Source organism: Amphibalanus amphitrite, unplaced genomic scaffold (assembly GCF_019059575.1).
Source record: "Amphibalanus amphitrite isolate SeventyFive unplaced genomic scaffold, NRLGWU_Aamphi_draft 000061F_arrow, whole genome shotgun sequence".
In the NCBI taxonomy this organism is placed as follows: Eukaryota; Metazoa; Arthropoda; class Thecostraca; order Balanomorpha; family Balanidae; genus Amphibalanus; species Amphibalanus amphitrite.
This window is the reverse complement of record NW_024881557.1, coordinates 1,138,835-1,385,308: the sequence shown is the minus strand read 5'-3', so window position 1 is coordinate 1,385,308 and position 246,474 is coordinate 1,138,835. Positions and strand designations below refer to the sequence as shown.

The following is a 246,474-nucleotide window of genomic DNA, read 5'->3' as shown; positions in this document are numbered from 1 at the left end:
CTCAAAAAACCCGAACTATATGTTATACAACTCGGTGAACTTAGCACATCCTGAAAGTTTGAAGGAAATCAGTCCAAAACTGTGAGTTGGACAGGCGCAAAAAGAAAATTGAAATTTGACCATGACCTTGTACCGGTTTTTTGACCTGGTGACCTGACCCAAGGTCACCGGACCTGCAATTTTCAGGTCATATGTAAAAAGGTTGCCCATAGGCTGTGCCAAATTTGGCGGCGCTGCGGCCGCCGTTTTTACGCTATCTTCGAAAAACCTTAGGGGGGGGGGTCGCATCGACCCCCCCCCTGCCAGGGCGAGGGTTAAACCGTTTTCAGTGCTAGGTATATGGGCGAAGATGCGCCTTGTCGCTGAGAGCCCGCGCGCGGGGGCCCGGTGCGATTTGAACGAGGCGCGAGTTGCAGCGCGATGCGGCATTTCCCGGCGAACGGTTGAGCAGGCAAAGGTGCATTCCGGATCGGAAATTTCTTAGAAAATATTCTCACTCGGTTACGACCACGGTAGGTATGTCAAAGCTGCTGAGACTGAAGCAGCATTTCAGCGGCAATCGAAGAAAATCTGGGGTCTGATGGACACAAATGTTCCATCATCTTCATCAAGTTCAAATAAATGAATGACCGGCTGGTCCACGAGGGGTTCGTGGACACCACAATCAAGGCGACTTGCCCTAAGGGTCATTTCGCACTTCAACAGCACGGAGCGCCCTCCAACAATGCCGCTGCCGTCCTATCCAAACTGACAGAGGAGCTCGGCGGACCAGATCACCGTGGTGAAATGAGATTAGGCCATCTTATTATCCCAGCCTTAATCCGCTCGACTAAGGCATACTACGCGTTTTGCAGAATAAGCTCTAGGCCATCTCTCATCCCAGCCTGGAGTCAGGCGGCGGAACGGGGAGGGCACCGGGGCACCGTGCCCCCCTTTGATTTTGACTTTTTAACCCGCGCCCTGGTGGGGGGGGGGGGCTATTTTTTGCCCCCCCTCCAGACTTTTCGATATATCTCCAGAACCACTGCGCCGATCGTCACCAAACTTTCAGTACCCTCCCGGACATCAATTTTACACATTGTGACCAAAAATTTTTCCAAAGGCTATGATAGGTTGGCCGGAAATGACGTCAGAGTGACGTCATGTTCTGCCGCTTTCGACCCAAAAAAGGGTTTCGCGGGAAGAGCTGTCAGGCCTATAGCTTTGCAAATACAGAAAAATGATACAAACATAAAAGCTGTAAAATGGACAGGGCTACAAAACTGCTATCTCGGATTTTTGAAATTTTTGGATTTTGACCCCCAAAAATCAAAAAAAAGATTTTTTGAATATAATAGCCAAAAAATCCAAAAAGTTTTTTGAATTTCGAAAAAACCGGAATATATGTGATAGTCCTTATCGCCTTCTATCTACATACCAAATTTGAGATCGATACCTCTTTTTTTGGCCAAGTTATAGTGAAAAAACTGTTCAAAATTGATGACGTCAAATTTTCAAACTCGATTTTCAGCAATTCTAGACCTCGTAGCGCAAAACAAAGACCACCATTAGACTCCCCGTGACGAGCTGCATCGAATCAATACCCATTTTATGCAAAAATATCAACTTTGAAATTTGACCTTTTTTGACCTGACCTTGACCTGACCTCCACCAGAAAGTGACCTAAACCGTACCTGATGGTCTTATAACCAACACCATTGAGTTGGAAATGAAAAACTGGCCATAAAACATGCATCGCATAACCTTAGTAAAGTTGGGTTCATGTGGTGACCCTTGGTGACCTTTGGTGACCTGACCTGTGACCTGAACTGGTATGACCAGTGACCTCTAACAGCAACATATCTACTAGGCAACTGACGCCCTATCGCTGATTCCCGACAAAATGCGTTTTCCTCGGTGTTATAGCGCATTCCCTAGAAGACCCGTGAATGGTGAAACATTTCATCTTTGACCTGACCTGTGACGTCATCGGTGACCCCGAGGTCAATAAAATTTGGTTTCCTTCGACAAATTTGACAGGCCTTTCGAACGCCGTTTGAATTTTTCGGATCCGTCCAGTAGTTTCGGAGATACGAGGGGGGGCAAAAAATAGCCCCCCCCCCCCACCAGGTCGCGTTATAAACAGACCCCACCAGGGCGCGGGTTAACATTAGCCCTATGGGTGTTGCATGGAGAGAATGGGACCAAAAGTCGGCAGTGCCCCCCTTAATTGAAGGTGTTCCGCCGCTACTGCCTGGAGTCGCTGAAGACTCGCATCATGACACTTGACAGCATGGGAGGAAAGGAAATGTCCTGCATTGTCAAAACCCGCAGACGTTTCCACCCTTGCATCGCGGCCGTCGTCGGCACAGACGGTGGTTACAAGGAATGGGCACTTATAGCAGAAGCATGTGGCTTGGTGTTCCTGGTCATTGTTTTTTTCTATTGTTGAGTACCTATGGACCAAAGGCATTTATTTTAAAAATGTTGAAAAGCGCCAGGACTTCCGGACACCCTGTTGTAGACCTAGCATAGCGCGTTATATCATGACGCGGAATTTTGACAGCCACCACTGCCCTTTGTATCAGACCCGGAGTCGGAGTCGGAGTCGGAGTCGGTCAGAAGCCCGGAGTCGGAGTCGGAGTCGGAGTCGGAAGAGCACTACCACGACTCCGAAACTCTGATCTTATATACATAAGATCTTTATGTTGGTACTTACCTATCATAAGAAATATTAAAAAAAGATGTTTTATTCTCGAGTGCATTTATTTTGTCTTAATATTGTTCTGCCATTACTGTCCGCAAAAGAAATGTAGAAGCTCGGTATCAATCGCTGTTGAAAGCTTCGATACATCTGTAATGTTCGTTAACCAACATGTAAGATTACAAGGGTTGGTTATTGTGTAGTTTCTTTTTCCATCAGTTCGACAATTTTTCCCCCTTGAAGGGTGACCGTCAGCAAAAGGTGCACGACCTATGAATCACACGGCAGTACATCCAAAGGTCAATGTGCGCCCGCGGCGCGACACCCGCTGTCAGTTGTCACGTGGACTGGCCAGCTCTGTCCTGTCGGTGGCTTTGTGTCCGTGTCAGACGCCCACTGCCGATATAAGCCGGCTGTAGAACCAGCCGTATCACAGTGAGCTATCGGTATCCACACAAGTAGCTGAGATGCGTGCACTGCTGTTGGCATCTGCCGTTCTGTTGGCTATAGCCGTCTGGCTTCAAGCAGGTGAGTATTGAGTAACTTAAAGGGACTATCCCACCTTCTAAGATGTTGTTAAAACCAGTTAAATTGTGCCCGACTTTATAGATTGGATGACCAGGAACACGGTTCTGGCATTTATTTTTCATTAAACATCTTAGGCTTCCCATATTCCAAACACAAACTTTCAAATATGTGACGTCACAGCCCAAAATTACCTCCTTCCCCAGGCCACATTACTGTCATAGACATAGGCGCGGGAACTACTTTCAGACTGGGGGGGGGGGGGGGCACACCATAATGGAGATCAACCTAGGGTACCCCCAAATCTAGTTTTCTCACCGGTTTTAGGCCACTTATTTTTCATCCCTTGGCTTTTCAAGCAAAAAAGAACAAACATTTGCAAAAAAAGTGCGGTATTTCGTCTCAAAGTTGTGGGGGCACCGCCCCCACGGCCCTAGAGTTGGGGGGCAAGCTGCCCCCACTGCCCCCCCCCCCGCTCCCGCGCCTATGGTCATAGAACTGATTCTTTTTACTCTGTAGGCACCACAACAAAGTTCAGACCAAGTTTTAAGCGATTTTTCAACGAACAACCCCATTTAAATCAGAATGACTAAACGAGGTGACGTCACACTAACGGTCGCTCCATGTTGAAGATAGGGCCTTGTACAAGGCCCATTTTCAAATGAAGGGAACGAATTTCTTCAACACCAAGAGGCCGCGGGGGTTGCAACCTAGATAGATAGTGGTTTCTGAACCTCGCCGCAAACTTGGCTATCTCAACTCAAACCCCATGTTAAAGGTGGGATAGTCCCTTTAAGTACAGAACGGGACCAGTACCTAACTTAGCTATTAAAATACGTCAGCTGTATAATAGATTATGGACCTATGTATAGGGAAAATAATTTCTTTCGCTTAGGAGACACATCCATAATATGCAATGATCTTGCCTTAAAGGAAAAGGGCCACCTTCGTGAAATATGAAGATATCGTTGTTTTTCATTTTGACATTATTATTTTTCATTTTCTTTTTAAAACTGGTGCCAGAAGTGCACAATTCGCGAAAAAGTATTTAAAACTATTTCACATATTGGTACTATGTTGATACTCTCTACGGCACCTACTGTATGATGGCATAGCGATGACGTCACACTCAAGCCAATCAGCGTTCAGAAGACAGACTCGTCGGATTGTGTCAGATAAGGTGATTGGTTAAAGCTGAGCTGGTTGGAGCTGATTGGTAAAAAACCAAAGCCTCGCCGCGGGTGGCTGTATTGTCGGATAAGAACGCATTCCTGGGATAAGGACGCATTCCTGGCGTATTTTCTTTTGAAATTGCCGATAACTACGAATGGAGGCCGAAATCGGCCGTAAGGAGCCAGTTAGTTAGGTTTTCGGACACGGGCTACAAGATGGCTATCTCAGTTTCAATCCCCATGTTAAAGGTGGCCCTTTTCCTTTAAGTTCTAGCTCCCTGTGTAAGTATGTTTGTATGTGATGGTATGTATGCATGAAGATATGTATGTATGAATGGATGGAATCATGTATGTATGTATGTATGAATGGATGGAATCATGTATGTATGTATGTATGAATGTATGCATGTATGTATGACGTAATATGCATGTGTGTATGTATGTATGGTTGGATGGATGGATGGATGTAGATGTGCATTATGTATTATGTAATGTAAGGCGGAAAATTGGATGTATGGGGGCACTCAATCACGATCGCATCAAATCGTGTTTAAGTTCGACAACAGTTTCGTAATTGTGTAAAGTTTCAACTTGTGTACACCATAGGTACTATGGCGCTTTATTTATATATGCATTCATTGTCTTTTTCCTCTTTTTCTGTATGTTTGTGGCGCTTACATATTATGTAACTGTAGTGCGTTAAACCACGATAACAGATACGTTACCACCATTCTCGTTTTATAGGTACGGCTACCCCAACCACAAGACCACCTTTTGTGTGCCTGGCTGTCGGATGCATCTGCGAGGGCTGCCCCCATGGCTACAAGTGCTCCAGTTGCAACACGTTCGAGGACACCCCCGCCCCCGGACTGCCGGCGCCAATCACCAAGCCATGCTGCATTCCAGACCTTGACTACGACAGATACCCGCCGCTGATTAGGGAGCTATTCTGCAACATCAGTCTTCCAACATGTAGGCCTATCAATGAATGAACATGGCCACTGCATTGTAACTGACAGTGAAGCAAATCCGAGCATACATACATTGCGGTTTGTACCTATAGATGTTGACATACTGAAAAACAAAAATGGCTAACAGCTACGCTGGTTTCGCATAGTGCTAGAGCTACCGTCGATATACATAGGTCGTTAAATAAAATCATCTCGTCTTCTGATTTTCGAGGGCTTGCCGTTATTTATGCAAATACATATACACTGGTGACGTTTCTGTGCAGTTTATTTGCGGGAGTACAGAAGTGTGTATAATAGAGTACAGTCTCCACGCGGCGCGGCACTTCTCGCATCCCTCCAGAAACCATAACAGGTGGCTGCATCGACTGCCCTCATGCACGTCACCCCGTAAACTCCAAGACGACTATACACCCCCACGAGCCTCCGCATACTGGCAGCTACATGGAAAAGCGCAATGTTTCTCTGACACCGAGGACCGGGCCGTCGCTGGTCGGCGCGGCGGTCAGCTGACCCCCACCCCCCCCCCCCCCCCCCCCACCCCCTCCCGCTGACCCGGCCTCCAGCAGGGCCAGTCAGACCGAGACGGTCACATGAACGGCAACGATTCAGGACACATAAAATAACAAAACACATAATGATCCGTAGCCTAGCAAAAGACGGAATGAAATGCGACATTTCGAGGAAATCATTTTCAGTTTTTGCATGCCGACAAATAATACCTACTGAGGTATGTTTCATACAGAATACAAGAGGCGTCCTGTCTGCGCGCTGAAGAAGGCCGGTCAATGGTCAGGCATGAGGCAAGTGCCCTGCACGCATCAGCTACGATTAATGGCGACGATATCTGCGATGTTCATACACTTATATAGCTACCTTCTGTAGCTATATAACTTATGTGCACAAATATTCTTATAGCTATCTCACTTCTTTGGGCATTGCTATTGTTTGACTTTACCACGAACGTTCTTGTAAAAGCGTCCCTGTGTTATCACTTGTCAAGCGCTAAAATTCCCAATTTTTTTCCAAAGAAAGATAAATGTACCTAAGCCTTTACGTCAATGTCCATTAGATAATAGTGACTTGATAAATTATATCTGAAATAACAATATTAAAATCGGTACCTAGACCCACGTGCCCCCGAGGGAGATCAGGTTGAGCCCAAGTACAATAGGTAGTTATAATTTATAGCACAGGTATAGCATATACAGTTATAGCAATTTGTTGACCATTATGATAATAAATATCAATGATACCTAGGCTAAAAACGGTCACAGGTAGACATGCACATATATTTGTGCCCAAAGAGCCAAATAGTTACCTAGGATTATTAACATCGCATCGTATTTGTTACAACTACGCGTACCTATTGTACCTTTGCTTACTTGACTGCACAGTGTAGACTACCTACCTATATCAATTTTTTTTGTAACTAGTAAAAATACATACTAAATACTAATTATGATGAGTTTAGCTACTTCATATCAAATGGATCGACTGAGGCGAGAGAACAAGAAAAGCAAATGGTAAGTTCAAAAGCACTATGCACAGAAGATCGTTGTTTTACACATGTGCCTAACGTCAATGCAACGCCAATCGATAAAATGTATGCCACTTTATAATGTGTCGTGCACAAAAACATATAGACCAATGTTTAACCCTTGCCGGCACAGGCCATTTTCCGTCCTTCGACGGCACAAGTTGGTACGCCCCCCCTCGCGTTTGGCCCCTGATCGAGCTAGAGCTTCGCGGGAAAAAACGAGCGTGTTGCCCGTCACGAGAGGAAGCCGATGATACCGAATTTTAAGGTCCTAGGTCATCGGGTGACCTTCCAGGTCAGGTCAATGACCCGAAAACCGGGAAAATCGGGACCTGTTAGAAAGTCGTAAAGTGTGGCTGCTATGTGGTTTTCCGGGGTGCTGATCACGAATATCGTGTTAGTTTTGATCAGAGATGATGTCTTTAAGCATTTAGACCAGGTCGGGTCAGGTCAGGTCAGGTCAACCGGTAGGGGTTGTGACGGGTATTCGTAATACGTGTCAACCGCCTCTGACAGCTTCGCAACATGTTACGAAGGCACCAAAACTACTTCTTAAATGTTCAAATGGTTGCTGAATTCGAATTCAGCTCCAAGAACTAGCTTAGAAACATGTAAAACTCGAAAAAGTGAACCCAGGTCACCCGAGGTCACCAAAGGTCAATGACCTGACCTGACCTTCAGGTGACCTTGACACCCACCCTAATGTATGGGAGCAACATCAAATCACATGTTTGAACGTTTGAAACCACGAAAAGCTTGCAAAAGCGCGGCTAATGCGAGCCGACATACGCCGAATCGCGATTCTGGCCAAACATGGTCTCGGAAAAGAGGTCACAGGTCAAAGGTCAATTGGGTCAGGGTAGAGCACTTCACGGATAGGCTTTTTAGGATCCGGCCCGGCCCATATCCGGCAAGTCATATCCAGATCCGCCCATTATCCGCCTTTCTTTGAATATCAGAATCCGGCCCACCCATGGCCCGTATTGCAGCCAAACTTCCAAAAAATATCCGTAATAATCCGTTTCACCAATAACTGGTTTCACCCAAAACTGGACTAACAAATTCAATCTAAGGGACCAGACAGCCATACATCTCACAGACCATCATGGTTCCAAAAACCATGCTTATAAACCTACTACTACTACTATTACTTTAATCAAACCTCTGCTGCCGCTTAACACATTAGAATAATTTTTAACTTCAATGTTGAATGTTAAAATTTTGATCCGTTTTGATCCGGGTTCAACCTTCAATTCCCAAATCCGGCCCGCCCATATCCGTTCTTTTTTAACAAATTTAGAATCCAATCCTATCCGGTCCGCGGATTTATCCGTGGATAACGGATTTATCCGGCCCATGAAGTGCTCTAGGTCAGGGTCATGAAATTTTCAGGGTAGGTGTTAAATTGATCAATGCGAGGGTACTGAAAGTTTCGTCGCGATCGGCCGCTTTTTACGCGAGTTATTCGCGAAAAACCTTAGGGGGGTTGCATCAACCCCCCTGTGCCGGCGAGGGTTAAAACTAGCTATTAATTTACTGATTCCAAGCAACTTGCACTATCGCATGATCACAAAATAGTTCTCTATTTCCAAACGTCTACATATATGTAGATATGTGGTGCACGTAGTGACATACACACTGTTGTGGTGGTGGTGTCACGCGACTTCGCGCGCTGGGACGCCGCTCTGCTGCCGTCTGGGGGCCGTTCCACTACCGTGCCGCGCCTGGCCCTCCGCCGTTCAGTCGCTGCTGATGAGCTGCTGGAACGAAGTGCGGCGTGTCTGGGCGGCGCGCTCCTCGGCGCTCATGCTCTGCAGCGAGCGGTGCTGGTCAGCCACCGTCACCATGATGACCCCCCAGCCGACGCTCCAGAACCAGCCGACCAGGCAGAAGGTGAGCGTGTACAGCTGCATCAGCGCCACCACCAGGTTGGTGCACGTGCTCGCCCAACGGTCCTGCTTGGTCGTCTCCACCGAATAGCGAGTGCGACCCATGCAGTGCACGAGCAGGCCGCTGGCTGCCGTCCCCAGACCCGGCAGAAAGATATTGAGCAGCAGACAAAGGTAGGCGGCGGAGCGGGGCAGAACTGGGATGGCGCCGCGGGCCATCGAGGTGGTGTTCACCATGCTCGGGTCGAGCTGCGGGCCCTTCTCACGCAGGCTCTCCACGTCGCCGTCCTCCCGCTTCCGGCGACCGAACAGCCGGCCCGGGAACACCACCGGCACGCCGAAGATGCTGAAGGCCTTGGTGCGCTTCACGTGCGGCAGGACGCCCGGCTGGAGGCGGCTCTCCTCGCCCGCAGAAACTAGCGCCACGTCCGCCATGTGGATGCCGCTCGAGGAGCGCTTCACCGGCGACTTGGAGCGTGGTCGAGTCTCGGGCTCGCTATCCTGGTCGCTGGCGCTGGCGTCACTGCTGCGACGGCGGGTCCGCGACTGATCAGTAGTTCCCTCGGGTGTCAGAAGATCACTGTCGCGGGTGGCGTGTACCGGCACGCCGCGGTAAAGCCGGTCAAACACGCTGCCTCCCTGACGGCGAGCTGGGGCTCTTGGAGCGCGCTTCGGTACCTCCGTCGGACGCTTCTCAGGTTTCGGCTGTATTTTTCGCTTGTTGATGCGTTTCTTGGCCTCCTGACGTTTCACAGTTTCCCTTTCTTCCACCAGTGAAGTGCGCTCGCTGGTGGTTGCTGTCGGTTTGCCTGCGAAAAGCCTGTCGTAGAGAGAGCTTTGCTTGTCCCGTTTTCGTCCCGTCTTGTCGTCATTCGTGGTGTTGTCGGTCTCATCGCTCGTTTCTACCTCACTTTTAGCTGCCTTTTCCTTCTTTGCACGACTGTCCTTCGTAACAGTGTCTTTCCTTTTCCCTGCATCAGCATTGCCTTTGCGACCATTAACTGCCTGGCTCTTTTCATTTTCCTTGGCATCCTTCGCTTCCGATCCATCGTGAGGGGGAGCTCCACTCGCAACTGCGGCACTGCCATCATTCTGCTCACCTTTCGCCCCGGCTCTGACTCTGCCTGTTTTGGCTCCGTACAGCCTGTCGAATACGCTGCCTCTCGTCGCTGCGGCCTGTTTCGTAGACGTCCCCGGCATTTGACGAGGTGCAGGACGCGTTTCATCTTCGATGCTGATGCTGGCAACTGTCGGCTGTCTCGGCAGCGGCGGAACAAGTCTGGGCGGCGTCGCCGGCTTCTCCTCTGTCACACTGACCGTCGCAGCCACCGTGCGCGGAGCCGAGATCTCCTTGCTGGAAGAGTCTGGCTGGTCGTGCAGGGAACGGCCGCTGATGAGACGGTCATACAGTTCCTCAGCACGTGGCCGACTTGTCTCGTCAGTTGACGTTGCTGCCACCGCAGGCGGCTGTGGCCGCTCCTGCACAACACTGCTCCTGCCACGCGACCTCGTGTCCGGCCGCGACAGCCGGTCGAACACAGAGGTCCTCTGCCGAGCGGGATCAGCAGAGTCGCCGCCGAACGCCGTTCTTCTTCCGGACATGACGGCTGGCAGGCGAGGGACGGTCGGGGCACGATACTTGGCCCGACTCTCTGCCACTGGTCCGGCGCGCGACCGGCCCGGCAGCAGCGAGGCGAACACAGAGGACTCGCGCGGAGGCCGGGTGATGCGGATCTTCGGCGGCTTTGGACTGCGCGTCGGTCGCGACGACGAAGAAGCTGACGACGCTTCAGCAGAGGATGGAAGGAGCTGTTCGACGGTGGCGACGGTGGAAAGTTCTCCAGAGAATGAGACAGGCTGTTTACCTACGCGGTCATTTTGACTAGGCGAGGGGTCAAACTGCCCGGGTAAGGACACAGGCTGTCCAGGTGATAGGTCAGGCTCTTCGAGGAGAGTCTCAAGATGTCCAGGATAGGAATCTGACTGACTGGGTGTGCCAGATTGTTCAGGGGAATTATCAGCCTGAACAATTAAAGAATCTGGGTGTTTAGGTAAAGGAATAGGCTGCCCAGGTAGCAAATGAGGTTGAGTGGTAGTGACACTTGAATGGATGACTACGGAACCTGCCTGATCGGTGGAAAGGGCGGCGCTAGAGATAGAGGACTGGGTAGTAGGCTTCTCTGGGGTGTCTTCAGAAGATTGCTGTGAAGGCTTTTCAGCCAGCTGACTAGAGGATCGGGCAGAGGGTTGGCTGATGGGTTCGCCAGATGACTGCCCAGGAGAAAGATCAGAGGATTGATCAGAGGTTTCGATTAAGGACTGGTTAGATATTTGATTTAGCGGTTGCTCCGGTGGTGGATTTTGGGTTTTATCTGAGGTTTGGTCATGGGACTGATTTGAGGACGGATCTAAGGAATGAGAGGGCTGATGAGACGAGTTTTCCAAGGACTGTTTCAAAGACTGACTGGAGGACTTAGCTGAGGCCTGGTCCGGTGACTGAGTTGAGGACTTATCTGAGGACTGAGTAGGTAGCTGATCAGACGACTTTTCCGGAGGCTGCTCCAAAGACTTAGTAGTGGACTCACCTAAAGACTGGTTAGAGGACTTATCTGAGGACTGGTTAGAGGACTTATCTGAGGACTGATAAGAGGACTGATCCGAGGACTGCTCCGACGGCTCTGCTGACTTATCTGGAACGTGGTCCGAGGACTGGCCGGCGCGCTGGCCAGCCGGGCCCGCCGCCGCTGCCGACTGAAGGTCCCGTTCCGGCTGACCAGCACTGTCTCCCGCAGTGTGCCGATCGACTGGCTCCGAATCGTCGGACGCGCCCGTGCCAGTGGACACCATGGTCCTGGCGAATTAGCCGCACGATAACCTGAACAAACGACCGCTTCGACGAGCCCCGGTCGACACGCGAACTTCAGAGCTATCGGCCGTCTCCTCCGCCCCGAACGGAAACGTGTTGCTCCTCCGCCGGCGGCCGAAGCAGTGCGCGGGGAGGGGGAGTGTGGTCGTACCCCATCCCGAAGCAGAGTGTGTACCATGACCTCCGTGCGGCCGCCGTCCATAATCACCCACGGGGCGCGTGCTGTGCGGCCAAGTGCCGACCCCCGGTGGGAACAATTTGATGCCCCGGGGGCCTGGCACGGTCAGCGGCGGCGCTCGTTATGACCGACGATTAGTGTCGCCGCCGACGGCCGTTCCAGTCACGGCTCGCCTCCGGCCCTCGGCGGGGGGGGGGGAGGGGTGACCTGCAGTGTCTGGTGACGCACGAGGGCAACCTGTCCGAGCAGTGTTTGTACGACAGAATGGCAAGTCGCTGGCATGCTACGATTCCAATGGAGCATAGATTTAACTCCACCCATTTATAACCGGAACTTTTCTCAAGCAAGAGAGCGTCACTTGCACCCGCCCCTAGGTACAAATGATTGTTGTAGCACACGCAATTGTCACACCTTATCGTTGTATAAATATGACGTACCGAGGTTGAATTGACGCGACTTGTATTGGACAAAGTACTTTGAGGAAAGCCCCGCGTGAAAACCATGAGGAGTAACACTAGCGGTCATCACATACCTTATCAATCACACTGTAGTTAGATATAGTCTGTACTATATCAATCAACCACTATATGAGATAAATGCGTAATGAGTGAAGACCACGTAAAACAATGCCTACCACAGGGCGACTCATTCTTCAGGTCAATCCCACTAAAAACATGTCTGTCATAACATTAACAATCCAGCCTACTGCAAAAGTTCGGGATAACTCAGATCAACTTGTAACAAGCAGCCAAAGAGCTTTTGGGGTAGAAAATAGTAAATACGTTGCTGAAAGGCGAAAGCATCCGGCGACACTTCACTCCTAGGCACCAGCCGACGGACCAGAAACGTTAGCTGAACCTTCACATTGTCCAAAATATGCACGCAACAGATCGTGGGCCACTCAGAAGGGATTATGCACTGATAATATCTGGTACCAAATCACTCGCCCGTTACCTGACGTTACTTTCCTTTTTCTGAATCAAGCTGTCTTGAAAAATGACGCGATGATTTAGGGTCATTTATGAGTAATGTCGGGTATTCGTTGAATCGTCAGCTCGGCATTGTTCAAGTTTAGAAACTACATTACTGTCGTGACGGTAGGTTACCTTGCATTTGCCTGCCAACGACGGCGACAAACGTCCCTGGATGGCCGACATCCGACACTCTGAAAGCTTCCAATGAGTTCCTCGCGGCATCGGATCAGTTCCTCACGGCATCGCTGCAGTTCCCCATAGCATCGGATAAGTTCCTCGCGCTATCGCACTAGTCCCCCACAGTGTCGGAGCAGTTCCTCACGGTATCGCACTAGTTAGTCTCCCACAGTGTCGGATGAATCCCTCACGGTATCGCACTAGTCCCCCACAGTGTCAGATCCGTTTTCACGGTATCGCACTAGTTTCCCACGGCATTGGACCATTTCCTCGCGGTATCGCACTAGTTCCCGACAGCATCGGATCAGTTCCTCGCGGTTTCGCACTATAGTTCAGTTCTCCACGTCATCGCACCTGTCTCTCGAGACATCAGTGCAATTCCTCGCAGAATCCGAACGGTTCCGATCAGTTCCGGCTTCGGAGGAGTTCCGTCATCCTGTCGGACACAAACGGGACCATTCCGCTTAACCCCAAGACAGCGGAGCAGAGGCACTGGGGCACCTGAGTCCCTGACCCGTCCTTGGTTTGCAAGGGCGAATATAAGAGACTGCTTTATCATTACGCCACCCATAAAATGTACTCTGTCCCGTAAATCGTTATTCCGACTAATGGGTATGACTATTTAGAATGACACCACTTGACAGTAGTAGCAATCAAGTCATTTTCGTACTACTAGCAGATGTTTCCCGAACATGCTTAAAGGAAATAGTTCACTTTCACGAAATTATTTTTTTTGCAACGGATTTATGATTTTTTATGTTCAAAATAATCAGCAAAGAAAATAAAACCTTTTTATAACAAAAGATTATTTTCTATATTTTGATATAGGAAGAACTTTTCAGTTTCTGTAAGGCACACGCGATCCAGTATGAAAAGAGCATGGGTCCCGAAAATTCTTCAGAAACAGAGAAATTATCGCAGCCACCGGCATTTGGGCCATCTGCTCGATCTGATAATGTTCCCCTGAATGTCCTAATTGATCAGTACGAGAATTTCTCTAGAGTTCTCGTAGATAATTTCTCTACTTTCTGAAGAATTTTCGGGACCCATGCTCTTTTCATACTGGATGGAAATATATGCAAGGCACACATCCTCAACGCAAGACACCTTTTTCGGGACGAGAAATAGAATATCTTTGCCTAGGGTGATCGTTGGGCTGTAAAAGCTCCTGATTTATGCTCGTCTCAGCCAAAGCTACGGAACTGCTATTCCAGTTCAAAACCCATGTTAAAAAGTGAACTATTTCCTTTAAGTAATAAGCAATAAGCGTATCATTATCAGTATTGTCATCGGCTGCTGCCTATGTCTCACCTTCGTCGGGATCCTATGGAAACGGGACCTGCAGAAGCTCTTACTGGTTCTGTGACCGGAACAGGTACGGCAGTAGCTCCCACTGGTCATTCCACGACCTTTTTACTCGGCTGTACTCCTCCCTCACCCGGTCATACAGGAGCAGTTTCCGCACACTCTTGTTCCATAGGGTGGCCGCCGCGAGGAGCTCACTCCTAGTCTCCTCACCCAGACCGTCCTGCAGCTTGGACACGACGTCGCGCAATCGAATCAGTTCCAGCTCACGGCGGCACTGGCTTAGCGAGTAGGGAGCGGTGTAGTTGTCCTTGAAGCTGGCAGCGTACTCCTGGTCTTTTCGACGCCACCGGACGAGTTTCTGTGGGCTGGAGTGACCGACGGCCCGCAGCAGCAGGTCGGGCTGCAGCAGCAGCTCAGCTCTGCCTCGCAGTGTGTCCAGCGGTGCCGTCATCCCGGCTGGCCGACAGTCGGTCGGGAGCTGAAGCTGCCTGTTCCACCAGGCGAACACCGCGGCAGTGTCGCCCAGAAGGTACTTCAGGTCTCGGTCGGTGAGAAGAGCCAGCAGCGGCGCGGCGTCCAGGGACACCAGGTCCTCAGCGGGAGTCTCTCTCAGCTCACCGAGGTGAGAGTCACCCAACTCCTCACTTTTCTCATCGCAGGACGTTCCATCGGATGTCAGATCCGTCTGATCCACCACCATCCACGCCATGAGTAGGAAGCACTGCTGTGTGTACAAACCAGAGTCTCTTCTGAACACCCGCTGTAGGAGACGATGCTGTCCCGCTGGCCCCAGTGCGGGGAGGAAGTGGTTGTGCCAGCTCTCCCAGCACGGTGCGTCCAGTCGGTACAGCGTCCCAAAGAACACCGCATTGCGCACCATCTGTCGCCCCAGCCGGCGGCGTAGCTCCAACTCCGGAAGAGGTTCCAGGTCTCCCTGCATCAGGACGTCCAGAGGTAGGGCTTGGACACAGCGGGTCAGGAGGAGGCGGTCTGCGTGCTCCCGCATGCCACGGACCGCAGTGATGATGGCCTGTAGATCGTCCCAGGTGAGTTCCGCCACAAGGTTAATCGCGGGCCAGAAGAAACAGGGTATGGCGCCAGCACTAAGGTGGTCCTCCAACCAGTTCAGAGCCATGTAGACGCCCTCGCTGACTCCCGTCCACACCTCACTCCGGTTGTCCTGTACTAGCCAGAGTACGGCATTTTTGATGAAGTACGACTTTAGCGTGCGTTTGTCGCTCTGCTCAACAGGCATGCTTTCTTTCATGATATTCTTCATGCTCTTCAGTGTGGTGATGGTGGCGTGCTGCACTGGACTGAGGAGGCGGACGGCCACCACCTCTGCTCTGGAGAAGGACACACGCCACTCTATCATCTCGGTGGCGCTGCCGGGCATGCCGGTCGGCACCAGGTGCACGCCGAACCGACACATATCGTCTCGCACCGCTCTCGGCGGAAACTCTGCCTGGCGATGCCGTCCTTGGAACTCCTCCTGATGGGGCCACCAGTTTTTCAGACGCTGACAGGGAACGTGATCCTTTCCGCCGTTCCTGTGCTCCGGCTTCCTGAAGTTGACCGCCGGACCGGGGCGGGCAAGCTCGGCGCCGGTCGGGTACAGGATCTGACAAAACTCCCACATCAGCGTTCTCACCGACTGTGCCGACAGAGCCGACGCCGCCCGCTCGTGTTCACACCGGACCGTGGGCGTCCAGTGCAGGGTGACGAACCCCGGCCGGTCGGTGGGCCGAACCCACAGCTGCGGCGCCTCGCTCAGAGACACCCGGCTCGGCGGATCCCGGCTTACCACTGCTGACTTTGCCCCGAGATCCATCTCCAGCATCACATCATGGTCGGAGACAGACTGACCACCAATCACCCCATCGTCCAGTCCTTCTGCCCGACTGCCCGAGCGGTTAAAGCTTACCACTCGAGGTTCCCCTCCAGGACGACACAGCCCGCACAGCGCCGCCTCCGCAGACTCCCGGTCTAGTGGAACGGGCTTCTCTCCCACTCTGGTGGTCTCCTGCTCCTGCCTTTTGGTGATCTGGTCGGCTCTGGAGGCCTGCCATTGCCTTGAAGCAGGCTCCTTGTTGGTCTGTAGGATATTCTTTCTGCTATATAGGGTCTCCGCTGCCTTTTGCCGCTCCCTCCTGCTCTGTCGGTTCATCAGCGTCTCCATCAGTGGCCGGCTGATCATCCAGAAGATCGCGTCTTCGAGCTCTTGCTGCACTATACACGCCTGCAGGGCCGACGGCTCCATGGTCAGCAGGTTTTTATCCAGAAGCACGGTGTCGAACAGCAGACGGCGGCATGCTGAGTCAGGACCGAGCCGCGCCGACAGCAGATCCACCGGATCACGGGCACCGGACGGCTGGTCCTCCCGACCTCTGCCCGGCTGGTCCGCCCTGTCACTGAGCAGATGGTCCGCCTGGTCCTTCCGGTCGGCCCGGCCTCCGCACGGCTGGCCCGCCCAGTCACTGCGCGGCTGGTCCTTCCGGTCCGTCCGGTCACTGCCCGACTGGTCCAGCTGGTCCTCCCGGCCACTGCGCGACTGTTCCTCCCGGCCACTGCCCGGCTGGTCCTCCCCGTCGTTGTGCGTATCACCCGGCGACTCATGAGCTGCTCGCTGCAAATGGTGACTCATAGTGGCTCATATTTCGCTACTTACGGACTACGGTTCATGAATGCTCGTAAAGCATTGGCTCGCAAGTCGCAGGCCGCAGCTCACGGATGAATCACAAACCAAACATTAGTCATTAATGCAGCATAACCCACAGTCAGCAGCTCAGGAGATTTTTGACACTTGATAGTTGATTTACCGTAGCGTGTTCAGTTCCACAGTGGCCCATAACTCAGCATCCATATAGGCATCTCTTATTAGTTATTTCTTGCCTCAAGCCCAATCTTTTGAGTGATGCTGGATGCATGACATTCTACCGCGCAGGCTTCATGGGAGAGGCAATCTCAGATGGAGGCGAGACTTATTGCGCAATGCCAGACATCATCACTGAGTCACTCACATTCCACACGTCACTCACGTTCAATCAGTGAATAATTCACTTGCGAGCTGCGACTCACTAATCACACGTCACTCGCCGAAACAACACCCTTCCCGCTTCGCCGATACTCTCTGCACTCAGCAGGGCGACTGTCCGGTTGCAACGCCCTTGGCCCCTGCTAGCCGGCCGAGAGGGGGCGGGAGCGCACGGGTCAAAACATGCACCGAGTCCAACACCGCAGAGCAGCCAGCGCCCAGCGCCCTATCGCCCTTGGACCGCGGCCACATGCACCGCGAGACATAACACCGCCGCACAGTGTATGGACCGCCCATAGCGCTGAGACATAACACCGCACAGTGGGAACAGGAACACCACTCAGCCAGGGCTGCGGAGCCGGAGTCGGAGTCGGTCGGAGTCGAAAGTTCTGACAGGAATTGGGTCAGAGTCGGAGTCGATTTTGGAAGTCGGAGTCGGAGTCACCGAAAATTCATAGACTCCGTAGTCCGTAGGCCTGCCTGACGCCTGTCAGGCCCGCAGGCAGAGGCGGATCCAGCTGAGTTTTTTTGTGGGGGGGGGGGCAAACCATAACAATTTATCGATTCTTTCCATGCATCGTCCATAGGCGTAATGTTAAAATTATGCCGTTTGGGGGGGCAATTGGCAAATGCCCATTTTGCCCCCCTGGATCCGCCACTGCCCGCAGGCCTACTGAGTCAGGGCTGCGGAGTCGGAGTAAGAGTCGGATTCGATCGGAGTCCACAGTTTACCCGAGGGGTGTTCACGGGCACCGCACACTGCTGCGTGCGGTGTGTGCGGTACGTCCAGCAGGCGTCGGGGTAGGGGATGGGTAGGCGGCTCTGACGTCACGGCTGCGTGCGGTGGACGGTCCGCTGTGGCCAGTCCCGACCGGCCACAGCGGTCGCTGTGTGCGGTGACGCAAGGCTGACATAAGGACGCAGTGGGCGGAGCTTGGAGGCTGTGTGCGGTCCGACCGCACACAGCCTCCGTGAACAGCCCTCCGTAGGGGAGAGCGGGGTGAGTTGTATCATGTCCAAGTTGTATCAGGGCGAATTGTGCCAAACTTATCCAATGGATGGCGCTCGCGACACGACCAGCCGACGAGGTTTTCCGGGCGCCATCTTTCCCTGTTCTGTCTTGTGGCTGAGTGGACGCGTCTCGAGGTGAGAGCCGATTTTATGTTTTTTTAATGTCATTCTAAAAAAATAAGTTGCAAGAAAATGTGTGTTCTGGGCATTTAGATGTGCACGAATTTGAAAGATCTCCGTAGCGGTGGTGAGGGTAGGTTCTAAGGCTGCGTGAGTGAAAACGGATTTCTCCAGCTGTCCGCTGTTTTTTTAGCACGAGGATGTTTTTCCAAGATGGCGGCTAGGTACATGTTGTATCAGAGCCGGGTGGGGTATGTTGTAACATGTATGTATGTATGTATGTATGGGTATGTTGCTTTTGATCGCGAAAGCTAAGCCCTGGCTCGCGTTTGTAGGTAGCTAGTCAATGCTCGTTCCATTTCGGCACAATGTGTTGGCTTCTTTGCTCTTAACGGGCCACTTTTGCGTCTAGTCTGTTGATGTTTCGTTCGGATTGCATTGACCTAAGTTTGGTCTAATAAAGTGAAGCCTTTGAGCATACCTATACATTGTATTAACCCCATTTAATGTTGTTGTTATGTTCAAAACCAGTAGGAAGCACACTCCCTGAAACGTGAAATAGTGATACAAATTACCCCACCATGTGATACAACTCACCCAAGCCATGGGGCAAGTTGTATCAAAAACATTGTTCTATTCGGGAGACCGTAGAAGAAAAACTGGTAGAGGTAGCGGAAAAGTTACTTTGCACAAAAAAGCAGAAGAATCAAGGAAGGGGATAGTATGGAAATAATGAGTTTATCACGGATAGTTACGAGGTTATGGGTCTCGGAGTAAAAACTGATACAACCCACCCCACTCTCCCCTAGTCGGTGACGGTGTCGGAGCTAATTTTAGGAAGGTGGAGTCTCAGTCGGAGTCACCAAAGTCCCATCACACTCCGCAGCCCTGCCACTCACGCACATCACAGATTGTTTTGGTCACAAGATCCCGGGCCCTGTTTCACCGCCCGACGCTGCGCGCGCTGCAGCGCGCTGGGAGCTGAGGCGTACCCCTGACGTCACTCGAATGACGTTGCGTGCGATCCGTTAGCTTATGATGAATCGCGTTTGGAACAGAGGTCCTAAAGAACCAAGTATAAAGAGAACAGAGGTTTGAGTGCAAATGCTGCTAGCGTGCTGATGGTGCTGGCGCTTGGGTGCGAGCGTTTTGCGATGACGTCATAGCGTAGCGTCAGAGGGAAGTTTGTTGATATTGCCATGGATACATGGGTGAAACTTTGACATCACCATTGGGGTCCCAAACCTCCAAGGGGGCCTCCATTTAGTGGGGGCCTCCAAGCAATTAGGGGCCTCCAATTGCGGAAGCGGTAATTTACGAACCACGTCAGGGCCTCCTCGTAAGAAATTTTCACTGGGGGACCAGAGGCTCAGAAGGCAAACCTAGGGTACTCCCAAATCCAGTTTTCTCATTGGATTTAGGCCACTTATTTTTCGTCACAGCCCGGATGCCATGATTCTTTTTTAATATTAATAAAGAAATGGTAGGTCACCTGACCTTACTCATGGATCCAGGCCAGCAGGATGACATTGTATGTGAATATCCCCCGCGTCGACCGAAATCGACGAAAATTTCTGGCTTTTTCACTTTCGACAATAAAACAAAAAGCCTTTATTATAAAAAAAAGAATTTAACGGCACAGCATTGCGCAAGGAATCTAAGCGACCCCAGAAAGTGTGAGGGTGAACCCTAGCCTAGCCCGCACCTGGGGGGAGGGTTGCCACCCCCAAGTTAGTTTTTTCTGCTCTACACTGAACATTTTTTAAGCTAGAAATCTGATTTTTGGATAGCTGCTTTTCTATCTTTTCTCAGCGTCCATTGAAAATTTCAAGTTTCTGTGGCTTTTGGGTTTGAAGATATGATCTTGTTCTTCAGGTCATGTCATGACCTAAATGACGGATACCCAATATCTTGCGTTGGCTATGGGCCTTGTGAGCTTTTGAGGCACCTTGATGTCGTTTTTTTTTTTGCCAATCTTACCTCCCACCTATCATTGAACATGATGTTCTGCCGTCTGCGATGTACAGATGTCAGGGCCAGGGTACGTCAGTAGTAGTACATACACAGACATACACACTACACAGACATACAAGCACATATCATTGACCTTGACCTAACTTGACGTGAAATGACCACAGCCAGCAAATTAGTCGGATAGTGTGACAAAGAGCTGTTCTAGCTGGCTTGGCACCAATATGGCAGCGTCATCGGTATATGATGGGTTGGCCCGCTGCTTGTGTAGGTATTTTATTCGACATCACCACAATTTATTCAAACAGAATTTTAAGCTTCGCAGTCAAGAGCAACATATTTTTTTGGGAAGAGACGAATCCAATGATACCAAATTTTACCTCATCAGGCAGTCATTGACCTTCCAGGTCAGGTCAAATTAAAGAACGTTGCTGTTTGGGGTCACCGTTGCCCGTTGGAATATCACGTGCGCTGCTCATCATATACCGATGACGCTGCCGTATTGTGGTGCCAAGCCAGCTAAGAACCTCTTTGTCACACTATCCGACTAGGTTTTTGCTGGCTGTGGTCATTTCAGGTGAACTAAGGTCAAGGTCAATGATATGTGCTTGTATGTCTGTGTGTGTCTGTGTGTATACTGATAAGTGCACCGATTATGAATGTGTCCCTATAGCATGAGATCATGAATTGAGAAACTTTTACCAAATATACAGTCAAAGAAACTTCACGAAAGTAAATTCAGCTCGCCTAAAACGCAATTTTTTTAGATGACATAGGTTGACGTTGACCCTGACCCTAGCGTCTCCACATCATCGAACAACATGTTCCATGATAGGTGGGAGGTAAGACTGGCAAAAAAGGCCGAAATCAAGGTGTCAAAAGCTCATAAGACCCATAGCCAACGCAAGATATTGGGTAATTGTCACTTGGGTTATGACATCACCTGAAGAATAAGGTCATATCTCCGAAATTATAACCACAGAAACTTGGAATTTTCAATGGACGCTAAGAAAGGATAGAGAAGCAGCTATAGCTATACGAAACATCCGGCTTCTAGCAATCAAAATGTTGAGTGCAGAACAGAAAAAAACCCTGGGGGGGGGGTGGCAACCACTGCCCCCCATGTGCGGGCGAGGATTAAATAATTTGAATATCAGGAAAACAATTTATTCAAACAGGTATTCCAACAGAGTCCCGCTTTTTTATAGGTGACCTCCGATTTGTGTACCTAGCCTCTAAGTTGCCCAGGGGGCCTCTTATTTGTAGGTACATGCAGTACAGAGAGCCTCCTACTTCGACTACTTGCACAGAGAGCCTCCTTTTTGTACATACAGCTAAGCTTCTACAGGTCGAGCGCTGGCCTCCTATTTGTACGTACAGAGAGCCTCATACTGTTACAGAGGGCCTCCTATTTGTCTAGGGGGCCTCCTATAGGTTAATGGCGCCTCCTATTTGTCCAAGTGGCCTCCTATTCGTCTAGGGGGCCTCATATTTGTCCAGGAGGCCTCCTGTTTGTCCAGAAGGTCCCCTATTTATCCAGGGGGCTTCTATTTTCCAGGGGGCCTCCTCTTTATCCAGGGGGCTTCCTACGTGTTCAGGGGCCTCCTATTTGTCCAGGGGCCTCCTATTTATCCAGGGGTCTTCTATTCGACCAGGGGTCTCATAATCGTGCAGGGGCCTCTTATTTGTCCAGAGGTCTCCTACTTGGGCCTCCTTTTTTGAAGGGCCTCCTTTTTGTTAAGGGAGCCTTCTAATTGTTCAGGGGCCTCCTATTCGTACAGAGGGCCTCTAGCTCCTACTTGTCAATGGGGGCTCCTATTTGTTCAAGAGGCCCCCTATTTGTACAGGGGGCCTCCTATTTGTCCAGGGGGCCTCCTATTTGTCCAAGCGGCTGGTATTTTCCTAGGGGGCCTCCTATTTGCCCAAGAGCCCTCCTATTTGTCCAGCGGGCCTCCTACTTGTTCAGGGGGCCTCCTATTTGTCCAGGGGGCCTCCTATTGGTTAAAGTAGCCTCCTATTTATCCAGAGGGCTCCTATTTTTAGGGGGCCTCCTCTTTATCCAGGGGGCCTCCTTCTTGTTCAGAGGGCCTCCTATTTATCCAGGGGCCTTCTATTCGTCCAGGGGGCCTCCTATTTGTCCAGGGGGGCCTCCTAATTGTCCAGGGGGCCTCCTTTTGTGAAAGGGGCCTCCTATTTGTCCAGGGGGCTCCTAATTGTCCGGGGGGCCTCCTTTTGTGAAAGGGGCCTCCTGTTTGTCTAGGTCTAGGGCCTCCTATTTGTCCAGGCCCAGGGGGCCTCCTATTCGTACAGAGGGGGCCTCCTATGTCCAATACTTGTCTATGGGGCCTCCTACTTGTTTAGGGGGCCTCCTACTTGCTCAGGGGGCCTCTTATTTGTCCAGGGAGCCTCCCATTTGTCCAACAGGGCCTCCGATTTGTCCAAGGGGCCTCCTATTTATACAGAGAACCTTCTATATGAGCATCGGACCTCCGTTTGTAAAGTAGCTGGTGCGTCTCGGGGGCCTCTACTATTGGGGTCCCAAAATGACAATTGGGGTCCCAAATGTTCGCACTGGGGTCCCACATGGGACCTCGAAAGTATACAAAGTTACACTCATGCCATGGAAACCCAACGCGCCGATGCGCGCAGCGCACTGCAGCGCTCCGCCGTGAAACAGGGCCCTGGTCACAAGATTACTAAACTAATCAAAATGATTTGTGATTTATCACTGTGTTTTGTCACCAAACGACGCGCTGAAGCCACTCTACACACGCCGTCAGAGATTCAAAGGTGCAAAAAAATCCTTTCTCTTTCGCTAGCCAATTCGCATATGGAAGCACTGTTTTGAGACAGCACTAGCGCAGATAGGACATTCATTTGTGTCGTCTTTATTTCTGGGCCCTGTTTCACCGGTGATAGCAGCACGCCGATTTTACGACTTGTCAAATTGGGTTTCCATGGAGACATCAACAGGCCCATTGCTCCAACGGGGGGCTATTAAAGCATCCAAGAGCGCAGCATCCAAAATACGCAACAACCAAAACCGCAGCATCCAGTGATCAAAACCTCCAAATAGCATCCAAAATCGGCCCTTTTGGGGGCATTCAGAGCATCCAAGAGCGAAACATCCAAGGATGCAGAATCCAAAACCGTATCATCCAAAATGGCAGCACGAGAATATCTGAGAATCGTATCATCCAAAGACGGTTCATCCAAGAGCGAAACATCCAAGCATGCAACATCCAGAATCGTATCATCCAAAACAATACAGAAAAGATGGATCCACTCAAGAGACTAAAAAGCGCCACCTGGCATATTTGTTATAAACTATTAGTTTTATGCTCGCTTGACAGGTGGCGAATGCGTCGTGTTTAGCGGCACATCTTCACGATGTGACGTCACTAGGTAATATGACGCCACTAGGTATTATACAGTGGATCCCGCTTATATTTATTAACAACCAGAGCCGACTGCCGGTGGCTGCTCTGTGCTCCCGCCGCCGCCGCCGCCGCCGCCACTCTGTCTCCCGCCAAATAGCAAGAAAGCGCGGGAACCAAAAGCGCGCCAAATCGGTGCGCCGCGTGCTAGCTCTTCGCTCGCTAGGTGCAGCTGCACTTGGCGCCGGCTGCGCGCCGCGTGGCAACTCGTTGTTCGGCCGGTACAGATCAGTGGGGGAAACTGTGGTCAAATCTTCTATTTTTGGAAGCCTTCCATTTTTGGAAGGACCTTCTATAAATGGGTATGCATTTTCCAAAAATGGAAGGCTTCCAAAATTGGAAGGTCTAATCTCAGTGTTCCCAACTGTGATTCACATTCTTTGATTTAAGTTACAGCCTTTTCAAATGTGTAACATTAATAGTTGATTTTGCCATTTATGATCATTGATATAAGGAGAAGCAGCAGTGCTAGTGTTGGTAATACAGGCATGCTATGTCAATGTACATGTACATAGTGATATAATAGCATGGTGTCCTGGCGCACTGCTCTCTTTTTCTACTTCTAGAGGACACATAGAAATTCAGAAGAGAAAACAGCTGGTCAATAACCAACCAGGAGGAACACAGCTATAGCCCTGACAAAAATGGTTTAAATTAAACTTACTATTCCTCATATAAATTGAAGATTCATGCTCCTTCGATAGAAAGTAACACGAAAAACGGCGCAGCAACGCCAATTTAATTCGTCCCATATTCCGGAAAAAACATTGAAAAATGACGAGACCTCCACCCAAATGTTTGGCAAAAGCCTTAAAAATTTGAAATCAACCACGCAATATGCTAATAAATGCAGAAAACGGCAACAAATACATGTTTTACTCGCCACTACACTCCCGAAACCGCCGCACTCTGTCCAGACAATTCCGCGCTGTAAATAAAGTCTGCGGTATCGAACAAGCATGGCCCGTCACTAAAGTACTTTTAAGGATATTTACTTTTCGTTTTTGATGCTTTTTGCTTACAAAATGTTTGATAAAGTCTCATAAAACCATCGTTTGTCGGTAAATTTTTGTCAATTTTCCACGACTCATTACTTTGAAAAATTACCTAAAATACATCCACGCTAGGATTTAGGCATCCACGCTAGATTATGGACACTTCACCATGGCGAATTGAAAGCGACCAGGGGCGATAGTCGCATTTGCCTCATGTTCGGCGGAAATCGGTAAGTTCCAACATATGCGCAACATTTTCTATATTTGGGTACGATGACGTCGTCAGCGTACCCATTTTTGGAAGATGCGTACCCATATATGGAAAATCCTTCCAAAAATGGAAGGCTTTCTAAAAATGGAAGATTTGACCACAGTTTCCCCGACTGAGATGCACTTAGCAAAGCAATGAATTGCGGACAGAGCTGTTAGCTATTGGCGCCTGGTGGCATTACCGAAAGGTTAGGAGGTCGATGGTATTTGGTTTGATGGATAACTTTACTAGAAGTTATTCGTTGAGGGCCTGAGGCTGCAGGCAGGGGCGTCGCCACGGATTTTTGACTGGGGGGGGGGGGGGACGATCGACAGAGGTGAAATCTAAAAAAAAAAAACATAAACAACACGGCCAGGCAACCGTGTTTGGGACAACACGGCCAGTTAACTTATCAAGCTAACAGGGTATCAACATTTTATACATCACGCAAGGTATGTCATAAAAATAAAAAAGAGCTTATTATGCCGGGCTTCCCCCGGCTTCCCCCACTGAAGGGTAAGGTGCCTAATTAGCGACCCTTTCCTATTTGCGACATACCTCCCTACAGAAAAGCTGGGAAGATAAATCGGGGTAAAAACAATGTCAAAAGGTCTGCCATACTTTGGTTATCAAACTAAATTCTTTTCCGGTTGCTGGTGCTTCTGGTGGAACGTTTTAGGGGAGTTGCGATAAAAATGGCCAGTTTCTTATCCAAAACGTGTGCATTTGGACCCTATCTGATGAAAAGCGATGCACATTAAGATAATGCACCTTTTTTATTCTAAATCGACAATCCTTTTCCAATTGATTGCCGTTTTCCCGTAGTGAATCTTGTTACTGTGCACTGCATGGTAGTCAAAAATGTGTCGCAACCCATATTTCCTATTTGCGCCCAACACGGTCGCAAATAGCTCAAGAAGAGAAAGAAAGGAAACAGACAGAAATTAAAATGAGGTGTTGCTGAAGTTTGCGATGTGTGGCGGGTGATACCAACTGTCGTCACCGACTGCAGGGGTGCCGATGCCGAATCCAGGGCGGGCCTCGAATATCATGCGAGATAGCCCGCGATATATGGGTTTTCGCCTTATTTTTGCCTTTGGTGCATCACGTGATCAGTTTTCACCTTCATAAAGGTGTTGGACAAACGCTCCTGTTCCAATGATTGAGTGCTTTGCGTATAAGTTGCCTGTTTGGAACCATATTGCAAATTTGCAGGCGTCGCATTTTTTGCCATTTTTATTATGGGAAAACCCATAGACTTATTAGCGACCCTCACCGTGGTCGCTAATCGGGACGAGTTCCCTATTAACGTTTTTGCAATGGTTTGCCAAAATGCTCAGTGCAAATGAATTAGTGGATATTGGTGCAGAAAATGAATGGATTTTAATAGCAAAATGTACGATCTCTTCGAAGATCAAGCCAGTAATACAGTGGCACCCATAGAGCGTGAGCAATGACGGTTCAAATTAAGGGGGTCGCTAATTAGGCACCTTACCCTACAGATCCGTATGTATTCTGAGTTTTATCATTTAAGAAAAATGATTTAGTTAAGAAACTAAGCTCTTGGGAGCGATTACCGTAGCTGAATGTTTTGCATCGAAATTGGCCGAACATGACGTCACTCTGACGTTATTTCCGGTTGACCTATGAGAAGCGAATAAATTTTCATTGGAACACGAGGTGTCAAAGTGATGGAGCCGAAGGTTCAAGGTAGTAGGTACTGCAAGTTTCGTGTGCATGGATACGCCCAGTCGTTTAGAAGATGTTGCAGAAAAGCGAGGGGAGTTCTCTGTAGTCCCCCCCCCCTCCCCACCCCCAGCGCGGGTTAATGGCAGCCGACCGATTACCTGTACCTACATTTGCAGCCCGATAATTCAACTTAGTACGGTTACAGGCAAAGCCTCTGGGCTTCAATCATTATCGTCGCCACGGGGATGGGGGGGGGGGGGCAGGCGGGGTAGCTTCCCCGCCCAAGCTCCGACCGTTTTAGCTTAATCGTTTTGAACTCGTTGGACATAAAATTTGTACCATCCTTTTTCCGTCGAGATGGTTCGAAATATGTATTTGATAGACCTCGGGTCGGTAGGTCACTTTCACTATTCGACCCACGTCAAGGTCAGGTCTTGTCTTGACCCAAGCAGGTCTTTTTGCACCTAGCGATCGACATGTCATGACAGTTTGGTACCACACTATTTACTAGTTTTAAGCACCATTATATCGTGGAAAAACTACTTTTTACCATATTTGACCTCAGATGACCTATCCATTTCAGTAAATGGTATCCGGGTCATCCTCACCACTCCAGAGCCGGTGAGGGCCCTTAGAAACTGGCGGGGCCAGCTGGGATAACTGGGCTTTTAGGTACCGGTGCGGGGCCCTCAGACTTCGGCCCCAAGAGACCTAAGGGGGCTGGGGCCCTTAAGAGCCGGCGAGAGCCTTTCGATACTGGCCCATGGGGCCCTGAGATAACCTGCAAGATAACACCCGCACGTACAGCCCACCGCTAAAGTACCTAATGTGTGGTTTTACCAATCTCAACGGATGGCTTTGACCGACGATTTTTAAATGCGGACTGATTGAAAAGAAGACGTCAATAGACAAAGTTGTAGCTGCAAGGGTGAAGATACATGTAAGCTACATTTAAAGTCTCGTTGCAGTCTGGCTAATCGTTCCTAGGCTTCAGAAGCAGAACATACCCATGACTGAAACCATACATTACTTCTGCTGTGGACTGTACCTGTTTAGGACTTAAAGTTCCGGTGCGGGGCCATCAGGCTCGGGCTGGGGCCCTCGAGCATCGGGCTGAGACAAGCAAGCGCCTGTGAGAGCCCTTATTAGCCCGCATGAGCCCGCAATGAAATGTGGATGTGCAAAAATTAGTGTTTGCAGTTTGCACACCTTGGAATTTTCAACGTCTGCAATTGCACATGCCCTGCCTCCCCCCCTCGCCGGAATCCGCAGCCCCATAATCCAAAGTGTTTTTAAAAATATAATTATTCTGTATAATAAAATATCAACATCAGCGCAAAAGATCTACACGCAAAAGCTCTACAGTCTTGCTTTTTGTAGAACACTAAACACTTGGTATGTTTAACGTTACGGTCCGTTTGAAAACTCGGCCCGTATTAATGCTGCCCGGCCCGTATCAATAATGACCGTAAGGCCGGCCTGTATAAATTCGGGCCGGTCAGTAGGTAATCGGCCGGTAGGGCAGTTCTAATACCGACCGGGCGGTATTAGAACCCAATGTTTTCCTCACGGCCATATCAAAACTCGGGCCATATCAAAACTAAGCAAATAGTCATTATTCGATGTACCTACCCATTAGCAACGCAGGCCTGCAGTGGACTTATTTTTTAATGCTGTACAGTGGAATCTGCTTAATAAATCCTCGAATAATAAATCCAGCCGCTTATTGTGGCCGCTTGAGCCATAGGCGGCGGAACGGGGAGGGCACCGGGGCACCGTGTCCCCTTTTGATTTTGGCATTTTAACATGAGCCCTATAGGCGACGCATGAAAAGAATGGGACCTAAAGTCGGCAGTGCCCCCCCCCCCCTTAATTGAAGGTGTTCCGCCGCTACTGGCTTGAGCTGTTCCCGGATTTTCTCCATAGATATCCATAGTTTATCAATCCGCTTAATAAAGTCATTTTGGAGCTTCGAAGTCTGCAGTGACGTCTCCCGACTCGAAATGTGGCATGGCATCCAACCCGCTCCTTAACTAAGGTCCGCTCCTTGACACTTAACTAAGGTCTGGTCACAAAGTCAAATAGCCCTCTAAAAAATGTGGTCCTTTAACCGTATAACTTATTTCCTAGAAGTTTGTAATTTTGTGTAGTGCAAGTGCAGGACTGCGGGATCGGAGCCGGAGCTTGACAGCTCGTCAGCTTGACTTGACAGCTCTGGCCAGAGTCGGAGCTGGAGTCACCGAAGTCGTTTGTACTTCGACTCCGAAGTCAGAGTCGACATTCTCTGGCTTGAAGTCATGCTCATTGCTCTTAACTGGTTAGTCGAAATTTATGAAGCCGTTTTAGCCGATCGTGGGCAGGTGGGATAAGAGCTGTAGGTTCTGTTGACCGTTGTGACTGGTGGACGGTGGTTGTATCAGTAAAGAGGTCAGACCAATATAGGCCCACACTGAGTATTCAAACCTCCTGGACCCTCTCATACCACACACCGTTCCGTCATTTCTATCCTCAGGACAGTCAAATCCCTCTCCTCCACGCCTCAACTCCTTGTTCCGGGCTGGACGGGCAACTTTATCCCATGCGGGAACCCCCGATAAGAGCACGACCGTAACCGGGTGCGGTGACTGGTGTGTGCTTGGGGTGCTGGTCGGCCTGCCCCTCTGGACGGGCTCAGCCTCGTCGACTCATCAGGGTGCTCGCCCAGACCAAATGTCCCCCCCCCCCTCCCCCTCCCCCTAATTCCCATCTCCTTCCGGCTCTGAAATGGTCTCGTCAGACCGAAAAGTCCTAACCCAATAAAAAAAAATCCCAGACCGTGGCGAGGTCCTCTGACCTCTCACACCAGCATCAGGTACTCTAAGGTCATGGTGAACTGGTGAGCCCCTTCGGCTGTCGTTTTGCCTAGCACGGGAGGATGGCCGTTTAGAAGTGCTTGAGTATTGTGAATATTCGAATGTGTGGCTTATGCAGCTGTCACCCCACCCAGAGGACCGAACTTCAGCCTTTGGTGGGTGTACAGTCCACAGCAGAAGTAATGTGGGGTTTCAGTCATGAGTATGTTCTGCTTATGAAGCTTAGGAACGATTAGCCAGAGTACAAAGAAACTTTGAATGTAGCTTAGGTATATGTATCGTCACCCTTGCAGCTGCAACTTTAGCTATTGACATCTTCTTTTCGATCACTCCGCATTAAACAATCGCCAGTCAAAGCCAACCGTTGAGATTGGTAAAACCCTACATTACTTTAGCGGTGGGCTGTACCTGAGCCGCTGAAGTGTCTGAGTTCTCAGTTGTACCATCGAACTGACCAGCATCAGTAGGTATTCTTTTAAAAATGGTTTATTTCTGTTTACATGACTCCATATTGAATGACCGTTGCAAATAGTCACTTTTGAAATCCTTTATGGCCGATTTTTTTTAGGGGACGTCCCCCCGGATTCATCGACTGCCGGCGGGGGGGGGGGGCGTCCCCCGTCCCCCCGCTTTCGACGCCCATGCTATCTATAAACACTCTCAAACATCGGTTTATTGGAAAACATGACACACCCGAATATTGCACCCGTTACCCCTTTGTGTGACCCTGAGGTTATCTCAGGTCATGAAGGGTCACCAGCAGTTTTTTTTTAAACTATTTCTTTTGAATTGATATAAGAGACGACAGACGTGCTAGAGCGGTAAAAACATGTCAGATGTGTTCAACTCGGCGATACGGATCAACTGATATGCAGCATGACCCTTTCCGGTCAGGCCATGCCCTGACCCGAGGTCAAATTTTCCAAATGACCTTAGAAGTCCGAATTTCATTCGACGCGACTCGACGAGGGGAACACGTTGCTGGTAAAAGTAATGTCGTGGCTCCCTTCAGTCAAAATCTGTTACCTAAAACTTTTTTCGTATAAACCAGGGATGCGGAGCCGTGGAAATTTCAGACGGTCCGGCTCCGGCTCCGGTTCCGAGTAAAATGGTCCGGCTCCGGCGGCTCCGGCTCCTTCTCAGTAGGTACATCCCCTATGCGATTAATTAAATACCTACGGGTGGAAGAGAAAGGGCGATTGAAATTGGATTGGTACACGTTGCCTCTGTATTTGCATAACAAGGCTAATTTGAATAGTGAATACCACATGGCCTTGCACTGTCAAACCGAACTAGGTCAATAATTTTTTCTTCTTAAAAAAAGAGCCGGAGTCACCCCGTTTTTTGACGGTTCCGGCTCCGGTTCCGGCTCCGGGCTATATTGTTTTACGGCTCCGGCTCCGGCTCTGGGCAAAATATGCCGGCTCCGGCTGCTCCGGCTCCGGCTCCGCACCCCTGGTATAAACGGCTATTTTTATATTTTTTGCCCTCTGGAACATGGAATATATCACATAGGACAGGAAAAAGGTTAACTGTGAAGGAACGGGAGGAGCTGACGATGATAAGCGCGATCTGACGGTGAGATGAAGATCCTTGCGGAGGCTTGGTTACGGGGATAGTATTAGTGGACACTTCACGACTTATTAGGCACTTCTGGTGTGAAAACAAAGGGCAATTAATAAACCCACCTTCGGTATCGGTCTCCATTATCGACACTTCAGCGGCTCAGCCTACCTACATACGTGTCGCGCTTGGATACGCTGCAATGCGTCTTCATGTCATATGTCAGGTTTGTAGAGGTATCGCAGCGATGTCGCTACCAGCAGCTACACACCTCCGTCTTGAGGATGTAAGGTCATTATAGGGATGCCACTGTATAGAGACTCAGTGATGTCATACAATTCCGTCACTTATGAACCGTACGTGCCACCACCTATCGGACAGCCATTGAACTAATAGTTTACAGCTTGTACAACAGATGTCACTATTTTGGATGATACGGTCTTGGATGCTGCGGTGCCAAAAATGTTTTTTGGATGATACGGTTTTGGATGCTGCACCCTTGGATGTTTCACTGTTGGATGCTGCAATTCCTCGTCCTTGGTTGCTGCCAATTTGGATGATACGATTTTGGATGCTGTGGTCCTGGATGTTGCAGTTTTGGATGTTTCGCTCTTGGATGCTCTGAATCATCCCTAAGGGGTCGGTTTTGGATGTTATTTGGACGTTTTGATCGCTGGATGCTAAGGTTTTGGATGTTGCGTCCCTTGGATGCTGCGCTCTGCGTATATTCGAATGCAGTATGAGTAGAGCATGGGTCCCGAAAAATTCTTCAGAAACTAGAGAAATTCTCGCGGGGCAGGACGTCTGTCAAACTAGCAGCGAGCAGCGAGCAGCGAGTCCAGCAGCGAGAAACGGGCCATCCCGATTTAGCTGGAAATTTGCTCACAGAGCCTTCTCAGCACGCTGATTCCGAAAATCATGGTCTCTTGGGTGGGAATCTTTACCGTTCTCGAGATAGAACCCTCTAAAGTTTTCGACACCCATGACCGGGCCATCCCGATTTGGCTGAAAATTGGCTCACAGAGCCTTCTCAGCACGCTGACTCCGAAAATCATGGTCTCTAGAGTGGGAATCTTTACCGTTCTCGAGATAGAACCCTCTATAGTTCTTACCACCCATGACCGGGCCATCCTGATTTGGCTGAAAATTTGCTCACAGAGCCTTCTCAGCACGCTGATTCCGAAAAACATGGTCTCTAGGGTGGGAATCTTTACCGTTCTCGAGATAGAATCCTCTAAAGCTCTTACCACCCGTGACCGGGCCATCCCGATTTGGCTAAAAATTGGCTCACAGAGCCTTCTCAGCACGCTGATTCCGAAAATCATGGTCTCTAAGGTGGGAATCTTTACCGTTCTCGAGATAGAACCCTCTAAAGTTTTCGACACCCATGACCGGGCCATCCCGATTTGGCTGAAAATTGGCTCACAGAGCCTTCTCGGCACGCTGACTCCGAAAATCATTGTATCTAGAGTGGGAATCTTTACTGTTCTCGAGATAGAACCCTCTATAGTTCTTACCACCCATGACCGGGCCATCCCGATTTGGCTGAAAATTTGCTCACAGAGCCTTCTCAGCACGCTGATTCCGAAAATCATGGTCTCTAGGGTGGGAATCTTTACCGTTCTCGAGATAGAACCCTCTAAAGCTCTTACCACCAATGACCGGGACATCCCGATTTGGCTAAACATTGGCTCACAGAGCCTTCTTAGCACGCTGATTCCGAAAATCATGGTCTCTAAGGTGGGAATCTTAACCGTTCTCGAGATAGAACCCTCTAAAGTTTTCGGCACCAAAGACCGGGCCATCCCGATGTGACTGAAAATTGGCTCACAGAGCCTTCTCAGCAAGCTGATTCCGAAAATCATGGTCTCTAGGGTAAGAATCTTTACCGTTCTCGAGATAGAACCTCTAATTTTCTTACCACCCATGACCGGGCCATCCCGATTTGGCTAAAAATTGGCTCACTCACAGAGCCTTCTCAGCACGCTGATTCCGAAAATCATGGTCTCTAGGGTGGGAATCTTAACCGTTCTCGAGATAGAAACCTCTAAAATTTTCGACACCCATGACCGGGCCATCCCGATTTGGCTGAAAATTGGCTCACAGAGCCTTCTCAGCACGCTGACTCCGAAAATCGTGGTCTCTAGGGTGGAAATCTACCGTTCTCGAGATAGAACCCTCTAAAGCTCTTACCACCTATGACCGGGCCATCCCGATTTGACTGGGATGGCCCGGTCGATTTGACAGACCATGATTTTCGGAATCAGCCGCAGCGTGCTGAGAAGGCTCTGTGAGAAAATTTTCAACCAAATCAGGATGGCCTGGTCATGGGTGTCGAAAACTTTAGAGAGAGGGTTCTATCTCCAGAAGGGTTAAGATTCCCACCCTAGAGGCTATGATTTTCGGAATCAGCGTGCTTAGAAGGCTCTGTGAGCAAATTTTCAGCCAAATCGGGATGGCCCGGTCTTTGGTGTCGAAAACTTTAGAGCATTCTATCTCGAGAACGGTGAAGATTCCCACCCTAGAGACCATGATTTTCGGAATCAGCGTGCTGAGAAGGCTCTGTGAGCAAATTTTCAGCCAAATCGGGATGGCCCGGTCATGGGTGGTAAGAATTTTAGAGGGTTCTATCTCGAGAACGGTAAAGATTCCCACCCTAGAGACCATGATTTTCGGAATCAGCGTGCTGAGAAGGCTCTGTGAGCCAATTTTCAGCCAAATCGGGATGGCTTGGTCATGGGTGTCGAAAATTTTAGAGGTTTCTATCTCGAGAACGGTTAAGATTCCCACCCTAGAGACCATGATTTTCGGAATCAGCGTGCTACATGGTGTGTCAAAAGTGGAAATAGCCGCCCGGCTTTAGTTCGCCAGCCTTGTCAATAGATGGCAGTACCACAATATGGGCAGCGGATCGTGCAATCGACGTCAAATTTTCGTTATCTGCTAAGAATTGAATGGCGGATCTTTTCATGCAAGAATCAAGTAAATCGGTCCACAACTTTTCTAGAAACAGAGATATGAAGTCAAACAACCTGCCAGAAAGGCGGCGCGGCGGCCGCGCCGGCGGCAGCCGTTACGCGCCGCCTGGGAGACTGGCGGCGCTGAACGGTTCCGAATTGGCACTGCACTAAAACCTGTTAACTGCTTGGAATAGTTATTATAGTAAAATTTTCATTCAAGTGAGGAATAACCAAGGGCAGGAAGTATGTATGCTTGTGTGCGTACTATGTAAGCCAAGAAACTGCATTAGCAGATACTCGCTAATATTAGATCCAGCCAAGTCCAAACGCATTCCAGGTGATGTGTTTCTGATGGGTCAACAATGTTTATCGTTCGAGGGCGGATACAGTTTTAACAATACAAAAAATATTTTTGCACAGCTCTATTCCTTGAATAATTCTCTTCAACGCCTCATTCCTAGTTAAGCGAATTAGCCCACCCTGGTTGAATAAATAAGGCGATTTCGTCACAAGGTCGGGGAAAACCGACCGAAAACGGCCGCGCTCAATGTTAATTTGGGCATGCAGACTCTTAAAAACTCGCATTGGGCGGGCAGGGTTTCCCAGGTATTGGCTCCAAAACACCGTATTCGGCTCCCGAATACGTCCATGTGACCCGCCTCGTTCCTAGTTAAGCTCTAATAAGATCAAGTGACTCATAGGGAGCGAAAAAGCGACAAAAAGCATGAATTTCCCTATGGCGGCGGGCTGCCGGGTTGCCAGACGGCGCACCGGCTATTTCCACTTTTGACACACCATGAGAACTGAGAAGGATCTGTGAGCAAATTTTCAGCCAAATCGGGATGGCCCGGTCATGGGTGGTAAGAAATTTAGAGGGTTCTATCTCGAGAACGGTAAAGATTCTCACCCTAGAGACCATGATTTTCGGAATCAGCTTGCTGAGAAGGCTCTGTGAGCCAATTTTCAGTCAAATCGGGATGGCCCGGTCTTTGGTGCCGAAAACTTGAAAAAAAAGGGTGCCGAAAAAAAGGGTTCTATCTCGAGAACGGTAAAGATTCCCACCCTAGAGACCATGATTTTCGGCATCAGCGTGCTGAGAACTAAGGCTCTGTGAGCCAATTTTTAGCCAAATCGGGATGGCCCGGTCATGGGTGGTAAGAGCTTTAGAGGGTTCTATCTCGAGAACGGTAAAGATTCCCACCCTAGAGACCATGATTTTCGGAATCAGCGTGCTGAGAAGGCTCTGTGAGCAAATTTTCAGCCAAATCGGGATGGCCCAGTCATGGGTGGTAAGAACTATAGAGGGTTCTATCTCGAGAACAGTAAAGATTCCCACTCTAGAGACCATGATTTTCGGAGTCAGCGTGCTGAGAATGCTCTGTGAGCCAATTTTCAGCCAAATCGGGATGGCCCGGTCATGGGTGTCGAAAACTTTAGAGGGTTCTATCTCGAGAACGGTAAAGATTCCCACCTTAGAGACCATGATTTTCGGAATCAGCGTGCTGAGAAGGCTCTGTGAGCCAATTTTTAGCCAAATCGGGATGGCCCGGTCATGGGTGGTAAGAGCTTTAGAGGATTCTATCTCGAGAACGGTAAAGATTCCCACCCTAGAGACCATGATTTTCGGAATCAGCGTGCTGAGAAGGCTCTATGAGCAAATTTTCAGCCAAATCGGGATGGCCCGGTCATGGGTGGTAAGAACTATAGAGGGTTCTATCTCGAGAACGGTAAAGATTCCCACTCTAGAGACCATGATTTTCGGAGTCAGCGTGCTGAGAACTGAGAAGGCTCTGTGAGCCAATTTTCAGCCAAATCGGGATGGCCCGGTCATGGGTGTCGAAAACTTTAGAGGGTTCTATCTCGAGAACGGTAAAGATTCCCACCCAAGAGACCATGATTTTCGGAATCAGCGTGCTGAGAAGGCTCTGTGAGCAAATTTCCAGCTAAATCAGGATGGCCCGTTTCTCGCTGCTGGACTCGCTGCTCGCTGCTCGCTGCTAGTTTGACAGACGTCCTGCCCCGCGAGAATTTCTCTAGTTTCTGAAGAATTTTTCGGGACCCATGCTCTACTCATACTGCATTCGAATATACGCCTGCGCTCTTGGATGCTTCAATACTCACCCGCTCCAACACTACCACAAGTGTGACGTCAGCTCGCGCAATTTGATAGCAGCGTGGTAGCAGCAGCCCGTGAAACACCGCCCTTCGGGCAGCGCATCCACCAATTGTAAAATTGTAAAATTTACAATTGGTTTACTATTGTAATTTTATTTACTATTGTACTAAATTTACTATTGTAAAATTTTCTCTCCACCAAGCCAACCAACCAAGCCGTAATCCCTAGCAAATCCTTAAGTAACCAACAAAAATTAGTAACCAAGCTAGTCACATTTAACAAATTAGAAATTAGAAAAGAATCTACGACAACCTCGTACCTTGGTCATACCTACAAGAATTAGGAGTGGTATTGAGGAAAGAGTCTCCTTAATCCATTTGTGTTGCGATTTCATCTCAATCTCCAAATACGCAGTACGCGCTAAGTCAGGACACCTCTTGGCTCTCCCTAGTCCTGCTAGTGTGAACAGCTGGCAGCTGCCACCAAGGCCCTAAAACATAGCCGCCACTGGCAGCCACATATTGATGTACTGCCTTGGCTGCCGCGAAGTTGAAGTGTTTAAGTCAAACAGTGCACAAGTTGATAAGGTTATGACTTACGAGGCATAATACATGTAGGGTAGGGGACATAAAAGGTTTTGTATAGCCTTGGCATAGGTAATGTATGCATTTTGTATATTGATGTGCATGTATATGTAGTATGTACGCAACAGTCATGAGCTTATTTATGGTGCAAGGAGAATGATTAATTGTCATGCCTTAGCTTAAAACATTTGGTTCAAGCATTTGGTGACAAATGATAAGTACTTATGGGTAGGCTGCAGTCTAGACCAAAGCTCTAGAGCTAGGAGACCTTTGGCAATCACAAGGGAATATAATAATTTTACTTGTTCCCCTTACAGCAGTTCGAATTGCAATAGCCAGATGTCTCAACAGGCAATATTCACATTACATGTTTTTTTTACGTGTTATGGTTCAAATCACAATGAACATACCTTTCTTCAATACACTGACACATTGTCAGTTTACATGTTGCTTCTAAACAGTTGGTGTTTGCACCAATATCAATGTTTGTCTTCTTCAGACTCCTCCCAAAATCCAACTCATGTTGATGTTCTGATGAGGCCGAGGGAGGAGAATATTGGCAGTGATTGTTGGATCAGCAGAAGCGTGGAGGAGTGAGGGAATTTTTATGAGAACTGGTTAGAGGGACTGAGTGGAATTCAAAGGATTTGCAGGGACTGGGGAAGTCCAAAGGCAGCCTTCAGGAAATAAATTCAATGTTGTTTGTCTGATCAAAATTTGTTTGTAAGTTGCATAGGGGATTAAGATGCCAATGGGTTTCAGCTTTCATTGTATTTTTTTCTATTAGTCTTGACATATGTAGTAGACAGTGACGTCTTCCATGTTACTACCAAATATTATTTTGATGGTGTTTTTGCCAACATTTTCAGCACAAAATGTTGATCAGAGGGCAGTTCACGGACACCGCAAACTGCTGAGTGCGGTGTATGTCGTGCCAGTGTGTGCACTGTGCAGCAGGCGTGGGGGTAGGGGATGGGTAGGTGGTTATGACGTCACGGCTGCGTGCGGTGGACGGTCCCCTGTGGCCGGTCCGGACCGGCCACAGCGGTCGCTGTGTGCGGTGACGGAAGGCTGACGTAGGGACGCGGTGGCACACAGGGTCCGTGAACAGCCCTCTGCTGTTAACCTTTCAGATGATGGAGCCACTTCTTTTGATTGGAGGAGCTTTTGTCAGACTTTATTTGATGCACAATGACTTCTTCAAGAATCTTTGTGATGGCACAATATTTTCCACTCCAGTGTCATCATGGAAGAGAGGTGAGATTAGGACAATACTTTGACGATTTTTTAAGGTTGTTGATTGATTTCAGATGCAAACTAAAATATTTGTGAATTAGATCATAGAATAAAAATTGTATTGCTGCATTCTATTTGTAATTTGAAAAGCTTTTGAACATGTTAAAGGAGTACTGGAAGAGGTTATCTACCTCACTTAATCTAACTTAACATCTACCGAGCACCAACATCTAACCTCAAGCATAAGCTACCAGTACTTTGACCAAAGAATAATCAATGAAGCATGTCAGAAAACAGGTACTTATTTGATTTCCTGTATCTGCAGGACTGTTCTTCATGAACTGAAGTTGAAATGTATTTCTTCTTTCAGTGACTGAGGGATCATACCTGATGGGACAAGATATATCCCCCTACGAAGGTGACATGGTCCATGAGCCACCATTAACCTTACTGCTGTACAACCTCCTTCTGCAAAACTTTGCTGGCATTGTACCTGCCTTCTTCATCTTGGTAGATCTACTCACTGCTCACATTCTCAAGAGGACAGCTGAGAAATTTGTTCAGAAACAGGTAAGCTCATGCTCTGTCATGTAAAAAGGAAAAACATGTTTTACTCATCTTCCTTATGATTCCTTATCTTTTCTTACTATACTGATTGCAACATAATTGTCAGTGAATGCTGTTCTCACCTATGTTCTGTATGATATGTGTCAAGGCTCAATGTACTTGAAAAATGTGTAGCTATTCTTAACACCATAATACTCTTTGTTCAGTGTAATTTCATTCCACCACAAACCACTATCTTGAAGAGCACACATGCAAAAATCAAATCACATTCACCTACACACTGACAGTGTGACACATCCCTGGTGAAATGACCATCATGTCCCTGTTACAGGAGAAGCCAGCTGTCCGTTCCGGCGCCGCTCCACCCTCCTCTCCGTCCCCCGTGCCGCTGATCGTGGCCGCTGTGTACCTGTTTAACCCGTGTACGGCGGTGAGCTGCGCTGCGCTCAGTACGGCCGGGCTCCACCAGCTGCCGCTGGTGCTAGTCTTCTACGCGGCCGTTACTGGTCAGTTGGCGGGAGGGACGAGTCCGGTCAGGTAAGGGCAGGGGAGGGACAAGGGTCCGGTCAGTGAGGGTCAGGGACTTGGTGAGAAACGGGATCTGAGTCAGTGGAAGACAGGTCGAGAGGGATAGGGTACAGTCAGTGGAGGGGCGGGGGAGAAACAGATCCAGTCAATGGAGGACTTGGGGGACCACAGGGGAGCTGGGACGAGGGGAGATGGCGGGGCGAACGGGGCTGACGGACGTGTGGAATGTTTACTGACATCCGACGAATGTCCTTGAATGTTTTTGGAGTTTGGGAATTCTCAGTATTCCAAAGATCATAATAAAATTTATGCTCCTAACCGAAAGCGGTTTAAATAGAGCTAGTATGTCAGTCGGTGTGAAAAAGCACCGAGACGTTATCACCCATGCGGTTGACTGTTGGCCGTGTTCAGTGTTGACTGTGTTCACAACGCAATTATGTGTCGTTTGCCGACGTGACCCGTCGCCCGCCCGGCGCCCCAGAGCGCTGGTAGGCGTGCTGGTGGGTGCGCTGGTAGTTGTGGTATGTGACCCGTGGCCCATCTGCCGCCCCAGAGCGCTGGTGGGTGTGCCTGTGCAGTCTGTCGGTCAGCTGCTACCTGGACCTGTACCCGGTGGTGCTGCTGGCGCCACTGCTGGCAGCTGTCGGCGCCGCCGGCCGCAGCCGCCTGCTGGCTGCCCTGCTGGCCGCTGGCTGCTGGGCCGGCCTGCTGCTGCTCTCGGCCCACGCCCTGGGCGACTGGAGCTTCCTCCGGTCCACCTACGGCTTCATGTACGTACAGCTGCCGCCGGGAGGTCGTGGAGAGGATATGGGAGGTGGGGTGGGTGGTTGAAAGTTCAGACCTTCGACTCGACGTCTTGCTTATGTTGGTTAATGTGCACACTGCACCAACTTAGAGATTCATGCCCGTGGATTAGTTTCATGATCGTGTTTCATGCCCGTGACCCCATGAACCGCTCCCCTGACAGTCTATGGACGTGGGACCTGTCGCCGAACGTTGGCCTCTTCTGGTACTTCTTCACCGAGATGTTCCAGCACTTTGAGTCGCTCTTCATTGCCACATTCCAGATCAACGCGTTCATATACGCGGTGCCACTAACACTGCGGTAAGTGGTCCAGGGCTTCCTTCGTGATATGTGCGTTCCCACATGGTTCAAGGCTCAGGCTGTGATATGTTGATGCCGATTTATAAAACAGAACGATAACATTCGTCTCATCAAATGTAGTTAAATAAAATATAAATGGTCGCCATATGAACGAAAGGGAGGGTGGTGATACATGGCCGTGGGTAGTATTGCGCTGGCTCGTTGCACATTGTTCAATGCTCATGTATCCGTGACTGTTGCTTGGCAAATAATTATTGCGACATAAACGTAGAGTTTCGCAAACTATCGCGTCTGCGCGTTTGAAGGAGACCCATGATCAGGTACATGGTACCGTTGCGGTTACGTCCGTCGCGAGCGTTACCCATACCCGTCTCGACTCCACCCAGGTTCCGCGGCCAGCCCGTGCTGGTCATGTTCGCCCTACTCGTGCTCATGGTGACGTTCAAGTCGTACCCGAGTGTAGCCGAGGCCGGCCTCTACCTAGCCCTGCTGCCGCTCTGGCGGCCCCTGGCGCCGCATGCGCGCTACGGCTTCGTCGTCACGTGCTTCTACGCGTCTGTGATGGTGCTGGCGCCCGTCATGTGGACCCTGTGGATCCACGCCGGCTCAGCCAACGCCAACTTCTTCTTCGCCGTCACACTGGCCTACAACGCGGCGCAGGTGAGCCGAAAGTGGCGCAACTGGGAGATAGGGCGATGTGACGCCGGGGTTTGGTGACTGAGCGTGTTGGAGAGTGGTTTATCATTTACTTTTTGATAGATCAGCCTGGGGTGGCCGATGTGGAAATGATCGAAGGCTTTTTTTGTCCTGCTTTTCTGGTAGCATCCATGACACCAGCCTCCTCCATTTTCATGCCTTCAAATGACAGTCGATCTTGTGATAACTTTTTACCTGGTATCGGTACTGTTGTCAGTTTTAGATGGGATGGAATTGACTGGTTCTGGTGACCGTTGGGCCACTTTTTCTGTTTATATGCTGTCGCTGTTGCAATCCAAACCACCAAACCCCAAAGTAAAACTCGTTCGGGTTAGCCCGGTGACTGACGTCCTCCCGCTCTCGACAGATTTTCCTGGTGACAGATCTGCTGTTCGCTCAGCTGAAGCGGGACCACGTGCTCACCCACGGCACCGCCAAAGAGGTGGAAGGAAAGCCGGCCAAGCTCGTTCTCTGTTGATCTCACGCACACAAAGACACAGGGTAGGGCTGTGAGGCGCTCCAGCTGCTGCCCGGTCGGTCGTCTCCGCTGTCCAGTGCGCGAACACAGGAAGACACTGCCTGTGTTCGGCCGGTAGTACCGGCTGCCCAGTCTGTCACTGGTTATGACCAGTGATGTCATGACCAGCGGTCACCAATGACGCGATGACCATTAACGACCATTGACGACCATTGACGTCATGATCAGTGACGTGAGGTCCAGTGATGTCAGTGAAAAGAGTCAAGCACAATGCACCGGGTCGCTGTTTGTCAAACGGCGCGGCATTTTCCAGAATGGACCACTGCTGTTGGGTCCGTTGCAAAGTGCAGCAAGGTTGTGAGTGTGATCCGTGATTTAGTCCAGCCCGCTGCTGCTGACTGGAAGCTAAGGCTAAATGGCACGGACGGCTAAGCTGAGATTCGGGGGTTCGCGTAGCTCATTTTCTAGTGAGTCCTGCATATAATTAATTGCGGTACCGCTAGTCAGTGCGATTCTTCAACTGAGATGCCGACGTATCTCGCGAGTCCAGTGAAGCCCATGCCTGATGCTGCTCCCGGCAGAGTTACGTGGTCATTCCGCTGCGCGGTTTTGTCAGTCAGTCACTTTGTTTGTTTCAATCATCACGTACGGTAGTCGTCGCGAACTGCAGTCACGTTTGCCGCATATTTGTCACGCGACGCCGCCGTCACTTGTTCTCCCGTCGCCATCGTACCTCCATCATGTCACCATTGTGTCTGTTTGTATGGCACGGGTAATAAATACCTGTCGCCAACAGCGTTCGCTGTGTATTCCTACCAGCAGATGAATGAGAATCACACACGTTTATTCGTGCATCATCCACCGGCACGGTATTGCACTATACATATTATCATTGTACATATTACATAAATACAGTTGTCAGTCTACATATTGTCAAATGAATGGCCAGTACCCGGGGCCTGAAAGGTGCGGCGGTCTGAATCGCGACTGATTCCGCGCCACTCCTTAAAACAGTGCAAATCGCCCCAATACCTCCCACCAACACAAACAACATATTTACTGACACTGAAATTCGGTCACTGGCCAGCTGACCACCGCTAAGCTGACTGAGCTTTATCACACTTCTAGGGCCACAACATCCGCCACAACCTGTGGCGCGCAACGGCGCTCTCGCAAAAGGTGTCCCTACAAAAATACACCATACACCAACCCCTCCGTTGCCGATAAGGACGCATTGCAGGAGCAGTACATCAACTGCCATGATGTGTGAATGGCAGGCCACGCACCAACCTGTCAGTGAACTTCACGTGCTCAGAGGGAAAACGCGCGCTGAGCCATCGCTGACCGATGAGACTCGGTCTTGTCAGTGTCTCCTGAGAAGGGACTGGCTCAGGCGGCCTGCTGCTGCTTCTTGAGGTTGGAGCTGATCATGTTGAGCACCTCCAGCGCTGCCACCGGGATCTTGGTTCCTGGAACGGTGAATGAAGAGCGGTCAGGAAACGTCACTGGGCTGGCAGGGAACGCTGCACGTCCTCACTGAAGCTGTATCCCATGCGAACTAGCAAGAAGAAACTAGGATAAAAAAACGGATAATCAGCAACGTCGATCAGGCCTCAGCGCAAGCAGACAGCCACAGAACGTATGTACCGACACGATTGCCTCGATATACGCTGTAACTTTTTCATTCCAGATCACTACCGAACGACCAAGCGCCCAACGTGACAACAACGTCCTCGGCTAGAGAAGCTCCCACCCGTTTCCCCACCCCAGCCCCGCCGGGTCTAACCCAGCCGCACTACCGGCGACCATGTCACCAACCCACCCCGTTCCTCACCGGGTCCGAAGACGGCTGCCGCTCCACAATCATACAGCATCTGATAATCCTGCGGCGGGATGACGCCTCCAACAATCACCAGGGCGTCCCCGCGGCCGGCCTCCCTCAGCGCTCGTACCAGCGCCGGTACCAGGGTGCGGTGGCCGGCGGCCAGGGTCGATACGCCCACCACGTGCACGTCGGCGTCCACCGCCTGCTGCGCCACCTCCTCCGGCGTCTGTGGGAGCGGCGGGGAGCGGAGAGGTTAGAAGGCGCGTGGATAGGAGCAGACCAGACAGAAGGAAGATTGAAAATTCGGAGATTTGGCAAGCGACTAACGTATAAATATCCATTAGGTTTCATAGAGACCAAGTCTTGTGTTGACGATTGACAATCAAAAACTTCCTGAGAATTGCAACGGGTCTAAGCTGCATTGCTGGGCAGCCTATCGTCGTTGCCTGGCTGAGAGGATGAGTCAGTGAGATCGATCGGAGGTGGGTGCGTTCCACAGTCTGCTCACGAACCTGGAACAGCGGGCCGACGTCCACGTCGAAGCCGAGGTCGGCGAACCCGGTGGCTATGACCTTGGCGCCTCGGTCGTGTCCGTCCTGGCCCATCTTGGCGACCAGAATGCGCGGTCGGCGGCCCTCCTCCTCGGCAAACTCCTCCACCTGGAACACATCGACCGGTCGGGTCAGGCGGTCTGATTGTAGCGGAGAGTGGCTGAATCCGACCCTAGTGACTAGCACTATAAAAACTTCAGTTCAACCATAGTGTAATAAATAATGTTATTTATTACACTATGGTTTTACCTAGTCGCTTAGTACCAATGACTAATGAATTATGTAGGCTGTATGAACAATGGTTGCCCAAAATCAATACGACATAGGCCCCTCGTACAAGACGAAACCGTTCTTATGGTGCATGGAGGTTGATTTGAAAGCAGCTGCAATGTCCGTAAATTGACATCCATCGACGATATGCTTTACAGGTGTCGGATTTTACCGTGTTGGCTTTAATTTGAAAATGTTCTTTAATTATTTTGGTTAACATCACCTTAGTCTGGCGCTTAATTAGATTCGGCTATGGTTGTAAAAATAACGTTGAAAATGAAATAATAAGACGCGAATTGTGAGAAGTGGCTTAGGTATATTTTACTTGCGACATGAGATGCTTTGACAAATAAAGAAGGAACTAAATTTGTTCTGCCAATTTATCTTTCGGCTTATCACCAGTCTTCCGAATCAGATAGGGCATGACACAACCTGTTCGTGAACATGGATGACCTTTCCGACCTCACGGATGACGTGAGTTGACATTCGCTCTGACACTGTGAACTTTGTGGACAATTATCGTTGCCTGCCGCTGTTAAACAAAATGATTTTGGGGATAATTAAAAAATATTTCAATTGCCTTGACTTTAAAGCGTGGTTCATAGTTATAAATTTACTCGTTACATCAGCCACTGGTAAGCTTGAAAACAGAAACATTGACCAGGCCGAGTCGATGAGAGTAGAACCAGAGGCACTGAAAGGGGTTCTCTGGAGCCGAGGACGGAGAGCACAACACGGGCCGCACGTCCATCACCGACCTTCTGCATGACCTTCTGCAGGTCCTCCGTGTCGGCGTACTCGGACTTGTACGCGCCCGAGACGAACTTATCGGTGGCCACGTGACGTCCAAACACCTCCTCCATGGCCTGTGTGATCTCACCGACGGTGGCGCGCGCCCGCGCTGCCGCCACCTGGCAGAAAAATACAGCACACACGGGTTATGCGCGGTTCACGAGATATAAGTTCGAGAACACTACAAAGCAGTTATACATAGAACGCGGTGCACGTCAGGACGCGGGTAACAGACAGTACAAATAGAAAGAACGCCGATAGCAGGCTCAGTTGAGCAGCCAGGTTTGGATCGGAAGTCGTTTTCGTTGTATCACAACGGGCATCATTAGGATGGAAATTAGACAATTTTATTTATCAATTTAAATTAGACTATCAACCTTACGGATTTGCCGTTTCTACGCATCTCCCTACCTCACTGTCATCCAGACATTCTTCAGTTTCTTTTTTTCCAACTAACGATCTTGCCCCTCCCCACTCCTACTTACTCTTACAACTCGCGAACCCCTTGACCCTTTTTCAGTTCACGTCCTTTCCCATCCCCTCTCCCAACTCACGGCCATCTGCAGCAGGTTGCCCTGCCCGGTCCTGGCCACCTCAGTGACGGCCGCCAGCGCCTCTTTGACAGCCGCCGGGTCCCTGGAGGCCCGCAGTCGTTCCAGCTTGTCACACTGGGCGCGGTACACCTGCTGATTGTCGATCATCAGCACGTCCAGCGGCTCCTCCTTCTCCAGACGGTACTTGTTGACGCCCACAATCACCTCTGGTCAAAGGAGAGGTGGGACAGTTTGGTCAGCGGGTAAACACGATATTATGACGATGGAATTCGATATTTTACAACTTTGATCATTTCAAGTGCACCTAATATCATTACTAATTGACATTAACTACTTTCAGAGTGTTCAACAAACATTTCGACTGATTTGCCTTTCCTGAGACTATCAATTTAAACAAAGAGTAACTCAAACGCCCACCAAAACTCCCATGCATCGCCATCCCACTACTCCGTCCCCAGTCCACCACAGAGTCCACCGATCCATCCTCAATTCACAACTCGGTCCCTATTCCACCACCCCGTCCGGCCTACACTGACTATAAAACCCAAATGTGCGTTAATGTCCGCTCCCACCTGTGCCGGAGTCAATGGCGGCCTGTTTCCTGGCAGCACACTCCTCAATTTTCAGTTTTGGCCAGCCGGAGGCGACCGCCTCTGCCATGCCACCCATCTCCTCGACCTGGTCAATGACCTCTCGGCCGGCCCGGTACATCTCGTCTGTGAGCGCCTCCATGGCGTACGAGCCGGCCCACGGGTCGATCACCTGGCAACGTTCGAGGGGCATAGTCAGGGTCGCTGATCATGATGATCATGATGATGACCATGATGACCATGACCATCATCAGATAAGAGAGGCATAAGTCAGAGGCAGACTCCGGATTGGGTGTCGGGAATGAGGCAAAGTAAGAGGGAGGAAAAAGGCAGACTAATTGGCAAAGATGATTCCCGCCTCCCCTAGCCCACCTTGGGTATGTCTGTTTACCCCGGTCTTCTTTAGTCTACCTTGGACAAGACAAGGCCCTACCTGGGGTATGCCCGTCTTTCTCGGTCTCCCATATCCCACCTTGGATATACCCGTCTATCTCTCACCTCCCTATCCCACCTTGCATATACCCGTCTCCCCCGGTCTCCCCTGACCCACCTTGGGTATGCCTGTCTCCTCCTGGAGAATGATCTGGGTGTTGCGCGCGATCCTAGCCGAGAACACTGACGGCAGGGCCAGCGCCTCGTCGAAGGAGTTGGTGTGCAGCGACTGCGTGCCGCCGAACACCGCCGCCATCGCCTCCACCGTCGTGCGGATGATGTTGTTGTACGGGTCCTGTGGGAGAGGCAGTGAGACTCGTGATGAAGACACGAAGCAGATAGCGGATGGCCAAACTATGCAGTGAGACGGGTGATGAAGGAACGAAGCACGGAGACGGAGTGTCAAAGTCTGCAGGAAATACGCAGAATGTGATAATCTTCTCGGCTATCACACGACGATTGATTAAGGTTGGTGATAAAACCAATATCAGCTCAGTTAAAAAGACAAAGAAGAGCTTTGCAATGTCTACATCTCTTCACCTGCATATGCTTATTTGTGTGATTAATACTGAATAGTGAGCAGTGAACACTCCATAGTCAGCCACCAGTGAGCCGAACCTGGCGTGTGACCTGTAATCGACCAAGCGTCTGAACCTGACGTCCGACTGACCTGTTCGGTGAGGGACCACCCGGACGTCTGTGAGTGGGTTCGCAGCATCATGGACTTGTCGTTCTTCGGGTTGAACTTTTCCTTCATCAGGGTGGCCCAGAGACGGCGGGCGGCTCGCATCTTGGCTATCTCCTACGACAGATACCACGGCCGTCAGACAAGATAGAATGATATGCTTATCAAATAATGGCAAGCATCCACAGAGAAGGTACGAGTAAGTGAAAATCACGAAACGGTCAATTCGTTGTTCACCGGTATCTACTTCTACATTTCTAATTGCTCACGTCATTTCAGCTATCCACTGGCAGCAGCCAGATGGATTGACAAACCCGTCATACATCGCGCACTCGGATAATCGGCCACCTAGATGAGGTAGCCCAGATGACTCACCATGTAGAAGTTCATGCCGATACCCCAGAAGAATGAGAGCCTCGGCGCGAATGCGTCAATGTCCAGCCCGGCCTTCAGGCCGGTGCGGCAGTACTCCAGGCCGTCGGCTAGCGTAAAGGCCATCTCGTACACCGGGCTGGCGCCTGCCTCCTGATGGGCGAGCCGAGAAACACACGGGATGTCACAGCACAGAACGCAATGGTCAGTATTACCCAAATTATAGCAATGACTATGGGTATCGATACTAGGAAAACGGCGAGGCTTTTCAAAATGTTGACTGGTCGCCTTTTAGAACTCATATTTTGCTTCTGCCAGGAACAATTCTGATATGCTTACTCAGAACTCATGTGTCTGAATCATAAAATGATACATCGCATGCGATAAAGGACGTCATACCTGCATGTGGTAGCCCGAAACGGAGATGGAGTTGAACTTGGGCATGTTCTCGGCAGTGTAGGCGAAAATGTCTCCAATGATCTTCATCGAAGGAGCTGGAGGGTAGATGTATGTGTTGCGAACCATAAACTCCTTCAGAATGTCGTTCTGAATCGTTCCAGATAGTTGCTTTGTGCTAACACCCTGAAAACGATATGCATTCAGCACGCGATACTTGTATATGCAATTATGCATTAGGCAAGCAAATCAATGTGCAGGAAACGTGCTTGTTTTATGATAGTGCCGTACAAGACAACACTCCAAAAGTTCAATCAGAATGATGAAAAGTGATCAGCGAAGCAATCGCAAGTCTTACTTTGTTTGGAAGCTGCATCAATCAACATAGATTGATGTTCAAGACTCGACTTAAATTTTATTTATTTATCTCAGAGATTCGTTCCGCCGTACCTGTTCCTCGCCGGTGACGATAAACATGGCCATGATGGGGATGACCGCTCCGTTCATGGTCATCGAGACGGACATCTTGTCCAGCGGGATGCCGTCGAAGAGCGTCTTCATGTCCTCCACAGAGTCGATGGCCACGCCGGCCATGCCGACGTCGCCCGAGACGCGCGGGTTGTCAGAGTCGTAACTGAAGATCAGCGAGCAGTGTCAGAGGAATTGGACGCATTCCATGCAATCTATTATATTCGTATCATATTACTATGTCCTCAAAACACTAATGAAATAATGAGCTTGCCAATTGCCATGTATGTACCAACCAGATAACTAAAAGAGCACCGATGCATTTTGCAATTCAATGAAGCAGCGTGTATGACTGATCTGACCCAACATCGCTATCCATATATGTAAAACACATTCTTTATCATTAAAAATAATCCATGAATACGTAAACAGACCAACAATATGAATAAACTGCATTCGCACCTCTTGTAACAATTAACTCATAGCAGTGACCCAACAGACCGTAGCATTAGCCAAAGTTCTGGGATGGTCGCATTTCCTATCGTACCCGCAGTGTGTCGCCAGATCGAAGGCCACGCTGAGTCCCTGCTGTCCGGCCTTGATGTTTTGCCGGTAGAATTTGTTGCTCTCCTCGACCGTGGAGAAGCCGGCGTACTGACGAATGGTCCACGGCCGCTGGGCGTACATTGTGGGGTATGGGCCGCGCGTGAACGGAAACTGACCCGGCAGCTCGGCGGAAACACTGCCAACACATGTCCAGCGGGAGCAGGTGGCAAGTGGAACGGTCAGCTTACGTACCTCTTGGTGCTGGAAATGGTAATGACAATGCTGGCGAGATTATGATGGCTTGTAACTATATTTCACACTTATCCCACCAAACCATCTTGTACATATTATTCCAGGCGCCGTTGGGGGTCACAGTCAACTTCGCCATGGGATGGGGGAGGGGGGTATTTGGCCATGCCCGGTTATCTAAAAAAAAGTTACTAAGACGCAGGAAAAGCGACGACAGGTAACTCTCTATGAGCTCTTTCAAAACTAAACAGCTCATGTTCACTCAGGCCAATGCTAAGGTCGCTGAAGCTCGCCAAAGGTAAAATTTAATGTAAATTTTGTTCGAATTTGATATTTTACCAGTCAGCGTACAAGGCGTAAACCAAAAGAGCTATAGTGTAGCGGAAAAGCGCAACCGATTTCAAAACTCTCTCGCTACATGCCCACAGGTACGAAACCTACGAAAAAGCAGATTTTGTTGAAACATAAACAATTATTCTGCAATAGCTTTGGTCTCAATCAATGTATATCATTTCTTTTGCCACCACCATGCTTATCTCCTCTAGATGCGTCCATTGAACAAGTTAAATTTAACAGGCCAAAACTGGAATTTTTTCCTCAGGCTAGTCATGACACATGACATGATCAAAAAGGACATATTACATGGATTTGTAACCCTCGCTGGCACAGGCCATTTTGCGTCCTTGGGGGGATTGGTAAGACTCGCGTTTGGTATTAATTGAGTTAGAGCCTCACGGAAAAACCATCTTGTAGGTCGTCACGAGATGAAGCCAACGGTACCCAGTTTTAAGGTCATAGGTCAAATGGTGACCTCTGAGGTCAGGTCAATGGCCTAAAAGTCGGGGAAAACGGGGCCTGTTAGAACGTCGTAAAATGTGGCTGTTATGGGGTTTTTCGGGGTGCTGCCCACGAATTTCATGTTAGTTTTGATCGCAGTTGTTGCCTTCATGCATTTTGAACAGGTCGGGTCAGATCAGGTCAGGTCAACCAGTAGGGGTCCTGCCGGGTATTCGTAGTAAGTGTCAACCGCCTCTGACAGCTTCGTAACATGTTACGAAGGTACCAAAACTACTTCGTCAACGTTCATATGGTTGTTTAATTCGAATTCAGCTCCAAAAACTAGCCTAGAAACATGTAAAACTCGGAAAGTGAACCGAGGTCAGCAAAGGTCAGTGACCTGACCTGACCTTCAGGTGACCTTGACACCCACCCCAATGCATGGGACCAACATCATATCACATGTTTGAACGCTTGAAACCACGAAAAGACTGCAAACGCGCCGCTAATGCGAGCCGACATACATACGCCGAATCGCAATTCCGGCCAAACATGGTCTCGAAAAGTAGGTCACAGGTGAAAGGTCATTTGGGTCAGGGTCATGAAATTTTCAGGGTAGGTGTAAAATTGATTGACGCAAGGCTACTGAAATTTTTGTCGTGATCGGCCGCTTTTTACGCGAGTTTTTTGCGAAAAACCTTAGGGGGTTACATCAAGCTCCCCGTGCCGGCGAGGGTAAACACATGATATGCGCTTCCATTGCTCTAGCAGGTCTCTTTCAAAAGTTACTGCCAAAAACTGCTGGTGACCTTTGATGACCTAAAACGACCTTCCAAGTAACCACTGGCAATTAGCTGCATCTTTCCCATTGCCTATGAGTAGAGATGTCACAGCTCTGAAAATTCCATATGGTTTTGATGTGTTCCTTAAAAAAGGAGACATTTGTACTTCTTCCCTTGCATAATAATGATGAGGCCACAAATCAGACCTGCCCCTAGGTCACACATATAAAAAAGATGAAATATTAGAATTATTGGTAGTTGGTACTTGGTAGGTACCTACTGATGCCCTAATGTAATTCACTGAGTTACAGGCTTCTAGGAGATACCTACACTGTAGGAGTAACAGGATCACAAAGCTGTTTAGAGGCATGGTTGCTTAACCTGACCTGGTGACCTGACATTGTTCTGGACCTGGGGACATAATTGTTACACATGATGTAAAATCAATAGAGCTAATGCTAAATTTTGTGACAAAGTGACAGCCAGCTTCCTTAACACATGCAAAAGCTGAAATGTGGTCAAATATTGACCCCTCCCCCATCAGAGCAAAAGGTGTTGTTGTCTTCATTACAAGTTTGGGACAAAACTTGGCCAGGTATTTATCCCATTTTCAGAATTATCCAGCATAGCCTTATCTTTTGAAAAATATTGCCAGATGACTTTGACAGAATAATCTATTCAAATGCTTCACTTCCCCGAAATGAATTATTCTAAAACAAAATAAACACATAAAACTTACTTTTCCACATCCTTTGCTGTATAAATTGGCTTCACTTCTATGCCATCTGATGTTCTCCAGACAAGCTTCTTCAGGGCCTCTTCAGATTTAAGCTGTTTTGTTGCAAGCTTAGCCCATTCTGGGTCCAACCCTGTAGTTGAGTGTTTATGCCTCACCAGTTTCAGCCGGTTCAACTGTGAAAAATCATTAACATGTCCTCGTAATCAATAATGGTCGCCCTCATCGGATCTGTGAATGCAGTTCCAGTACCTACTTAGATCACTAGGTAAATCATGTGTGTACTTCAAAAGTTCAGCCTGACAAAGGGTAAGACAATTGTTTATTTACCAATTACTGAAATTCTCCAAACATTAACATGCATTGCACTAGAAAATCAATATTGTTAAACAGTGTCAATGTAGGTAGCTAACTAGCAATAATTTTGTTTGTTGATTTTTCTTGGCTATTGAATAACGCATGTCATGCTTGACTACTGGCGTCGTTTTAGCAATAATGGCTATGTTTATAATAACAAAACAAGCAAACTGAAACGGTAGGTAAACAGTAAACACAAACTTACAAGGCGAGGCAGTCTGGACACACTCTGAAAGTACATTTTCGTATGTTCTCAATGCCGCTGAAATATCTTGACTTTTACACTTATTTAATTACTTATCAAGTCTTATTTCAGGAAAAATAATTCATAATAATCCACCTCAAGTTGAAATAACCGACTAAGTCGCCGTGCAGTGCTTATGGCATAAGTAAATGGGGTGCTTAATGAAAGACGAACACAATATTTTTTGGAACAAAAGCGTCAGATATGGTCTTTTTGTATGCTACCAAATAAAGTTTTTTCACGTCCATCAATTGAGCAGCAGATTGATATTCGCGAATATCAAACTAAAAATTCGATATTCGGACGGGGAACGCAATAACTCAAGAACCAGTGAACCGATTTTGATGAAAATGCCCTCATTCGATTCCTCGTTCCTTATTGCAGGTTGACAGTGATTTCCAGGTCACTAGGTCATGACCTTCAAGGTCAAGGTCAAGGTCAAAGGACGGGGAACGCTCTACAGCCTAAAGTTACCGTCCGATTGGCTTGTAAATGGTCTCAATCGATTCCTCGACCCCGATTCCAGGTTGACAGTGATTTTCAGGTCACTAGGTCATGACCTTCAAGGTCAAGGTCAAGGTCAAAGGACGGGGAACGCTCTACAGCCTAAAGTTACCGTCCGATTGGCTTGTAAATGGTCTCAATCGATTCCTCGACCCCGATTCCAGGTTGACAGCGATTTCCAGGTCACTAGGTCATGACCTTCAAGGTCAAGGCCAAGGTCAAAGGACGGGGAACGCTCTACAGCCTAAAGTTACCGTCCGATTGGCTTGTAAATGGTCTCAATCGATTCCCCGACCCCGATACCAGGTTGACAGCGATTTTCAGGTCACTAGGTCATGACCTTCAAGGTCAAGGTCAAGGTTCGCGAATATCAAACTAAAAATTCGATATTCGGACGGGGAACGCAATAACTCAAGAACCAGCGAACCGATTTTGATGAAAAGAACCTCATTCGATTCCTCGTTCCTCATTGCAGGTTGACAGCGATTTCCAGGTCACTAAGTCATGACCTTCAAGGTCAAGGTCAAGGTCAAAGGACGGGGAACGCTCTACAGCCTAAAGTTACCGTCCGATTGGCTTTTAAATGATCTCAATCGATTCCCCGACCCCAATTCCAGGTTGACAGCGATTTCAAGGTCACTAGGTCATGACCTTCAAGGTCAAGGTCAAGGTCAAAGGACGGGGAACGTCCTACAGCCTAAAGTTACCGTCCGATTGGCTTTTAAATGATCTCAATCGATTCCCCGACCCCAATTCCAGGTTGACAGCGATTTCAAGGTCACTAGGTCATGACCTTCAAGGTCAAGGTCAAGGTCAAAGGACGGGGAACGCTCTACAGCCTAAAGTTACCGTCCGATTGGCTTGTAAATGGTCTCAATCGATTCCTCGACCCCGATTCCAGCTTGACAGCGATTTCCCGGTCACTAGGTCATGACCTTCAAGGTCAAGGTCAAGGTCAAAGGACGGGAACGCTCTACAGCCTAAAGTTACCGTCCGATTGGCTTGTAAATGGTCTCAATCGATTCCTCGACCCCGATTCCAGGTTGACAGCGATTTCCAGGTCACTAGGTCATGACCTTCAAGGTCAAGGCCAAGGTCAAAGGACGGGGAACGCTCTACAGCCTAAAGTTACCGTCCGAGGTCAAGGTCAAAGGACGGGAACGCTCTACAGCCTAAAGTTACCGTCCGATTGGCTTGTAAATGGTCTCAATCGATTCCTCGACCCCGATTCCAGGTTGAAAGCGATTTTCAGGTCACTAGGTCATGACCTTCAAGGTCAAGGTCAAGGTCAAAGGACGGGGAACGCTCTACAGCCTAAAGTTACCGTCCGACTGGCTTGTAAATGGTCTCAATCGATTCCCCGACCCCGATTCCAGGTTGACAGCGATTTCCAGGTCACTAGGTCATGACCTTCAAGGTCAAGGTCAAAGGACGGGGAACGCTCTACAGCCTAAAGTTACCGTCCGATTGGCTTGTAAATGGTCTCAATCGATTCCTCGACCCCGATTCCAGGTTGACAGCGATTTCCAGGTCACTAGGTCATGACCTTCAAGGTCAAGGTCAAGGTCAAAGGACGGGGAACGCTCTACAGCCTAAAGTTACCGTCCGATTGGCTTGTAAATGGTCTCAATCGATTCCTCGACCCCGATTCCAGGTGCCCAGCGATTTCCAGGTCACTAGGTTATGACCTTCAAGGTCAAGGTCAAGGTCAAAGGACGGGGAACGCTCTACAGCCTAAAGTTACCGTCCGATTGGCTTGTAAATGGTCTCAATCGATTCCTCGACCCCGATTCCAGGTTGGCCGCGATTTTCAGGTCACTAGGTCATGACCTTCAAGGTCAAGGTCAAGGTTCGCGAATATCAAACTAAAAATTCGATATTCGGACGGGGAACGCAATAACTCAAGAACCAGTGAACCGATTTTGATGAAAAGACCCTCATTCGATTCCTCGTTCCTCATTGCAGGTTGACAGCGATTTCCAGGTCACTAGGTCATGACCTTCAAGGTCAAGGTCGAGGTCAAAGGACGGGGAACGCTCTACAGCCTAAAGTTACTGTCCGATTGGCTTTTAAATGATCTCAATCGATTCCCCGACCCCGATTCCAGGTTGACAGCGATTTCAAGGTCACTAGGTCATGACCTTCAAGGTCAAGGTCAAGGTCAAAGGACGGGGAACGCTCTACAGCCTAAAGTTACCGTCCGATTGGCTTGTAAATGGTCTCAATCGATTCCTCGACCCCGATTCCAGGTTGACAGCGATTTCCAGGTCACTAGGTCATGACCTTCAAGGTCAAGGTCAAGGTCAAAGGACGGGGAACGCTCTACAGCCTAAAGTTACCGTCCGATTGGCTTGTAAATGGTCTCAATCGATTCCCCGACCCCGATTCCCAGTTGACTGAGATTTCCAGGTCACTAGGTCATGACCTTCAAGGTCAAGGTCAAGGTCAAAGGACGGGGAACCCTCTACAGCCTAAAGTTACCGTCCGATTGGCTTGTAAATGGTCTCAATCGATTCCCCGACCCCGATTCCAGGTTGACAGCGATTTCCAGGTCACTAGGTCATGACCTTCAGGTCAGTGTTCGCGATTGAGACCATTTACAAGCCAATCGGACGGTAACTTTAGGCTGTAGAGCGTTCCCCGTCCTTTGACCTTGACCTTGACCTTGAAGGTCATGACCTAGTGACCTGAAAATCGCAGTCAACCTGGAATCAGGGTCGAGGAATCGATTGAGACCATTTACAAGCCAATCGGACGGTAACTTTAGGCTGTAGAGCGTTCCCGTCCTTTGACCTTGACCTTGACCTTGAAGGTCATGACCTAGTGACCTGGAAATCGCTGTCAACCTGGAATCGGGGTCGGGGAATCGATTGAGATCATTTACAAGCCAATCAGACGGTAACTTTAGGCTGTAGAGCGTTCCTCGTCCTTTGACCTTGACCTTGAAGGTCATGACCTAGTGACCTGGAAATCGCTGTCAACCTGTAATGAGGAACGAGGAATCGAATGAGGGTCTTTTCATCAAAATCGGTTCACTGGGTCTTGAGTTATTGCGTTCCCCGTCCGAATATCGAATTTTTAGTTTGATATTCGCGAACCTTGACCTTGACCTTGAAGGTCATGACCTAGTGACCTGAAAATCGCTGTCAACCTGGAATCGGGGTCGAGGAATCGATTGAGACCATTTACAAGCCAATCGGACGGTAACTTTAGGCTGTAGAGCGTTCCCCGTCCTTTGACCTTGACCTTGACATTGAAGGTCATGACCTAGTGACCTGGAAATCGCTGTCAGCCCGGAATCGGGGTCGAGGAATCGATTGAGACCATTTACAAGCCAATCGGACGGTAACTTTAGGCTGTAGAGCGTTCCCCGTCCTTTGACCTTGACCTTGACCTTGAAGGTCATGACCTAGTGACCTGGAAATCGCTGTCAAGCTGGAATCGGGGTCGAGGAACCGATTGAGACCATTTACAAGCCAATCGGACGGTAACTTTAGGCTGTAGAGCGTTCCCCGTCCTTTGACCTTGACCTTGACCTTGAAGGTCATGACCTAGTGACCTGGAAATCGCTGTCAACCTGAAATCGGGGTCGAGGAATCGATTGAGATCATTTAAAAGCCAATCGGACAGTAACTTTAGGCTGTAGAGCGTTCCCCGTCCTTTGACCTTGACCTTGACCTTGAAGGTCATGACCTAGTGACCTGGAAATCGCTGTCAACCGGGAATGAGGAACGAGGAATCGAATGAGGGTCTTTTCATCAAAATCGGTTCACTGGTTCTTGAGTTATTGCGTTCCCCGTCCGAATATCGAATTTTGATATTCGCGAATATCAATCTGCTGCTCAATTGATGGACGTAGTTTTTTCGCTCATTATTTCTTTCCGCCGAGCTGGAGTTTCCTAGCTACGCTACGGCTACGGAGTTCGCCTCATTACGATAAATGGGGCTAAAACTAAACAAATATGACTATATCATTATCAAGCCCAAATCAGCCATTCAAATGACCCCTTCATTTGAGCGTGAAGAATTTCCTCTGATGACGTTACCACGGCGCCTTTATTTCCCTAGTGAACCAGCCTGAGTAGTAAAGGTCCTGCGCTTCAGTAGGGCCCTAGGGCACGGGTGTAATTTTATATCTCGCAGATGCACCAACAATCCTGAATTATGCCCCCAAAAGGATGAAAATGCACCCAAAAGTCTTTTACAAGCGTCCTCTCGAGCAGGGCCTCCTCTAAGGAATTTTCACTGGGGGGGCCAGAGGCTCAGAAGCCAAACGTAGGGTACCCCCAAATCCGATTTTCTCATCGGATTTAGGCCACTTATTTTTCGTCACAGCCCTGATGCCATAATTTTTATTTTCATTTTGAAAAAAAATAAAGAAATAGTAGGCCACCTGACCCTATACCGGTGGATCCAATTCCAGACCGGCACGGGCAGGGTGACATTTGGGGTTCCCCCGCAGCGTCCGATTTCCGAAATCGACGAAAATTTTCGGTTTTCCGAAAATGAAACAAAATGCCTTTATAAAAAAGGATTAAACGGCACAGCAATGCAAAAGGATTCTTACCGACCACAGAAAGTGTGAGGGCTTAGGTATCGATTTCCCGAACGCTGGAAACCAACAGCTACCCACCTGAAAACAGCTCACCATCCTAAAAAGCTACTTGCCTGAAAATGACTCAAGAAACAGGCCACAGGTCAATGAGAATGAGGGTGAGGGAAAAGGGTAATTACATTTTCAGGAAATGTGGAGAATTGAAGTAATCACGAGAATACCTACTAAAACTTTTGCCACGCTGGGCCACTTTTTATGCGAGTTATTCGAAAAAAAACCTAGGGGTGGGGTCTATCATACCCCTTAATAAGTGAGAGGGCTTATCGCTGCTAGTCCCAAACACTGGGAAAAAACTTTATATCGTGCTATAAAGCTCAGCCGCACTCCTATTTGACCGTAGAAAAATTTCCTGTTCAAGAATAAACCCGTCTCCCGAAAAAACAATACTTCTCCGTGTTGAACCGTGAGCGCTTGACTGACACTATAGAGGGCGACCGTTCGGGCTGCTTTCTTCTCAAAGTGATGCCAGAGCTCTGTTCGCACCCCGTTTATTTATCAGCAGGCTGCGACCATGCTGCTGCTTCTTGGCTCCTCATTGGTCGAATTCAAGTGGTCTATTTGTTAGACCAATGAGAGGCCAAGCCGCGCCAGCAATAACTTCCTTATATGGGGAAAACCGACAGCATGCTGATATAAAAACAGCGACCGAACAGGGGCTTCAGTCGGCGCTCGATTATAAAATCTGCAATGTCTGACCTCATTCCGTGGCTCATCCTAAGCGGATCTGTAAAAAAAACCTGTAGATAAGAAACAAACGATATAAGGAAACTAAAATTAGTAGGTAACGTGGTGATCGTGGAGATAGTCTGGATTGTTTGTTTGGTTGAAATTTCCTCGTTTTTCTACGTGATTTGCTTATCTGCGTGCCCCCCCCCCCCCAGTGACGCGATTTCAGCTCCACTGGGGGGGCCAGCGGCATCACTGGGGGGGGGGCCGCGGCCCCCCCCCCCCCAGTTAACATGTTAGAGGAGGCCCTGCTCTCGAGAGCACGGCGCCCTTCGCATGTTCTAACGGCATCCTTTTGACCGTCCCGCGTTCCTGGATAATATAGCGTTTTTAATCTGGGCCCCCTTCTGGGAGAATGGCGCCCTTTTTAATAATAGTTTAAACTTGTGCCTGCATTGCGCCCTCAAAGTTCGACCCTAGAGGACAGAGCCATTGAAGTAAGATAATTTTTTGGAGGCAGTCTTCTTGGAATATTTTTAACTTATTACTTAACCCTCGCCCGTAAACGGTGTTTTGCCACCTTCGCCCATGCAGGGGGGGGGGGGGTTGGTGCGACCCCCCCTGGCGTTTGAAAACGGAGCGTCGTAGAGCTTAGCGGAAAAGACCAACGGATTGCTCTCCACGAGATCTCGCGATTGGTGGTATATTTTTTGGTCCTAGGTCAACATTTGACCTGCTTATGACCGGTCAAAGGTCAAATTTTCGGAAAAAAAATCTAACTTTTTCAGATTTCCGCGCCGATTGCGGCAAAACGGTAAGAGATATCGACTTGAAACCTTCACTATCGTGATCCTTGATCAATTCTCTATCGTTTGGTGTGTATTTCGATGTCATAACTCTAAAAATGATGCGTTGGGAGCATCGGAAGTCTGCAAGGTCATTTGTGCATTGGGTCACGTCAGGCGTGTGACGTCACTGACCTGACCCTGACCCAAAATAAACTACAAGAAACAACCGACGATGCCTGAAATGGATAGCAAATTCGAATTCATGGCATCAAAATACCCCGAAAAGGCATACAAGTGCAAGAAGTCATTACAGGTCAACCGAGGTCACAGACCTGACCTTGACCTTTAGTAACCTTGAAAATGTCAACGGACATTGTGTCAATGTCAAATCAGCCAGTTATGATTCTAAAACAATCCATCAGTGTGTCAGGTCAGTCGGCATTTATATACCAATGTGAAGCAATCTCCAATTTAGCGTAAATCTGCCCGGAGGTTGTTCCCTTTATGACGTCATAACTCCGTGACCTGACATGACCTTGACAAAAAAATACCAAAAGTTGCGCAAAGGATGCCCCATAGGGTACTGAAAATTTGAGCAGGCTATCTGAAACGGTTCGGCGTGTAGCTAAGAAAAACCTCAGGGGGGTTGCCCCCCCCCCCCCTACATGGGCGAGGGTTAATCAGTGTATGAACATTTGTACCATCATCGTGTTCCTCTCGTCTAGACACGGCAAAGGAAGTATAATTTGACCTTAAAATGTGAAAATATCGTGAAAATTATCCACGGTAAAGGTCATGATCTGACTAGAAAGATCATAACTGCATACCATTCGATCCGTTATGCTGCGCTGAGCATAGGAAAGATTGTTCCTGATTTCTTATGTCATTGCCTCCATCAAAAGTTGTAGGGTCAAAAAATGCTTCTAATGACCTACTATGACCTAGATAACCTTCCCAGTGACCGCTGGCCATCCACTGTAGGTACTCTGTCCGCTGCATCCGGGTATTTAATTAGCACTAGCAGTGTTTTCACAAGATGTCCAGCGTGCCGCGGGCGCCAGTGCATCGCAAACAGGAGAGAATGTGTTAACAGATAAAAGTTTAATGTCATCTTAGTCTTTTTCTAGCAGAGGTAGAAAGTATGTTCGTTTACCTAATTACTTTCCATCGTGTTGTTGGGGTAGGTGTTCCATTATTTAACAGTATACCCGTCACAGCATGTAAAAAGCTAGTACTATGCTTGAAATGTTAGCCTGCTTTTCACATTCATTTCGGCGACGAGTTCATGGAGTACGTAAGCTGGTCTTGTTGACACCAGACTATTAACACCGTCATATTTCCAGTCGGCCTCACCGCTAGATCCGCATTCCGCAACAAAAGTCGAGAAAGGCCCCTAATAATCTAATAATAATAACCGTCGCATCGGCTACAATTTACCACACTTCGTTAGCCCTTGGCACCTCGCCAAAGCTGTTCAACGATCTTAACCCTCGCCCGTAAACGGTGTTTTGCCACCTTCGCCCATGCAGGGGGGGGGGGGGGCACGGTTCGTCGGAAGGTCATCTCAGGCTCAAAAGAAACGGTATATACCATTCGAAAGCCGACGGTGAGCTGAATCCAAAAATGTAATTTTTATCAAAATCGATCGATGGCCTTTTTTGAAAATTGCGTTTTTGTAAAAACTTAATAATCTTTTATTTAACGGGCTGTCCCGGACATTCTTGAAACCATAAACATGTATTTTTGAGTTCCAGTGAAAGCTAAACGCCAAAAGAACAATATTTAGCGAAGCAATATTTCCAAACATTAATATGCGTCTCCCACAGCCGACAATAAGGCGCAATCACACAGCTCAGTGTCACGATGGACCAAAGTCAGCCACCCAGAAGCGTTAATTGACCCTTATCGACTCGCAGACCGGGCGCTCTCGGCCCGCCTGACCGGCCACGGAAAGATCGTTCGGCTCTCGTTCTACTAAACAAATGTCATATTTGTCACTTAAACTGTCTACATCGCTAGTTATTCAGGATACCTGTGAAGAAAATTCATTATTCTGCTTTATTTACAACATGCTTTAATTTACATTTTTCTTATACATGTTTTGTTCCATCCAGCTGCGATCAGTGCCCGCGCAGGGGAAGTGAGCGGGGTTTCACTGTCAGAGGCTGTACTGGTGACAGCTGCTCGGCCGTGCGACCGGTCAAAGGTTACCCTGCCCCGCCGGGCGCTACCCCCACTCCACCCGAGCTGAGGCCGGTAAGTACAACCTCTGACATTTCAGCGCGGCTAATTTTCCTTATATGGGCATGATACCAAGCTCAATTGAGCAAAGAAGACATGAACAAATGCAAATTAATGCATGATGTGAAGATGACAGAACAATGAATTTTCTTCACAGGTATCCTGAATAACTTTAATAGCGATGTGGACAGTTAAACTTCCAAATATGACATTTGTTTAGTAGAACGAGAGCCGAACGTTCTTTCCGTGGCCGGTCAGGCGGGCCGAGAGCGCCCGGTCTGCGAGTCGATAAGGGTCATTTCACGCTTCTGCGTGGCTGACTTTGGTCCATCGTGACACTGAGCTGTGTGATTGCGCCTTATTGTCGGCTGTGGGAGACGCATATTAATGATGAGAAATATTGCTTTGCTAAACATTGTTCTTTTGGCGTTCAGCTTTCACTGGAACTCAAAAATACATGTTTATGTTTTCAAGAATGTCCGGGACAGCCCGTTGAATAAAAGATTATTAAGTCTTTACAAAAACGCAATTTTCAAAAAAGGCCATCGATCGATTTTGATAAAAATTACATTTTTGGATTCAGTTCACCGTCAGCTTTCGAATGGTATATATCGTTTCTTTTGAGCCTGAGATGACCTTCCGACGAACCGTGGGGGGTTGGTGCGACTCCCCCCCCCTGGCGTTTGAAAACGGAGCGTCGTAGAGCTTAGCGGAAAAGACCAACGGATTGCTCTCAACGAGATCTCGCGATTGGTGGTGTATGTTTTGGTCCTAGGTCAACATTTGACCTACTTATGACCGGTCAAAGGTCAAATTTTCGGAATAATCTAACTTTTTCAGATATCCGCGCCGATTGCGGCAAAACGGTAAGAGATATCGAATTGAAACCTTCACTATCGTGATCCTTGATCAATTCTCTATCGTTTGGTGTGTATTTCGATGTCATAACTCTAAAAATGATGCGTTGGGAGCATCGGAAGTCTGCAAGGTCATTTGTGCATTGGGTCACGTCAGGCGTGTGACGTCACTGACCTGACCCTGACCCAAAATGAACTACAAGAAACAACCGACGATGCCTGAAATGGATAGCAAATTCGAATTCAGGGCATCAAAATACCCCGAAAAGCCATACAAGTGCAAGAAGTCATTACAGGTCAACCGAGGTCACTGACCTTATCTTGACCTTGAGTAACCTTCAAAATGTCAACGGACATTGTGCCAATGTCAAATCAGCCAGTTATGATTCTAAAACAATCCATCAGTGTGTCAGGTCAGTCGGCATTTATACCAATGTGAAGCAATCTCCAATTTAGCGTAAATCTGGCCGGAGGTTGTTCCCTTTATGACGTCATAACTCCGTGACCTGACATGACCTTGCCAAAAAAATACCAAAAGTTGCGCAAAGGATGCCCCATAGGGTACTGAAAATGTGAGCAGGCTATCTGAAACGGTTCGGCGTGTAGCTAAGAAAAACCTCAGGGGAGGTTGCACCAACCCCCCCCCCCCTTACATGGGCGAGGGTTAATGCAGGTGTTAGTTTTCTTCAGCTATAGCCTTTAGCCTTTAACCCTCGCCCGTATAGGGGGGGTCGAACAGGCCCCCCTCGGTTTTTCGCGAAAAACTCGCGTAAAAAGCAGCCGATCGCGACGAAACTTTCAGTGCCCTCGAGTTAATCAATTTTACACCTACCCTGAAAATTTCATGACCCTGACCCAAATGACCTTTGACCTGTGACCTACTTTTCGAGACCATGTTTGGCCGGATTCGCGATTCGGCGTATGTCGGCTCGCATTAGCGGTGCGTTTGCAGTCTTTTCGTGGTTTCAAGCGTTCAAACATCTGAAATGATGTTGGTCCCATGCATAAGTGTGGGTGTCAAGGTCACCTGAAGGTCAGGTCAGGTCATTGACCTTTGATGACCTCGGTTCACTTTTTCGAGTTTTACATGTTTCTAGGCCAGTTTTTGGAGCTGAATTCGAATTAAACAACCACACTGAGAAAAAAAATTATTCCCCAGGGGTGTTTTACGGGTGTCAGACACCATTGGAGGTGTCATCGAACACCCAGATTGGTGTTGAAAAATGCTGTTTAGGGAATCATTAAGGTGTACAACACCACGATGACACCCTTTCAAGTGTTCGTTCGCATGCGAGCGTTTAGATATACCTTAATGGGATTCAGCATGACACCTTAATAGGTGTCCGACACCCACACCCATCCGGGTATCAAACACTCTAAGGTATCAAACACCCTAAAAGGTGTCAAAAATGTTCTTTTAAAAGCATCTGACACCCTTATGATGCCTTCACAGGTGTTGCCATTTATTAAAGCGGAATGTTAAAAGTGTCCGACACTGCTAGAGGTGTCACATTGACACTTGCAAAAGGATCTGACACCAAAAACAGCGTGAAAAAATGAGGAAAAAATATTCCCATGGGGTGTCTCACGGGTGTCGGACATCATTGCAGTGTCATATATAACGCCCAGATTGGTGTCAAAAATGTTGTTTTGGGAATCATGGAGGTGTACAACACCACGATGACAACCTTCAAGTGCAACGCGCTTTTAAACACACGTGGGATTCAGAACGACACATTAATGGGTGTCCTACACCCAGGGCTGCGGAGTCGGAGTCGGAGTCGGAGTCGGTCGGAGTCGACAGTTCTGACCGGAGTCGGAGTCGTAGTCGGAGTCGATTTTGGAAACCGGAGCCGGAGTCGGAGTCGGAGTCACCGAAAAATCCATCGACTCCGCAGACCTGACAGGGCTGCGGAGTCGGGAGTCGGAGTTGGAGTCGGTCGGAGTCGATAGTTCTACCCGGAGTCGGAGTCGGAGTTGTTTTTTGGAAGCCGGAGTCGGAGTCGGAGTCGGAGTCACTGAAAATCCATCGACTCCGCAGCCCTGCCTACACCAACATCCATTCGGGTGTCAAACACCCTAAACCATCAACACTTCAAAAGGTGTAAAAAAATGTTCCTTAAAAGGGATCTGATACCCTCGTGATACCTTCACGTGTGTTGTCATTTGTTGAGGAACATTCCAGCATGAGTCATGAAATGTTTGAAAGCTGTCGTGTATTCGAACCCAAATCATCACATAAATTGTTCTGACGTCACTTGTGTTAGGAACCAAGGATGCGGTGTCTAACGGATTTTCAGTGACTCGGACTCCCGCTCTGTCTTCCAAAATGGACTCCTATTCCGGCCAGAACTGCCAACTCCATCAGACTCCGACTCTGACTCCGTAGCACTGCTAGAAACTACAGCAGGTCCAGTGGTTTGAATCATTACCCAATCAGCAAGCTGCATTGTGTGACGTCATTTGTGTGCCGGTCACGGCGTCAACCATGCGAAGATCAAAAAGCGCCACCTTGCAGGAAAGCCGTTAGATTTCAGTTGGCGGCGGCTGGCCACGTGGTGCGTGTGCGGTGTGAGTGATGGCAGGGCTTTTTTGAATTTATGTGGATATAGTGGCGCCGAACGTTGTTCGCAGTGTACTTCTTCAAGTGATTGTGCGTTAATGATAATGTTTAGCTTTTATTTGTAGCTTGCTCCGTGTTTATTCAAATGACGAGGCGGGCGGTACTCGGTGAAATTTGAAGTCTGGAGTGAGGATGACAACACAGCATTGCACCATGGAAACGAAAGCAAGTGAACTGCGGAATAACATCTGGTTGGAGATAATCGACGGTTAATTATCATTGTTGAAATGCGAGCAACTTCTCACTGTGAATGGACCCGATGTGTTTCGGTGAGTTTTCATTGGATTTCTCCATAAATATAGAGCCCATATTTTTTTGTACTTTATAGTTTGTTGCTGTATACAAGATAGGAATGCCATGTTTGTATGCGATACCTATGCCTGTTTGAACCAATAAATGTAAGAATGTGTCGACACCTTTTTTGGCATCCAATGGACACTCTCGTAACACCTTTAAGGGTGTGTACCAAACTGCACCTCGCTGGGGTGTCAGACGGGTGTCACTTTAGACACCAATACAGGTGTCATTGGGAATCAAACACCGGGTGTCTGACACCCTTTTGGGTGTGCACCCAAAAGGGTGTCAGACACCTAAAAGGGTGTCAGACACCCGGTGTTTCATTCCCAATGACACCTGTATTGGTGTCAAAAGTGACACCCGTCTGACACCCCAGCGAGGTGCAGTTTGGTACACACCCTTAAAGGTGTTCCAGGGGAATAATTTTTTTTCTCAGTGCATATGAACGTTGACGAAGTAGTTTTGGTGCCTTAGTAACATGTTACGAAGCTGTCAGAGGCGGTTGACACTTACTACGAATACCCGGCAGGACCACTACTGGTTGACCTGACCTGACCTGACCCGCCCTGGGCTAAATGCATGAAGACATCATCTGTGATCAAAACTAACATGATATTCGTGATCAGCACCCCGAAAAAAACCCCTAGCAGCCACACTTTACGACATTCTAACAGGTCCCGATTTTCCCGAGTTTTGGGTCATTGACCTGACCTGGAAGGTTAACCAATGACCCAGGGCCTTAAAATTGGGTATCTTCGGCTTCCTTTCGTCACGGGCAACACGCTCGTTTTTTTTCCGCGAAGCTCTAGCTCGATCAGGGTCGAAACGGCAAGAGGGGGGTCCAACGAACCCCCCCCCCCTTATTCGTTCGCGGCTGGAAAAACACCAATACGGGCGAGACCAGGGTTAAAAAGACTATAGCATAGCAAGAGAAGCCCATCTGTAACGCTTAACCCTCGCCAGGCCAGGGCCTTTTTCAAACGCGGACGGTAAGGGGGGTACGACACCCCCGGCCCTGGCGATTGGCTCCTATGGTACTTAGAAACGCCAAATTTACAGGATAGGTGGACCCATGGGAGATCTCGCCACTGTGCAAATATGGTTGCTCTGGGTCAATATTTAGGAATTTTTTGGGGGTATAAATGAAAAAAATCGTTAAAACAGGTGAAAAGTTTTTCGCTTATAACTTTTGATCTAATCACGATAGAGCAAAAATAAAAGCAGTTATGTACTCAGCACGTCCGTGCGCATCGAATAGTATATTTTTTACAAGTTTAAGTGATCTTATAATTTTCTTAATTTTTAAGTTAACTTAAACTAATTAATTAAGTTCAAGTTAACCAAATTGCATCATATTGCATAGTATATTTGATTCGGCTGATCACAAGGAACAAAATGACACCATTTTAAGCTCTAGTCCCATTGTGTGCAAAGTTATTAGCAAAAACGTAGTTTGACCTCATTTGACCTCAGATGACCTGATTTAAGTGTTTTTTTCAGCAAGCAAACACCGAATTCATCTTTAGTGGAGCTAAAACAATACAAAAGCGTTGAAATGGAGCATATTTTTGCCATTGGAGCTATTCAGTCTTGTCGTGACCTCTGCATGACCTCAGGTCACCCGAGCTTTAAAAACCTGGGTGTAGGTTATACAACTCGGTGACCGTAGCATATCCTGCCAGTTTGAATGAAATCGATGAACAACTCTAAATTTCATTGACCAAATAGCGCATTTTCAGTGCCATTTTGACCATGTACCGGTTTTTGTAACCTTGTAGCCTGACCTGAGGTCACTGGAACACAAAACTCCAAGGACACGTTGCAAATGGCTGCCCCAAGTTGAGTCTGAAATTTGGTGGCCTTAAATCTTACGGTTCTTACGCTATTAACGATAAACTCGGCGATTCCGTTTCCGCTAATATAGTCCAATTTTACCCTGACATTGTACCGGTTTTGGTGACCTGGTGACCTGACCTGAAATGACAGAGACCTAAAATTTTCAGGGAAGGTGCCAAAAGGTTGCCCCAGAGGGTACCTATGCAAAATTTGGCGGCGCTAAGCGCCTTTACGGTATATGCGAAAAACCTTAGGGAGGGGTTGCATCACCCCCTACCCCCCTGCATCACCCACCCCCCCCCCCCCCTGGCCCGGCGAGGGTTAACTCGAGGCGAGACAGACTGGCGTTGAAGAGGTGCAGAAATCAATAACTGCGAAGACAGACACTCAATCCCTCCTCACCCCTTGACGGTTATACAATATACATAGGTATCATGATTGTTCCAAAAGTGACAGCACTACACGTTCTAACCTTACCGAGACTAAACATCTTTGACCAAACTTTGGCCTGCGGCAAGGCCCTATATGCCTGCGGTCAGCACCGGCAGCTGGACATGACAATCAGATGATGCACATTGCACATGCCTCTCGTCTTACTTAGTTGTTTGAGGCATAGCAATCATATGGTTGTTGTAACACTATGTTACCAAGACCAACACCATGGATCTCAGGGAGTTGACTCGTCCTCAGACTTGAGAGGTAGGTAACCAGTTAGGACATGACCCGTTAAGATTGAGTACACATCGCTACGTCCCGTAACAGATGCCCGTTTTTTCGCGAAATTGTAGCTCAATTATTGGAGAATGGGTGAGGGATGCTGAGTATGACCTCCCCTCACCTTCCACCCCCATGAACTATTCGGATTAGAAAAGTGATAGGCTCAGCAAGGTTTGCCTTTTTCAATATAAACATGGAAGGCGTTTTACCTGAGCTGTTGATGTAGCCGATATCAGGATATTTTAATCATCTTGAACTAAATCGTCGTAAAGTAATTTTTTTACTTTAGATAATATACAATGGAGGGTTTTGTCACAATATTGAATATGTGCGGGGCTTTCGTTGTCAGTAACATGCGTGTTGGCCCCACCGATGGTACTTCAAGAACACGAGGGGCTTGGAATATAGATAAGCTGCGTATATAGATAATGTATGAGATGCATTTTTACAAGGGTGACGGCGAATGAGTCTATTCAAATTCTGGGCTAGCCTCATATTCTGTGATCTCGTCAGCATAGCTGCTTATCATTAGTAGCCCCGTGGTCTTCCGTATATATTCCTGACATAGGAAATGTGTTTAGGGGGAAAGGGGTGGATTAACACCGCAAGATGTCTAGGCAATATAAACATATAAACATTTCTGACCAACTATGCTTTAAATATAGTTTGTCAGAAACGTAAGCACAGAAGCGATCTGTTGGATTAACGTTTATGAATTTCTCTTTTACCACTATGCCGCACCCATCCGGTCGCTGAATACGTGGAATGCTCTCGACGAAATAACGCGTGTCTGCAGAAGTGACTTTACCTTCAAGAAAAATGTGAAAAAGTCGATACTTACCAAACTCTAGAGCACGCACACACCTACCATCATTTTAAACAAGAGTGTTTTATATTACATTGCGTCACCATCTTTTAGCTTTGTCATTGAGCCAGTCGATACATGTCTTTTTTAGCTTTTTATAGGTATCACTCACGCCACTGCGTCCATGTGTATATTTTATTCTGTATATCATGGCAGCCGGTATGTGTATTTGTATGACACTGTGGTGTAACAAGCCAATTGTATATTGGAAACAACAAAGATATGCGAAATAAATAAATAAATAAATAAATATTATTCTTAGGTGTTGTTTTGTTTAAATTTGTTTAAATAAATATTAACTAATTGTATGTGGATTTCGCAAATCATCAGTCATCACTTTCATACTTTTCGTATATAAGCACTCTTGTTTTGTTGCTGTGGATTATTTTTATGCTGCTTTCCCCTACCTTAATATTTAAACTGTCAAAGTTAAGGCGGATTAAAATTATATTACTACTAAACAGGGTGCTCAATAAATACTTGTGAAATATGCCCGCTACACGTAGAGCCGGAATTTCGCGTTATCATTGCACGGCCCGTGTGCAAAGCCGCGTTTTTAGAGCCTCTATACCGTCTCATGCGGCACCCGTCGGCTTCTGAGGCTTTCGTTGTCAAAAATGCGTGATGAACCAGCTCCCCAGTCCCCACCGATGGTATTTCAGGAATGCGATGAGTCTAAAACTTAGGAAAAGCATCGGGTTGCGTTCAGTGGAAATGCTGTTAGACATTTTCGTATTGATAAGAGTTCGCAAACTTTTGCCAGTTGCTATAATAGGGGATAGGGTAATGTTTCGTAACGGTCATATGGCTTCCTATGTCGTTAGCCACTGAGAAGTGTAGGAATCTAGGGAAAAAACGAAAAGCTTCCATTACCAGTCATGCTTCTGGCATGAACATCAGTTGCATCTGCGGGTGGTTGACAACATGACAGAAGCGCTATCGCATTAGACTCGGCTCAGAATGACAGTGCACTTTCTGAGAAGATAATCTGGAAAAGAAGGCTCTCTAATCGCGCCGCGTAGCTCCTGCTCCAAGCTTTGGTTCTGACGATTAGCTGGTATATAAATCATAATCCTTTTTACTATGAACAACACGGATGACGGCTAATGCACCAGACCATGGTCAACCTACAGGGTTCGACATAAGTTTTGTCCTAAAAAAAAAACGTGCTCTCTAAGCCGCTATATAAGATGTAGCGTTTCTTTTTCAGCGTTCAGTATATTTCCCCACAAACAGGGATTTTTACGCACGAACACAATTTAGCATGTTGGCAACCAGGTTGTGCAGCACAGGCGGCTTTATTTTGGACCATGCCCGTTTGAGTTGCAACGGCAGGGCGCCGAGGCTATAGCCGCCAGCTTCTGCCTTGCTGGACGATAGTGTCCAAGGCTCCTCGATCAGGATTTGGTTCGGATGGGATCCGGCTAACATCTCCTTCCTTCAGAAGTCCGGCAAGCTCGATTCGCACCACAGCGTCGCTAGGCCTTGGCAGGGCGATGAGCTGGCGCACTGTCCTGCGTGAAAAAGCATATCGACCTGTCATCGACCATGCGTCGACTTAGAACTGAGACGCTGGAGGCTCTTACAGGTAATGAGCCCCAGAGGGCTCTTCCAATAGCGTCCCATGGTCTCTCAATAGCGTCTCACAATAGTCTCTCACGTCTGTAGAGGTGATGGCCGTTGCGCGTAAGCCGCTTTACCAATTTTGTCACCAACTGGCCCATCTTCCCGGCCGCCATTTTCAATGCAACTTCTGTCACGGTCGAAATGGTGGCCGTATGCCCAAACTGGAACGATGAGCAACGCTGCCAGCAGCCGTATTCTTATCCTATGAACACCGGTCTGTGCAGGCAGATGTCCCAACTGATCAGCAATGGCATGTGATGTGCCATTTTGACCTGGAGCATGTCGACTGCCCTCAAGATGAAAATTTCAGACCTTCATTTTGCGACGCGGCCGTTCGGGTGGACAATATGTGTTGAACTGGCTCAGTGAGTGACCCGAGGTCCGTTCGCGACCTCATGTCTCGCGGTCAAAGACCGTACAATGCAGGGATGTAACCAGAACCGTTATTTCTTACGGGTATCAACGACTAGGAACCGGGAGGTGCTGCCATAGGAAGAGGACTAAACTTTTGCTGGATCCCGTATAAGACCACCTATGGACTATGGACTAAAGTGGTAAAGCGAGGTCAAAGGAATATTGAATGCAAATTGTAAAACATTACAGCTAGCTGATATTAAGCAGAAACGAACAGTGGTTTATCAATTGTTCAAACTTCAAACTAATTCTGCCCAAACCAACGAAATTCACGTTCGTAGGTATCTATCGGGAGAGGGAACGGATGCCTCTTCGTTTTTTCACTAAACTATTGCTTCCATGTGACGTCGCAGGAACAGCGGAGGTCCCCCAAAAATAAACAAAAACAAAAGTATGATATCTCAAAAACCGGAAAATATTTTTGGCGACCTATGGTAGATGTCAATTCCCCTCTTTCTGAGCCACGGTACATCACGTTTATGCTAATTCAATAACTTTTTTGAAGGTGGGAGCCGGAAGGGTCCCTTTAACCCGCGAATGACTGGGGTATTTTCCATAACGCGGTTGACTGGGGGGGGGGGGCTCTACAGATCCCCCCTCCTATCTCCGAAACTACTGGCCTGATTGTCAAAATTGAAATGGCGTCAAAATTGATATCCCAGGACAACCTTTCGAAATAAACCTAATTTAATTGGCTTAGAGGTCACTGATACCGTCACAGGTCAGGTCAAAAAAAAGTTATCAACATTTTGGCTTGATCACAAGTTGGGCTCTGGCCGCCGGCGAACAAATCAGATCAGGCTGATTTTTGGTTTACACACTCGTTACTATATGCTAAGGAATACCTGAGAGCACCGAACTTGTATTTCAAATTTGTCAGGTCAAGGCCAGGTCATCCCAGGCCAGGTCCCGGAAATTTTATATTATGCAACGGTCACGTGACACATGTTTTATGGTCCATTTCAGTCATAGATTTTGAAAACAGTGTCGTATGAGTCATACGAGGCCAGTTTTAGCTGAATTCAGCTGAGAGGTCTTTTACAGGTAAAAAAACGTCGAATTTTGAAGTAGAAATTTCTCAACAAAAAAAATGTGTTCACCAGACGCAGTTTGAGCTCAGGAACACGATGAGGCTATTTATTTTGATGTACTATTTCGAAAACGTACTACAAATTTATTTGAAAAATTGGTAATGGTGAAATATTGACTATAAAGCGTATAACTTAGCTATTTTTGAAGATATCGGGCTAAAAGCTACTATGAGTAGATCATCGGCTTGTGTTCTATCACATGTATCCCGTTTTTTTTTCAAAAAGCCAAAAAACTTTCAGGGAAAGGTTTAAAAACATATATGTTTAGATTTTATATCTGTAAAAACTTAAATGTTCTCAAAGTTTCGAAATCCAATATTGCAGTTTGTTTAAAAACATATATGTTTAGATTTTATATCTGTAAAAACTTAAATGTTCTCAAAGTTTCGAAATCCAATATTGCAGTTTGATACCCCTGTGTATTGAATGTCCTCTCATGCAAAGAAATTAGATCTAGCGCAAAAAAAAACTGAGCTCTTGAGAGCGATGTGTTGCTATGGCCGAGATGGATTTAGTCGAGGATAAATCCTTGACAACTAGCTGGTCTTTGACCTGTCACACACTTTAATATTTATGCGGATTATTATCATTACAAGCCTCACATACGATTTCAGACTTAGGTACCTAGAAGTACATCGAATAGTTTTCAGTAACAAGCCTTCGCTTTACCATTGCCATTTTCCTCCTCCGATCGCACTCACGTATACTCGTATGGTTGTTGACAGTCAAGGCATCTTAACCTACACCGGTGGCTCAACAAGCTGAGCTGAAGGCGAAAACATACAACCGTCTGAGGCTGCAAGACCGGAAATTATTCATAATGCATCACCAATGCAGAAAATCTCGAAAGGCTTAGGCTTTAAAGAGCACTGGATGAAGCCGCGCTTCCGCAGTTTGTGAAAAGAGGGCCCTGCAGGCACACGGCTGTTCACAGTGGTGAGGAGCAGGCATCACCAGGCAGTGGACAGAGACACTGCATGGGCGGCTGGTATCATCAGGTACCCAGTAAACGATAACCACTGCTGTCGACCCGCAACCGTCCCACGAAATAAGTCGCGCGTAGACAGATCGGGACGACAGGACAGCTGTCACGTGTCAGCGAGAATCAGCCGGCCAGAGGTGGGACAGTGCACGTTACAAGCTGGGTAGAAGGAGCACCGTGACGGATGGCGACCAACAAATAACGACGACAGGGAGAGTAGAAATGAGGCTGCGGTTACTCCTCTGCACCCTGGTGAGTGGCGAAGGAACTTCCAGACTCAGTGGACGAAAAACCAACGAAAGGCAGATTATTTCACTCAGTTTCATTTAACTGCTCGATATTATAAATGCATTGTAGTCGTATTCTCTACCACAAGACTGAGCAACAATTCCCTTTATGTCATGAACAAGCAATTCGTTTCAACCGTTATCATGAATTCCTCGAAGAACCTAGTGTTCGCCATAAAGCCACATGATGATAAATTAATACATTATTTATAATTTGGTTTTGCGTGGCGCGAGAAAATACATCGCTAAGGACAAATCGGGACAAAACTAAATTAGAACCCGACCACCAAGTATCCAAACAATTTGCTTTTTTATTATTGGACCTGAATACCCATTCATTACCCATCCAACTCCTTAATCAGCTTCTCTCGTTTACCACACTGGGCTGTCACTGGCAACAGGAGATGATGTACCGGATAACACGCGATCGAAATTAACTCACCGGGGTCAGCGCAGCGCGGCTTGAGCTTAGTTATACGGGACAGGCTAAGTGATGAGTCGAAGTGGCAAATAAGTAGTGGAAGCCACAACTCACGCTATCCAAGCTGGCACATAGTTGAAACATTGTTCTGTTCCACGCAGGCCATGGTCGCCGTCGCTGATGGTGCGTTGGACGGTGCCGAAAGGACGGGGGCGGGAAGGGCGAGCCGCCAAGGCAGGAGTCTCCAAAGCTTCTTTAGGGGCTTATTTGGCTCTAAGCAGCGCCTGCCGTCGGCTTCCGGCCCGCTGGTGATTCGGCCGGTCATACAGCTCCTGTCGCCGCCGATCTGCAAGGTAGGGAGCGCACGTGCATATACAGCAGGTACTGAAACTGCGCTAACGATGGCTCCGTGCCATCAGCCGACCGAGTTCACGCCGGCTCAGCCAGAGCTGAGGGAAAACGTCCGCCACGGCATGCCAAGCGAAAACGCCTCAAATCCAAATTGGGAAGCTTCAAAGACAGATGTTGGTTGCAAGATCTAAATACTGTGCATATTTTCCTTAACCCGCGCCGGGCCGGGGGGGTGTTTGAACACCCCCCCCCCCTTGCGGTTTTTCGCAGATATCTCAAAAACGGCGGCGCGGAGCGCCGCCGTTTTTGGCACACCTGTTCGTGCATCTTTTACGCACATGTTGTGAAAATTTCAGACCCAGGTCACCTTAGGTCAGGTCACCAGGTCACGCCAAGTGACCTCACCTCAGAAAAAATAAGAATGCTCGTCATAGCTACACCGACTGAACGATTGCCTTGAAACTTTCAGCGATTGATTAGAGCAACACTATCTATAAAATGTATATCTCGGAATTTTGATATCGGTGAACTAAGGTCAGGTCAATTTTGCGGCCTCTCCATTATAAGTCAATGGGAGAAAGTTGAAAAACGCCTGTTTTGCACGAACGCTATTCTAGACACTCTCAAACATCGAGATGTAGGTAAAATAGACACACTGAACCAGAAAATGGCAACTGTGACCCCTCGTTATGTCCCCGAGGTCATCTCAGGTCACGAACAGAATCTAACAGTTTTTCGATAATAACTTCTGATAGAGGCGTGCTAGAGCGCTGAAAACGCCTTAGATGTGTTCGGCTCGACGTTGCGGATCGACTGATATGCAACATGACCTTTTCCGGTCGGGTCATGACCTTGACCTGAGGTCAAATTTTCAAGTTGACCTTTCAAGGTCAAATTATAGTTCATTCGACGCGTCTCGACGAGAGGAACACGATGCTGGCAAAAGTAATGTCATAGCTCTTTTGAGTCAAAAGTTATTGCCGACAAAACGTTTTTCGTAAAAACTGCTATTTTTGGAGTTTTTGCCCTCTGGAGGCTAAACCGTTGACCTGAGGTCAAATCTGAGAACATTACTCAGAAAGGTCTGTAAAAGGGCTATCGAATGCGCTTTTTTGCGGCGCTGTAGCTCTATCGGTTCCCGAGATAGCCGTTGGCAGTTTGCAAAATGTTGAAATAGTCAACATTTTACCTTTGGTGACCTCTGGTGACCTGACCTTTGACCTGACCCAAAAAATGACCGAAGTGTTTTCGTCCATATTTTTGACGTTCTTTCGATTGCCGCTTACCGCATGTCGCTACGTGGCCCAGGAGCCGAGTTAGAAGGGGGGGGGGTGTTCAAACACCCCCCCGCGGCCCGGCGCGGAATTTCAGAGCACCGGCCCGGCGCGGGTTAAGATCTTGAAGGCGGAAACCGAAAGTGGAAATTTCAGCGTGTTACTTTTTAGTCGATTTGCTATGCCGTTAACAATATTTCAAAAGCAATGCCGAGTAGTTTCGGAAGCTATTCTGATTCTTCAAGAATCACAGCTAAGATTGATTAAGGTTTGTCAATTTGTGTACGATTTGTGTCTTTGCTATATGGATTGTTGATTGAAGCGACGTATGCCGGAACTGTATACCATACATGCTACTCGCGACTAATCCCTGCTTACCCTGCGGCAGGGTGCATCGTGCAGCGGTCCTGCGGTCAGTCCATCAGTGGTTAGCGGCCCTGCTGTCAGCCCGTCAGTGGTCAGCGGCCCAGCAGTCAGCCCGTCGCAGTGCAGCCGCCACAGGCCGTGTCCCCACGGCGCCTGCCTGCGGGGTCGGTGCGTGGCCTGCTCCTCCGACCCGCAGTGCGGCCGCGGCCGGCGGTGCTCCGGGGGCCGCTGTGTGGCCCTCCTGAGCGCCGGGCAGCGCTGCTTCACTGACGGCAGCTGCCTCTCCAGGAATTGTCTGTACGGGCGGTGCGCCGTGTGCTCGCTCTACCAGCCCTGCGCCGAGCACGAGTACTGTCTGAGCGGCCAGTGCCGGCCGCCCGGTGAACTCGGAGAGCGATGTCATGTGGACAAGAACTGCCGGTCTCGTGTCTGCCTGCGGAACAGCTGTGCCGAGTGCAGGAACCACACGGATTGCAGGGCAGACCAATTCTGCTCGGAAGGCAGCTGTCACACCAAGCGGTCGCTGTTCCAGAGCTGCCGTGACGGCTCTGAGTGCAGCTCGGCACTCTGCGGCACTCAGAAGGTGTGTGTCGAGTGCCAGAGGACAGCCGACTGCCGGCAGGGCCGCTCGTGCCGCGTCGGTCACTGCGTGCCGTCCGAGGTCCTCGGCGGCTACTGCAGCGACGACTCCAACTGTCGTAGCGGCCGGTGCGGCCCGCTAGGAACCTGTGTCTCGTGTCGGGTGGACCGGGAGTGTCGCGGCGGTCACTTCTGCGCCAGGGGGGAGGGCGAATGCTACCCGTTCGGAGAGAAACTGGACTGGTGTACCGAAAACAGCCAGTGTCGCAGCCAAATCTGCTCCCCATCCCGCGTCTGCGCAGATTGTGTCTCACTTAGGGACTGCAAGGAGGGAGAGATCTGCTTTCAGAATCTATGCACCCCGATCTAAGCTTTTCCATATAAGCCAGCCGTGTTCTAAGCACTTAAGGAGACACAATAAAGTTAATAGCGTAAAACTTTGATTACAAAAGACTTTCTATCGTGACACCGTTGGATACAGTGAAGGCTTGCATGGTCCATGTATTATGAATAATAAAACCGTGCCTAACGACGGGTCCTGATATTACATTGGTGAGAGATCCGCGGAGCCTGGCGACACTTGACGAACCGAACATAGCAGAACAATGCCGGAAGATGCGAGGTGGTAGCACAGCCCACACCAACAAGTATGTAAACAAAAACAGACCTGTCTTATAGGTCACCCTGTATGACGGAAATGCGCCAATGCACCGAAATGTGAGCACATATTATGCTGCATGGTTACTCAACAACGTATATCAGGCTGAAAAGTAAGAACTTTCCATGCACAACAATAACGTCAACGAGCAGATGTCCTAGTAGTTATACAATTGTAAAATGCACATTGCACATTTATGTGTCCACTTATACTCTTTGGAAAAGTGCAACAGCTGTCGAAATCGGTTAAGGCAAAGTTGCCTGGCGTTACTTCTCTTGCTTCAGTTTGCTGTTAACCTTCAGTCCCCAGGCGGCATCCACAATGGCCAGGGTCAATGTTAGGGCGGCCATACCGGAGGCCAGTAGCGGCAGTCCCACCTCCTGTATAACTGCAGCCCCCAGCGGCGGCCAGGCCGCCTTGCCCATATTGTAAACGGCTCCGAACGCCGACGATACCAAGGCATGACCACGCAGGTTGTCTTGCAGGCCGGCGGCCACCGAGCAGCGCAGCAGAAGAGCCAGCAGTGGCAGGCGTGCACCCAGACAGAACGCCTCACGAAGCGCCATGCCAACGCCGAGCAGCGCGCGGGATGGCGGCAGATCTAGAGGAGGCGCCGGCGGCATCAACAGCACCCCGAGCGCGGTAAGCGGCAGACAGGCAGCCACCAGGAGGAACGTGTTGCGCATGGAGTCGGCCAGCCGGCTCCATACTGGACTTGCAACAGCAAATGACAGCAGCGAAGCCACATAGAAGAGGCCCAGTTCTGAGGACTCGACGTTCAGCTGCTGCTGAGCGTACGGTCCAAGACTGGGGTCCAGCGCCCACCAGTTCATAGAGACGATGAACAGTGTTGTGAAGATGACCCAGTTGTCTGGACAGGAGAATACTATTGTCAACATCTTCATGTAGCTCTGTTGATCCGTCCGCTGCTCAGCTTCTCTTTGATGCGCCTCGGTCTTGCCACTCTCAGTGCTGGCTATCGCAGGCATCGCCACAACATTGATCGCCGCAGTGGCGAGCAGCATTCCTCCTAGAGTGTAGAACGGCAGACCGTATCCTCCAAGCACGTACAGGCCTCCCCCGAGAGCGGGCCCGACGCAAAGACCCACCGCCTTTACCACCTCCAGGACTCCGATGGCCACGTTCACCCGATCTGGGAACTGGTTGATGACGATGGTTCTGGCTGCCGTCAGGACGGCTGCCGTGCCCACCGCTTCGGCAGCGCGCACGGTCAGACAGCCGGCCAGAAACGCTGCCGGTCCAGGGACGTACGTTAGAAGACCGAAGGTCAGCGTTGCGATGCCGGCAACCACCAGGCCGGCTAGGTAGAGACGTTGGACGCCGAGCCGTAACGCCAACCAGCCCATGACTGGGTAGGCGAGCATTTCGCTCAAGGCGAAGGCGCTGAACACTGCTCCGGCGGCGGTCAGACTGAGGCCATGCCGCCGGGCCTCGCCGGGGAAGAAGGGTAGCTGGACGGACTGGCAGAAGCCGTCAAGCACGGCGCCAAACGACAGACAGATAAGCAGCCGCCGCTGGGCCCAGGAGAGCGGCGGCAGGGCCCCGGTGGCAGGCTGGCCGCAGTCGGAGCTGGCCTTGTGCTCCGCGGTGGAGGCGGGGACAGGGCGCTCTTCAGTAGCGCCGTAATTAAGCCTACTTGCTTTGTTATCAATTGTCTGAGTCGTTACTCTACGTGTTCCGTAAGTTTCGACCTGGTTAGGCGGCGGAGTATCGTCCGAGCTCGGCACCTGGCCCGCCTGCGGTGTCGCGGCGTCTCCGGAGACGGGAGTGGAGACCAGGCCGTCCGCCTTACCGTCGGCCCTGGCAAACTTACTATGTTTGGCGGCCATTTTGTGTCGTCTGACTCCGTTTTGTGTTCTCCTCACTCAGTTGTTTGATCGCTTCTTCAAGAGATAAGGATCTGAAACATGCATTAGTTAGAAACACGTATAGGGCTTCTAATATAACAGATGCTTACCTACTTCCTATAAGTTCAGAAAAAAATGTTGTTTAATCATCTTAAAGACATGCTCATACTCCATAGTTCTTTAACTGCCTGCCAAATGATTAATCCTTTGTAGCCACACATATCTGATATCGATATCAGTGCGGAAAACCTACAGGAAGCTGGAAGGACGAAAAAGAAGGATGGGAATAGTTTTCAGACATGGCAACTGCTGTTAGCTTGTAGTTGTGACGGTTATACAGGGCGTGTAGGAAAACATCAAAGGGTAAAACCTAAAAAGGATGAAAAGGGCTATTCATTTTTTTGTGATTACGAGCGAGCGCGAAGCGCGAAGTGATCCTTTAAAACATAACAAAAATCTTAGTATGAGCGGCTCGGCCCGACCCGGCCTGGAATGGAGTATTTTTGAAAGGCTTATATCTCAGCAACTGCCAGGCCGATTACACTGCGTTTTTTTCTTCTCTTTTTTGTTGTTAAGTAGCCTCATCACTTCTTCCCCTTCTATCCTGTAAATCTTGGTCCATCTACATAGGTGACCGTCGTGGCACGTGCCACGTGAAAAGTCAGGGACGTTCAAGCGTTTTGCAGAGGTAATGAGGCCAGATGTTTGAGAGGTCATATCTCAGCAACCGCTAGGACGATTTACATCCGTAATTTTTGTAGTGTAGCTGCTGCATCCCTTCTATCAGACATCTGATACTCTTCACGCACGTGAGTGACCACCGCAGCACGAGCAAAATGCAAAAAGAGGAGGTGTCAAGTTTGTTCCCATTACATAACTTGGCAATTACTGGGGCTATTGCGTTAAAACTTGTCACGCACGTAGGCACCCACCGGGTAATGCATATTCATATGTCACGGTCGGGGTACTACCGCACGTGCGCACGTTCAGGGGTCGTTTCCAGATATCGATAACGGCTGGGCCGACCATGCGCTGCTCAATTTTGGTACCTAGCGGATAGGGAACGACGAGTAGGGTGCTGTGCGAAATTCAGGTTTGACCCAGTTTGAATGTACACACGCGCAGGGTTGCTACTTTCACATCTCAAGAACGGCTGGACCAATCATGTGCTCAAATGTGGCACACCGCGCAAGAGACCGGTAAGTAGAGTGCCGTGTACACTGTACAAGTTAGCTGGAATTAGGTATAGGTACTCCCTCGCACTAGCGCATGTTCAGGATTCACGGTCGCGCTCGCTCGTTTATTGCCCCAAGAGGCGTCCTACTGGCACGTATCCAATTTCGCCAACATATATTTACAGTTTGTTTGTTTGTTTTGTTGGGTTAGGCCCTTTCGGTCCATTGGGACCATTTCAGAGCCGGGAGGATGGTAGGATATAGGGGGAGACATTGGTCTGGGCAGGCACCCTAGTGAGTCGTCGGGGCTGAGCCCGTCCATAGGACAGGCCACCCAGCCCCAAGGCACTCACTGCACCCGGCTACGGGGTGCGCTCCCTCGGGAGCAGCGGTGCCGCTCCAAGGGAGCAGCCCGCATGAGATAAAGTTGCCTGTCCAGCCCGGAGAGGGGTTGCGGCGTGGAGGAGAAGGATTTCAGTATCCTGAGGATAGAAGCATGGAACGGTGATATTTACAGGGTGAGCCATCAAGATTTACCCATTGGAAGTTTCACTTTGTTTCAAGTTGAGCTGACATAGCTATGTCATCTTTTACATACATAACGGGTGGTCAGTATGAAACTGGACAAACTTTGAATGGGGTTGGGAACTCGATTTTTTAAGAATGCATTAAAATGATCAAACTATTTTCACAGAATTTATGGTGCATACCATTGCCCCATAAAATCAATATGCTGAGAGAAATGGGGGAAGAAAGATAGGAAACTTGTTTTGAAAAGTTCTTGAAAAAAGATGCTCTTGATGCTGTTACGTCACATGCACTGAACTCTATGTCACATGTCACCTTCTGCGGTTGACAAATAATGGCGCATCTGGCGCACCACAGATTACATGTTATATCAATGGGTGAAAGATGTTGTTTGTTTCACTCTGCCATTCGCGCTGTTTTTCACTTTAAATTATGCGAAAACATTTACGGATGAAATGTTCAGTGTCAAAAATTGATGTGTCTGCCGTGTACTATATTCCCACTTAACATTGAGCGCGTGATAAACATTTTATGTACCTCGAATTTTCAAATGATAAAGATGATGAATCGGAGGATGCTGAAAAGCAAAAGCTCATTCCAATATTTGGACTACTTTACGATTAAAATGTTTACATTCCTGTCATCTCATTGATCATTTATTTGTTCTTTTTTATGAAAATAACTTAAGGCGTTGAGAACCGAGGTAATTTCTATCTACCGTGCCTTAACTTACCAGCAACAGCAATCTATCTACGCCCTACGGTGGCAAGGGAGACTGTGAAAGAAGCGTAAGATGGATTCTAAACAATTCTTTTGTGATATACTGAAGGGCAAAGTGCAGAGAAGAGCGTACAAGTCCTGTTTTGTGCCAGGCTGTTGCAGTAGCACTTATGAAACTCCGAAAACGATCTTCGTTCATGTCCCGAACAACATTACCCTGAGGAGATGATCGTCTGCAATAGCAGGAAGAGCTGATGCAAGTACTTTGAAATCCACTATCAAGTCGGTGCTATTGTTGTAATGATCACTGTGAGGTGAGATATTTTGTGCAAGGGCTGAGTGTAATACCCAGGATATGACCTCCATTCGCCCCCTGACTGGTCAGGGTTATAAAATTTGAGTGGATGGCGGTCCGTTTGGGGTTCAGATGTCAATTGTTTTTTGTTACTGTCAAACAATACATGTTATGCTGGCAGCGAATGTGTGTAACGTCGGTTTTCGAAACAGAAGTTAGAACTGTAACGGCAGAGTGCTTGCTGGTCTCACCGTAAGTATTGTAAGTGTTGTAAGCAAAAGCATTGTCAATATTGTAAGTATTGTGAGCATTGATGTATGGTAGATATCACCTCACATGATCTCGGCTCAGATAACCCTCCCCGGTGATCCTGTCAGTAAATGGCACCTGGATCATTACAGATAAGATAATTTGTCATAATTCTTAAAGAATTGGGTGGTTTTGACTCGTTTACTCGAGGTGCAGGTCGCATTTCAATACTTTTCCATAGGCTTGCAATGTAAAGGTCACGACTCTGACCTAACCTCAGGTCACAGATAAAAAATTCTGAGATATACAAACGACACATACTGCAGGTACTGTTTTGAAGACTTGATGAGAGGAAATAACTTCGTGAAAAACTTAAGCTCTGACGTGTTTGCAAACTTTTCTGAGGTGGGGTCAACAAACCCGCTCTGGTTACCTGACCTGACCTGACCCGGCATTTTTTTTTTTTTTTTTTTTTTTGATGAGATGTGCGCAATGAGCATTTAGGAAAAGTCACCAAATATGAGCTGAATGTCTCGCGGCGTTTGGCAATTGTACAAGAAAATCCTGAAAGGCCTCCCCGTCCGAAATAGAGTTAATGTGTATATGAAGAGTTGCAGATGCCAAACATACCCAGATCTAAGACTGCAGTTCCCAGCGCCGCTGCAACGTTTTTAAAACAAACATACATAGGACATACAAACATGTTTATTTGCATCTGTTTTGGATAATAGCAACTCATGGCGCCATCACCCACGATAACTGTTAGGATTTGAGATATATTTTTATTTAGGCCATTAGTTTGGCTGTAATGTTTATTAATATTAGTTGGGCGGAGTTTGGTAGTTTTTTAACTTGTGGTATGTTGTGCTGATTGCGGGTTGTTCAAACCTTTCAAATGTAAGGACCTTATTGAACTCAACCCTACCCCTACACTACCCTACATACGACTGGACGCTTTCCAAGCCCACAAGCATCACGACGCCGAGATGGAATGTAGCCGGGAAATCACCCTCGCCATCTGCTCTAGAGCTAATCGTGTGGGGCGGCGTGTGGGGCGCCGCTTAGCCTATGGGGGTGCACTTCTAGTGGATGGGGGACGGAGGTGCACCTGCACCCCTTTCATATGGAAAGTTACTGCCCTGATTACAGCTCCCCGTATTGCACCTAATCAGGAAACGGCCAGCAAACGAAGGAACTATTTCTGGATGACAGGCGAATAACCGCTTAAGCAAGGAGCGGAGCTCCGCCCCGTCCAAAGTGACCAACAAAGCAGAGACAGAGGCAGCATCACATCTTCCATCAAAGAACTGGTTTCTGGCTTGGAAGATGAGCTCCATCTTTGCATCCGAGTCGGTGCTGTCAGGAATCAGCTGGTCTAATGGAGTGAGAGTAGTGAGACGACTAGCTATTGTATCAGAGCTGCCTGGTCTTCGTAGCATTTGCACCGATTCTTCTCGATCGGACTCTGAATTCTGTCCCTCCTGCGTATTACTTGAGGCATTGCTATGTAGCTAAGTCTTTGGCACAGTTTCATTATCCATGCTTTGCAAACAGTGCCATAACAACACAGTTAATTAATCACCAAGCTTCTTTGCAAGTTCCAATACAGTTGAATCGCACGCGATTTGAGTGCAAAAATCAAGAAAAGTGCCAACTTGTTCCCGTAAAATATTTTGAATATTGACCTAAAAAAATGAGTAATTTCCAGATAAAATAACAGCGAAATCAGTTTTCGCTTGCCAATAAAACTCACAGATATTGAAGCTCCATTATTAAAGGAACATTTTAGTATATGCCATTCATGATAAAACTTCTTAGCCACGCAATACCAGCGCAAAATAAAGAGACACTGAAAACACGACCAATCACTCCGATTTACCATAGGAAAATACATAGAAAATGTATGTCTCAACTGCGCCAAATATACAGACAGTTATATACCTACATGTGACGTCATGATTAGCCCGACCAATCAGAAGCAAGTTGTTTTCAGCCACAAATAATTAATTTCTGAACTAACTAGGCATTTTTTTAGCAAAGTGATTTTAGATTAAATCATTAAAAATTCTGAGCTTTTTTATTTTACCAAAACATACAGAGCATGCAGATAGGTCCCAACCCTATTGTTACTGTGTCGAAAGTTTTCAAGCGAAAGCAACGAAAATTGCGTTACCGTGCCATTATTTTGTTGTGATCACGCTCGCCGTAATGGATCTGCGACAACGGACCTCTGTCAGCCGCCAAGCGCACGCGCGCTGGCAGCCCCGCTATTTTCTTTCGCGGCACCTCCGGGTCGATTTGACGGATGACCTGCTGGATTCTCTGCTTCAATTGTGCGTCTCAGCTGACCTGCCACCTTCCCTTATACACGTTCTGTTTGATGAGCCCCCACAGATCATCAGTGGCCCAGATATGAGGGGTACGTGGCGGGTTCATGTCACGTGCTATTTCGGACACCCCAGCCTCCTCAAGCAGTTTCGTGTTCTAGGCGCGTACTGTGACTGTTGCAAGGTCGGAACCTAACAGAGCATCATGCTCTGTGTTCTGAGACTCATTAAGTGGTAACAACACGCCATTCAAACACTTTTCATAGCACAGTTCGCCCGTTACATTGCCTGTGCTCGGCAAGTAACTGGACGCGTGAGCCCTTCGGACTCATGGCAAGCCAGACGGGCATCTCGGGTGGGTACTTGCTCTCAGGTTGAAGCGAAGGTGAGATCCACATGTGGAATAATGTCGCCACCAGCTGAGGTGTAAAATTCGGCAATGGAAGGCATTTTGCTGCCGTTGCAGGTGAAAACAGATTCATCGTCCATATGCACCTCCATGTTTTTGCATACCCTGTATCGGACCCTGTGCCAGACGGCGCAGGCGGTTTTTCTGTGTACGAAATTATGCCTCCGTCACCTTTATCCTATTTCTGTACCTGATTCCTGCTTGTGGACATATTAATTGGTCATACGTTTGAGAATTCCAAAATTTCTTCCCAGAGATCACTAGGAGAGCCCCAACTGTTCGGTGACGGCGCCGGTTTGTTTCTTCCGGAGCTGACTGGACATTTTCTTGGTGATCTTGCCGTGCCCACCATGCAAAACATCTGCAAGTCCTCAGAACTTATTGATGATCACATATTCTTAAGATCTGTTGACATCCTATGGCGTAATGTGACGCAGAATTGAAGCATTTTTGTAATATGTGCAATTTTCAAAAAATTGCGCGAACAGGTCCCGGAACGCTTGCTGACTTACCGGTGCAATGTTTTCTACTCGTTAATAGCAGAAAGTTAAAATATGAGCTGTTAATATAAAATAACTGGAAGCATTCACCTGCCAAAAATAATTAAAATCTGTCCATTATTGGAGATGCTATGCTTATTTAAATTTTGTCCAGTTTCATACTGACCACCCGTTATGTATAACAACGTCATCCAACTAATGAATGTGTGTTCTGCATGCTCGCATTCTCCTTATGTTACGCGCCCGAGACGCGAGGGTACTATATGGCACGCGGCCGCCGCACCGTCTTTTCACTTTAGGGCCTTGTTTTCACTTATTTTCCTCGATCACCCATGCTACAAGAATGCTGCGCCGTATGTCATTTGCGGTGTTTCAGGGACTCTGTAGAGTGGGGTTTTCGGGATATTTCAGTTTGCGAAGCCCGTGGGGCTGAAGTCGGGGATAAATTGTGTCCAACATTCTTTAGACCAAAGGGTGCTCAGCAGCCGACATCCAGTGGTGATTCCTGAATTTCAGGAGCAGCGGATGCATGCGTTAAGACAACCTCGCATTTCAGGAGCGTAGCAGAGACAGTGGACGAGCATATACAAAATGAGCCACACTGTCAGGATTGGAGACAAATTTGCGACATGTATGCGAAAGATGGCATACCTACGCCAACCCGTTTGGAAATAAAGGGAATTTATCATCCCTAGGTAATCCAGAATTGGAGGATCAAAAGCATGCGGAGTTTCAGTCAAATGCAGTCAAAAAACTTCACAAAAAGTAAATTCAGCTTGCCTAAAACGCAATTATCTTAGATGACCTAGGTTGACCTTGACCCTGACCTGTACATCGTCGAACAACATGTTCCATGATAGGTGGGAGGTAAGACTGGCAAAAAAGGCCGAAATCAGGGTGTCAAAAGCTCACAAGGCCCATGGCAAACGCAAGATGTTGAGAATTGGCCATTTGGGTCATGACATGACCTGAAAAACAAGGTCATATCTCCGAAACCAAAAATCACAGAAACTTGAAATTTTCAGTGGACATCAAGAAAGGATAGACGAGCAGCTATACGAAAAATCAGCCTTCTAGCTCTAACAATGTTGAGTGCAGAGCAGAAAGACTGCCTGGGGGGGTGGCAACCACCCCCCCATGTGCGGGCGAGGGTTAAGTGTTTTTGGGCCTTGGGGGCCAAAATACATGTTGCCCCTTTCAGGCTTGGGGGCATGACCCCGTGGCCCCCCTGGATCCGCTAGGCCGAAACTAACTAGGCCGTTTTCAAACGGTCTGATATTTCAGGTCATGGTTTGCAAACGGCCGGTGTTTTCAGGCTGTTTCATATGCCCTGACTGGGCCAGGCCGTTTGCAAACGGACAATTTTCATACGGCCTGTAACATATATTCATATTTCACCATATGTCGCAGCATCAAATGCTGATGTGGTGCACTCAAAAGCCGGAATTGGTCCTTGGATGCCGTAAGGACCCTTTTAAGAAATAAGTGACCCGACTGACCCCTTAGAGATTGGCCTGAGCTCTGACCGAAATAAGTCTTTTACCGTTTCACGGGAAGGGACAAAAAGGTCCCTGATATGCTTCTTGTACAATTACCAAACAAAACAAGCCTTTTAACGCCAACTCAGTGAGTGTTCCTAAAAAATTATTGCGCATATTCCGTGAATGAAAAATTGCCGGGTCATGTCAGGTCAGGCTGCCAGAGCAAGTTTGTTAACTTGACAGTTCAATCGATATGTATGCAATAAGACATTCTCGGGTGACGACAAGACATGACGACACTTTATGAAGGAAGCTAGTAAACCAGGTAGTTTCTCCATAGGCGCGGGAACCGGGGCAGTGGGGACAGCTTGCCCACCCCCCAACTATGGGGCCGTGGGGGCGGTGCCCCCACAACTTTCAGACGGAATACCCCATTTTTTGCAAATGTTTTCTTTTTTTGTTGAAAAAAGCCAAGGGATGAAAAATAAGTGGCCCGAAACCGGTGAGAAAACTAGATTCGGGGGGACCCTAGGTTGATCTCTGTTATGGCGTGCCCCCCCCCCCCCCCAGTCTGAAAGTAGTTCCCGCACCCCTGAGTTTCTCTACGCTATTGAATCACGCCGGTGATTCTAACTTTTAGGTATCTACTACGCAACCTTCTCACATTAATTTTTCTTCAAGCGTTTTGGGAGGGGGGCCAAAAGATATGTTGGCCCCCCTTCCAGGCTTTTGGGGGCCATGGCCCCGGTGGCCCCCTCCCTGAATCCACCAGTGGGGGGCGGTGCCACCACAACTTTCAGACGGAATACCGCCCTTTTGCAAATGTTTTCTTTTTTTTTGTTGAAAAAGCCAAGAGATGAAAAATAAGTGGCCTAAAACCGGTGAGAAACTAGATTTGGGGGGACCCTAGGTTGATCTCTATTATGGTGTGCCCCCCCCCCCCAGTCTGAAAGTAGTTCCCGCACCCCTGACTTTCTCTACGCTATTGAATCACGCTGCTGATTCTAGTAGGTATCTACTACGCAACCATCTCACATTAATTTTTCTTCAAGCGTTTTGGGGGGGGGCCAAAAGATATGTTGGCCCCCCTTTCAGGCTTTTGGGGGGGGCCATGGCCCCGGTGGCCCCCCCCCCTGGATCCGCCAGTGTTGCCGCGTAAAATTAGAAAACTAACATTTTTTGGTAGAAAATATCTGCTTTGCTTATCAAGGGTTTTGAAATATTTTGCATTGGTTACAAAGCCGAAATTATGTTAAGATATGCGCCTAATAATCGAAATCCGTTATCGCTTGTTATCTTATCTTCGTTTGATATGTCTACTGAGACCTTGGGCCTAAGTTATTGCGTTATCATTTGACAGTTGTAGTCCTTTCCTCGAAACAAACATGTAAAATATGGAAAATATAATGTATTTCACGAAAGTTTACCCATAGGGCATCAACAAAGTACGATTACATAAATAAAGAAAAGATTCTTGCAAGAGCACTGGAAAATTTACGTTTAATCACTAGGATTATTATACCTTCTTCTTGTTCTTATGTCGTGGCAAATTATTCATGCATTACGTTCCTTGGATATCTAGTTGTTGTGCCATTCTGAGTTGATATTTTCAGACCCGATTCTTTTTGAAGTAAGGTGTTTTGATGCATTTTCTTCTATAAATTTCCTTTAAAGCTTTATCCACAGCACTCAGCAGTAGCGCAATCACTGTTAGGAAATTATGGACAAAACAATTTAATAAAAGTATCACCAAAACCTGTCGAAACTACTTAGCAGGTATGCGGCATGTAGGAAAAATCTTACTGACCTCCTTGACTGACCTCAGCCGTACGAAATTATTTGGAAACTCGGTTTGCAAAATTTGACTCCGGCCCTCGTGCTTCGCACTCGGGCCTACGTCAATTTTGCAAACCTCGTTTCCAAATAATTTCGTCGGCCCGGTCAGTAATATATATTCTGTCCCAAGGCAACGCAAGAGCGCTGCCGGCATCTAGTAGGTAGGGTAGGTAATTACGGAGCGAGCGAAGCGAGCGGAGTCTTACGTAGAATAACGGAATTTTTTTAGTATGAGCGGCCGGCCGGCCGGCCGGCCGTGGTCACGATTCTGCGACGCTTATATCTCAGCAACCACTTGACCGATTTACACGCGGTAATTTTTGTAGGGTAGCTTCATTCCTTCTACCAAGTATTGGACTATTCCCGATGCATGTGGGTGACCCCTTATGCACGTGCCAACTGCCACGTGCAAAACGAAGAGGTGTCACTTTTGTAATTGTTGCAATATCTCGGTAACTACTTGGCCGATTGCGCTGAAAGTTGGCATGTAGGTAGGCACCCACTAGGCAATGCACATCCATGTGCCAGAGTTGGGGTGCTGCTGCACGTGCGCACGTGCAGGGGTCGTTTCCAGATCTCGAGAACGGCTCGACCGATTGCGCTCAAATTTGGTACACAGTTAGGGACCGGTTAGTAGGGTGCCGTGCAAAAGTCAGTTGGGACCCATTTGCACGTGCGCACGTGCAGAGTGCCGCTTCCAGATCTCGAGAACGGCTGGGCCGATTGTGCTCAAATTTGGCATATCGCTAGAGACCGGTTAGTAGGGTGCCGTGCACAAGTCAGCTGGAGGTACCCCCTCGAAATTTCGCACGTGCAAGGGTCACCCCTCTCGCTCGCTCCGTTAGTCGCCCCAAAAGGCGTTATACTGGTAGGTAATTCTTTATGGCGCACCTTAATGTACAATCATACGGCAAATTTTTCATTTATCATCGCAAAACAACTATAGCCGAATCTTACTTGTGGAAAGGCCACCAGCCAATGCCGCTCCGCTCGTCACCAGCGCGCTTTTGCTTCTCAGCACAGACTTAGCGTCGGCGTTCCACCTGTCAGTGCTGCTCCATTGTGTCTGTGTGTATTAGTGTGGATCACAGCTGCGCAATGGTCTGCTACGGACTAACCGCAGAAGGCCTACGCACTTGTGGCTGGTGCTGTGTGGTGCTGAGTGCCTCATATTCTTATTCTCTAAAAAGTGCTTCTTCATTAACCCGCGCGGGGCTGGGGGGGGGTAAATTTTACCCCCCCTCGCGAATTTTTGCGATATCTCAAAAACGGCGGCGCGCAGCGCCGCCAAACTTTCAGTACCTTTTCTTACATCAATTTGACACCTTTCCTGAAAATTTGAGCGAAATCCGTCGGAAAATTTTTGAGAAATTGACGTTTTAGTGACGTCATGTTCGCCATTTTCGCCTCAAAAACGGCAAAAGTTCAAACGCCGCTAACATCTTCATTTGTAAAGGAATCAAGACGTAACAAAAAAGGTTATACGTAATTTTACTTTGTCTATCAAATGGCTATCTCGGTTTTTTGAAAATTTTGGATTTTGGCCTAAATTTTTTCAAAAAACAGATTTTTTTGGGAAAATCATTATAAAATCCAAAATTTTGAGTCTATCGAAAAAACCGGAATATATGTCAGAGAAGTGGTCTATGTGCACCTACATACCAAATTTTAGAAGAATCGGTTCAAAAATGTGGGAGTTATTCAAAATTTTATGACGCAACGACACACAAAATTTTTGAAAAATGACTTTTTTGGAAGTTCTAGACCTCGTACGGAAACAAAAATAGCACCATTTGATTCGCCGTGAAAAACTGCATCAGATAGACACCTTTTTAGGCCTTAACAACCAACTTCAAAATTTGACCTCACTTGACCTGACCTTGACCTGACCTTGACCTGAAATTCATCCAGAGGTGGTCCATATCACTTATTGAGTGTGCCTATTGAATTCTATGAGTAAAATGACCCATAAAACATGTGTCGCACATGCCCTTTTCTATATTTTGTTTTTTGGTGACCTGACCTGACCTGACCTGACCTTGACCTTGACCTCTGAATGATATTGTATGCAACTAATATTGTCTTGGTAGCCTAAGAACACGTTTTGGGCGATCAGTCTCAGTCCATGACTCCATTCTTCGGCAACTACGGTGCAAGGCCGATACTGTAGAAACTTGCAATTTGTACCCTTGACCTGACCTTGACCTTGACCTCAAACTTTAAATTAAGTACGTGTTTTTAGTAGTTCGTGATGAGAGCTTTCGATTGGCGTTTGAATTTTCCAAATCGGACCATTAGTTCGGGAGATAACAGGGGGGTAAAGTTTACCCCCCCCCCAGCCCCGCGCGTTCGGCTGGAGACCCCAGCCCCGCGCGGGTTAAATAGCGTTTCAATGGTCATCGGTGAAATAGTCACTGGGCACGGCCACTGACGAATACCGACTTGCGGTTTAGGGGTGGTAACTCATGACCGATCCCTGTTCCCTGTCAGTCAAACTTGCTAAGCGGGGGGGGGGGGCGATGCCGTGACAAGAAAAGCATGCGTAAAAGATGCATGCAAAAGAGGTACGTACGAGCATCAGTACCAGTAGTGTGCCCCCTAAGATTTCAATGCGAATCTTATCTATTCATAAAGTTAAGAGTTTGAGGGTATCTTTAAAAACGGGGAAAAAATAAAACGTTTCTTGGCAAAAATAAACAAAGGTGAGACTCCTCAGCGACCGTTGGACCTGCCGTGGGGTATATACCTCATGAGTTACGTACGGCCGCACGTTGAGCCATCTTATATTAGCGAACTACAGGGTGCGGAAAAGGTTCTGTCATACCTCCGCATTTTCACAAACAAATGCAACCTGAGCAGCTATATTTAATAAAACCACCAAACACTGGTTTGCCACATCTTACCACATGCTTTCACTCCCCCCTTACTCAATATAACCCCCCTCAGCGGTAATGACCTTCTCCACACAGGGGTGAAAAGACTGGCATGTCTTGAAGATGTAGGCGGGGTCCATCGCCTCCCACGTCTTCACGATGTGCGCCTTTTAGGCGTCGTTTAGCCTGCCTTTCCATGACTGACCGTGAACAGCTGGTAGTTTCTGCCCTCCAGCCAGGTGGCTAGGTCACCGAAGGTCACGCCTGCGGCTATTCGCTGCCCAGAACTCAGCCGCAGCGCTCGTAGGCGAGGTTAGCATGCATATGACAGAACGTTTTCCGCACCCTAGAAGGACCCAAAGGAGCCCGTCTAGAGTTCCCGGACATTAGCGTGGACCCTTAACCCGCGCCGGGCCGGGGGGGGGTGTTTGAACACCCCCCCTGCGGTTTTTCGCAGATATCTCAAAAACGGCGGCGCGGAGCGCCGCCGTTTTTGGCACACCTGTTCGTACATCTTTTCCGCACATGTTGTGAAAATTTCAGACCCAGGTCGCCTTAGGTCAGGTCACCAGGTCACGCCAAGTGACCTCACCTCAGAAAAAATAAGAATGCTCGTCATAGCTACACCGATTGATCGATTGCCTTGAAACTTTCAGCGATTGATTAGAGCAACAGTATCTATAAAATGTATATCTCGGAATTTTGATATCGGTGACCTAAGGTCAGGTCAATTTTGCGGCCTCTCCATTATAAGTCAATGGGAGAAAATTGAAAAGCGTCTGTTTTGCACGAACGCCATTATAGACACTCTCAAACATCGAGATGTAGGTAAAATTGACACACTGAACCAGAAAATGGCAACCGTGACCCCTCGTTATGTTCCCGAGGTCATCTCAGGTCACGAACAGAATCTAACAGTTTTTCGCTAATAACTTCTGATAGAGGCGTCCTAGAGCGCTGAAAACGCCTTAGATGTGTTCGGCTCGACGTTGCGGATCGACTGATATGCAACATGACCTTTTCCGGTCAGGTAATGACCTTGACCTGAGGTCAAATTTTCAAGTTGACCTTTCAAGGTCAACTTATAGTTCATTCGACGCGTCTCGACGAGAGGAACACGATGCTGGCAAAAGTAATGTCATGGCTCTTTTGAGTCAAAAGTTATCGCCGAAAAACCGATTTTCGTAAAAACAGCTATTTTTGGAGTTTTTGTCCTCTGGAGGCTAAACCGTTGACCTGAGGTCAAATCTGAGAGCATTACTCAGAAAGGCCTGTAAAAGGGCTATCGAATGCGCTTTTCCGCGGCGCTGTAGCTCTATCGGTTCCCGAGATAGCCGTTGGCAGTTTCCAAAATGTTGAAATAGTCAACATTTTACCTTTGGTGACCTCTGGTGACCTGACCTTTGACCTGACCCAAAAAATGACCGAAGTGTTTTCGTCCTTATTTTGGACGTTCTTTCGATTGCCGCTTACCGCGTGTCGCTACGTGGCCCAGGAGCCGAGTTAGAAGGGGGGGGTGTTCAGACACCCCCCCGGCCCGGCGCGGAATCTCAGAGCACCGGCCCGGCGCGGGTTAAGAGCCCGCCAGAGGTGCAGAATCCCCGTGAAGAATAAGTGAGGGATACTAAGAGCCTGCATAGATACATAACATCTTTAGGAATAATATACAGGGTGTCCCCAAAAAAGTTTACCCAGACTATTCCTTCACATTTTTGGTTTTAACCCTCGCCCGCACATGGGGGGGGGGGTGGTTGCCACCCCCCAGGTAGTCTTTCTGCTCTGCACTCAACATTTTTGGAGTTAGAAGGCTGATTTTTCGTATAGCTGCTCCTCTATCCTTTCTTGATGTCCACTGAAAATTTCAAGTTTCTGTGACTTTTGGTTTCGGAGATATGACCTTGTTTTTCAGGTCATGTCATGACCCAAATGGCCAATTCTCGACATCTTGCGTTGGCTATGGGCCTTGTGAGCTTTTGACACCTTGATTTCGGCCTCTTTTACCAGTCTTACCTCCCACCTATCATGGAACATGTTGTTCGACGATGTACAGATGTCAAGGTCAAGGTCAAGGTCAACCTAGGTCATCTAAGATAATTGCGTTTTAGGCAAGCGGAATTTACTTTTTGTGAAGTTTTTTGACTGCATTTTTGGTAAAAGCTTCTCAGATCATGATTTCATGTATAATATGGACCCAAAAACAATCGGTGCACACATCAGTATACACACAGACACACACAGACATACAAACACATATAATTGACCTTGACCTAACTTGACCTGAAATGACCTCAGCAGCAAAAACCTGGTCGGGTAGTGTGAGAAAGAGGTTCTAGGTGGCTTGGCACCAGAAAACGGCATCGTCATCGGTATATGATAAGCAGCGCACTTGATATCAAACGGTGACCCAAAACAGCAACATTTTTTAGTTTGACCTGACCTGGAAGGTCAATGACTGACCTGAGAAGGTAAAACTGGGTATCATTGGATTCGTCTCTTCCCAAAGAATCTTTTTGGTCTTTACCGCTAAGCTCTATCTCCAACAGGAACGAAATGGCGCGGGGGGGGTGGCAACCCCCCCCCCCCCATGTGCGTTCTAGGATGGGAAAATGACATGTGCGGGCGAGGGTTAAGTCTGATACTGATAACAATGTACATGTTTGTGACCAAAAACATGGCAAACACAAAAAAACATACCACTGATCACTCAGGATATAAAACAACTTCGGGAATCGCTTTGCATAAAGACATCTATTTTGGGTACAGCTCACTGACGCTTCTTGCGTCTGTGCCTTAACACCGGGACTCGATGATCATTTGGACTGATGTGGTTTATATTTCAAAAGAACTTAAAACCAAAAATAAATGACTGGAAAGATTTCTGCAGAGCGGAACTGAGTCACACAGCCACTCAACGATGTCACTACCTAATAAGGTCCCACATGTGAGGCTAGGCTGGTCAGCTTCAAAAGCAAATGTCGTCTACCAAATTCCAATGGAAATGACGACGTAGTCCAGTCCGGCGAAACTAAAATCGCTCATCACTGAAAATGAGTTTCAATCTGTCGAAATTGGTTGCACGATTACTGAACTGCATATTTGGCCGTAAAAGGGTACATACTACGCTGTATTAGTTTTATGAAATACCTAAGAACAAACGCTGCGGTACAGGTGAGTGTGAATAGGCCAATTATTGAAAATGAACAATAGCCCTTTTGTGCGTAGCGGTGGGAACCGCATGTGTACCAGCGCATGTGTCGAGCCCGTCATGAGATCCAGATCGATCCAGTATAAACCAGCTGAAAGCAGACCACATGGGTGTGCAATCAAGGGTATCGATTTGTGAAAATGGTTGGGGGTGCCCAGAGCTTTAACCCTCGCCGGTAAACATTGGGGGGGGGGGGTCGAACGGACCCTCCCCTCGGTTTTTCGCGAAAAACGCGTAAAAGCGGTCGATCACGACGAAACTTTCAATAGTGCCCTCGCGTTGATCAATTTTACACGTACCCTTGAAATTTGATGACCCTGACCCAAATGACCTTTGACCTGTGCCCTACTTTTCGAGACCATGTTTGGCCGGAATCGCGATTTGGCGTATGTCTGCTCGCATTAGCCGCGCGTTTGCAGTCTTTTCGTGGTTTCAAGCGTTCAAACATGTGATATGATGTTGCTCCCATGCATTAGGGTGGGTGTCAACTGTCAAGGTCACCTGAAGGTCAGGTCAGGTCATTGACCTTTGATGACCATTGACCTTTGATTACCTCGGTTCACTTTTTCGAGTTTTACATGTTTCTAGGCTAGTTTTTGGAGCTGAATTCGAATTTAGCAACCACATGAACATTTACGAAGTAGTTTTGGTGCATTCGTAACATGTTACGAAGCTGTCGGCGGTTGACACCTAATACGAATACCCGGCAGGACCCCACTGGTTGACCTGACCCGTCCTGACCCCACCTGTCCTAAATGCATGACGACATCATTGTGATAAAAACTAACATAATAATCGTGATCAGCACCCCGAAAAACCCCATAGCAGCCACACTTTACGACGTTCTAACAGGTCCCGATTTTCCCTTTTTTGGGACCTGGAAGATCAACCAATGACCTAGGACCTTAAAATTGGGTATCATCGGCTTCCTCTCGTCACGGGAAACACGCTCGTTTTTTCCGCGAAGCTCTAGCTCGATCAGGGGCGAAACAGAAAGGGGGTCAACGGACCCCCCCCCCCCACCCCCTCGTTCGCGGCTGGAAAAACACCAACACGGGCAAGGGTTAAGGCAGACCTCATATGCTATTCTTTTAGATAAAACTGCATTGTGTTAGTATCAGGGCCTCGGATAGGTAACATGTTAAATGGGTGTGCAATCGCCCACCCAGTAGCGATTTTTGCCCACCCAGTGGAGTGTGTTTGCCTACCCAGTAAAGACGGAGACGGAGCAGTTTTACCCGCGCTGGGCCGGTGCTCAGCGCCTTCCGCGCCGGGCCGGGGGTGTGTGTCTGAACACCCCCGTCTAACTCGGCTCCTGGGCCACGTGCGACATGCGGTAGGCGGCATTGGAAGGACAGTTAAAATGAAGAGAATACTTGGTCTTTATAAGGTCAGGTCAAAGCTCAGGTGGCCAGAGGTCATAACAAGTCAAGTTTGGATTGTTATTGAACACTTTTTCAAAAACCTGGCGCATAATTTGCGAACTTATAGAGCTGCAGAGCCGCGGAAAGCGCATTCGATAGCTCTTTCAACGGTCTTTCGCCAAAGTAGTCCTCAGATTTGACCTCAAGTCAACGGCTTAGCATAAACTCTCCAGCACAGGGCAAAAACTCCAATAATGGCCACTTATGAAAAAGTTATTTTTTCTGCCATAGCTTTTTACTCGAGAAAGTCATGGCATTTATTTTGCCAGCCATCATATTCTTATCAAGACGCGTCGAATAAACTATAGTTTGACCTTGAAATTTCATTTTGAAATTTGACCCCGGGTCAAGGTCAAGACCTGACCGGAAAAGGTTACGTTGCATGTCAGTCGATCCGTTCAGTCGAACATCGCTCTAGCATGCGCCTACCAGAAGTTATTAAAGAAAAACTGTTGCTCCCTTTTGTGACCTGAGATGACCTCAGGGATATAAGAAAGGATCACGTCATTTTCACGTCGGGTGTCATTTTCCAGTTCAGTGTGTCATGTTGAATTGTTAATAGGTGTTTGAAAGTGTTCAGAATGGTGTCCGTCCAGAAAAACGCATTTTAATTTCCTTCCATTGACACTGTAGATGTCGGACTTTCGTCCCCGTCTTGAGGTGAGATGTTCGTTAGTCTGGCTGCTATGTCTGCCTCGAGCGGTGGAGTATTAGTTACAACTGTCGCCTGTCACCGGGGCGACCCGAGATCATTTCCCGCTGACCACAGGAGCTTTCGATAAGGTATGACGCGTACGGCGCAACGCCACCAACGCCCAAGATCTTTCTATGGACCAAAAAACAACTGACGACAGCCGGAGAAGTAACTGGCCGAAATGTTTTGAAACTAACATCTCAACTCAAGACGGAAACAGAAGTCCAACAACTAACATCCGTGATACTAATGCCTCGTCTCAAGCATTCCGAAGAATTATCCCATGGACTTATATGTAATGGAGAGGTGGCAAAATTGACCTGACCTTAGGTCACCGGTATCGAAGTTTCGAGATATACATTTTGTACAAACTGTTGGCCTTATCAATCGGTGAAATTTTCAAAGCAATCAGCCACTCGGTGTGGGTATGACAGACATTGGTACTTCAATCGTTATTCGTGAAAAAACTGTCTACCTTAAGTGCCGCTATTTTGACTTTTTTACCCCTGTGACGTCGTTTTTTACCTGACCTGAAAATGTCCTCAGTAAAAATTGTAGACTTTGTCCGTCTGTAATTGTATCCCATGCCATTTACTGCTTGTTTCTATCTCGCTTCGTTCTCGAGATATCACGGGGAGTAGGTATCCGCCCCCCGTCGGTGTGAAGTTGGCGCGGAATGAGGATCCCCGTTGATGCGCGGGTTAGGTAAACTATGATATTTCGGACCAAAAGACTATCTCGCCACTCAAAGCACTTCAGGACGTCCGGAACCGAAAACCCATTGACGCGGCACGAATGCGTCGATCGCTACCAAATGTTGCTGTCTGGTATAAATAAAGCGAAAAATTGTGTCCATTTTTAAACAATGGTACGCATTCTGATGTACGGTAATAAGAGCAGGGGCGCGGGAACTTCTTTCATACTGGGGGGGGGGGGAGGGGCACACCATAATTGAAACCAACCTAGGGCACCCCCAAACCTAGTTTTCTCGCCGGTTTTAGGCCACTTATTTTTCATCCTTTGGCGTTTTCATAAAAAAGAAAACATTTGCAAAAAAGTGCGATATTCCGTCTTAAACCGGCAGGCGGTGGGCCTACCAGCCACCTTCCGCGCGGTGGGGGACATTTTTTTGCCCCCCCCCCCCGTATCTCCGAGACTACTGAACAGATCCGGAAAATTCAAACGGCGTTCGATAGCCCTGTCAAATTTGTTAAAGGAAACCAAATTTCATTGACCTCGGGGTCACCGATGACGTCACAGGTCAGGTCAAAGATAAAATGTTTCACCGTTCACTAGGGAAAGCGCTATAACACCGAGTAAAACGCATTTTGTCGAAAATCAGCGATAAGGCGTCAGTTGTCTAGTACATATGTTGCTATTAGAGGTCACTGGTCATACCAGGTCAGGTCACAGGTCAGGTCACCAAAGGTCACCAAGGGTCACCACATGAGCCCAACTTTACTAAGGTTATGCGATGCATATTTTATGGCCAGTTTTTCATTTCCAACTCAATGGTGTTGGTTATAAGACCATCAGGTACGGTTTAGGTCACTTTCTGGTGGAGGTCAGGTCAAGGTCAGGTCAAAAAAGGTCAAATTTCAAAGTTGATATTTTTGCATAAAATGGGTATCGATTCGATGCAGCTTGTCATGGGGAGTCTAATGGTGGTCTTTGTTTTGCGCTACAAGGTCTAGAATTGCTAAAAATTTAGTTTGAAAATTTGACGTCATCAATTTTGAACAGCTTTTTCGCTATAACTTGGCCAAAAAAAGAGGTATTGATCTCAAATTTGGTATGTAGATAGAAAGCGGTAGGGACTATCACATGTATTCCGGTTTTTTCGAAATTCAAAAAACTTTTTTGGATTTTTTGGCTATTATATTCAAAAAATCTATTTTTTATTTTTGGGGGTCAAAATAAAAAAAAATGAAAAATCAAAATGAAAGTTTTGTAGCCCTTTTAATGCCACACCTTTTATGTCTGAAACATTTTTCTGTATCTCTAAAGCTGTAGGCCTGACAGCTCTTCCCGCGAAACTTTTTTTTTGGGGTCGAAAATGGCAAAAATGACGTCACTCTGACGTCATTAGCAGCCAACCTATCATAGCCTTTAGAAAAAAATTTTGGTCACCATGTGCGCTAGCTGCTCCCGGGAGGGTACTGAAAGTTTGGTGACGATCGGCGCAGCGGTTCTCGGGATATATTGAAAAAACTAAAGGGGGGGGGGCAAAAAAATCCCCCCACCGCCTGGAAGGTTTAAGCTGTGGCATGTGGGGGCACCGCCCCCACGGCCCCATGGTTGGGGGGGGGTAAGCTGTCCCCACTGCCCCCCCCCCCCGTTCCCGCGCCTATGAATTAGAGAAAACAATGCGTTCAAAGAATCGTAACAGTGATGCCAGTACCAACTTTGGTTGTGGGTGCCCAGAGCCCCTTGGGGGGGGGGGGGTGCCCAACTCAGCATTGGGGGTGCCCGGGCACACCCAAAATTTTACAAATCGACACCTATGTGTGCAATAAATGCAATTTTGGTCCCCCACTTACGATCCTTTTGAACCGCTGCAAAGGTTTAAAAATGCGCCCGCCATTTTTAATGTTCGGGGTAATTGATGTGTCTAATTTTATCACAATAACGATTTAACGACTATTCACTATTGATTAACAATTAATGATTTTCATGACGATTCTAGAGTGACAAAGAAATGAATTTTTTACACAAGGTGACAAAATGATGCAGCTGAAGCAATCAATTAATGAGACTGTTCTGTCATAACATGCAGCAGAATGCGTGGAAAACTGCGTCAGTCGCATTTTACGCCCTTTTATGAAATGGGCAGCTGGACGCGTGCTCTGACCGCATGCGGAGTCCAACGCGCTTTACTGACTGAGCTACCGGTTTTGTGAAGCTTTGTTATTTTATTTTATTTTTTTTTTGGAGGGGGGGTAAAGAAGTGTTTCATGTTTAGTAAAAAAGAATATGAAGCTCGCAGAGTCGGCCACAAGTGTGTAGGGACTACTAAGTAGGTTAGTCCATAGCAGACTGTCACACAGGTGTGGTCCCCGCTGAGTACAATGGAGAAGCACTGGAGGGCCAAGCGCTGGCGCCAAGTCGGTGCTGAGAAACAAAACCAAGTTGGTGAGGAGCGGAGCGACATTTGCTGCCGGTCCTGCCACAGGTATGATTCGGCTGGTTATTTTGTGGGAAAAAAAGAAAAGACCCTGCCGTCAATTTTTTTTGGCGAAATGGTGTGAATACCAAAGTAGAAAAGTATACTTTAGCCAAATTCAATCGCTCGTTTTTACTCCTTTGTGTATCTTATCCCTCGCCCTGGCAGGGCATTTTTCATAACACGGCCTGGCAGGGGGGGGTCGATGCGACCCCCCCCCCCTCGCGATTGGCTCCTATGGCACCTAGAAACACCAAATTTAGTAGGTAGGTGGGCCCCCTGGAGTTCTCGCCCCTGTGCAAATTTGGTTGCTCTAGGTCAATATTTAGGGGGGTTTTGGGGGGTATAAATGTAAAAATTTCGCTAAAAACAGGTCAAAAGTTTTTCGCTTATAACTTTTGATCTAATTAAGATAGAGCAAAAAGAAAAGCACCAGTGAACTCAGCACGTCAAGGCGCGTCGAATGATATACATTTTAGCTTGCTTAAGTGTACTTAAAGTTTTTCTTAAATGTAAACTTAAATTATTAAATTAAGTTCAAGTTAACCAAATTGCGTCATATCGTATATCATTCGATTCGGCTGATCACCAGGAACACAATGATACCATTTTTAAGCTCTAGCGTCATTATGTGCCAAGTTATTGGCAAAAACGTCATTTGACCTCAGTTGACCTCATTTGACCTGACCCATGGATAAGTACACCAAACAAAGAAGCACCAAGTGACCTGCTGTTAAGTACTGTGGTTTCAAAGCACAAAAATGATAGAACGAAGCGGATATCTCCAGTATTTTCCGAATTCAGTATTTTCCCATAGGCTTAACATTACGACGTAATGACCTCTAACTGACCTCAGGTCAGTGACCTCAAAAAAACCGAACTTTATGTTGGACCTGAAATTTTCAGGTCATATGTAAAAGGTTGCCCCATAAGCTGTGCCAAATTTGGCGGCGCTGCGCGCCGCCGTTTTTACGCTATCTTCGAAAAACCTTAGGGGGGGTCGCATCGACCCCCCCCCCCCCTGCCAGGGCGAGGGTTATTCAAACAGTACTCAACTTACAAAAACGTTGTTTTTGGTTAAATCCTTTAAAGGGACCCTCCCACCTTCAAAAATGTTAATGAATTGGCATGAAAGTGATCTCGCTCGGTTCAGAAAGAGCAAAAACGAATATCTACCAAATTTCACCGAAAAAATATTCACCGGTTTTCAAGATATTAGACTTTTACTTTTGTTTACATTTTTAGGATCTCCGCTGTTCCTAGCGACTTCATTTTGGAAGTGCGGCGTTCGCGGCAGATGTTGCGCGCAAATAGCATATACCACCAATGCTTTACAAAGATGTTAGTATAAGGTTTTAAAATCGTTAGATCACCGCTGACGTCACAAATTCTAAGGGGGCATCTCAATGCATTAGCCCCTTAGAATCCGAAAACTGCAAGTTTGAAATTCCATATCTCCGAATTAAAGCATTTTTCGATGTTGTGAGTGCACAAACCGGTAGGTATTTGCAGGCCATGGCCACCAATTTGGCTATCTCAACTCAAAACTTATGTTAACCCTCGCCCGTATAGGGGGGGGGGGTCGAACGGACCCCCCCCCCATGGTTTTTCGCGAATAACTCGCGTAAAAAGCGGCCGATCGTGACGAAACTTTCAATGCCCTCGCGTTAATCTATTTTACACCTACCCTGAAAATTTCATGACGCTGACCCAAATGACCTTTGACCTGTGACCTACTTTTCGAGACCATGTTTGGCCGGGATCGCGATTCGGCGTATGTCGGCTCGCATTAGCCGCGCTTTTGCAGTCTTTTCGTGGTTTCAAGCGTTCAAACATGTGATATGATGCTGCCCCCATGCATTAGGGTGGGTGTCAAGGTCACCTGAAGGTCAGGTCAGGTCATTGACCTTTGATGACCTCGGTTCACTTTTTCGAGTTTTACATGTTTCTAGGCCAGTTTTTGGAGCTGAATTCGAATTTAGCAACCATATGAACATTTACGAAGAAGTTTTGGTGCCTTCGTAACATGTTACGAAGCTGTCAGAGGCGGTTGACACCTACTAGGAATACCCGGCAGGACTCCTACTGGTTGACCTGACCTGACCTGACCCGACCTGGACTAAATGCATGAAGACATCATCTGTGATCAAAACTAATATGATATTCGTGATCAGCACCCCGAAAAACCGCATAGCAGCCACACTTTACGACGTTCTAACAGGTCCCGATTTTCCCGACGTTTGGGTCATTGACCTGACCTGCAAGGTCAACCAATGACCTAGGACCTTAAAATTGGGTATCATCGGTGTAGTGTATCGAGTACCTAGTGCATCGGGTGTCCGTCGGCATCGGGCCCCCGGTAATACGAGTGTGAGGCGGCCGCACCCTGCTCGGCTCCAGTCAGAGCCAGTAGTCGAGAGGCTCCGCCCGGCCGCACAGCACGGCAGTGCCTTAGTGTTTTGCACCGCGAGTTTGTGAGAATACATCGGAATCCGGAGACGGCGGTGGACACTACATCTGGCGACGAGGATGAGATCCTGAATACTACCGACGATGAACGTCGAGGGGGTGTCGCCGCCAACTCCGTTCCTGGCGAGACCAGGAAAACCAGCACTGCCCTGGAGTGACTGGATCTTCAGTTTCCACAACTACCTGACTGCCCTGGGAGGTGAGGCCTACAGCACGGAGAGGAAGACGGCTCTCCTTCTGCACTGTGTCGGCGCCGAGGCGCAACGGGTGTACCGTACCCTACCGGTCCAGCCGAGGAGAGAAGACGAAGACGAGTTCCATGCGGCTGAGCGGCAGCTCGCCGAGTTTTATGAACCTCAGGTCAACGTGATCGCGGAGCGGTTCCTCTTCCGGCAGCGACGGCAAGAGTCGCACGAGCCGACGGCCGATTACGTGGCGGCGCTGCGCCGCCTGGCAGTAAACTGCTCGTTTGGACAAATGACAGACGCAATGATACGTGACCAAGTCGTGGAAGCAACAGTGCATCCGATTCTCCGCGAGCGTTTTCTGCAGGATAAGGGCCTGACCCTGGACCGCGTTCTGGAGATCGCCGAGGCATTCGAGCGATCCCGACGCGAGGCGACCGCCATGGCCGGGCCGGCGCGGCCCGCCGCCGACGGAGCGCAGTCACTGCATCAGATATCTGACGCTCGTCAGCGCCGCGGGCGCCGGCCCTGGCGACCCGCCCGGCGGCAAGACGACCGCCGCCCCGCCCCTGCCCAGTTGCAAGCCGACCGTCGCCCCGGACCTGCCCAGCTGCAACCGGACACGTGCCCCAGCTGCGGTCGGCGCCAGCATAATGAGCGCGGTCGGTGTCCCGCTACCGGGGCCACGTGCAGGCAGTGTGGGCGGACGGGTCACTTTGCCGTGGTCTGCTGGTCTGGTGAACGGAACAACGACAGAAGGTGTCATGAGCTGACTGTTCTCTGCTGCGCCGTACCAAATACTGATAAGATGATGTGCGAAGTACAGATGGAGGTACCAGGTATCACGCAGACCGTGAATCTGCAAGTTGACACGGGTGCCACGGTGTCCGCTTTAGGACTCGGCATCGCCAGACGTCTCTTCAAAGGCAGTCATCTCAATAGAACGTCTGCTCGTCTGTTCGGTTTTGGTCGACACCAGCTTCAAGTGCTTGGCACGCTGCCAGCGCTGGTGACCTACCGCGGACGGCGAGCCAACACAGAGTTCTTCATCATAGATTCCGACGGTGAAGAAGCCGTCATGGGACTGGACCTGCTGAAGCAGTTGGACGTAAACCTGCACCCCGCGAGTGGGGCAATCGATCAGCTGGCGGTCACTGGGAGCGCAGAAGTCCCGGAACCGCCACCGTCTCAGCCCGACCCTGGCGAGATATGCTCACTGACGACAGTCCGTGGCTACCAGCACAAGATTGTTCTCCGTCCTGATGCTGTACCGGTGCGTCACAAGCTCCGCCGACTCCCGTATGCTGTTCGTGAAGAGGTCAGCCGCGAGCTGGACCGACTCCAGGAGGAAGGAGTCATCGAACCGGTCGAAGTCAGCGACTGGGTTCACCCGATGGTCGTCAGCAGGAAAAGGAACGGGAAGCTGCGCATCTGCGTGGATCTCAGGGACCTGAATCGACAGGTCATCGCCGAAGTTCATCCCCTGCCGACGGCAGAGGAGCTCCAAGACCAGCTGAAGGGCAACATCTTCACAGTTATCGACCTGCAGAGCGCATACCATCAGCTGGAGCTGGAGCCTGCTTCCCGTCAGCTCACCACGTTCCTGACTCACCGAGGCCTAGGACGGTTCACGAGGGTTCCGTTTGGTCTGGTCTCGGCAGGATCTGCGTTCCAGAGATTGCTGGACAACCTGCTGGACGGCATCCCGGGATGTGTTCACTACATGGACGACGTCGCGGTCGTGGGAGTGTCACAGGAAGAACACGACGACCGTCTTCGGCGCGTCATGGCCCGACTGAAGGAGGCCAACTTGACAGTCAACAGAGAGAAGTCTGTGTTCAGCAAAGCAGCTGTCGACTTCTGTGGCTTCACGCTGTCTGCGTCGGGAGTCACACCACTGCAGTCACAGATCAAGGCCGTGACTGACGCACCACCGCCGGAGAACGCCAAGGAGCTGAAGTCGTTCCTGGGGATGTGTGGATGGTTTCTCAGGTTCGTCCCTGGGTACGCCGAGACCGTCCATCCACTGTACCGGCTGCTGAAGAAGGGCACCAAGTTCGTCTGGGACGACACAGCGAACCGAGCTTTCAACGAGGTCAAGCTGAAGATAGCTGCAAGCCCGACACTGAAGCCGTTCGACCAGAGCCTGCCTACATTCGTCACGTCCGACGGCAGTGGCAAGGGCGCTGGAGCTGTACTCACACAACTGAGCTCCGATGGAGAAGAAAACGCCGTAGCGTTCTGGTCTCGGGCGTTCACCCCTACCGAGCAGCGCTACTCAGTGTCTGAGCTGGAAGCACTGAGCGCTGTTCTCGCCGTGGAACACTGGAAACTGTACCTGTGGGGACGTCCGTTCACTCTCCGCACAGATCATTCGGCGCTGCAGACACTGCTCTCGCCCAGCTTCTCGGGGAGAGCGGGCGCGAGGATCGCGCGCTGGCAGGCACGCCTGCTGCCGTATGCGTACACAGTCCAGTACGTGCCTGGCCGGAACCTAACTCCTGCAGCAGACGCCCTCTCCAGGATGCCAGTTCCTGCCGAAGAAGCGGACCTGCATGAAGACAGCTCCGCTGAAGAAGAGGTGATCGCTCTTCTGACAGATGAAGAGAGCGTGCTGACCGAGCAAGACGTCCGCACCGCGTCAGCTGCTGATCCTGAGCTGCAGCAGCTGCGTCATCAGATCAAGCGCGGCTGGCCGAGCAGCGCCAAGGCCTGCCCGGTTGAAGTCCAGCCGTACTTCAAGATGAGACACGAGTTGTGGGTGCGCAACGACGACGTCATCCTGAGAGGAGCCCAACAAGTTGTTGTGCCCGTTCAGCTCCGCCGCAGATACCTGGAGCTGGCGCACAGCGCGCACGACGGAATCGTCCGCATGAAACAGGCGCTGCGGAATCTGGCGTGGTGGCCCGGCATCAACCGTGAGGTGGAGGAGCTGTGCCGAAGTTGCGAGCGCTGCCAGCACAGCGACGCAGTCCTCTCCCAGCGCGCACGCCCTGCGCCCATGCAGCCAGTCGACCTGCCGGACCGCGCCTGGTCGAAACTGGGAATGGATATCGTTGGTCCAATCAACGGAGCACCAGCGACTGCCCGTTACGCCATCACTCTGATTGACTACATGAGAAGCAAATGGGCGGAAGCCTGCCTGACGTCATCGACTGAGACTGAAGACGTCATCAAGTTCTTGTCAACTGTGTGGGCCAAAGAGGGCTATCCCGACGAGATCGTGACGGACAATGGGCCCCAGTTCACGAGCAGGGAGTTCACTGCGTATCTGGCCGCCCGAGGGGTGAAGCACACCAAATCGTCCGTCTACTGGCCTAGAGGCAACTCCGCCGTAGAGCGCTTCAACAAAACGTTCAAGTCGTGGATCACAGACTGTCCACCAGCAGCGTTCATTGACGAGGTACGCAAGAGCCTGGCGGTGTATCGAGCCACCCCACACACGACAACTGGGAAGTCACCGTCAGAGCTCCTGCATGGACGACAGATGAGGCTGAACCTGCCTGTCATTCAGCCGTCAACACCAGGAGCCGACAGTGTGGCGTCTCGAGTTCGACGCCGACAGCAGTCCAACAAGAGGTCCTACGACCGCCGCCGTGGCGTGACGACGCCGCGCATCACTGAGGGCGACTACGTCTGCGTGAGACGGCAGGGACACCGCTCGAAGACGTCCTGTCGGTTCACGTCTCCGGTGCGAGTCACTGGGCGCGTCGGTCCCGCAACGTACCGTCTGGCTGACGGCCGGACCTGGAACGCCGCCCATCTGGCCCGTCTCCCATACGCGCCGGCGTCTCCCTCCGCATCTCCCCCCGCTGGGCCCGGCGAGACCACGTCGACCGCCACGACTTCCGAGGCCGACGCCGCTGGCCCGCTGACCTCGCTCGCCGCTGCTTCTCGCCCGTCGACCGAGACAGCTTGCGAGCCGTCGCCGGACGCCGCCGATGTGAGCGTGCAGCGTCCCAGGCGAAGCGACCGTGTCTGTAGACGACCGGACTACTACGTGTCGCAGTGATGCTGTTCCTTTTTTTTGCGAGAGGGGGGAATGTGTAGTGTATCGAGTACCTAGTGCATCGGGTGTCCGTCGGCATCGGGCCCCCGGTAATACGAGTGTGAGGCGGCCGCACCCTGCTCGGCTCCAGTCAGAGCCAGTAGTCGAGAGGCTCCGCCCGGCCGCACAGCACGGCAGTGCCTTAGTTTCCCATACCTGCTACATTGCATGATTAAATCGAGACATCCAGGCATTTAAACGGCACGTGCACTGTACCACACTTTTCAAAGTTTAATGCAATGCTTTAATATTACAAGCCGTGTGGTTCAAGGGGTGTGGTTAAACACGTTGAACCACACGGCTGCTGACGTCACTATCATATAGTTGTGAGCTTTTTGGCAGGTATGGGAAACACCTTCCAGCCCTAAGGCCGGGAATTCAATAAATGTCACCTCGCTTTTTTAGCAAAATCATCTCGGGCCAAACGGCCCTCGGAGTTTTCGCTAAAAAACCTCGGTGACATTTATTGAATCATCCCGGCCCCGGGCAGGAATATATTGTTTTGCACCGCGAGTTTGTGAGAATACATCGGAATCCGGAGACGGCGGTGGACACTACAATCGGCTTCCTCTCGTCACGGGCAGCACGCTCATTTATTCCGCGAAGCTCTAGCCCGATCAGGGGCGAAACGGCAAGGGGGGGGGGTCAAACGGACCCCCCCCCCCGTATACGTTCGCGGCTGGAAAAACACCAATACGGGCGAGGGTTAAGGTGGGATGGTCACTTGCTTCAATTTTGTCAATTTTGCTTCAATTTTGTTTTGCTTCAATTGAGTCTGAATTGATTAAGAATGTTACCTTTTTGTTAAAAGACAACTTTTTCCAGCGAAATTTTACCCTTGCGTCACCCCTCGGAACTTTGCTGGGTGAAATGCATTAATTTGTATCACCCTTCCCTGCTCTCTTAACCTCAGCTTCTTGGCTGATGCATAAACCATGTAGGTACACAGAAAAGCACGAGCTAAAAAGCGTGCAACTTACGAATTACGATCAGTGTGCTTACGGATGGCAACCTTCAATTTATCCCAATCTTTAATAACTTTCACGTTCTTCATTTAATCCGAACAGTGTCCCTTAGCCCTCGCATGACTGGGAGAGGGGGCTCTACAGGGCCGGCCGATTTTGTTCGACCCCGTTGTTCCGCCGATTTTGATGAAAAAAAAAATGAACTCCGACAATTGCTCTCAAGAGCTTAGTTTTTAAGCTAGATCAAATTTATTTGCATGAGAGGACTCAGAACACAAATAATTATCACACAAGCTATCTCGGGTTTTGAAATTTTTATAATTTTGAAAATATTACATATCATAATGAAAAGTTTTATATTTGAATATTTTCTTTAAAATTGTATCTTTTCGAAAAACCGGAATATATGTGATAGAACTCATACCAATGACATTTTCGGAAATTTTAGGCCGATATCTCCAAAAATAGCAAAGTTATACCTAAACTTTGTAGTAAAAATACCATGGCACCTACAAATTGACAAATAATTTTTTCAGTACTTTTTGACATCTTACAACAAAATAAATAGCACCATCGTGTTTCAAAAGGCAACTGACTGATTCTGATGCTTTCCTCTGATATTTACTTTTTTTGTTGAAAAATTTGAGCTTAAAATTTCACCTGTTTTACCTGAAAGTATTCTGACCTCAACTATAGGTATTTCGCTAAAAATGGCCTCAAATGACAGACGACATTGATTTCGAAATATATGGCCTAGATGGAATATAAAAAATGTGTTACCTGACCGATAAAATATAAAGTTTCCGTGACCTAGAATGACCTGGTCTTGACCTAAAATAAATTGAAGAACAAGCTTGGTACCCTCAGGGTATCTTCATAGGCATATATTCATCAGTGTGCATGAAACCGAAAATGAGCCTGATCTGACTTGTTAGCCGGCGGCCAGAACCCAAATGTTAACCCTCGCCCTGGCAGGGCATTTTTCATAACACGGCCTGGCAGGGGGGGGGGGGTCGATGCGACCCCCCCCCCCCCCGCTATTGGCTCCTATGGCACCTAGAAACACCAAATTTGGTAGGTACAGGGTGTTTCACTAAAAGTGTCAAAAAGTAAATGCCTATTAAAGATATATAGAATATGCAAATCACGTGTCTGCGCACGTGGCTTTGTTGCAAATTTTTGGACATTTATTATTTATCCATTTAAGATATATTTTACACTCATACGGAGCGAGGGCAGGAGGCCAAAGTTACTAGTCATTTTTTCCTTATGCAGAACAAGAACAGGTTATTTACACCGCAACAGGAGGGATGAATTACACTTATGTACATTTGGTGCCATCAGAAACATTGAAACCGTATGCCGACTTTTCAGGAAACTTTTCACTCTCTCACCTCGCTACGTTCCAGATTATAAAAGTTTCAAAGGGCTTGTTGAGAGGTTTAAAAGGGTTCCTTCGATGCCGGTTCCAGTCCAAAAAAGGCGGGGTTGCCCCCACCTCTCGGCGGAAACCGTTGAGAAGGTCAGGGTCTTTTTGAGGGCCTTTGAAGATAACAAGAAGCTAATTCCAACATCAGAAATAGCCAGGGCCTTACAAGTTATTAAAATCAACCACTGTAACGGCTGTAGCCACCAGGAACTGACTGGACCAGAAGCTCCTGGGCCGAATAATCAGCTGCCTCGCCGCCCGCCCCTGGCCAGCGCGAAGCCCCGATCTGTCACCGCTAAGCCTCTGGTTTGGTCAGTGACTCAGTAGCTCTCGCAGAGCTGAGGAAGACTCAAGTCGCATCACTTCGGGAGCTGAAGAGCACAATTCAAGGCTTTGCCGACAGTCTGGACGCTGAAGATGAAAACGGGCTGTGAGGCACCTCCGGACACGTGCCGAAACGGTGCATCAAAAGAAGGGGCAGATGTGTGGAATAGGTTTGAGTGACGGTGATATCGTTTTTATATATTCAAATGTCCAACAATTGCGGATGAAATGATATGCAAATTTCCTTAGAAAACATTGTTATTATGTGCATTATGACCTTTTACTTTTTGACACTTTTAGTGAAACACCCTGTAGGTGGGCCCCCTGGAGTTCTCGCCCCTGTGCAAATTTGGTTGCTCTAGGTCAATATTTAGGGGGGTTTTGGGGGGTATAAATGTAAAAATTTCGCTAAAAACAGGTCAAAAGTTTTTCGCTTATAACTTTTGATCTAATTAAGATAGAGCAAAAAGAAAAGGACCAGTGAACTCAGCACGTCAAGGCGCGTGGAATGATATACTTTTTAGCTTGCTTAAAAGTACTTAAAGTTTTTCTTAAATTTTAAGTAAACTTAAATAAATAAATTAAGTTAAAGATAACCAAATTGCATCATATCACATATCATTCGATTCGGCTGATCACCAGGAACACAATGATACCATTTTTTAAGCTCTAGCGTCATTATGGCCAAGTTATTGGCAAAAACGTCATTTGACCTCAGTTGACCTCATTTGACCTGACCCATGGATAAGTACACAAAAAAGCAGTACCAAGTGACCTGCTGTTAAGTACCGTGGTTTCAAAGCACAAAAGTGATAGAACGAAGCGGATATCTCCAGTATTTTCCGAATTTAGTATTTTCCCATAGGCTTAACATTACAACGTAATGACCTCTAACTGACCTCAGGTCAGTGACCTCAACAAAGCCGGACTATATGTTATACAACTCGGTGAACTTAGCACATCCTGAAAGTTTGAAGGAAATCAGTCGAAAACTGTGAGTTGGACAGGTGCAAAAAGAAAATTGAAATTTGTCCATGACATTGTACCGGTTTTTCTGACCTGGTGACCTGATCCAAGGTCACCCGGACCTGAAATTTTCAGGTCATATGTAAAAAGGTTGCCCCATAGGCTGTGCTAAATTTGGCGGCGCTGCGCGCCGCCGTTTTTACGCTATCTTCGAAAAACCTTAAGGGGGTCGCATCGACCCCCCCCCCCCCTGCCAGGGCGAGGGTTAACATGCCAAAACGTTGATTATTTTTTACTTTGACCTGACCTGTGACGTCATCGGTGATCTGGAGGTCAATAAATTTGGGCTTCTAAAACAGCTCTTTCAGCCATATCGGACGCCGTTTGAATTTTGGTAATCAGCCCAGTAGTTTCGTAGTTTTTTTTAAATATTTTTGGTGCCCGACCCGGGCTTTTGTCGTTAGTAGCACACATTCATACTGGGTTAGTACACTATATACACGGCAGTGATACGAATAGTTTTCGGCACCCACTACGCGGGACAGCCTTGACCGCACGCTTCCTGTCACGCACCCCAGATGGCACCGCACTGGTGCGCACGCTGGGGATATCCCGATTTCTCGGGCCCGGCAGGTCAGAGGGCTGCTCCGGGACATGAAGCAAGGCCGTGCCCTCGGGACATGTCGCCGGACCGAAGGATCTGTTTTAAGGCGGATCAGGCCCGTGTACCTGCGGCCGGAGGCGCTGGCTGACACAGCGCTAATCCCCACGACCGAGCGAACACTCCCCACTTACTGCCATCTCCTGGGTAGGAGCCGGCCGAGGAAAACGCCGCCAGAGGTCAGATTTGATCTAAGGACCTCCCACGCCAAACGTGAACGCACTTGCCAACTGCGCCACAAGGTTGGTTCAGTATTTTCGTAGTTGAGAGGAGGGCTATGAATAGCTTTCCCCTTCCAGTGGGACGCATTGCAAAAAAATACGCTAGAGAGTAGAGGGGCGCGGTTTTAAGGACATTAATGATATTTTCTTATGCTTAATTTCAGGCCCTGTTCCACCTGTGAAAAGTATCCCTCAGGAAAGGTTGGCCTGAGACCGAAAATGGTTGCGGTGCACAGTTCAAACATCGAAACCGTTGGCAGAGAAAGTGGCATGCCACCACAAGTGTACCAGGCCGGGGGCACAGAAGACCTGTCACCGCTTGATCTTACAGAATGCCATCTTGCATCCGGCGCAAATACCAGTTCCATTATAAAAGGTGATGCTGATACCATGTCTGCAATATCCGAAAAACATCCGTCTACCGGACAGAAGACTCTCAGAGTAAATTACGGAGCTACCGAAGACCGTCCCGCTGGTGCCGCCTCAACTGCGGAGACCAAGGACAGCTCCAGCTGTGGCCAGCCTGCCGAAGGGGCCGTGCCGCCGCTCTCCTGGGCCCAGTGGCGGCTACTCGTCTGCCTGTCGCTCAGTGCCGCGCTCGACGGCTTCTGTCTATCCATCCAGCTGCCCTTCTTCCCCGGGGAGGCGCACCGACACCATCTCAGTCTGACTCAGGCCGGTACCGTGTTCAGCGCCTTTTCTGTGAGCGAGATGATCGCCTACCCAGTCATGGGCTGGCTGGCGCCGCGGCTCGGCGTCCAACGTCTCTACCTAGCCGGTCTGGTGGTCGCCGGCGTCGCCACAGTGACGTTTGGTCTTCTGACGTACGTCCCCGGACCGGCAGCGTTTCTGGCCGGCTGTCTGACCGTGCGCGCTGCCGAAGCGGTGGGCACGGCAGCAACCCTGACCTCTGCGAGTACGATAGTCATCAACCAGTTCCCAGGCCGGGTGAACGCAGCCATCGGAGTCCTGGAAGCCGTGAGAGCGATGAGCCTCTGCCTGGGCCCCGCTCTCGGGGGAGGCCTGTACGTGCTTGGAGGATACGGTCTGTCGTTCTACATTCTAGGAGGAATGCTGCTCGCCACTGCGGCGATCAATGTTGTGGCGATGCCTGCGATAGCCAGCACTGAAAGTGGCAAGACCGGGGCGCATCAAAGAGAAGCTGAGCAGCGGACGGATCAACAGAGCTACATGAAGATGTTGACAATAGTATTCTTCTGTCCGGACAATTGGATAGTCTTCACCGCACTGTTCATCGCTGCGATGAATTGGTGGGGGCTAGACGCTAGTCTCGCACCCTATGCTGAGAAGGAGCTGGGCGTTGACTCCGCAGAATTGGGCCTCTTCTTCGCTTCCTCGCTGTTGGCGTTTGCCGTCGCCGCCCCGGTTTGGAGCCGGCTGGCCGACTCTATGCGCAACACATTCCTGCTGGTGGCCGCCTGTCTGCCACCTACCGCTCTCGGGGTGCTGCTGATGCCGCCAGCGCCTCCTCTCGACCTGCCGCCATCCCGGGCGCTGCTCGGCGTCGGCATGGCGGTACGTGAGGCATTCTGCCTGGGCGTTCGCCTGCCACTGCTGGCTCTTCTGCTGCGCTGCTCGGTGGCCGCCGGCCTGCAAGACAACCTGCGTGGCCATGCCCTGGTGTCTGCTGTTTTCGGCGCCGTCTTCAATGTGGGCAAGGCGGCCTGGCCACCAATGGGGGGCGCAGTAATAGAAAAGGTAGGTTTGCCGATTCTGGCTTCTGGAATGGCTGTCGTAACATTGGTGTTTTCGATTGTGGTAGCTGGGTGGGGGCTTATGGTTAACAGTAAATCGAAGCAAGAAAAGCAGAGTACGACTGCTTTGACGACACCTGAATGAAAATAGCCGTTTTCACGACGGCCATCTGGTGCACATTTGGTGCACATTTGGTGGGTATTAGGTGCAGATTTGGTCAAATAGGGTTCAGTGTGTTTCTTAGTAGCTATTTGCTAGGGTTGCACTAATTGCCTATATGCCTGCTTTGTCATATTATCAGACAGTATCATCGACTAATACACTGAAATAAATTCATGATATGAAGATATTTCCAGTAAAAGAGATTAGGTGCAGATTTGGTCAAATTATGTGCATTCGCCGGATAGCCCGTCGTGAAAACGACTAATATGAAGAAGGCGAGCGAGTGAGATGTGAAAACGGCACCCTGCACGTGTGCAGTGCATACTGGGTCCCAAGAAGAGAAATCGCGCTTCAGTGTCACCTCGGTGTAAAAAAAAAAATGCCGTAAGTGGATCGGTGCAGCAGATGCAGGGATATTAGCCTCGTAAAAGCGTTCCCACTGCCGGCCGCTGATACTCAGAAATTTCTGCCATTCTACGTCATGGACTTCGCTCGCTGCCAGCGATGCAGTCTTGGCGAAGTCTTTTCAATACTGCGGTAAAACGCCTTTTGGGGCGAAAAACAAACGAGTTAGGGGTAAGCCTTGCACGTGCGAAATTGCGAGGGGATATTTCCAACTGACTTTCCGCGGCACCCTCAGTTATAGCGATATGCCTAATTTGGTAACAATCGTCCCAGCCGTTGTCGAGATCCTGGAAGCGGCACCCTGCACGTGCACACATGCCAATTGGATTAGTTTCTTTTTTACTGTTAACCCAACTGGGCCAATGACACTGAAATTTGGCACACCGTAAGAGACCGGTAAATAGGGCGCCGTGTTCAAGTTGGAAGTACCCTCTCGCCAGCGCACGTGAGGGGCTCCCGGCTCACCCTTTCGCTCACTCGCCCATCGCCTAAAAAGCGTCTCACTAGTTATTAAATTACATTATACATTGTATTTCGTTAACCGACATTTAATCATATTAACCCTCGCCCGTATTGGTGTTTTTCCAGCCGCGAACGTATAAGGGTCCGTTGGACCCCCCCCCCCTTGCCGTTTCGCCCCTGATCGAGCTAGAGCTTCGCGGAAAAAAACGAGCGTGTTGCCCGTGACGAGAGGAAGCCGATGATACCTAATTTTAAGGTTCTAGGTCATTGGTTGACCTTGCAGGTCAGGTCAATGACCCAAAAGTCGGAAAATCGGGACCTGTTAGAACGTCGTAAAGTGTGGCTGCTATGGGGTTTTTCGGGGCGCTGATCACGAATATCATGTTAGTTTTGATCACAGATGATGTCTTCATGCATTTAGTCCAGGTCGGGTCAGGTCAGGTCAGGTCAACCAGTAGGGGTCCTGCCGGGTATTCCTAGTAGGTGTCAACCGCCTCTGACAGCTTCGTAACATGTTACGAAGGCACCAAAACTACTTCGTAAATGTTCATATGGTTGCTAAATTCGAATTCAGCTCCAAAAACTGGCCTAGAAACATGTAAAACTCGAAAAAGTGAACCGAGGTCACCAAAGGTCAATGACCGACCTGACCTGACCTTCAGGTGACCTTGACACCCACCCTAATGCATGGCGGCAACATCATATCACATGTTTGAACGCTTGAAACCACGAAAAGACTGCAAACGCGCGGCTAATGCGAGCCGACATACCTACGCCGAATCGCGATTCCGGCCAAACATGGTCTCGAAAAGTAGGTCACAGGTCAAAGGTCATTGGGGTCAGGGTCATGAAATTTTCAGGGTAGGTGTAAAATTGATTAACGCGAGGGTACTGAAAGTTTCGTCGCAATCGGCCGCTTTTTACGCGAGTTATTCGCGAAAAACCATGGGGGGTCCGTTCGACCCCCCCCCCCTATACGGGCGAGGGTTAACCCGCGCCCCACTGGGGGGGGCTATTTATAGCCCCCCTCCCGTTTTTCGGCAATAACTTCCAAACCGCTTGACGTATCGACGCCAAACTTTCAGTACCTTAGGCTGCATCAATTTGACACCTTGTGTCAAAATTTGAACTTAGTAGCTGCCATAGGTCGGCCGGAAATTACGTCAGAGTGACGTCATGTTCGGCCGATTTCGACGCAAAACATTGAACCACGGCAATCGCTCCCAAGGGCTCAGTTTTTAAGCTACATCCAATTTCTTTGCATGGGAGGACTCAGAATAGACTGCGCTATCAAACTGCTACCTCGGATTTTCAAAATATGAAAATATCGAAAATTTTATCCAATAAAATTCAAAATTCACATTTTTACTTTTTTTCAAAAAGTTTTTGACTTTTCGATAAAACCGGAATATATGTGATAGAACGCATTATTATGACTAACTCTAGCAAGTTTTAGCTAAATATCTTCAAAAATGGCCAAGTTTTACGCATTATTGCAAAAATTTCACAATAATTCATTTTTTAAATCAATTTTTCAGCACGTATTTGACATCGTACGCCAATATAAATAGCACCATCGTGTTCCTGAGCTCAAACTGCATACAATAGACACCTTTTGTGTTGACAAATTTTAACTTCAAAATTTGGCCTTTTTTGACCTGAAAGTGACCTGACCTAAGCTAAATTCGACTCGAAATGACCTTGAATGACACAGACGACATCAAATTCGAAATCTCTGACCTAAATGGACCATAAAACATGTGTCACGTGATCAACGCATGATATAATATTTTCGTGACCTGTGATGACCTGACCTTGACCTGAAAATCAAAGTACAAGTTTCGTACCCTCAGGGTGACAAGAGCATCTGTTCCCGAGTGTGTGATCCAAAAATGAGCCTGATCTGACTTGTAAGACGGCGGCCAGAGCCCAAAACGTGAAGAAGCCAAAATGCTAATAATTTTTACTTTGAACTGACCTGTGACGTCATCGGTGACCTCGAAATCAATGAAACTAGGTTTCGCTCGACAGTTTTTCCGGGGCTATCAGACGCCGTTTGAATTTTGACGATCGGCCCAGTAAATTCGGAGTTAGGAGGGGGGCTATGCATTAGCCCCCCCCCAGTAGGGCGTGTTATACGCAGACCCCAGTGGGGCGCGGGTTAAGGAAACATACCTAAGTCGAGTAGATATCATGTGACTTCAATTTATTATTCCACATATAGCCGTTTTCACGACGGTTATCTGGCACACATTTGGTGTATATTTGGTGCAGATTTGGTCAAATTAGGCTCATTGTGTTTCATAAAGTAGCTATGAGCTAGGGTTGCATTAATTGCTTATGGATATGCCTACTTGGTTATGTCATCAGACATTATTAGTTATTACCTTTTAAAACACTGAAATAAATTCAAGGTATTTTCTGTAGAAGAAATTTGGTGCATATTCGGCCAAATTAGGTGCATTCGCCAGATAGTCCGTCATGAAAACGGCTCATGAACATGTATAAAAAAGTGTTTCGATTATTACCGCCTCCTCACTTGGACGCTTGCTTAGCATCTCTGTGGGATGAGGCATCAATAGCCGGCCCGTCACCGGACCCAGAATCCGGACCCGTGGGTATGTATATTCACTGGTTCATTATTTTTAATGCAATATGTGTTCACATTATGGGAGTTTTACGCATCTAATCATCTCTTAGATTTTAGATTAGATCTTAGAATTCAGAATATATTTGACGAGCTCACCTGCTCAGTGTCTAGCATTGGTGCCACGAAACCCTACCATATTTCTCTCGTGTTTCGCGTGTGTTTATGCCAGTGTTATTTCCTTCAGCGATGCAGTGTCCTCGCCCCTCAGTGGCGTTAGATAGTTGTTAGACTAGTCTCGCCGGCCTGAGTCTACCTTTGACTTTGATCACGCCTTTATGTAGCCCCACAATTTTGTCGAACGGTCAAGGATGATCGTGTACTAATGATTCACAGAAAGTCAAAGAATACGACCGGTTTCATTATGTGTTTTTTAAATTATCTGCTCACCGTCGGTTCTGTGGATCGCGCAGCACCACCCCGCAATTGGTCACGGATGAGGTCACCGCAATACACGCTCGCCCCACGGCCTCTGCGCCAGCAGAAAAGAACACCCGAGACGCCTGCCCGTGCTCATCCTCGGCCGGCCATCCAGCCAGGCGAGACGAGAACGACCTTCATGGCGGCTATAATTGCCGGAGGCAGGGCTGATTACCTGACAAAAACTGTACAAACTGCGATCGGCGGGCGCAGACCGCGCCACGGCTGTGTGAATAACGCCGCAGGGCTCCGACGGAGCAAAACAGCGTCACCATACAGGAAGTGATTGAGACGTCCGGTGTGGGTCCCGCCTTTGTTTCTTGTGGAGTGATGTCATCGTCCAAATAAAGCTAAATGTGAGATTTTCAGAAAAGAGAGGTCGTTAGTTTCTGTTGACACTAAACGATGCCTCGAAGAAACTATATGTAATAAGCTGCAACCGGCATTTGCGATGATATGCGGCGTGCACATACGAAGCAACTTGACGCAATCCCATGTATGTTGTCGGCTAATACAGCCTAATTTTTCGTTTCTTCGGATTCCCAGTTATATTGACTTGCTGTCCTAACGACTAATTTTACTACACAAAAATGGCACGTTTTGCTTCGTCCAACCTCCCGCTTTGCATGGCAACACTGAAACACTATTCGACCGTCACCCATGTCTTGCAGCGCCAGTGTATGTACTTGCTTGCGCCTCAGCTACCCTGACGCAGCAGCCGAAAATGGCACTATGCAAATGGCAGAAGGCGATTTTGTGAGCCGTTTTGAATATAATGACCTCAGGTGATCTCGATGACCTTCAAAAGTCAGAATAATTTCTTAGCCTGTTGCAACCATTGAACTCAGCAACTACATACATATAGATATGTGCCGGGCCGATCAAAAACAAAGTAATATAGTCTGTCCGCTGTCTGTGATTTCTGGCAATGTTTAAACATGGTGACCTCAGGTGACCTTGGTGACTCTAAGGGGCTAGCATTACGTTTTTGCCTATAGCAGCAATTGTGTAACTTAGCAACTACAGGGCCGATCGAGAAGAAAATGCCACGCGTCGATTCTTGTCGCATACGACTTCAAAGGCCTATTCGAGCTTAGTCACCTGAAGCGGCCTCGGTGTAACGTTGCTGTTGGCATTGTGTAACGGCTGCCGGTTGGAGCCGCCGTCGCTGCAAGGAGCGGCGGGCGGCACAGCCTACCCGGCGGGCGCCCACGCGGTGATCTCATTGGTCGGTGAGCACGTGACCTGACCGCACGCGATGTGGGGTCGGGGCCGCAGCGGTATGTCACTCTTGGTCGAGAGTCGGTCGTGGCCGGGTGGACTGCTGTGCTGGGCCGCTGTGGTGCAGGAATTCTGGCCCGCTAGTAGCGCCTTTCGCGGCTTGTTCACTGTACATAGTTCCGTTGGCGGCTGTCAGGTGGGACTCTCGTCTTGTCCAAAGCTTCCGGCCAAGCTGCATTGGGCTGCCCAAATGGGAGAGGGAGGACTATAGTCCACCCTCTTAACCAGACGTCTTGGTGCCTGGTCCCGGCCACTGCCCACGGTCAATATACTCTGAGTCATATTGGTCCTCAGCGGACGTTTCACTTGTTACTCACGGCTTAACGGTTGTCAATGAAGGTTATTCATGGGTTAGGTTCGGCCTTCTGCCGATCATTTACACAACTTACCTGTCGTCGCACAGTTTTGCTGTATGTTGCCTGTTTTGTTTGGTGCAACAAGAATTCGTGAGGAGCCAAATTTACAGTCTTGCATTGGTTGCTAGTTGCGACCGGGGCAGGAAGCTACCAAAGATTTAGTGAGACAGTTGGGCCTTGTTTGTAACAGTTGCATAGTTACGTTGTACCTATATCTTCAGTTATTTTTATTATTATCATTATGTTTAGCTATTCGCTATTGTCTTGTTCTTCGCTCAATTGTGAACCGACTCTGCGTCGCGGTTAATCACGATTTGTTTTCCAAATAAATCGCTAGTTTAGTGTACTATTTATTGGTGATCCTTAACGAAGCCATGGGTATGGGTGCCTCAAAACAGTATGTCGCCAATACGAAGATAATAGAATCGTCAGTGTACTGTAACCGAATATAAAATACAAGGAACAATCAGGTTTCTGTACAATTTGCGTACATATTAGCCGTTTTCACGACGGCCATTTGGTACACATTTGGTTCACATCTGGTGCAGATTAGGTGCAGATTTGCTCAAATTAAGTTCAGTGTGTCTCTTAGCAGCTATCAGCTAGGTTTGCACTAATTGCTTATATGCCTGCTTTGTCATAGTATCAGAGAGTATCATCGATTAAAACGCTGAAATTAATTCATAAATAAAGATATTTGCTGTAAAAGAGATTAGGTGCAGATTTGGTCAAATTAGGTGCACTTACCGGATAGCCCGTCGTGAAAACGGCTATTATTACCTAGAATCAGAAGAGCCTGAACGATTCATCGATAGCCAAAATAAGCCGATTTTATTTTTTTTTTCAAACCCTGATAATCCTTCAACTACCAATTGCTTCATCGGCGCCTGTGATTGGTGACGGGTGTCGCCGGGCGGGCGGCTGGGGTCGGCGGCGGCGCCGGCCTTCTCTCAGCTCGGTACGCCGCTCAGTCGGTGAGCGGCTCTCTGCCGAACGGCAGCGCGCACCACCTCTCCTCCAGACGTGCCGCGCGCCGTGCCGCCCAGCGCCCGAGATGGCCACACGTGGAGCGTTGCTGCTGCTGCTGCTGCTGCTGACGGTCGCCGCGCTCACCGCTGCAGCGCCCAGTGATCGTAAGTACCCGCTAACACTCTGTAGGGGCATTCGTTTTTCGGAATGATTTCCAGCGGTGCCCCAGAGTTGGTCCCTCTGGGGCGGTGCACCCCTCGTCCCGTGCGCCGGTCTGCCGTCGCGGCGCGCTGGCGCCGTGCTGGCCGTCGGAATGCTTTGTTTCCCCTCTGTTTATTTTTGTTCGTCCCTGTGTGGTGAGAAAAGGCCCGCCTGTGGACATAGTGTCGGGGCGGAAGGCGACGACCATTGAACGTAGTACCCGCCGCAGCGGCGCGGCACGGCCGTAATTGGCACCGGGGTGCGGGAGGGACCACGACCGACCACGGCACATCGGCACAAAAGTGAAACCAATCTCAGCGCCCGTCTGAGCGCGATCTGTTGTGGGCTGTTATCAAACGCCACGGGAGATTCCGGTCCGGGCGGGTCCGAGAGGACAGGTCGACCGGTGGCGTAACAGTCCTGCGGCCCGCCCAGTGTGAGATATTTTCTCGCCGGAGGTGCTCGCATGGCCCGCGGCCCGGCTGCTGACCGGTGCGGCCTATGACACTTTCGCTGGCCACTCCCGGGCGGTGCTGTGGCCTCTGGCCGGTCGAACTGACCGCTGCGGCCCGGCGCGGCCGCTCCACTTTCCATTTCACTTTGGCTAGCTGACCGAAGCTGCAGAGTGCCGAGGCTCCACCGGCCAGCGCGAGCATTGCCGCTGGCCTGCTGCCAGACCAGACATTGCAGACGAATTGTATTTGTGCCTCGGCACACGGAATGTTTTCTTACGGTCATTCGTTGAGCTAGGTAAACAGATGCACGATTGATTATTATCATCGCACGTGTGTTGCGGCATTTCGACACAATACGTCCACAGCGTTACGCAGCTTCTAACCGGTTTAAGAATTGGCAACCGGATGCGTGATTGCATAGATCACTATATACCACTATATAGGTATATAGTGGTCTATGTTGATTGTAATATCTAGGCCCAAGTGCCCGCTGTACCTACCTACTTTTAGGTACGGGTCGAGTAACCCCACGACAATTGAAAAATGGTAAAATGTAAAGGAGCTGGAAGTGCTCGTCCAGTACCGGATGTTGTCTTCGATGCCCTGGGTACATGTATTTGTTGTCATTTGGGATGTAAGGCTTGAAAAAGACATTTTGTCGAAACACATGTGTAGCCAATTCAAAAGAATATAATTCAAAATAGTTCCCATTGTTTATCCCATTACAATACTACTTGTCCTAAGCTCTTATCAATTATCAAGTACATGTATTTGTTAAGTTACTTTGCGGCAATAATATGCCAATGTAGACAAATTTGAACTTACGGCAGAACTGAATCTGAACAGAATGGGATGGATGCTTGTCTTCCATTATCTGCGAAGATGACTGTCAAGTGTCATTGAAACACAGTGTTCTGGAAAGCTGGACTTAGACGTCTATCCAGCTTTGCTTTGACATTTTAGAAGGGTTTTGACATAGGCTGCTGACTGTTGAGTAGGTATATAGCAGGTTAGCTACCAAGTTTGATTTCCGTCTAACGCTCATTGGCACCTGTACCAAAAGTTGTGAAACGTCATGGGACCGAACGCTATTGAGGTTCATCCATTTCACGTTTAATGACGCATATAATGATCATAAGCTGGATTTTCTCACGAAAGAATAAAACGTTTCGAAAGAGTGATTATTCGTCCGAGTCACGAATCAATTATCGTCTAAAAGCGAGATGGTAGCAATCAATGTTGAGAGAGTCGCGGAGACAACGGTCGGCAAAACTTGTCAACTGAGCGCTAGTCTTTCATGTGTCCAGAAGTCAGTTCGGACCGTTAATGCACCAGCGTTCTCCTGCCACATTGCCGTGACACTGATATCAGCACAAAAACCGAACCGAACCCTGTCTACCATTGCCGGTGGTAGTGTCAACCGAGTGGGTCGGGTCCACGGGTCGATATGAGCCGTGTGAGGGTGGGTCGGCCACCACCACGGATTTTCTAACTCAGTATCCGCGCTAGATGTGCCTATGTTCCTACTTCCTACAGTGAGACCCGGCAAAAGATTCCACTGCCCGCTGTAAGAATGAGTACTGCAAATACATTGCACACTTTACTTCTCAGAGTAGTAGCGGTCAGTGGAATTTCTCAGACTCCCCAGCTCAGGGCACCTGTCAGGAGCTGTTTATATAAACGGGGACATCACCAAATAGATAATTGCTGCATCAAAGCTAAAATAGTTGGCTCTGAAGCCTGACGGTGACTCACCGGAACGCATTGAATCAGCCGAAGAAGCAGAGAAGAGCCGTTGATTGATTGTCGTGATGCAACCTTCAGGGCGAATGTTGTCATGCTGCTGTTGACAAGCCAAGTCAAAGCCGGATATCAGTCGAAAGGCACGGGCTGATGTCATTATGTGGAGGCAGACTTCTGCCACTACATTGTAGCACACGATATAAGAATAATAACAAAAAACACAAAACCGCACAGCGCATATAGGTGAGCCTACAGCATTTAGTTTCAGGACGCAAGCAGAGAGCGACCTTACTGAATAATTCTAAGGACAATAGTTAGGTGAAATAGACGATCCAGCTGTTGAATTGGCTCTAAGAGAATATGTGTATTGTAGTAAATGACCTCGAAAAAGGCATGAGAATCTCCGTTCCTCTCCTAAGCGAGAGACATGAAAAAGGGATGCGTGGTTTTCATACATATTGAAAACGGGTAGAACGGCTTGTAGCTTGCAATCAATTCACAGCTGGCACCCGGGTGTTCACTTTGAATTGGAGCCTTTTATTAGCACACTATGCCGTCCTGACTTGGGGCACATGGTAACAAAGCAGTGTTGAAATCTTGCATATTGCACAACACATTGCCAGGCTCGTTCGACGAAATTTTCGATGAGTCGAGCTGTATCCTGTTTTAGCGAGCATTTCTGTGGCTTGAAAATTATGCATGCATCTCAATGGGCGGACGTGTCATAGAACTATGGTTATTGATTGGATTTGCTAGACATGTCATTTAGTGAGATCCTAATAGCTGATAGGTTCAATAGCTTCTTTAGTCACTAGTCAGTACCCAGTACCTTCTATTCTATATAAAACAAACAGCGCGTGCGCTCCACTATACATTACCTTAGTTCTTACAAAAACGTACCGTAAAGCTATCGCGTCACCCTTTTTCGGCCACCTCGGGAGACTGCTGCGATCCGACCGGGGCGGGAGGGCCCGCCCTGTTCTCGGAGAGGTCCGGTCGGTGCCGGTGTGCACGAGGTCGGTCCACCCCGCTCACCTCGACCCTTCCCTGTCCGGGCTCCGGCCGCCTCCCACACACGGCGACGCGACGGATGGAGGGTCGGCGCCCACAGAGCATAGACATAGACAACTAAAGGGTCGGCGCCCACACACGGCGACCACTGGAGGGCCGGCGCCCACATAGCATAGACAGCTGAAGGGCCGGGGCCCACAGAACATAGACAGCTGAAGGGCCGGCGCCCACAGAACACAGCTGAAGCGCCGGCGCCCACAGAGCATAGACAGCTGAAGGGCCGGAGCCCACAGAGCATAGACAGCTGAAGGGTCGGAGCCCACAGAACATAGACACTACATAGACACTAGAGAGAAGGTGGGGGCTCACAAAGCATAGACAGATAGATGGTCGGCGGCCGGCGCCCACAGAACATAGACTGACAGATGGATGGAGTTCACAGAACATAACCTGTTGGAGGGATGGAGCCCACAGAACAAGGATACAAGACACTATGAAGACAGATAGAGGGCTGGCGATCACAGAACTTATGAGACAGGCAAGGTGCAGCTCACAGCACCCACAATTTCGTGCGTCTGTCCGTGTTTGAAGGCTAACGCTATTAGACACACACAATCGCAGCAGACCCGGTGTTTGGACACTTAAACGATGGCGCGTCTCAGTCGGATGGTCTCGTTCATTTTACAGAGTAAGAGTAGAAGATGTTTTCTAAATTAAATGCAAAAATGAGCCTGAAATAAGCGGTGTAATATGCATTCTGCTGGAAAATGAAATGCCTGTGCTTGCATGGATATTCGCAGACGCGAGTATATTCTGAAATAATTAGTTCTACGCTCCCTCAGACCTCTCATTATGCAAAATGGTGCACACGTTATGGTCCTTACGCATGATTTATACTCGCATGCATATTTCATGCCTCGTTTAATTGATATGCGCTTCACGTAAACCCTGTCTCGTAGGTTCAAACTATGAAGGCATTTTGCACTTTAAATACGTTCTGTTCATTGTCAGCATTATTTCTATCCAAGGAGTAAGGATCGCCGTGCAATTGTGCTTTACTTTAGTGAAGATTACATATATTCCACTACCGCGCCGGCAAACCTCATCAGTTGCATCTGTTGTGTGAACATTTGGCACAGTGTCCACTGACATGGCCCCACTCCACTGTTGGCCGGCCGGCCACTTTAGCGGCCTGTCGTCTGACTATGCGGCGGTGTTTGGACACCGTCCGATGCACAGCTCCAATGGGCCACCGCCTGCCAAACAATGGGCGCATCAGCGCAATTTCGCGGCCCACCGGCCCGCTCTGGGTGCCCGGCTGACGCCACTGGATGCCATATTCCAGCCGGGGCGCGGTTCATCGGCGCCGGCTCGGCGGGACGGCCGGACGAAGGCGCAATCGGGGTGTGAGGCGGGCGTGCCACCGGTGCAAAATTGGCGCCCGAGATGGGTACGAGACTGGGCGCCTGGGCGTGGCTGAACTGTCCCCCGTTGCCGTGCTCTGATCAGATTCAAACTCGAGCAGCACATAGGTAAGGCGGAGCCGGGGTATAGGTATACTATATATGTAGCTAAGCTGCGTCTTGAGCGACAGCAGTGCTCGACTCAGTTGAGGACCTCAATAATTAGGAGGGCACTGAATCGATTCGCCGACTGCGCCGTTTTAGAAGTTTCAGAAGTCTGTCTGTCACAGCTAGCGAGGCGCCTATTCGTTGAGCTGACGGTCAACTGGCCATAGAGGCCCTTTTCAGGGTATACTCGGAACAGTGCCTCTATGGCCCCTATAGAGGTTACACCAAACCAGCTGTGTGCGGACAGTTAACGATCAGGGCTGATAACTGTTCTGGGAAGAGACCAGAGGTCATTGACAATGGACCAAATGTGGCTGAAAAAAAATGAAACGAAACACCGTGATTTTCAGACTGACCTGTAGCTGCAAAAGATAAAATCACTGACGGATTTAGATCCATCGGCGCATGCGTCGTTGCCCCGCAGCGCACAAAAGTTATGAAACTTTGTCATTTTAATTGCATAGAAAGAAATTGACCAACTAATAAAACAGATTCACTCTACTCTGCAATGCTTATGAAAGTGATTCGATTCCTCAAAACGGACTGCAGCCCAACCAATTTGTCTATATCTGTGATCTTTTGAGGTATTTTTCATCCACTTGCTTTCCAGCAGCTAGATATGGTTTGAGGCAATTGAAAAAAATATAGTTCAACGTTCCTTTTAAATCATGACAGGCCATAGAAAAGTGTTAATTATACTCCCCTCGTTAGCATGAATATCCGCAAAATAAGACTGTAAAAAATATGACATCTAAACAAAACGTACTTGCATAAGCGTGACTTATGGTTCGACTCACTTGGGCTTGTTTATCGCGTGGTCGTGACTTGATCACACAAAGACGAAGTTGGTTGACGTGCTTGATGTCTGGGAAACGACAAGTTGTTGTGGCTACAAGTCTTGTTGTTCTTTTGTTCTTGGTGTCTTACCTTTGAATTATCTGGTGTTAGATAATTTTTTTTTATTTGTTTCCCACATTAGGTACAACGTAAAGTGCATATAAAAATTAAAATTGATCCAAAGCATTATTGCGCATAAACGACTATTCCATCCAAACGATTCTGAAAGCAGCTTCCATCGCATTTAACCTCTTCGCTTATTTGCAGAGGCTGGCGACTGTTACTCCAAGACTTTGAACCGGTACTTCAGCATCGGCGACACATGGCGAGAGGCGGGCTGCACAAAGGCGGAGTGCGTGGACGGCTGGACCAACGGCCGGCCCGGCGTGCTCGTGCTCGGGTGAGTGATACTTTCCGGGAGACCATACCTACGCCCCGCCGCACAGCGTCCAGCGAGAGTGGTCCCCAGCAGCCGCGGGCGCCACTCGGATCCGGTCTGCCGCAGGGCACTCCCATGTCTCCTCTGATATGTGGAGATCGGGAAGCCAAGGGTGTTGTTTGATGATGTCATCTGACCGGTAGAACTGGTTCTGCCGCCACATCTCACGACTTTCCATCGGTGGAATTGGATATTAATTGGAGTAGACGCATTTTTCTGTCTGACGGGATGCGGCCGATCTCCTTGATCTCGTTCAATTTCGTTTGAATTTAAATGGACATATTATGGCAGCTGGCTTCTTTCGATTATTCGTTTTACAAATGAAAACATTAATCTGGATTTCTGGATAGTCTTGGACATCAGAACAAAAAAAGTATTCGCACTTTCAAAAACAAGACAACGTAAAATTCCAAAGCGTCATAAAGTATACGGAATCACGAATACATCAGGCTAGCTCTCTCGCGTTACCGCCGTGACTATCGTTAGAGCGTTTTCCCACCGTCCATCGATCGAGTCCTTTGTCTCTGGCAGCGGCTGAGGCGTCCGCTGCGATCCGTGGCCCATCAGTCATTCTTCAACGATTACGACAGTCGATTAACATCGCTGATCCCAGCCATAAACAGAGTCTGTTCCGGAGATGGGCGCTCAGACGGTGAGCCGTCCTGGACTCTCGACAAGGCAGGGCTTTGTCGCGCTCATGCGATGAATGGCCGGCGCACTTGCAGCCCTCTTACGCCACGGCAATGAAGGCTGATCCGGCAGGATGGGTCGTACCCTGTCCGGCGCATTCCCTGACCAGTTGGCAAACGTTCAGCGCCTGTCAGTACCAGTGCTGCCTTTTATGGAGCGCTGCCCTTTGTCGAACATCTACGTGGTTGTTGTCTCGAGGACCCTTACACTTATGGCAGAGGGGTCTGAGAGTGATGTCAGCCTGACGGAGTAATGAACATCCTGGGAGGGACGGGCGGCGGAGTGGCGGCGCTCTCCGCTGAGGAGGAGGGTGCAAATGGCTCGGCCGTCTCGGCGGCACGCCTTGATCAGGGTCCGCCGCTGGCGCCGCCGGGACCAGAGCAGGCCGACAGCTGCCATGGACGGCCAAAACAAGCGATCACTCCTGCGGCGGCGGCTCAACTGACGTGGAAAGATTAATATCTCCGGACACCCAGAGAGTGACGGACGGAGGATTTCACTCGCACAAACACTCACAGCCCGCCTGCTAAATACGAGGCGGCGATCACCACAGCGCGCGCACACTAATTGGCCATTGCTCTCCGTGCGGCGACTCGGAGAGGCCGGTCACGCGTGGCCATCACTCGTGGCTGTGCGCGGGTCGCACCGGCACGGTCCGGCCGTGGCACCGGCACCGTGCCGCGTGAGGCGCCTTTCACCGGTAAATGGTCCTGGGTTTAGGAGAGTACGGCTTCCAAACAGAGACCATCAGCCAACGGAGGCCCCACCGGAGGCGCAGTCAGCTCAGCCAGATGATGTATAGATAAGGATGCGAGAAATGGGAGACGTCATGTGGAAAGAGAAGGCGCTGTTGTGACTTTGAGTGTTGGTCATATGGGAGGTCACACCGTGAGGACTTAAAGAAGTGTGATGAAGAGCGATAAAACTAATGTTATACCTCATTGATGACTTAATTGAACAGAAATGTCGAATAGATTCGACAATGAACTGATTTGCATGGTGTTTATGACCATTGTTTTTTTTTAATTTTAATTGCTCATTGCTCTAAATTGAACGTCACCTTTGATTCGTAACGCTCTCGTGACTCATATTGCTGACTTCCTGGGATCATTCGTAGCCGATCCCTCGAATAAGAGATGGTGCCCGTTCACTCATCAATTCCTCTGACCTGACCTGGGACGTGACCTTTGTGCAAGAGCACATCACGTTCCTTAGCTGTTCCTGTATCGTTCCGCAGTGTCAAGGCCATTGATTCATCCCCACGACTACACGGCACGATTTGATGCGGCATGAACGGCAGGTCACGCCTTACCGGCTACGTCGTGAACGTCCCAGCTGCATCAATCAATACCCAAAAGTCACCCGGGACGTTGAACACGACTGTCGGGATGTCATGAAGGTGTGACAGTGTCACCGGAATCCCGGAAGATGCCTCCGTTACAGCCTGAATCGTGTGCCGTCCTTAGCGCACCGGTGGTGCCCAGTGGTGCCTGACATAGCGAGAGGAGGCGCCGGTGGTCCGTGACGCTTCCTCAGACTCTCACGGCCAGCGGCGGCTCGTGCCGTGATACGCCACCCTCGACTCCTCAGATTGTCTCGATAGTTCGGTCCATCTGCGGGGCCTTAGGTCTCGGGGGTGGGACCGGTCGGCTCCGGCCCGTGCCGGCCGTGGTCCCCGCCCACCGGGCAATGACGTGGCCAGCCGGACGACCAGCTGACTCAGACCGGTACCGCCAGGCACTGATCTCCGCACCCGCCGCCGCGGGATGACGCCCCCGCCCCTCGGGATGACGCCCCCGCCCCGCAGGATGACGCCCCGTCTCTCATGATGACGCCCGCTCCAGACCACCGAGCGTTGCTCATCGCCGTCATCCATCAACGTGCCGCCACCGCGCGCCGCTCCGCCACCTCCGCCGTCATCGGAGCGGCGCCCGCACCGCGCCTCCGCGGCTGACCTGTGTGACCACAAAGCGGCCGGGAGGCGCGCGCGCCCACCACCGGACGACCTTCAGCGTGCCGTATTTGGCGCGCGTGACGGCCGATCGGCGCGACCGAGTGCGGCGGCGGCGGCGGCGCGCCGGCGGCAGATGCGGCGCGTAATGACGGGGCAATCACAGGCGGGTGACGAGTCGCGACGGCCTCCGGTCGCCGATGATTGGTGCTGACGTCAGAGCCCGCACCGGTGGCGCGGCGGAGCATGATTGTCCTGGGGGATGTAATTACCTCCGGGTGCCGGCTGGAGGCGTTTCGAGAGGCGGCAAAAAGGCGGTAAAGATAGGTGATAGAGAGACCTGTGAGGGCGTCATCAAATAAGGCTGGTGCTTATGAAGCGCGAATATGAGCTCGAGCATCGAGTGAGCAATGATAGATTTGAGACATCCGCAGCAAAGTGATGCTCGTACCTGTCCGGTTTTTATTTATTTATTTAATTATTTATTTATTATTCATTTTATATACTTCATATTTTGCTAGTCGACGCAAAGACCCTCTGAGACGATATTAGCCGTCTTCGTCGGACAAAATTGACTTCATTTTTATTTTTTAAGGACAAATCCCTCAGCCTGTGTTGTAATTGCGAGCGAATTCCAAAAACAAAGAGATGCTTTTCGCCAATGTATATTTATTCTGTTTGTTGCTGTATAAAGCAGCTTGTGCCGTCCTCGCTCCTCCTTGAATAACTATAGAAAAAAACACAACACTCAATAATGCTCAACTTCAAATTACACATGCCACGTCCTTCCAAGAGTTGATCTGACCTGACCTGACCTGACCTGACCTGACCTGACCTGACCTGACCTGACCTGACCTGACCTGACCTGACCTGACCTGACCTGACCTGACTTGACCTGCGTCTGTCCGCCAGGTGCCGCTATATCATCGAGGACCGTCTGGAACCGGGCTGCGAGGTGGTCCACCCGGACCCGGAGGCGCCGTGGCCCAACTGCTGCCGCCGCGTCAGCTGCGTCCCCACCGGTACGTGTGTGTAGGCGCCGGCCCTGACCCGATCCGGTCCTACCGCCGCGTTCTGCCGGTGCTAGACGCCGCCGCCGGGTCTGCCGGCAGCGGTCGAGACGGCCGACTGACCCGGGCGGCTCGGCAGTGAGCCGTGACCTCAGCGCCTTCCGATGGCCGCCTCACGTGGGCCCGGCTGCGGTTACGCGCCGTCCACAGCGGGTCATTGCGTCATTCATTCGGTCAGCGAGACAGGCTCAGTTGCAGCAGACTTAGGCCTGCATACCTGCATGGTGATCCCCGATTGTCCCGTCGTCAGACTTTCACTTGATTGGTGTTCTGTTCCTTCCTCTACTTAGCTGTGTCGGTCATATCCTATCAATGTCATGTCTTAGAATTCCTTATTATCTTAAGAATTTAACGACTTTCCGGTGCCAGTGCTGCCGCTATTGATGACCGTCAATCACCATCCGTCTCGCATCGCGCCGCTGTTTCCATTTCATCAGCGGATGTAGTTATGCGTCTGTTGTGTCTGCCACGGAACTCCCGATATGGTAGCCGCTCTTCTTATCAATTTGTTTGACATATCTTCACTCAACATGACGGCCCCCACCAGCGTCGTAACGGGTCCTCCCAATTGGATGTTTACGTTTTTCGTCACGGTGCTCTTCCTCAAGTATCCCGTGAGGGTCGATTGGTGCAACCGAGCAACCAGTTAGGAAAAGCAGACTTCATCCTCTCGAGAAACACGGTACAGATAAACCGATGCAACAGCTACCGGGGGCTAGGCTGACCGCAACATGTTTGCGTCAGACCGTTTTGCGTCACCTTCTAAGGAGATATTCGGACGGACTCAACTGTCATCACGAGACCACGGATTCTGCCAGCACTATGGCGCTGCCAAGGGCACACCCGAAACAGATTAATTTACGTCATGCTGTCCCCAAGGAAGGATCGAGAATGATTCAACTTACACCGCTGTCCTTTAAATGTTTCGGTCGTGTCGTAAGCCAGCTTGTAGGGTTTATACATTGTATACATGTTAAGGCGATTAAATAGAGATACATCCCCATTCCCCATCCCACCCGGGCCGTGGTTAGAGTAAACCATCATTTTGATGGACGAGTGTATCTGGATGAGAGCCAAACGCGGCCGTCGTGTACGCAGCTCACGCGTGCTGTGCCCGTTTCAGAGGCGATCGGCGCTCGCAGCGTGGCCGGGGGCCGGGCGGTGGACGTCTCCGGCCTGGCGCGGTCAGAGAGCTCAGGTCGGAGACTGAGCAGTCAGCCGGCCTCCAACCGAGCGCAGCGTCCGAGGGTGCCCACGGAGCCGGCCGCCAAGCGTCCCGTTCCCGATCTGCTGCTGGAGATCGCCGAGGGCGGCGAGCCGTGCGAGGGAGTCAACTGCCCGGACCTGGACGCCGTGGCGCGGCCGGCCGACCCCACCCGGCCGCTGGAGCCGATGCCGCAGCTGCTGCTACAGATCGCCGCCATGGGCGAGCGGCAGCGCTCGGCCACCGACGCGCCGTTCCCCTGTGAGAACGGCACCTGCCTGCCGCAGATCCTGCAGACGCTGGCGCGGGACGGCGAGGGCTGCGTCGGTGACCGGTGCGTTACTGTTCGTCTTCCCGAGTGTGAGGGCGGCAGCTGTGCGGAGGCCGCTCAGCGACTGGCGGCGGCCGGGCCCTGCCAGGGAGACGCCTGTCTGCCGCAGGTGCTGCTCAGGATGGCCGCTCTGAACGAGACCAAGCTGACCGACGCCGACGTCAGACCTCGAGTGACGACGGAACCGACAGACGCAGAAACCGAAACGACCACTCGGGAGTCGCCCGTCCAGACGACCACGGAGACGGCTCGTCTGACCACCACGGAGCGAGCTGAGCCTGCCACTGAGGCTGTCACAGAGCTGACCACCACGGAAGCAGCCACCACTGCTCGGGCACGGCGGCCGTCTCGGCGGCGGAGGCCGACCACGGGTCCGTCTGCTGCGCTGACCCGGGATCCTTCGAGCACGACCACCCGCTCGGCCGAGCCAGTGGACGCCGTGGTGCCTCTGCCGCTGGACGACAGCAGCAACAGCTGCCTGCGGGCCAACGGCGGCTGTAGCCACGTCTGTAGCAGCGACATCAGCGGCTTAGTCCACTGCAGCTGCCCGGAGCAGATGCGCCTTCAGCCCGACGGTGAGTACCGAGAGGCGGTGAACAGTAGTCGTTCACGGGGTGGTCGGGTTGGAAGTGTCGGCTGATGGGTCAGGTTCTATGAGCTGATACCGGTGGCCACAACCCTAGATATTGGGCGCTAATGGGGGTTGTCTCACTATCGTTTACCGTGGATGATTTTTGGTTTAAGTGCACCACAAATAATAAAGATATTTCTCAGTTTCCACCTTTAACCGTTTCTGGTGAGTGCCGTTTGCCTGTCAGTGGTGCACTTACGTCTGCTTTTAATTACGTCATAGCTTCATCCACCTCTTGTATGACCGCAAGCTGCACCACCTCGAGCACCTTCCTGAACATTTCTTTTATTCTATTGCATTGGACAATATTCAAAAGCATTAAGATTTCATTAATAAATATAGCCGCGGATAATGAATTATGAATGGCTCTATTAAATCATATTCATTGTATTATTAAAGTATCACGTTACACGTCTACTAAATATGTCTCATCATTTCGCCTACTATTGTGGGATCGGAACATCTCTGTCTTCCCACGTTTAGTTTCTCATTGCAGATATGAAGACGCTGTCCAAGTTAGTGCAACACTTCTGTAATTTGTGTCACGACCCTATACTCAACAGCGCAATAACGACAGCGATTTAGCGAGCTAAAACTCAACGGTTAGCGGCGAGCAGCTTCCCCTCCACCAAACTGCATAGTCAGCGTCACGAGCAATGCTCAGCGGTGTAACTTTCTATATGTATGGGGGTGCAGGTGCACCCCCATCCCCTGAAAGTGCACCCCCATCATGTCAAAGTGCACCCCCATAGGCTAAGTGGCGCCCCACACGCCGCCCGACACCGATAAGCTCTTTAGCAGATGGCGAGGGTAATTTCTCGGCTACATTCCGTCTCGTGACCGGCGTCGTGCTGCTTGCGGGCTTGGGAAGCGTCCAGTCGTATCGTCCCCCAAAAATGGGTGAAAGGGGCACCCCGGCAAGAACGGGACTTTCTCAGCAAAAGTGGAGCGCCCGAGGCAGAAGTGGGGCACCTCCAACGTAGGTTGGGATCGTCAAGCAGAAGACTGGCGCCCCAGCGGAGGATAGGCGCCCCCAATAGGAATGAGGCACCTCAAACAGAACTTGGGACCGCCCAGTAGAAGAGCGCCCTCAGTAGAACACGGGCGACCCCAGCAGAAAGGGGCGCCTCACCAGAAGAAGGGTGCCCCAGCAGAAGAAGGGCACCCCAGCAGAAAGGGGGCGCCCCACCAGAAGAGAGATGCCTCCAGCAGAAAAGGAGCGCCCTCAGCACAAGAATGGCTCCCCAGCAGAAAGGGGGCGCCCCACCAGAAGGGATGTTTCCAGAAGAAGAGAGGCACTCCAATATCAATGGAGCACCTCAAGCAAAAGTTGGGCTCGTCCAGCAGTAGTGGGGCGCCCCCAGCATAAGAGGAGTACCCCGAGCATAAGGGAGCCCCCAGTAGAAAGGGGCGCCACACCAGAAAGGGGCGCCCTACCAGGAGAGGGATGCCTAAAGAAGAGATGCGCCCCAATACAAAAGGGGCACCTGGAGCAAAAGTTGGGTTCGTCAGGGCCTCGGCTAACATGTTAACTGGTGGGCCAAATGGCCCACCAGTGACCCGAAATGGCCCACCAGCCTCAAAGATTTGGCCCACCAGTAATTTTCCGAAAAATCGAAGTTTTCACTTTTTCACTTTTCAAATTGAAATAGCAGATCTTATCGTACATTTTCAGGCTGTTAAGCCTCTTGGGTGGACTATAGTACCCACAACTTTAAAAAAAAAAATCCACCACCTACGTCTTTGCTGTATGATTTTTACTTCGATTTCCATGTGACGTCACAGTACTTCCATGTCCAGTGGTGTCCGGTGTGCTCAACCGGACACCACCGGATATGGAACGGATATTAGCGGATGACAAACGGACGTCCAACGGAAACAAACGGACATCACCGGACGCTGACAGTTCTCGTCCGTTTCTCGTCCGTTGGTCCAATCCGGTGAAGTGTGACCGAGGCTTTAAATTTTATGCAATAATCGTGAAAGACGTTTGCCTCTGTCAATTACAGATAGTGTCGGCGGCTTCCAGCCGATCGAGGTCTGCGAAAGTTCTTGCAAGCTTTCCGATCGATCGAGTGGTTGCAGTCACATAAGCATCTGCCGCAGACCAGTCGGTTACAAGAAAAACTACGAATAAAGAACAGAGCAGTTCAGACGGTCGGGTATAAGCCTGCGAGCGATCTCAGACGGCTCGTCGATATACACGATATAAGCCAGAGTCAAACTAGAGGTAGTGTCGGCGACTTCCAGCCGATTGAAGTCTGCAAGCGATATTATGCGTCTTCACAACCGGTATGATGCTTGCAGTCACACATCTGACCAGTCGGACGAAGTTCGAACCGTCCACAGTCAGCGTTCCAAAAATTTCTCATTTGGGCTGAAGATGACACTCAAGAATAAGAATGGATAATTTTCCACTCTCACATTTTGGGTGGCTAGAATTTTCCACTCAGACACCAAAGAGAAATCTGAAGTTTGGGACACTGTTCACCAAAAGCGTACATACCTACTCGTAACTTAGTTTTTTAGATAAATATTAGGGTTGCACAGTGCGCTTGGGCTTTTGAGTCAATTCTTTTCCATGCGACACCAATATTCATTTTCAGAGATGTTGGGGCTGCTGGTACAACCCCCTTTTGGGGTTCCTGCTACAACCCACTTTACTAAAGTTGCACTCGTGCTGTTCACAATTCCTTCCGATCCACCCGACAACGCCCGATCCCGTCCGACCGCTTCCGAATCTCCGCCTAGTCGGCGAGCGATCCACTCAGGGCTCGCTGATTTTTAAAGGGACCCTCCCACCTTCAGAAAAGTTTATGAATTGGCATGAAAGTGATGTCGCTCGGTTCAGAAAGAGCGAAAACGAATATCTACCAAATTTCACCGAAAAATATTCACCGGTTTTCAAGATATTAGACTTTTACTTTTGTTTACTTTTTTGGGATCTCCGCTGTTTCTAGCGACTTTATTTTAGAAGTGCGGCGTTTGCGGCAGATGTTGCGCGCAAATACCATATACCACCGCGTGCTACAAAACGTTTTAGTCAAACATTTAAAAATCGTTAGATATTTGCGCTGACGTCACATATTCAGAGGGGTATTCCTAAGCATTAGCCCCTCTGAATCAAAATGCTGCAATTTTGAAATTCAATATTTCCGATTTAAGGCATTTTTCGATGTTGTGAGTGCCGAAACCGGTAATTGTGAGCCAGGGACCCCATTTTGGCTATCTCAACTCAAATCCAATGTTAAGGTGGGAGGGTCCCTTTAACATCCGACCGGCCGTAAGTTATCGTCCGAAGTTTTATCTGCGTCAATATGTTGTGCATACTTGTGCGATTTTATGTGCACCGCCGGAGTATCACCACTGAGAGGGTTGTGGGTCCCTACTCTCTACTCTCTCCTCTCTCTGAAGAGTCGGGGGGAGGGGTCGAGGCCCGTTTTTTACATTTTTTATATCAACCTGACGTTTTTTTTTTTTTGCAGAATAAAGTGGCCGAAATCTGGGGAGAAATCGAAAATGGGGGGGGCTATGGCTACGAAGGTCAGTCCATGTCGCTGCCCAAGTGGCCCACCAGTCAAAATTCCTTAGCCGAGGCCCTGGGGTTCGTCCAGCAGCAGTGGGGCCGGGGGCACCCCCAACAGAGGTGGGACGTCCCCAGCGGCTCCGGCGGAAGTGGGGCATCCCCAGCAGAACAGGGGCTCCCCAGCAAAAGCGCAATGTCCCCAACAGGTATAGCCGAGCACCTTCAGCAGAAGTTGAGCTGACTGAGCAGAAGAGGGCGCTCTAGCAGAAGAGTGCGCACCCGCAGAAGAGGGGCGGTTCCACCAGAAGAGGGGCTCCGCCACCAGAAGACGGCGCCTCCAGCAGAAGAGGGACAGCCACGCAAAAGAGGGGCGCCGCCCGCAGAAGGGGGCGCATCCAATAAAAATGGGACACTTCAAGCGGCAGTTGGGCTCGCCGCGCACAAGAAGGGCGCCGTCAGTAGAAAAGGTCGAGCGACTTAAGCAGAAGTTGGGCTCGCCCGGCAGAAGAGGGACGCCTCTAGCAAAAATAGGGCATAACCGGGAAGGAAATTGTCAGACTCCAGCACTTCCAGCAGAAAAGTGAGACCCCAGCAGAGGAGGAGCGCCCATCAGAAGTAAGTCTCGCCGAGCAGAAGAGGGGTGACCTGAGCAAGAGAGAGGCGACCCCAGCAGTAGAAAGGCGCCAAATAAAAAAGGTGATTCCAACAAAAGTGGGTGTCACCAGCCGCCGAGCATAAAAAGGGCACCCCGATTCTATAAAAAGTTGGAATGAAAAAGTAAAATGCAATTTCGTTATAAATTCAATTGATTGATATTCGTGCAAACGAATTTAATGTCATTTCGTAATACCCAACTTTGTACCATTTTACTCTAACATTTGGGTGTTAAGTGTTCATACAATTAAAATTGTACATGGAAAAATATTCATTTTATTTCAAAAGTTTTTGTACCTACAAGTAGAAGTCTTGACATCCGTTTATCGGTGCGCCGGTTAGAGGGCCTTGGGTTAATATAAATGAACTGCAATCCCATTTGCAACATCAGACTGTGTTCAAACTAAATCGGAGGAACACAAAATGGTGATCACTCTTAAGTCTGAATTTCGAAATATACCAACAAAGCATTTTACCGAAATTGAGAGACAAAGGCGCACACAATTGGGGCACACGGACCCATGCCCCCCCCCCCCATTCGAAAGGGGGAACATCTCAAATGGCTCTCAAATTGGCCCCTAATCTTAATACCACCGAAGACTGTCTAAAATGAGCTGAAATGACGATTAATAAGACCAGGAGGGCCCATCTCGGACCCCAGCAGGCCCAAATGAGGTCATACAATGTCCAGCGCAGTCAAGGGGAAGGTGATAGATGTCAAATTTTAACAACTTTCAAAAGGCCCCAAAGGACCTTCAACTGGCGTCAAAGGGCCCTCAGAAGGCCTTAAAGGGCCCTCAGAAGGCCTTAAAGGGCCCTCAGTTAGCCTTAAAGGGCCCTCAGATGTCATCAAAGGCCCTCAAATGGCATCAAAGGGCCCTCAGCCGACATCAAACGGCCTCAGAAGTCCTTAAAGGGCGCCAACGGGCCCTCCGCCGGCGTCAAACGCCTCCGAAGGCGTCAAAGGGTCCTTGGCTGGCGTCAGAAGGCCCCCAACTGGTGTCAGAGCACCCTCAACTGGCGTCAGAGGGCCCTAAGCTAGCGTCAAATGGCCCTCCGAAGACCTCAAAAGGGCCCTCAGCTGGGGTCAAAGGGCCCTCAGAAGGCCTTGAAGGGCGTCAAAAGACCATGAGATGGAGTCAAACGGCCCTCCGAAGGCCTCAAAGGGCCCTTAGCTGGCGTCAGAAGGCCCCCAGCTGGTGTCAGAGGGCTCTCAGATGACGTCGAACGGTCCTCAGCTGGTGTCACACGGCCGTCAGAGGGCCTCAAAGGGACTGGCGTCAAAGGGTCCTTAAAAGGCCTCAAAGGGCCCTCAAATGGCGTCGAAGAGCCCTCAGCAGGCCTCAAAGGGTCCTCAGCTGACATCACATGGCCCTCAGCTGGCGTCAAATGGCGCTCAGAAGGCCTCAAAGGGCCATCAGCTAGGTCCAAAGTGCCCTCAGCTGACGTCAAACGGCCCTCAGTCGGACCCTTTGAGGGCTTCTTCGTTGTGACAGTGCTGCTTTGTCGGTGAGGTGCGCGGTCGCCGTGGGTCCCTCGCACGCCGCCGGGACAGCGAGAGGTGGGTGATCGGGGCCGCCGTACGTGCCCTGGTACGGGCTTCCTGAATATCTGTTACGACTGATACTAGGAAAGTGGGCAGGCCGCCTCAAAATTGTGTCTTCATTGTACATAGTAGGTATGTGGTATAAAAATGAGAAAAAAAAACGTTAAATTTCTGGTCTGTGATCTCGCTACGAATCATTGTAATGACTTTTCATGTCGATGTGCCTTAGTAAATTCGCGAATTGACAAAGGGGGTGCTGCCCCGCTCACACACATCCGGACCAACCCGTGACTAGCCTCCGCTTCTAGCCAGGCTGGGTCGGTCGGCCGGCCGGCAGTCAGGCGCTACCCGCGCTGATTTCTGAGGGCCTTGCATCCACGCTTATTAATCGAATATTTTACGTGATTGTTAAGATGGTGATAATTACTCACTGAATCGTATGTGAATGAAACATGCTGCGTAAACAAAACTGGAACATTAAATGCATTGAAAATTGAACGGGTACTGAAGTAATTGTTTTACCATGTATCGACAGAAGCTTAGTTTCAAGTCAACCGAAATATAATCGCGTTGGGGAACTTTTTCGGCTGGAGCCTGGGGCCCTTCGGCATGGAGGGCCCCAGTTTGCAGGTCGTGCCCCCTCCCCCCGTTCAAAAATCCTGTGTGCGCGCCTGTTGAGAGATATGCACCATCTATGCTCCTTGGAAGCGCCCCTATCCTCATTGAAGGTCGCCCCCATCACCAAGTGCACCCCCATCTCAAAAGCAAAAGTTACACCCCTGGCAATGCTTAGAGATTGACATGTCCAGAAAGGTACATTACCATCATCTCGGGTCAACTTTAAACATCAGGCAGCTGTCCTCAAGTTGATATCAAGTTGAATTGAATATTGAGCAACATATTTGCTAAATACAATTAGATTCCCACCTATTCAGGCTATGATTTACAGCCGTGATTTGTCTGGCGCTCTGCCGAGATTGATCTGCCCCAGATGCTGCCACGTTCGCCGGCCTTGTCACGTAGCCGGTGTGTGTAATACGTTTGCCTTTTGGTCAGAGGAGTGGATCCAAACTAGCGCCGTCACTCTCCTCACGGCGCCTCTCGTCTCGCCGTATTTCACGGCTCTTGTGGCTCCCTTCCAACCGTGACGGTGGCCGTAGACGAGTCGTGATTGTCGCAAATCTCCACGCGCGGCAGAGGCGGCGCGCTATGGCGAATCAGCGCGGCCAAATCGGCGGAATCACTTTCGCCGCTGGCTGCAGTTAGCGGTGCGGCAGTGGTGGCGCGGCTCGTTGGCGTGGTGACATCAGCGGCGCGTGTGAGGCAATGCTGACGCGCCGAGCGGCGGCGCGGCGGCGAGCGGCGGCGCCTCAGATGCAGTTCTCGCTCGGCTCCCTCCCCGTCGGCCCTTCTGAGGGGTGTCAGAACGGACTGCCGGACCACTTAGCGGCCGACCCGCATCATAAATTTCGGGTCGGGTGCACGTCGGGTCTGAGGGTTCGTCACTGAACGATTCCCGGAACGGCCAACGTGAGTGATTCATATAGATCGTTCTCGGCAAAAATCGTGCGTGTCCTCTATTCTATGTCATTGGCCATTCATCTGACAAGTCAAGAAAAAGGGTAGTACAGTACCTATACTCTTGTGCAAAAAGCAGTGATCGATTGATAGCTATTCAATGTCAGCTCTGATCTTCTCGGTGGCGTCACTCGTGAGCCGCCTTTTTCCGTAAAGGTTAGTTCTATCTTCCTGTAAAAGCACCATCATCTACGATCTAGGAAGCAAAAATATTCAAAGCTGCTTGTTTGGCTGACAAGGTTTACGTGGAAGATTAACATGATGATATGCTAATGATTGCGGTCTTGAGTGTAACGGCATGCATAGACGACATGTTCTTGAGCTTGGCGTGGAGAAACATGCCAGAGCTGGAGTCTCCTGTTCCGTAAATGGGCTTAGGATGTTCTTCACTGTGCCCTTAGCATTTTGTTCTGGGTATGTCGTACCTATCATCCAAAGTCAGTCCGCAACTTGAATAGGTACAGGAAGGAGACTGCAACTGTCACCATATAGCAAACCCCATCATTCACGCGATTGTTTGAATTGATACACAGTACACACCCTCGACGCTGAATGTCCGTTTGTCAATAAATATAAACATGTAAAGGCGGCCCAGGTCGTACTTACGTGTCGGCTGGACGAGGACCGGCCGCGGCTGCTGTGACCCCTGACCCCTGACCCGTGACCTCTGACCTCAGGTCGGACGTGTCGGCTGGACGAGGACCGGCCGCGGCTGCTGTTCTCCTCGCGGGACGCGCTCCATTTGATGGACCTGGACGGCACCAATGAAGAGATAGTGGCCACCGACCTGACCAACGCTGTGGGTGTCGACTACGACTGGCAGAGGCAGTGCTTCTTCTGGACGGTGGTGCGGTCCACGAGCAGCATCGACCGCCTCTGCCACTCCGGCCCTCCAGAGGTGGGTCCCCACGATCGGGAGACGGAAGTGCCAAAAGTGGTAAGGGACTGTTGGTGATCAAGTTCACTTCGAACAGAAACTGAAAGGTTGGTTTTAGAGAATGTTACATGGGACTCCCAGCCGTCGATTATGCAATACGATAGACGTTGAAACCTACGTGATGGGTGTCTGTTTCTTTTTCTTCGCCCACCTAATTCTCTAAGTCGACAAGTCGGCTCTCAGGTCATGAAACTGTCATGAAACCTACCGGGCGCCCTTCATGCCACTGCAGGTGCATGCTACTGGTGACAAAACATGAGCCAATGTGGCGAAACGAACACCGACCCGTCGCGCCCTGTCACCAACCCGTGCCGCCGACGATCTCGGGCTCGGTGGCATGGAAGCCGGAGCGTTAAGACCAGATAATCCATTCGAGAAACACCGGTCGGTCGGGCTGGGTCGGTGTATCCGTGAGCCCGAGCTGAGTAACATCAGGTCCTCTCCTCTCAGAGGCTGGTCGGTCGGTAGCTCATGTCCCAATCGCAGTAGTTCAGTACGGGAGAGAAGGACGGCCTGTCACAGTCTTGTGCCACGTACACTTAAACGGCGAATTAGGCTGGTACGGATGTTTGTCGAGACAAACCACATTCCCGTAAGATCCACACAGATGCGTTATACGAATTTTTGTTAGGGAAGGTACAGTGCGGCGAGAAAAAGCGATAGTCGCATAGTTACTTTAGATTAGAAGAAAAGACACCGTGATGGAAGTTGGAATTAGGTAAATAATCCACGTAAGCATTTCCAGATTGCTCGCGCCTCGACAAACTGACAAAAATGGTGTTTTATCGTCATTTAAAGGAAGGGTGCCACCTTCCGAAATTTTTGTTCTATGAATCTATTTTACTTATTTGAATTTTTAGACGTGGTTAGCGCGTCCACAATATACAAAAAACCGAAACATTGCATTTAATACATTGGCCAAAAAAAAAGATCGTTGTTTATATCACCACTACAACTCAAGGTCGTTTGATGTGGCAGCTAGGACGGCTGGCATATCCTGTTGTCATGGCAACATATCATTCTGCCATTTGCATTGATGGCGCAACTGAGACAAAAATCAAATCAAATAAATACATCAATAAAATACATCAAATAAATACATCAAATAATAATAATAATAATAAATAAATACATCAAATAAATACATCAAATAAGTCGAGTAAAGGTTTTTCCTTTACAATGTTTAAGAGATCTATGGAACCCTTCACCCTTCATGCAACTTACTAGAAAAACTTCCCAATTAAAATTTTAAAACTTAAGTGTATACCATAAAGAAAAAATATACCCTTTCAAAATGATAAAACATGCTTCAAAAGTATAACTTTTATACATACCTTTGCTGATTTCATGTTTTATAAAATACCCTTAACACGACGAGGAAATAGTGCTGAAGATTTTTGCCTGCCCGAATGCTGGCAGCAAAACTCGCAAATGATAACTTCACGTGCGGATTCAATGCTGACCGTCTCGAGCATAGGTAAGTGAAGCCGGTTTTTAGGTTCATGTGAGGCTAATCTTGTAAAAACTGCGTTGTGTCCAAAAGGTGGCACCCTTCCTTTAATGCGTTTATGATTTGAAATATTCTCCGCCTTGGTTATTTATTATTTTTTGTGACAAAAGCATCTGATTTAGGTACATTGATACTGAAATGCATAGGAATGCAAATTGCAATAAATGTATGCCATGCATACATTTATTGCAACATACATACTTAACCAGGACCCGTTGATAAAAACCAAAACTTCCAGTGAAGACAAGAGTCGGAAAATACTTGTTTCGTGTACCTAAGCGTGGATACCTGATAGCAATATCGAATGGGCCTATTTGAGATGATTAGGTAAGCCACCTCTAAGTGGATGAGGATTCCTGATTTGCAGTTTCGTCTCTGGCCTTGGCCCGCTATAATTTTGTCGTAATAATCACTAAATGCTCATCAGTCTTCGATCGAATTACCACAGACGCCTATATTCCCACCATGAGTGAATCTTATCAAACCTGAACATCGATGTGTTGCCCCGTGGCGTATCTCGAAGACAATGCGAGTTGAACAATATACTTTAAGAAGCTCATTCATTCAGTCACTCGTTCATTAGCCATTCGCGTGAGACCGCTCATTACTTGGTTTGCGACACGACGACTACCAATTTGCGGGATTCGGCGATAACACGGTTTAGTGCGCTGGGTCCCGACTCCCGAGGGCAAATTATCCTCGGTAAATTGTCCGTTTAGTTAGACGTACTTATCCGTTAGGCAATGCATGAAGCTGGCTGCTTCTTCTTAGGTGTATTTTTAATTGATTAGGAGCAAGGGCTATAGCTTCTTTGAAGTGATAAGTGATTGCAGTGCAGAACATTAGGTAGCATTCAGGCATAGGCGGCGGAACGGGGGTGGCGCCGCGGGGCACCGTGCCCCCTTTGATTTTGACATTTTAACATTAGCCCTATGGGCGCTGCATGGAAGGCATGGGACCAAAAGTCGGCAGTGCCCCCCCCCCCTTAATTGAAGGTGTTCCGCCGCTACTGCATTCAGGACCGGAGGACAGTATGGTGAACGAAATGCTGGGCTTATTATAGGTCAAATCACGCTCTTATTTTCTCAGATATATTGTGGAATTCTTATAATACCGTTTGTGTCCTTACTCTCTTCTACATTTTGCGCATGAGCTGATCAAATGTAAAAAGATACGTTATGCGCATTGTTCACAGCCCAATAATAATGTATATCGTGCGCAGTGGAGCGTTCAATCACTAAGAAGGCTGTGGCGAACTTGAGAGCTATCTCTGTGAGTGCGCCACTGGAGAGAGAAAACGGTGCGGTAGTGTAATGCGTTTAGTTTCCGTCCCAGGAATAGCGGTGCAGACTCTCATCGGTTTACGATCGTGAGTGGTGTCGAAACTGATGGTGGTCTCGAGACCGCTGCGGTCCGTAGTTACGTTACCATTCATTCGACGTACTCGTATCCGGATTGGCTGTAGGTAAGATTTTAGTTTCCTGACTGGGATCGCGGGCGAAATCACCAATGGTGACGCGATGAATAGTGTATCGGTAAAATGCAATCATTTGTTTGTGTCTGTTTTAAAGTGTGACCTATCTGGCTGCTACATCAACACTTCAACGCCTCCGTGCATGCATATTGGGAATTCAGATGACTCTTTTCAACTGACTCTTTAGCCTCTGCCCTCATCCGATGACTGATCTACCTCAGGGTGCTGAGTCTACCGCCTAGTCGCCGGTCTAAATTTCTCCGGCTCTGAGATCCAGCCAGCGCAGTGACCACCATTCGCAAACCACAATGCATACACCACAGCGTATGCAAATCGGACGGCATAAAGCCGTGACTGAACTCTGAGGAACTTCGCGGCATAGCGACCGCATTCGCGCAGCAGCGGCGACCCTTCCATTTGTTCCCGAGGGTTATTGCTCAATGGTCAGGCATGAAGCGGACATAAAAACCTGCGGCCGTTCGCCGTAGCGCGCCCCGACAGCGACAACGGGGAGTTGATGCAAGGGCGTGATTTGCAGTAGCGTCACCTACTTAACTCGAGAAGTGCTGCTGTCAATGAGCTTGCTTAATTGTTAAGTTGCAACAGCTAAACTTGTTGACTGCAGTCAATTTATGCTAATAGACCCTTCAGTACTGTGTCTGTTAAAGTTTTCTGTCATATTTAGCCAAACGAGTCACGAGGAAAATTATAAATAGGCATTATCATATTTTTTGCTTAATAGTTTACTGACAATGTTGAAAATCCCCATAACTACCTATCTGCTTGCTTCACGGCGCCACACTGCAGATCCGACTCCGGGTATTACCCTCCCCAGCAATTACCACTTAGGCATAATGGACACTGATAACGACCAATAAAGTACCCATAGACCTCTTCGGCCACTGGACCTCTGAATAAATGCGTCGACCTACTGCCGCCGGGACGTTCCCCGTGTCACATCCGGCGGGGCGTCCGTGTCCAGGTGGGACACCCGACAGCGCCGTGCGTCACTGTCCGTCTCCCTGTGCGCCTTTCCCTCTCGGTGGGTCGCCGGTGACCGCAGTGACCTCGACCGGAGTCGCCCCGAGAGGCCGCGTGTCGTGGCGACACCGGCGGGGGCGGAGTCACGCCGGACCCCGCGCCGGACCCCGCGCCTCGCCACCTTTTTGCGCGCCGTGTGCAAAGGCTGCCGGCGCCGCGGGCCTCGCCAAGGCTGTACCGAGTCGCCGGAACCATGCAGCGTAAACATGCAAACAACTTTGGATTACACGCCGCCGAGAGCCGGCGAATAATCAATAACAGCCGTCAAGCAGCGGACGGCATTCCACCGACAATGGATTGATGATGGCCCGTCCGTGTGAGGAATGGTGTGTATTGTGAGAGTGTGATTGTGTGGCGTGAGTAAGCGCCGCTCACAGCTGGGCTAGCGGTCAGTGCCAGCCATGCACATGCACATATTGGGCCAGGGAGGAGTCGCTTATGCATAAGCACCGGAAATGATTGGATTATACTTCTTCCTGGTGTGAGCAGGCATGTCAACAGCACACTTTCAAAACACATCTGCATAATTTGTACACGTACAGCTTTTGCTGTCTGTCACTAGCTATAAAGATCTTCGGAGGATTTCCGGGTATTGTGCTCGAAAGGTGATTAGAATATTTTAAATGAGCACCACACAGCCAGGCAAGCACTTGTACCTAGAAATGGGTAGACCCATTTCCACTACTTATTTGTACTCTGGCCGTAATCGGTAACCATCTCTCGCCCCTCCTCCCTCAGTCGCTGCACTCTGGCGCCGAGCGCCCGGACAACCTGGCCGTGGACTGGGTGACCGGCAACCTCTACTGGACCGACGGCGGCTCGTCCGCCATCCGCGTGTCGGACCGCGACGGCCGCTTCACCAGCACACTCATCACCAAGGGCCTGAAGAAGCCCAGGGCCATCTGCGTCGACCCGGAGAATGGGTGAGTGCGTGCTACAGCGGACGGTGGCGAGGAGAGGACGGTGGGCCCGGCGCGGCGGTCGGGTGTGTGGGAGGGCGAGCTGTGATGAGACATCCCCTGCCCCTCCGCCCCGGCCCGTGTGGGCAGACCAGCCACTGCATGGCGGTCCGTGCCGAAACGGGCTGCCCAGACGGGGTGGAGCTCTATTCTGACCCTCGTGGCTGTTATCGCGTCAGATCATCGGTATTTCAGAACAGATTAGTTGGGTTCGCCGGCCTCGGAAAACTCCCACCTCCAGCCGTGTATGGACAAACCGGCAACTGTCCGAACTGCCACGTTGGTTAATAAGGAATCGTGTAATCTCCGGTTGCAAAAGGTCATCTGATGGATTTTCATGGGCGTAATGTCATTTCATGTTGTACGAACTTGTAATACGGAATCATGTTGTGTAAAACGTTAAGCTCGGTGAGTTAGATCTTTCGGCACAAACTCGTTCGGTGAAGAATTAGGGTAACTGTGGGGAAAACGCACCCTTGGGTTAAACGCCTCCCCTAAAAAAAATCGTATTTCTTATCGACGGATAGGTGTTTTATCCTGTCTTTCAGAACAGTCAGCTGCTTGTTTACGTAGGTCTCTATTTCCGGTTCTGCGTCTTGAGGAGCAGCGTGGGTAGATGCTGATGTTGGTTTTGGGTGTTGTTTTTGTTGTTTTTACAGAAGATTCCTAATATTTTGATGCCCTCTTTATATCACAAAACTTGCTATTGTGCACATCACTAAAAACTGCGTTTTATTGTCATTCTGTTGAATTTATTATGCTGCGGCGTTATTTCAAGTAAGTGCGGTCGTAAAATGCGAGTAGATTGGCTTCCCTCCGTTGCTTCGTCTTACCTGCTTTTCAGCTGTTTTATGTGTCGGGTGGCCGAAACCAAACTTAGCATGGTGTAGGACCCCCCCCCCCCCCCCACCTACACTGTAGGTACAGTCCACAGCAGAAGTAATGTGTGGTTTCGGTCATGGGTATGTTCTGCTTCTGAAGCCTAGGAACGATTAGCCAGACTGCAACGAGACTTTAAATGTAGCTTACATGTATCTTCACCCTTGCAGCTACAACTTAATATATTGACGTCTTCTTTCCAATCAGTCCGCATTTAATCGTCGGTCAAAGCCATCCGTTGAGATGGGTAAAACCACACATTACTTTAGTGGTGGGCTGTACCTAGGTAATGAGCGTATTTTCGTTAAAAATCGAAAGCAACGAGATCATTCAGATTTGATCAGCGGCCGAAAGTATATTTTTATTGTAAAATTTTGTTTCGATTTTAACAAAGTCAATTATCGATAAAGCACAAAATTATATCACTTACTTCTTCAATCTTCACCCCACAGACTCCCTTTTCATCACTACCACCACCTCACCCCCCTCACCCCTCCCTTCCCACAGCCGCCTTTACTACACCGATTGGGCCGAACCGGCGTTTATCGGTACAGCCGGCATGGACGGCTCCGAGCCTCGCACCCTCATCTCCGGAGAGCTGGTGTGGCCCAACGCGCTCACCATCAGCCGAGAGACCCAGCAGCTGTTCTGGGCGGACGCCCAGCAGGGTCACATCGAGGTGGCAGACATGCTCGGACGCAACCGGCGCGTCCTGCTCAGGAGTCCAGAGGGTGAGTGGAAGAATCCTTAGGAGTGTGATTTAAGGGGTCTTCGGGAGTCCGGAGGGCGAGTGAAACAAGTGCGGGAAAAAAACAAGGCATCGCGATATTTGAAATCCATTTGTTATACAAAAGACGTATCTTTCTCTAAAGATTGACGTTGGAGAACTATTATAATTAGGTACGTTTCATGATCAAATAAGAAGAGGTAAACTCTGGTAAATGACACAGGTAATCCGGCATAACGGTATTCTTTCTCTGATCAAAACTCCCAAACTTTTCTTCGATGGCGATCGTCCTAAATGAGCAGGAGGCTGATGCTCTCCAACTGTGAAGGTCGTTTTCATGGCCATCTGATTCAGACCAGAGCATCTCAGTGGAAAAATGTAAAACGGTTGCGCGATGAAGGATGATGGGCACCAGATGTGGTGAGCTCACCACTTTGAAGGCCGCCCGTGATCACCAAGTAACCATATCTGGGTGGCAAGAGACAGGATGCATTGATAGACGCGAAAGTTACAAGGGCAGTTGTCGTTGTGTCGCATGTCACATTGTACCATATGATGTCAGGCTTTATGTTGTCGCACATTTTGCATGTCAGATTAACTTGTTAACTGAGTAAAACCACTCGTTAGGCATTTCGTTTCGTGGAGTTCTGCTAGTTTTGGGTCGTCGATTGTCGAACTCAAGTGCCTAATGTTATCTGTCATTTTTCCCACCGATGTGGCCCTCATTATGTGTTGATTCTCACAGGCGTGACAATCAAGCCGCTGTTGCACATTTTCTCGCTGGCCATCTACCAGAAGCAGCTGTTCTGGTCTAGCTGGCAAACGAACAGCATCATCAAATACAACGGGACCCATGCCATCACCCTGCGCAACTCTAGCAGTCTGCCGATGGGTGTGCGCGTGTTCCACTCGTCACAACAGAAGCCGCGTGAGTATGCCTATATGATTCCCGTGGCGGAAGAAAATCATGGCATGTATTTATCTTCGTCACCTCATGTAATAATTATCACCTCATGTATAAGCAACCTAAAAAGCATCGGAAGTGCAAATGCAGCAAATAGCTGCCTTAAATCGTTAACCGTTAAAGAGTTCCTTATTATACCGCTAAATCATCTTCAAACACCAAACGTTAACTTAGATTATTGACGATTCAGTGATTAACGAGTTAACGAAGTTTATTGCTGAGTTTTTTTTTTTTTCAAACATTAAAACTTATCCTACTGAATCAGCATAAAGAAAATATTTATGAGTGACATTCGTTCGTAAAAACTCGCATTGAAACGATGGTAGATAATCTGAATTCATTACTTCTCATCAGTTCACGTCCCCTGCAGTTGTACCGTTTATCGGCGATTGAATACGTCACATATGTTGCAGTTTTACTGAAGTGATTCTTTCGAAAGGTCCGTCCCAACACCAACGTCTCAGCTCACGCGACTGTCCTGTGACCGGAATGACGTTTTAAAATCCCTAACTATGCAGAGAGCTCAAGGATCATTCGAGCTCCGCGCGTCTATCACATATTGACCCCATTTATCGTAAGATGTTTCACAGTTCGGTGGCTCCTTGTAGAGGATAAGACCAGGCGGATGAGGTAGATGGGATATTTGATATTGCGCCACGTTATCCTTTCTGGGTATGGCCTTGCCTGTGTGGTTACTGGTTACCACAATAGACTTTCAATGGGTGAGGATTGCGGCCAGAATTCACATTCAATTTGCACACACTGAATGGTTGGCATATTCGAAGCAAAAACAAACAGTCCATTCATAAATACATGTCATTTGCTAGCTCATTAGATCAATAAGTTTCTTCAGCCAATCCTTGGGAGGCAGACGAAGATTATACGCATCAAACCGGCTTAAACATTTACAACGCATTGTGCAAGAAGTCGCTAGTGACAGTTTTACAGCTATAAGGGACGAGAAATGGTGTGGCAACACATCTCGAATAAAGCCGCCTCGAGCGCTAATGGCGGCACGGTTGACAGCTTCCAGGGGTAATGTGCTATGACATCTCGGCCGGTGGGTGCGTCGCAGACGTCTGCCCTCCCTGTGTGACTCACCCACGCGCAAAGAGACCACCAAACACAGACTGGTGACATCAACCGGGCCAGAAGCGCGGAGCCGCCCCGCTCCCTCTCGTCATCACGCCCGCTTCTTGTTATTAATTGTGTGAACTGCGGCACACCAGCCAGAATGTTTCCTGGTATACCGGCACCTTCAGAGAGGGCGCCGACAACCACTGGCTCTGTTTTTGGTGAGCTGGCTCCGATTAGCGGGTGACGCATCTTCCGTGACGGCCATGAGCCTGTTTTTATTCTCAGAATTGATGTCATGGTGACGTCATTCCGTTTCATTTCTTCTTGTTTTGGTCTAGCATTTGTCCAAATGTTTTGGCCTTTTATATACACTCTGGTTTTGACTAGATGGATGTCGAAGGTCAGGATCTACTGGAAGTGGGACAATTGCGTAAGTTTTATCGCTGTCGGTTGACTGGGAATATGAAGAGCGCCGAGCGAAATCCCTATGTGAAAGTAACATCACATATCCGTAAAAGGGAGCGAGTTTGTTTGAACAGAAGCTTCAATCGGCCTCCAGTCCTTCGACCCAGAACTCAGTCAGTCTCGCCTGACCTTCGCTTACCTGACCTGACCTGACCCACCTAACTACCCTAGCCCGACCTGATCTTCCCTAACCTGACCTTACGTGACCTCTCTTGATCTGGCATGACCTCTCCTGACCTGACATGACATGTAGAGACCTGGTCAAACTTGACCTGGCCCGACCTGACTGGAACTAGCCTAGCTTGACCTAACCTCGTCTGACCAGACCTGACCTTGTCTAACGACCTGACCTGACCTGAGCTGACCTGACCCCGGCTGCCGCCAGTGACGGTGCCGAACCCCTGCGGCGACTCCGGCGGCGGCTGCGCCACGCTCTGTCTGCTGACGCCGGGCGGTGGTCACGCCTGCGCCTGTCCCGACCACTTTGTCACCATCGACAACGGAGCCACCTGCAAGACCAACTGTACGCGCGACCAGTTCATCTGCAAGCACACCTTCCAGTGTCTGCCGCACTGGCTGGTCTGCAACGGAGTGGTGAGGCTCATTGCTCTTATTCTTTCGTCGGAGATTGGGAGATTGGCGCGAACACCAAGACACTTCATGTCTTTATATCGTTAGTATAATGTTTTACCCGAACGGGTCGTTATTTTTCCATTCCCGTTGATAACATGTTACGCAACTGTTTTGATTACATAACTTAGCACCTAAATATAATCAAAAGCCACCTCGCTGTCCTCGTGTAGTTTTGTGAATCGAATGACATAAATATCAAATGTGTGTATTTCATCTGTCACATTCATCCGGCCCCCAGTCTTTCTCTCCCTCCCACTGACACCCCGTCTCTCCCCCCTCAGGACGACTGCGGGGACGGCTCCGATGAGCCCTCGTTCTGTCCACCCTTCAAATGTGAGCGGGGTCAGTTCCAGTGTCGCACCGGACAGTGCATCCAGACATCTCAGGTCAGTTACTATCGAGACCTTCGATCGACAGGCTCAGAGCTTTAACGGACGTTTAAATGCATTAAAGCTTGTGTTAAAGACGTGTATTATGCGGTCTTATACCTACATGCGTGATTCTGTTCTGTTACACATCGTTAAATGTGAACGGTAACAGCCAGTGAATGATCGAGCTAACTCAGTTTTGTTTGGTATAGATAGGCATCCTGAATTAACTAGGAAGCCATAAGCGTATATCCATACGACAATATAAATTATAAACATATATAAAATCCGAATGTATTCAGCTGCAGGCACTGGAATGAATTGGCATGCCACATGCGATTATAGTGATGTGTTTTAGTGACCGGCTCACGCCGTTTTCACTGTTGTATCCGTTTCAGATCTGCGATGGCAACCCGGACTGTTTGGACGGCGCTGACGAGCTCAGCTGTCCCGAGTCCTGAGCGACGTAAGTACCGCCGTCGAGACAATTGGTGGAGCTGCGGTAACTGCGAGGCAATAGTTTAATTGTGATTTGTGCTGGTTTAATTGTGAACGTTTAAAAGCAAAAGATATAACGTTTATTTGTGTAATCGAAACGTTGTGCTTTTAATGTGAGCTGGGATTTTTAATGAACGTTTAAATGTGTAGGGATGAACATTTAATCGTGAATATAACTCAAGTCTATTAGGTTTATTTGCGAACTGTTGAAGTTTATTGCGGTTTAACTAAACGTTTTTTCGTTGAAATGTAGCGTTTTGAGTTTCATCAGTCATTGCTGTCGATTCGGATGTTGTTTGCATGCTAATGTAATTTCACCTCCCCATCCCAGTCATGAACAGTGGTATATATCCCATTTGGCAGATACAGTCCGCTCTCCACGAGGTGAGTTGGAGACTGCGCTGGAAGGCTGGCAGATGGCGTCGGTCCAGTCTGCCGAAGGGCGGTGTGTTCACAAGGGACGTGTGCTCGCGGTGAACTGTGAGGTGCCGGCGGCCAGGACGGCTCCAGGCCGTGTTCAGAGGGAGGACTGGAGGGAGTACAGAGCACCCACGTCACCATAGAGCTGTATATCATTGTACATATGTCATATATACCCCATGTGTGCCCGTCGCGGCTGGCTGATCCGGTGGCACGACTGTCGCGAACAACATAACGTGCTCCGATTGTATCGACCGCGGTGATCCTGCTATAGAAAATCAAACTCGGCATAGTTGATAAGAAAAACTTTTTTCGGAATGCTCATAATTCACCGTATGTGGCATAATATCGTGAAATTACTCTGTTCTCAGCGAAAATGATTAGAGTAGGTAAAAGAATGCCCATGGTACCTAGTTTTGAGGTCAGGTGAGCCTACCGCGCTTCAAAGCTCGTTTCTGCGCGAAATCTGGCGCCGTTTTATATTTATGTAGCTTGTTAAGCGTAGAAGTAGTGCACAAACTCGCCATGTTATCTCAAGAATGAGGCGAATATGCGATTTTCTGTTTAACTTTGCATAAGGTGTTCCATGTGCGTTGTATGACTATGATTGCGTTTGCTGGTGGTAATACATGTATGCGTCTGATAACTTTCCATAGTTTACGGCATGGTTGCATCGACAGTAAAATTATTCACAGCGACTTGAAGAGCGAGTCATGCAATTGGTAAGAAAAATAATGTGTGGACATAACTCCACATATAGTCTCCAACGCGTCTCCCATTGGTCTGGGCGGCCATCCTGGTACACTGCGGAAGTCAGGCCGAGCCCATCTCGAGGGACACGCCATCCAGTCGTGCAAGTAGACACCTTGCATGCTCCAACGGGAGCTGTACCTAATCGAGTCGTGTAAAGGTAATCGTCTTTCCAGTTGGCCGTCCCAGACCGGGGCTCTGGGGGCTGCAGGGTATTAAGAGGAATAGTTTGTATGTCCTGAGCATAGACCAGAGGGATCTAAAAGGGTCTGCCCTCTTTCGGTTCCCGGCCGCAGCCCCTCAGCTCCCCCCCCCCCCCCACCCCCCACCCATGCCCCTGAGGTCTGCGAGCTGACAGTCTTGCAGGGCGAATGTATAATTATAATAAGAGGCAAGAGCCTACCACCAGGCAGTAGGCACCAACAAGTGACATCTACAACAAAAAAATGTAAGACATTGCTGGCGACACCTGTAGGCTGTTGGGCAGCCTTGTGAGGTCAGCCAGCGACGAGCTGGAGTAAGGGCTCCCAACCGGTTGGCAACTAAAATCTATAACATGAACAAGGTCCTCGTAAAACTAAGTGCATATGTAAGTACCACAGAGCTGACAACATGAGTATGTACAGTCCACAGCAGAAGTAATGTGTGGTTTCAGTCATGGGTAGGTATCAGACTTGTGCCAAGGTCCCAAAAAGGTCCGAGATCCAGGGTTCGCAGAGTCCAAGGTCTGGGACCTTGATGGATCCTGGACCTTGCATTGTGATTTTTGTCGTGAGACCTTGGAAACCCAGGACCTTAAAACATCCATGTGCCGCGAGACCTTGGAATCCCAGGACCTTAACATTTGCATATGTCGCGAGACCTTGGAATCCCAGGACCTCAACATTTGTATATGCCGCGAGACCTTGGAATCCCAGGACTACAACATTTGCATATGTCGCATGACCTTGGAATCCCAGGACCTCAACATTTGCTTATGCCGCAAGACCTTGGAATCCCAGGACATCAACATTTCAAGTGACATCAACATGAGACCTTATAGAAACCCAGGACCTCAACATTTCATATGCCGTGAAACCATGGAAACCCTGAAACCATGGAAACCCAGGGGGTCAGGACCTCAAAATTTTGATATGCTGCAAGACCCTGCAGAATGCAGACCTTCAGTCCCAGTTTTATTATTTGTCATGGGATCTTAGGAGAAGGGTCTGGATCTGTACCATCATATTCTTGAGGGACCTCAAGAATCCTGGAAGCTGGACCATGAAGTTTATGTTGCACATGGCCACTAAGGACCCTGCTCTAGGTTTTGTCTGTAAACACTTCAGTACCTAAATATCATGGTTGAGCCGCTGAGCGACCAGCTGCAAGGGGCTAAGATAGATACATGAAGAGAAAATGAACCAGACTGTTTATAAAGTAAAGACAATAAATATAAATAATACTAAACAAGAACCAGACTGTGTAGACATATACAGAGCCAAATCATTGTCATGGCTGTGAGGCAGAACTGGAACAAGAGACCTGATAGCTTTTTACATTATCAATGTTATGGATTATGAAACTGTCAAACAAGTGAAACAGTGGACAGTGGTGGTTTGGAAAGTTCTTTTCTAATCTCACCTCACATATTTTCTGGGCCTTGTTTTCTGGGTTGTGATATGCCGGGCTTGAAGCTACTTGGAAGCTACCCTGACCCACTGACCAAGCAAGTGTCAAACTTATTCGATTTGCAAGTCATCAAATCACCATGGGCATTGCGCAATGAGCATCCAATATAAGCAATGATTCCATGAGCATGACAGTTTAACTTTTCCGTTTAGCAGGTTTTCGTCGGACAATTTTTCGTATGCAGATTTTCGTCCGCAGACTTTCGTCTATGCATTTTTCGCCTGTGCATTTTTAAGTCCGCGCATTTTTTTTTCGTAAGGACATTTTCCGCCTCGTCCAGACGAAAAAAATGCCGGACAGTAAAACACTCCGAAGAAAAATGCACCAAATCAATTCGTACAGACGAATAAATGCAAGACGAAAAAGTCAGACGAAAATCTGCTGACGAAGAACCGTCTGACGAAAAAATTGTCAGATGGAATTTTGTTCAGAGCCTAATGTGAATGAACAGTAAGTAAGGTTTGCGCTCGCTGATACTCTAATTCTATTGGCTTAATCGATCAGTTTTTTCTGTGAGCGCTCGCGCAAACAAGACTTAGAACATATTTGAGTTTTTATCCAGGGCCCTGCTCGGTCGCTGTTTTTATATCAGCGTGCTGTCGGTTATTGCTGGCGCGGCTTGGCCTCTTATTGGTCTAACGAATAGACCACTTGAATTCGACCAATGAGGAGCCAAGAAGTTAGCAGCATGGTCGCAGCCTGCTGATAAATAAACGGGGTGCGAACAGAGCTCTAGGTATTATGTAACTGAATGTGCAGAAAATCGAAAGCATATACCTATCCAATTCAATTTTCCTTTTTTTTAAGCTTGTAGGTTTTATTTCTGGTTTTTTATCTTGCCTGAAAGAATACTTGGATTTTTGTCTTCAATAACTGTAAGGTGCTATCCTACATTCCTAATGATCAGGTAAGATTGATTTGAAAGAACATGACAATACAAAATGCAAGGTACCTATTACCTACCTATATTTTTATGAATTTGTCCGGCTAAAGAAGGAGAGATTGATATCATGATTCATCTTTAACTTTGACTTGTGTTGAAGCTCCCCCTACCTATGTAGTATGTTGGTAAATGATAAAACCACCACAGGTTTGCATAGGTTCTGCCCCTTTCAATGTTGCTGGGCATCTGCTGGCAGAATATTTAGAAGTAAGCCTGCTCATCAGAATGTTAGTTTAAGTTCTTGTTGTGGGACGCTGAATACTTTGGATCCTGAGATGTATTCTTGCCGTGGGACCTTGAGGACTGTGGACCCTGAACTCTGAAGTGTATACTTATCATGGGACCTTGGGGACTGTGGATCCTGAAATTCACGCTTGTCGTGGGACCCTAGGGACTGTGGATCCTGCAATGCATTCTTGTCGTGGGACCTTGGGGACTGTGGATCCTGCAATGTATATTTGCCGTGGGACCTTGGAAACCTTGGATTTTAGAAATTGAATTTGCCGTGGGACCTTGGAAACCTTGATTCTAGAAATTGAATTTGCCGTGGGACCTTGGAAACCTTGGATTCTAGAAATTGAATTTGCCGTGGGACCTTGAGGATCCTGGATCTTGATTTTTGGTCACGGCACAAGTCTGGTAGGTATGTTCTGCTTCTGAAGCTTAGGAACGATTAACCAGACTACAATGAAACTTTGAATGTAGCTTATATGTATCGTCACCCTTGCAGCTGCAACTTTTTCACCGTTCCGTGCTTCTATCCTCAGGATACTGAAATCCTTCTCCTCCACGTCGTAACCCCCCTCCGGGCTGGACAGGCAACTTTATCTCATGCGGGCTGCTCCCTTGGAGCAGCACCGCTGCTCCCGAGGGAGCGCACCCCGTAGCCGGGTGCAGTGAGTGCCTTGGGGCTGAGTGGCCTGTCCTCTGGACGGGCTCAGCCCCGGCGACTCACTAGGGTGCCTGCCCAGACCAATGTCTCCCCCTACATCCTATCATCCTCCCGGCTCTGAAATGGTCTCATTGGACCGAAAGGGCCTAACCCAACAAAACAAACAAACAAGCTGCAACTTTAGCTATTGGCGTCTTCTTTTCGATCACTCCGCATTAAACAATCGCCAGTCAAACAGTGCTGCCAGATTTGGAGGATTTCCGCAAATCTGGAGGATTTTGAACTCTATTTGCGGACAAATTTCGCGTTTGGAGGATTTTTGATTCTGGAGGAAAATCTGGAGGATTTGTCACCCGATTAATATATTCAATTTCATGGAAAAATACAACGCGTTCAAGACTCAAAAGACATTTTCCTGCCCAGCTTCACCCTACCCGTTAGGATATATCACTGCCCTTTATCACCGTGAGACTGGAATGTCTCAGTCTGTAGCTATATCCACGAATATCATGGTGACTATTTGTTCCTATTTCGTGTACGATTGTACCATATGTTTTTGAAGGTACCGAACTACTGGGGGATCAAAGGGGGACATTTGGCGCAAATTCCCCCCCCCCTCCTGCAGCGTCCAAAATCGAAGAAAATTTTCGTTTTTTTTCAAGGATAAAACGAAAACTAAACAACTTTTATTATAAAAAAGCATCTTTTAAACTACACAGCAGTGCGAAAGGAATCGAAATCCGATGAGTTTTTAGAATTTGGAGAAACCTTTTCGGAGATATGCCCTCCCGCAGCGTCCAAGACCGCCTATCTGGATCCGCCAATGGGATTTGGAGGAATCTGGAGGATTTTTGTAACTGATCTGGAGGATTACAGCCTTCTCCATCTGGCAGCACTGCAGTCAAAGCCAACCGTTGAGATTGGTAAAACCCTACATTACTTTAGCGGTGGGCTGTACAAACGATTTCACAATTTGCGTTCATCTCAAGTCTTGTTTCCTCGTACAATTCATAATATTGCAAAAGACTTTAAACGATTGATCTTTCAATCGTTTTTTTTTTTCGTTGTTTGGAAGAAATTTTCTGTTAAAATATCCAAAAACGGTTTAATCCCTCAGTAGTTCTCATTACAAACATCTTATTTGATTTAGTAGCTGCTTGCTAAAGAAATCCTAGCCTGCGCTGCAATTATCTCACTAGGCGATTTGCGGCAAAATATTGACTCTCACAGAATGGATGCCTTGTGGAATGAATGGCGCATTTTTGTCTGGAGGGTATTTGTATTTTGAACTACTGGCAAGCTCGGGTAAGTTTTTAATGAAAGGAGGGTTTCCAAAATACTGTGTGAGGTACTAGGATGTGACATACTGATACATGTTGTGGGAAATTAGAACATCTTCGTGAAATAACAGGCACGATCAATGCCTTGTTGTCAGGACCAGACCCAGACAGCATTCTTTCAAGTTTCAGACCAAGATCATTGCCTGTTTACATGTTCATTTGATTTTTTCCTACTACAGGCTATTGAAAGGATACCACCATTTTTATAACTACAGTTGGAGATGTGTGGTTGGATTGACATCCGAATCCCAAGCTTGACGCTAAGATGAGATGTTTGCGCAAGCTCTGACCCATATTTATATCATCAGATCAAGTGGTCCTGGATGATGGGAGAATTTAGGCATCAATGTTAATTGTGCTCATTAAAGCCAGACATAGCCTGTCTCACGCAACAGACTTCAACTGGCTGCATGTGCTCCTACCAACCATAGATAATCAGTAGGCGGAACTATGGTCATGAGTACCCAAATATAGGAACGTTCCCATTTTTGGGAACGGAGTTCCCAAATATGGGAACGGGCGTTCCCATTTATGAGAACGGAAGGCAATTTTTCGGCCGTTCGCCCACTAAAACTCAAAAGTGCATCACGTCTCAAAAAAGTGCACGCTGATTTAAGTATCTACTAAATCTCCATAAAGTTATCTTTAATCTGACCGTGGAACATGGAAATTGACCGTGGAATGATATTTTTAATGATTTTTTAAAAATGACAGAAAGGTGGAAATATGGGTTATACGACATTTAACATGCAATTTTAAGGAAAATGAAGCATTTTTTACATTTTGAGGTCAAGTATAATAATTTTCGCCTGGTTATGAAATTTCATTCTAGCGACACCAGATGCTGACATATGCAAGCGAACACGCGGACAGTCCCGAGGTAATATTGTTGACTTTTGGTGTCGGGGCGATCGACCGCGTGGAACGTCAGTGATTTTACCGAACTACTGTTGTTAACTCAGTTTCAGTGGTTTAAAATCATTCAGCTGTATTTTATCAGCCCTGAAAGACATATTTTATTTGGATGCTAGCTGTTTAGCGTTGTTTTATAAGCAGCGTCATGAGCGTGGTTTTTGTCTTCGGCGTTTCTAAGCATGATCGTTTGGGGGGAATTTCTCTGATATAGGTCGCTCTGTGTGGCTTATTTATAATTTTTATGCTGATTTCGATCATACCTCGTGCCCATCCTACCAGGCCTTTTGCCACTTACACTCATTAAGAAAGGAAAAAACTAGATTTTCATTGGGACTAGGTGTTTTAAGGGTGTAACATATTCTGCGTTCCCATTTTTGGATACTTCTTGTGCTCGTCAACTCTCGGTGATTAGCAGACAGGTGCTTGACATGTCTCCACCCTCGGCGCGGACGGTGGATATAGGTATGGAAGACCTTGTTGAACATCGCTGAGCGTTGTGGATTACGTAATCCTGCAGAGGGGGGCGTGCCCGCTGCGAGATCGACGGGAATAAAAGCGCAGAAGACCGGGCGAAACATGCAACGGTCTTGCCGGAAAGGTCATCTGATGATTGTTGCGTTAACAATAATTTGCGGCGTTGGACGTGATGCTTGTTAATGAAAAGAGCCCCTGAAAGGCGTCGGTGAAATCGTTCCCAATTTTGGGTACGCCGTTCCCATAATAAGGAACGCTTGCATTGCAGCGCCAGTGTACGAGAGCGTTCCCAAATTTGGGCTCGCGGCCCGGGTGATGGACTGCTTTAGAAATAGGGGAACGATTTGAAACTACGATGGGCCTTACAATATCAAACTCTTTCCCAACAATATTGAGACAACTATCAGGCGGTTCACGATCGTTTTATATTTTTTGGACGTCATTTAACAGTTCTTTTTCTTGTTTTAAATAATGCCTACATGGCGTTCCCATATTTGGGTTTATCGTTCCCAAACATGGGAACGAAAATGCGTTCCCGAAAATGGGTACGCTTGACCATAGTTCCGCCTACTGTAATCCCTGTCAGCCGGTCTCATGATATTCAGTGCCAGAGCAACATGAACTTGAACCATGACTCTCACTACTGGAAGTCAAATGCTCTACCAACTGAACCACAGGACAGGCTATCACTACTTTTGTGATTGATTTTCTCCTTGAAGAAAAATGACTGACCCCTTTCATTTGCTAAATTGTGACCTAGCTAGTAGACACATGGGCAATACCTACTTGTTAAATTCCTTGTGTCCATTTTTATGAATAGACACTTACAAACTACATTTTTACAAGTATGGAGTAAATGTTTTTTGGATAAACAAAATTTTATGATTTGAACAAAATTACACGGAAATTATTTAAATTTATAGGAGTATTTGAAAGGGACATCATTGATGCAGAATATATTGCTTCCTATGCTTATGTGTGTGTGTGTTTTTTTGTTGTTGTTGTGCTGATGTGTATATGTACTGACTTTGGTATGAAATAAACCATTATTATTAAACTGTGTGGTCAGAGGGTCAAGTTTTAGATGCTGCTGGGCTGGATGAATAAAGCTCCTTGCCTCTGCCAGCTAATGTCAGTGAGTGAGAGCTAAAGAAAACAGCCAAGAATGAATCAGCTATGTTAAAAATGGATATGTTTAGGTTGAACTTTGACTTACCTTTGAAATGATCCTATAATGTAATAATATATACCTAGTTATCAATGGGATTTCAGAAGTTAAGGCATGCACTACTCTTCTTTGAGCAGGCTCTGTGTTTTTATCAAGTATGTCTCAGGTCTCGTCTCTGTCTCTAAGTTTCTTTGTTTTTGTTTCAAGTGTACTGTTAAATCCTTATGTAATCCATTTTTCAGATACCTAAATAAACATTATGAAAGAAGGAGATTCTAAGAAGAAGGAGGGTATGCCAAAGGACAGCTCTAAGGAGTCTCCTGATGAGAAGTCTCAGTCAGCAATGTCTGTGACACCCACAAAACCTGAGGGAGCCTCAAAGGCAGAGAAGACCAGTTCTCCTGCCTCTGAGGCCCCTGTGGACTCGGCCAAAGCAGCCCAGGCTCCAGCTGATAGTACAGAGGAAAAGAAAGGAGAAGAGGAGGAGAGCAGGTAATGTGTGGGCAACATCTTAACCCCCGCCCGTGAGGGGGAGTCGAATGGACCCCCTCGGTTTTTTCGCGAATAACTCGCATAATAGCGGCCGATTGCGACCAAACTCTCAGTATCCTTGCGTTCATGAATTTTACACCTATCCTGAAAATTTCCTCACCCTTGACCCTGACCCAAATGACCTTTGACCTGTGACATACTTTTTGAGACCATGTATGGCCGGAATCGAGATTGGCGTATGCCGAATGCGATTGTCAGCTCGCATTAGCCGCGCGTTTGTAGTCTTTTCGTGGCTTCAAGCGTTTAAAAATGTGATGTGATGTTGCTCTCATGCATTAGGGTGGGTATCAAGGTCACCTGAAGGTCAGGTCAGGTCATTGACCTTTGATGAACTCGGTTCACTTTTTCGATTTTAACATGTTTCTAGGCTAGTTTTTTTAGCTGAATTCGAAGCTAGCAACCATTTGAACATTTATGAAGTAGTTTTGGTGCCTTCGCTTCATGTTACAAAGCTGTCAGAGGCGGTTGACATGTACTACGAATACCCGGCAGGACCCTTACTGGTTGACCTGACCTGACCTGACCTGACCCGACCCGACCCGACCCGACCCGACCCGACCTGGCCTAAATGCATGAGGCATCATCTGTGATCAAAACAAACATGATATTCGTAATCAGCACCCCGAAAAAAATAGCAGCCACACGTTACGACGTTCTAACAAGTCCCGATTTTCCCGACTTTTGGGTCATTGACCTGACCTGGAAGGCCAACCGATGACCTGGGACCTTAAAATTGGGTATCATCGGCTTCTTCTCGTCACGGGCAGCACGCTCGTTTTTTTCGCGAAGCTCTAGCTCGATCAGGAGCGAAACGGCAAGGGTGGTCCAACGGACCCCCCCCCCCCCCCCTTTACGTTCGTGGCTGGCAAAACGCCAATACGGGCGAGGTTTAAAATGACAAACGATCACAAATGTGACTTTTTACACAATGTTTTAATTTTTGTATCTCGTCACATTTTTTTATATATTATTTTATGTTGAAATGTTATGCTATGCTAGACCCATCACTTATCAGTTGACAGTCTAAGTGATTTTTTAAGCATTGTTATGCCATAGAATTATATCATTCTGAGGTGATCTTACCACTGTCAATCTCTCTTCCTTCCACCCTGCCACGCCAATAATTGCGAACTCAGTTCTGGTCGCCACCGCCGCTATTTGCGCTCGTATCATTTGTTTAGCGGATTCGGCGCCGGGATCTGCCGAGTCAGGGCGGTGCTCGACAGATGCTGGTGTCGGGCTGTGAGGACGGGTGTGTTGTGCCACCCCAGTGGTCACAGTGGACCCGGCTGGGCCGTGTCACGGTCCAGAGCTGTGTGCGGGATTCGGCACCAGCGCTGAACCGATCAGCGCTTCAACCGTCTGAACCATGGTCTTTTCTGTCACCGAGGGAGGGTTTTAGAAGGTCGCTCCAACGTTTAACCCTCTCTGGGTGACTGTTGCGTCTGTGTGACACCCGACTGACCTGTGACCTCTGACTCGTTCGTGGCAGTATGGAGGATATGGTGGCCGGCATGGCGAGCGCCGCCTCCGGCTGGCTGTCCGGCTGGATGAAGTCGCTCGAGGTGGCCAAGTACAAGGTGAGCGCCCTGCCGACCGGGGACGTGCCGCCAGGCACGTATCGGTCGTATTTAGTGTCATAAGGTTCGGAATTCTGTTCCTCAATCATGCTTCATGAGCACGTCAGCTGGTCTATAGTTGTCGATTTGTTTATCCACATGCTCTGATTCGTCCAAACAATGGCCGCTTTGTTTGGTGGTTACTGGTTTGTGCCCATTATGTGAGCGTTTTTTATTATTGTCTTCTGTCTAGGTTCGCTTAGTTCCGTCAACTATTATGTAAGTGGGGCTGCTGCAGAATTTTCCGCCACCGCCACTGCGCACCAGCCAGGGCAGCCCTTTTGCCAGTTCAATCATATTTGGAGTAATAGTGACACTTTAAAACACATCAACCGACAGTTTCAATTTCTAAATAATGCCAGCTCTACAGTTCGTCAGGCATCAGCAGGAACTCTGCCGTATTGGGAGGTATTCCTCCTAAACTACGAACAAAGCACGCACAATACACCCTGACCGCATCTTGGGTGTCTGTGCTCGTGTTAGCTCGCAGAGGTTTGTGTCTCAAGTGTATCCGCTACCCGAGGTGTGTACTCTGAAACTGCAAGGACAGGCTGAAAGAACAGGCTGACCATTGTGTGTAGTTACTGGGGTTAGTCTGCCGCCCGAGGAGCTCGGATAACTCGTAACTCGTGTGTCTGTCCGTTCCCAGTCGGCAGAGGTATACGATATGGTGAAAAAAGACCTGACCGAGTTCACCGAGGCTGTGCAGACCGAGACCACCTCGATGATCTCCGAGACGAGCTCTATGATCAGCAGCACGTCACAGACGCTGAAGGAGAGCCTGCAGGTCAGGATGCTGGCACATCCAACAGTGAAGCACCGGCTTGTGGTGGGCGAGCGGGGAGGTGCTGTGTGTTTCATTTTAAGTGATTCCACGTTGATGACTCGCTACCTGCTATAACCTTGTAGCTCTTCTGTCAATGGTGCTTTGTTATTTTTTTTTATCGTCATCTCTGTATATTGTGACCCCCGCTACCGCAATGTATTAATTATTCTGGCTCGTCGATATATTCAAGTGCACGTCTATCAACAGAGTGATTTGCCTCCAGAAGTTTCAAACGTTCACCTGTCACGAACATACCTTCTAACTCACGCCCCAAGCTGTAAGATCACACCACCCCACTCAATCCCCTTGTCGTCTCTCCCCTGCAGAGTGAAGAGTCGACGGCCGGCCAGGTGAAGAAGTCCGTCTCGGGCTTCCTGACCCACGTGCACAAAGTGTTCACCCCCGATACAGCTCAGGATGACGACGCCGAGGCCTACGTGCTTCAGGACGGGCAGCCCGTGCTGCTCGACAGGCTGCAGGTGGGTAGGGGAAGCTGGAGGTGGGTAGGGGAAGCTGGAGGTGGGTAGGGGAAACTGCAGATGTGTAGGAGAGAGCTGCAGGAGAGACTGCTGGTCAGTGGAAAGAGCTGCAGGAGAAACTGTTGGGGGGTGTTGGGAGCTGAAGGACCGGCTGCAGGTCGGTAGGGAAGGGTTGTGAGACATGCTACAGCTCGGTAGGTGGAGAGCCTGTTGGTGGGTGGGGAGAGCTGCAGGACCGGCTGGAGACCGGTAGGGGAAAGCTGCAGAACAGGCAGCCCATGCTGCTTGATAGTTAGGCTGCAGGTGAGTATGGGGAGTTGCAGGTCAGTAGGAGAGAGCTGCAGGTTGGTAGGAGAGAGCTGCAGGACAGGCTGCAGGACGGGCAGCCCGTTATGCTCGACAGTCTGCAGGTCGGTAGGGGATGGTTGCAGGACCGGCTGCAGGTCAGGGGGAGATGCGGGACAGTCTGCAGGTCAGTGGGAGAGAGCTGCAGGACAGGCTGCAGGTCGGTGGGGGAGGGTTGTAGGACAGGCTGCAGCTCGGTAGATGGGGAGCCTGTTGGTGGGTGGGGAGAGCTGGAGGACAGGCTTTTGGTCGGTGATTGGGGACAACTGTGTTCTTAAACTCAAAAATGAAATTGATGATAGAGAAACGAGACGAGCTGTCCGATATATTGCTACAGTATCTGATATGGTCTTTGCGTCTATTGCGAGGTGATGTGCGCAGTGTCTTATCGTTACCTATCTTATCCTCCCGATATGATGACTTATCTAATCTTCCGATCGGCTTGTCTCTGTCAAACTTATTGAGCCAACACTAAGTCCTGACAAAGGTCAGTTCTTGCCCTCTCACATGACCCTGATAATTGACCAGTGGCTTAGATGAAACCTCCGCACCCTAGCCCGTGCATGGTGGTTCCCTTAACCTGACCTCTACCCCACCCTGCACCCTCAGACGGAGCTGTACCGACTGGCGGCCGACCCCAGCACCTACCTGACGGAGCCAGCCGAGTCGGAGCGGGTGCGGTACGAGGTGTGGAGCGCCGATCTGGACCTGGAGGCGCGCCAGACCGAGCTCAGCGACCTGCTGGCCTCCAACCGGACCGTACTCGAGCAGTACACCAGCCTGGTGCCGGCCAAAGTCAGCCACGTGCTCTTCTGGCACAGGTGGGTGGCGTGTCCCCACGTGCTCTTCTGGCACAGGTGGGTGGTATGTCCCCACGTGCTCTTCTGGCACAGGTGGGTGGTATGTCCCCACGTGCTCGTCTCATGCTACGATGGCAGAACTGAGCCCATCTAGTGCCGGCCAAATTCAGGCACATAGGTAAGGTACTCTTCTGGGCCTGGCACAGGTGGGTGTACCAATAGTTTAGCGCCTAAATGGGTATGAAGCTCCTACTTACGAAAATTTGCCAGCCGTCCACCCATATGTCTTTAGTATTTGGTATAGCTTTCAATTATGTGTATATGTTTACGACATTTGACCTCTGTATACCCGTATACCTGCGTACAGGTACCTGTCCGGGTACACCTGGAAGACCCTCTGCGTTTGACTGCTGTCCGTGTATCCTCGTACAGGTACCTATTCCGAGTACACCTGGCAGAGGAGAAGGAGAAGCAGCGCGAGCAGCTGAGGAAGCGTGCCGATCAGATGAGCTCACCCGGACAGGCCGAGAAGCAGATCACCTGGGAAGAAGGTACGTATTAGCGCCCGGTAGGCGGTCTCGGAGACGTGGAGGAGAGGCTTAGCTTCGGATTGTGATTAGATTAGCAAAACTAACAACCGAGGGAATTGATTGGAAGATTCCTGATCTGCGAGTGAATTGAAATAATCTACATTTTTTAATTGGGCCTCATCTGTAGCCTTTTTCATAAAGAAAATACGTTTTTGTTGTCTTCTCAATCATTCATCTGTGGTCTATTTCGAGATTGCTATTTTGCCTGGGTTTTCAAGTGTTGGTGTTTCCGGGATCTACCGGACCATACCCTTTACAAATAATGTACATATTGCCGCATGGTGTTGCCGACTGTAAAATGACCCGAGTGTGTGACCGACTGCCATTGGTGTTTGATGTCTGCTGCATCTTGATCTTTTGCCTCTCTCGTGCCGCGCAGAATCCGCGGAGAAAAGTAAGTCCCCCTCATTGCTCTGTAGCTCGATGCTGCTGGGTTGGTGTCTGATCGCCGAGCTTCTGTCCTTCCTGTTCTATTTCTTTTTTCTTTTCCTGGTTGTATCTGGCACCCAGACAGTATGATTGTCTGCTGTTAACACAGCATCTTCTATAAACGATGTGTTGATCTGTCTGTGTCCTATCCACGCGCTTACTTCTAAACACAACGACTGGCTCTGGTCCAGTAAATCAGTTTTCCAAGTTACAAGCTTGCAGCCGCCATAACCGCAGTGTTGGGCTACAGGGATGGTTGTTTGCACTGGGATGCTAGTTTGTTCAGGGGTACCTGGGTTTATGGTGTGCTGGAACTGTAGATCCTGGCATAATGACTGACTTCGCATGGCGATGTTAATTGTGCATCGTAGTTTTATCTGCTATCATAGGCTGTTTTTCTTTTCCTTTGTACAATTTTCTAACTTCTATGCTTCTTTATAGATGGGATCCTTAAAAACTAAGACGACGTGAGACGCAAAATTTCGCAGCCTACACATCCCACGACACATTTCCTAAGACCTTAGTCACGTTCTTACTCTGCCCTATCTTGAGACATTCATACTAAACATTATTGAATATGCCCTGTCTCGAGACATCCATACTAAACACTCGAGGTCCGGGGCTCAGTGCTCACCCTTGTGCACTCTGTGTGTCCCTTCCCGGCTGCACTGTCTGAGTCGTTCTGTCCCGTCTCTGTCTGCTGTCCATTCAGTATGTAATATATTATGATAATACCTCCGTCCGTTCGTGTATTTAGTTGCACCCGTCTCGTTCGTCTGTATGTCACTTGCCGTTCGGCTGTTCTACCTCAGTTCCCTCCATCCCTTTGTATACATGTCCCTTTGCATCCAACCCATCTTCCCTTATACTCCGTGAGTTTCGAGCTCTCTCCGTCTCTGTCTATCCCCCGTCCTTGTTTGTGTATGTTTCCTAGTCCCTACCCCGGCTGTGTCCATCCCGCTCTCCTGCTCGTCTCCGTCCGTTCGTCTGTTAACCATGAGTCGGGCCCGGCCGCCGTCCAGAGGACTTCAGTCACCACGTGGAGGTGACGGACGCTCAGGCTGACCAGCTCCTGGCAGAGTATGAGGCCGAGCAGCGGCAGAAACCCAGCAAGGCGGCCGCGCCCGCCGCCGCCCCCGCCGACAGCGCGGCCGCGGCCGGGGCCGAGGGCAGCTCTGGATCTCGGTCACCTGAGAGGGGTGAGGGCCGCGAAGGAGAGGTCGGGCGTGCACCCTGAGAGGGATGAGGGCGGAGAGAGAGGGAGGTCGGGCGTGCATGAGATAGGCCGGTTTTGGGGGTTTTCTGTTTGGTTTTGTTTGTATTTTCATTTTGCAGAGGCTTTCCTAGTGTTGCTGGATGAGTGGATGGTAGTGGCACAGACTGAATTTTCTGTGTAGTGAATGGAACTGTTTGTTATTTTTGTTGTAGATTGTAGTGCGGATTACGACCCGATCGTGCCGTATGCCTTGTACCCCGTGTCAGACTTGCCATTAGCCTCTTGCTTCTGATTGATATTTCGTCTCGTTTCACGTGTCATAACGGCTTATGTCTGAGCCACACCGTCATTATCTCAGGACCCAGACCTGTTCCCCTAAGTCCTAACAGTGGCCACACCCCGTGCTGATCGGTCCGCGCCCGCCCGCCTGTGTATCCTCAGCAGCCTCCAGCAACGAGGACGACTGGGTGAAGGCGGACATTGACGCCGAGACCAACAGCAGCGTGGGAAATGACTGGGAGAAGTGGGACTAGCCGCCGCCGGTACAGCCCTTCTACCGAGTCGTGAGCCGGCCGGTAGCGGTGTGGGACGGTCTTGGAGGAAACACTGAACAGCGCGTCTCAGAAGGTCGGCAGGATGAGTCGCTCCGGTGCTGGAATTGACGGGCCGGACGGCAAACTGCCCTAGGTGTGCGTGCCAGGACTGGACTGGCACCGATGGCCATGCTGTGGGGACAGTTCTCAGACAAACACTGAGTACTTTGGTGACGGGATGTCACTGTTAGAATGGACAGCAGAGCATCACAAATGTCACACTGGAGACCGTGAGAGGCGGAGACTGCCTGCACTGAACCTACGGTACACTGTGCTAAGGTACCGCACTGAGTCGCGTCAGAGGTCCGAGGTGTGTGAGGGTGCCACGGCGGTGTGCGGTGGCCCCTCGCCGGCCAGGACAGGCCCTATACTGCCGTACCGCGTCCCAAGCGCCGGCTATCGGCACAGACTACCCATGGTGAGGTGAGTGTCTCCTGCAGCAGCGTCAAACAGACCACAGCGGTAAGAATTGCTATTTTAATTAAGGCGCTGGCTTGTGGTGGTGATGCAATTGCTGTCGCCTTGTCGTGTCACACACGGAGTCTGCCGTTTTGCTTGCTCGCTGCAGACGCGAGATGTCCTGCGGTCACCTATATAATTATATACATCCAGTGCGTGCGTCTCTATATATTGTGGCTGTTGGTGTGAGCAGTGTCCGGTCGAGCTGCGTTTTCTCCCGCCCACCCGAAGTACCCGGTCGTGGTGATATGTCTGTGTGTGTGTGTATGAGTGGATGGCCGGGTGAAATGTGATTTGAGGACGTCTGGTTACGTGGAATGAGCTGAGACAGATATCAGCTTTGTTTTGTGTTACTGGATATATAATACTTTAGGGTGGTTCAGTCTGCGATGAAACCGTATCTTATTTGGATTAGTTACTGGTCGTGGACAATCAAAGGACAACTTTTGGAACAGGTTTCATTAATTTCCTTGCTTTTCGACTTGTTCGTAATTGAGGAAAAAAATCATCATGTGTCTGCTGGGAGTGGTATGTTGAGTAAGCCACATAATAGTTTATTTACGGTGTGTACTGTTTTCCCAGTAGCAAGGGCGGTGGAATTAGTAGTCTCTTCCCTCGTAGTATTGTTTGGTTGCGGTGTGTTATCTATGAAGGTCATATCATGTCCGATTCGTCGGCTGCTTAGCCACCGGTCAGCTGCTCCGCTCCCCACGACCTACAGTTTAGTACTGCGAGCCGCTGGGCCTGCCGTGTATGGAGTGGCGCTGAAGCGTCTCGCTAACTGGAGAATGCGACAGTCTACGGACTCTGCGCCCTGTAATGTGCGGTTTTTCTCGCCGGGGTAGTGCGAGTGTTGAATGCTGAGTGTGATGATGTTCTATGCCGCTTCCCAGCATATGTTTCTGCAATGCATAGCACAATGGTATAGGCGGGAACTTAGAAGTCGTTTCTGGAATGTGTCGCAGGCACGCATACATAGTTTTTCCGTGTGTTATTTTGTAGCCGTATGGTCCTGTTGTTAGACGTTCACGGGAAGGGGGATGCCTTTTAAGCAAAATAATTTCCGTATGGTAAGTTGTTTCCGTTGTTGAATGTCCATAGATTGTTTATTTTATTGTCTGCTAAAATATGATGCTGGTTACTTCTTTGCGTGACTTGCACTTCACGTGACGAGCGGTGTCTGAAAAATCGCCAATACATCCACAGATGTCATGCAATGTTTTTAAAAGGTGATGGAAGCAGAACGTGTTAATATCGCACCAAAGACGCGAGATTTCGAAAACCGCCGGGCCTGTAATAACTCGCTGGGAAGGCTCAGCCTGGATATCAGTGCCAGTGCCCTGTAGTCAGCCCACCCGCCGCCCTGGATCGATGTCCCAGTCGCTAGAGCTGATTGCGTTTTACGGTGAAAACTCCGCTCCCAATGGTCACAGCTGCGGTAGAGTTGAGTATCCTCCCTGTTCTGTCCTCTGGCGAGAGGGTCTGCGTTGTGTGTGTGGCCATCTGGGCCTGCCGTCTGGTTCACTAGGCACCAACTGCAGCCTGTCTCCTGCCTCTCGTTCGCACGAGTAGCAGGATTCGGAAGGGCCAATGTTCGAGCGCGAGTGGATAGTAAAGTGGAACAGATGTGATAAGCAGTGACAGAGAGGTGGACGCTGGACGGTCTCTTTAGTGGTGGAGTGGATGTGAAGTGGAATTGGTAATATCGTCTGATTCGGAGACGGATATAAGAGATCCAGTTACGGTAGTGAACTGATATGTGCACTTCCAGTGTGCACAGATCGTCTTCTGTAGTGCAACAGAAGGGCTCAACGAGGGCTAGTTAGTGAGCAATGGATTGCATGCAAAAAGTAAGCGCTAATGGTGAACCCCCCCCCCCCCTCCGTCTTTCTTGAATAACTCATGAATCGCTTACGCTATCAACTTGAAACTTCGCATACCTTTTCCCCCATCAATTTGACGTTTTCTGTGTAATTTTTAAGAAAATTTTCCAAATTTTTTTAGATATATCGATTTTAGTGATGTAGCTAGGTACATGGCGTTTTCAGCCAAAAAGTGGTAAATGTTTTTTTTTTAATCGCCAAAAATCAAGGTTTAAAGCAAATTGCAAATTAAGACATGAATAGACGCAGCTCAACGAGTTCTTTAAAATGGCAATCTCGGATTTTCCATAAAATGCGTTTTTCACCCCTAAAAATTCAAAAAACTATATTTTTTGGAAAACAGCTTATAAAATCCAAAATTTTGAGAAATTCCAAAAAACGGAATATCTGTTATAGAGCTCTATTAGAACATTAAATGTACCAAATTTCAACTTTCAATCTTGATTTTTGACCCCCAAATTGTAAAAAATAGCTCCAACATGCATAGGGCATGGTGACATCATAAGCATTTTCGTGAATTAGAGGCACTTCTGAACATCGCATGCGAAAACAAATGGCACCACTAGATTCCTGGGACAAAGCTCGGTTAGAAAAGTGCATTTTTATGTCAAAATTAAAAAGTTGAAAAATTGACCTTTTTTCTTAGCCCTCGTTTAGTTATGTATGGTATAAACGATTTTTATGTTTTCAATGCAAACTTATCACCAGCACAGTGACTAGGGGTCACATATAACCATTACCATCGGATTCGGCGTAAAAAAAAATAAGCCATAAAACATGTGTCGCACGCCCATGTACCTAGCAGAAAGTGAAAACCGTGACCTTTCGTGACCTGACCTGACCTTGACCCGTACTTAGTATGACCCCTATACGCATATGGTACCTTCACTAGGCCTTTGAGGTCATTTTTGGTGAGTTTCGAGCAGCAGCTATCGATTCCGCTGTCCGTAAGCCTAATCATGCAAAACCCCAGAATTTGACCTTTGACCTGACCTTGACCCGAAAGTTGACCTCAATCTAAAAATTTTAAGAGTGCTTTGGGAAGGTCTCGTAGAGACCTTTCGAACGCCGCCTCGCGGGGCTCGATACGACCATTGGTTCTCGAGATAACAGGGGGGTCGGATCCGACCCCCCCCCCCCCGGCTGTCGTGGGTACGGAAATAGTCCAGGCGGTGCCGGGTTAAGCCGTGATTAGTGGCTTGACTTTTCCGTTGAACCATGGCAAGGACTATTTTGTGGACGGCTCGAGTATTTCGGCCCTTGCAACTTGCACACCGTACCTACCTACTAGATACGAACAAGCAACTTCATTTTCGACATCGATATAAATCATGCAAATTGTTTCCATGCATTTGGGTTATTTTGACTTCACCTGTGCTGGTGTATCCTATAAATCTCGCTTCAGGCGTCTACCCATGAGCAATTATTCGGCCCAAACACCGTGTCCTTGGTCGTTCCAAGACGGATTTTCACTGGCGACCAGCAGGTGGAACGTCGAATGAGTCCGAGAAGGCCGGTATCTGAACGCCGTCTGGATCGATTCTGCCGCCGAACAGAGGTGATTAACGTGGCTCCCAGGACGTCAGCCGGGCCAGATTTGACACAGATACGTAGGTGGCCACCAATTACCACCAACAGACAGCGAAACCGGGACCAGGAGGCGGCGGGCTGATTTCCCTACAAATATGTATTACGATAGGTGCTGGTGTTTGATGCTTGTCGAGATTTTTATCTGTGATTACTGATAAGGAACAAAGACGGAGAAGTGCTCAGGAGAGAGAGCCATAGCAAAACAAGTGTACAGCATTCGTCGGCTCGGCTTGGCGCTTGTTTTGGTCAGTTGTGCACCTATGTATTAGGTAAATTTGTACAGCCCTCAGCAGACTGCGTGGTAGGTATTCTTTTTCCGACAAAACTGATAATAATTCAAAAGTCATGTTATCAGTCGGCCGAAACTCACTGCAAATAGATGCGCCATGCTCCACTCCTTCGATAGGGCCTATCAATAAACAAAGCATACGCCTTGTGTGGCAACAAAATGTAAAAGTTCGTTTTGGGGGCAAATATGAACTTTTGGGTTTTGTTGCCAAACTGAATGGAAAATGCATACGATGATAATGCCAATCTAAGCTGCGGAGTCTCGCGCATCTTGCTGCTACGATTTCCGAGTGCCCGATAGCATTGTATTCGCGTTATTCTCGGTTTTGTCGAAAAAAAGAATACCTACCACGCAGTCTGCAGAGGGCTGTACATTGAAGCAATGCTGCTGATGTGAGGCACGTCTGACAATATTTATCTGCGACACTCAGCTCCCATGGGTGTAACTTTGTATACTTTCGAGGTCCCATGTGGGACCCCAATGCGAACATTTGGGACCCCAATTGTCATTTTGGGACCCCAATAGTGGAGGCCCCCGAGACGCATCAGCTACTTTGCAAACGGAGGTCCGATATTCATATAAAAGGTTCTCTGTTTAAATAGGAGGCCCCTTGGACAAATCGGAGGCCCTGTTGGACAAATAGGAGGCCCCCTGAACAAGTAGGAGGCCCCCTGAACAAGGAGGCCCCCTGAACAAGTAGGAGGCCCCCTGAACAAGTAGGAGGCCCCCGGAAAACAGGAAGTCCCCTGGAGAAATAGGAGGCTCTCTGGACAAGTAGGAGGCCTCCTGGACAAATAGGAGGCCCTAGACAAATAAGAGGCCCCTAGACAAATAGTAAGCCCCATGGACAAGTAGGAGGCCCTCTGTACAAATAGGAGGCCCCCCTGCAAAAATAGGAGGCCCCCTGGACAAATAGGAGGTCCTAGACCTAGACAAACAGGAGGCCCCTTTCACAAAAGGAGGCCCCTGGACAAATAGGAGGCCCCATGGACAAGTAGGAGGCCCTCTGTACAAATAGGAGGCCCCTGCAAAAATAGGAGGCCCCCTGGACAAATAGAAGGTCCTAGACCTAGACAAAAAGGAGGCCCCTTTCACAAAAGGAGGCCCCCTGGACAAATAGGAGGCCCCTTTCACAAAAGGAGGCCCCTGGACAATTAAGAGGCCCCCTGAACAAGGAGGCACCCTGGATAAAGAGGAGGCCCCCTAAAAATAGGAGCCCTCTGGATAAATAGGAGGCCGCTTGGAAAATAAGAGGCTACTTTAACCAATAGGAGGCCCCTTGGACAAATAGGAGGCCCCCTGAACATGTAGGAGGCACGCTGGACAAATAGGAGGCCTCTTGGGCAAAGAGGCCCCCTAGAAAAATAACAGGTCCCTTGGACAAATAGGAGGCCCCCTGGACAAATAGGGGACCTCTTGAACAAATAGGAGGCTCCATGGACAAGTAGGAGCTAGAGGCTCTCTGTACGAATAGGAGGCCCCCTGGACAAATAGAAGGCTCCCTTAACAAAAAGGAGTCCCTTAAAAAAAAGGAGGCCCCGGGACAAGTAGGAGACCCTTGGACAAATAGGAGGCCCCTGCACAAATATGAGACTCCTAGTCGAATAAAAGACCCCTGGACAAATAGGAGGCCCCTGGACAAATAGGAGGCCCCTGAACACGTAGGAGGCCCCCTAGATAAAGAGGAGGCCCCCTGGAAAATAGAAGCCCCCTGGATAAATAGGGGACCTTCTGGAGAAACAGGAGGCCTCCTGGACAAATAGGAGGTCCCATAGACGAATAGGAGGCCGCTTGGACAAATAGGAGGCGCCGTTAACCAATAGGAGGCCCCCTAGACAAACAGGAGGCCCTCTGTAACAGTAGGAGGCTCTCTGTACGTACAAGAGACCGGCGCTGTAGAAGGTTAGCCGTATGTACGCTAGGAGGCTCTCTGTGCAAGTAGTCGAAGTAGGAGGCTCTCTGTACTGTACCTACAATTACAAATAAGAGGCCCCCTGGGTAACTTAGATGCAACACAAATCGGAGGTCACCTATAAAAAAGCGGGACTCTGTTGGAATACCTGATTTAATAAATTATTTTCCTGATATTCAAATTACTTAGGTAATCCTCGTCCGCACATGGTGGGGGGGGGGGCGGTGGTTGCCACACCCCCCACCCCGACCTAGGTAGTTTTTTTCTGCTCTGCACTAAACATTTTGATTGCTAGAAGTCGGATATTTCGTATAGCTGCTGCTCTATCCTTTTTTAGCGTCCACTGAAAATTTCAAGTTTCTGTGGTTTTTGGTTTCGGAGATATGACCTTATTCTTCAGGTAATGTCATAACCCAAATGACAAATACCCAATATCTTGCGTTGGCGTTGGGTCTTGTGAGCTTTTGACACCTTGATTTCGGCCTTTTTTGTCAGTCTTACCTCCCACCTATCATGGAACATGTTGTTCAATGATGTAGAGATGCCAGGGTCAGGGTCAAGGTCAACCTAGGTCGTCTAAAAATATTGCGTTTTAGGCAAGCTGAATTTACTTTCGTGAAGTTTCTTTGACTGTATTTTTGGCAAAAGCTTCTCAGTTCATGATCTCATGTAATATGGACACATTCACAGTCGGTGCACACATCAGTATACTCGTACACACAGACACACACAGACATACAAGCACATGTCATTGACCTTGAGCTAACTTGACCTGAAATGACCACAGCCAGCAAAAACCTAGTCGGATAGTGTGACAAAGAGGTTCTAGCTGGCTTGGCACCACAATACGGCAGCGTCATCGGTACATGATGAGCAGCGCACGTGATATTCCAACGGGCAACGGTGACCCCAAACAGCAACATTCTTTAGTTTGACCTGACCTGGAAGGTCAATGACTGACCTGATGAGGTAAAATTGGTATCATTGGATTCGTCACTTCCCAAAGAATCTGTTGCTCTTGACCGCAAGGCTTAAAATCTTGTAAGAAAAAATTGTGGTGATGTCGAATAAGATACCTACACAGGCAGCGGGCCAACCCATCATATACCGATGACGCTGCCGTATTAGTGCCAAGCGAGCTAGAACAGCTCTTTGTCACACTATCCGACTAATTTGCTGGCTGTGGTCATTTCACGTCAAGTTAGGTCAAGGTCAATGATATGTGTTTGTATGTCTGTGTATGTCTGTGTATGTACTGATGTGTGCACAGATCGGTTTGTGTGTCCCTATTACACTTGATCATGAACTGAGAAGCTTTTTCTAAACATACAGTCAAAGAAACTTCACGAAAAGTAAATTCAGCTTGCCTAAAGCGCAATAATTTTAGATGACCTAGGTTGACCTTGACCCTGACTCTGACATCTGTACATCGCAGAACAACATGTTCAATGATAGGTGGGAGGTAAGACTGGCAAAAAAAGCCGAAATCAGCGTGTCAAAAGCTCACAAGGCCCATAGCCATCGCAAGATATTGGGTATTCGTCATTTAGGACATGACATGACCTGAAGAACAAGGTCATATCTCCAAACCCAAATGCCGCAGAAGCTTGAAATTTTCAATGGACGCTGAGAAAAGATAGAAAAGCAGCTATACAAAGAAAATCAGGTTTCTAGCTTTAAAAATGTTAAGTGTAGAGCAGAAAAACTAACTTGGGGGTGGCGACCCTCCCCCCAGGTGCCGGCGAAGGTTAACCCTCACACTTTCTGGGGTCGGCTTACGGCTAGATTCCTTGCGCAATGCTGTGCCGTTAATTTTTTTCTATTATAAAGGCATTGTGTTTTATTGTCAAAAGTGAAAAAGCCAGAAATTTTCGTCGATTTCGGATGCCGCGGGGGATATTTACATACAATGTCACCCTGCTGGCCTGGATCCACCAGTAGGGTCAGGTGACCTACCATTTCTTTATCGATATTAAAAAAAAAATCATGGCATCAGAGCTGTGACGAAAAATAAGTGGCCTAAATCCGATGAGAAAACTGGATTTGGGGGTACCCCATGTTTGGCTTCTGAGCCTCTGGTCCTCCAATGAAAATTTCTTAGAGGAGGCCCTGGCGTGGCTCGTAAATTACCGCTTCCGCAATTGGAGGCCCCTAATTGCTTGGAGGCCCCCACTAAATGGAGGCCCCCTTGGACGTTTGGGACCCCAATGGTGATGTCAAAGTTTCACCCATGTCAGCTCCGTGTCTTCATTGCGCACGGGGCACCTCTGCTTGAACTTATTTAGGTATACCGAGCGCATCTGCGGCCGTCCGGACCGTGCCGGGTCCCGGGTCCGGGTCTGATAAAGCGGCTCATTTAGGCGACTCATTTCCGTCTCGGTGCGGCGGTCGACTATTGGTCGGTAGACTGCCGTCTCTGCAGCCCATCCGACAGTCCAGCCGCTCGCTCACCTCCCGTCGACTATCATCCCATCCGAACAGCCGGCGTCTGACGATCCCCGGCCGCACAGACGGCTCTACGAGCAGCGTCGATTCAGGACACGCTCGAAAGCGTGCCACGAGCAGCCGGGCCACGGCCAAGCAGCTGTCCTGGCGCCGTCCTGCGGCGCTACGGCGCCTCGTTTTGCGATGGATATTGCCCGGGGGTGGAATATGTTGTGTGTGGCCATCTGGGTCGGGTTCGCTGAGAGCCAGCTGACAGCTGTCAGCTCGTATCTGACAAGTGACAGTGGAGTGGGGCCGGCAGGTCACTCGGCTGTGGAGACGACTACTTCAGGCACGGAGATGATGAAAAGTGAAGGTTTACCAGATGGTGGCCCGGAGATTTATGGTGTGCTAATGTCTCCTTCTGCGGTATCAGTGGAGCCGACGCCGCCACTTTTGGTCATGTTATGCAGCCGGTTCACCCGTGTGACCAAAATACACCCTTCCTCGAGCTCCGCTCACCGCTAGTTCAATAGTCGTGGGAGGATATCGCGCTTTGGTTCAGTAAAAGCCGCCGTTTTGGTCACCCTTTTACGAACGGTGATGTCACTGAGACGGTTTTTGCGTCATCTCACGGGAAGAACAATTCTCTCTCTGGGCCGCCACGCCCATTAAACCGGAAAAAGAAACTGCAGTGTTCGTTGTGATGAAGCCGAGCACTGGTGGTTGACTCTGCCAGACACAACTGAGTGATTGTTCAGCCACATAAATGTGTAAGGGTGTTGTCATCTTGCAACAGTCCTATGACGTCATCTCGTGTATTTCTGGTCAAGGAGATTCTCTGTTCGATCGACCACCCAATCTATGGAGAAGGCAATTGGCTGGGCTCGAGGCGTATATGTTCTTCCCACTCCAGTTTTGTATCGTTCATGCCTGCGATTGTCTGTCGACATTTCAAAATAAAAACGGCGAAGGATTAGATATCGTCATGAATCCTCAAATCGTTGACAAGATGATGGGTGAGAGCTGAGCGGTGGGCGCACCTGCTCCACATCACCAGCGGCCGCGTGCTCCGAGCCCGGTCCGTCGCGTGCGTCGGAGGGAGATCGGCGGACGGCGCCGTGTCTCTGCCGCGCGGCGGACGGGGCCGGCGGCGTTTCACCGTCCGGGCGGCGGCGGCCGCAGTCGGAGAACACAGCCGGGCCGGCCGCTGCGGCTGGTGGAAAGCGGAGACAGACCGCAGGCGGACCGGCAGCTGGGGTGGCGCCGTTTTTGCCCGGCCCACAGGGAGGCCACCGTCACGGGATACTGGACGAACGCCGGGATGACGCCGCTCGTGCGCCGACAGCCGAGCAGTGCCCCCACGGCGAACGATCCCCGCACACGCACTGAAAGTGATCCCCGCGCCGGCTGTACCTGTCGTGGCGGACACACCTACGATAGCCCCAGCTCAGAGGCTGCTGAGAAGGACCTTGAGGAAAGACAGTTCTCTTGCAAACCTTTTAGCTATAACAAACAAAACAGGCAAGTGCAGGGTGAGGCCGAGACACTTCACTAGCGTTTTACGAGAACTTAGAAGGCCACTTGGCCTGTGGGACTCGTGACGTTATCGATCTCGGTAGTTATTTGTGTCGCCATTTGCCGGGCGACTACTGTTCGCACGCCACAATCGTGATTCGTGATAATCATAAGGTATGTAAGGAGGACCCTATATGATCTGCTAGGTATTAAGTCGGCCCTAAGTATCTCCTTCACTGAGAAAAATAAAAACTCCCTATAAAAAATAAAGGGAGTTTTTAAGGGTGTATACACTCTCTAAAAGACCCTTTTACGGGTCACATGACTCTTGAAAGCGAGTTTTGTTCCAATGACGACTCTTTTCAAGGAGTATTTTCAGAGTGTCAAGGAGAAATAGGGGAGTCATGGAGGGTGTCAACACCTTATCCATTAAAGGGTGTATTTTTGACACTCTTTAAAAAACCCCTTCACAGAGTCCGTTATATTTTCTAGGAGTTTTTTATAGGGTGTCAAGCGGATGAGGGTGTTTTAAGGGGTGTATATATTAAACCTTTTAAAAGGGTGTATTTTTGATACCCTATAAAATTCTCTTTACAGAGTACAATATACTTTAAGGGCATTTTATAGCGTGTCAAGCGAAGACGATGGTGTTTTAAGGGGTGTATATTTTACCCCCGAAAAAGTGTATTTTTGAAACCATACAAAACTCCCTTTACAGAGTCCATTAACTTTCGCATCATGGGCGGGGCATTGCTCATAACACGGAGAGTTGGGTTGATACGACCCCCCATTACGTATACCTAGGATTCAGCTAAAGGGGGCAGAGGAATCGCGGGCCCCCTCCACAGAGGACCCCCTCCAAAGAGTCCCCTCCACAGAGAGTCCCACCCATGACAGAAGGCCCTCACCTATAATAGAGGGCCCCCTCCACTGAGGAGTCAGAGGGGCCGCGGTCAGACACAGACACCAGCGGCCATCCACAGGCGGCCCCAGGCAGCAAGAAGGACCCTGCAGCTGTCAGTCCGGTCAGAGGGCCCCGGGCAGGGGCGCGGGAACTACTTTCAGACTGGGGGGGGGGGCGCACCATAATAGAGATCAACCTGGGGTACCCCCAAATCTAGTTTTCTCACCGGTTTAAGGCCACTGATTTTTCGTCCCTTTGACTTTGTCAACAAAAAAGGAAACATTTGCAAAAAAGTGCAGTATTTCGTCTCAAAGTTGTGGGCGCACCGCCCCTGCACGGCCCCAGAGTTGGGGGGTTGGGGGGGGGGGGAAGCTGCCCCCACTGCCCCCCCCCCCCCCGGTTCCCGCGCCTATGGAGGACCCCGACCGTCCCAACGTGACCCCAGGGACTCCCGCGAATTTCCCTAGACTCTGACGCGACTCCGGCCAACGTGGGGCCCCCGGCCCGCGGGGCCCCGACTCCATCCCGGGCCCCGAAAACACTGTGGGGGCTCCGGTCCACCCCCCTTTAGTACGTCCGTGTTTTCGCTTGTTTTTTTTTTTTTACCAGCATCTGTCGTCTCAGTTGTATTGGCCACATGATGGTTGCATGTGACAAGCGCTGAACTATTTGCTGGCCAGTTCCCCCGATATTATTGGCTATTTTTTAGCTCTACCTATTTGAATTTACATTATAATTTTAAATGAACTTTTCATTTATATTTATTTCAAAAATATTTTATTTTTTAAAGTGAGATATATGGTAAAAGCGATAATTTATTTTAAAAACATTTGTTATATCAGGCATCGCTGCGTGACGCTAGTTTCCGATTTGTTGTGATGGATTGTGTGGAGGCACGTGTTAGTTGTGGCGGGTTGATCGAAGAATGGGATCTATAAGATTGAACCGCTGAAGAAAGGTACGTATTTCACTTGTCATGCTGTTTGTCCTGTTTTTTTTCGCATTAGATCAAGATCATTCAATTCGCCTTTCAAATGATTGTTAGGTACGCCGCCTCTCAGTGCTGGTGCCAGTGCCCAGACTGGAAAACATCCATACACCACGCCGGACGCCCGTGAGACCCTCATGTGCCGAAATTCGATACAAGCATTTTGCGGTGAAATTTCTGCATCATTTGCCCTGAAAGTTTGGTGCCTACTTGTGCCGAAGTTCAAGTAAGCCACTTTTACATAACAATAAAGCATGTGCACCTACCGACGAAGGCTATATCAACCAGGAATGTTCTGGGGCCTTGGACGCTCTCCCCTGTTTGAGAATCTGAATCAGTTGATGTTCCCATGAAGACCCAATCAATACCACAATATGCGTGTCACACTAGCGTCATGCTGTGGCAAGTTCAGACCCTCTTCAGACCAGCTCGCAGGGCGAGTCTGCTGCTAGGCTAGATTGACCAGCATGCTGAAATATTTGGTGACCACCATTCGCAGTAAAATTTGGTAAATGTCAAGATAAAGTCCTGAGTAGATTTCAAGGATATTTTTTTTCATATTCTTACATTATTTGATATCCTAAATCCAAAAATGATCTTATATGCCTAGCAAATAAAAGAAAAAATCAAACCGGACCTAACCTTACCTACTTACCTATAAACTACCTACCAACCCACACCCTACAAACCTACAACATAACAACCTACAACCTACCAACCTACATCCTTAAACCTACAAACCTACAACCTAACCTAACCTAAAACCTAAAATTTCTGTTGTTGCATGTTTGTATCAACAGTGTCACAATTGTAGTTAGGACCTCAGCTTGAAAAATACCTAAAATTCTGCTGCAGCCCTGCGCCAAAAAATTCAGCGGCCACCATGCACTGAATTTGGTGCATGTGAAATTATGCCAGACATGCGCTCAATTTTTCGGCGCAATCCCACCACTACGCCGGAGATATTTGGCATAATGTGTATTTTCCCAGTCTGGCTCAGTGCCAGAATGTGACAAGGTTCTTATTTAGTTTAGAGCCTAGGGTGCAAAATGGCTATTTGGTATTGTAGTTTTTTTTTTCTTCAAAGTTCGACCCTCATTGTAAGCGTCTTTTGAACACAGCATGAAAATTGCTGACTGATTTAACTGAGAAAACTGGCGAGTGCACTTTGTATCAGTATTGGAGCTATGAATAATAATTTCAAAATAAGATTTTAACAATGATAAAATGCTGTTATGTTAATCGAAGTGTGGCTTACCAATAAGTATCCCTGCAAGGTTGTAAATGTAAATACGAGATGTGATTCTGGGAAAATAGGAACCAAACTGTGACTCAAAATTACATTTTTACTTGGGTGTCAGAGGGGAAAATTATTCAGTGGACAGGGGGATGAGGGTGGAAAATTTTGGGTCCGGCAAACCTAAAAAAAAAAACAGATGGTGGTAAAAATGGAAGGAAAATGAATTGATAGCATGCATTTCCTCACAAATGCAGTAGGATGTACCTTCTAATGTGTGAATCAATATGTTGTTTAGACCATCTATGGAAATGCTCTTTTTTATTGAAGTTGAGTGTGGAAAATTGTCTTGTTTTGAATGTCATTTCCCACAGAAATCAACACTGGAGTCTGGAACCAGGTAGAAATAATTTTGATTAAAGTTGATCGTCTGTGAAATAAATGTGCGCCATCCAGTTTTCTCAGTAATTCAGCCAGCAATTCTCGTGCTGTGTTCAAAGAGACGATTACAGTGATGGTTGAACTTAGTACATATACAAAAGGTCTGCATAGGTTTAAGCATGGATGAAGTATCCATCCATGGCTTAAGGTTGTGAGGTTGTAGGTTGATGGGTTGTAGGTATGTAGGTTGGGTATTACTATAGCAGGCATCTTACATGCTGCCAACTGTTTGAAGAAAGTTGCTTGGCTTCAGTTCTTGAGATACTTATATGAAATTGATCATAAAAGTCTCCTAATTATATATTTTTTAGAATTAGGTAAACAATCAAACTTCACCTAAGCTTACCTTCTAACATACAACCCTAACAAACTACAAACTTAACATCTACAATGTGTAGGTAACTTAAAATGATATTCATGTAAATGTCTCAAGAACTGGATCATAGACTTTTCACAAAGTGTAGTTTGGTTTTCAAATGACCTTTTCCTCGATAATTAATTGAAAATGCAATAAAAAACAAATATTATATTGTTTGGCAAATTTTCGAACGCAGTTCATTCTCAAGCCACATGAAACAATTGACAATTGTTTCATGTGGCTTGATAATGAACTGTTGTTCGAAAATTTGCCAAACAATATAATATTTGCTTTTTATTGCATTTTCAATTAATTATCGAGGAAAAGGTCATTTGAAAACCAAACTACATATATCAAGATGTTCCTCGCTAGAGCACTGCATACTATTTCTTCATACTTTTCACAAAGCATTGACTACATGTGAGATGCCTGCTACACATGTACGTTAGTTTATGCTTGGGTAAATGTATGAGTCTGAGTCTGTGAGTCTGTGACTGACAAAATATGTAGACTATGATGATGTCACTGGACATATGCTCCTAGTCCTCCAGTTTCCTTTGACTAGACTCAGTTTTATGCTCATTTATGTCAGTCTAGTGTCTACACCTTTTTAGGCGCAAGTTCAAAAAGGTTAAGACCAAATTCAAAAAGTTTATGTTCGAAATGCACGTGAACGCTTTGAATTTGGTCTTTAACTTTTTGAAATTGTGCATAAAAAGGTGTAGATGTATTCTTTTCTTTTCTTTTTACTTATTCGTAGTTGTTTCAACATTCCCAGATCTGGAGTATGCTGTCAAGATTGGCAGGAAATCAGCGCAATGCGAGTGGGCACCTCCCCATTCTGAGTGTGCTGAGTGGCTGGAAATCCCAGCTGTGACTGCTGCGGGAGCATGACTGCTGTCGGCTTGAACTGCACACCGTGGATGCCTGGGGTAGGTATGTATACGTGTTGGTACAATTTCCCACTGCCTTATTCGGATTAATGTAATAGGGACAAACTGCTCTTCCCCCAGCATCGATTAGTTGCTTCAGAATAGGAAGTCAAATCGACAATTTTTATTTGAGAAAACTGCTTTTAAATTGAACTTTCAACCTTCAAAACTGTTAATGAGTTGGCACAAAAATGATGTCCCATCAGGGGGTGTGGAGCTGGAGCTGCCGGAGCGGGCACAATTTGTCCGGAGCCGGAGCCTTGAAACAATATAGTCCCAAGCCGGAGCCGTCAAAGAAGGGGCAACTCCGGCTCTTTTATTAAGAGGAAAAAATAATTGACCTAGTTCGGTTTGGCAGTACAAGGCAGTAAAACATGTGGTACGTCACGGGCCATCACGTGAAAAAAAAAACTGAATACGTATCCCCAGTGTTCCACAGTACGCAATCAACCTCCCAGTCCTGTCTGCCAGGGGCGCGGGAACTACTTTCCGACTGGGGGGGGGGGGGCACACCATAATAGAGATTAACCTAGGGTACCCCCAAATATAGTTTTCTCACCGGTTTTAGGCCACTTATTTTTCACCCCTCGGCTTTTTTTCAACAAAAAAGAAAACATTTGCAAAAAAAGTGTGGTATTCCGTCTCAAAGCTGTGGGGGCACCGCCCCCACGGCCCCAGAGTTGGGGGGGCAAGCTGCCCCCACTGCCCCCCCCGGCTCCCGCGCCTATGCTGTCTGCTCCTCCATCCCCACGTCTACTGCATGCCCAGAACCTGAGGACCGGTCATCAGGTGACGGCCATTGTTTCGCATAAGGGATGTACTAAGTCGGAGCGGCGGAGCCGGACCATTTTACTCTAAACCGGAGCCGCCATGACATTTCACCCGGAGCCGGAGCCGATTGTTTTCTCCGAAGCCGAAGCTGTCTCAAATTTCCACGGCTCCGCATCCCTATGTCCCATGGTTCAGAGTGAGCAAAATGAATATCTACCAAATTTAATTGAAAAATATTCACCGGGTTTTAAGATATTAGACAATTACTTTTCTTTGTTATTCGGAGCTACACTGTTCCTACGACGTCATTTGGAAGCAATAATTTGGTATCTTCGAAGTGCGGCAGTTGTTGCGCGCGCAGCAGCATATACCACCACTGCTTTACAAAGAAGTTTATATGATATTTTGAAATCACTAGATCTGCGCTGACGTCACACATTCAGAGGGGGTATTCAAATGCATTAGCTCCTCTTAATCCAAAGTACTGTAACTTTGAAATTAAATATTCTTGATTTAAGGCGTTTCTCGATGTTGCGAGCGCCGAAACCGGTGATTGTGAGCCAGGGATCATAATTTGGCCATCCCAAATTAAAAACTAATAAACTTCGCCGGTCGAGGGGAGGGGGGTGTTGCCCCCCTCCCCCATAGGGTTTTATTTTGCGATAGCTCCAAGCACGCTGGTGATAAGAGCTGAAACTTGGCATACCTGACCTTTGATTCAAGCCGAATCTTTTGACACCAACCGCATCTTTAGGTCAGGTCAGGTCACTGACCTATGACGTCATACGTGAACCTCTGCACGGTCTTCAGATGTCGCAACTTCGCAACGCCCTCAGTGCCAGAGGAGCTTTCACAGGGAGATGTAGCTTTTAAGACCTAATATCCATCAGAGGTCTCACAACTTGTATATCTCGGATTTTTCCTAAAGTTCACATGAGGTCAGGTCGGTCACGGACCTCACCATTACAAGTCAATGGGGAAAAATGAAAACTGCTATTTTGGCGCCGAGAACGATCTCGAACTAGCTCAACCACACAGAATCGTGGTTCCATGCACTCCTTGCAAGTTGCGATGCTTCACTTTTGCATTGTCGACCTTGCGTGACGTCATTTATGACGACACTAGGGTCATTTCATTATAGCTATTATTTAATAAATATTGGCGTGAAAATTCCTAGAGTTAATCGTCGGCATGTGTTCTCTGATATGTTTTCTAAAGCAGTTTGATAGCCACCTGTATTCCTTATCCTCTCATTCAAAGAAATCGGATCTACCTTAATTTTATCTTCAAGGTTAACCCTAACCAGAATTCCCATTTGACGTCGCGCTGGTTATCGGCGTTTACCATGTGAGTGTTCAGGACATTTTCTTGTCATTTCCCTTTGTTCGGTTATATCCTTGCCCCTTGTCACGTTCACTTCAGTGCTGAAGGCCTGGCTTTACTATGCGTTTTCTGCGTGCGTTTTTTTGCGGGTTTGCGTTTTTTTTGCGTAATATCGTTCTAAAAAAAGTTATAAATATTATAACTTTTACATTAGTTACATACAAAAGTTATTATAACTCTTATATTAACTAAAATTTAATATAAAAAACATCACAAAAACGTAATATCGTTGTTTTTCCAGAACGATATTACGTAAAACACGCAAACCCGCAAAAAACGCACGCAGAAAACGCATAGTGTAGCCAGGCCTTTACTTGATTATTTCTCCCGGGCGACACAGGATGCATGGTGTACTCTAAAACGACTGTGATATTCCCCTTCTTTCAGATTTGGAGCTATGCCAGTATTTGGCTGAGGCTTCGAAGTGTTGGGGCCTTGGAAGATGTGACGCAGTCGTGTGAGGGACGGCCGGCCATCCTTGAAATCGACGAGATCTTTCAGCTGGATATAGAAGACGCTAACATACATAGTAGGTGAAGGCACGAGAAATACGCTTCTCCTATGACAGAGGCGCCTTTTCCCTTTCTGTTTTTCATTAGCGCTTTCACACGAAAGTGAAATAGTTTTGTGCTATTTGTTAAAAATGGCCAAAAACTGAACGCAAAGGTCATGTAGGTCATAGTAGTCTTCTAGCCCAGTGAGAGTGCGTGCGAGACTGAGGGCTGTTGCCAAATCATAATCAAGACAGAGCGCGGAGCGACTGTCCGCGTCTATCGAGTGCGTCTCTTGCAAATGGGCTATAGGTCTGTGCATGTACATGTGAAGCTGCTCTGCGGTCGGTGCGATTGGTTATAAATAAATTGACTTGCATTCAATTGAACTCTTTACATTTTGAACTCAGCTGATGGACATATATTTTGGATGGGTGTAATGTATATATATATGGATGTATATATATATATATATATATATATATATATATGTTGCGGATTACAGACGTGCCGTTTGAATGACTGCGCGTGCGGTCAAACAACTGATGAATTTTGTGCAATGAATTGGGGAGAGTGATAAGAATTGAGGTCAGAAGAAATAGAAACCTTGGAATGGAACTTTGTTTACCTTATTAAAAATAGTGAAACGATTTAGAAAACACAAACACGGATCTCAGCAACCAAATAATGATTAACGTAAAGGACTTGTAACATAGTGGTGACCGTGACAGGACAAGATGGAAAAGTACCTCGAATTAGCGTCTAGATATGGGCTGCAGGGGGAAGAAGCTCTCCGATTTGCAGCTGATAGATTCGACAAGGACAGTGAAAGAGAAGACAGAAGGCTGGAACGGGAGAGGAAAGCCGAAAAAGAAAAAGAAGACCGTGAAAGGGAAATAAAAGAACACGAAAGAGAAATCCAAGAACGAGAAAAGGAAAGGAAACACGAACTAGAAAAACTAAAATACCAATCAGAAATGCAAGGCTCAACAACAGATGCTGTCAGTGCAGTGAAGACACCGAAGCTGCCCCCGTTTGTGGAGGGACGGGATGATATTGACAGCTATCTCTTGAGGTTCGAAAGATTTGCGAGAGCGGCCGGGTGGCCTGAGGAGCACTGGTCAGTGTCCTTGAGTGCACTGCTGACAGGCAAGGCCTTGGACATCTACTTCCGACTCGACGCTGATCAGTCTTCAGACTATCAACAGATTAAAGAAGCTTTACTGCGAGGCTACGGCCTGACCGCAGAAGGCTATAGGAAAAAGCTTCGAGAGTCACGACCGGAACCCGGTGAGACACCAGCTCAATTTGTGGCTAGACTCCAATCTTACTTGAACAGGTGGATAGAGCTCGGAGAGGTAGATGATACACGGAAAGGACTGAAGGATCTTATCATTCATGAACAATTCATGAATACCTGCGCTACAGAGCTTCGCCTGTTCCTGAAGGAGAGAGATCTGCAAAATTTGGAAGAAGTTTCTGAAACCGCCACACAATATTTGGAGGCAAGAAATCAAACATTACATGACATCTGCAGGAAGCTCCAGACTAACGACGCGAAAATGCGTCTGACACGGGACACTGGACGGTCCAGTGTTATCAGGTCCGCCTCAGCGTTGCACGTTCGTTCTAACAACCGACAACAAAGGTGCGCATTTTGCGATGAGCAACATGAGAGCAGTGCGTGCCATGAAGCGGTCAAGCTGTCTACCGAAGAGCGACGTAGGCGTCTATTGGCTTCGGGTAGCTGTTTCCTATGCTTAGGACCGCAGCACATCGCAAGTACCTGTGAGAGCCAGAAGTGCTGTGCCATTTGTAAGCGCAAACACCACCTGCTGTTGTGTCTTGAAAACAGATCAAATGGATCAGAGAAAACCACTCCAATCCTGGCAGCACGATCTCAGGTACAAAATGGCTCCGCCGTGGTGTTACAAACAGCGCGTGCTGTAGCCATGGGCCCAAAGGGTGAGGAGCGTGTCAAAATGCTAATTGACACCGGCTCGAACCAGTCTTTCGTCACCAAGCGACTGGCCGCCCGGCTTGGATGTGAGGAGACGGGTGAACAGGACACCAACATCATGACTTTTGGTGGTGATGAAAAACGTCACAAGGCTCTGAAGAGAGTCTCAATCACGCTGAAGCGCGTCGGAGACGAAATATCAAGCGGACTGAGAATGGACATGGCGGAGATCGACACAATTTGTGGCGCTGTGAACACAGGCCTGACCGTGTCCGAGGAAGATCTGGATCAGTTGAAAGATCTGGTCTTGGCAGATCCGCCGGCAATGTGGAAGGACAACGAATCAATTGACATTTTACTCGGAATGGACTTGTACCAGGATGTGATGACAGGGCGCAGTCGATTCAGTCATTCCGGTCCAATCGCTATGGAATCAGTGTTTGGCTGGATTTTAGGTGGACGTCTCCACACGGCTGGAGAAACCGAGAAACACGCACTACTCATTCGGACAAGGGAAACGAAAGACGACTTGCGGCAACTGTGGGACCTGGAGAGTATCGGCATAGAAGATCCCACGTATGCAAGTGACCGTGAAGAAAAACAGACAATGGAGGACGCTGCGATGATGCATTTCGAAGAGACATGCAAGAGGCTCCCAGATGGCAGGTACGAAGTGCGATGGCCCAAGAAGGAAAACTTTAATTCCTTACCTGAAAACGAGCAGATCGCCAGGCTCCGTCTGGAACGTTGTGAAAAGGGCCTGAAGCGAGAGCATCAGAAAGCGGAGTATGAGAGGGCTCTGCTTCAGTACTTAGAAGATGGCTATGCGGAGCGGGCTCCAGTGATCCCAGATGGACCAATCCATGTTCTTTCTCACCATGCAGTGCATAAGAGCGATAAGATGCGTGTAGTGTTCGACGCTTCTGCTGGACATCCAAAGTCGCTGAATGACTTTGTGCTACCCGGACCAAACCTCATCGCCGACCTTGCGGGAATTCTGATCAGATTCCGCTTGAATCGTGTTGCCGTCACAGCAGACATCGAAAAGGCTTTTCTACAACTAAGCCTCCATCCAGAAGATCGTGACGTCACAAGATTCCTTTGGCGAGAAAGCCCAGAAGTGGAGCCAACCGTGTTCAGGATGAAGAGGGTTGCCTTTGGGGTCAGCGCCTCGCCGTTCCTTCTACAGGCCACGATCCGAAGGCACCTCAAGCAATACACGGACAGCCACGCTCTGTCAGTTCGAAGACTCACTACTGACCTGTACTGTGATGATCTTCTGACGAGTCTCAAGACAGAAGAAGAAGCAAACACCTTCATTCAAGAAACGAAACAGATCTTCGCAGAAGCAAGGATGAATATGAGAAAGTGGGCGAGCAACCAGCGACTAACAGCAGTTGAGGAAAACACCTCCAGCGCGGTTCGGATCAATGATAGCGAGAGATCAGAAAAGAAGGTGCTCGGGGTTTTGTGGTCTCCAGCAGAAGACAGCTTCAAATTTGACCCCTCGACTGTACTGGCCCTCGCAACCGATCTCCCAGCCACGAAACGGAACGTTCTGCGTGTTTCAGCTCGCATCTTTGATCCCCTGGGTCTAATAGCCCCATTCACTGTCAGGGCTAAGATGCTCCTAAAACGACTCTGGACGGAGGGGAGCGACTGGGACGACCTGATGAGTGAAGAATCCCGTCACCTTTGGCTGGCATGGATCCAAGATCTAAGTGATCTCGGAACGATCGGTATTCCGAGACCATATGCAGATGACAGCGTGGAGTCTTTCGAAATTCACACATTTTGTGATGCAAGTCAGGAAGCTTACGCAGCCGCCGTCTACATACGGCCAAACAGCGCGGCATCCCGCCAGAATCGACTGGTGATGGCGAAGACGAGACTGGCGCCAACAAAACGCATGTGTCTGGCGCGACTGGAACTGATGGCTGCCGTCATCGGCGCGAGACTCACCGAGTATGTGCTAACATCTCTCATCGTCCAACCGACATCCGTGTACATATGGACAGACTCAGCGGTGGCGCTCGCCTGGATTCGAAGCGACCCAGGACGGTGGGGAGCGTTTGTATCCAACCGTGTCACCGAAATCCAGCAGAGATTCGCTCCGGAACACTGGCGACACTGTCCTGGATGCAGCAATCCCGCCGACCTGCCGTCAAGAGGGGCCTCTGCTAGGAAGATGCAGGGAGATCTGTGGCAACAGGGCCCGGCATGGCTGCGGTTGCCCCCGCCTGAGTGGCCGGCACAACAGTCCACTGGTGAACCAGCAGCGTGCAGAGAAGAAGAAAAGAAGACAATGAACACGCCAGTTTTGATCTCAAACACAAGCAACACTGCAGACAGAATCGCGGCTACAAACGCTATTGACATCAGCCGCTACAGCTCCTTGAAAAAACTGCTCCGAGTCACTGCCTGGGTGTTGAGATGGATCGCTGTGACCAGAGGAAGAGTCACGGGAGCGGAACATCTAGTGGCTGAGGAGATTCACGAAGCCGAAAGAATTTGGCTTAGAGAACTACAACAGGACGCCTACCCGGATGAGCTCCAGCAACTGCGTTCAGGAAGCGAGATCATGAAACAGTCGCCGATACACGGCTTAAACCCTTTTGAGGAGGATGGTCTCCTAAAGGTCAGGGGCAGGCTGCAGGAATCGGAACTCAGCTGTGACGAAAAGCATCCGATAATTCTTCCTGGTGGACACGCATACGTACGGCTACTTATTCTCGACCATCACCAACAAACCAGTCATGGAGGAGTGCAGCAAACGCTGCACCAGCTAAGAAAGCGCTTCTGGATCCCTCGCGGACGACAAGTAGTTGGAAGAACAATTCGAGACTGCCCAAACTGCAAGCTGTTCAATACAGAACCCTTCACTCAAGAAATAGCTCCACTGCCAAAGGAAAGAGTGCGCCAAAGACCTCCGTTCTCCGCTGTGGGCGTTGACATGGCTGGGCCCGTCTACAGAAAGGCTGCAAGAGGATCAGAGGCCCGAAAAATGTGGATTGTGCTATTCACATGTGCAGTGATTCGAGCCATCCATCTGGAGCTCGTAGAGACGCTCTCAGCTGAAGATTTCATGGGAGCATTCGAGAGATTCTGCTCACGCCGTGGGACGCCTCAAATCATCTTCAGTGACAACGGCCTGAACTTCCGGAGCGCAGCAAACATACTGGCACCGAGAGGTGTAGTATGGAGGTTCAGCGTGCCAAGGGCGCCATGGTGGGGCGGCTTCTGGGAGAGACTCATACGCCTGACAAAGGAAGCCTTGCGTAGAACCCTGAGAAGAAGCCTCCTCACATGGCAGGAGCTAAATACAGTGTTGTGTAAGATCGAGGGCGCCATCAACGCCAGGCCGCTGTCAGCGCTCACTGATGATCCAGATGATGTACAGCCTCTCTCACCAAACGATTTTCTCCACGCGAGATCGTGCCACACTGTTGATGAGGTCTCTATCCCGCAGAACAGTGGTCAGAACCTGAGATCCTTGCGAGAACATCACCTTCGAGTTCTCCAGCATCTCTGGGCCCGCTGGAAGCGAGAGTACCTCCGCGAGCTGCGAACGCCCACGAGAACCGCCTCAGCTGTCAGAGAACCCAACGTGAGAGATCTCGTCCTCATTGAAGACAACCCACGCGTGTCACGTGCACTTTGGACAACCGGGATAATCGAAAGGCTGTATCCAGGCCGAGATGGAAGAGCACGAGCTGCAACTGTACGAACCACGAAAGGGACGGTCGTGCGACCCATTCAGCGCCTGCACCGTCTGGAGAGCGCTTGTTAGATCACCAGTATGGTGGAATTCGCATCCCACGGGGGGAAGATGTTGCGGATTACAGACGTGCCGTTTGAATGACTGCGCGTGCGGTCAAACAACTGATGAATTTTGTGCAATGAATTGGGGAGAGTGATAAGAATTGAGGTCAGAAGAAATAGAAACCTTGGAATGGAACTTTGTTTACCTTATTAAAAATAGTGAAACGATTTAGAAAACACAAACACGGATCTCAGCAACCAAATAATGATTAACGTAAAGGACTTGTAACATATATATATATGGGTGATTTTCTGCCTTTTGAAAATAGGGTGTACAAAAATTAACTTACTCCTTTAAGGGAGTACTTTTTACTCTTTTGAGGGAGTATTTTTTACACCCTCTGACGATCCGGCAGAAAACCACTCCCAAAAAAATCACTCCCTAAATGGGGTCAAATGACTCCTCGGTAAACTCCTATTAAAACTCCCTCAAACGAGTAGAAGATATCCCCTAAATAGGATAAAAAATATTCCCTAAAAGGAGTCACCTCTCCTAGGGAGTATTTTTTACTCTTTTTTAAGGGTCGTTTTTACTCTTTTTATAGAGTATTTTTACTCCTTCTTTGGAGTTTTGATAGGAGTTTATCGTGGAGTCAATTTGACCCCATTTAGGGCGTGATTTTTTTGGGAGTGGTTTTCTGCCGGATCAAAAAGGGTGTCATTTTTTTTCTCAGTGTTCGTCCTTTCCAACTGTTATAACTTATACGAGTAGCCTCTAGGTTTACAGCGGTAGGCTTTTTTCGTCATAGGCTCTGTGTGAAGGGCTGAATCTACTACCTATTAAGAGCGTTCAATAGTTATTTTAGTGATATTTATTCACTTTCGATGGCAACACAAAAGCAAATATTCTAAATAGCCATATTCTGGTAGCCATATTCCGGTCGGGAATATATAATACCAGCAATCAATACATAGTTATGGCTATTTAGAATATTTGCTTTTGTGTTGTCATCGAAAGTGAATAAATATCACAATGTCTGACACGAAGTTATTTCGGTCTCTATAGGTGACCCAGGGAGCATCAGGGTACTCGTGGGTGTTTTTTCCTTTTTTCCCAAGCTCCAAAATGTTATCAGGCTTGCCATTTTCCTCGCATTAAAATGAAACGCATATTGTTCCGTGTATAGGTATGTCCGTGTATAGCGATCCAGTCCAAGACCTGCGAGGCTGTGACCAAGATTTAATAAGCTGAAACTTAAGTATCACTAATGCCTACATATGATGCCTTCCTTTTCTTAGGCATTGGTTTATTTGATCTGCCGATTGACCACGGTTCTTTATTTAATTATATGCGCTTTATTCGGCTTGAGCATTGCACGGCAGAATACTTGGTGCACCTATTTCATTAGACCTGAGACCTGGCCAAGAACGTGAGCCTTTTTTGCGATGTAAACTCCCAGCAAAGCAATTTCTTAATTCACCGCCACTGCTGAATGCTGAATGGCGCGGGGACATTCCTTCACGCTCAATGTGCCTGCGATAAGCGCCAACTGAAAAATGAGTAAACACTATCCGCACTCGGCACTTTTCATAAGGTCTTACAAATGATATTGAGATCGATGAAGAGCAAATGCTTGTTGGAATCAATACTTTCTATTCCATTTTCGGTGACTATTGCACCGGTAACAAGTCGGATTAACGGACGCAGTACCAAAGCCTGGCAGATCGCAGTGACGAGCAGTCAGGACTCGCCTCTTATCCAAGGCTATAATAGAACTCCACAATACCTTTGCCTGGTAAGTCATGGGGATGAGATTAAAAGGTTCGCTGAGGTGTGTTGTTGCAAAGTTTTGAACGGGGTGGACCCATTGTGAGACAATTTTTCACGACGTCCATCTGGTACACATTTGGTGCACATCTGGTGCAGATCAAGTGCAGATTTGGTCAAATGAGGTTCAGTCTGTCTCTTAGTAGCTATCAGCTAGGGTTACTCTAATTGCTTATATGCCTCCTTTGTCGTATTATCAGAGAGCATCATCGATTAAAACACTGAAATAAATTCATAAAATGAAGATATTTGCTGTAAAAGAGATTAGGTGCAGAATTGGTCAAATTAGGTGCACTCCGCCGGATAAACCGTCGTAAAACGGCTAATATTTCTAATAATGATCGATATTCGATAGTTATTGCTACCTAGATGCTTCACTTTGACGACTATTTATCTAGTACTCGTACACACTATTGTGTATTTGATTAAACCATCGTCATGAGACTATTGAATAGGTAGGTATAAGATAGGTAGAGGTACCTATTATTCAATGAAAAAATCACTTTAATTATTGTTCGAAGCTAAAATCCTCACCAAATACCAAGCCGAGGAGCTGATGTTTCAGCTTTTTTTTACGTTTTCGATATATAAAATCGCCTGTTAGCTCGATATTTGACGATTTTTCCAAATTTTATTACTTGACGATTCCGCCAAATTTTATTACCTTCCCGGGCATCAATTTGACACCTTCACACAAAATTTCAAGTCTTAGGTCACCTTAGGTCAGGAGTTATTGAGGTAAAACTGAGGTCATGTTCGAGCAAAAATGAGCAAATAGCATGCAATCTTGAAACGCTCACCAAATCTACAATTACCAAGCAATTTCAAAGTTCTTTAGGTATATGGTCATGTAGACAAAAAGTGGCGCTACAAAACTGTTATCTCGGATTTTCAAAATTTTGGGTTTTTGACCCCCAAGAATTAAAAAATTGATTTTTTTAGAAAAACTAAAAAAAAATCCAAAAAAATCTTATTTCAAAAAAAACGGAATATATGTGATAGTCCCTGCGCTTTTCTATATACATACCAAATTTCAGATCGATATCTCGCTTTTTGGCCAAGTTATAGCGAACAAACTGTTCAAAAATGATGACGTCAAATTTTTTAACTCAATCTTTAGCGATTCTAGAACACGTAGGGCAAAACAAAGACCACCATTGCACCCATCATGCACCCCGTGACGAGCTGCATCGAATCGATACCCATTTTATGCAAAAATATCAACTTTGAAATTTGACCTTATTTGACCTGACCTTGACCTGACCTTCACCAGAACATAATCTAAACTGACCCCAAAGGCTGCCTGACCCACATAATCGTATTTGGCATAAAATGTACCATAATACATGCATCACATGATATTTTCATATTGTGACCCTCAGTGACCTGACCTCTGTGACCTGACCTGGTATCAGTGACCTCAAATAGCAAAATATGTGTTTGAAGAACATTCTCATCGATGATTTTCAATGAAATGCATTTTACTCGATTTTACAACACATTTCTTGAAATGCCTGTAAACGGTGAAAATTCGACCTTTGACCTGACCTGTGACGTCACCGGTTTGACCTAGGTCAATGAAATTGGGTCACAAGGTAGCTCCCTGATGGGGCTATCCAACACCGTTTGCTGCTTGTCGCTAGGTTGCGTGGTTCTCGAGATCTTAGGGGGGGGAGCCAAATTGCCCCCCCCCCCCCCCCAAGAGGGCGCGTTGCTCGGCAGAGCCCAACGGGGCGTAGGTTATTTACCAAATCAAGCGCACCGATGGGACAGGACCCAGCCGGAGGTCCGCGATGTGCTGCTCGCTGTTGTGACGCGCTCGGTGTGGCCCTGTTTCAGCGATGGACGCGCTGACGGAGCCGGCCGTGTGCCGGTGTGTGGCCGAGCTGGTGGCGCGCCTCCACTGGGGCTCGGTGAGTCTGCAGGCGCCGCCGGGCGCGGCGCTGCTGCTGGCGCCGCTGCTGCTGGCCGTGGCGCGGCGCGGCGTGTTCGTCTCCGTGGCGCCGGACGCCGAGCGGGCCGCCGACGGCGCCGTGCTGACGACCGACTCGCTGGCCGCCGTGGCCAACGGGCGCGGCCGGCCGCTGCTGGTGCTGGCTCTGCGCGGCACCAGCGAGCGCCGGCTGGCCGGCCTGCTGCGCCCGCTCGGCGGCGCGCTCGTGTACGACGTGCTGTCGGGCGCCGTGTACCGGACGGCCCGCTACGCCGACGTCGGTCCGCCGGTGCAGCGGCTCGGCACCTGCCATCGGCGCGGCGTACGGCTGAGCGACGACATCGGCCGGCCCTCTCCGATCGGCTGGCAGGACCTCCGACTGGTCAACACAACAATCAAAGCAGTGGGATACAAGTCGTTTAAACATATTGGTGACTTTGGCCACGGTTTAACTCTTAGCCTGACTGATATGATGACTGTATTGGAAAAGGTCATGCTTTTTAAGTTAGAATATTTGAATTCTCGCCAAATGACCTTCGCCGAGTCCCTCCTTAACATCAGAAACGGTAGCATTCACACAGCAGTCGATTACTTTATCAACACTCCGGAGCGACTTCCACATCTGAGATTCCCCTTATACCTGGGTGAAGTGCACATCTGTCTGTTCTTCGGTCAGCCGCCTGCCGTCAGCCGCGCGTCGCTGCTGGGCGGGCCGTTTGCTGAGGCGGCTGGACGGCTGCTGCTGGTCGGCCTCACGCTGCTGCTGGTGCTGCTCAGCTACCTGGCCATCCGCGGCAGCAGCGGCGGCCCGGCCGGCAGCTGGCTGCAGGCGGTGGCGCTGTTCAGTAACCAGGGCCTGGCAGCGCGGCCCGGCCGGCTGTGGCAGCTGGTGGCCGCCGGTGTCGGCTGTCTGGCCGCCCTGCTGACGGCGCAGCTCTACACGGCCGGCCTTCTCAGCCGCGTCACCACGGAGGTCACCGAGCTGCCGTTCAAACAGCTGGACGGCGTGCTAGACGCGCCCGGCTGGCAGTGGGGCTACGTCAAAAGCGGCGCCTTGGAAGAGCTCCTGCCATATTCATCCCGCCCCGGTGCTGATTTCGCCGGGAGAACTGCTGCCATCATGAACAAGCCATACATGAGCTCCCCATGGACCTTTTTCGAGAAGAGCGAGCGAGAGAAGTTCGCCTTCTTTTACGACGATCAGATGATGGCTAACAGGTGTAGCTGGAAGTCTTGTCCGAAGCTCTGCTATCATCCTCAGATACTGGCTACGGTCAAGTACTCTGTGCCGTTTCACCGTGATGATCCGACCATCCCCGCCTGGTACGTGGCGTTCCTTCGTCTGTGGGAGACGGGCGTCTGGTCCCGTCTGAAGCGCCAAAACGAACCGAGACTGGAGGGAGTGCAGCTGGCCTGCGACGTCGAGCCGCGGCCTCGGCAGCACTACGCGCCGCTGGGGCTGGAACAGTGTGTGGCCGCCTTCACTCTGCTTCTGGGCGGCATAGCTCTCTCGTGTGGTCTCCTGCTCTGTGAGATGGCGATCGCCAGGCTTAGAAGTTGTTCATACATCACGTGCAACTGATTTTAGGTCCAGGCTGAAGTGACTGTTAAGTGTTGAGGTCCCACGATTGGTCTGAGAAAGTGTGCTGATATGTAAGGCTGCTTGCATTCATGATATGTAATAGTGATGTCAATTAAGGAAAATCGTGATATCGATACCAAACCAAATACCAACAATACCCATGGAAAAATACCGAAACCGAACCGACTTGGGAATATGAGGGAAATACCAACTTTTTACCAAATTCTCGGTCCCTTTTACATTAGAGAGGATTCATAACACCAACAAAATACCAAATGTATTCGCCTTGAAATACCAAATACCAAGTTGGTATCGGTTTGGTATCGGTATACCTGAAATTTGGTATCCGATTGACATCTCTTATATGTAACATGGAAGAGATAAAAATGAGCTAGTCGGTAGGTACATGCCGATGCCCACGAAGACAGCGACATATTTGTATAGCAATTAAAATCGCATTCCGCGACCCTTGCAATTTCGCTAAAACTCACACAGGACATTGCTATGCGGCCCTCACCGCTCACGGGCCTCATCAAAGCTGTGCAATGTCGTCCAAGTATAGTTATTTTCCGTTTCGGAGTCCGGCAACCGGCCGACAGCCGGTGGTCGGCAATCGACGGCATACAGATTACACAGGCTACATATGTGTCGGCGTGAAAGATACATATAAGAATCGAATGGACTTTAGAGACATCCGGGAAGATAAAGCAATGTTAGCATCATCTGAGCGACGCTGCAACCGATGTTACAATGTTTCGAAATTTGGTGTCGTTCAGAGCACAATGGCATCCTCGCGTTGCATCAACGTCAGTCGTCAACACGTCGTATGGAAACGGGAAGATGAGCTATGCCATAACAATGGCACTACATACAAGATGTTTATCTGCAATTACACAACACACCATCATATCTGACCCGCAGAAAGCAGGGTGCGGTGATGTGCTTCACTCATCAATCCGACTGTGATGGTCCGCAGTCTCCCGGTGCCAGTCACGGCCCTGTCAATGGCGCAACGGTCGTTAATAATGGTGTCCGTCTCTGACCAGCAGAAGGTCTCACTGGCGCGGCGACTGGACTGGGACACACGTAAACCCGATATTGGTATCTTTGGATAGGTCACCAGCCACACAAAGACGGCGGTGTCCCAGTGATAGCTATAGGCTGTAGCTGTAGCCATAATGGAAAATTGCACTATCTGGCTGTTTTGTGATGTATGTCAGTTTCACTCACGCATACCTACCTACATGATCTTTAGTGATGTACTGATGTAGTGATGTACTGATGACATGATGTACTTTGCCATGATTGACATCATGTCAATATCTCATGTCTGATCACTCCATGCATGCCAAATCCAGCCTTCATTTTGAGAGGCTTTATGTTTCGGCTTTCGTGTAAATACATTTGATTCCCTAGTATATACATTATGGTATTATTTGACATGTGTACGTACCTAACTACACACCAAACCCATGGGTATCCAACTCTTTTTGGTGCCATCTTCTTTTTGCATTTGTGCAGTCCTGGGAAAGGCATTATATTGTGTTTCATATCACCCTAACTTATCACTCGCTCGCGTTATCCCACGCACTCACAGAGCCGCACTCCCGGCTACTGTCCCCGCACTACACGCACGCGCTCAGTCTCTGCCTGTCCCAGTCTGCTCGCCACGGTCGGTACCTCGCACCTGTCGAATTTTCACCGCGCGCGGCCGTGGCGGCGCGGCGCGGCCGCCGGCAGCCGGTCAGTCGTCCGCCGCTGCTCGTGCTGTGTGCTGTGTCCGCCGGCTGGTGCCGCCATGGGGTCCAATTCGTACCGAGTGGGGGGCGGGTGCTCGCCCGGTTCGGCGCTACGCTGCGGCAGGAAGAGCCGCTTCGGATGGATGCAGCATGTCATCACCGTGCTGGCCTTCGTACTGTTCGTAAGTAGCGAATTAACATAGCACAGGTAGTTTTTTTGTATTTACATTTAAGAGCGATCCACATATAAAGTGCGTGGCGATTAGGGGAAGCGGGGGTAACACCGCCACTGTGGGAAACACCGCCACCCCATCTGGTGGCGAAAGTATGAAATGTGAAGTGTAAAAATCCGTTATTTCCTATTGACCGCACGAAGGTAAGCGTCTTCTGATTTGTGTTCCGGTGTTTCAGTGTAATCGAAGCTCAATGTGGGCATTTAAAGAAAAATGCACATTCTCTTATAAAAATTCGATGAGTTGGGAGCACTTTTGAATGTCTTTAAGTAGAGACTCATTTTGATTTACTTGATTACATCGAAAAATAACTGATCGGCTTTGTCCAGTAAGATAAGTTTGCTTGAACCGTGTAGTACATTCTTAGCTGGCGATTTTTGCTTGTGATCACTTATTGGGGAACACCGCCACCCCGTGGTGGTGTTACCCCAATTGAGGTTGCGGTGTTTCCTGTTTGTAGCGTGATAAGTGATGAAACTCCAAAGACACGCTTTATTTATGTTCGTAGATGTTCCTAAGTCGGGAATAAGCAGCTTATTTGATTTTTTACTTTATATTTTTCAATCATCCCGACCAAGCACTTGCCAGCTGTATAAAACTGGCAAACAGCTGATGAACCTATACCTATTTAGGTGTCCATTACCGATTATTTGCGAAAATTACCACTTACCGACAGGAAACTCATCGCACACGATCTCTGAACAATTAAAAGCTTTCGTAGGAATGGGTTGGGTTAACATCAACACCGGTGACGGGGTTACCCACACAATTTGTAGGCAGCAAATATGCAAGGTATTTTTAAAAGTCGTGATACATGAAAACCTTTTAGGAGCATGCAAAATAAGTACCTAAAACACGTGAGAAAATGTTTAAATATTGTAACCAAAACAATAACTACCAAGAGACTTCACACATATTCTCTCATTTTGGCGAAAAGCTTAGGGGGCGGTGTTACCCCCGCTTCCCCTACTGCTTGTGTGTGGCTGTTTGAAGTGGCGTATTTGTCCGGCACATTTTTGGGGGCAGCGCCCAAGAGAACTAAGAGCTCCCCCGGCACAGATATAACGTTTTGCATCGAGTTAATTTGGCGGTTTACGGTTTTCGTCCGTGCTTATTTGTCTTGCAATAATTAATCGTATGTGTCACATGACTGCGGCGCTTTATGGTTATTTGTTTGAGGCTGAGACATATACAACTTACATAGGTACAGATGCTCAGGAAATATTTCGATAGAGGATAATCCTCACACCGTTGTGCGAATTTCGACAGTCGACATGTTATTAGTCATACACTATACATACGCGGCCATACCCATTATACAACGCAGAACGCTTGTGAACAAAAAGAAACATAAGCAATGAACATGATGCAGAAAATATTTGTTTTTGCATATCAGGTAAAAGTTTTTATGTTACATCGCTCATCGCCCTGCTCAGCTGCAGTACCATATTTTCAAAATAATGATCGATCGTGAACCTTTAAAAACTCCAGTCACCATTATAAGGCACCATCATTTTCAACGCCATCAATCCTTCAAAATAAAATAGCCCCGTCTGAGAGGCGTCTGTTCTTCGTCTCGGCACGCTGAGCTGAGCACCACTGAGCTATATTTACGTCAGGTGGTGCACATTGTTCCGGCATCCGACCGTGCTGCTATTACGTTCTCCTCACCCGACCGTGGGACTCAATCTCAAAACGATCAATGCCATCCGCAAGCGGTTCTCTAGCACCGAGCCTGACGTGCACTGTGGGAAGGGAGGCCATTCCATGGCGCTATGTTACGGCTACACACACTGCATGTCTCGACGGTTTATAGGCCGACTTTCGCTTTTTATAGTGGTTGGAGTGAGTGCCCAGTCGGTAGTCATCACTGGCATCTACCGGGTATGCAGCATGCGCCGTGACGGGTCGGTTCGTGAGCATGAAGAATCGAGCGTACCGGCAGTCACGTCTGCAATGTCCAAGCGTGCGTGGGCATTCGTGTGAAGACCCTAACAGCCTGCCTGCTATAGGGGTGCTGAGATGCCGAGCCCGCCCATTATAGTGACCGTTATGAGTGTGTGCGTGACCTCGAGGAGGTGGCGTTTTTAGAGATAATTGAGGTATAGCTGGTTTAAATCGAGCGGAACGCATAGATATGAGTTGACCGATATGAGTTGACCGACCTTGTCAGGTGTCATCACTGGGAGCCAATTACCTACGCATGGAGTCGGATCATTGAGCTCATGGAATCTCCATATGTGTGTTACTTCCGTGTTTGTTTACGCAGACCTTATTAACAAAGATTTTATTTGCGCATCGATGATCTTCCCACATGTAGACTGTAGAGCCTTATCGGTGGAATGATAAAGTTAATTTAAACGGCTCACAAAGATTTGCCGCTCGTTTTGACAAAAGAAAAACAAGTCTCTGACTGCAGCGTTATAAACATTTTGCCTTCATTAAAGTAACAGTCGACTATTTTCATCGCAAACTACCTGGGAAGTGGTGAAAGCAATTAGCTACCATTCGGGCAGTGAAACTTCACTAGCCACTTTTCAGAGCCAATCAGAGCAAACTCGTCTAAAGATAGCACTAGGCGTTGTTCCCTTTCTCCAATCTCCCCTTTCTTCAAGCAAATCAAAGTCTGGGTTCTGCAGATGGGTTCGTGTCTCCAGCTTTGACGCCCGTCCGTTGTTCACCTATCCGTCCATTCGTCCGTCCGTCCATCTGTCCGTCCAGCTATCCAGCCGTCTGACCGCCCGATCTTCTGTTAATTCATTTGGGTGTAGGCTTTCCTCCGCATGTGTCTGTTCGTTCCTCCGCCCACCCGTTCATTCCAGCGGCCCTATGCCATGCTATCCGTCCGGAAGTTCTCCACCCGACGCGCCCAGGGTCGCCCGCGCCGGTGTGTCGTGTAGCGTCCGGATGGGAGGGAGGGGCAGGCGGTATGTGGGGGCGAGGGAGGGATGTCACGGCCCGGTGATTGCTGGGCGGCGGGTGGCACTGCCGCGGCGGCTCACCCAGGCTCATAGTCGGCGGCTCACACAGGCTTGGAGCAGGAGAGTTGGGTGTGGACACTGGACAGTCACCTGCTGACTGATTTGAAGGACCAGCCATGCTCATTAAGTCATTAGGTCATTCGGTAACTATTTTATTTTGAGTTATGATGAAAGATGCAAGGTGACAACTTCTACCTGTTGTAAAAAAATCCTATCTTGCAATTGTTGTGCGACCAAAGTGCTATTTGAAATTGAATCAAATCTGTTCAAGTGCTCATTTTCATATTTCACGAGTGAAATGCGTAATTGCTCGCAGTTAGAAAGCTGTCGCGCCGCAGTAACAGCATTGCCAGCCAGCCATATGGAACAATTTGATTTACCGCGTTATTATTCAAATGAAACTTTCCGCCACGAGCGGCGTCCCATTTGCATTCATTCAGCGATCCCAGCTGCTTTTAAACGGCCACCTGAAACGGAAAGTCGTTTCCATCGTTCACGGTCGGCGGGCGTACAAATCTTGCACGGTATGGAGCGCGGTGGTCGCTGCGTACAGAGCGTTTCCCCTGCCGCGCGGGAGGCAGGACCTGCGGCGGGCGCGGGCCATTCCGCGTGTGATCTCACCTGTGACAGCTCACCTACTCACGGCTCAGTTGGCCGTGACGCCGTGGAGAAACCGGCAGCTACTGCCGGCCGCGGTATCATAGATGGTGTGATGACCGACACACCGGATCAGGCCGGGCGGGACCGCACTCAGGCGGTGCATACAAACGTCAAAACAAATTGTCGATATAACTAATTTAGATAATCGCACTAAGGCTATATATATATATATATATATATATATATATATATATATATATATATATATATATATATATATATATATATATATATATATATATATATCAGTGATTTTGAACAGATCACTGAAGATTGTGGAAGTCCAACGTTACGTCACTTTGTATCAAAATAACCGCATTGATGCTTGAAGTCACTTGATGCTACGTCACTTCTCAAACATTTTGGAGCATTAACAGTAGCATAATTCAAGAGAACCCTATACTTATGCGCTGTGAAGGGGGGGTAGCAATGTGCATGGCTTCAAACTATTCGTTGGAGGGGGGCATTGATATGACCATACCTATATATATATCGAGTGTTTATTCTCAATAGGGTCCATTTTACCGAAACAATGCATATCGCGTGATTTTTTAGTCATGAGACAAAAAAAAAATAGTTATACCTGGTTGAGAAAAAATTTACACATTCGATACAATTTATGTGATCATGATATAGTGCTATACATGCTGCTATCGTGCCCAGATCTAAAGAAACTTGTAATACATGCAGGAGGGTCTCGAGTGAAACTGGCCGTCAAAAGTAGCCTCTGCGCTTGGGTGCGCTAATCAGCAAACAAAGCGGTTCGGCCGGCCGTGAATAGTTTAGTGTTCCGTGACTAATTACGAGCACGTCCCGTGGTGACCAGCACACGCGCTAAACCAGCACAGTGAACTGCGTCCGTACGACGTTGCCATTGTGTGAAACTATCATATAGCATTGGCAGTTTCAAGCCATGATTCTTAGGAACAGACAGACAGTTTGGTGCACTGCGAGCATTGTTTCAAGCATCAAAACGGCGTCATTTCACGGCGTGGTCGTATACGATATGGCGGACATCATAGCATGGACAGCGGAAATCATACCGATCTACACAGCTGGAGGAACAAGTGACAAGCCTTTTATTAGCCCAGTTTGACAGAGACCAACAGTAACGTTGCAACCTGAGCCTTTCAGCATATTTTACCCCTTGCGACGTGTCCATCGTTCGTAGTGACAACTACCTATCGTACTTCTGATGCAGACAGGGTCCGCACTAAAGTGGATAAGGGCGGTACTTGAGAGGGCGTGGACGCGTACGGTCGACGTTGGTTGATGTCACGCACCTCTGACCTTTGTGGTTTGGGTGTGGTGGACCTATAGCTATATTCAGTCATTGCATACGGCAGAATTGCTTGTGCAGTGCATGATTAGAAATATACCTTTACATGTAGGTATTTATTGTGTGTAGGTACTTTCCTATTGTATGTCAGCACTTTCCTTCTGAAGGCGGTCATCCTTCGATTGTCCTCTTGTATTATGATCCATAATTTCCCGCCTTATTATCTGAGCTGTAATAATTCACAACTATACGACTGCATCCCTCGCAGCAATCTTTTGGTTGGTTCACTTTTAGCCAGGCGACCTCAAATCCACGTCTCGCTACAACAAATGTCTGTTCGAGCGTCAGACCCGCTCCCGACAGCATTGTAGGACGTAGGCGGCATTAAACAACTCGATAAGAGGCACTGCAAGCAGCGGTAGGCGGCCATAGGCAGCGGTAGGCAGCAATAGGTAGCGGTGGGTGGCAATAGGCAGTGGCGAATTTAGTGGTGTCAATCGGAACTTGAATCTTCGGAATTCCTATTTTGGCCAATGTCCAATTCTGAATTCGGTTGGACAATGACAGCAGGCTTTGGACAACTTTGGACAATCGCTTGCTACACCTCAACATTTTTATAAAGTAATCGTGTTTAACATTGATTGGCTATTAGAAAGCTCAGCTTTCGATATGATTACCACTTTTGAGCTAGTAAAGATACATTAAAAGCAAATTAAATAACGGTGTTGGGTGTAAACTATTGCGTAGATGTCGGACATTTTGGGACAAATGGCTGGCTTGGACATTTTTGGACGGACGGTCGACGTAGGTATTGCACATTGGACAGACATTGGACATATGCTTTCTGAAATTGACATGACTATAGTTCGTTTTTTTTTCAAAAGGACGCTGGCTCAAAGTTCATTATCGAAGCTCTCACGTGAGTTTTGGCAACTTCACCGTCTGGCTAAGAATTTCTTGCCGAAAAAAGTATCGATTTCAAATTATGCTCGGTAAATACATGGAAATTGTGACTTCAAAAATGAGCATACTATGATGACGTCACTGGTGGCAGCTGGCACCCAATGTCCGTACGAAAGCATTCATTGCCAACGAATTTTGGGAAAGCTTCGTTTTTTGCTCTTACCGAGGCCCGAATCGAGTAAGCGATTCTTTCCATGATAGTTATGCATTGTATTGCAATGCAAGTTCCACAGCATGACGTCACCACTGTTCTCATGTCTAATTCTAAAACGCAGGCATGGAATTTATCGGGAATAATTCACATGTTAAAATAAGGCGACGTTCGAGTTTCTCAGGCTCAGTTTTTGCCCGTTTTGCTCGCGAAAACACGTGCTTGTTCGAAAAACATACTTGGAGCCAGCGTCCTTTTGAAAAAAAAAACGAACTATAGTGGCGATAGATAAATGACAGCAATAATAGAGCGTTCAGCTGAGCGTTGATAATCAGCATTATGTAATGCAGAAGGCAGAAGGCAGCGTTTAGTGGCACTGGCGATAGGCAGCGGTAGAGCGCTGATAAGTAGCGGTAGCGGGCGGTGATAGGTATCACTTGGTAATCAATAGTAGCTCAGATCTATACCATTGCAAGCGGTATTGGGCAATTACTTCCAGCATTAGGCAGCGGCAAGCAGTCAAGGTAGCAGTAGGCAGTACTAGGCAGCGATAGGGAGGGCGGTAAGCCACGGTAGGTATTTAAAGACATGATGTGGAGATGAATTGTGAATTAAAATGAAATCGGACTTACTCCACAAGAGTTCGTTGGGTCGGAGCTTTCGAATTGTATTACAATTCTTCGTCAGCGAGAGTCGTATCGGATGTTAAGATCGAATCGAAGGTACAGTGCGGATCGAACAAAATATGGGTCGGACAGGAGGGTCTCTGAGGCAATTAGTTGGTCTTGAAATAAACATACAAACACTGGGAAAACACGTGAATAATAACAGGATGCACACTTACTAGAAAAAGCCTGTAAAATGGGTATAAAACAGGGGGTATAAAACACACTAGTAAAATATCTAATACAAAAATATAGGCAGGTAGGTAAAAATACAGCTAATGACATGTAAAAAATTGCATAGATTAGGTGCAAACAGTACCTAAAGCAGAGATAAAGCTTTACAAAAACACGAATAGTAAACTAGACTATGATATAAAATATCAAAATGATAAATTATATAAATGAACTTTTTAACGGCAGAAACGGCGAATAATGGGAAGCCACCTGTCTTGCAGCAGGGCACCAGAGTTGCGGTTCACATTCGCGTCATTGGGTGACACTAGGACGGCTTCCCGCCGTCCCACGGTACGAATGTAGGCCGATTCGAGAAGGAGTCTCATCTGGTGGTGGCAGGCACGGTTCAGGATTTTGGCGTCGTCGAAGGCCGGCGTGCAGTCCCGGTGCGTGCTGAACGCTGAAGCGTTGGCTCTGGAGCGGACCGAGCCAGCCCAGCTCTCTCGGTGCTCACGGACTCTGGTTCCAAGTTCTCGGTCCGTTTCTCCGATGTAGACGACCGGGTCACCTTCTACCCGGCAGGAGCACTCGATGCAGTAGATGACATTGCTCTCCTGCTGCTTGGGTAGACGGTGCTTGGCTTGGCTACAGAGGAGGGTCCCGATGGTCTGCGACGGCTTCGACACGAGCTGAATGCCGATCTTGTTGGCTTCTCGCTTCAGTTGGTAGAAGCAGGGACCAGCGAACGGAACCGAGAGCCGGACGGGTGCAGGCAGCGGGCTGGGGTTCGGTGGCGACGGCAGAGCCCTGGCCTTCAGCTGGAGGTCCTTTTCTGTTCTTCTTAGGATCGGGTTGATGAACGAGAGAGGGTAGCCGTGTCGGTGGAATTTCTTGCGTATAAAATCAAGTTCTTGCAGGCGGTCTTTGACGGAGGAGCAGTTGCGGATGGCACGTAAGCAGTCAGATCTGATGGCTGATCTCAGATAGCGCGTCTCTGTATAGGAGTTGAAGGCCGGTACTTGGTTAGTGGTGCATGCCTTCCGGTAGACATTTGTAGTGAACTTGTTGTCCTGTCTTGTGATCATGATGTCTAGGTAGGGCAGTCGTCGATTTTCTTCGATCTCAGTAGTGACTTTGATGTTCTGGTCCTTGTTGTTGAGCAGCTCCACCCATGCATTGAGGATGGTGTCGCTGCCTTCGAAGAGGACCAGGTAGTCATCAGCATATCTGCAGAATGAATAAATTCTCCCTCCACAGTTGGCTGCCAGTAGTTCCAAGTCACGTTCCCAGTGTCCCATGTACAAGTCCGCGACAACTGGTGAGTAACTTTTACCCATGGCTAGGCCAGCAGTCTGCCTAAACCATCTCTCTCGGTCGCCGTCCTGGACGACAGCATGGCAGTTCTTGATGGAGATGCAGAGAAGGTCAGCCACTGCATCTGGCCTCAGGCAGGTTACGTCAGAGAGGGCGTCTTGGTTTTCATTCAGCATGGTTCGAATGAGAGAGATGGCCGACTGGGTAGGTAGGACGCCAAAATCCTGAACCGTGCCTGCCACCACCAGATGAGACTCCTTCTCGAATCGGCCTACATTCGTACCGTGGGACGGCGGGAAGCCGTCCTAGTGTCACCCAATGACGCGAATGTGAACCGCAACTCTGGTGCCCTGCTGCAAGACAGGTGGCTTCCCATTATTCGCCGTTTCTGCCGTTAAAAAGTTCATTTATATAATTTATCATTTTGATATTTTATATCATAGTCTAGTTTACTATTCGTGTTTTTGTAAAGCTTTATCTCTGCTTTAGGTACTGTTTGCACCTAATCTATGCAATTTTTTTTTACATGTCATTAACTGTATTTTTACCTACCTGCCTATATTTTTGTATTAGATATTTTACTAGTGTGTTTTATACCCATTTTACAGGCTTTTTCTAGTAAGTGTGCATCCTGTTATTATTCACGTGTTTTCCCAGTGTTTGTATGTTTATTTCAAGACCAACTAATTGCCTCAGAGACCCTCCTGTCCGACCCATATTTTGTTCGATCCGCACTGTACCTTCGATTCGATCTTAACATCCGATACGACTCTCGCTGACGAAGAATTGTAATACAATTCGAAAGCTCCGACCCAACGAACTCTTGTGGAGTAAGTCCGATTTCATTTTAATCCACGGTAGGTAGTTGTCAAGCAGTCGTGGTTGGCATGGCTAACGCGGCTTTGTCTGTCACGGTGTCATTTAATCTCGGCGATAAATCTCTGCGGTTATTGAATCGACAGAAACGTGGCACGATCTCGGCAAATCGTTAGACCATGTTAAAACTGTAACTGTCGTGTCGAACTTCGTAGCTTTTGTGACAAGTGGCTAGCCAGTAATTATCGAGCATGACAATACGTGTTATGCCGGCTCACGTTTGCTGGATAATCACTCTTAGATCTAAATTGAGCTAACAAGTTATACGTACCGTCGGTTGTGTCAACTTGCGTAAAAGGCTGCATCTAACTATATTTTGCTGTTTTGATAGCATATTCTTTGCACTTTCAGCTAGATCAAGCTTTGTTTTTATGCGACATTTGAAATTGAATGCAAAATACAGACTTCGATGTTTACAAAATGAAAATATCGCCCTTTGTTGATTGATCGCAGCACTCTCCATAAGTTGTTAACACTATGAAAGATCCTGGACATTTAGTATTTATGAGCTGCCATTGGCTCATTGCCTTTATCAGCATATGCAAGCAGAATCCAACAAGCTGGAGTAGTCGAAAGATATCTTCACAATTGCATGTCTAAGAGCACTTACATACAGTGTGCACCTTACAGCCTGGGACGAGGGTTGGATAAGACAGGATCATCTCATGGAGAGAGCAGTCCAGCCCAGAGCTGATCTCCGAGAAACGGCGTGAAAACAAAGATCGAAATTTAGATGGGACCCACCGAGATCACTGTCGGCTGTTTGAAAGTGGACGGGCGGCTTTCGGGCGAGGGAAATGGCATCTCGTCCCACACATATCTATTGGTTCTCCACTCTCACTTTCAGTCGACCGCTAGTCCCATCGTCTCATTTATGTGCGAAGGGAACTTCGAGTTTCGATTGTGGAAACCTTGTTCGCCTGTTTATCTTCATACCAATGCGCCTCACGATCTTTCTATCCACAAGGCACAGGAAAACCATGGAATCGAAATATTTACTCGAGCGACACGGAGCCCGTTTGATATCTACCGTTCTCTGGTGATTCCTTACTATGCGCCGTGCAGTTGTTGACACTGCAGGTCTATCTCACGCCTATCAGCGTGCACGGTGCGGTGCCACGCCACGGCAGTTAACACTTTCACCCAGCGTCGTACTCGGCGTGGCCGGCCGGCCGTGGCCGCTGCCGACGCCTTGCCGGTTCGTTTCGGGCCGCTTCGCATGGCAGACTTTCGCCGCGCGGACCCCGCCTCTGTCGACCCGAGCCAGCAGTGGTCGGCTTACGTCAGCGAGGTCAGTGACGCGCAACGTCACACCGCGTCAGATGATGCCGCGTCACGCGGTGTTACGAATGTGTCACGCAGCTGCTGTAGTGATGCAGCGTGATCGAGGTGCAGTGTGCCAACAGCGCCCAGTGGGGTGCGGTAAAGGGCGTGTCACCGTCTCCTCACTACGGCACGCTCTGAGGCGATTGGAGGCCTTGCGTCATGCCCGTCCAATTAGTGTGAAATGCCACGACTCACGTTTACTGTTTCAGTGTTGTGGTTGTTGAGCGCTTAGCCGAGCCCGTGTGTAATTAAGTTCGTTTTTACAACTAGGGAAATGATATGATGTAATAGTCTGCTATTTTGTTAGTGTTATACCATCAGTCGTAGGCGTACAAATAGTTTTATTGTCAATGTCACACAAACATCTTCATGCAAACAATTTTCTTTACACCTCCTTCAGCTACGCCTCCAAGCGTTTTACCTACATCAGAATTCAGAAAGCGTGACCTTCACATCGCATTCCTCATGTTTTTGCTTTGCGGAATGATGGTCTGCCAATATAACGGATGGCATCATATTTCGGTCCTGTCTTCTGCATCACTTCGATGCAGCGTGCCTGAGAACATTCCCACGAGCCGTTTCCAGTCAGAGGTCCGGAATGTCGCACGAGGCTTACTCTGGGCCGGCGCAGCTCAAGGGCGAAAATACGACTTTAGAGAACTCGGAAACGCCTGCCGTACCTATACAACGTGGAAATTTTTGCCTTAGCCATTTATCAATACCGTGAAAATGCCACTGGAAAATTGTTTTACAGATATATTTTCACCGCAAGTCAACAATGGCTGAAACGTGGCCATCGTTATCATTGCTTTGCATAGCACAACCTTTGTACAAAGAAAAATGAATAACCTGAAAGAGAAAATTTATCAATCCAGTGCGTTTCCCTTATGACAATGATCATTTGACACCACAACAAGTTTCGTGATATCTGGCATCAAACCACATTTTCCCACGCCATGAACTCGTGAGTGTGTTGCCCTCCAGACTGCTCCCGCTATGCCTCGCCAGTCGGTGGCAATTCGAGTCAGATAACGGCTGACTCAACCCTGCACCCCACCCCTCGCTCCCGGCCTTCAGTCCGGCCCAGTGCCGGCGGGCCGGGGCCGCCCGGTACCGCTGTGTGCCGGCCGGCCGCCTGACCCCCGGCCCGGCCCGGGGCGGGGCGGGCGGGGCGGGCGCGGCCGGGCGGTGCTGCCCGGACCGTTTCCGGTGTGTTGCCACGCTCCGCTGACCGCCACCCCGCCTGTGTTTCAGGTGGTCGGCTGTACGATGATCGGCTACATGGGCTGGGTGCTCTCCACGTCAGTGACCGTGGCGCGCTTCATGTCTGGGGAGCTGGTTAGTGCTGCAAGTTAGAGCAAAACACAAATAATTAGCGTAGACTGAACCGAGAGTATATTTCATGATATGAAATATCTGAAATCGTTAGATGGAGCTCTAGAAGCCCATTCGGTGATTAAGTATGTGATCTGGAGTGGTTAATTTACGTAACTTTCCTCGATAGTTACTTCATTTCAAACGGAACAATTATCGTTATTGACGATTAATCTTTCCATGTCTTCCGCATATCCCATTCGATCCTTTGATATCGATCCAGTACAAATTAAACGACTCCGCCCGTTGTTATGGCGCGTTCTTCGATCGATATCATTGCCCACCAATACCATTCGTGAATGAGTCGAAGGCAGCCTGCCTGTCACGACCCACACAAACAGCTCTGGGTGTGGTGTGAGTGGGTCGACGCTTCTTATTGCTCTGGATGCTGTCTGATGGTGAACACAAAGGAGCAAATTGGATTAGGGTTAAAGTTTAAATGAAGATTTGGACATGTCACAATGAAGAAATAATCTTGTAGATTGCAAAACGCTAAAGCATTTAGTTGCTATTTGTGTTCAGGTTTCATGTGTTCGTAACTCTGCCGATAAGGTCCATTGCAATTACCTGTTAACGTTGAGCATGCTTTATCGTATGTTTCAGATTTTCACCTACGTAGTCATCTCACTGGGCTTTGTCTATTTCTTCTCTGGCCTGGTCGGCTGGGTGTCGTCCTTCTCTGAAAACTACTGCCTTCTTCGACTGGTACGTCGTCGTTTTAATGCTGATTAGTGTGGCATGGACTTTTCAGTTAAATTATCGGGCTGCAATACGATGAAGCAACATCACTTAATTAACCTATTTACAAATGTGCGATAGGTCGCTGGTTACTGTAAAGGGACGTCGTAAACGTCGGGGCATTTAGACGGAACTAGCAGTGGCACAGTTCATATTTCGTTGGGAAGTAAACTTTTAAATGCTTCATTCGAGAGGGCTTCTAAAATGGCATCAGTGCTTTTAAATAGTAGGTATAGCTGCATCGAGACAAATCGAAAATATTTAGAGTGTGATTGACCTGTGTTCTGGCGTTCTCCGCAGTTCATGTCCCTGGTTCTACTGCTGGTAATTGGTCAAGTTGGAGGACTTATCACCCTTTACGCAATGCAATTCAAGGTCAGTACCTCCAACAGGGGCGTTGTTCTATAAAGATACAAAGCTATCAATACTTCCACGCAGCTTGATTCCTTCCATTGTTTCTCTTTGTTTGGAAGGCAAAGAACAGTTATAAGATATAACAGACTGCCAAAACTTATTGCTGGCATTATTTATATTGTATGACTTATCTTATGTGAACCCTGCGGGGTGTTTTCATTGTGCCCTCTATATTATTCCTGCTCGGACCCTCTGTTCTGCACCGTAATCTACTTTCAGATTAGGCTGATAACCTCGGACCGCGGCCTTGGCTGTTTTGCCCGCTGTTGTCCGTCTGAAGGGCCACTTACACACGTGCAGTGCAGGTGTTATTCTGCTGCAGGCACTGGCCCGCCCCAAAACAGTCCAACGGCTGGAACACCCCTCCCCTCCCCTACTCCCCTCCCACACACACAAACGTGTGGGCCGCTCACGGATCTCCGTACGATACGATCCCACGGTGGCCACGGTGTGGTAAGCACACAGCGTCAAACGGTCCCTGTGCGTCCGACTGGCTGATCTTAGTGACCCTGTAACCGAAGCCACCTCAACCTATCCTCGACCACCACACTCGGCCAATAGTGACACCGGTGGGGGCGAGAATGAGTCTCAGCCGCCATGAGCATATTTTCAAAGTATATTTTAACTTTGTTTTTTTACACGTAACTGTACGAGAGACAAGACTGTGTTACCGTCAAGCCTGCACTGCTAAAGGCTGAAGTTGACATTCCCGATTCTGTTGTGTGATTTCAGCTGTACGACATGCTCAGAGTAAGCTGGAACGAGATCAACCAAGATACCCGTAATTTCGTCCAAAAGTCGGTAAGAAGCTGTTGATTATTTCAAAAGGCTGCATGACATAACAAAAATGTTTTAGCTGAATTGACTGTAATTCCATATCACCGATTGCATAGTTTTATCGCTACTGCTTTACCTCCTTCTGCAGTATCTTTGCAAGGCAGGTGGCACATATGCGCACTGTTCTGTCGCCTGTAGTTCTGCTCGCTGGCCGAATGTTGAGTGTTAACCGAATTCGAATGTTGGTGTGTCAAACCGTGCTCGACCAATCTTGGTGTGTCCAGGACGCTCTTCCCGTCTGACCCCTCCCCCTCCCCCCTTCATAGCTGGAGTGTTGCGGTTTCACGGGCCCCAAGGAGTTCGCCTACACGGACTCGCTGCTGGACAGCACCTGCTACGAGGAGACACCTCCGGAGGGAGTCTATACGAGCGAGACGCGGTCCGTCCAGGAGCTCCGTCAGGTGAGACCGGCGCCCGGCGCCCGGCGCGTATAGAGGTCGCGCGCGGCGAACAGCCGCTGGGCCTCTCATGGGTGTGAGACGGATAAAAAGGCTCCGTATCGAAACTTACTGACGGATTTCCTTCGGAATATTTCTCCCCAATTCCCAGGCGTATATTGCCGAATATGAAATATTTTACAGCTTAATGAAAATAAAGTCTATTTGTAGTTAAAAATCATTTTTTTAAACGTTTTGTATACCTTTGAACGGTTCTTTTATTCGAATGTTAGATATTATTTACTTAAATCCTCATTTCAGAAAATAAAGTTCTTTTTTAACATTCACTTCGTATCGCAACTCTCCTCGAAGAACCTACGCACACCGGTAATAACCTTCCCGTCTCTCGTCTGTGCAGGACGGCTGCGGCCCGCTACTGCAGAGCTGGCTGGAGACCAACAAGGTGACCTGGGTGCCGGCGCTGGCCTGTCTGGCCGGCCTGCAGATTCTCACACTCTGCATCACCATCTACGTCATCAAGCGGAAGCGCAAGTCACACCGAGGCTCGAGGTCCAGTTCAACGCGGCAGCTGCACGATTATATCGAGTGAGACTGTATCCGGGGTGGGGCGACGCCGGCAGTGATTGAGACGAACTGGTATCCTAGTGATGTCGGTGGCAAAATGAGGACCCTGAGACAGCGTCAGGTGTGGTAGAGGTTACAGAAATGGTTGACTAGAGCTGACCTGGTTCAACTGCAAGTGGATTAGTGGTTGGTGCGAGCTGCTGGAGATATGACCTACAGCGTGGAGTTAAACCTGATAAGTCCATGACACGGGGGCCTCAACGCAGATGCGAAACGCTCAAGGAAAGTTAATGTTAATGATGGAACACGACGTGAGACGAAACTGATGTAATCGAAATCGACAGTGCTTTTTCTGAAAATAATCCGATAGATAAGTGATGTCGATATCTCTTCCTTATAATGCGCTTACGGCACCCAAATTATTGCTAAACATTACGATAGATTTTTCGTTAATCAAATTCCATTATAACGGCTATGCTGGCCTTTATAAGATAAAAATGATTTATAAACGCCATTTTAGGTGTATACAGCATCAAGTTGAGTGTATTGTATGCGCGTATTTTTTTCTCTAGGGTTTTTTCACCGATCGATATTTGTCCTCGCACAGGTGCTTTTTAAACTCGATCAGTGCATTTGTACTTATTAGCTCGTGATGATTTGGTGAACTTGTCAAGTCTTTCGTGTTCCGTCATACAGTCAATGATCGCTACTGAAATGTCCTTAATTTCATTTTGAGACATGACTTGTATTTATTTTGCACCAACCTCTCGTTACACATCCGCATGGGTTTGGCTTATGTGCATGCATATTGTAAATTAAGTGGAAATGGCGCACTGAAACTGTACAGTTATGCATAAGTCCGATGGCCACTGTAAATATGTATGACTTCGGGCCTGTCTTTGAATACGTCAATGAGATCATTGAAATGTAAATGAATGTGAAATGTATATTAGTTCCGTATGCATGGTTCATCTCATTTTCATTTACTCCCCCCCCCCCCTCAACGAACTTCAACGAACCTGCAACATCCATATGTGTGTTTGTGTGCGAATCTGTTGCATGGAAGTGTTTGGGGTGGTCGTTGCTTAGCGCCCGTATTCGCAAAATCTGTACCATAACTAATCTTAATAAATATGAACTACTTATGAACGTTTTATCCTGTCGTCTTTCGCGTGTCAACTACTTATTTTCTTGTCAACATAAGGACTTAAACTTGTGGGAATTAATAATGTCCCAAGCAAGACATAAGTTAATTAAATTGTTAGGGATTATCGGCCTTCTGAGAACCGACCGAAATTAGGGCATGAAATGAAAGCTAGACATAACACTTAAAAAAGCTCGACTCAAAGATGAAACTAATCATTGCGATTAGCGCCATTAGGTACATCGTGACTTCGCTCAACAATGCGTCTCAGCTTGTCTGATATTTAACATAATAGATTCCTATAGAATAGAACATAATAGATGTATGTAACCACATTTCCTAACTAATGAAGATGACACTTGAGCCTGCAGATGACGCAAGGACAGCAGCGTGGCGACACCAGAATAATGTTCCAAACGTGCGTCATATTTCAGACCAGAGAACTATGCAGTGGTCGGTCTAAGATTGGATCTATTTCTGTAACATAACTCCCAGCTTGAGGACCGAAGTGCTCAAGTTACCATATCGCTTCTGTAACCATGCGCCCACGCACTGATGGCAAATGTCGCGCAGCTATTTCGAGCACAGGTCGAGGTCGTTAAATTTCCAAACTAGCCTCGCCCACTGGGCAGCTTGTTCCCAGTGACCTTTGGGAACGCCCCCGCGCTGAGACAACGTTCGGCTCATGGAAAGTGCGGGACGCGGATGGGTTAGGTATACCAAGCAGACCAATTAAAATTATGAGGTGGATAAGAGTAGGATTCATGATAAAGCTTGTCAAATCTGGACGAATTTACGAGATACATTGTCTTATGCCGACCTTCATTTTGGTATCATAGCCCTAACACATACCTATACCTACTTTGTGGTATCTTTAGCTCTGTGTATCAGTAGTCATTCGTGTATGTAATAGACGGCCACGGGCCAGTTTTTCTGGATGCTGTTGACCACCGACCAGTCAGTTAAGTCCAGTGATCCCGTTAATCCAGCTGATCTTTGACCGGTCATCCCTCTCCAATGACCCCGGTCAATCCAGTTTAACCATTGACCGGTCAGCTGTCTCCAGTGACCCGCGGTCCACCCAGTTGACCTTTGCGGCCGGGTACGGGCGTGGTCGGACCACGTCTCGGAGAGCAGCAGCTATATATCCCGCCGTCTGCTCCGGCCAATATCGGCGGTCCATTCATCACCGAAAATGGCACGACGGCTCCGGTTTAGAGAGCCGCCCTGTAGCATCATCGGCTCTGATGGGACCAGAGCTCGCATAGACAGACGGCTTCCCAGAACGCCCGCTTATGTCACGGTTCGTCGGAAGGTCATCTCAGGCTCAAAAGAAACGGTATATACCATTCGAAAGCTGACGGTGAGCTGAATCCAAAAATGTATTTTTTATCAAAATCGATCGATGGCCTTTTTTGAAAATTGCGTTTTTGTAAAAACTTAATAATCTTTTATTCAACGGGCTGTCCCGGACATTCTTAAAAACATAAACACGTATTTTTGAGTTCCAGTGAAAGCTGAACGCCAAAAGAACAATATTTAGCGAAGCAATATTTCCGAACATGCATATGCGTCTCCCACAGCCGACAATAAGGCGCAATCACGCAGCTCAGTGTCACGATGGACCAAAGTCAGCCACACAGAAGCGTGAAATGACCCTTATCGACTCGCAAACCCGGCGCTCTCGGCCCGCCTGACCGGCCACGGAAAGAACGTTCGGCTCTCGTTCTACTAAACAAATGTCAACTCATATTTGTCACTTTAACTGTCCACATCGCTATTAAAGTTATTCAGGATACCTGTGAAGAAAATTCATTGTTCTGCTTGATTTACAACATGCTTTAATTTACATTTTTCTTATACATGTTTTGTTCCATCTAGCTGCGATCAGTGCCCGCGCAGGCGAAGTGAGCGGGGTTTCACTGTCAGAGGCTGTACTGGTGACAGCTGCTCGGCCGTGCGACCGGTCAAAGGTTACCCTGCCCCGCCGGGCGCTACCCCCACTCCACCCGAGCTGAGGCCGGTGCAGCCTCTGACATTTCAGCGCGGCCAATTTTCCTTATATGGGCATGATGCCAAGCTCAATTGAGCAAAGTAGACATGAACAAATGCAAATTAATGCATGATGTGAAGATGACAGAACAATGAATTTTCTTCACAGGTATCCTGAATAACTTTAATAGCGATGTGGACAGTTAAACTGACAAATATGACATTTGTTTAGTAGAACGAGAGCCGAACGTTCTTTCCGTGGCCGGTCAGGCGGGCCGAGAGCGCCGGGTCTGCGAGTCGATAAGGGTCATTTCACGCTTCTGTGTGGCTGACTTTGGTCCATCGTGACACCGAACTGTGTGATTGCGCCTTATTGTCGGCTGTGGGAGACGCATATTAATGTTTGGAAATATTGCTTCGCTAAATATTGTTCTTTTGGCGTTCAGCTTTCACTGGAACTCAAAAATACATGTTAATGTTTTCAAGAATGTCCGGGACAGCCCGTTGAATAAAAGATTATTAAGTTTTTACAAAAACGCAATTTTCAAAAAAGGCCATCGATCGATTTTGATAAAAATTACATTTTTGGATTCAGCTCACCGTCAGCTTTCGAATGGTATATATCGTTTCTGTTGAGCCTGAGATGACCTTCCGACGAACCGTGATGTCTATCACTATCGATGGTATGTTACCGAGAAGCACGGTCAAATGTAGCCGGCCCACCCACAACCACGTTAGCTCACATGATTGGCTGACACAGGCGCGATCCAATACATGTGAGGCCTATATTTGGAGTCGACTTCGAGAGTTTTATTTATCACCCATTCTTCGAAGCGACTACTGAGTTTTGCAGTTCCATTAGGTGGAAGTGCTACATCGAAAGTGATTCCCTCGATCCACGAAAACACGGGTCCATTTTGTGATTTTATTTGTATTTTTTGTTTGGCGCTGACCCTGACCTGACCGCTGTCTACTGGGCGGCCAGTAGGCGGGGCTAGAGGGAGGGCGGGGCGTCAGCGGCGGTTAGACCACGCCCCATTGCCACACACACGCCAGGGCGGCCTGACCAGGCGCCGGAATGACACTCAACAAAACACCAAACATGAACAAATCCAGAGCTAGCCGAGATGAGAGGTCAACATGACCAATTCAGACTAAATAAGACAAAACTTCAATGATAATTAAATGATTGATCCATGTAGGTTTAATCCCACATCACATCATCTCCATTCGATTATGATAGGTAGGAGGGTAGGTAGTGGAATGTTAAAAGGTCTTATGAAGAAGTTGCTGGTGGCTCCAAGATATCACAGTATCGAGATAAACTGACGTTGCACAAATCACTTGGCATTACAAGAACAAGTTGGATATTAAAGATAACGTGAATATGACACGACAGTAACAACTTTACAATAATATACAAACAATAAATACAAACAATAATGAATATATGCGTATTATAAACTACATGACCATGATATAGCACTTATCAAAACGCTATACGCCCGTGTTCACATTCACATAACAGCGTCTAATTGTTATCGTCATGAAACACATCCACACAAACATAATTATGAAGCTATGTTAAGTGCCTTTACCAACGAAAAATTAAAATATCGAGAACGACCACTGCGCAGGCTTCGTGTCACAATGCCGAAATGCCTGTAACACGCAGTAGCAATGGTTACTAGCGTGAACTGAATCATTAATCTAAATTTCTTTCAGTGTCAGAATCTGCAGCCGACTGGTAGCTGTCTTGTTCAGCCTTTTAGGAGCGGTTCAGCCGTCATATTTAGCCATAGCGGACAGGCGGGGACGGTTTCGAGCTGGCGACGGCGGACGGCCCGTGGACCACAGGCCGCGCTCGGGCGGCGGGCGGGGAGGTATCGACTCGCTCTCGGGCGGGGTCGGGAGAGGCCGGAGAGGCTGGCAGAGGGCCCGGAGCCGAGGAGTCGGCTCCGTATTGATCTGCCGACGGTCGGGCGGTGGCACCAGCCTGCCGGGCGCCCGGCCGCCGGCCGACACCCGCCGCCGGCGCCGCGGGCCACAGAGAGACGCCTCTCGGATCTCGGGCGCCACCCGACGCCGGACCGCGGGTCTGGCCGGGCAGAGGAGCAGAGCAAGGACCGGGCCTCAGTTACCAGAGAGGGTGTCGGATGCCCCGGCTTGTCCCGCTCCGTCGATGGTCCTTCAGGACATGGCCCTTTGGGTCATTGACATGCCGGGCACTTGAGGGTGGGGAGAGGGGAAAAACTGACAGTGATAACGAGGGTAAGCTGTTGTTCGCTTTAGATCCTACCAGTCATTTATGCCCGGTTTCTTCTGGAGTCGGATGCAATTTATAAAAACTTCATTAAAAAGTTTCCTGCAGTGTGCCATCAAAAACTGTCCAACCGGCGCCTGTTAAAAGCATCACAGAGATGGACTCATAGAACTAAACTCTCAGCGAGTCAGCGGCGATACCGCTAAGCCGGCTTGATAGCTGTACGGATTCTTGTCAGTCAATAAAGCGTCAAAGTGTTTGCTCCAGCGCTTGGCCGGGCCGCGGACTCGAGAGTCCGGCGGCCGAGCCGCCCCCGTCAGTGTGCCCCCAGCCCGCACTGGCCCACCCTGGATATACAAAGTTCACAACGAGACACCAAGCATTCTACCATAGACATTACAACATCACACAGCATCACACTCAACAAAGGGAAGACTTCATTGCACTAATTCCTGGAAGACTGGTCCGGCAGCATGGCCACCTTTCTGCTTTGCGCACTTTAACTGCACGCAGTCGCACAATCCAATCAACATCTGGAAGACTCGTTACCTGGAAGTCTCGAAAACTTGTGAGACTCAACTTGGAAGACGGTGTTACATGGAAGACTCGGTCTAGAAGACTAGACTCGTAGTCTGGAAGACTCATCGTGGAAGACTGATTGTCATTTCGGCAGCATATGCCTACTTATTGCCGATTACTGCTTTCATGTTGCCTCAATCGGTCATTGCATTACTTCTTATCCCAACTTCAATCGGCCCAATCGCTTATCCTCCGCCACGGGCGGAAGCTCGAGGGCGCAGTGCCTCTAGAAAGGCAGTCCGATGCGGTAGGCCTCGACCAGGGCGCGGCCTGACGTGTAGATGCCGCACAGGCCGAACAGCACGCCCAGAAAGATGACGAACATGTCGTACCCCCGCGTGAACCACGACAGCGACTCCCACTTGAGCTTCAGGTGGAAGTAGCAGGGCCAGATGAAGCTGAGCATGACGCCCGTGATGCTGCCGATGAAGCCCATCAGGATGGCAAAGTGCGGGATGATGACGGCCATGATGATGGTGAACACGACCACGATGACGCGGAAGGCGAGTCCGATGGTGCGCAGCTCCCCGTCCAGCGCCCAGATGGACGGCAACATCGTGTACGGCCGGCCCTGGAAGAAGGTGCGCTCCAGCAGCTCGCACGCCGCGTAGTACGGCAGCGGGTAGCTCAGCAGCGCCTTGACCACCAGGAAGAAGTTGATGAGCTGCTTGAAGCTCTGTGACGGTAGGTTGTTGGTGATGACCTCCTGCGTTGCGCCCTGCCACGTCAGGAAGCCGATGTAGCCGAAGAGCGACTTGAAGGCGGCTGCGGCGATGTGGGACCAGTCGAGCATGCACTCGAACCGGCTCGGGTCGCGCATGTTTCCCTCCAGCGACGGCAGGAAGATTTGGGACGTGTACGAGAACACGATGATGCCCAGCCCGATCGGGAAGTGCAGGAAGTCGATGCGCAGCTTCACCTTGGACCAGCCCCAGTCGCCGGCGCAGGAGAGACAGTAGCAGAAGATGAGCACGTTGATGACCAAGTGCGCCATGGTGCACCAGAAGCTGAGTGTGCTCACGTGGTGGAGGTTCTTCAGAAATCCGCACGGGATGAGCAGCATGCCGCAGAGCATCATCCAGGAGCGGGTGTCGATCTGGCCTTCGGGGAACATGCCCACCAGCAGGTCGCCGCACAGCACCACGTACAGGATGCAGGTCATCAGCAGCTCGATCAGCTGAGCGCCGTTGACGATGCGCGCGCCCCACCGCGGGCCGAAGCACATCTTGGCGATGCTGACGTAGCTGTCCCGCACCCGCACCAGCTCGCCATCGGGAGTTTGCTGCCGGAGGAGAGAGAGGAGATGCCGATAAGATCGTGCACCAATGAGATCATATCGTCTTAATGATGACCACTCGATGATAACCAATGATAACCACGTAGCTTGTAGTGAATAAGTCCTATCACTATTCGCATTGTATGGGAAGAGGAGAATCCTCGGATTCCCTTGATAGCAGCTGAAGTTGTCTCTAGGGATGCAACATTGCAGCAATCGCTGGTGTTAATATACAATTTAATATACAATGTAAGTAATTGTTTGATTAGCAAAGGCATATATGCAGTTATATCGGTTATATCGTTTCGTTTTGCTGAAGTCGGCTCGCAGAAAGCTAAATAATCGATTGATTTTATTTTAAATATAGGGTAGCCTGGGACAAGACGCCCCAGATAATTTATTTTGCTACATAACTTTTGTCCCACATCACCTGGAAGGCTAAATTTGTGCTCAATGCGTTCTTTGGACATTTTACTTTAAATTCCACCCCTCAAATTATTTCACCTATGATCGGACTCCCAGCTAGGAAGCGATTTGTGAAGCAACTGCAAATGGGGCATTTTGCCCCAGCCCCAGGGCAAAACGCCCCACGGCCTGGGGCAAGAAGCCCCATACTCTAGATTAAAGATTAAACATGGTAGTTGGCTAAATCTTATATGAGAGGTCCGTTAGACCTCTGGAGGCACGGCACTGAAGTTAGCACATCCCATCCTGTCAGGTGTTCAGCTATGACACTATTGTATGAGCAGGTTTTTCACCTGCCTCAAAGGACCAAATAATAAATTATTGCAATGCAAATGTTTACAGAATACTTCCTTTGCCATCCAGTTGCTGAGAAAAATACACATAAAGGCATAGAAACCTACTGTTCGCCAGCTACCGAACATTAGAAAGTGGGTAGCCCAAACAACACATGGGGTAAAACGCCCCATGGGGCTTTTTGCCCCGCGACCTACTGGGGCGTTTTACCCCATCACGTAGTTCGGTCAGGGAACAACGCTTTGCACTCCAGCATGACATAATTTAACACGAACCAACCCGGCATGATAAGCGTTAGACAATAGTTGTTCAAAATACATAAAAGTCGTTAACCTGATGTGGACCATAAAAGAACGCCATGATGCATAATCTGACAACAAAACATAAAAATCACTCAAAAAACACATTTTTGGCTATATCTCCCGAAAAAGTCAACACAATTTCTTTCCAGTCTGCTCATTTAATGATCATATAGTGCACGTTTTATAGAAGAGAGGATGTTTCCCAGGAACTCTGCCAGTTCCGAGAAACATCGGTGAGGCGTTTTACCTCGGCGGGGCGACTTGCCCCGGTCTACCCTATGCAGTTTTATCGGTTATACGTTTCGTTTTGCTGAAGGCGGTTTGCAGCAGAAAGCTAAATAATCGATTGATTTTATTATAAGCCTCGGTATGTAGAGGGATAGGTATGATTATACGGGAGCAGGAGCATACAATACCAGTTGTTTGTGCCATAAAGATTCACTTGGAGGAGCATCCGTAGCTCTTTCAACCACTGAGCGGAGCTGCCGACTGGATGGCACTCACCTCGTATAGGCAGTCGACCAGAATTTTGCCGGTGTAGCAGCAGATGTAGGCCACGCCTATCATGGCCACAATGGCCCAATAGCCGCCGTGGAGTACCGTGTACGGCAGAGAGACGATGAACATGCCCTGCAACACACAGACCGATAAATCGCTGCAGTCACGTACACAGAATGGTGATGCCATTCACACGTGTTGCGACCACTTGGGCGGGATTATAACAGTGGTTAATGCGACATTTTACACTGAAGAACATTGAAACATCTTTTAGTGTACCGTGTACCTATGTTGACAATTAACGCTGAACGGTGTTTGTACGTTCATTTTTAATTGCTTATCGTCAGCTAGGCATTTTTCCGTTGATTTCATATTCAAAATGGCATTCGATCAATATTGTTTGAAAGAGTCGCAAAATATTGCTGGAAAAAGTCGCATGGCAAATTGCAATCCTGGAAAACATTTTTTCTCCGTCAAGATTGGCTAAGTGGGTATACCTATTAGGTGCCTCAGCTTACAGTTCGAGGAAGTATCCTATAACGATGCAACTCTAGTACACCGTATCTACGGCAATGCAGCTCATGGAGATATACCGTGCCGCATTGCAGCTCATGGAGATAGGTATGCCGTGCCGCAGTGCAGCTCATGGAGATAGGTATACCGTGCCGCAGTGCAGCTCAGGGGGCATACTGTCGTACGAAACAGTTTGGAAGAACTGTACCGTCCCGCGGTGCAGCTTGGGGAAGGATACTGTGCCGTAGTGCAGCTCCTGGAAATGCGTACTGTAAGCGCAGAGCAGCTTATGGAGGATACTGTGCCGCAGGGCAGATAATGGAGGATACTGTGCCGCAGGGCAGATAATGGAGGATACTGTGCCGCAGGGCAGATAATGGAGGATACTGTGCCGCAGGGCAGATAATGGAGGATACTGTGCCGCAGAGCAGCTTATGGAGGATACTGTGCCGCATTTTCATGGAGCAGCTCATGGAGGATACTGTACTGTAGTCAGTTTAGTTAGGGAGATACTGTGCCGCAGTGCAGCTCAAGTGGATACTGTCCCGCAGTGCAGCTCATGAAGTTATACTGTGCCGCAGCGCAGCTCGGAGAGAGATGTTTAGTCGCTGTAACAACTTGCAGTTCAGGGAGGATACTGTGCCGCAGTGCAGCTCGGGAGATCACTTTTTCACGGTGAAGAGCACTGAGCAGCATGGCATTTCTGCCACGATTGATGAAAACCAAGGGGTCTGGATTCGAGGATCATGCACGATTTACCGGTAAGTTGACTTAATCGTCAGATTTCCATCGTCCACCAGTCATCTCGAGAAAATGACAGCCGTGCCAACATAAAAGCGTCGTATGATGTGACGATGTCCGACTAGGAAAAATGTGCCGCTGACACATAGCCGTCCATTTATAAAAGGCCGTCTTTCATCACAGAACCTTATATAAGCCCCCCCCCTCCAAAAAAAAAAAACAGGAGCCTGTACAAGACGACGTGCATACTGCATCAGCTTGACACCAGGTGGCTGCCGTGGGACGTCTAATACATACCCGATTACGATTAAGAATATTGAATAATGAAAACATTGTATCAACCCTCGCCGGCCGAGAGTGCAGGTGCCGCCCCTTTAGGTTTTTTTTTTCGCGATAGCTCAAAACGCAGCGGCGATAGAGAGCTGAAACTTGACATAACTGACGTTTGATTTAAGCCAGATCTTTTAACACCAGCCGCATTTTCAGTTCAGGTCAGGTCATTGACCTATGACGTCATGAGTGAGTCTCTGTACAGTCCTAAAATATCGCAACTTCGCAACGCCCTCAGTGCCAGAGGAGCTTTCACAGGGAAATGATACTTACAGGACAGTATCCTTCAGATGTCTTACAATTTGCAAATCTCGGATTTTTTTAAAGGTCATATGAGGTCAGGTCGCACACGTGACCCCTGACCTGGGTGACGTTAATGAAATTGGACACTGACCTGGATGGCGTTGGTGACGTTCCAGCCGGCCTGCCACTCGTCGATCTTGTCTCCGGAGGAGCCGCCCTCGCCGAGCTCGTCGCCGGCGGAGCCGTTCGGACGGCCGCCGCCATCTTTGCCCAGGCCGGCCAGCTCTGTGTCGCCCGGCCGGCGGCCATACTTGGCGAAGTGCAGACTCTCGTCGGCACCAGCCAGACACGAGTCGGGCAGGGCGGCGCGGGCGCGCGCCCACAGCGCGGCCACCTGCGGGCCCAGGTTGGGCACCAGCGGCATGGCGGCTGGCCGGCGCCCGGCTAGGTGACCATGCCGCGGCGCCCGCGGCGCCCGCCGAGTGACGCCCTCGGCCGCCGGCCGCCGCCGCCCGGCGCGCCGGTCGATCGCAGCTGCGCGCCTCGGAGAGGAGCTGCGCTCTGCGAGTCACGTGCCAGAGGACACGGCGACCGGCGTGTGACGTCTCCGCCTCTAGAGGACATGGCAGACTGAATGTGTCAGTTTTCGTCTCGAGAGCACACGGCAGTCGGGATGTGACGGCTATCGCCGAGTTACCGCTGCCATCCGCTTACGATTCATTTATGTTATAATCACGACCTCGAACGGCGTTTAAGTTAACCCGCGCGGGGCTGGGGGGGTAAATTTTACCCCCCCCCCCTCGCGAATTTTTGCAATATCTCAAAAACGGCGGCGCGCAGCGCCGCCAAACTTTCAGTACCTTTTCTTACATCAATTTGACACGTTCCCTGAAAATTTGAGCGAAATCCGTCGGAAAATTTTTGAGAAATTGACGTTTTAGTGACGTCATGTTCGCCATTTTCGCCTCAAAAACGGCAAAAGTTCAAACGCCGCTAACATCCTCATTTTTAAAGGAATCAAGACGTAACAAAAAAGGATATACGTAATTCTACTTTGTCTATCAAATGGCTATCTCGGTTTTTTTGAAAATTTTGGATTTTGGCCACCATTTTTTCAAAAAACCGACTTTTTTGGGAAAATAGCTATAAAATCCAAAATTTTGAGTGTATCGAAAAAACCGGAATATATGTCAGAGAAGTAGTCTATGTGTACCTACATACCAAGTTTTAGAAGAATCGGTTCAAAAATGTGGGAGTTATTCAAAATTGTATGACGTCACGACACACAAAATTTTTGAAAAATGACTTTTTTGGAAGTTCTAGACCTCGCACGGAAACAAAAATAGCACCATTCGATTCGCCGTGAAAAACTGCATCAGATAGACACCTTTTTAGGCCTTAACAACCAACTTCAAAATTTGACCTCACTTGACCTGACCTTGACCTGACCTCGACCTGAAATTCATCCAGAGGTGGTCCATATCACTTATTGAGTGTGCCTATTGAATTCTATGAGTAAAATGACCCATAAAACATGTGCCGCACATGCCCTTTTCTATATTTTGTTTTTGGTGACCTGACCTGACCTGACCTGACCTTGACCTTGACCTCTGAATGATATTGTATGCAACGAATATTGTCTTGGTAGCCTAAGAACACGCTTTGGGCGATCAGTCTCAGTCCATGACTCCATTCTTCGGCAACTACGGTGCAAGGCCGATACTGTAGGAACTTGCAATTTGTACCCTTGACCTGACCTTGACCTTGACCTCAAACTTAAAATTAAGTACATGTTTTTAGTTGTTCGTGATGAGATCTTTCGATTGGCGTTTGAATTTTCCAAATCGGACCATTAGTTCGGGAGATAACAGGGGGGGTAAAATTTACCCCCCCCCCCCCCAGCCCCGCGCGTTCGGCTGGAGACCCCAGCCCCGCGCGGGTTAAAGTGACGGTAACGAATGCCGTTTCACTCTAAAGTCGGTACTTATTAATTAAGACAACCGCCGGCACCGTGTGACGTTTACCGGATATGGCAAGAGCCACAGCCAGTAACCACCGCAAACAAAGCAAACGCCGAGTGCCCAGCGAGTATGGCAAACGCCACGTACCTGAATCTATGGCAGCTACCAGCTACCGTGTGACGGTTACCGAACATGGTAACTACCATACCTATAACAGCTACCGAGTGCGGAAACCACCTCGCTTAACCCGCGCCCTGCTGGGGGTCCTGGATTTCCACGCCCTGCTGGGGGGGGGGGGGTGTTTGAACACCCCCCCCCCCTTGTAACTCGGCTCCTGGGCCACGTAGCGATACGCGGAAGGCGGCGTTCGAAAGAGCGTAAAAAATAATGACGAAATCACTTCGGTCAATTTTTTGGTCAGGTCAAAGGTCAGGTCACCAGAGGTCATTGAAGGCAAAATTTCGCCGATTTCCAGGTCGAATGTCAAAAATTTCCAAGAAGCCAACGCATAACTCGGGAACCAATAGAGCTACAGCGCCGCGGAAAAGCGCATTCGATAGCCCTATTAACGCGCTTTCTGGGTAATTCTCTCAGATTTGACCTAACGTCAACGGTTTTGCCTGCAGGGGGCAAAAACTGCAAAAATAGCCGATTTTTTCGAAAACAGTTTTTCTGCAATAACTTTTGACCCAAGCCTTGTACGATCTTACTTTTACCGGCATCGTGTTCCTCTCGTCAAGACGCATCGAATGAACTATAACTTGACCTTGAAAGGTCAACTTGAAAATTTGACCTCAGGTCAAGGTCATGACCTGACCGGAAAGGGTCATGTTGCATATCAGTCGATCCGTATCGTCGAGCTGAACACATCTAAGGCGTTTTCATCGCTCTAGCATGCCTCTATCAAAAGTTATTTGCGAAAAACTGTTAGATACCATTCGTGACCTAAGATGACCTCAGGGCATAAACAAGGGTCACGGACACCATTTTCAAGTTCAGTGTGTCTAAACCACTTGTAATTCGGTGTTTGGGAGTGTTTATAATGTCTTTCATCCAAAAGAGGCGCATTTCATTTTTCTCCCATTGACTTATAATGGGGAGGTCGCAAAATTGACCTGACCTTAGGTCATCGATATCAAAATTCTGAGATAAACATTTTGTACATGCTATTGCTCTTAGCAATCGCTGAAAGTTTCAAAGCGATCGGTCACTCGGTGTAGCTATGACAGACATTGAAAGTTTTTATGAGGTGAGGTCACTTCAAGTGACCTGGTGACCTGACCTTGAATGACCTTGGTCTGAAATTTTCACAACATGTGTAGAATTGATGTATGATAAGGTGTACCAAAAACGGCGGCGCTCCGCGCCGCCGTTTTTGAGATATTCGCGAAAAACCACAAGGGGGGGTGTTCAAACACCCCCCCCCAGCAGGGCGCGGGTTAACATGGTTCACGGCGCTCGGATGTGCACTATGCACTGTGCAGTGAACTGAAAATCAGTGCACGCGACCGTAACGCTAGTCGCTACTATTGAAAGTAATTCTGATTGCAGATAGGTATGTACTTTTGACGCAGATTCACATGGCTTGGATTTGCAGCTACGGGTACATTTCCAGCTTGAAATAAAAAAGAAATATCACCTTCATCGTCCAATACATGTTAGCGCTTTCCTCAACTTCTTCCGAACTTCATTCTTCTTCCGACCTCCTGAAACCGTCTCGAATCCCGGCTAGCCTATAACACGCTTCAGCAGCGACGACGGTCGGCGAGCATGAGCAATGCGGCACAGCCTACAATCAGGCGTTACAGCTAGTGCCATCTAGGAACAAGGAAGAGAAGTAGCAGTTGCGTGGCGGAGTGTCCATGACAAGCTGCCGCTGAAATGCACGTCGCATTCATTTCACCAGATAACGTTATGTGAACCAGCTGTGGTTTTAAGCATATTGGTTTGCGACTGTTGCTTCATTCAAACTGGTCATAAAAATAACGAAAAATCACTTCGCGAAAGCGTGAAGAAAATACTGCTTAGAAGCAGTATTTTCTATTACAGAACTGTAATAGAGGCAAGCAGAATATGGCAGCATTTTCCCTAATATGGACGCATTCATGATCGTTTGCAGATCTTGCGCATCTGCGACAAAATATAATCACTGGAGCAATTCCGCAAAGTCGCTTGCTTGTGTGTGTTGCTGAAATAAAAGTTGATAGGTGGATGGTTTTCCTATTGGTACTACAGTGATCGTTCTGTATTATTCTTATGAAACCGTTTATCCTTTGTGCCAGTGCCCAGCATCATCCCTACATATGAAGCCACTTACCAATCCTACATCGACATCCCAATCATGGTTCGCATCCCATTCGCCTTGCGCACTCCCGTCAACATAAACATGAGTTGGCTGCATTCATAATTCAAATTCATGACTCAGATTTCATCAGTTTGTTGAATCCTGTAGGTGAACGTTCAGTGGAAGCTTCAGCTCTTGATTCCTGATCCATTTGGTCTTGCATCATGGTTGTCGGCTGACCTTGCTCAGCATTTGCTTTTAATATTCATTCAGTTCTGCTGAGGCTATTTCACCTTCAATGGTATGACAAGTCCTGCTGGCTGCTGCATTACATTATATTAAGGAAGATTTTGGCATCATTAACATTCTATTTTACATTTGCATTCCAGCATGACTTCAAAGGATCATAATCATGGTGATGGGAGCAACCACTGCTGCTCCATCCAGTCAGCTGTCCCATCAGTTTCACAGACCATGGATGAAATGGACTGGGAGAGAGGAATCTGGCCAGCAGGTATGTGTTTCGTTGCTAAATATTTTCAGATGGCTTTAGCTGGAATTAGTTTTAGCAGACTGTTACCTACAAACTACCCATGTGTTCACCCTGTCGTTCGTTCTCAGCGCTGGAGGGTGACACTGCCCGCCTGGAGCGTCTGCTCCGCTCCGGAGTACCCGCCGACCGGCCGGACCGGTCCGGGTACACGGCGCTGCACTACGCGGCGCGCGCCGGCCAGCTGGCGGCCGTGGACCTCCTGCTGGCCGCCGGCGCCGCGCCCGACACCCCCACCGGCGGCGGCGCCACGGCGCTGCAGCGGGCCGCCGGCGCCGGCCGGCTGGCCGTGATCCGCCGGCTGACGGCCGCCGGCGCCTCGCTCACCGCCCGGGACCAGCGCGGTCAGACGGCGCTGCACCGGGCCGCGGAGGCGCAGAAGACAGACGCCTGCCGGCTGCTGCTGCAGATGGAGCCCGCGCTGGCCGACGTCAGGGACGACCGGGGCCGCCGGCCAGCCGACCTGGTCACTGGTGACGGAGAGCTGAGGCAGCTGCTGATAGTGGAGCCCGAGGTGTCTCCCAACAGCTCGGCTGAACCCGGCTGATGGCGTCAGACTGCGGTAGGAGACTGACAGGTGACACTGACTTCAGTGTTGCGATATTACCGCTATCACAGCTCTTGGTCGAAAAAGAGCGGATAAAGCCTTCCCATCAGGCGACTGTCTTATGGTAATTTTTAGTCTCGCGCGGGCCGTATTTTACGCTCCAATGTCGCTTTAGGAATGAGACTGCAAGCTCGCAAGCATTTTCATGGCCATCGTCGCATCGAACTGAGTGATAAATGGAGCAGCGCCGAGTCTCATTTCGTCAGTACTGTAACCATTGTCGCCCATCTGGGGAAAAGAAGGCTCGTGTCGTAGCGCATTCGCAATTCGGCTTTATAAGAATGAAAATGAATTCAGTACGTCGTAAGAGTATCGTGTTCATCGTGTATGGTATTCATAAGACGAAATTCTCTTGTCATCGTTCTCCAATTACCAAAACCAGCAGAACGCTTGCGGAGACGGCCGTCAACCAATTTATTAACACCTACGATACAGAGCAGTCACGCAACAAGCAAGAGAATGCAGTCCCGGGCGCCGCTGCTGTCGGCGCCCGCCGGATCATCACAATATAACAGTGCGGGGATGGGGGGGGGGACGGGCCGGCCGGCCGCTCAGGGCGGCAGCGGACCCAGCCCGCAGTGGCGCACCAGGGCTGCCAGCGCCAGGCGCAGCTGGGGCGCCGCCAGCCCGGTGCGGCCCAGCACGCGCAGACCGGGCTCCAGGCGGGCGCCGGCCTCTGAGGCAGCCACTAACAGCTGGGCGTTCACCGGCTCCAGCAGCCGCTGGGTCACCGCGTCCACCTGCAAGACAGACACAGAGGTCAGAATGGGGTGTCGCCGGTCGGAAACGATGCATACAAGCAACGGGAGAGGCCTTTTGACGTTGGGGTCTGACGGTGATGAACGTTTGGCAACAGTCTTATTGCAGTCTCGTTACCCAAAAACGAAATATGAAAAGGCTGCAGTTTACGTCTACACCCAGCCAGATGTCAATGTTAAGTATTCATTTACCATCCACTGCTTTTCAAGCAGTTTACGAAGCTGGTATGTTTGTTTGTTGGGCGTTAGGGGCGCGCCGACTGCGAGGTCATTTTGCGCCCATTACGAAGCTGGTAATCCGACTCGCAGTGCACGTTGCTGGCGACTCACCTCACAATGCACGATGTTGGTGATGTGTTCGCAGGTGACCGGCTCGCCTTCTGCCAGCAGGTCTATGAGCTGCTGAAGCAGGGAGCGCAGGGAGCCGCTGTCGGCGGCGGGCGGCGGCGGCGGCGGCGGTGCGGGCGCCGCCGGCGGGGGAGGTGTGTGTGGAGAGGTGGTGGTCGACACCGGTTGACTGTCTGAGTTGTCCCGCGACGACTCAGGCCGCGCCGACCGCGGCGATGTCCTGATCGGTACGGAAGGGTCGGTCACACAGGGGTCACACCACAACAGTACCGAATATGGGTCGGCAACGGCAATATAATAGCGAAGGACACTTTGATACTGAGTGGGGCCGCTACTAACCAATAATTAAACAAATAAACACAAACCGAAGAATGGCAACAGACAGCTGTCACGATACGACAAATACCACTAAATGGCCTAAAGCCGCCTGCAGCTAGCAATACCGCAGGAAGGACGAAGCGTCATACTACATGAATCTACGATATCATCAGCTTCCACATCATTCCAAACCCATCCATCCACTATCACCACGGCCCGCCAGTCCTGTCCAGCCCCGTCCCGTAATCGGCTGTCCGCGGCAGTTCTCACCGTGCCGAGTCGGTGGCCGGCGCCGCGCCCCGCTCCCTCGCCGAGGCGGCGCTGTCCGGTCGCGAGCCCTCCATCTGGTCCCGCTGCTGGCGGCGCCGGTTCTTGGACCACATCTCGTGACAGTCCTGGCCCTCGGGGAAGTTGGGAGGGGGCAGCCTGTGAACAAGGAGGGTCGGTGGTCAGTCACAGGGGAGAAGATGGGGTAAAAGCGGATACCACTCAGTGAGCCGACTTCACGACATCGCGGTAGGTAAACTGGCCAAAACAGCTCGTTGCTCATGCTGTTAAAAAAATGAAAGTAACTATGTCGAACCCGCAACTTATCTTGGGTGCAAACAAAATGTTTGTCAATCTACCAACATTGATATCAACACGAACTTTATATGTTATGGTAACACCATGCCAGCTGCCCCTTCCTCACTTGTCCGAGTTGATGTTCTTCAGCCAGGGACTCTTGAGCGCGTCATCGGCCGATATCCGATTCTTCGGATCGAGCTCGAGCATCTTGTCCATGAGGCTGAGCGCGGCCGAGGGCATGTGCCAGAACTCCTCCTTGAGGCGCCGCCGGTAGGGCTTCTTGGGTCGGAGGGTGCTCCACAGGGGTAGCCGGACCACCTCCGGCCAGACGGACGGACACGGGGAGCCGCACAGCCGGGAGATCATCTCCAGCTGGGCAATCTCCACGTTGGCGCCCTGTCAGACACAGGAGGTGGTATAAGGTGGCCGTGAGTGCGGTTGGGAGAACAGGCGGAGGCTCGGTGCCTGGCTGTCTCGACTCTCGAGACAGCAGCCAAAGGAAGAACAATTTTCAAATCTACAAGAACAGCAGCTGTGACGAAGTTCTGCTTAGTAGAGATAAAAAACTGATAGTTTCCTCATTCAAGTTCGCAATCCGAATGGTTACACGCTGGCGGATCACGTATTACACATTTAATCTGCCGCAACTAACTGAACATCACCCAGACAGCCAAGCACAATCAACTGCACATGTCAAGCGACATCTTCAAAATTCTCACCACCCCTCCTTAATATTCAGTCCATTAGTCACCTCATCTCTACCCGTCCATACCATCCCGCCGTGACGGCCCATCGTATACATTTTCAACCCACCTGGAAGAGCGGTTTCTTCTGGAAGAGTTCGCCGAGGATGCAGCCGCAGCTCCAGACATCCACAGCCGGCCCGTAGCGCTCCTCCCCGAGCAGCAGCTCCGGCGGCCGGTACCACAGCGTGATCACCTTGTTGGTGTACGGACGAGACTCCTCGGCGTTGTACAGACGGGCCAGACCGAAGTCGCCCAGCTTCACGTGACCCCTGTGACGGCCAGCCAGGAAAAATGCATGGTCATGGAGGAAATGACACAAATGGCTCATTAAGGAAACATCACGATAGATAAAAGAAAGTAAAAACGCTACGAAAGTATGTCTATCAATAGACTTGATGGCAGTAATCGACACAGCACATAATCTAGGTCTGAACGTAAGTGATATTGGATGTGAAGAGAACAGGAAATGCCTGATGCCCACAAGATGACCACAGTAATTGACTTACTTGTTGTTGAGCAAAATATTGCTGCACTTAATATCCCTGTGGAGGAAGTTTTTCCGGTGGCAGTAGTTGAGCCCCTCGAGCAGCTGGCGCATGATGCTGGCGTTGGACGGCTCGTCAAAGTCCACCATGCCCGACTCGAGCAGGCCCATCAGGTCGTGGTCCATGTACTCAAACACCAGGTAAAATGAACCCTTGTCCTGCAATCCGACAGAGTGAAGGTGGGTGAGCGCGGAGCAGCAAGCAGCTAGTTTGCGTTTGCCGCCACTGGTAGAATTCAAACGTAAATGCTCGGCATTAGGTCTGTCGGACCTCAGGACCATCAGGACTCATCATTCAGGAACTGATGAGTTTGGCGTTTTGGACGCCCGGACTGCAGAAGTGCAGAGACAATGGCATTCATATGTGTGTTGAAAAGATCATAGCTCGTCAAGGCCGGTGAGCAGAATATTAGGCAGTAGTCGGCCGACTTTGTAGCATAATATTGCGCGACATTGCCCACTTTGGCCAAGTAATAACGATGCCGCCTTAAAAAAAGGAAAAATATGAAAGAGGCTGAAACTGGTGACGTCAAGTCATTAACATGCCACTGGCCCGGATCCAATAAAAATACAGTCAGGTGCTATTGTTTCGTTGCACAACCTATCGCAGCACCGTGAGGCGGGACTTACCTTCCGGAAGTCCACCGCAGTTTGTTTGTCCGTAACAATCTCCTTAATATTAACTATGTTCTTGTGGTTCAGTTGTCGCAAGATCTTGATCTCTCTCACAGCCGTAATAGGAAATCCCTCCTTCTCATTCTCCAATCGCACCTTCTTCAACGCAACAACCTCACCTGTAATGACAAAAAGGTCATAAACGAAAAATGACACGCGCTGAAAGTGTTCAATACACCGCGACAGCTAAAAGAGGTGGGCAGAGTCGCACTACCAACACTCAAGTTAGGAAGCAACGCAACTCCAAACTACTCTGCCTCAGTCCTACGGATATGTGTGTGAATACACCGCAGCCAACAAGTGGCTGAGCAAGGAGATTGTGAGGCCGCGGCAAAACGTATGGTGGCTACGTCAGACCACGTCATAGTTGCAGTCAACGACGACTAGTAACGGCACCATTATCCTTCAAGCACCCGGCCCTGACACAAAACAGACAGTTTGTGTCGCTCTAAACTCACCGGTCTCGCAGTCCCTGGCTTTGTACACCTGGCCGTAGGTACCCTGGCCGACCTGGGCTATCAGCTCGAACGCATCCACACACCGATCACCCCACGTTTTGTTCTCACTCTGAGGGTAGACAAAATATGGAGAAGGTTAACAGCGGGAGGTGGTTCACAATATCCCCTAGCGGCCCAGTGTAGGCATCACAATATGTGAGCCAGGTATGAATCGTAGTGTCCTAGGCAGTTCCTCGCAATAAATATACGTAAGATGACCAGAGATGTCATCACACAAGCAAGCGTCTTTGGTTACGGATAATTCTACCTTTATTGCCACCTTCACAGGACTAAGTGCAGCGCGAGGGTGGACGGAATGGGTGTGGATTTCCGCCGAGCTGGGGTAGCCCGAGCTCTCCCAATGCCCCGCCGGCTTGGATTCGGAGCCGCAACAGACGGTGCGGGTCAAGGTCATCCGCGCTACAGAGGCGGCAGTTTGCTGCGCCCGGGCACCCCCAACTCAGCGGAAATCCACACCCGTGGTGGACGAGACGCGGCTCACCTCTCGCCGCCTGTGTATGATGTTGGGCCGCTGCAGGCGGGGCTGCGGCGCGCGGCTCGCCGCTGCTGACGGCCGCGGCGGCGGCGGGGTCAGAGGTCCGTCCTCGTCTGGGGAGAGCTCCTCAGTACCGGGCACTACTAGGAGGAGATAGACGGCTGGTCAACGGAACATACAGGACAAATCAGCTGGCATACAGCCACTGATATTTCTGTCATTCTTTGTTTGTTTATTGGGGCTTTATGGCGCGCCGACTGCAAAGTTCTGTCATTCTTTTGAAAACATGTTTCACTAGAGAAAAATAAACGTGAGCAATTTCGACGGAAAACGAAACAAAAGCTAGTTCCCATCCTAAATTGGTAGCTGGTGGCAGGCGACGGCTAATCCGAGTTCTGAAGCTCCAGAAACAGCTTCAATAGGATCAGAACTATCACCAGTCCATTCCTCATTTTATCAGTACACATGCTCCCTGTCACACCACCACACCCAGACAACACACGGATAGTGACTAACCTGGCCGGACGGCGGCAGAGCGGCCCTGGCGGTTAGGCGGCGGTAGCGGCGGCGTGCCTCCTCTCCTATGGCTCGGAGGCGGCAGTGGCGGGGTGCCCCCTCTCCTATGGCCGGGAGGCAGCGGCGGAGTACCTCCCCGCCTGTGACTGGGCGGCAGTGGGGGCGTACCTCCCCGCCTGTGACTCGGGGGAAGTGGCGGCGTGCCTCCCCGCCTGCCGGGCGGCAGGGGCGGTGTCCCGCCGCGCCGGTGCGATGGCGGCAGCGGGGGTGTTCCTCCCCTCCTGTGTCCGGGCGGCAGGGGCGGGGTGCCGCCTCGGCGGCGGGACGGCGGGCTGCGCACGCGGCCGCGCCCCTCGCACCGGCGCGGCTCCTGTTCGGGCGTGTACACCTCCGGCGATGACTCGATGGTCTCCAGCTGGTCGGCGCCGTCAGCCAGGTCTCGGCCGGAGCCGTCCCCGTCCGGGTACACGTTCTCCTTCTCCTGAACGCACGAATGCAGGGGAAAAGTCAGTGGCACACAATGAAGATTTTGCGGCGCACAGAAACGGTGAACAAGTTTCATATAATCGGCGCATATTGGGCCTACCCAAAGCACGCATTCGGAAAAGAAAACAAATCACATTCCCTGTCTTAGTCCTACAAGAATTAAAATACGACAAAACCGTTAAAGTAATAACAGATTACACTAAGAAGCCACAACTCTCTCAAATATCAAAGCGACGTAGCGATGACAGCTATGGCAGTTTGACAACTACTAGCTGATTTGACAGCCGGCTCCATTACCTTGCCATCATCCGACTGCTGGAATCCAGACACCACACGGAGAGCCTTCTCTCGAATCTTCTTCTGCTTCACAAGCTCAGCGTACAGGGATGTCTCGGACATTTTGTTAAGCGTTTTGGCAGAGGTGGCGCCGCGACGACCGGACTGGGGCGGCGGTGGTGGTGGCGGCGGCGGAGGCGGGGAGTACCGTCCGCCCCCGTAGGATGGCCGCCCCGAGTAGGCAGGAACTGGAGAGCGGGACCGCCGCCTGTCGACACGTCAGCACACATACCGGTCAGCGAGTTGAAGTTTATTGAGGGCAGTTACAAACCGACAGCAGTGTGGAGTCACAAAGAACAGCAGATGTACGCGATCCTTTAACAAACAGATAACTCAAGACAAATGTATTATAAATCAATTATTCACGACGTTTCCGTCACAGAAAAGTTAGCTGTTTAAAAATTCAAAAGCTGTAATTAATCCCGTTTGAGCGTAAACCCATACCTTGGCCGTTTCCTGTTGTAAGGAGAGCTGCGGGAGCTGCGCTTCCCTCTGCCGGGACTTCTGCTCCGAGATCGGGAGTAATTCCTCCTAAACCTGAAACATACAGCCGTAAAGTGTTACGAAACAACTGCAGGATGTTCATATTCGTAACAAAATATACATATCAACCGGCCACGTACTACACCTTACAGTGCGACAGAAGGGAGAGCTAGGTAAAACAAAGCACTCTTATAGGATGGAAAAGGAAACGAGATCTTAAGTGATAACAGGTAAAAACAATTGAAGAAAAACATTCACCGATAATGATTAAATGAATTCGCAAGGTAAGCCTCCTTTACCTTCATAAAAAAATGTCAGCTATAAGTTACGAAAAAAACAATCTTATTAGATATGAGTTCGAAACATTGGGTTCAGACTAGAAGCGATAAAACGAAGTGCACAAGGGACAGTGTTACAACTTTCCAGCATGCTTACGACATAATGCGTAGCACAGCTGCCTCTCAGTAGTAGGAATGCAGTTCCAGCCAAACGCCAAAATAAGCATAGGGTGAAATGAGCCACGACAACACAACATCTCATTCAAGAAAATGTAGCATGGAAAGCAGCTGGCATTGAAAAATAGTGTATGGCGTTTTATGCAGAATTGTCTTAGTTGCGCTGACCATGCTTTAGGAAAGCTATAAGAATACCAAGCCACAAAACTGGCAATAACTAGCGGCATATATAGGAAAAGAGAAAGGACCGGCAGGGCGCCCACCTGTCGGTGGAGGATGAGGCGGAGGAAGGCGGCGGCGAGTCGCACCGGCCCGCCGGAGACTCCTCGAACTGCGAGGCCGGGATCTCGTCCTCGTCGGGGGGAATCTCGTCCTCGTCGGCGCTCATGTGGGCCAGCGCCGGCGGCGACGCGCACATCCTAGTCAGCTGGCTGGACATGAGGTGTCGCGCGCGCTCCAGCAGGCCAGCCACTGGCTCCGGACCACCGCACTCCGGACCGGGACTGCCTGGCGGGCTGGACCCCTCCGAGTCGCGTTCATCGAGGGGAGAGCTCGGACAGTCTGAAAGCTTGTGATGATCATCAGCGGTGGCAGGAGCGGCTTCTCCGCCCGCGTCCCGATGTGTCGCATCGTTATTGGTTGAAGCAGCTTCTGTATCGCAGGAAGTCAAATGATCGTCGGTTGATGAATGTTCTTTCCTTTCACGGGCATGCACTTCGTCTGCAATTAGTACATGATCTTTTGAATTGTCAGAGGTGCTCGGAGCTTTGGTAGAGCCGTTGCTGGCAGTTGAGGAGTTTTCGCCGCAGACTTTGACCGACTTCGTTTCCTCAGGTCCCGAACAATTCGTTTCATCAGTTTCAACTGCATCGTTTACAGGTGCACCAGACGTATCAAGCTGACCCGTTCGCACGTTAGTATTTCTTTGTCTGCCGACCTGTCCGACCTTGGGGGCGGGCTCGCTGCTCACAGGCAAGTCAGCAGTGTCATCGCTAGGAACGGCGTCATCGTCGACCGGTGCTGTAACATCAGAACCATCCTCCCGGCGAGGGCAAGGAACGACACTGTCCTCGGCAGTACTGGAGCGTGTTTCGCCTCGGCCTGTCACTGTGACGAGCACCCCCTTTTCCTCGTCTCGCTCAGACATACCCTTTTCTGTCTGTTTTTGATCCGCATCCTCGTCTTTCAACACTGAGCTAACTGCACTTTCTGCAACTGCACCCTTGACATCACGTCTGGGCTCGCCTTCGGCTGTCTTGTCCATCTCCACTGGGCCGACTGTCTTTGATAAATCTCCATCCGCCTCCAAGTCGCTCTCGGAAGGGTCCTTTAGGATATCGGTAACCGTCCAGTGCTCCGCTGATACTTCATCGTCGTCGTCCTCGCCACTGACTGAGAGTGAGATGTTCGGACTGGGAAGGGACGCCGTGTGAGACTCGCTTTCACTGCTTGAAAAGCTCGCCTCCGATGAACTACTGTCCTCAGAATCTTCAGAATCGTCCGACTCCGATGTTGATGAGCCACTCTCAGTGCTGTTCTTGTCATCATTGCTGTTGTCACCACGGTTCTCGCCTTGCTTTGATAGAAAGCTTGTTTCCGTGTTCCAGCCGGAGCGACGAGACGACCGACGAGTTGGGCTCTCGGACGCGTCTCTTGTTCGACGTCTGGATTTCTGCTTGGAGCTTGAACGCATTCTGTCATATGGTCCATCTGAGTCTTGGTTTCCTACTTCAGTATCCAAGACGTTGCGCTCCGACTGTGTCCACCTTTCTCTTGCCAGTCGAGGATCGGCGACCTGTCCTCTCTGACCAGCATAGTGCCGATCTCTGTCCCCATACATCCTTCCAGCGGTTTCGCGACCTGGTGACCCCAGTTCCTCAGCGAAGGGCTTTGAGCTGCTTCGTGTCCTCCTTCCCTGAGGTGAAGGACTCCGGCCTCCCTGAGGGTCCGACAGACGCCGTGACCTACTCCTCGTCAACCGGTCGCACGGCGTGTGTCCCTGAAGCCAGCGCTCCTCGGCATCGTCTCGTTCGGAAGCGCTTTTCCCACTAGAGTTGGTACTTCGGACAATGCGTACAGAGCTGCGGAGACTTGTTGGACTATGAGGGCTGGAACCGGGACTCACTTCACCATGTCGAGAGCGGAGACCACCCCTTCTCTCGTTTTCCTGATGGCCGTCGTCATTCGGGCTTCCCCAACGATCACGCGGCCCACCACGAAGAGACCAGTTTCGTGCGCCTCTAGGGAAGTAACCGCGTCCTCTGCGACCCCGGTAGGACCCACGACCCCGTCTCCCTGTTGAGCTTTCCTCTCTCGTGTATCGCCTCGCACTTGCTCGAGGTGAGTCTCTATTCACATCCACTTCGATACGGTAACTCTGAGCGTCTGTAGACCGTGTTCGATAAACTCTTCTTCTAAAGCTGGCGATTTCTCGATCATCGTTCGAGTCTTGCTTTTCTCGCTTGTCCTGGCGTTCTTCAGACGATCTTCGCCTTTCTTCATCACTCCCGCGACGAGGACTAGCTTTCCTAGTTTTCTTGGCCTTCCAGCGCCAGGGATTTTCCGGGCTGTCTTCGCCTTCCGCACCACTGCGATTCCGACTTCCGGTATCTCTATCGCGTCTCCAGTGATACGCGTCATTAGGCAAGCTGCTCTGCTTTGTCCGGCTCCTGGTTTCATACCAAGGGCCTTCATTGCGTTTCTCAGAGTTTTGCATTATTTCACGCGTCCTAAGTCTCGTTGTTATTCGCTCCGGCGTAGTTCTTCCCTCTCGGCCAGATTGTAGCTCCTGACGTCTCTCATCTCCCTGTAAGTTGTAGTTAGGCTCTCTCCCACGCGCAATCGTTCGTGGGTCTTGAGGAACGTTTGCAGGGGAAGCGCGCGGATCTGTTCGAGGATCTGTGCGAGAATCTGGGCGGGAAGCTGTACGAGGATCCGTGCGAGGATCTGTGCGAGGATCTGGGCGAGGATCGGTGCGATGATTTATACGAGGATCGGTGCGGGAATCTGTGCGAGGATCCATGCGAGGATCCGTGCGAGGATCTGTGCGAAGATCTGTGCGAAGATCTGTGCGAAGATCTGTGCGAGGATCCGTGCGAGGATCCGTGCGAGGATCTGTGCGAGGATCTGTACTAGGATCTGTGCGAAGATCTGTTCGAGGATCTGTGCTAGGATCTATTCGAGAAGCTGTGCGAGGATCTGCGCGAGAATCTCTCCGATCTGTACGAGGATCAGTGCGAGTATCTGCGCGAGGATCTATGCGAGGATCTGTGCGAGGATCCGTGTGAAGATCTGTGCGAGACTGCTTGCGAGAAACCATCCGAATGTCTGAGCGATCATCTGATTTACTGTGCTGTTCTCCACTAGGATCTGAATGAAAATTTTTGCGGACGTCTTTGCGAGGGGTTTCTGGAGACTTAATGCGAGAATCAGAACAAGAACCGCATGCACTTCTGCAAGAATCTTTCTTAAGTGCTGCTGCTGGACTCTGTTTCCCCGTTGTCCTTGGATCAAGTCTTCTTTCATTTACTTTTCGGTCTGCTCTTGGCTCCACAAGACTTTCCATCTCTCCATCGCTATCTGACCGAGATCCTAGGTGTGTGTCTTCTCTCGTAATAGTTTTTGGCGCGCCACTTTTGTCCTTTGTCGAGGTTTTCTTCGAGCCTAATCCTTTGCCCGTCTTGCGACTTGTCTGAAGACCTGAGTTCGAGCGCTTCTTCGTCGATTTGAGACGCTTCCCAGGAGAGCGTCTGGTAGCATCTTCATCTGAATTGTCGTCTTCCGCTTCACCTTTTAACTCCTTTTTTGGAGAGCTCTCAGAACCCTCGCGGTTGTTTCTGCGTGCTTTTCCTCGCCGAGTTATTTTCGAACGGTCTCCTCCATCAGTGTTCTCTTGCTTGTTTTGCGAATCTCTGCGATCAGGCGACTCGGTCAAATTTGGCGAGTCTTTCGCCCTTCTACTCGACTTTTGCTCCGGTGAGCTAGAATGCATCTTCGAACTTCTGCGAGATTTGTGTGAAATCTCCTCCGAGCCTTCAGCCACCTCACATTGATCATCTGACACTGCATCTGAATCTGTTCTATGACCTGACGATCTTTCCCTTTTCTTTCGCCGTTCCACCTTTTCCTCGTCTTTTATCCTTTGTCCATCGTCTCGCGGGGAGCTCGAACGGCTGTCTCTGTTCTTCTCTCTTCTACGTGAGTCATGATCGTGACTGCGGCGTTTGTGCGAACGTTCGCGAATGGAGCCCGGCTCCCGGTTAGTGTCACACGGCGTTCCGAACTCCTCCGGCTCCGACTCTCGCTCTCGCTCCGGTTCCGGCCGATCTTGACCATACCCGGGGACGAACCGAGGTCCTGACGGCCAGCAAGGTCCACCGGGACCATAAGGACCAGGCGGACCAGGCGGTCCGGGAGGACCAGGAGGACCAGGACCCATCGGACCGCGAAACGGCGGCCACGGTGCGCCCCAGCGCGGCCCGAACGGTGGTCTCGGCGGCCCGAACATGGGTCCGCGTGGTCCCATCGGGCCGGCCATTGGATGCATGAACGGTGGCAGGCGGGGATCGAGCGGGCGCGGCCCGAACGGACCGGGCACCCACGGCCGGCACGGTCGGAAGGGCAGCATACCGGGCGGCAGAGGCGGCGGCGGCGGCGGGATCAGGAAGGGGCCGTCCCGCTGCAGCGGCGGCGACGGCTCGCAGTCGTACTCGACGCGATGCCGCGACGATCGGCTATAACAGACAGCAATGTGAGCGAGGATTAGGTAGGAAAGGAAAGGCAGCGGATGAGTGGAAACCAACTGAGGTCGTAAATGACAAAATCATGGTAATTGGTAATGTACAAACAACGATACAGAAAACACATTGCAGTAACAGTTCACATTGAAACTTCGCTAACAAAACTAATTTCATCCCAAAAGGGCAGCCACACGGTGCAGTGCAGGTGAGGCATCAAATGGCAGGCCACGGTCAAACTGGATGCTTTTAATCCACGTTTCATATAGGCTTCACATCAACACAAAGAAAAATAGGTGATGTCATGCTTTGCAAAACCTACTATGTGCTCTTCTATTTGAATAAGTTCTAAGAAACAGACGCAGGGAGACCTCAACATTAGACAGCACCGTTTTAAAGCCCTTCGGCACCTGACGATTCACTCACCTGGGCGAGCGGCTGCGACTGCGACTGACTGGTGAGCGCTTCCTCCGCTCGCGCTCGTGGCTGCGGGAGCGCGACTTGCGGCGTTTCTCGGCCGACGGTGGTGTCAGCCGCCGCCCGCGCCCGCCGCGGCCTCCGGCGTCGGCGTAGGACGGCGAGCGGCCGCGGCCCGCCGGCCGGGCCACCTCGCCGTTCGGCGAGTCGGGGATGCCGCCCTCCGAGTTGGAGCTGAACGGGCTGGCGCCGCCCAGACTGGCGCGGCGCCGGGCGGGCGGCGGCGGCGGCGGCTGCTCCGGGCTGAGCGCGCCGTCCCGCGGCGGCAGCGCCGAGCCGACGTCGTCCCCGGACGAGATGGGACTGGCGCTGGGCAGCCGGGCGTCCGGGCTGGCAGAGTAGCGGCTCCGGCGGCGACGCCGCTTCGCGCTGCCGTCGCGCTCGCGGTGGCGTCGTTTGCGCTTGTCGCGCGCCCGCTGTCGCTCGGCGCTCGGCGAGCGAGACGGAGGCCGGCCGTAGGCGCCTGGGGCGGGCCCCAGACCGGGGGCGGCCGGCGGCGGCGGCCGGCGCACCGGAGGCGGGACCGGCGAGCCGGGAGACACCTCCCCCTCGGACAGATCGTCATGGACGCTGTCGTCACTCTGAATCTCGCCGGCCTCCGGCTCGCTCAGAGCCTCCGACGAGACGTCCGAATATTCGGCGGGAGATTTACCCACCTTCACCATGATTAGTGTGGCGACAGTCAGCCCTGGTGCATTTCAGGCTGCTGCACCTGTAAACAATACACACAAATGTTGTGAGTAGGATACCGGGGTCGATTTACGTCAATCACTCGGCTGGATGCACCGACGGCGACGTTTGAACATATATCTAACTGCATGTCAGCAAAAGGAGTAAACAACAAGCATTTTATTAGGGCATGGCTGAGATCCATAACCCATATTTGATGTTATTCAGCCTTCATCATAGCAAGAGCTAGATTCCATATGATAAGGATTAAATGAGATGACCAATACATGGATGAGGCTCATGAACAATGATGAGAGTTTGATGTTCAGATCTTCAAGAAAACCTCCAACTACTTAGCAATTATCTAATTGATTATCAAATATATTAATCAATCAATTAATCATATTATCCAATCATATCCAATTTAGCAAAAGCATGTCAAAAACCTTAATTTTAAGCTTCAATGCCTTTCTTAGCTATTTACAAAATGACCTACCTAATAGGTATGTCTTTTTTCTCTCCTGAGCACAGCAAGGAGCAGACATTGGATACATCCATTACTTGTAGAGCTATTGACTGCTAATTGGCACATATGAACTAATAACAAGATATGTTCAACAAACTGGAATTTCTTTAAACAAAACTCAGGGATCCAAACAGAAGCTAATTACCTTTTCTGTTCTGGTTCCGGGCAGAACAGCAATGCTTTTAAATAATGTAATTCTCTATGGACAAGTTTGCTACTGTTGCTTTCAACTCTTCCTTACCACTGTGCGTTGGATGTATAGCACAATCTGGCATTAGTTATGTTGAGTTCATGTTTATTTCACATACTGATCTCAGAATATCTTAACACAGATTCAGCCTAACAACAGCTTTATGAGGTGCTGCAGGGTGAGAAGACTGCCAAAATCCTCTTTCAGTAATGGATACACTATCCTGATAAATAGAGCATCCTCAAAGCCAAGAACTCCTAATTCAACTAGATAAAAAGGTCTTTTAAACTTTTAAATGTGTCATGAAACACAGTAAAAAAGTAGATATCCCTAAAAAGAACAAAGAGGAAACAACTTTAAAAAGTACTTAAATTAGGATGTAAAGTTAATTTTGATTTGGTATGGAAACACAAAATAAAATTGAACTGCCACTACCTGCAGTCTTGTATTGTGAGATACCCTCACCCTGTTTGAAGCAATATATGACAGAGAAACAGGATACAGATAACATAACTCTATAATGCAACCAATGTGTTTGATGAATTTCCATGCAACCTTGATGTTATACCTGATAGGATGTGAATACATGTGTCCTTTGTGAGTTGGGCCTGGATCTTGGATGATCCCATTTCTATTGACAGGACTATTGACTTGCATAGGTTTTCTTTGAAATTATCTTTCCAATTTCCAATATCCACACGTCCTCTCCGTGGCCGAGTGGATAAAAGCGCCGGAATCTGACGCTTTGCCGGAAGTGAGAGCCCGGTTCAAGCCCCGGTGCGGGCGGCCACATTTAGCTCCTACGTATAATGGCGTGCGTGTCTGTGGCAGGGGCCGCACAGAAGCCAGGTAACGTGAGTGAGCGGAGGGGACCGTGTCCAGTCGTGAGGGCACGTTAAACGTTCGGACAAAATTCTGCCATACAACTGGAATTGCGCGATCGGGTGGTGGGGTCAGGGTCAGCACAACAAGCTGTGCTTAGTGCGGGCTCTGATTCCTCAAATCCGCCCATTCAGCCATTCGGACAAAATTTATAAAAAAAAAAAAAAAATGCCAAAACCTGCTCTATCATACAATACACCAGGCAGTGCTGTCAAAACTAAAGTGGCTCTTGAATCTTGAAAACCTCCATCATCAGGAAATTTCTTATTTCAGCATATTAAGTCTTACAATCTGTAATATTTGATAAACCTAATAAATAATGGCTGAGTGGAGTACATTGAAAACTGCATATTTCTTAAATTGCTGCTTGGAATATTACACTGCTTGCAGCTCCAGTACTTGCAAACTATCTTCGGGCAGGAGCTCTGGAGATTGTAAGATCCAGGAGGACGAGGAAATATGCTTGACGACCACCAGTCACCACTGCCTACTCTGACTTAGTCTGAATTTGAATGAGTGGACAATTTTTAAGGAATGAATTGCTTAAATTGCAACTTCATTGCAAGGCAATATTTAACCTTTTGTATAAACACATTAAATGGATGTAACATACTCTCGGACTAAGCTGTACAGTCACAGTAAAACTAACAAAGTTCTTATAGTTATGCTGGTCTAGAAGCAGGCCATTCCAAAACAAATTATTTAAATGAAGCTATGGAATGTTCTTGTTATCATCCATGTTGCTGATTACCAACTTCAATTACTTATAAGACCTCTTAAATCATCTTGAAAATCGTAGCCAAGAATGGCGCATGATGGCGCACTGATCAGCACCAGAACACTGAATGAAATGAGCAATGCAAAGTTTAAAGAGCAATACGTACCCTCAAAGTCAGGTATATACAAAATCAATTATTTTTTCTTGATTAGCAGACACTTGAACGCATCAAAGAATCTTTACAGAGAAGACCCCTACGGAATAATCCACAGCAACCACACACACAACGCGCAGCAGCTGACTCGATTGTTGTCCTCGTCAAGGTTCATGAATATCGGAACCGGTAATATTTCTTTGCTATTTTACTGCACTTTTTCGAAACGCGCAGCATGCGAAGTAAGAAGCCACAACCGTTAGATATTATTATCAGGGGTGTAATTTTATATCTCTTTATGGGGGCAGATGCATCCAGTACCCACAATCCAGAATTATGCCCCCTGTAATGATTAAAATGCACACACAAGTCTTTTACAAATTACAACTTAGAAACGCCCTTTCGAGAGCACGGCGCCCTTCTCATGCTCCTGGAAGCTCCTGGAACGCCGTCCTCCTGACGCTCCTGACCTTCTCGCGTTCCTGGATAATATATTGTTTTTAATCACTCGGCGCCTTTCAGGGAGAATGGCTCCTTTTTGACAGCACTGCGCCATTCTCATGGTCTAGCGGCGCCCTCCTGACCGTCTCGCGCCCTTCTGTTTCTGTCCACCTTGTGAGTTGCGGCTTGCATCCCTCGACTGTTCGGCGCCCTTCTGGCCTCACAGCGCCCCTGAACCACATAACGTTTTCAATCGCTCGGCGCCCCTCTAGGAGAATGACAACCATTTTCATGGTCTCACGGCGCCCTCGTAACCGTCTGGCTTCCCGATGTCCCCACCAACTTAGCACTATACTGACTGTTCGATGCCCTTCTAGGCTTCTAGCCTATCAGCGCCCCTGGACCACAAAGCGTTTTCAATTATTCGGCGCCCTTCCAGGAGAATGGCAACTTTTTAATGTCCTCACGGCGCCCTCGTAACCGTCTGGCGCCCCTACGTCCCAACCAGCGTTACTATAGTTCGTTTTTTCCAAAACCGGTTTGGCTCCAAGTGCATTTTTCGACTAAGCACGCGTTTTACCCAGCGAAACGGCCAAAAACTGAACTCGAGAAAATCAAACGTCGCCTTATTTTAACATGTGAGATATTCCCGATAAATTCCATGCGTACTTTTTAGTACTAGACATTGGAACAGTGATGATGTCATGCTGTCGAACTTGTATTGCAAGGTAATGTATAACTACCATGGGCAGAACCGTTTACTCCGTTCTGACCTCGGTAACAATGGAAAATGAAATTTTCCTTAAATTCGTGGACACATTGAGCCACCGTAGGGACATTAGCTGCCAGCTGCCACTAGTGACGTCATCATGGTATGATAATTTTTGAAGATACAGTTTCCATGTATTTATCGAGCATAATTTGAAACTGAATATTTTACCGGTAAGAAATAATTGGCCAGACGCTGAAGTTGCCAAAACTCACGTGAGAGCTTCGATAATGAACTTGGAGCCAAACCGGTGTTGAAAAAAAAAACGAACTATAACTGTATAGGCGCCCTTCTGACCTCTCTGCGCCCGTGGATCATATAGCATTTTTAATCACCTGTCACCCTTCTGGAAGATTACTGACTGTATGGCGCACTTCTGACCATTCTGCGCCCGTGGATCATATAGCATTTTTAATCACCTGTCGCCCTTCTGGAGAATGACGCCCTTTTGACAGCACTGCGCTCTTCTCATGGTCTAACGGCGCCCTAATGACCATCTCGCGCCCTTATGTCTCTGTCCACTTATGTCCCGGTTAAACCGGGTAAAGGACTTAGTCACTTAAAACGTGTGGTCTGATTTGAATAGGAAAAAATGGGAAAGGCTACGTGTCTCAGAGAAGGGTCGGTGTTCTCACTTTTTTCTCAGTGTGGCTTCCAGCAATGAGAACGGAATTCCATCTCATACCGCGCATCCGTGCACGGGTTTCACTTGAGATTGGTGATGCCGATTTGCAGACTCCTTGCGTAGGTAGACATTCTCGGCTGAGGACACCATTCAAAGCTTCTATGATTTCTATCATAGAAGCTTTTGTATCAATACGGCCGAAAAGCTTCTATGATGACCCGTTCATGACCTGAGCATGATCGTTTTTTTTAACCCGCACATGACTGGGGTATTTTCCATAACGCGAGTGACTGAGCGGGGGGCTCTCCAGAGCCCCCCTCCTATCTCCAAAACTACTGGGCCAATCGTCAAAATTCAAACGGCGTCTGATAGCCCTGGAAAAACTATCAAGCGAAACCTATTTTCATTGACCTCGAGGTCACCGATGACGTCACAGGTCAGGTCAAAGTAAAAATTATCGGCATTTTTGCTTGTATACAATTTAGGCTCTGGCCGCCGACTGACAAGTCCCATCAGGCTCATTTTTGGTTTACACACTCCTTGATATATGCCTAAGATACCCTGATGATACCGAAATTTTAATTCGAATTTTTCAAGTCAAGGCCAGGTCATCCTAGGTAACGAAAATTGTACCTATATCATGTATCGGTCACGTGACGTTTTATGGTCCATTTTACACGTAGATTTCAAAAATAAAGTCGTCTGTGTCATTTGAGGTCATTGTCAATGTCAGCTGAATTTACCGGAGGTCAGGTCAATTTCAGGTCAGAAAAGGTCAAATTTTGAAAATGACATTTTTCAACAAAAAAGATGCCAATCAGATGCAGTTTAAGCTCAGGAACACGATGGTGCCATTTATATTGCTGTACAATGTCAAAAACGTACTGAAAAATGGTTTTGAAAAATAAATAACAACAAAATTTTGACAATAATGCAAATGACTTGGCTAGTTTTGAAGATATTGAGCTAAAACTTGCTAGAGTAGTTCATCATTGTGTGTTCTATCACATATATTCCGGGTTTTGCGAAAAATCAAAAACTTTTTGGAAAAAACATGTTTTTGTAATTATAAAAACATATTTTTCAAACTTTTCAGTATTTCGAAAATTCGAGATAGCAGATTGATAGCTACGTGTATTTGTCGTCTATTGATGCAAAGAAATTGGATCTAGCATCAAAACTAAGCTCTTGAGAGCGTTTGCCGTACCTAATTCAATATTTTGCATCAAAATCGGCCGACATGACGTCACTCTGACGTCATTTCCAGCCAAACTATGATAGCTAGAAAGTTGCAAATTTTAACAAAAGGTGTCAAATCGATGCTGCTGAGGGTACTGCAAGTTTCGTGTAGATCCGTGAAACGGTTTAGAAGAAATTGTCGAAAACCGGGAGGGGGAGTTCTGTAAAGCCCCCTCCCCCAGTCATGCGCGGGTTAAGGTGTGAAGCAGGGTACGGACCACCCCAGCCGTTCGCCACGCCATATGTGGATCGCTCATGATTGTTAACACATGCATATATACATACATACATCCATGCATACACCGCCGAGCCGCCAGCGGGCCACCGCGCGGCGCCCGACTGACACGGTCACTGCCGCTGAACCGTTGGGACTTTTGTTAGAACATATTTAGGGGCAAGTTACAACATTTTGAATTCCACTTTTTTTATTATCCATTCCACGTATAATTCCCCAGTGTATCCGAGTCTGACCTTGTAACATTTTTAAAATGGTTGATTTTACCCCAAAATAGCTCACAAACTACAGTTCGAATGACATGAATTGTACTGAAAAGCATGATGCTTCCCGGATTTAGCAAAAAAAAAAAAAATACATGAAAACGAAACGCCCGCTCACTCGTTCTTTGTTTGTTTATTGGGGCTTTAGGGCGCGCCGACTGCAAAGGTCATTTTGCGCCCATCCACTCGTTCTTCTGAATAGGAACTTAAAAGTTGCGATATATTTCTATTATCTGTGACTAATAAGGAAGATAATAGTGTGCAAGAAACTTTAAAAAAAATCCCAAAAATATGATAAAAATTAAAAAAAAAAATTACCTGTAAGGTTGAATAAAATCAAGGGGTCCTGTAGGGTTCTCCCCTACTCATCG

The 246,474-nt window shown here is 48.8% G+C and overlaps 12 protein-coding genes and 1 long non-coding RNA gene across 36 annotated transcripts; 7 read left to right on the top strand and 6 right to left on the bottom strand.

The window, feature by feature from the left end:
- Positions 1-3,013: 3,013 nt before the first annotated feature.
- LOC122378553 lies at positions 3,014-5,605 on the top strand. Its single transcript, XR_006256038.1, has 2 exons — positions 3,014-3,211; positions 5,125-5,605. It is a non-coding gene; the product is annotated as an uncharacterized LOC122378553 (long non-coding RNA).
- A 2,751-nt stretch (positions 5,606-8,356) lies between these two features.
- On the bottom strand, positions 8,357-11,708 carry LOC122378563 (protein stum-like). Its single transcript, XM_043359769.1, has one exon. It carries the CDS (start codon positions 11,622-11,624, stop codon positions 8,628-8,630), a length of 2,997 nt encoding a protein of 998 aa, XP_043215704.1. The 5' UTR covers positions 11,625-11,708; the 3' UTR covers positions 8,357-8,627.
- A 555-nt stretch (positions 11,709-12,263) lies between these two features.
- LOC122378576 lies at positions 12,264-17,551 on the bottom strand. Of its 2 annotated transcripts, none has more exons than XM_043359810.1 (2): positions 14,284-17,551; positions 12,264-13,408 (listed from the first exon to the last, which is right to left on the bottom strand). In XM_043359810.1, exon 1 carries the CDS (start codon positions 16,922-16,924, stop codon positions 14,324-14,326), a length of 2,601 nt encoding a protein of 866 aa, XP_043215745.1. In that variant the 5' UTR covers positions 16,925-17,551; the 3' UTR covers positions 12,264-13,408; positions 14,284-14,323. The 2 variants fall into 2 exon arrangements, with proteins under 2 accessions (XP_043215745.1, XP_043215744.1); XM_043359809.1 differs by having other exon boundaries at positions 14,411-17,514.
- Positions 17,552-18,270: 719 nt separating this feature from the next.
- On the top strand, positions 18,271-42,270 carry LOC122378523 (phosphatidylinositol glycan anchor biosynthesis class U protein-like). 7 transcript variants are annotated; one of them, XM_043359662.1, is made up of 8 exons: positions 18,271-18,314; positions 37,996-38,119; positions 38,469-38,668; positions 38,997-39,171; positions 39,747-39,963; positions 40,161-40,298; positions 40,685-40,958; positions 41,362-42,270. In XM_043359662.1, exons 2-8 carry the CDS (start codon positions 37,996-37,998, stop codon positions 41,470-41,472), a joined length of 1,239 nt encoding a protein of 412 aa, XP_043215597.1. In that variant the 5' UTR covers positions 18,271-18,314; the 3' UTR covers positions 41,473-42,270. The 7 variants fall into 7 exon arrangements, with proteins under 7 accessions (XP_043215597.1, XP_043215596.1, XP_043215605.1 ...); XM_043359661.1 differs by lacking the exon at positions 18,271-18,314 and adding an exon at positions 36,252-36,305; XM_043359670.1 differs by lacking the exon at positions 18,271-18,314 and adding an exon at positions 36,294-36,389.
- Positions 42,271-42,299: 29 nt separating this feature from the next.
- LOC122378522 (probable methylmalonyl-CoA mutase, mitochondrial) lies at positions 42,300-52,407 on the bottom strand. 2 transcript variants are annotated; one of them, XM_043359660.1, is made up of 14 exons: positions 52,060-52,407; positions 51,501-51,673; positions 48,955-49,149; positions 48,390-48,573; positions 47,943-48,125; positions 47,547-47,696; positions 47,157-47,288; positions 46,605-46,781; positions 46,037-46,226; positions 45,465-45,670; positions 44,877-45,029; positions 43,810-43,956; positions 43,307-43,523; positions 42,300-42,941 (listed from the first exon to the last, which is right to left on the bottom strand). In XM_043359660.1, exons 1-14 carry the CDS (start codon positions 52,093-52,095, stop codon positions 42,862-42,864), a joined length of 2,223 nt encoding a protein of 740 aa, XP_043215595.1. In that variant the 5' UTR covers positions 52,096-52,407; the 3' UTR covers positions 42,300-42,861. The 2 variants fall into 2 exon arrangements, with proteins under 2 accessions (XP_043215595.1, XP_043215594.1); XM_043359659.1 differs by lacking the exon at positions 52,060-52,407 and having other exon boundaries at positions 48,955-49,159; positions 51,501-51,520.
- A 20,035-nt stretch (positions 52,408-72,442) lies between these two features.
- LOC122378562 (latent-transforming growth factor beta-binding protein 4-like) lies at positions 72,443-75,904 on the top strand. Its single transcript, XM_043359768.1, has 3 exons — positions 72,443-72,472; positions 73,090-73,281; positions 74,942-75,904. Exons 1-3 carry the CDS (start codon positions 72,443-72,445, stop codon positions 75,866-75,868), a joined length of 1,149 nt encoding a protein of 382 aa, XP_043215703.1. The 3' UTR covers positions 75,869-75,904.
- A 65-nt stretch (positions 75,905-75,969) lies between these two features.
- On the bottom strand, positions 75,970-121,916 carry LOC122378545 (MFS-type transporter SLC18B1-like). The gene is made up of 3 exons (XM_043359737.1): positions 121,889-121,916; positions 121,001-121,088; positions 75,970-78,077 (listed from the first exon to the last, which is right to left on the bottom strand). Exon 3 carries the CDS (start codon positions 78,004-78,006, stop codon positions 76,423-76,425), a length of 1,584 nt encoding a protein of 527 aa, XP_043215672.1. The 5' UTR covers positions 78,007-78,077; positions 121,001-121,088; positions 121,889-121,916; the 3' UTR covers positions 75,970-76,422.
- Positions 118,595-150,626, top strand: LOC122378544 (prolow-density lipoprotein receptor-related protein 1-like). The gene is made up of 12 exons (XM_043359735.1): positions 118,595-118,753; positions 124,675-124,807; positions 128,400-128,509; positions 129,681-130,667; positions 138,705-138,925; positions 143,728-143,912; positions 145,335-145,558; positions 146,300-146,482; positions 148,446-148,654; positions 148,975-149,079; positions 149,460-149,527; positions 149,923-150,626. Exons 1-11 carry the CDS (start codon positions 118,675-118,677, stop codon positions 149,520-149,522), a joined length of 2,499 nt encoding a protein of 832 aa, XP_043215670.1. The 5' UTR covers positions 118,595-118,674; the 3' UTR covers positions 149,523-149,527; positions 149,923-150,626.
- Positions 150,627-153,115: 2,489 nt separating this feature from the next.
- Positions 153,116-167,252, top strand: LOC122378546 (BSD domain-containing protein 1-like). 10 transcript variants are annotated; one of them, XM_043359739.1, is made up of 10 exons: positions 155,455-155,540; positions 158,375-158,624; positions 160,177-160,264; positions 160,953-161,090; positions 161,456-161,608; positions 162,563-162,774; positions 163,186-163,304; positions 163,723-163,737; positions 164,795-164,971; positions 165,433-167,252. In XM_043359739.1, exons 2-10 carry the CDS (start codon positions 158,392-158,394, stop codon positions 165,519-165,521), a joined length of 1,224 nt encoding a protein of 407 aa, XP_043215674.1. In that variant the 5' UTR covers positions 155,455-155,540; positions 158,375-158,391; the 3' UTR covers positions 165,522-167,252. The 10 variants fall into 10 exon arrangements, with proteins under 10 accessions (XP_043215676.1, XP_043215681.1, XP_043215678.1 ...); XM_043359738.1 differs by having other exon boundaries at positions 155,457-155,540; positions 165,430-167,252; XM_043359741.1 differs by lacking the exons at positions 155,455-155,540; positions 163,723-163,737 and adding an exon at positions 153,116-153,307 and having other exon boundaries at positions 165,430-167,252.
- A 10,168-nt stretch (positions 167,253-177,420) lies between these two features.
- On the top strand, positions 177,421-212,068 carry LOC122378548 (tetraspanin-9-like). Of its 3 annotated transcripts, XM_043359748.1 has the most exons (7): positions 195,975-196,147; positions 207,842-207,925; positions 208,565-208,666; positions 209,000-209,074; positions 209,846-209,914; positions 210,217-210,351; positions 210,746-212,068. In XM_043359748.1, exons 1-7 carry the CDS (start codon positions 196,025-196,027, stop codon positions 210,935-210,937), a joined length of 780 nt encoding a protein of 259 aa, XP_043215683.1. In that variant the 5' UTR covers positions 195,975-196,024; the 3' UTR covers positions 210,938-212,068. The 3 variants fall into 3 exon arrangements, 1 of the variants encoding a protein (XP_043215683.1); XR_006256037.1 differs by lacking the exons at positions 195,975-196,147; positions 207,842-207,925; positions 208,565-208,666; ... (2 more) ...; positions 210,217-210,351; positions 210,746-212,068 and adding exons at positions 177,421-177,518; positions 180,363-180,520; positions 183,058-183,539; XR_006256036.1 differs by lacking the exons at positions 195,975-196,147; positions 207,842-207,925; positions 208,565-208,666; ... (2 more) ...; positions 210,217-210,351; positions 210,746-212,068 and adding exons at positions 177,433-177,518; positions 180,363-180,516; positions 183,058-183,545.
- Positions 212,069-214,959: 2,891 nt separating this feature from the next.
- On the bottom strand, positions 214,960-222,060 carry LOC122378565 (vesicular inhibitory amino acid transporter-like). Its single transcript, XM_043359770.1, has 3 exons — positions 221,704-222,060; positions 219,732-219,857; positions 214,960-218,172 (listed from the first exon to the last, which is right to left on the bottom strand). The coding sequence occupies exons 1-3, from the start codon at positions 221,974-221,976 to the stop codon at positions 217,117-217,119; spliced, it is 1,455 nt and encodes a 484-aa protein (XP_043215705.1). The 5' UTR covers positions 221,977-222,060; the 3' UTR covers positions 214,960-217,116.
- A 3,621-nt stretch (positions 222,061-225,681) lies between these two features.
- LOC122378551 (ankyrin repeat domain-containing protein 39-like) lies at positions 225,682-227,263 on the top strand. Of its 2 annotated transcripts, none has more exons than XM_043359755.1 (3): positions 225,682-225,739; positions 226,187-226,311; positions 226,419-227,263. In XM_043359755.1, the coding sequence occupies exons 2-3, from the start codon at positions 226,188-226,190 to the stop codon at positions 226,892-226,894; spliced, it is 600 nt and encodes a 199-aa protein (XP_043215690.1). In that variant the 5' UTR covers positions 225,682-225,739; position 226,187; the 3' UTR covers positions 226,895-227,263. The 2 variants fall into 2 exon arrangements, with proteins under 2 accessions (XP_043215690.1, XP_043215691.1); XM_043359756.1 differs by having other exon boundaries at positions 225,694-225,720.
- Positions 227,264-227,339: 76 nt separating this feature from the next.
- LOC122378550 (cyclin-dependent kinase 12-like) lies at positions 227,340-242,674 on the bottom strand. Of its 4 annotated transcripts, none has more exons than XM_043359751.1 (15): positions 242,544-242,674; positions 239,342-240,104; positions 234,443-238,912; positions 233,686-233,778; positions 233,203-233,449; positions 232,420-232,900; positions 231,910-232,046; positions 231,369-231,477; positions 230,866-231,029; positions 230,198-230,394; positions 229,759-229,960; positions 229,070-229,341; positions 228,649-228,804; positions 228,043-228,280; positions 227,340-227,694 (listed from the first exon to the last, which is right to left on the bottom strand). In XM_043359751.1, the coding sequence occupies exons 2-15, from the start codon at positions 240,055-240,057 to the stop codon at positions 227,506-227,508; spliced, it is 7,671 nt and encodes a 2,556-aa protein (XP_043215686.1). In that variant the 5' UTR covers positions 240,058-240,104; positions 242,544-242,674; the 3' UTR covers positions 227,340-227,505. The 4 variants fall into 4 exon arrangements, with proteins under 4 accessions (XP_043215686.1, XP_043215688.1, XP_043215687.1 ...); XM_043359753.1 differs by having other exon boundaries at positions 231,910-232,043; XM_043359752.1 differs by lacking the exon at positions 242,544-242,674 and adding an exon at positions 241,346-241,487.
- Positions 242,675-246,474: the final 3,800 nt, after the last annotated feature.

Coding starts and splice junctions, on each gene's coding strand:
- LOC122378546 (XM_043359738.1), top strand. CDS start 158,392: ATGAAAGAAGGAGATTCTAAGAAGAAGGAGGGTATGCCAAAGGACAGC. Junction 160,265..160,952: donor TCGAGGTGGCCAAGTACAAG/GTGAGCGCCCTG, acceptor GTCCGTTCCCAG/TCGGCAGAGGTATACGATAT. Junction 161,609..162,562: donor TGCTGCTCGACAGGCTGCAG/GTGGGTAGGGGA, acceptor CTGCACCCTCAG/ACGGAGCTGTACCGACTGGC.
- LOC122378523 (XM_043359662.1), top strand. CDS start 37,996: ATGATGGAGCCACTTCTTTTGATTGGAGGAGCTTTTGTCAGACTTTAT. Junction 39,172..39,746: donor CTTCTACGCGGCCGTTACTG/GTCAGTTGGCGG, acceptor CTGCCGCCCCAG/AGCGCTGGTGGGTGTGCCTG. Junction 40,299..40,684: donor GCGGTGCCACTAACACTGCG/GTAAGTGGTCCA, acceptor GACTCCACCCAG/GTTCCGCGGCCAGCCCGTGC.
- LOC122378544 (XM_043359735.1), top strand. CDS start 118,675: ATGGCCACACGTGGAGCGTTGCTGCTGCTGCTGCTGCTGCTGACGGTC. Junction 118,754..124,674: donor CGCTGCAGCGCCCAGTGATC/GTAAGTACCCGC, acceptor GCTTATTTGCAG/AGGCTGGCGACTGTTACTCC. Junction 143,913..145,334: donor TGCGTCGACCCGGAGAATGG/GTGAGTGCGTGC, acceptor CCCTTCCCACAG/CCGCCTTTACTACACCGATT.
- LOC122378522 (XM_043359660.1), bottom strand. CDS start 52,095: ATGTACTTTCAGAGTGTGTCCAGACTGCCTCGCCTT. Junction 51,674..52,059: donor TGTCCAGACTGCCTCGCCTT/GTAAGTTTGTGT, acceptor GATTTTTCACAG/TTGAACCGGCTGAAACTGGT. Junction 43,957..44,876: donor TGCAGAAGGTCATGCAGAAG/GTCGGTGATGGA, acceptor GATGTGTTCCAG/GTGGAGGAGTTTGCCGAGGA.
- LOC122378563 (XM_043359769.1), bottom strand. CDS start 11,624: ATGGTGTCCACTGGCACGGGCGCGTCCGACGATTCGGAGCCAGTCGAT.
- LOC122378550 (XM_043359751.1), bottom strand. CDS start 240,057: ATGGTGAAGGTGGGTAAATCTCCCGCCGAATATTCGGACGTCTCGTCG. Junction 230,395..230,865: donor CTGCGGTGGACTTCCGGAAG/GTAAGTCCCGCC, acceptor GTCGGATTGCAG/GACAAGGGTTCATTTTACCT. Junction 227,695..228,042: donor CCAACATCGTGCATTGTGAG/GTGAGTCGCCAG, acceptor TCTGTCTTGCAG/GTGGACGCGGTGACCCAGCG.
- LOC122378545 (XM_043359737.1), bottom strand. CDS start 78,006: ATGGCCGCCAAACATAGTAAGTTTGCCAGGGCCGACGGTAAGGCGGAC.
- LOC122378551 (XM_043359755.1), top strand. CDS start 226,188: ATGACTTCAAAGGATCATAATCATGGTGATGGGAGCAACCACTGCTGC. Junction 226,312..226,418: donor GAGAGGAATCTGGCCAGCAG/GTATGTGTTTCG, acceptor GTTCGTTCTCAG/CGCTGGAGGGTGACACTGCC.
- LOC122378548 (XM_043359748.1), top strand. CDS start 196,025: ATGGGGTCCAATTCGTACCGAGTGGGGGGCGGGTGCTCGCCCGGTTCG. Junction 207,926..208,564: donor GCTTCATGTCTGGGGAGCTG/GTTAGTGCTGCA, acceptor CGTATGTTTCAG/ATTTTCACCTACGTAGTCAT. Junction 209,915..210,216: donor GTAATTTCGTCCAAAAGTCG/GTAAGAAGCTGT, acceptor CCCCCTTCATAG/CTGGAGTGTTGCGGTTTCAC.
- LOC122378562 (XM_043359768.1), top strand. CDS start 72,443: ATGAGGCTGCGGTTACTCCTCTGCACCCTG. Junction 72,473..73,089: donor GGTTACTCCTCTGCACCCTG/GTGAGTGGCGAA, acceptor TGTTCCACGCAG/GCCATGGTCGCCGTCGCTGA. Junction 73,282..74,941: donor TGTCGCCGCCGATCTGCAAG/GTAGGGAGCGCA, acceptor ACCCTGCGGCAG/GGTGCATCGTGCAGCGGTCC.
- LOC122378576 (XM_043359809.1), bottom strand. CDS start 16,924: ATGAGTCACCATTTGCAGCGAGCAGCTCATGAGTCGCCGGGTGATACG. Junction 13,409..14,410: donor AACTGCTCCTGTATGACCGG/GTGAGGGAGGAG, acceptor TGTGTCCGACAG/GATGACGGAACTCCTCCGAA.
- LOC122378565 (XM_043359770.1), bottom strand. CDS start 221,976: ATGCCGCTGGTGCCCAACCTGGGCCCGCAGGTGGCCGCGCTGTGGGCG. Junction 219,858..221,703: donor ACGTCACCAACGCCATCCAG/GTCAGTGTCCAA, acceptor TGTGTGTTGCAG/GGCATGTTCATCGTCTCTCT. Junction 218,173..219,731: donor TGGTCGACTGCCTATACGAG/GTGAGTGCCATC, acceptor CTCCTCCGGCAG/CAAACTCCCGATGGCGAGCT.